At 37.9% G+C, this 207,314-nt stretch overlaps 1 protein-coding gene across 1 annotated transcript; it reads right to left on the bottom strand.

Moving 5' to 3' along the window:
• Window positions 1–17,851: 17,851 nt before the first annotated feature.
• On the bottom strand, window positions 17,852–206,595 carry VWA8 (von Willebrand factor A domain containing 8). Its single transcript, XM_082784877.1, has 45 exons — window positions 206,398–206,595; window positions 197,016–197,093; window positions 186,535–186,665; window positions 184,794–184,904; window positions 172,176–172,343; window positions 170,067–170,231; window positions 169,625–169,674; window positions 169,181–169,289; window positions 166,222–166,326; window positions 159,862–159,993; window positions 157,783–157,917; window positions 157,615–157,692; window positions 151,418–151,578; window positions 150,103–150,216; window positions 141,956–142,124; window positions 141,531–141,608; window positions 138,076–138,191; window positions 137,176–137,282; window positions 134,966–135,072; window positions 131,881–131,952; window positions 120,648–120,724; window positions 108,781–108,856; window positions 107,966–108,101; window positions 106,472–106,591; window positions 104,498–104,703; window positions 97,054–97,205; window positions 88,431–88,539; window positions 87,456–87,594; window positions 85,350–85,552; window positions 78,133–78,249; window positions 77,585–77,649; window positions 77,359–77,484; window positions 76,639–76,748; window positions 74,505–74,659; window positions 72,535–72,733; window positions 64,753–64,834; window positions 62,775–62,979; window positions 42,038–42,146; window positions 41,694–41,850; window positions 38,326–38,434; window positions 32,281–32,406; window positions 30,148–30,306; window positions 21,724–21,822; window positions 20,353–20,591; window positions 17,852–18,239 (listed from the first exon to the last, which is right to left on the bottom strand). Exons 1-45 carry the CDS (start codon window positions 206,525–206,527, stop codon window positions 18,131–18,133), a joined length of 5,700 nt encoding a protein of 1,899 aa, XP_082641003.1. The 5' UTR covers window positions 206,528–206,595; the 3' UTR covers window positions 17,852–18,130.
• Window positions 206,596–207,314: the final 719 nt, after the last annotated feature.

Raw genomic sequence — 207,314 nt, 5'->3', positions numbered from 1 at the left:
TTCTGCCAGTGACAGCTGGGCCATCTGCCTTTCTTCCTTAGTCCTCATGGCTGGGTGGCTAAATAAGAAGGAGCTGTTCAGCTAACCTCAGCATCTGCCAATTGTGCTTTTTTTTTTTTTTTCTTTTGGTCTTTCCAAAAATGGCATTCTTTTTGCCTAAAAATAAAATTTACGCTTCCAAGCCAAAGAGGCAGACCTCCCCAGGCGTTCTGAATAACATCTTTGTTTTGAAATGTCTCTTGAATTCCGTGTAGTGAAAGCCTGACATTAAAAAAGGTGTTTTAGTTTGGTACTCATATTGGCTGATTCTCCAAATACAATAAGACAGCAGAGCCCCTGTGCTACCCTGTGACGTGCTGTCATTAACACCCCATGAAATGAGTCTGGGGAGGGCAGTAATAAAAAACACTCAAACATATCTTGAAAATTTCCTTTAGCTATTTTTTATGCGGGGATTTTCACTTTCAGTGTGCCTCTGTGTCTGACCATTTCATTGTAACTACACATCCAGCTTTTGATGAAAAAAAAATCATATGATTAGTAAAGCTTAGGCTTCTTCTCTCTCTCCACCAAGGAGCGAGCAGTTGGTGTGGGGCTGGTGGCAACCAAAATGGGAAACAGACTCTGAATGGATCCAGTTCCCGAGGAAAGCCTTGCCTTGTGAGGTCTGGCGTGCGTGTATGTGCGTGTATGTATACATATAAAAGCTTGGCCTGAAGGGTTGGCACCATGACAATGACAGCCCTTAAAACCAGAGCTGGTAGCAGAGGTGAAGCTGCAGAAGCAGGGAAATGTTGGGTGGGATTTCAAGGCTGCCACGGTTTCCTTTCTCATCTCCTGCCATGCCGCAGAGTTTGGTGAAGACATCCCAGGGCTATCCGAGCTGGTGCGTCTTTGCATGCTGTGCCCTGCTTCAAGACTGGCAGCTGGGGAGCCAAAAGGACGTGGATGTGTGAGGGTCTGCATCTTAGCGGGGTGGTGAATGTGAATTGGGATGCTAGATCTGCTCCTCACTGGTGGCAGCATGGGGACATTTGTGCCTGCTCCATCATGTGGCTGGCACAGGCGTTTCCTCACCAGCTCTGCTCACCCCTGAGCACCACACAATTAATTCATGCTTTATATGTATAAGTATAAATACATTTGCAATACGTGTCTGCTGGATCACCGATATTATTTCAGATGGTTTCCTCTACAGTTTGTGGACCATTTCCCAAAATTAAGCTGGCCCCATTGTATCTTTTGCTTCTTGTAACAAATACTTCCAAGATAAATATTAATTTCTCTTGGCTTTTGTGAGCACCGAGTGGCAAGGGAACAGACCTGTCAGTCTTGCAAACGTAGATTTTTTAACAAGAAGGAACCCTACTAGGTGGTAGCAGTAAGAGGTTGCAAGCTGACCGTGCTAAAGGGAGCAGGCAGGAAAACCGAGCTGTCCCAGCTTTGCTCAGACAAGGGCTATTTGTTGGAGTTTCTCCAACTGCTGTGTTGTCTAACTTTTATTTCCCCCATAATCAGGCTGATATCATAGGGATTTGCTTGGAAACTGATGCCCTCAGCTCATCTCAGTGCCAGAATTACAACAGTCTCTTGTTCCTAATGGAAAAAAGCTGTAAAACCTCCAGACATCCCCAGTTCTCATGGTGTGGGATCAGTTAGCTGACACGCAGAGCCCGGTTTGATGCCTTTATCTAATTTCATGTAAGCAGAGAAGTGGAAAAAAAGTGCATATTTTTACAGTATGTGCATGTATACGTGTTCATCGGGTCAGTGTTTGCTGCTTCTGAGTGCAGTCCCCATGGGACCTGGTTTCTGTCACCTGGGTGATCCCATCCCCTTTGCGGCTCTGGGAAGTACAGCCCCCGGGATGCTCGGTTATTCCTAAAGGGAGCAAAGATGTCTTTGTTTTGGGAACCTGCAGCTATTTTCTGCCCTGTCAAACCCCCTGTGGGTTCAAGCAAGCATCTTTGTGTTTTCATCAAGCTGCCAGATAAATTCACCAGCCCTCCTGGCAGTCAGCTTCTTGGGGTAGGGGAAGTTTAACCCCAAAATAAACTCTACCAGCTGAAGTAAACCATTCCTACTCCTTCAGCAGTAGGAAAAGGGAGGTTCAGGAATGAATGAACCCCCCTTAAAATTCTCATGCCCTTTGGTATGGGCACCCCCATGTGGCACCCTCAGGGGTGGGCTGGCCAATATGGATCCTGGATTAGATGTGCTGTTTGTATGCATCACTGCAGAGAAAAGGTGCAAACAAACGGTGTTAATAACGCTGTCACAAATCCAGAGGAAAAACTGAGGGCTACACATTCATCTTCTTGGACCTTCCGGCACATTTAGCTCCTGGCCAAATTTTGGGGAAAAACACACCGCCTCTAACAGAGGCTTTCCAAAACAACACCCGAAGGCTGGCAGGAAGCTGTTGCTGCATGGCAAGTGTGAATCTGCCTGGCGTGTCCTCTTGCCTCTTTGGCAAACGAGCACCAGCCCAGGCTGTGAGCAGCTCACAATGTGATGGTGCTGCCTGATGGATGCACTTTGGGGCAGCCGAGGCACTGCGCACGCTGCTACAGGCACGTGCACCGGCCAGCTGGAGCAATAAATGTCAAGACCTACTCTAGCTGTGCAGTATGTGTAAGCCATAGCCGTTTCAGCTTTTAAAGGCTTGGATGCAGACCATGTTTTCCCCTTTAGCTCACTGCCTGCTTTAATCAGAGCTGAGCAAGCTGCTGACTGTGCTGTGAAACCTCAGCGAGCCCAGCAAGGAGCTGGAGTGATGCAGGAAGCCAGAGCAAGGAGGCTGTTCCCCAGCCAACGTTGCACTTATCTGTCATACGGTGATGTTCAGAAGAGCATGAGCTCCTATGCGTGACCCCATATCTCTTCTACTGACCCCGATCTGCAAGTGAAATCAACCTGTCCCTGGTAGATTTGGTGAAATGGTGGCAGTTTGAAACACCAGGCTGCAAATGGGGCCTTTTCTTGTGCAAGTGAGCTTGAGCGGATGGTTTCTTCCCCTACATACATGCAGGTCCGTTTTTGTGATAAAATATAAGAAGCAGTCACGGAATCACAGATGGTTGAGGTTGGAAGGCACCTCTGGAGGTCACCTCATCCAACCCCTCTGTTCGTGCAGGGTTAGACAGAGCAGGGTGCCCAGGACCATGTCCAGAGGGCTTTTGAACATCTCCAAGGAGGAAGGCTCCACAGCTTCTCTGGGCAACCTGGCCAGTGCTATTTCTCACATTTCTTTTTTTCTTTCTTTCTTTCCTTTCTTCCTTCCTCCTTTCTTTCCTTCCTTCCTTCCTTCCTTCCTTCCTTCCTTCCTTCCTTCCTTCCTTCCTTCCTTCCTTCCTTCCTTCCTTCCTTCCTTCCTTCCTTCCTTCCTTCCTTCCTTCCTTCCTTCCTTCCTTCCTTCCTTCCAAGCTTGCACTCTGGAGAGCTAGGAGATGCTCCAGGGAGAGGAGAACAGAGATTCTCAAGGTGTGTGAGGGGAGCAATCCTGCCCTTTCCTTGCTGATGTTAAAATTGCCCAGTATCAGGAGATTTTCAGCTTTTTCAGGGGAAGGTTTGTCTCTGCATGTGGCTGGGGAAGGGGTGTTACATGGATGTGGCTACTGCAGCTCTCTCCCTGCCTCTGTCCAGGGAGCATCAGCCACCTGGGTACTCCCCTGAAGGCACTGAGAGCCCCCTGCACCCATCAGTCAGGCACAGCAAGGATCTCTTTTCACATGTTAACCAATTAGGGATAGAAAAGTAGGATTTATTTATGTAGCACACGTAGGTGTTTTTCTGCCTGTCTCAGGACACAGCCTCTCCTGTTCTTTCTCTCCCCCTCCACCCATCTTCTCTTCTCCTCCTCCCTGTCCTCCCCTGTCACTCCCCGTGACAAATTACTCTCCTTAGCAGGAATCAGCTCTGGCAGGCTCTTCCCTGGCCAGCAGGACTGTCCTCGGAAGCTACGAGCCAGCCGGGGTGGTGCCACTTGGGTGTCCTCCAGTGCCCCGACTCGCTGCGAGGTGACCGCATCCCTCCCGGGGCCATCTCTGGGATGACAGCAGAGCTCAGCTGCTCCATCGTGCTTCATCCAACACCGACGTGAGCTCCAGACCCATTTCTGCTTCCTTCCCCTTTGCTTTTGGCTTTCAGGGTTTGGAGATGGGCGCGGGCTCTCCAAAAGGGATATTAGATGGATGCTGTCACACCCGGCACAGCACTTGCCACCCGCCCTGCTTGGAAAAGGCTGCAGGAATGTTTTCCTCCACCCATCTGGTGTTGCTTCTGCATGACTCAGGAGTGACTGACCTTGCCTGAAATACGGATGCCTTGCTGGCAAGTGTTCCCCTTCCAGAAGTCAGCAGCCACCGCAGGAGATGTGCTGCCTCCCAGTTTGACGCAGGCTCTGTCATCCCCCCTCGGGCTCCTGGAGGAGCATCAGGCACTGGGAGCAGGTTCTGAGAGGCACACGCTGTTGTTCCTCCCCTGTCACTTCAAAACACTCCTTTTAAAAGCAGATTTAGGCCTCTTGGGCCAAAGGTTGTTATCATGGGTTATATGTGGGCCAAGTCTCTCCTTGATCCCTTGCAGGCTGCATTTAAATTCTTCATTTTGGATTAAGTCTATGGTCAGAAGAAGGTTAAAAGGCACTGGTGTGAGAATTCACCCTGATTTTCTGCACATAATGCACACCCGAGGTTTTCCTTCTCTATTTCTGCTCACAGCCCTTGCTGGAGGTCAGCATTAAACCCATCCTTGTTTCTGAGCACATCCCTGCTCCCCAGTGAAGTTTCTTTCCCTCCACTGCCCTTTGAGGCTCCTGTCTCTTCCATTGGGAGCCCTGTGGAGGTCCTAGGCCGGTCTTACAAGGGGAAAAGCAAACCTATGGGGCTGCTCCTCACCTCTTCCTTGCTTGCCAGTGACCCACAAGCACATCCCATCAGTGCCAGGTGAATGTAGGCTCATGCTAGCAGTATTTTTCTCTCCCTTTTAAAAATTTTATTTTCAAATAGCCCCATCTGAAACTATGATGAAGTAAGAGCTAACCGCACTGTGAACCATTTAAATTACAAATATTTAAACATCTGAAGCTGTTTCTAAGTGAAGTGAAACCACAGGAGCAACAGAAATCGTAGGCTGTGACTTTACAACCCAAAACACAAAACGAGATCAGGCAGAGTAGAGTTTTCACAGGGAAGAGAAAATTTCCCCTCCACCAGCACCGCGCGCTCACATGAAGCTTTATCCTTGACCAGGACACAAATGCAGACACTGAAGAAGATGAAGAACTCTCTTCTTCAGTCTGTGGAGGGAGAGGATGGAGCATGAGGCTGAGCTCTACCACTGCTGAAGCCGTGAGGAGCCAAACAAGTGGTACCAGGTCGATCCAGTTCATTGCTCCCTTATTTACATACGTGGCTTAGGCTTAAATACACAAACATTTTGATACTATCAGTCAGGTGGAAAAAAAAAGAAAAAAAAAAGAAAAAAAAAAGTTACTGCAGCTACATGAATTTCTTTTAGCTATTACTTTTAAAAAACACAGTCTGAAGCGTGTATGCCTTAGACTTTGAAGCATCATGAAGAGGGAAAAAAAGCTTTCCAGACCTTTCCAGGAGCCTAGTTTTAAATGCCCCAGCTGGAAGCAGTTCCTGATTTTACAGGATTTTTGCAAAACTTAGAAACCAGTGGTCCAACACTTGCCCTTCAGTTGTAATGACACTCAATTGAGTAGGATTTCCAAGGTCTTCAAAGACATGCTGAACTAGGCAGGAGCAAACACTCATGGTGATGAACACTCAGTATGAACTCTGGACTGAAGTTTAAAAGACTGATACTGCAATATTTTAAAATTATGAAGTTGCTCAAAAAGTGTCTGGGGAATACTTCCTGTTCCTACCAGTGAAGTGCTTTTGGGTAAGAAAGGTCAAAAGGCAAAGCACTGAGGAGACATATACTTAACCAAACATCATGCCAGCTTTCAGGACAGTGACTTTGATTCACCCAAGTCAAACAGTCACCTGTATTTTTCCCTGCCTTCTCTAGATGTGAAATTTTTAAGACAGCTACAGCTATAACAAGTATTCAAAATACATCAATAAGACACCAAACTGTCTCAAAACTGATTTCAGAGAAGACATCACACACAATTATTCTCTTCTTTGCCTTATGGCATTTTAATCTTTTGCTTGACTTGTGTCATCTTTTGAAAACTTACCCTGCAACCAGATGGGTCACAAACTTCCCTTAAAAAAAAGGGAAATTTCACCTAATGTGGTCTCCAAATGGTCTTTCAGGATCTTTTCAGAATGAAAGCTGGCATTAGGTTGCTGGCCACACAGTGAAAGGAAGCAAATCAACCCCGTGACAGCTCCAAACCCACTAACCTGGAGCTCAGGAGGGATGAAATGGAAAGGCAGTCCTTCTGCTGTGATCAGGACTGTGATCAGCACAGTGATTATGGCCACAAAGCAGAGCACTGGCGAGCTGGGACAACCCAAGAGTACAACAAGCTGTGGTGGGCTCAGCTTGAAAACCCCAACCCCAGCTGTTGACAAGGCTTCAGAGCTCTTCACAGGACTGGAAATGCAAAATGAACTTCCACGAGACCTGCCCCATGCATTTCTTCCTAACATGACCATGACATAACCCATCAGCCTCAAGGAATTGCTTTACCAGAGGCGAGGGACTCATCCACCTGCAAATGTAGAGCCTCAAAAATAAATCTCCTTAATGGGAGAGGTCTGTGCTGGGGATTGGAGAAAAATGGTCTGCTGATGGAAGACTCAGTGGTAAAATTATTGTTTTTTACTGATTTTTTTTTTTTTTTTACAGGCTGTCCTACAGAGCAGCTGACAAATCTGTCCCGTCTGTGCTTTTTGTGTGGCGCTACAAAATTAGCAAGTTGTTATTCAATGAACATGAAATTACTGAAGAACAGAAACTAAAGTGCCGTGAATAGCCCTGTGCTTTCTGACACCACAAAGAGGAGGCTGTTCTGCTGGGAGGTGCCAGGCCGGGGAACACGGCTTTTCTTTGTTCGTGTACGGTTATGCTGCAGCTGGAGTACTTTGAGCACGACTCCCTGATTTGCTTGTGCTGCTAATTTGGGATAAAATGGAAATAGTGATATAGGATGTGAGCGGGGGCTGAGAGAGGGATGAGTCCTTCAAGCTGCTGGGCTCAATGGGGCGATGCTCTTCTGGGGAGAGATGTGGTATGGTAAGACCAGGCTTGCAAGTGAAAGTTGAAAGGTGGATATTATGAGCTCCTTGAAGAGTTATATTGTTATATTGTCTCAGGAGGGATAAAGAAATCCCATTTCTTTCTCTCAAGAGGCACAGCTCAGTCTCCCTTTGTGCTTATCACCAGGGTTTTGCTTCAGGGACAGTGGCAGCTGATGTCCCCAGGCAGCCACATGTTCATCATCTGCTCTTGAGAACAGTGTTTCAGTGCCCTGTGGCAGTGTTTTAGTGCCCTGTTTGGGACATCTGGCTCAAAACGCAGGTAAGGAAGCTGGTGGGTTAGTGCTGAGCCTGGCTGAGACCCCTCCATGGTTGCACCTCCAACATCAGAAAGGGCAAATCACGGACAACGTTGCTGGATGTAACTTCCCAAAGGCCATCATTTATTATTCCACCTAATAAATGATGGTGGCCAAACAACCCAAACACACAGGGGCCACCACTCAGCTCTCCTCTGCATCTCCTCCCTCCTCCATGCCCTGTCTGTCCATCTCCCCTCTTCCCAGCCACCCGTGTCCCCATTTAAGCATGGAGGCCAAGCTTGGTGGGCCCTGATCACACAGCACAAACCATCCCCACACTTTGTATGAGGTGGTTGGGAGCTGACCTTCAAAAGAGCCTCAAATTAAACCCCCAAAATGCTTTTAATAAGGGATAAAGCGCTGGGTCAGCAGGCTTTTGTTTCTCGTACTGCAGTGCTGGATAACTGCATGAGAGGTGCCTGTAAATGTGAACCTGAAGGACTCATAAGAGCAGGGCTGCCCCTTTCAGAGTTATCATGGGAGAGCTGCTACATTAAAAATTATTTTTTAAACCAGGCCACAGAAATCATGCTGAAATGAACTCTGTGCAGTGCATTTTTAATTGCTCGCTGACAGCATTTAGTCTATGAACAAAGAAAGAAGCAGCCACACTTGCAGAGCCGAGCTTGAGGACAGATGCCCACAACACAAGAGGCTGGGGTGCTGTTCCTTCAAGGAATGATCTGAAACAAAGAAAAAAGAAAAGCCCAAATCATCAGCTGAAGTCAGTAACTCAAGAAGGAGATGGGCCAGTTTCCAAAGGTGAGGTAAAGCCATTAACAGGATTTTTGGTTTTAAGATAATGAGAGATTGGGATTTCCTGGACTCATGGGGCTTAGGGAATGCAAGGAACATGGACATGGTGGGCTCTCCTGCACGTCCTGGAGGAAGACCCAGACTCCATGTCCTTTGCCCAGTGCCCACCTGATTTTACGGATACAAAATTCCTGCTGGAGAAGGTGGCAGGTGGGGTGCACCCCCAGAAAAGGGAAGGAAGGACATGGTCCTGGACATGGTGGCCCTGCTTGAGCAGGGGCATTGGACCATATGGGGTTGGACCTTTTCAACCTCAGCTGTGCTGCGATTCTGTGAAGGAGGAGTCATAGGGTGACGTCTGGCAGTCTGCACCCAGATCCAGGGGTTGTTTCCAAGGCTAGGGGGCTTTGGGGTATTTTTGTTATATTCTAGTGTTCTTCCAGTTATCTGAACAAAGGAGGGAGGGAAGGGGCTGGTCCTTTTCATGGAAAACCAAACAAAACAAGCACACACACGAACCAGACAGTGACTGTGGCAGCACAATGGGGTGTCTGCTCACAAACTGCAACTTATGGCTTTTTAATGCCCAGTTCTGTCTTTGTGTTTGGAGAGGCTGGAGAGAAATTTTTGATTTTGAGTATTTTTCCCCAAAAGTCATGCTATAAAAAGGTGAGGGAATGCATAAAAATGAGTCAGCCACTGACTGTGATGGTCAAAGTCCTGGAGTGTGCTGGCACCGTGCTGTACAGCCAGCAGGACCTTGGATGAGAGAATATTCACCTTATTAAGTTTCTTATTTGTCTGTGTCCTTAGGTTTCTCTTGCTTTCCTGCACATTGGGGGCTGGTGTGAACCCTCCCAGATCTGAGTGCTACCATCCAAGTGCCAGGAGCCAACACCTTCACTTTGCCTTCCAGGACAGGGAAAACTGCCCATCATAACCCTCCGACTGCTATCTTGTTTGCTACTTTGTTTTGAATAAACATGCACACATTACACATAGAATAAATTAACGCAACCCAACAGCCTAAATGCAGGGAGTCGTCTTCAGGTGGGCGTGCAGGATGGAGCTCCATCTTTCCTAGACGCTTGGTGCAGTTGGGTTGTGCTGGCTTGTAGGCAGCATTACTTATGGCCACAGAAAGTCTCATGGGATGGTGATGGTCATGGTTTTAGCTTGAAGTTCTCTCCACAAGTAAATGCTCATTGGAAATCTCTTGGCGAGCTTAATGGTAATCACCAAGGGATTGAATAAAAAATTAATACTGGCAATAAAATTGCTAGAGTCCCAAAAAACATAAGGTTAAAATGCACTACCGGCTGTGTCTTCACAACCAGCACAACATCTCACCAACATTTCACTCCCTGGAATAAACGATTTTCAGAACTCCCCAATCACAGTTTGTGATCCCTTGGTTTTACATAAGAGGTCCCCAACAGGGAAAAGAGAATGACTAGGGGCAGATTGCTTGTGAGGAGGACCCTGAATTTGGCCGCTGGTTAGAGATACGAGTGATTCAGCATGTTAGATGGGCAGAAAGCAATGAGCTTTGCTGCATAGAGGGAAGTGGAGATCCAGCCCTGGAAATTGGGCCCTTCTCACGTGGGTCCAGGTCCACCCAGATCTCCAGCAGTCAACAAAAATTTATGGGCCAAGCGAATGACACTCATCTAGTTTTCAGTGGAAATGTTAGCATTTCAAAAAGGACTGATTTTTTTTTCCTTCTTTTTTTTTTTTTTTTCCTTCTTTTTTCCTTTTTTTTTTTTTTTTTTTTTTTTTTTCAAGCCATCAGATCTTGGGTTCCAGTTTTGAGGAAAAGTGACTAAACTTTGACATTCACTGTTTTGCCAGAGTGAATTTCTCACATTCACACACATGCTTTTGGTAGAATAAATTGTCCAGAGAAACAATGTGCCCTTTGTTCAGAGAAGCCGGTTAAGCTCAATAATGCTGCTTTCAGACTCCTCCACGGGGATGGAAAAAACTTGGTGACCTTTTGTTTTGCTGTCTGCTGCCTGGCTTTGTCTCCTTTTAGGTTGGGGTGGCAGATGGGATGCCCCTGGGCACTCTGTAGAGGTGTGTTTGGCTTTTGGAGGACGCGCTGAGCAGGCTTATCCTAAAACACAGAGATGTTGCCTCGCAAAAGCCTGGTCTGAAAGGGTGAGAGGCTGGGGAAGATGCTGGGTGGGATGCGAGGAGGCCAACAGCTTGTCCGGCCAGACACTGCCCAGAGCCACCCTCCACAGCACTCAAGAGGACTGCCCCGAGCAAGCACGGAGCTCCTTTAGCCTCTCTTTTAACCTGCACTTGGTATGTGTACTCTTGACCCCTTGCTTTTGGTGGCCTTGTTCTCATCTGCCCTATTCCCTATCTCTTTCTAGCCAACCCTCTCTCATCTATTTTGGCTCTCATTTATTCTAATCAAAACAAGTTCACCTCTCTTGTTTTCCCTCTTTCCTCTGCATTTTTTTTTTTTCCCCCAGAGAACCATAGGATCACAGAATGGTTTGGGTTGGAAGGGACCTTAGAGATCATCTAATTCCACCCCCCTGCCATGGGCAGGGACACCTCCCACCAGCCCAGGTTGCCCAAAGCCCCATCCAGCCTGGCCTTGAGCACCTCCAGGAATGGGGCATCCACAGCTTCTCCGGGCAGCCTGTGCCAGGGCCTCACCACCCTCTGAGTGAAGAATTTCCTCCTAACATCTAATCGAATCCTTTCCTCTTTTAGCTTAAAGCCGTAACCCCTTGTCCTATCACTACACTTCTTACAAAGAGTCTTCCTTCTACTTGTCTGTAAGTTCCCTTTAAGTAATGAAAAGCTGCAACATGGCCTTAAATCAAGCCATAATAATTGCTGCTTCTCTTTTTTCAGCTAACAAATCCCGCTCCTGAGGCAAAGTATTTGACGTGAGTGTGACCACTGCTCAAGACGAAGGATGCTTCTAAAAATCACACACAAACAACAACTTGTGTAATGGATTTTATCATGAGTGATGTGCAGAGTATGCAAATGTCTTCTCAAAAGTCTCATTGTACAGGCTATACTTAGACATCAGTGTAATGACTTGCTTTTTTTTTTTTTTGTTATTATCTTGTGATTCTAAGTATTGGATTAACTACATAAAATGTCACTTTTAAATGGTATCTTGGCCATTGTCAGCACCTTGCTCTTCTCTAGCTGAATAATTTTGTCATTTGTACATGGATGAAAACTCACAGGTGATCTCAGTACAAACACGGAGGAGAGAGGTCGGCTGCTTCTGGAGTTGGTACTAAAGGAGAGGAGATCATGGAGTTCACAAACGCACCTTAACATTGAGGGAGATGGAGCCCTCCTTGAAGAGGAGTGTCAGAGAAATGGGGAGGATTGCAGCAGCTGCAGCTTTGGTGCCATTTGGCTCATCCTGGCACGTTACCCCCTTGTTGCTGAAGGGATGCAGCAAGGCCCTGGGGCCTGTCCCCTCACTGTGACACCAAGTTTCAGCCTTCCCCTTTCCCCCTCACAGCAGCAGGAGGAACAGGGCAGGGGCTGTGGGCATAGGGAGGGACGCACAGAGATATTTTGGATGATTTTGCCTCCAAATATTTGCTGGGGCAGGATGCTGCTCTGTACAGCACCACATGGCTCATGCAAAACCGACATCAATGCATCCCTGCCCCTGCCCAATCGTGTTTCTCCAAAAAACAAAAGCTTATTTGTAAACCCCAGTTTGGAAACCTTAGTAGGTGACCAAAGGATGTAAAACGAAGCCAAGCTGAAATGCAGACGGTGGTACAGGCTGCATGCAACATAACTGAGTCACGATAACAGGAAAAATAGCCACGACACCACTCCTTGGATCACACTCCCATATAATGTTTTCCTAACCAAGCAATGCTTTTTTTGGACTTTTCCCAAACCACCGTCTGCATGTAATGTTGTCATCTTGCTCAGATAGCCTGTTCAGAGAAGTTAACATAAAATACTCACTCATTTAATGATTTTGAATTGAAAAGGGTGTTGCCAAGAATGTGTTTTGTATTGAGACCTAGTATATAAAAAGGACTATTTCATTATTTTATTTTATTTTATTTTATTTTATTTTATTTTATTTTATTTTATTTTATTTTATTTTATTTTATTTTATTTTATTTTATTTTATTTTATTTTATTTTATATTTTATTTTATTTTATTTTATTTTTTATTTTATTTTTTATTTTATTTTATTTTGTATTTGTGCATCTTATTGCACTTATAAGTACTCAGTGAATGCTTCAGTAAGAGGATGCAGGGACTTCAAAATCTTGGCTTGCACCAGAAGACACTAACTAACTTGTAATCTTTCAAAAAGGGGGGGAAAATAATGGTAATCAGGGAACATGCTTCTTTTAGTCCAGTCCCCCTGCCACTGTTTGTCTGCTGATGTTAACAAGCCTCAATTCATCTTGAACACGTGCCTGGGGTAAGGGAGGAATTTATTTTCTGCCTTTTACTGATGAGGATGCTTTAGCCCTGCCTGGCTTTGCATTGCTCAGCCTGGCCTAAGCAAAACTTCATGTAGTGGCTGGGGAATTTGGCATCAAAATCAGAGATTTTTTTTACATTTCCAGTTATCACTGTACTTACTGTGATTACTTTTTTTCTTGCATTGGACCTTCCACAGGCGTAGTGTGGACAACGCAATTTTTCTGCGTGCAGCCTGTGTCAGTTGTTCAGAACAAAAATGATGCTCTGAATAAGGCTGTTTTGCTTTTTTTTTTTTTTTTCTTTAAATATATTTACATATGCTTATTTATCTTGCAGTAGGAAAACAGTCCTACTAGTAGGAGAAACAGTCCTGAGTAGGAGAACAGTCCCGAGTAGGAGAACAGTCCTGACAAATAAATCATTCAAATGTTATGCTCTCCTAGGCTTTGAAAAAACACTAACCCATCATCTTCATCTCGAAGAATGCTGAGTCTGTTCTTCAAACCTTCCCACACGGATTTCATCACAACAATCTCAAGAGCAAGAAGACTTTATCTGAGTTAGGCAATTCGTTATTTATTTTGATGACACTGTAGATCCTATTTTTTTTAATGTGTTTGAAGACTGAGCAGTACTGATAACCCTTTAGTGCTTGTAATACCAGAGTGTTACTCAGTTTCTCCTTTTTCTCAGACTTGCTGGTACAGGACAGATACTGCATACCACACCGCAGCACTGTGCATATTGAGAAATCAGCCACTGCTAAAATTGCATTTATGCAGTAGCTTTGCAACATGACCTTCTGAAACAGTCTGCTTCTGAACCAGTGCACGGCTGATGACAAAGGGAGACCTGTTCTGTTTTAAAGGTTAAAACGCCTGGTGTAACGCCCAGGTCCTCCAAGTTGAAATCCTTCTCCCACTGAAGGATTTGCTTTCAAAAAGCCTGTTTTTTAGGGGAATCTGTTTACTACAAGCTGCACATCACATGGATACATGGAGAGGTGTTTTGAGCAACATTTCTGTGATAGCACAGTTCCCTAAGTTATTGGACGTATTTTAGTTCAATCAATACGGCAGCGTCTTGTCTTCACCAATATCTATTCCAAAATGCTCAAATACTTTTACATGGCCACCTATCCTACACTGACTGTAAGGTCCAGAGCATCAGCCCAGGGTTGAAGACTGGAAATTCCCTCGCGTGATGCTCAGGGACTGTTGGACACCCATTGCATTGGAGATGTCTTTGACACACGTGAGGTGCTTCTGCACGTTGACTGCCATCACCATATTTCACCCAAGGAATGAATGGGAGATGTATTTTCTAAAAGGTTCATTACAAGGCTGGGAGAGCTCGTCTGCTCTCTCCAGATGTTGGCAGAAAGGACTGTAAATGATAAAATGCACATTTGTTTTTTTCATTTTTTTTTTTTAAATGCTTTAAAAGGCTGAGGTCAACACAGACATGTTTGCTCCAAAAGCAGAATTAGTGAAGAACTCAACAACAACTTCCATCATACGTACAGCAGACAAACTGAAGACATTAACTATTTACACTGAAATGGTTTTAAATGCAGTAATTACACCCCCAGCTTTTTCTAAGGCAGGGCTTCTGTACAACAATCACATTTTCAAATCAGCTTTCCAGATTCAATACATATTTAGGAATTTCATTTTTATTTTTCAATAAATATCTTGTACATTCTCATTTTCTATAGGAATGTTATTTATTAATAAACAAGATAATGTGCAATAGCCAACACAGCACAAATGCATGTTTTGTTGGTTGTTTTTTTTTTGGCTGTTATCCAAACAATTTTAATAATTGTTTTGTAATAATTAAAAAAAAAATTAACATTTTAGGTGAAGAAGAATTGGCAGTCTTGTATCTCTTATCTCTACTCCCAATTAAGCATTTTTTTTTAATTTAATTTTACATTATTATTATTTCTATTTATTTTTTAAATGCAGTATCTGTTGTATGTTTGTTTGCTTGAATATTGCATCTCTCTGACCAGCAATTAGAACCTTTATTCTTAACTCCATCAGGTTCATGGCTAAGCTCTAACGTGACATTCAGAATTGTGTTTGACGCCTGATGTCTGTAAGGAAAACTGGTGGGAAAAACACAAAAACAAAACAAAACAAAAAACCAACACTGTACTGCTAGAGTCCAGTGTTCCCAGTCCCTCCCCACACTTCTGCTAACACCATTTTCCCATGAAGGACCATCAGGCTGCGTGTTCTTAAGTGGTGAATATGTTTTGCTCTACATTAAAGAAACCTGCCTGGGCTTTATATTATATATAAATACATGTATATTTTTCTTGCACCTTATTTAAATAGTAATCCTAAATGGCTCTGTCCTGTTATCAAATGGATATTTAGTGAGAACAAACATGTTGTGTACATAAACAGGTCTAGACCAAAACTCACATTATAAGAGGTAGTTAAAATTGTTAATATGGCTAGAGCTGCTCACGAAGGCATTAGTGATGGGTCAGGACCCACTCAGGCTGATGGCTCTGGTTGTTTGCTCTGCCTTTTCATAGAATTAGATGAGTGCAGAGATGCTGTAACAAATAGCGAGAGAGATGGAAAAAACATCTTCATACACTTGCAAAGGAAACAAGAGTGGTGCACAACACGGGTGCCTGAACCGGTCCATTCATCAAAAGTACCAGGAACAGCTCTCACACTGCCCCGTCCACACTCCCTGCAGTGCCTGCCCTGCGGCTGTACCCTGTGGGCCCGTGAAACGTGAACTGAAACACAGCAGATGTGTCCTGAAGCAGAAAATAAAGCCAAACGGTGCAGAGGGGTGGCTTGAAATAGCGTGATGCTCAACGTGATTTACAGGGATGCCCAAACAAAGGGCTTAAAAATCAATTTAACTTACCGTAGAGCCTCTCTTAACTAACACCGTTCTTTTATGATAATGATAGCATTATCATAGGATATGTAAATCTGGAGTGAGAGATTTTATCCACTCGAGTAATCTAGAAGGTGTCCTGTACATTTGCTAATGAACTGTCATCAAACGCTTCCCTTCTGAAGAACTGCTGGCAGGAAAAGCAGAGGTGCTGAAGAAACTTCCATTATAAATACATTTATCAACAGAAGCCCTAATATGCTAATTCTTTATTGCATGTAGTATCTTATGGCGTGTTTACAGGACCAGGATATTTCTCTTTCGAAGCATGCTTCACCAAGCAGCCATACCTGCGTGTACGTGGGTCTGTTTATGCGCACGAGCATGCATTTGTCCCAGCCAGGGACAACGCAGCGCTCCCCTCCCCATCTCCTCCAAACAGGAATTGCATCTTTAACCTCTTTGTTTTCATGTACGCAGTCATCATAACAATCCCAGCAAACCTTTGAAAAACGCCTTCCGTCCCCGTGTACCACGGAGAGGTTTGACGCCGGGCGGGCCATCAAAGCCAGGCGGTTATCTCGGCGGCCCTCTGGGGACAGCTGCTCCATGGGACTTCGGCAGGACGTGCCATTACACCAGCTCAAAGCCTGCAGCTGTTTCAAAAAAAGCCATTGTGCCAACATCTGTGCCCCAGAAGCCCAAACAAATCCTAAAAGCAGGAGATTCGGGGGGAACTTAAGGTGAAGGTTTTTGATGTCGCGATCCTGAACAACCCGTCCTTGGTTTAAGAGAGGCAGAGCCTCTGGAAATGAAGGTGCATCTAATGGGACTGGAAAATATACAGTGCCTGCTATGCTGAACTGCTCGTGGCATTCAGACTCGAGTGCAAATTAATCAGGGTACGTGGTTAGGCTGCTGCAGGACACGTGTGGTAGGGAATGGCCATTAGAAACCAGACCCTTCGAACACCAATGGTTGTATTTAACAAAATCAAAGTAATTTGCCTCTTCTCTTCCAAAAATACCATCCACAGTGCAGTTTCAGCATCTGTAAGAGAAATATTAGAAATATTGCAGCTCCTCCTTCATATTTTTGAGTACTCTCCCTGCCTTTATTCTAATCAGCTACCCTCAACTTAATATGAGCAGAGTACCAGAGATGATGCACCCTCCCCCAGCTCAGTTAAATCATAAATTCAAGTATTCCTGTGTTCCCAGTGCACTGCAAGATATCTGTTCTTTCGTTTATAGGGCGGGATTATTGCCTCATGGGACAAGCCAAACAGCAGCCAACTGAATTTTGTCTTTATAAATATTTTAGATATTAAAGAACTATATTCCAACATGTATGTCTTGATAAAATGAAAACAGGTTTCTTTTTCCTTTATAAAAAGTAACATATTTTCTCATGTCTAGACCTCTCCTTTACTTTCGCCTTCAACAAACCCAAACAACACAGATCATGAAGGAGCTCTAGAAAAGTGCTAGTAACTATTTTGTCTCTCAATCAAAAAGGCACCTCCAGGTACTGAGGCCATCCCAGGGACTCTGGACAGAAGCAAAGCAGGACTCCATTATTCATCATGGAAAGGAGTTGGTGTAGTCATCCCGTCCTCGGAAATCATAGAATCACAGAATGGTTGGGTTGGAAGGGACCTTAAAGACCCCCCAGTCCCAACCCCCTGCCATGGGCAGGGACACCTCCCACCAGCCCAGGTTGCCCAAAGCCCCATCCAGCCTGGCCTTGAGCACCTCCAGGGATGGGGCATCCACAGCTCCTCTGGGCAATGTTGGCCGGTGGTTTTTTAAGACTGTTTTGACCCTTTTCACAGGCAGAACTGAAATAACCACTTCCCCCCCCCCCCTCTTAACAGCCACTTTCTCCAGATCTGACAATGCTGAGCCCCGTGCCTGATCAGATAATGAATGTTTACGTGTGACCGTCAGTGTTTGCAAACCGCTCCATTGTTCCCAGCCTCCAGTGGCGAAGCCCCGATGTCCACCAGGACAAGAAAGCAACAGCAGAGGAAGGAAGGGTTTCCTGCCTGACAAAAGCAGACCTGCTTAAATTAGAGACAGAGTTAACTACCCATTCAAACATATGCACACAAAACACTGAAACAGATTGTCTGGCTCTGCTTTGTATAATATTATCAAATCCCAGAGAACCGTGTCAGTAAAACCATGTGAGATGATGCGGCGGTGCTGGCAACCCATCAGCCAGAGTAATGATCACAAAGTGTCCTTTATTTATTTGTCCCTCTGGAAGAACATTCACTCGGTAACCTTCCTGAGATTTGCCTCAGCCCCACTGCAATTCTTTGAACACGTGAAGTTGGTTGAGGGAATTTCGGTGAAATTTTCCAGCACAGCTGCAGTGCAGATTTGGGTTGGTTTGCTGATGAGAGAACAGTTTGCATTTCATTAGTAGCTGTTTTTCCTCGGCTTCGTATCTTCGGCAGGAGTGGGTTTCTGCTTTGAATTCCCACACCGTGACGTCGGTGATGGCTAGGCACTTGACAGCATGGTCGATGTAAAGATCTGCTGCAAAATCTGGGGGATCTCTTTGGTATCCATGGCAATAAAAGACCGTCCTGCTGGCAGTGTCCTTTGCAGCCTGCGGAGCAGAAGGAGGGACAAGGCAGAATTACCATTTCCAATTACGTTTCCTACAGCAAGCTGGAGCTCCTTAAGAAAGGATGTTTTTACTTCTGAATACCTTGCAGTACATGCCATTCGTGTTGCTGTCACTATGCAATTAAGGGCTTGGGAAAGCAGCAGTAGGAGGAAACACTGAAAGCAGTTAGGTCGCAGAGGTCCCTTCAGCAAGACAATCAAGGCTATTTCTAGAGATTTTTTTATTCACATCCTCTTTCTGACGTGCAAAAAATCCATTTTGATCAAGGTACCCATGTCCCAGCAAGGTATTAACGCATCTGTTTTTCTGATGGCAGCTAGACATTTTCTCTGGAAAGGCAGATATTTACTTGCTCTAAATGTATCACCGTGTTTTGACTGAACTCACAGCTCTTTCATTTCAACACGTCGAGCAATTCTAAATGTGCTCTTTGTATTTCCTCTTCTAGACCACAGCAGATTAGATGGACAGATATTTTTTCTACAAATATTAGCCTGACACATTTTTATCCACAGCTTAACCTCCCTTTAAAAATAGCCAAACAAGACGTATTTCACTAAATCCACCTCCCTCATGTCCAGCCAGCAGGCTTGGAAGTTATTTTCTCACTGCTTTTTAAGCAAGTTTTATGTTATGCTCCACAGCATCTCTCCAGCGTTCAGCTGCACTGTTAAAGTGGGTTTTTAAAAAGCTGCTGCGAAGAATTCCCTTCTCCTTCCCCCCCAGCAGCTACAGGAAGGCTTTGTCTAATTCTGCACTTACATATACATAGAAAAGCAGCTCAGTGACAGCATTGTGTGCATGTCCCATACCCGCTGAACTAGGCAATTATAAGATCTCTTCTTACACAGCAGGATATGGTCAATGCTTTGCCTTTTTATTTGTTTTTTCCTCCTTTTTTATACTCCTAGCAGACGTAAGAGGACATTCTGTAATTACAGTCTTTCAGAGTGGATTTTTTTTTAATGCAGACAGCAGCTCTGTGATGCACAGACCTGCAGACAGGACTGATGCTGCCTGTGCAGCTCCATCTTTCAAACCTTCTTGTATCAAAACTGTGTACTGAGGGCCAACACCTTCTGGGCCTTGCCTCATTCTGCTCTAATCAGAGACGTGAACAGAAGCAGAAAAGGCACTGTTAATATCTGTGGCTGTAACAGCTTTCTGTTGTGTGTGCTGGTCCTCAGCAGATGCAGAACATCACCTGAGACAGAATTTCCTTATTTTCCCCTGTGCCCTAACAGTTTAAAGTACAACTATGTAGTAGCACTAAAAGCAGGCACATTGGCTCAGACCCTCCAAAGAATTTAGGTCTCTAACGCAAGGGGAATATCTGTGTCAAATTCTTGGCAGTTTTAAAGACCATAAATCTCCAGCTTCTTTGCTTTTATGCCTTAAGCCCACACATTTTCAAACCGTATTCTGGGCACTACCAAAGGAATCACATCTCTGTCATGATTACATGGTGGTATTACAGATATGGGCAGCACGTGTCCTCCAGTGGGAGGACAAACTCAGTTGCTCCTTTAAGATGTTCACAATGTTTTGAATTAGCTGGCTGCAAGGCAGGTTTGCAAAGACCTGTGAACCAATCTCCTCCCCGACACAAATTAAAGCTTACTGCTTCTCTTTAGTAGATCAAAACCTTAGTGGAGAACACCAGCACGGGCAACTATACCTAACTTCACTGCATTAAAAGCATCACAGCATGGCTGAGGCTGGCAGGGAGCTCTGGAGGCCATCAGGGCCAACCCCCTGCTCAAGCAGGGACCCCCAAAGCAGGGTGCCCAGCACCACATCCAGGTGGCTTTTGAAGATCTCCAAGGCAGGAGACTCCACAACCTCCATGGGCAACCCAAGCCAGACCTTCACACAGTAAAGAAGTGCTTCCTGCATAGTGTATTTATTTTATTTTATTTTATTTTATTTTATTTTATTTTATTTTATTTTATTTTATTTTATTTTATTTTATTTTATTTTATTTTATTTTATTTTATTTTATTTTATTTTATTTTATTTTATTTTTCCCAGCATAGTTTTGCTTTATGATGAATGGAAACAAAGTTATTTTAGGGATATAACATATACTTACCTATCGGCTTGGTCTCCTAAGGATCCTATAAATATGGCAAAAGCATTGACTTGAGAATTGGTGGTCAGGACCTCGGCAAACCTTGATGGTTTAATACCGTATCGCTCGAGATTTGCGTCACTCAGGACGATAACAAAATATTCATCGGCCTCTTCCTTGGCGATTTCTCGAATGGCATGCTCTGTCCCTTCCAAGGTGTGATCGCCGCTCATGCAGAACTGAGCGTGGGCATGCATGACCTGTGTGCACAACGGAACCAAATGTAAATATGTAAGAAGACTTTATGAATAAACATTTATTTTGGCTGGCACCGGAGGGAGCAAATATTCATTTATGCTGTATTAGGGGGGTGCATCTTCAGAAATGCGGACAGTGCTCCAGATACCACAGAAGATGCATTTTTTTTATATGTGATATGTTTTATCATAAGCCAGGCATCAGTTGTTAAAACACACTGGGTCAAACAAACAAAATGACATACGGACAGAATTACAGAATTAGATGGGTCCCTAAGGAAGCTAAAATACTTTGATCAGCTGCAGTTTGAGTAGTAGCTACATTGCTATATATTTAAGAAAGAGGGCTTAGTTTCCTAACACTGCGACCAGTTCCCACCTGTTTATAATTTGCACTAGACTTCCAAGTCCTAACAGTGTCACGGTTGGTATCAAATATCTGATTCAGATAGTGGCAGCAAGTTTTAAAAATGTTGAAACATTTGCTTTGAGCTTTTATAAAATAAGTACACTGCCTGCATTGATGAGACTCTTTCCTATGTAGAAGGTGTGGAAATTCAGATGTTAGAAAATCCAGTCCCTCTAAACCAAATCTTTTAAAAATACTTTTTGAAGGAAGCTCAAATACACAGTTTTAATGTATCAAACTGCCAAACAGGTAAATCCTGCAATATACCTGATTTTTTTTGCATCCTATTGCAGTAAAATTTTGATGAATACAGTCATCTTGCAATTGTGATTTAACATGTTTCCCATCTAGCATTGATGCACTTTCCCATTGCTACTAATTCTCAAAGGTACAAGGCTAATTAATGATCTAGGATCCCTCTACAGTTTATATCAGCCACTTACATGCTAATATTATGACCATGTTATTTAGGTAGAACTGCATATATCACTATATAACGTCTGGAATTTCCTATACCCTTTGACACACAGACAAAATGACACAACACAGCTGTCTGAAAAAAGGCATATCTAGCCTCAATTATTTTGACAGTCTCTGAAAGGCTCTCTTTCAGCTTTATGCAATCACACCTCTTTTGCTTCCTTATCTCTCTTCTATTTCACTCTTCTAACACTTTGCAGTCATAAAATCCTTAATTATCTAGCATCACTTATCAGTAGGATTTACCTTAAGAATCTCTAATCTTTGCTTATTGTTCTTGGGAACTTTGTCACTCCCAACCAAGGCGATGTTGAAGCCATCTCCTGAATGTCCAACAATATCGTACTGCAAGAAAGAAACCTCATCAGTCATCTGTTAGTCATACGCAGTCCTCGGGTCACAGTGACAGGAGAAAGATCAAAGGCAATTTGCTTTCAACAAGAAAACCCAAATGCTGTTCGCTGCATACGTTTATGAGCTGCTTAAGGGAACCACTTGAAATTTCTCACTGACATGAAAACATTGGAGAGAATCACTAACTAATGAAATTAAAGAACAGTTACTTATTTCTATGGCCTGTTTTTCACCTCACCCCACATACTGCAGAGCAGTGATGCATAAGATCAAGACCTTGCCCTCTCACATTGTCCACTTATTTTTTTAAAGTAGTAATTTTCTTTCTCTTGAGTCTGACAAACAAAAAGTGCATTGTTTGAGAGTAGCTTCAATGCCTGATGAATTGTTTTTGTGACCTCATTCTGCTCTGAAAAAAAGTACTACAAGCCTTTTTTTTTTTTTTTTTTTTTTTTTTGTAAATCAACATTCCTTATATATGTGCATTAATAGATATCAGAGTGTGTGGAGAAGTGAATTCCAAGAGCCTCTGTACATTTTTGAAGGAGCATTCCCTTGTAGAAGATGCAGCACAAATGACATGTAGAGATGTATTAGTTCAAGTATCTTGTTGAACAAATAAGGTAGTAGTTGGAAGGCTTTTGTTTTATGTGAGAGTTGCATGAAAACCAAGACAAGCCGAGTTACAGCAAGGTCCTGACCTGACCTTTGTGTTGTGGATATGGCAATCACCCCAGGGAGAATTCACCAGCAGCACAAGAGAGTATTTAAGAGCTGTCTACGCCAAGTGATAGAGCACTGCCTGGATCCTGAGCCACCAAACCCCCAGTGTACTGCAGCTCGTATGACCTGCCCCTGGAGTGCTGCATGAACATGCCTTTATTTCCCCTGACTAGCTGGCACACAGCTGTCTCTAGCAGACAGGGAGCCCTTCTGCAATATTTTGCCTTTCTGTTACCTTTTATTCATGTGGTGCCTGGAGGTCCCTAATTCCAACATAATCATATGGCAAAAGTTGGGTCTCGTTCTCAAAGTCTTTCTCTCTTTTCTATCGAATGCCACTTTATTTGGTACAAGTTGGGTTGTGGAGATTGAAGAAATGGCATTCTTCATCAACAAAGCTCTTTTTATTCGTTTCCATGATGACAACTTACTTATCAAGGTTAAAAGAAAGCTATAGCAACTGGAACAACATTCCTAAATGTGACACCTCTGCAAAAGAGCAAATGTGCCACGTATAGGTTATTTCACCCAGGTTCACGCTTTTAGGACTGCCTCACATAACCCAGACTTTCTTCCTCTGGGAAATCTTAATATAATCTAGTCTCCATGCACTCCCATATCATTTTGCTGTTGGCTTTTCCAACTCCTGTTCTCTCAGCTCTTCCATGTCTTGTATTTGCTACCCAGTCTCAAGTAAACCTTTCTGTCTTTCTCTTCAAATCCTGCTTCTGCTCATATAACCTTTCCTCACTGTTAAGTCTTCACTCTCTCTTTCCTGACTAATATTTACCCGGTGTTTCTATTGTCCCAAAACAGTTATCTTTGCCAGAGAAAAGACATAGCAAATGAAAACACACACATTTTGAGAATAATGTTGAGGTTGCACTCAGCACACTTTGGGATTACTACAGGATGAGATCAAGAACTTGAACACACTTAAAAACGAGACGTTATTCAAATCAGAGGAACTAAATAAAGCAGTGACTCAACGGAGCAGAAAGCATACAGCACTAACGTGGTTCTTACATAACGACAACAGCATCCACAGATCTTCAGGATAGGCTCTTAATTTCAAAACCCTGCAAGACCTTTGCTGAGCAGTTTTGTATTCCCTTTAAAATCAACAACCTAATTATGGAAAGCAAAATGCATTCTCCTGTGTAAAATGAAGCCTGAATGCTCTGTAAGAGCTCCTTCCCAGCATTTCGTGGACCTCTCACCCAGGGTGTCCTGGTATCAGCCCTGTCAGACAGACTTCATGGGAACAGGACATGTTTTGTTATTTGGGAATACCACTTTGGTTCTTGGTACACCGTACTAACGGGCAAACCTTTTATCTCAAAAAGGCTGGATTTAAACTCAGCTTGACAGTCTGTGTGGATGGCTGTAACTCCTAGTTCAATCACCATGGATTTATCCCCCTTGTGTTACTGTATGAGCAGGGGCAGGAACACAGGAACACTGGCTTGGATTGATTTAAGTCAGCATAGGACTGGCAGTTTTTGTTTTGTTTTGTTTTATAAAATAGCGTGCAAGCATAGGCTCTCAGGACAAATCCAGCAGCAAAATACTTGTTTGTTACAGTGCAGCCTTAATTGAATTAATATATTACTGTGGTACAGGGAAGCTTGTTTTCCAGCCTCAGGTACACTGAGACAAGAACTGCTCTAATCAGAGCTTTGAGTACACATGTAAACACATTGTCTCTCCAAATAGCATCATTTTGCTGTTTTTCTTTCCTTACAGGCTAAACCAATCCCTATTCCACTGTTACATTTTGCACAAAATGGACCACTGTTGCTGCTTCAAATGGGTAAAATGGAAGACTCTGTTTTCTGCAGCTGCTGTACTAAAAGGTTTAATTTCTGAAGGCGTTTAAAAAAAGCTGAAAGAAGATGCATGCTGAATGTAAAAGGCAGTGTGAATTAGGCAGGCCTCTACTGGAGGGCTAGATATTTATAAATTCATCTCTTCTTCGGACAACACTGAGCATCTTTTATAATTCATTTCAAGCCTTTTGTTTATTATTTAAAAGAAACTGTTCTGCCAAGCATGAGAAAAAAAATTTCTTTTCCAGAATTAACAGTAATAAGGTAATTAAAAGTAATAAGGTATTCAGTAATAATAGTAATAAGTAATTAACTCCATAAGTAAATTATCCAAATGGAGAATGCTGAAATTGGCATTTAAAATGTGCATTGCCCCTTTAATATTGCTATAAATAAAATTTCCGACTCTTCCTACTAGTTACATAATATGCCATTTATTGAACCACTTACAATTTTTTAAAGGCTTCATAAAATTGCCGTTGTACAATTTACTGGATATGCCTCTTAAATCTGCCATCATGTGCACAAATGACAGTAATTAGGGATGATATAAAACCATATGGTTTATGCGACAGACATAATACTACCTCTGCTAAAACAAAGAATAAACTGCCCTTCTGCACATTTTGAAATAATTGACATGTGCAATAAGGTGTACAAAAGATGCAAGAACTTCAACCCTGAAAAAAAAAAAAAACTTGCTTGTTATAACTTACATATATAGAGGTTATGCAGCCACACATTTGAAGGGGTCAGGCACATGTGTAGGGTCACATTTAACCTCCATCATTAGGACGAGACTGAGAACGTGGCTTCTATTATCTCAATCACTCCCACCTCCCACTCTTTTCTTTACTAAACTGCTTCAAAAGAAGCATGGATGAGATGACACTGGAGGTGGGTTTTGAAACAGGGCTGTTAATGTAAATGGGTTTTCTGACTGTGGAATGAGCCTCCCATTTCCCCCCTTGACAAGGAAAGATGCACTGCCTGCACTTACGGGAAACAGAAGCAGGCACGTTGTTCTGCACAGGCATAAAAAGCTAATGAATACCTGCTGGCACTATTTTAACCTTCTATGAAGGACAACATCATTATCTGCTTGGTACAGCAACGTACCCAACATTTAGCTCTTCTGTAAAAGAGGAAAGGAGAAGGTACTCTCTACCTTCTTTCAGTACTAAGAAGACCAATCATCATCAGTGGTACTCAAGGGATACCACATATGGGGAGAGTTCAGATGGCAGGATAGATCACCCATGAAAAAACCCACCTGATTCTTTCACAACCTTATTTAGCAGAGAAGTAAACCAGGTACGAGCAAAAAGGTGATCCTGAGCAAAGGCCAAGTACTGGTTTCCAAAGCTTGCAATGTGCTTTGATAGTAAAAGGGAACATTACCTTGCAAGTCCCCCTTGAATGTTTTACTCAACAAGCCTGAAGGTCCCCCAGATTCAACACTTGTTATGCAAGAAAACCCCTCAAGAAACCCCTCAAATTTGTGGCATGTATTGCTGTGACTCTTACAAATGGGGCTGGGGGTGTTGGTTGATGAGCCTGCAATGTGTGTTTACAGCCAAGGAACCAACTGTATCTTTGGCTGCATCAAAACAAGTGTGGCCAGAAGGTAGAAGGAGGTGATTCTCCCCCCTCTGCTCTGCTCTTGGGAAACCCCACTTGGGAGTGCTGCATCCAGCTCTGGGGCTCCAGCACAGGAAGGACATGGACTTGCTGGAGTGAGTCCAGAGGAGGGCACGAGGATGATCAAAGGGCTGGAGCACCTCTCCTACAAAGACAGGCTGAGGGAGTTGGGGTTGTTTAGCCTGGAGAAGAGAAGGCTTCAGTGAGACCTTATAGCGTCCTTCCAGTGCTTAATGGGGGCCTACAGGAAAGCTGGGGACGGACTCTTTGTCAGGGAGTGTAGGGATAGGACGAGGGGGAATGGCTTCAAAATAAAATAAGGTCAATTTAGATTAGATATGAGGAAGAAATTCTTTACTGTGAGGGCACAGGCTGCCCAGAGAAGCTGTGGATGCCCCATCCCTGGAGGTGTTCAAGGACAGGTTGGATGGGGCTTTGAGCAACCTGGTCTAGTGGAAGGTGTTTCTGCCCATGGCGGGGGAGGCTGGAATTAAATGGTCTTTAAGGTCTCTTCCAAACCATTCTATGATTCTATGAAGTCTTGTATTTTAGAGCTGGATATTTTAGAAATGCTCTTATTTTTATCAAAGAAATGACTCAAGGAGTCTGTTGGCACATGCCTATGAGACTTCTGATATGAGAGGATTGTGTCACATAGGTTAAAAAGAGATACTTAGCCTAATCATTGGATCATGTTAAGACTATAGTTCAAACCCAATAAATGGTTCTATTGGTTCTCATTTTCAGTGTTCAGTGAAATATAAGGCCACATCTTGTTTGCTGTTCTAGTTATTTCTAGGGAGACATAATACTTATGTAGATACCATGATTGGAGTGAATCAAATCCCAATGAGGCATCAAAGAGAGAGATGGAAGAGGAAAAATACATTTTTCCCCTTGTGCAAACGCAGCTCTGTAGTTGAGAGAGCGCATGCTGGATCTGACCTGCCTTGAATCAAAGTGCTATTACTGGCTCACGAAAGTCCTCTCTCTAGGGGAAGAAGCCTTAAATGAAGGAAAGTTGTCCCAGAACCAACTTAAATTGATCAGATGTAGAAGATGACAACAACTTTTTCTCCCTATCACTAAAATTTCCAGCATCTTCCTCAGCCACTGTTACTTTAAGTATAAAATTAGCCTTATAATTCTCTTGACTCATAGAGATTGTGAGGACAATATAACTCCTGTCTTACTGTTATCAGAGTGGCAATTTTCACAACTAATAACTGCACATAGTTTCAGTGTCAGTGTTTTTATAAATTTTAAGTGTTAGAGAGCACATTTACTGTTGCACCTAACTGTGTATTGAGATATTTATGTGGCAAAATACAGGGTTTCACCTACGTGCGGTGCAAAACACCAGCCAACAGCAAGTACTGCCAAACAAAATACAATAATCTGTAACAGACACAGAGGGATTTGAAAGGTAATGATACTTAGATTTAAAAATCCCAGAACTGAACATGTTTTTTAATTACCTTACTGATTCTGTACATGAAACTGCTTGGCTGTCTAGTTCTACATGTTATTCCTTTACCATGCACCTGAGGGTCATATCTGCGTTCTCAGCTATAAAGCTGCACTGGAAATAAGGACAAAAGGTTATCTAGTACTACACTACATCTTTTTCAGTGTCAGTACCTTCTAAAAAACTGTTCTCTATTGCATAAATGTAGAATGACTCATTGTTCACAACTGAAGAATGGGTGTGCTAAAACAGTGAAAAAACATTCCATTTAGCTTTTCCATTTAACTCAAGATTTTATCAGTTCCTTGATTTTTTTATCTCCTCTAAACTAAGCTGTTCTTGCCCATCTAGCCAGTTCTTGTATTGGGACACTTCCAAACCCATTATAATCCCTGCCACCTCATCTACATCTTTCAGCTCTACAAGAACTTCTGTGAGATGGGGGACCAAAGCTGCATATTTTACTCCTCAAGTGGATGCTCTGTGCATGTTTACAGGGGCATTCTGATGCCTTCTGCTTTGTTCTCTGTTCTTTTTCTAACATTCAATTAACCTTTTGACAGCTGGTGGGCTCTGAGTGTTCAAAGAACCATACACCATAATTACAATATTTCTTTGCTGAGCACTAATAAATAGTTGAGAGTGAACACCAGTAGACAGCTGAGAGTTTCTCACTGTGTATTTAAAATTAGGATTATTTTTTCCATCTGCAGTACTATACATTTGATAGCACCAAACACCATCTGCCATTTTATTTCCTAGTGACTATTTATTGCCAAGTCTTTTTCTCCAACTTTTTGCAGTTTGATTTCTCTTCTTGTTTTCCCAAATAACTTCATACAGATAGCAACTTTTATCACCTCACTGTCCTCTTGTCCAAATCACTTACAAATATTCACTCAAGAATTACTGTGAACAACATGGGACTGGCACAAATCCTAATGCAGTTTCACCAGTGACCTTCCTTTACTTCCTCACTCTGAAAAACAGCCACTTAGAGCTGTCTGTTTTCTGTATTTTAAGCAGTAGTTCATTTATTTGAAGGCCTTCCCTTTTATCTCTAAAGTAGTTCCGTTTCTTTATGAGATGATGGTGAGGGACTTTTTGTCAAATGCTTTTGGTTAAGGAGACTCCATCAGCCAGACTTGCTTGTCACATATGTATCGACTCTTCAAAATACATTGCTTCCCTTTACAAAGGCCATGTTGACTATTCCCCAATATATCACAGTTATCCATGTGTCCGCTACTTCTATTTCTTATTCCTTTGTGGATGATCTTGCATTTGGTAATACTAACATGCATGGTTCTCAAATATTTTCGATTTACCAAGCCACACAAATTTTGTTATATAATTATGCTACCCCGTTAATATTTGTTATTAACATATCTCTTGTCAGTGAGCAAGAGCTATGTGAGCAACTACTTCACTAAAACCCTTTCCCATTTATTTCCTAATTACAGTTGAGTTCCCACACGACTTCTCTAGGCTAAGGTCTAATCTTATGGTTACAGAATGTTTCTCCAACACAAACACAAACAGAGGCTCACTACCTACCCGTCCCATTTTTATGACATTTGCAGAAGTGTAGTATCTTTGGGAACTCAACCACTGTTTCAAATTTGCTTGAAATTAAGTAAAATGTTCTGAAGTTCAAGGGGAAAAAAAATGACTGACAGAGTAGGACAGCACAAGATTTGCCTAGGAAAGTAGGCTAAAAACACAACGCCTGTCTCATTTTATAGAATTTTTTTCTGACAAGTGGAAGTATAAATGATTGTGTTTTTTTTTTAGAAGACATTCTTGAAGCACATGTCTCCATATGACCTGTTTTTGTACAAGAAATACTATGGAAGAACAGAAAACGAGGGGATTATGCTATCAGAGGAACAATGTGAAGCAAACCTGATTGGATTGATTGGGACTAAGTTTTCTACTGATTTTGTTTAGAAGATTTTACATTTTGTTCAGATGCATTTTATGTCTCGTGATTGAGATGATTTTCAGTTGGACATACTTATTCTTTCATTAAACATTGAGTTTGCCAAGAAATGGCCATTTTTGTCATTTTGGAGGTTCAAGAAATATAACCCTAGACCTTGTTTCTGTTTACAGAGATAAAAAATAACATAAAATTAACTTACATTTCTTCTGCAGGTTACTATTAAATAACATTCTGGACCCAATATGTTCCAGTACAAGAAAGTATTTTCTTCCTTTCAGGTAACAGAGAACATAACTAATGGACAAAGAAGTTTGGTTTCTTTCCATCAGAAATTAATACTGTCTGTACTCTGGGGTGAGATTGAAAGGCTGGGCATTTTTGCATGTCCCAAAGCTCATACTTACCTATATTTTGCAGTCTTAGGTTTTTCTGTATGAAGAAACAAATAAACAAAAGCACAGAAAAAGGCAGCATATTTCATGAAATTAAAGTCTTAAAGTCTTAAATTGAACTCTCCCCTGCTGAAGTGTGTAATGTTTCTTATCCATTCACTAGCATGATTTTTCAGATTGCTAGAAACAGATCAATGCCTTTATTTCCTTGCAGGAATGAATAATGTTCTTTGGCTAGACTGACTGCTGAAACACTTTTTCCACTGCTCCACACAGTCTGAGCCATAACCACAGACCTCTTAGCCCAGCTGTAATTACCTTGAATTTGTGCTCATAATTCTCAAAAGCTTCCATGACCATGCAGACAGCCTCCATGGAGCGTTCCAGTCGTCCATCCACCCCATTAAAGCGGTACATGCTCCCAGAGACATCCACCACCAAGCGCAAGCGTTTAGGTTTCTGCTGGGGACTTCCAGGCTGACAAGGAAACACAGCACAAAAAAAGAGTTTTCTACGGTATAAATGAGAAAACTAAACACCACACAAAGGAAATACATTTTAGAAAGAGAACCCACTGGACTGTGCAGAGCACAAAACCTTTATCCAGCAAACACTGATTATATATATTAAAAAAAAAAAGAACAAAACCATTTTAACCTTTTTTGTTTCTAACTGTTTCAAAACAATTACTGAACAGATACCTCAATTTATTCTTTCCTCTCACCTTCAATGACTGGAAAGAAAAAAACTTGAAGAATTCCATACATGCTTGTCAGGAAAATACTTTTTCTGCCTCAGTTTTCATTCTTTATGTTTTATTTCAGTAAGAAGACTCTCAAGTTTGCTCTGTCTGCCAACGCTCATAAGGGAAATGTTTTTCCTTGGCTTACAGTACTAACAGGGACCCTTATAAGACTGTAAAATCTTGTCTGCTGAGGTTAATAACATTCTAAAAATGTTTGAAATCTTGTTCTGATTAACTACTAGTTTTTTTCTTCATTCTGATCCTGAAACCATTATTTTTTCCTGAAAACAGTCCCCATCTGTTTTAACAATTACTGGCACAGTACATTCAAAGGCGCTGCTTTATACAGTGTGCAGTAAGATGAGTCTGCACTCAAGTAGAAGGCTCTTAAATATGATCTAGCAAAAAAACAAAACCAAAACAAAAACAACAACAAAAAACAAGCAGTCGCATTAAAAACAAATACCTAAAATGTTTCTATTACCTGTAAAGAGTTGCCAGCATTTGTGTGCTTAACACTTTTAATTATTCCCTCAATTAACTGTGGAACAAGTTCTACCAAAAGCAGGAGGAACAAGAAGACCCATTAAATCCTACGTTAAATCCTACTTTTTTTAATGCAAAATTTAAACTTGTCCTTTTTTTTTCCTGTGGTAACTGAACTATTTTAACAAAGTTTTAAAACAGATATATTGTGTAAATGCATTTTGAAAAAGACTACAAATGAAGATCTAATCACTTTTCCCTTATTGATCTTTCACACAGACAAGGCCAACTTCTATGAACTGGTCCAAGTAACAGACATGAGGACCACATAGCAGAAATAAAAATAACAGAGATTCATCAAATGTGGGTAGCTGATGTGCAAAAAGGTGTTGTACTCACCTATTTAAAAAAAAAAACAAAAACAAAAAAACAACAAAAACCAAAACAATCTTAATGTCCAAATTGCAAAAAAAGATTGAAAAAAAAGTCATCTATCATTACTTACTACTGTTAAATATTATTGATTTGCCACACCAGTTCTGGCCTGTTTTTTTTGGTCTGATTCAACTGGTTTCACTGCTGCAGCCTCATGTAAAGCCTAATCATATCTTTTAAGAAAAAGCTGAAATGGGCCACAATACAGACCATTTTAACATACCTTAATGGTTTTGCCTCACACTTTTTTCTCATTACTGTTATTATTCTTGCAAATCCAAATACCTGAAAAACCCAAATAGTTTGAGTATTATGGAGTAATAACAGATTTGTAAAGTGTTTGGCTTTTTAAAACTTCCTACAGTATCAGGGTCTACATTAACAAAAAAAAAAAAATAATAATAATAATTACATCAGTGAGAAGATCTTTTCCTTTTCTTTTTTTTTAGATAAACAAACAGTTTTCTCATAATTGCCTTCAGCTCATTAAAATATAAAGTAAGAGCATAAAAAGAGTTGCATTGGAAACAAAAGACTGTCTCGATTAGCATACTCTCTCTAACAGTGGCAAATGTGTGGAAAACTGTAAGAAAAGGTGAAGCAAATCTTCCATCTTGCGGTCACCATTGTCTCAGTGAATTCCTGTGCCAGAGATGGTTGTTCTAAGGTATCTCATCTCTATACCTCACTCAAATTCCAAACACATACATTGTACAGCTCCTAAGAAACCATCAAACCTGTTCAGATCTTTCCCTACATTCCCCTGCTACTTGTTGGATACTTACCTGTGGCTCGTGCTCTCCCCGTCGTTTATAAATGGCTTTTTCTCCTGTCAGCCCATCAATGATTTTGGCATCATCTAACTCTCCAACAGCTTGGTGTCTCAGCCACTGTCTTTCCTTACCCTTGGCCTACAACAGAAAAAAAACCCACACCTTAATTCACTTAGTGATGCGGATGTATTTTAGGCAATTTGATTCCTACTGAATATGACATACAAATGAACTTCCTTTGTATTTATGTAATATTTTTGGCGAAAGTCAATGAACACATTTTCATAGCTTTCATACTTTCTTACTTTAAAAGAAAAATTAATACTAACAAAGGACACATTTCCTCTGTAATTTTGCCATCTGTAAGTATTTTGGTATATGGCAGTTTAACTGTGGACTGTAAAAATGTTAACATTTTTTTTCCTTGCAAATGTGCTGGTAATCTGTGTAAAAAATCTGTTCAGAAATACAACCAGAAGGACACACATAACTGACCACATATTATGGATTCTCCACCCAAGTAGCACAAGAAGAAAAAAAAAAAAGCGTGACACAAATGTGAAACTAAGCAGTATTAACCTCAGGTAATGGTAAGTGTCTTCTTTTAAAACAACATTCATAATATGCTATTTTCTATTTTAAAATAAAAACTTTGAAAACTGTGATACTCAAGAGACATTTCACTAAATGCTTCTTTCAATTTTTTGAAAAGAGCAATGGTTATCTACAGCCTGGCCTGATGAACATGCACTACAATCCAGCAACTAAAACATTCACGGAACTCCTGTATATAAAAGCAAGCACTGAAGATTCAAGTGCTTAAGATTACAAAAAACATTTAAAGAATGCTTTAAAATGGGTAGCTTTATCATGTTCATATGTTATAAGATCCATCAAAAAATGGCAAAGTATGCATATACATGTATGTATTTTATGCTTTATTTCATTTTCAGTTGCTCATCCCAGCAGTAAACCCACCTACGTAAGATTATTTTAATTTATTTTTATGTATAATGCATTTGCACTATCAGGAAAATTGCTGGTCAGCAGCTGGAGGTAAATCATACATTCAGCAGGACAGAAACTGCCGTAGACATTGGACCTCAGGAATGAAAATCGCTCTTTGACAAGCAGGAAGTGTTATATTACAAATCCCAAGTAGGCCTGGGATTTGCGAGGATGAATCTTTGTAATTTTGTACAGTCTGAGTGGTCAGATGATGGCTTCCAAAGGCTCAGAGAATCTTTGAAATCACTTTGGTCAAAATTTATGAGGTTTTTCTTTTTAGAGCATATGGAAAAAGGCATTCTGGACTACTGCCTACTGCATATTCAAGACTAATGGACTAGTTATCTACGAAAATAAGTGTGCAGAAAGAATACAAAGCCGCAGGGAAAATGTTTTGGTTAGTTCATTTTACAGTACAGAATCAACACAGCTGAGTCAAGCACAGTTTTTTAGTTAGGTTGTGTCAGAAGCTTTACAGATGCTTCCTGATGGGAAGAAATAACAATGCCAGTATATGGAAACCTCAGCATCTTAGTAAATCACAGGAGGGGAAAGTGGAAAGGATTTCTTAGGGGTTCTGAATTCAGTCAGTTGTGCTCTGTGATATATTTTAGTGGTGTTATGGCTGGCCTAGCTTTAACCCATTTTTGGGACAGGACATCCAGGAATTTATACCCCAAACTGGTAGCTTCGGCTATCATTAAATGCTCTTTGTATGAAGTTTGAAAGTCTCATTGACTCCTTTGCTGCCCTCAGACTTGTGTAACATTGCAAGAAGACACCTGCAAATTCCAGGTGACCTCTAACTGCTCCACCAAAGTGTCAAACTGTAAATGTTTTCCCACTGTGAAAAACACAGTAGGATAACCCATGGCAAATTGCAATGCTCCAACTAACCATTACAAAGTGCTCCTGGAGACAACATGTTGTTCAGTGAACAGAGCCTGTCTAAAGTGAATCATGGCACTTCCAGCATGATGAAGATGAGATTGTTCCTAGTCATCTTAGCCACCAGCATACTGGGACACAGATAGAGCCTTAACACTTCCTGAGGGCTGCTATTTTGTCAAACGTTTGTCATTTGCTTACTTTCATTAAACATGAGGGAAAAACAACAGAAGAGTATATAAAATTTCAGCTTCATTGAGCAAATTCTCAACTAGTTTCTCTTCTGCTTGCACTGACAAAGTTTTAGCTTTGGCACTATTTGATGTCCAACGAACAGCAGTGTGAGAAGAAAATTGTTTTTAATTATGAACGTAATTAAAAACCCATCCGACCATTTACCAGCTTATGAAACTTATGCTATGTTCTGCCTATGCAACAAAAAACCACAGTACTGGAGTTGAAATTTTATTAGAGTAACACAGAGTTTACATTCCTCTCTTAAAATAGGAAATAATACTGACAAAATCTGACTTAACGTCTTTGCAAAATAATACTAACATTTTAGACTATTCAACATCTGCCTACTCAGTGCAGAATTTCCAAGAATTTATTTCTTTTTATAAAAGTTAAAGAAATCTCACCTTAAGCACTTGTGTTATACAGTGCATATATATATATAAAGTAATTTTCGGAACCATTTCAATATATAAATTTCGTAAGTCTAAAAGTGATATGGATATTTATGTTTTTAGGAGAAAAAACAGAACTATTATATATATACATCACTTTGGTATTTTCCTAGAAGGGTCATACAGTCCACTACTACTGCAATATACTAACACCAAACTGATGAAAAAATGGTATATATATTTCTTGTGTTGCCTTTAAAATTAGAAAAATTGTGCTAGATACCCTGTCTTATCAGCATGACAATACTAATGATAATACACCACTGCAGTAATTCTTCTCACTGAAAGACTCCAAAGGCATACTTACGTAGAAATATTACAAAATATAACCATGATGTCTGTAAAGAGCTCAAAAAATGCATATGAAACGACTGTATTTAAACATTTAATGGTATAGGTTTGTATGAAACATTCCCAGTTGTAGTCTTCATTTGTTTCTGGAAAAACTTTATGCATATGTTCCCAGAAAAATGTAGTTTTTGAAACCAGAAACCTACTACTGACATAGCACAGGGTTTTTCCCGTCTCAGCTCTCTGAGCTTTGTTTATTACCGCACTGCCACTATTTCACTCTTGCTGCTCTGACATGACAATTCCCACACAGCCTAAATCAGACAGAGCCCCACTAGGCTCAGTGACTCAGGCCCAGGTTCATCCAGTTTAAATGTAGGTGCCTAAAGGATGCTCAGAAGCTACAGGGGCAGTTGCCCCAGACTCCCTCTGTAATCAAAAAGAGTATTTCCAGAAGGCAAGTCATCTAAGGGCTACAAAGCTGGTGAGGGGCCTGGAGCACAAGTTCTATGAGGAGCGGCTGAGGGAACTGGGGTTGTTTAGTCTGGGGAAGAGGAGGCTCAGGGGAGACCTCGTTGCTTTCTGCAACTACCTGAAAGGAAGGTGTAGGGAGCTGGGGGTCGGCCTCTTCTCACAAATAACTAGTGATAGGACTACAGGGAATAGCCTCAAGTTGCACCAAGGGAGGTTTAAGTTGGAAATGAGGAAACATTTCTTCCCAGAAAGCGCAGTCAGGCACTGGGACGGGTTGCCCAGGGAGGCGGTGGAGTCACCGTCCCTGGGGGTGTTCAGGGAAAGGTTGGACGTGGTGCTTAGGGACGTGGTTTGGTGGATGATAGTGGTAGTAGGGGGATGGTTGGACCAGATGATCGTGGAGGTCTTTTCCAACCTTTATGATAGTATGATTCTATAAAATCTAAGAAGGCCTTTCTGAGTCACTGAGTAACCGGAAGTTTTTGAATCTAGTTCACACGTACAAGCTTCATTGGGGATGGTCAGCATTAGGAGAGAGAATAAAGCTCATCACTGACTCAGTTTCCTGGAGTTCTGGTTCGCTATTTCTACACAAGATCAACGACAATTTGTAATGTTTTGTTAATTTTGTTCAAATAGTTGACAGAGATCAATGAGTTATGTAAAGTAAAACTAACAATGAAATTATGTTCTCAGACTGTATTTATGCATTGCTTTCAAGGATCAGCCTATTCCATATATCTCTTGCTGCTGTTACTAATTCTAGCAACTGGACTAGAATCCCAGCCTCTTGATTCTTGGGATGTAAAAGTTAATCATCGAAACATAATTTTTAAAACAAAACCACAAAACCTAGCAATAAAAAGACATATGTTGAAAAGAAAATCCAGGTGAAATGGATTTTAAACATGGACAATGTATTTTCATTATGTGAACACAGTACGTTTTAAACAAGGCAAACACATTTTAAAAAAGCCAAAAGTGTTCTCTACTGAAAAGGTAATGTGGGATTTTCAGAAATTTAAATCTATACTGACATCAGAGGTATCAAGTAGCTCAGTACTGTACCATTGAGTTTTATTTGAGAAATGAGGAATGTCTGACTGATAAAAGAGAAAGAAAACAGTTTTAACTGAAAACCCATAGTGTATGTAAGATTACCATGAAAAAATGGGAGACAGTGGCATATCTCTCAATGGCTTTGATTTACCACATTGTAGAATCTGAATAAAAAATATTTATTTCTCAGTAACATAAAATAAAACATGCTTGGATTCAGCTTCCCAATTAACAGCAAGCATTTTTCAACTAACTCCTGTTATTGTTTACCTTCATTATCTACCTAGCGCATCTTCTAAATAAAATACCAAAACATGTATGGAAATTCATAAAGTTACAAATTTCCGTTCAATATTGCTTTTATTCTAAGAGCTGGCTTCTCCAAATTCATTGAGTTTGCTTTTTTCATCATGCTGTTCATTTATTATCTCTGTGGTTAGCTGTTATGGATTTTCCCAGGAAGTTGGTGAAGTCTCATAAAATTCTGAGGCTTATAAGTCTTTGCTTTGGTATTAAGATGACCTTTTTAACAAAGGAAGAGGATATATCTACTTACATTAAAATACATTATATTTTGACTATGATTAATGTGATCCTTGAATATAACAATTTTGGCTCCAAGGAATAGATATGGGTGATTAAAAAAAAAATATTTAAACTTAAGATTCACTTATTCTCTTCTTGTCCTACAGTGTGCTTCCAACTGCATATCTGCTAGAAACATGTTAAAAACAACCATCTGGATAAAAATAATGTAGGGAAAACCAAGATTTATACTTAAAACTTTTCAGATGAATCCTCTCTTTACAAAAAAAAGCCTAAGTCCTGAACTGAAACACATACTAAGTGCATGTATGAATCAAAGTGTGTTATTATAAGACGATCCTAAATGATCATTGAATGAGGAGATCTCTGAGCCCTCAACATAAAAATAATATAAATAAAAATAATTATTTTTAATCAGAGAGATGTCTTATAAGGAGTAAATTTATTTTCTTTTCATTTTCACTGAAGACTAGTAGTTCCTTGCAACAACGCACTTTTTGTTTTACTTACACTGTAGGTGAACACTAGCATTAATAAAACCTGGAGCAGCCACAGGACCAGTTACTAGAAGAAAAGCAAACTAGTGATTTTGGTTAGCTTCCACTTTTGGAGACTGAGCCTATACCTATTTTTAGAGATTTAAAGATTTAAAAGATTTAAATTTTTAAAGATTTAAAAATAAACCCAAGAAAAATTTGTTTAAGCTGCATATGCAGCTGAGCCATGATGCGGAGTAAATGTTTTGTTCTTTTAGCACCTATAGTATTTGCATTTTTAAGTCTTTTGGACAGTAAGTAAAGACAAAGACTGTGCTCTACACCCTGTCACATACCCTTTTAATAATGTATCGTATTTTCTTTCACAAAATTATAATACTGAATCTCTGTGAGCTCTGTAACTTGTAAAGATGGGCACTGAGATCCACTTAAAAGCTGCCTTTGAAACAGTAGTATGAGATTGTGTTTTTCCCAATGATTATAACATGAATCTGCATTTAACCCTCAAAGGTACCACCAGATAGTAACTGAATATTAGCAGCACAGTATTTTGGGCATAATGTAATGAGCTGACCATGTTCCTTTACCAGTGAATCTCAGATTACCTGCAGATTGTCTAAGATGATGCGGAGTGACTGAACTTGACGTCGTACTGCTCCAGAGAACCTTTCATAAGTAGATGCATCATACTCACTCATCTGAATCTCTTTCAATCTAAAGCAAAGAACAGGGAGCTTAGAACAGTCTAGGAAATAAGAACATCATCCTTTTACGCATATAAGTCACTACATGTATAAACTATAACAGGCTTGCTTACTTGGTAACAGGGAAATTCAGACTGTAATGAACAGACATGACACAAATAAAAAAAATGGCAGATGATCTGAATTTTTGAAAAGTCAGGTGATTGCCAATGTCTACAGGGATGGCCTCACATTAAAACATTAAAGTTATTGATCCTCTGGGTCTCTCCTCATCTTCTTTCATGTTTGGAATGTAAATCAGATGTTCTGAAAACTGTGATCAAATTCTAAAGGTTTTAGTGTCTCAGGTGTTGCTGTATGTACATACAAGGATCATGAGTGCCTATTCATTACTTCACTGTTGGAGTATTTTAAACATATCAAAATCCACATTTTAACGCAAAGGTTAAGTAAAGACACACTCTCAAATCTGTTGTTTAAGATTTATGACTAGTCACTGTGTCTCAAATACCTATGTTTGTACTTCATAAAATGACGAAATCTTGAAACAAAGAAGCTTTAAATGAACGTGAATAAAAATGTGCTCCCCCACAAAAAATGAGTCATGTCACTGAACTCTGTTCTGTCCAGACATCTAACAGAGAAAGCAACATCTGCACTATAAAAACACATGCATGCTTCTTCTGTAAATGAAGACGTTTCCACTTAAAAGTTCTTTTGTTCTTCTCAACATTGTGTCTGAGCAGATACCTTTAAACTGGTGAAACTCAAAATTAGAACGAAATTAGAGATTTAACAGTGAAGTATGAGCTAGGGGACAGATTGATATGCTGGATGTGTGCAACATTTGAGACTTTTGGTGATCCAGCATCATGTAGTGTGGCAGCAATCTTGTATCTGCCCATGCTACCCAACCATGTGTCTGCATTCAATCCTGAGCTAAAACATATTGGTCTATCCATGCACAGCTTATTTCAAACACAAGCACTTCATAACAGCATAATCTTACTCACACTGCTTTGAGAATACTGATTTTTAAATGAACTGCAAATGATTATTAAAGTATGTATAGGCTAGTCATATTTCAAACGCCAATTTTTTTTAATACCATGACAAGTTACTTGCCTGAAATATATACTCTACAGTAGAGAATGAAAACACCATAGATCTAGATCCAAATTGCTGTCTAGACTAGACCTTTAATAACATTAAAATCAAACATCAAATTCTTGTTGTGTTTAGTATGACTCTGTATTTTTCTATTTCGAATTATGTACTGATGTAGTCATTATAGCCAACTATTATTATTCATTAGAGGCCAGAAAACATAATGTTCAGTGCTGTACACTTTAATTTACTTCACAGCTGCTATCAACAAGGAAAATGTTTCTTTATGTATCAAACAAACAAAAAATCTCACATGCAGTTTTACTTTGGTAGAATCCACAATGATCCACAATGAAAGCCAGTTTAGAAAAATACCATGAAAAATACCGCATTTATTCAAGAGTAGTTGCTAACTCCATTCTACCAAAATAGGGCAATTTTGAATGTTTTCTGCTAGCCAGTGAAGCAATCAAAAGCCTTCGTAATAAAATTATCCCTACCAGATAATCATATATAAGCAAAACAGTGAAATTTGCAGCATCCTTTTTTTTTCTTCTCCTTAGCCTGAGGACTCCAACCTCCCTTTTCCTAACTTTTATCTGTTAGTTTCCAGAATTACTCAAAAGCTACAGAATAATAGTCCAAGTCCAATGTGTCTTCAGAATAGGCTACATTTACTGCTGGTACATGCTAGTTTACTGATTTTAGCAGGACACATACTGTTATCTCATATGCTGATACTCAGATTTTACAGAACACAGCTGCACTGCTGCCATAACATGCGTCGGTATCTACAAATTTCCCCTGTCATGGGCTTTCCAAAGCATCATACAGGCAGCTAGAAACCCACTAAAGCATGACATGTGTGCATATGTGTAAACAGATGTACAGTATCCAAGACCTTACGTATCAACTGGTTTTATTATGGAAAAACTGATAGGCAATTTTGTAGAAAGAGGATTAAATGTAGTCCTCCATACCGCCCCTGTAAAACACCAGGAAAAAAAGACAGCCCTGCCTCCACCCTGAAAGCAAAGCCTGAAGTAACTACTTTTAATTTAAATTTCTGGATGCCGCTTGTGTAAATTATGTAGCTATTAAAAGGTATTTTCCTTTTCAGAACTTCATCCTGTGAAACTCTAGTATAATATGTACATTTTCCCTGTCTTTATTAATCACTAATGTTCTAATGAATATGTTAAATGCTCCAGGCAATTTAGTAATAAAAACAAGATTAAAAAAGGAAACTTGACCTGAATGCAATAGAAAAATTGCTGGGTTTAAATACACTGATTCATGTACAGCGTGTGCTCTATGCTTGAAAGCCTTTTTATTTATGCCATTTGCTTCAACTGATGTAATCTCACCTACTCCTTATAGTATCCAAATTTGTCCTCCTATTGGGCATCACTTTGTTAACAGGAGCAAAATGTGAGCTGATAAAGCTGATTCTAAATTTATTTGCTCTGATCTTTTAATCTGTCTAGTACTCTCTTCTTTCACACTGCAGTTATGTCCTGGGCTGAAACATAAAACTCATTTGGTATGACTGTCAATACCCTTAGTTTTTTTATGCCAAGTACCAGAGCTGACCTGAAATTTCAGACAGTGGAAGAAATCTGAATCTCTGTGCATGGTATGAGAAATCCTTAGTTAGTAACCCTGTGTCACACTAATGCAGGGAAGATCTACAGGTCTCATAGAAATGTCTGTTGAGATCTAAGAGTTCAAATCATCTAAGCAATAGGCTACAATTATTTCAAACAGAAGCAATTTGCTCATAATAGACCATTTCAAAAGATAATTGTTAGGTGACCAACTTCTAACAACATGCAACCTGTATTTACCACAATTCACACAATTTTCATGTGGTAGATCCCTTTTTAAAAAAGATAAAATAATCACATCACTCTCCTTATCCACCTAGTTATGTTTTACTCTACCAAACTCCACTGTCCACAATTAAGCCACAACAATGTGGCTTAATTTAATAAAGCATTCTGTATGTCCTGTCCAGAACAATTAAACACATGCTGGTAAGCTCTGTTAAATTATAATGATCAGGATAAGGTAGTTGCTAAATGTAGTTAATAAAGAAAATTCCTTTCAGTCATCTTTACCTAGTTCTTCTGGGAAATGAAAGGGAAAATAAAGACTTTCACCTCTGTTTAAAGGCCTTTTCACCCATCTCTCGAGCAGCTCTCTTAACCTCTTCAGGAACAGCATCCTTTTCAGCTTGCGATATTTGGTAAACCTTATGGCCAGCATCCAATCGATATGGGCCACCCTTGCCACCTAACCCAGCAGTGTCTCTTCCACCTAGGATAGTAGAGATAAAAAATAAATAAATTAAGAATAGGCATTAAATAATAAGAAAATATTTTCTTTTCTGCATTAAGTAAACTATCTCTAAGCAGAGAGTAGGCTCGTATACATCCATTTCTGACTAGTACAGCCTCTCTCTTAGACATCCTTCCATGATGCATAAAAAATAATGAATGAAAACCTGTTCCACCAGCCCAAGTATTTCCACCAACATGAGGCATGTTTTTTGGATCCACTTTTCCATGTTTGGGGGAACTGACATCCAAACCACTGTCCCTCTGAATGGTTATCTGTAAAACAGAAAATAGAGACATAAATCTCTTTTTTATCAAGCAAAACCACTCTAACAACCTAACAACAACTGACTAGGTCTTTTACTCTGCTCCTGAGAGGCATGTTAGACCCATATCAGATCTCAGAATACAAATCTAAACCACTCAGCACATTCAGATTTTGTCCAAGCTAGAAAAGTGCTTATTGATAATGACTAACATAATTTGAAATTCCACTGTAAACAGGATCATCCGCTGTCTGAACACTTCTTGTAGTATAGGCAACACCTGTCTGTATAGCCAATTAACAAATTTCATGCGCACCCAGCTACAGCTCCACATTCTTTATTGATGGGCAGATTGATCATCTTTCCGTGAACAGTGACTAAATAAATGGCATGTTCTTCTCATATTACACGCTCGTGTAATCCTTAACTTCCCCACCATGACCACAAATCTATAGCAGTGGGTTTTCTCCTGCAAATGCCTGTCCAGTGACAGCACTTTCCCCATCAATTTACCGTACCGCCAAAGGCCCAACAGCTGTCAGATGGTCAAGACTGAGTCACTTTAGGCTGGGGTTGGATTTAAGTGGGTGAGTGAAGGTAAAAATAGTTTATCCTGTTATAAACTCTGAGTCATGCAGTGAATCAATGATTCATGTGTAAACTGCCCTACAATTACTACACTTCCATAATTTAATGCCAGTTTACTATTATATGAAATTCAATGACAGATATAAAAGCGATGTCTTTATATCTAACCTCTATAGATTAACTTTCTTCTCATTTACCATAATACATTTATATCTCTGATGAATTTCCATGCCCCATTAATGACAATTTATTGCCTTCTCAAAAGTTCACTGGCTTTATGAGGGTTTTCACTGGAACCGTATAGCAGTTTAATTCCTGAGTTCACTGTCTTGTAGACCCAACTTAATACTGACATGAATTCCATACATGTTTTTGAACTGAAAACATGTGTTCTAACAACAGTCTCTTGGCAACTATTCAAAATATAATTTACTTCCACTTTACAGAATTGATATTAATTCAAAGAGGTACAATACATCCTCTGTGAACCATGTCATTAGTGTAAAATCAAGATCTAATCTGCTAAATTACATTAATTTAACATTTGTATAGGAAGAAAGACACGTAACCACAACAGCATGTTACCCTTAGGGGTCTATACTTTTTTGCTTTAAGAGATTTCTTCCAAAATAAACAGTTCTTTTTCTGTAAAACTGGTAGATTTCAAAACTATCAGAAACAATAGGGTAAACGTAACCCACTAAACTTAGTTTAATGTAAAATCATAAAATCAAAGCTGTAGTGTCAGCTTCAAGAATCAAAACAAAATAATCTATAAACAATAAAACGATGGCAAATCCTTTACATTTGCATCCTTCTAGGTTCTTTGTAGAAAAATACACAAAATTCTGCAAAGGAAAGCTCTATGAGGCAAACATAGTTTGTGAAACAGATACCAAATTCTCTTTTTGTCAAGTTTTCCTACTGATAAATTTTACTATTTTGAAATACAATTGCCGTTTAAATTTTAGCAGTGAAAAGTTCAGTAGACAAAAAAGCTGTTCACATAATTTTCTCGAATATAATAAATTGTTCACGTATTTCTAGTAGATATTATTAGGTTTCAAAGATATATATACATTCTACAACAGTTTTGATCTGATTAAAGTAGGTATTCTTAACTTTGAAACAGAATATGGTTAACAGAAGATCTTTTATTTTAAAATGACATATAACTTGTTTAAAGGACAACAGAACATCCTACATTCTATTTCTATTAAAACCTTGAAAAAAAACCTGCATGGGAGAGAGAGAAAAAGAGACAAGTGGTACAGTCAATCACAGCGCAAGAATGTGTCCTCCTTACTAATTTGTTTCTATATAGTTAGTAGTCTAGTCGGTAAAATATTTGAAAATTTAAGGAAACTAGAATGGAATAACACCAGCAGAGGTATAAATATGAAGGCAGTGAATTCCAGCAGTTTTCCAAATCTCCTTGTTTTTTTAAATAACATCTGTGCACACAGAAGGAATATTTTAAAAATCTTTTTTTTGTTGTTGCTGGATTGCTTGTGTAATTATTATTTTTTTTTTAAATTACCACACACTTAGAAACTATGTTAAATTAGCAAACTGTAGAGACTCTGGAAAAAACAAACAAACAACAAAGAAACAACAACAACAACAACTTCTGGATATACCCTCTCATATTTTCTTTGAGCTGTTAGGTAATGGCATTAGTGACTTATCTGTTCTTTCTCCTCATCATCTCTCTCTCCACAGTAGAGTTTCAATGTAATTTTACAACTAACAACATCTCTCTGCTGTAAAGTTTTTTTAAATTATTTTTTATTTATTTATTTTTTTCTTCTAGAAAGTAAAAATTAGATTAGCAGACAAAAAGAATTGAAGATATATTTTAGAAATAATAAAACAGTAAATCACTGAGTCTGGACATGAAAGCAAAGGAAGGATGAGGAAAAAAAAAAAACAACGAAAAAAAAACTTTTGGACAACTTTGTACATTCTTCAGCATGACGTATAAAGAGATGGAAAAGCCATAGATAAGTCACCCCTCTGAGGTTTGAAGGAATTCTTGATGTTAGAATTGTTGGAAAGGTAGATTTAAGGGTGAGGATCCAACACTATTCAGAAGCTGGCAAGCTGAAAGACAGAGAGGAAAATCTACTTTGCCTGGAGTGAGAAGGAAGACAAGAAAAACAAGTATTGGAAACACAGGAAAAGCTCAAATATATTGAAGAAACCTACACTAACTTTTCCAAGCTTGTCTGATTGGAATTTCTAAAACTACTAAGATTTCTCTTAGTGTTCTGTTGGGTATCTTCCAAATACATATATAAACTGCTTGCTCAAAAGTTGACCCAAATCCCCTCCTGCATACTCAACTTCTAAATCTGTTATAAGATTTCTATCAGTTTTGCTTCTTTCAGTGAAGAGTTTTGACTAGGCTTCTCCTTTTAAGAGAAACTTGTGCTTTCTTTATATGCTTTATATGCACTGAAAGGCTTTATTCAGTATCGTGAAGTATCTTTTAATGCAGCCTGTTGTGGATATTACAGCTCTGTAAAACAACAGATGAATTCAGTTTAGAAACATTGAGTTTCAGCTATGAGGTAAGGGTCAGAGTAGAATAGCTGGAAAAACAGTGATAGTGCTTTCCTTCTAAGTGCTTTCCTTCTAAGGCTTCCATTTGATTTCCAAAATAACCACCACTTCCAAAACTCTGCATGCATGTTTTAATTGTGCATTTAATTGTGCACTACTGATAGGACTAGGGGGAATGGCCTCAAGTTGTGCCAGTGAAGGTTTAGGTTGGAAATGAGGAGACATTTCTTCTCAGAAAGAGCAGTCAGGCACTGGGACGGGTTGCCCAAGGCAGTGGTGGAGTCACTGTCCCTGAGGGTGTTCAAGGAAAGGCTGGACGTGGTGCGTAGGGACATGGTTTAGTGCGTGACATTGATAGCAGGGTGATGGTTGGACCAGATAATCTTGAAGGTCTTTTCCAACCCTGGTGATTCTATAATTCTATGATACAAATGTCACTCTTATCTTACTTTCTAAACACAAGGCTTTCAATAATCATCAATGACCTTAGTGCCTGGTTTTCAATCTTTTTATTTTTTTTTAACTTTATTATTTTCTCAGGCATGTACACTAATGGGTAACGGGTGCATTTGAGAGGGCTTTGTGGATGAAGACTCTGTAGGTGTTCCAAAGTCAATGAAACAAACAAACAAAACCTGAGAAGAAGAGAAAGATGCTAAAGGAATGGCTTTTACTGAAAGGACAAAAGATCTCAAAAGAAAAGGAAATGAAGAGAGAAGAGCAAACACCAAGAATTGTTAATGCTTTGACTTAATTTTTTGGTCCTGCCCCTTGCTTCATTCACTCCCTACAGCAAAGGCAGTGAGGCATGAATAGATCTTAACACTCATTTTACATTGGATGAGAGACACACATTATCTGAACTACGTGCTCAATATCAGTTCCTTCTAAGATACATGAACGCACGCCAAACAGCTTTACACGGTTACACTTCATTTGTTTTTTGGATATCACTGGGATTCTAGGAGCCAAATGAATAAGGGTAGCTGATAGAAACAAATTTACTTTGGAAACTAAGTAGTCTTATCATCCTTCATATAGTAATGTAAAAAACACAATTAGGCCCAGAGAAGCCAGCTACAGGATTTAATGCACTCAGCAACACAATGAAACCAGGTGTTTCACATCTGTGTTGCATTTATGCTGAACAGCTATTAAATGCATACTGACCTGTGACAGGGGTCACTATGAAGAGGAGGCAAAGGTTGGTTGTTTTTTCTAGAATTTAGCTAGTCAAGCAGACCACGGGAATTAAAGGGAATTTATATTTGTACTAACCAAATCTTAATCTATGTTTTGAAGTGGATCTAGAACTACTTTCATGCCACATAAGCAAATGGGAGATTGCATTCTATTGGATTTTGATGTGAAATAATCCAATTTAATAAATAAACTCTTGGAGAGCAAGGAATCACTGGCATACATCATTGAATGCAAGGCCCAATTTTAATACTTTATTCATCCCTCTATAAAAGACTGAATTTGCTGAGAATTGCACAGCTGACCCAAATACAACTTGCCTTGCCTCTACAAGATACTGTCACAACTATGGGAAGAAAGGAGCTTGCAATAACCCATTAACAAAAATGTGTGAATTATGAAGAGGCCTGCTGTAGTCTATTATTAAAATGATTATGTCCCACGCTTACATCAGCATTTCATTCCAACATATGCAGTGCTTTCATAATTACATACTTTCTTTTTGAGCTCACAATTCATTTTACTCTCCTACCTTAAAACAAATCTCTCAAGCAGTATGAGTAAAATTGTTCTAAACATTATCAAATTTAGTTTCAGCTGGTTTTGTACAAGAAAGCTTAACAATATTTTAGCACTCAGTGAACTTATTCATGCATTGCAATGAAACTGAGAAAAAATGTCTCTAAAATGAAGCTTCCATACCTCAAGGGCAGTCCCAAGTAGCCCGACTACATATTTCTGTATCTCAGCAAGCGTTGGTTGCCCTCAATTTGCTTGTGCCAATAAAACAAACATAATAAAAGAGACAACAGCCAGTCTTCAGCATGTCTGATGACAACAAAATTATTCTATTGGTTGACTTTTTATGAGGTGCTTTCAATAAGCTATTCAAAGTACATCTAGACTGAATATATTTTAATGTTCAAACTTCCCTATTATTAGAATGCTTGTAATAGTGTCTGTCGAATTTAGTCAGCAAAATACAGAATTCAGTATGCCAGTTTTTCAGTCCTTCAAACTGCAGTGTTCATGATCTTCAAGTCTACCACCTTTTCATCAATGCTCTTTATGTCCATACATTCTTATTGTTCAGGTCTGTTAAAATAAACTGAAATCTAAAACACCAGAAATCATCTCTGGGGAAGAGACAGGGAAAGAGATAGTGAATCTCATCTCCTCCTGGATTTTCACACTTGAAACTCTCTCTATTCCTGGGATTTTCATGCAGGAGATATAACCAACTACTTTCAATATTTTACATGCCCATAGCTCCATTACAGTCTTGTAAGACGTATACTCCCTAAAACAAGGGGCAGAGCACGTACTTAGATTTAACAGCTCTCAGAAAAAGAACTCTTGGTTATAGGTTAGGAAATTTCATTGAGACTTTGTAAGCAGAGGTCAGCTGAGGTTGAAATTATTTCTAGCTATGAATAGGAAAGTAATAAGTGCTTTCAGTAAAATGTGAACTACTTTTTCCTTGATGCAGTCTGGGATGCATCTCTGGTGAAGACTGATTTTTCTGTTGGAGCCATTCCTGTCGCCCTACCCTGCATGTGACATGCTGCTTCTGTTCAACACAGTAAATCAGCTAGAGAGTAAATGGCCTTTTAATACAGCAGCTTACTTCAGCATTCTGATTTGGTTAACTTCATTAAAATTCCTGAAAGGCAAAAGACATGTCAGTGCCTCCCATTCAGGAGTGCTTGCCAGAAAAGCTCCTTTGCAATGTTCTCAGCAACAAAAGCCTGTTTCTGCTTGAGGACTGGTGAAGAAACACTGGTTTCTAACGGAGGAGAGCTCCCTCATGCACAGGGCAACAGAAATTTCCTCTGTTAGTGTGAATGCTCCTGGCACTGCCAGTACTAACTCGTATCTAGTCCACTTACCCAAGGTACAATGCTTATTTTAATACTCTGGATACAACTTAAAAAAAGGAAGAAAAACAGGAAAAGTAATTTCAGACTTCCAGACTAACATCCCACAGATGTAAAGGGATGCAATTTGTACTTTAAAAAAAAATGGACTACAGTTGTATCCTCAAACCTCCCCAAATTAATTTTTTCTTATCCTATCGGGTAAAACAGACCTGGCCATTCCTTACAGGATTCTGCATCTTCATAACCGAGATAGATGGACTCACAGCTTAATATAGACTAAACACACACACACAAAAAGGCAGAACATTGTTTACAAAACACAAGCAAGCAAAATCTGCAGTATTTACAGCTATAGAGAATATTTACATAAGAAGATTTAAAAAAGAAGCTAAGGTGACCAAAAAATTATTTTCACAAGCACTTATTAGTAATAATAGAGCATCACTGGATGTTTCTTACTTTTTTTGAAAGAAAATATGAAAAAGAATGTGTGCATTAAGGTTTGAGGTGCAATACAGTTCACATGACTAAAGTGCTTAATTTAATGTAAGTTAAGGACATGTGCAATAGATTAATTAGTTACATGATTAGAACATCCAAGGAAAGCAGACAGGTATAGGCAGATTCTAGACTACCTAGATTCCATTCTTCTTTTACTCTTTTCATCATAAAGGGAAAAACCCTGCTGAGATACAAATTTGAAGATAATCACTCTTCTCCTAACATACCTGGTACACAGAGGAAAAGAATGAATGTGCTATTTTGCCTTGTCATTAATATACAGTATTTTAAAACATGTAGTTATAGTCAACGAAGAATATGTACCATTTGCCATACACATAAGCAATTGCTGAAAAAAAGAAAAAAGAACTCCAGCTCCTTACATAAATTTTAAAAAACATTACAAATAGTATAAAGCAATTAAACTATTGACATTTTCTTACATAGCATTCTTCCTTCATCAGTACTGTGGACAAAGATTTGTCATATGTCAGGAGATCATGCAGGGAAAGAACCGAATATATCTTAGACTTTTGTCCTACAGGTGATTTAAGAGAGACTGATTTGCTCACCAAAATCTGGAAAATCCTTCATCACAGCCATACGTTGTTATGAAGGAAGATTGACTTTGCCTGTAACGGAACATGACTATTCTCCAGGTGAAAAAGGCATTAAATAATCCAACCCACAGTGGCACAAAGGATTAGGAAATGTTTTCCACAGAATGCAGAATGTATTTTAGCAGATGTGCAAACGAGTGATTTTCCCTGAAACTAAACCTTTGTTTTGTTTTAGCTTCCTCCCTAAGCCCCATCAACAACCTTAAAACCTCAGCGTTACCCTATGCTTTATTTAACAAGTCACTTCCTTTCCTCCAGTACATTTTTTTTAATATCAGGAGTAAATAAATGTACTATTTTCTCAAAGAGTATGTGAAAGCTCCAAATCAAGGAAATCAATGGTTAATCTGCCTGTTTCATGCTGTTTTTGCATTCCATTGTAAAACCGATTCAACCAGACAGAAAAAAAAACAAAACAGATTTATAATTTGTTTACATAAAACAAGCGAGAGAAACACAAAAACAGGCAAAAAAAAAATAAATCTAATTGCTTCCACTACTTTTACTTGTACTGTATCATATACAGTTTTTTTCAATGTTCTAAAAGCTAATAGCACAATTTCTATTCATATCAACAATGCAAAATTGAGCCCACAAGCCGTCTTTCCACATAAAAGAATATTCAGTATTAGGCAAGAAGACAATAATCATGTATGCAATTCCCTCTGTCTTCAGTTTTATCCTGAAGTGAAAAAACATTAGTGGCACTGCAGTATAAAATACATTTAATAGGCTTTAGTCACTCATTTTGCTTCACTTTTATTTTCTATCTTGTCTGCAAAACTTTGCAAGAATTCAGAATGAACTAATGAAGCTTCATGCATTATCTGACTGCCAGTAACATTTCTTTTGAAAAGTAGCTTTTAAAATTCATACAGGCATCAAACTTTTGTCTCAAATAGCAAGCCCACTCAAAGCATCGTAACTTTAGTGCAATTTTAGATTTGTAAAATAAAAACAAAATTGACATAAAAAGAACATTATATAGCATGCAGCCACTGCTGATGTAGGTAGGTCTTCACTTGACCTAAATGCTGTCACTCTAAAAATCAGCTCAGAAACTCTGCAGCAGTGGATGCATTACAATCTACTGTCCATGACTGCATACTTTGTGGTTTAAAGGCTGGATAAACTACATGAAGTAATGATAGGCTTTTATATATTTTCTTCTCTATCTAAAAGATCCTCCATTATGTTAACACCTGTGGAAATTCCAGTTTCATCTGTTATTACTGAAAATTGCCATGTCAATTATTTTCAACTATGAGATCATTTTTAAAGTAAACTACTAAATGTGATCAGAGCAGACAGTGTCTGGCACGGTTATTTACTCCACACCTCCTAACATCAATAAACTTGAAGAACACTGAATTTGATTTCTGGAGTATATAAACACAACTAGAAAGAAGGGAGAAATGGATTATGGTGACAGTAAGGAATATTCTGGACAGAAAATAGCAGGGATATTGCACGGTCAAAACCAAGTTGGAAAAAAAAATACACGTGAAAGCAAAAAAGCTTTATTTTCTACAGATCTAGGACTTGTCAAAAAAAAAAAAAAAAACAACTTAAGAAGCAGAAATATAACTTATTAAAGATAACTATGTTGTTTTGGGTTCTAAAGGAATATTTAGCATCACCGTAACAGACCAGATGATTTCAATTGTCACAGCATTTGTCCTCACATTAATTAGAGAACAAGTTTCCTAAGAGCAGAATCATTAGCCTGGCTCTGACAGCAGGATTTCAGTGGTGTTAGGAGCTCTAGCATGTAAGTCAGCAATGTGCACTGCTGCAGACTTGGAGATTCAAAGGCTGCTGTGCTGAGGTATTATATTCTCTCCCAAGAGGACTGTGGTCTTTCAGAGGAAGTTCAGAGGAAGAAAGAGGAACTTTGTCCTGGATCAGCCTGCTCTAACAGGAAGCTAAGGTTATTTCCATTCCTCCTCTTTGTCTGTCCACTCTAATTAGGCTGGAAGAGCTTCAGGAAAAGGAATGTATTTTATAAGCGTTTGCATAGTGCTTCTGACAAGTGCCTCACTCCAGCTGAGGACATTTATATGAGAAAAAGTAGCTGACAGAGAACTGATGACCTTTATCTGAGTTTCTTTTTCCAGCAGAGAATTTTAGGGAGGTGAACTTTTCAAGCTCCATGGGTCCCTGGCTGTTTAGGCTCATGTTTCCCCATACTCAGTGCCTTGTTCCCACTTTGTTAGAATGAATCATGCAGCCCAGGAAAAGGTCACAGAGCTAAACCCACAGTGTGCCCTATGCCTGGCAAAGAAGCCCCAAACCCACCCCACTGAGAACTGCTAAAGGGCAATGAATAGCTGGAGCTGGAGTATCTGGGCTCATGGACCTCAGCACTGCAAACACTTCCAAATTATTTTATAATCCAGTTATTGATTTATAATCCCGTATTTTATAATCCTTTTATTGACTAGGTAACACTGTTACCTGCAGTATTTCAAGTTTTTCAGGACCCTGCGCAAGACAGCAGAATGCTGGCATATGGTTATTCTGTATTTATGAAAACACTCCTCTGCAGATGTTTTTCATAATTTACGAAATTTGGACCTATATATTTAAGGTGACCAAAATCACTGTTATTGGCTCACTGATGCCCTCATGTGGCCAGAATAGCCACTTGGTCCACAGTAGAAAAATAAGAACTTGAAGTATTGAGTGGGGTGAGGACCACGCTTACTGAAGGCTATGCTTTTATCTCAGATCAGGAACTGCAGTTTTGCCCAGATCAGTCTTAACATCAGCAAAAGGCTGGAGTTTTGTCAAAATGTGCTGAAGTACAATGACATTTTTGAAAAAACAAACAAACAAACAAACAAAAGCATTAAATTAAATTAAAGTGGGTGCTGAGCAGTAAATACAAACAAGTTCAGAACACTGAAATTCCTGAATCAATTATACTTAAGATAAACATCCAACCTTAAAAATAAACTTGATCAGGAGAACTTGCATTATCCTACTTTTTCAAGTACAAACTGAAGCCTCAGAAAATCAAAAGAAAAGAGAATGATTTGGATAAAAGCAAACTATTAATTCCCTTGAAAGGTAAGTCATTGTATGGTTGCGCATGAATAGTTGAGTTGAGTACAAATACAATAAATGAGACTGTTCAGGAAAGGGAGTAAGATGTTTGTTGCTCAAGATGGCAGAGAATCAGACAACTGGATTTTTTTGGCCTCAGCTCAAAGAAGAGAAAAAGGCATAAGGGAAGGGAAATCTCCTTCCATTTCTAAGTATCCATTTCCCTAAATCTGTAAGTATTGCTTTGCATACTGAAGATGGGATTTGGACCCAGACTGCAGACACCTAAAGGTAGGGATGTGCCAGGTAAGCCAGGTGTCTGTGCATACCATTACAGTACGTGGTGTTTGAGGAGCCACATAGCTACACAAATGCAGGTGTCTCCTTCAAGGTGAGCTATTCTGGCTCTCTTGGTAATAATGGGAGCGAGCTCAGATGCTTATGGGATGCTTAGCTCAGAAATAGATGCTGAAATGCCTACAGGTCTGGAGCTGGATGCTACTCATCCTTTCTGTTACTCTTCAGCATTTCCAAGCACACCCAAAGCAATCTACACAAGCTGCTATTGTATAAGCAGCAATATATTTATATAATGGTGTAAAATGTATAATGGTGTATAAGCGATAATGTTTAATTTCCACAACAGCTATACAGGTGATTTCCAAAAACAGCTAAGGGAAGTACCCATACCATATTATGAAAACTCAAAGATAACTACACAAGTTTGCTTTTGTTCCCTAATATCAGTAGGAAATGAAAGAAACAAATCTAACAGTTCTTCAAAAAATCGAGTGAAGCTAGTTCAGGACTAAAAGCACTACTACTTTTTTATCACTTCACTTGGCCCTTGTTCTGGCCATGCAATAAAAAAGTCTAATTGCAAGAATTGTAAATACGCATTACACATTTTTTTTTTAATTAATTCCTCTGTAGATTTTACTAGACAATGTATTTGTATCACCCTTCCTTCCAGATGGTCTCCAGTATTTCATTATGATTGACCTGAACTGCTCCCTGCTACAATTGGAGGCCAGTCCAGCTGTGTAGCATAGGGATTCCTAGGTCTTCTTCCTAAACTGCTCTGAAAACTCTTCCCCTAAATACACTTCCAGTTCTTGTTCATTATGAAATACGTCCTGAAGGACTGTGAAGTTATGGTAATCCCTTGAAATAATTCTAATTTAAGAGAGTCAAAGTGCAGGTATGACATCTGGGCATATGTAAATATATATATTTGCGTGTGAACACACATCTAACACCATGATTGTGTTTCTTCCAACTTCATCCAAAAATCTGACATTTTTTGAATTATGATGATCACTGTAAGAATGCACTCAGCTTCAGATCCAGTACAACACAGGCTTTAATTGTAGTCTAGGTAGGATAGGAACACATTTAAAATACATTTCTAATGATATCCCATAAAAGCTACTACTCAGCATTTGCCTTTGCTCTCATCATGTTTAAAGACAAACTGATGGATTGCAAAAGAAACTGCTACTGAGGGCTGTTGAACTCATTAAAATGCTGTTTTTAGCAAAAAGCCCTCGCATCAAGGATGATATGAGCAGTTAGACACATGAAAAAACCACACATTATTTTTTTTTTTTAGTTATTGTTGATAAATATACATTGCACTTTTAAATTACTGACATGAACAATATGTTTGTCTTCTAGCTGTTCACGGGACATCGAATAACTTATGTGTTCTGTTATCATTTTTGACTGCAGCTATAAGACTGAAAAGACAGCCACCTCAATCTGAGAAAAAAATATATTGCATTTCTTGAGCTTTGCTGAATATGTCTATACATGTCTCAGCTAAGCATGTTTCAACCTTGAGCTATATGGAGTTGACATCTGTTTTCTTAGGTAGCTGCACTGCATTTATATGCACTGCATTTATATGCAACTTCTTGTCCAACCTAAGGTATTTCTGTAGTGAATGCAGCATTCAAGGACATTTTAAATACTCAGCTTATCAACACGGTTATAAAGAATGTTTATATATTTGTATATTTTATATATTTGTATATTTTATATATTTGTATGGGTCTTCTGCAATTATCCGGCAGAATTTTGGGTTCTTTGATCACGGGAAGGTCTATGCTACACCGGGCCTGATGGCACCGGATGGGATGCGCCTCTCTCGGAGAGGGGTAAGGATCTTTGGTCAGGAGTTGGCAGGGCTGATAGATAGGGCTTTAAACTAGAGTCGAAGGGGGAAGGGGCTAAAACCAGGCGCGCCGGTGAAGACCTAAGGGATGGTACGCTAGAATCAGAGGGGCTGTGTGCCAGTGAGGTCCTTCGGTCAGATCCACAAGGTGCTGAGTGTAAGGAGACGCACCTGAAGTGCTTCTACACGAACGCACGCAGTATGAGGAATAAAATGGATGAGCTAGAAGTCCTGGCCCAGTCCCGCAACTACGACATCATTGGCATAAGCGAAACCTGGTGGGATGAGTCCTGTGACTGGGGTGTTGCGATAGATGGTTACTGGCTCTTCAGGAGGGACAGGCAGGGTAGGCGAGGTGGTGGGGTGGTGATGTATGTGAAGCAGGGGCTGGACTGTGTGGAACTTCAGGTCGGCAATGGCAAAGTTGAGAGCCTCTGGGTAAGGATCAAGGGACGAACGAATAAAGGGGATGTCGTTGTGGGAGTCTATTACAGACCGCCTGGCCAGGACGATAGTGCCGATAAATTATTCTCTACAGAACTAAGAGAGGCCTCGAGATTAACTCCCCTTGTCCTTATGGGGGACTTCAACTTGCCGGACGTTAACTGGGAGTGCCACACGGCTGACACGAGCAAGTCCAGGAGGTTCATGAAGCACCTAGATGATAACTTCTTGGTGCAGGTGCTAACGGAGCCAACTAGGAAAGGTGCCCTCCTAGACCTGTTGCTAGAAAACAGAGAGGGTCTGGTGGCAGATGTGGTGATTGGTAGCCGCCTTGGTCATAGCGACCATGAAGTGGTTGAGTTCAAAATTTACGGTGACAGAAGGAAAAGTGCCACCAAAACCTCATCCCTAGATATGGGGAAAGCGGACTTCAGGCTGCTCAGGGAACTAGTCAGCAAAGTCCCCTGGGAAACTGCTCTTGAAGGCCTTGATGTCCACCAGTGCTGGTCATTCTTTAAGCGATGCCTCCTAGAAGCACAAGATCAGGCAATTCCTAAATATCGCAAGTCAGGCAGGCGGGGCAGGAGGCCGGCGTGGCTGACCAGAAACGTTCTAATGGAGATTAGGCGGAAACAGAGAGTGTTTCGCTACTGGAAGGAGGGCCAGGTGTCATGGAAAGAATACAGGGATGCTGTTCGTGTTTGTAGGGAGAAAGTTCAAGTGGCCAAAGCACACCTAGAGTTGAAGCTGGCTGTGTCTGTGAGAGAAAATAAAAAGGGTTTTTTTAGATATGTGAATGGAAAAAGGAGAACTAAAGAATACCTAGGGCCGCTCCTTGATAGGGAAGGTCTCCTCACAGACAATGACATAGGCAGAGCAGAGACGCTTAGCGCCTTCTTTGCCTCTGTCTTCAATGCCGATGATGGGCTTCGGGACCCAGGGTGCCCTGAGCTGGAGGACCGGGACGGTGGGGATGACAAACTCCCAACCGACCCTGAACGTGTGTGGGATTTGCTACTCCACCTGGATCCCTACAAGTCCATGGGTCCGGATGGGATTCATCCCCGGGTGCTGAAAGAGCTGGCGGATGTCATCGCGGAACCTCTCTCAATTATTTTTCAACGATCCTGGGAATTTGGAGAGGTCCCGGTAGACTGGAAGCTGGCAAATGTTGTGCCGATTTTCAAGAAGGGTCAGAAAGAAGACCCTAGCAATTACAGGCCTGTCAGTCTCACGTCAGTGCCTGGTAAAATCATGGAGAAGATGGTTCTCGAACTTATTGAGGCGCACCTGGGGGACAAAGCAGTCATTGGTCCCAGCCAGCATGGGTTTGTGAAGGGTAGGTCCTGCCTAACTAACCTGATTTCCTTTTATGATAAGATCACCCGTATGGTGGACCAAAGGAAACCAGCTGATGTGATTTTTTTGGACTTCAGCAAGGCTTTTGACACGGTTTCCCATAGGATTCTCCTTGACAAAATGTCCACCATACAGCTAAATAAAACCATCATACGATGGGTGAGCAATTGGCTAACGGGCAGGGCCCAAAGGGTTATGGTAAATGGGGCTGCGTCAGGCTGGCGGGCGGTCACCAGTGGGGTCCCTCAAGGCTCCATTTTAGGGCCGGTACTTTTCAATATTTTTTTAAACGATCTGGATGTAGGAATAGAAGGTATTTTGAGCAAATTTGCTGATGACACCAAACTTGGAGGAGTTGTGGACTCGAATGAGGGTGGAAAGGCCTTGCAGAGGGATCTGGATAGGTTGGAGAGCTGGGCGATCACCAACCGCATGAAGTTCAATAAGAGCAAGTGCCAGGTCCTGCACCTGGGATGGGGAAACCCTGGCTGCACGTACAGACTGGGCGACGAGACGCTGGAGAGCAGCCTAGAAGAGAGGGATCTGGGGGTTGTGGTAGACAGCAAGTTGAATATGAGCCAGCAGTGTGCCCTGGCAGCCAGGAGGGCCAACCGTGTCCTGGGGTGCATCAAGCACGGCATCGCTAGTAGGTCAAGGGAGGTGATTGTCCCGCTCTACTCTGCGCTGGTGCAGCCTCACCTCGAATACTGTGTGCAGTTCTGGGCACCACAGTATAAAAAGGACATGAAACTGTTGGAAAGTGTCCAGAGGAGGGCTACGAAGATGGTGAAAGGCCTTGAGGGGAAGACGTACGAAGAACGGCTGAGGTCACTGGGCCTGTTCAGCCTGGAGAAGAGGAGGCTGAGGGGAGACTTCATCACAGTCTACAACTTCCTCGTAAGGGGGTGTCGAGAGGCAGGAGACCTTTTCTCCATTAACGCCAGTGACAGGACCCGCGGGAACGGGGTTAAGCTGAGGCAGGGGAAATTTAGGCTTGACGTCAGGAGGGGGTTCTTCACAGAGAGGGTGGTTGCACACTGGAACAGGCTCCCCAGGGAAGTGGTCACTGCACCGAGCCTGTCTGAATTTAAGAAGAGATTGGACTGTGCACTTAGTCACATGGTCTGAACTTTTGGGTAGACCTGTGCGGTGTCAAGAGTTGGACTTGATGATCCTTAAGGGTCCCTTCCAACTCAGGATATTCTATGATTCTATGATTCTATGATCCCACCTCTGGCAGTGCACCACAGATGTGCAGTGTGAACCTGAACAGGTCATCTGCCTTTGTTATGTTTCAGGTCCCTCCTCTGTAAAGCAATGATAACAATTATGGGCTCCAGATGTTGCAAGAATTAGATATTTAAATGTTTAGGGGTGGCTAATGGTAAAGTGTAAGGGATTGTGAAATAATTTTCTTCACCTTTCCCTTTAGCTAGTCAGGAGGATTCATGTCTTGTGAAAACACTATGTCAGCAAAATATTAACCACTCGCAGCAGGAACCAAAAGAATACACATCTAGCTAACGCAAAAAGGAATCTCAATTTAAAATAAATGCACTCATTTCTGACAGAAAACTGCTCTCTCAGTCAGTTCCCCAGGGCAGATAATCTTGAATGAAATCTCCTCGAACCTCTATCTACAGACTTCCTTATTCTTAAATACATTTCATTCATGTAATCTTTCAGTGCCAAAGCCTGAAACATATCCAAAATACATCCAAGTCATGTTGAGCCGTCCACCACTAGGACCTGTTTGAACAAAATAATTCTGGGCCAGTACTCCTTGAATTTATACACAGTACTGCAGAACTGTCACAAGTGCATTTGTGATTCAAACCACTGTTGAGAAGCAAAGATTTTTTCTCATTTATGGATTTTTCTTAATTAATTCATGAAAAGGCATCTTTCAGAAAAACATCTAAGGCTTATGATGCTGTGAACTACAGTGTGACTTAACTGCTCAGTTGCTTTTGCTGGAGAATTGACAGATCAGGTCAAGTCACAAAAGCAATGAGTTAAAAAAGGTGGGGACATTTCCAGGTGTCTTGTTCAAATCAGGTCTTGGAATCAAGGAGTTGTGCAACCACTGAAGTTAGGCCTTCATATATAGCCACAAATGGCAGAGCACTGCAATTTCAAAAACTCATCTCATATATGTCACAGGTTCTGCATCTGTTGCAGGTTCCATGCATATACCAGGCCAGGCTGGATGGGGCTCTGAGCAACCTGGTCTAGTGAGAGGTGTCCCTGCTCATGGCAGGGGAGTTGGAATTAATATCAACCCAAACTATTCTGTATCAAATAACAGAAATATATATATATATATATAAAAGCAAACCAAAACTCTAAGAAATCCCAGATCACAACTTTTTTTTTTTTTTTTTTTTTTTGATCAATCAGATCACTTCTTTGTACAGGGTTGGACTGAAATAACAAGTGATTAATCCAACTTTGGGATGTAATTTTGCATGGTGATATTGTCTAGAACAAAATCTTGAGGTCTCTTCCAACCTAGAAATTCTGTGATTCTGTGAAAATTACAGAAAGGATTGCCAATAAAGTTGTGATTCCATTCTGAGGTTCAGATAAACATCATCATTCATTACAGTCCAACTCTTCTATTCTTGACCAAGTACATTTTTATGCATTCAACAGGTTTGGGTTTGTCCTGAGACTTTTGAAAACAATGGCATTCTGAATTTGATCTCTACATAGCATAAAGAGAGAATTAAGTGGAATGAATACAGAAATAAATGGTTTTGCTGGTAATCACGTGTAAATGAAAAAACATTTAATTGCAGAGATTTCAGGTGCCTAAAAGGCACAATTCTTTACTATCTATTGCAATCTCTCAAAATGATCCACTTTTTCATTATTTTTATATAACCATTGTACTCTACCTAGATTAGACACAACAGTAAATAACGCTTACTGGAAAACAACGGCCAAACTATATCAGAATTTAATCATTGTTTTCCATAATTTCTACCAATACGCCTTTGATGTATAACACGAGCTTATTGAAGTCTGCCTATTACCATGAAGCTTTGAGAGGAAGATTTTAAAACTTATTTGTCTTTCAAATTCTTTTCAGATATTTGATAATGATATGACCTTGTTTTCCAAGAACACCAAACAGTGAAAAAGCTCAACAATTTACGGATTTCAAGTAGAGTTCATAACTTCAGAGAATCCAGTGTTTTATTTATATATTGTATTTTAGGCACTGCAATGCAATCACTTCAGAACACTGTACTCATTCTCTGAGTTTAAAACTTCAATAAATGAAGATGATTTCTGACCAGTCTGTACAAGTAAAAATTAATATAAACCTAAACCATATTTCCAAAAACTATTTTTGTAGCCTGAAGACTTCAACAGTTTGAACTCTTCTGAGTGTATCAACAACACAAAACAAATGTTGACTAGTTTGAAGACTGCCGTGACATTATAGCACGGGAGCCTAATTACTGAGTGTAAGTGGAACAGCTGTTCGTTTTCCTCTGTTTCATTGCTTATGTACATACAGCCTGTTTCTGAGATCTAATGCATTTGTGAAAGACAAAATGCAACCCTAGAAGATAGTACTAATAGTTCAAACTGAAAACTGGTTGAAAATTTGTTTCCAGTTCTTTGCATCTACATTTTTATTGAAAGCCCTGTAATCCACTTTTCTTTCAAACGTTGGGAAGCTTTGGAAAGATTTTGTGTATTTTTCCAGAACAGTGGTTCCCAACCATCTCTACAGGTCTCACAAGTTAGTGTAAGAACATCACTGTGAAAGTGTGGATGTTGGGTTAATAAGCTTTGCTAAGCCTGTATTACCTTTGTGGGATGCATCAACAGTAGCTGCTAGGGAACAGCAATTCGTCAGGGGCAATGCATTTTAGCAAGAAGAGAAACACTGACAATTCTCTGGAGTCAGCTTATGCTACAAGATTGGGAATGATAGGTTTAGTTCAGGAATTAGAGATGCCTCAATAGACCCCAAGATACTTAACATGAATCTGAGCATGAAACACTATACAGAAGAACGTGATTTTCATACTCTTGAATGAATGGAGCTGCAGCTGTATGCAGATGCAAAACACCTTGATTCTGTAAACATGAGTATCAGGAAATATTTAGTTGCAGCTTTCTTAGTAAAGTAATTGTCACTAGAACAGGAGACACTTGAGTTCTTGCTAAGCTTACCTTACAGAGGGAATCTACATGAATATATTTTCAAGCTAACAGTATCCTTTCATTTCTAGAAATGAATGCTTCAATAAAGTACTGCTTCTATGTCAAGTACTGCTTCTATTTCATTCCACTGAAAAATGGACTTAAGAGGGAAAGCCTTCATCTCCCAATAGCAAAGTGTTGTTTCCACAACTACATACCTATTATCTTATCAGAGAAGTGCATAAAATAAAAGGTAAGAATTTATTGCTTATTGCTCTGAAACACCTTGGTAAAAAGTCTCTTAGCTCTCATTATCTTTCCACTTAAAGCAAAGTGTCTACAGTAAAGAAACAGAAGTTAGTGATAATTGTGTAAGTTCAAAGAGCATATAGAAGGCTTTGTTTCAGCCCTTTAGTTCAAATCAAATAATATGCCTTTTTGAATTCTGACAAACCACCCACTTGAGCATTATATATCCCGTATTTACAGAGGGAAGAAGACAGATATGCTAAGAAGACTTTACCCTGTAGCTACCAAATATAGACTGTCAGGAGAGAGAAATCCTACTACAAATCTGGATTGCTTTATGACTGCAGGAAAACCTCTGAAGCTTTTTGTAAAGTGGTTATTTGACATTACTAGCTAAATAACTTAAAATTTTCTTATGACACGTAACTTTCCAAGCCTATATTCTCTAGTATTTAGTTGGCCATGATTGACAGTACAATAATACTGTTGGATAAGATTACAACTGTTACTCAAAAAGATAAGAAAAAAAAAAAGAGAGAGAGAGAAAAAAATATCAAAACAAGTAAAGCTCTTAACTTTTCCTCCTTTTCTTTTCTACTAGCCGACTTTGTCAGGTCAAATTGGGCTGGTGTAAACTGATTATATCTGACCATAAGATGGTGCTAACGCTACTACATAGGCAATAAAAAAACACACTTATAAAGCAACAAGCAACCACACAAATGTGCTTCTGGATAACAATTTCCTTTTCTCGTGACTTTTACAAGAGACATTTGCTGATGTCCAATAACAAGAACACGCCAGCTCTTGCACAAGCTTCTATAACTGCAGAACATCCTGCAGAAAGGGAGCTCAGTGTGGGAAAAGAAAGTGAAAGAAGAGCTGTTTTCTGACTAACAAATCTCATTTGCACTTGGGATAGCTTGATACCTTGTAAACAATGGTATAGAGAGATTAATTTAGAGATGATTAATTCAATTTTATTCCATTTCATTAATTCCATTAACATTCCATGTTAATGTACAGTGAAAGGTACTATAGAAATTTATGAAACAGAAATAATTCCAGTTGTAGATAAAGGACCTCCTTAGCCAAAAGTAGGAAAGCCCTCCCTAAAGCACACTCTAGTTCTCAAAGTAAGAATGATACCTTTCCCAGTCACTAACAGAAATTAAAGATGTAATTGAAAAATCCTGATTTTTCTCTTTGTGTAGCCATGGTGATCCTACACATTAGGCAGTATATTAATGCGCATGTATACATGCACACACAGCATACATGTACATGCAGTGTATTTTCAATATCTACCTAAATATCCATATTGAAATCCTTGTAACTCTTCTACCCCTTCTACCAATTTTCAAAATCTGCCAACGGCAATACTCTGAACTCAAGGCATCTTTCCATCTATGTTTCAAGGTTCTTCTTTGAAGTATTTCTTTAAAGAATGCAATGTTGTTTTTTTTTTTCCAACTATTTGAACTCTAGAAAAGTACATGCTTCCCTTAAACATTAATTTCACTATTCTGAAAGTTGCAGTTAAAAATCAGCATGAGATAAAGAATTAATTTACATGTAAATGTACTGGAATTTGGCAAAAATACAAACACTGCAAGACAAAGAGAATTTCAGTAACCATAATTACAGGGGTCACAAATAAGCTTTCTAATTAGCTATTGTGTGGGTTGCTTTTTTTTCAGTGAAGACATCTATTCAGTTTTTCTTACAGGCATATTTCTACTTAATGTTTTTCTACACTGCACTCCCTTGACCCCTCTCCCGACTGAAAACTTGTTTACATCATTTTATTAGATGTTTTTCACTTCAGCTTTGTGAACACCTACCTGCACAGGTCGACCATCCTCTTGTCCGATCATGTTCCTCCAGTCCTGCAGTGAGCGCTGGAGGCTGTCGAGTCCTGTCTCCCAGAGCCTCACACCACCTCCCATGTCCACACTAACCAAGCCTACTTTGCCCAGAGGTGCCAACAGGGCATCAGCATCTGAGATCTTAGACAGCCAAGATGTATATGGAGAAAGAGATCCTGAGCTGAAAAACAAGAGAGAGTGTGATCAATCTTGAAGTTGCAATTAAAAATAGGGTGAACATTTCTTTAGTTAAGCTGCAATTACACGAAAGAGTACCCTCACTCCATGACAGACCCTAACTAAGCCCTGCAGATCTTTTATATGAAAGATTCCACCTACTGAAACTGGGTATGACTGGAATAGATACCTATTCACAAAAGCAGTGTAAAAGACCAGGCCAAAAGGGAACACATTGCCTAGTCCACTGTTGTATTTCATCTATCTGAAGAAAGTTACTCTTTACAAAAAACTACAAAGAACATGAGAAAATTAAAAATGTGTTATAGAATAATACAAAACTAAAAAAGATACAGGAAAGAACATGACCTAGGCACTAACGAAAATATCTCTGCACCAACTAATACCTCTCTTTAACAAGAGCTTTAACAAGTGCTTTAATGAAAGAAGAAAATTTAAACATTTATTTAAAGATGGCACAGCTTTATGTGCAGAGAATCTTAGCACTGTTATAAACAGTCAACTGACAGACGAAAACTTACTGCTGAAATGGGGGTCTAACAACTACATAACAGGAAAGGAAATTGGTTAAAGTAGGAAAGATTATTTGCACTTTCTCAGTACTAGTAGTCACACACATAATAACTTGCAACTTCCATTAATTAATACTACAATTCATAATTTAGACGAGAAATAAAACAGTTACTTATACACCTCGAAGACTGAAATTATCATGAACTAATTCAACTGAAGAAGAGTTTCCTTAGCATTTGACCAGGATAACTATGCCAGAAGGAAAGGTTTTTAGGTTTTAGCTTAGAATTATTCATCTATATGAAGTCACTTTACTTATCTGTTCCTAATGGAGTACATTTTTTTAATCTGAAATTCTGCTCAGATTTATTTTGTAATAAGGAGCTTAAATCCTCATACAAGGTTAAGGGTCATGATGTTGAGGTTTAGTTTTGTACTTTCCAATAATGTCTCAGTGTGGAAAAAAGGTGTGATATTCTACTATTTCTCTGACGTGGTTTTCATGTTTTCTTTAAACATGGACATTTAAGAATGCCATTTAAAACAAAAAACTTCACTATAGTTGAAAATGACAACTTGTAACCAAAATATAGATATAAATAGCAAAATACTTGCAAATATACTCTATAATGGTGAGAGATAGATACTAAAACTATACAGAAACCATATCTTTTGCCTACCTGTATGTATTGTACAAGACACTTGTTTACAATGCAAGATAGTTGTGCGTGAAAGAATGTGTATGTTCAAAAAGAAGATCTAAAACATATACAAGTTCAAGTTATTTTCCACGTCAACTTTATATTGGACCTTGATTCCTGGTTTACTGACACCTAGTACTGGATCATTCTGCCTGTTAGACCTGAAAGATTTAAAAAAAAAAAAAAAAAAAAAGGGAAAGGAAAAAAAAGATAGAAAATAGCAAAACAAAATGAAAAAGGGTAGGGGATAAAGTGGGTGAAGACAGGTAATAAGCAAAGGGTATGGAATTGAAATCTGAAGATAAAGCTGCTTTTCATATTTACTAATGAACTGTCACATTTTCATTGGTATCACATAGAAAACAGAAAACTTTTGACAAAAATATGCTGCAATAGTTGCATTATTTTACAAGGTACGTGTGAATTTCTTTCACCTTCCACATCACAAGAAATAATTGCTTGTTCTGAAGTAATATGGCAGACTAAATTCTGTTTAATCTTCCTGTAAGGCACAGGCTTCTCTAATCAATAAAATAACTTACCTCGGAATAGCAATGTATTTGATTTTCTTTGAGTTAAGATCTGTTACTTCTAAGTATCCAGCAGCTTGTGGAGGAGTGACATCTGAAAACAAACAAATGTTATTTTCCTGCTGCATGATTAACTGGTTATTGCATTTGCATTTAGTAGATTAAGTTTAGGCATTTCATTATACAGTACCTGCCAGAAAATGATAAACTTTTACATTCAACATAGGATTATGACTTGCAAACACCGAGCCATGTTACTATTATAATAGTGAGCATCTAGACAGGCAAATTATGAAAGAACAATGTATTTGTATAGCAAATGTAAAAATTACACATAAATATAGTCCTACTCACAAAAGCACTAATCAGGCATTACTGCAATCCTTAATTCACAGCTTTTATCTGTCACTGAAGATAATGTCAGCTGTACATCTGTCTCAAAAAGCATATTGAGGAACATTTCAAAACATTGTACTTTTAATTCTCACTTGAAAATTTCTCAATAATATTAAACTTAATGTTGCTGCCTGAAATTGAATTAGGTAGATTCTCAATTATGCAAAGGTTTTATAAGTTCAGTTAATAACTCTAGACTATCAGGCATTTACTATTCCATTTGTGACAGAGTTTATTGAGTATAGATAACACTATGGTTTCTCTCTCTGAAAAAAATGTGTGCGTTTGCTTGCCTATGTTGACTCTTGCAAACACTCTTCCTGGGCTCAGAAGTGGCTTCCAGTTAAAGCTGGCTTTCATCTACCTGGAGTAAATTAAGGAACTAAAGTTTTTCAGAACAGAAACCACAAGACTGAATTAGACTGCATGGCATGGGTACAAAATATTATTGTCACTAGATGAAAGCAAGTCTAGATTTCCTTCTGAAACAACATACTTTTCAGCTCCTTGAAATGAAGGAGAGCTGATGTTACCTGCAGAAGTGTTGGTGCTTGCATACAGCACACAGAAAAACCAGCAAGATCAGAGATATAAGGGGACCTAACATTCAAATGAGTATAAAGAACAACCCACAGGAGCACATCATACATATCTACAATACCTATGTATCTACAGTATGCACATTTACAGTAGTTTATCTGCTGAATTTACTCACGTTTTGTAAAAATGTAAATATAAAACACATTGAAAGTAGAGAAAAAAATCTGATAAGATATATATTTGTAGGCCACAGAGCATTCTGTCTAGAGCATTTTGTCTAGATTTTGTCATTTTTAAAAAATGTGCTCTCTTTTTGGGTGGTAATGGAGAATAAGATACAATTTAAAAATCCCAGTGAAGATCTAGAACATGTAGATATGCTAACTGGAAAAGGTAGAACTATAGGACAAGAATTAAAGAGAATTAAATTAGAGAGAGAACATAAATCAACCAAATTAAATTACAAGATAAAGGACTGAAGAGTATGAAGCTGAAGAAAAGGTAATTAAATGTTTAAATTCAACCCAGACCCCTAAACTGCAGTCAAAGATCTATGATGAACAACGTGCATAGTACATAGATGTTATGATGCTATGAGAACAAAACACAGGCTTTATATTAATATGAACATTAGATCTAAATAAATGCAGTGTTCTTCCCTCCTGATGAACACGGAGGGAGTAAAATAGTTATGCCCAGCTCATCAAACAAATTAAAATGTAGACACACAAGATCCAGGGATGACAAAGAGGTTAGCACAGATGGGCTGTAAGGACAAATTTAAGGAATTATTTTTATTTTTGGTTCCCAAAGAGAAGATTACAAGAAATAAAACACATGTACCATAATATCTTAAATATTCTTATAAAGGGAGAAGTATTATGCTGATTGAGTGGAGGTGCCATGAAGTATTCAGATTCATTTACAGCAAAACAGGCTGGATACTAGGTAAAGCCTTTATTATCCAAGGAGGGTGAAGCATTGCAATAGACCAGTCAGGGAAACTTTAGAATCTCTTTCAAATTAAGTTTTTAAGATAAATGCTAGAAAAACATTAGTCAAGAAGAGTCTAAACATGTAATATCCTGTTCCTCTACAAATAGGTAGGCCAGATGACGTGCTGAGGTTATTCCTGTAATTGTGTGTTGTATTATTTCATTCCAGTTACTGTCACACTAGTAGAGATACACGCTCAGTAACAGATTGTTATTTTATATTCATATATGGGAAGAGCTGAGAATCCAAGTAAATATTTGCTCTCAAGAAGCCCTCATTTCTATAGCCTTGTTTTCAGAATAAACATTAATTCTTAGTTGTTGGATTCTGCCATGAACTCTTGTCTAAGTTTATATTTTGTGGCCATACATCTATTTGGCAGTCTTTGGGGAAATTATTACTTGTTATGGTTTCTTTTCAAACATAACAATTACCCTAGTTTACTGTTCCGATAAAACATAAAGGAAATGATTTCTTTGCTTGTTATTCCTAGAACAGTTTTGGTAATATAGATTAGAGTGCACCAGAGTTTGGCTGAGTACTTTGAATTATTAATAGAAATGGAAGGCCGTGTGCCAGAACTGACCAGTTGTCCAAGAAGATGAGAAAGAAAGCCTGACAGAGAAGCAAGCTGAAGCCAGAATACAGAACAACTCAGAGGCAACATTAATGCAAGAATTTCAAGGGACTGCCACATGCTCAATTTTGTGTGATAGGACGCCTTTGTTTCACTGTGTCATCTCCTATGAAAGGATACAGAGGTTTATGAGCAAAGCCTTACACAACTCCTGTAGGTAAATAGCCACAGGTTTCCAAAGCAGAAACACCAGCACAGGAGAATCATCGGACCTCTGAAGTTCTCCCCATGAATTGTGTGGCACAATTCAGGATTAAGAACCTCCAAGGGTCCCAGACTGTATGTTAAGCAGCTCCTGGTAGCAGTTAAATGTATGCTCAACTAAATATTCTGTCAACCGGTGAGAGGCAAACTCCAGAAGAAACAGAAGCCCAGCAGAGGGGGCTGCAAATATTGGATATCAAATGGTCATGGTAAGGACAAGTACCTAAGAATCTCACCTTCCAAGAGAGCACATGAATGCACATCTCCTTTCTGTTACCCCTTTCTTCTTGGAAAGAATTTGGATTCATGCCAGAACAACGGCAATCCTAGGTCCCTCCAATCTAGTGTCCTGACTCCAGCGTAGCTAGATGCTTGAAAAGAGTAAGAACCATCGGCAAGCACACACAGGTTATTTTCCTCAAGTCACCAACCTGTTCCAATTCAGGTGCTTCTTGAGCTGGATGTGCTGTCTCTATTTTTATGTCTTCTTAGTAACATACCATGAGTTTTCCCATGAATCCATGTTTCAGCATTCACAACATCCTTTGGCAAATGGTTTCACAGGTTGATTCACTACTCTGTGAAGAACCACCTCTTTTCATTTGCTTTGATGAAGTTTCTACTATCAGTGTCTGCCTGCTAACTCTGGTACCAAGTGTAAAAATTATTCATTCTTCCACATCTCCATGCCATACATGTTCTTGTAGAACTCCACCATATCCCTCTCTATTGTCCTGTCTCAAAATTCAGGAGACTTGTCTGATGCAATTTTGGTCTTTTCTGCCCTCTTCTGAACTTTTTCCATTTTAGGTATCACCCATCTTGAGATGGAGGACCACAACCGTACACAATTAAGGATGTATAGATTTACACAACAGCGCAATTTATTTTATTTTATTTTATTTATTTTTTTTTGCCTCTGTTCCTCCCCTAATAATTCTCAGTATTTGATTTGCTTTTTTGACTGCTACTGAGATTTGGACTATTTTAATAAAAGTATCATGACTCCAAAATCCTGCTCCTGAGATGCAATGATCTGCTCATTTCACATGTAATGATCAGCCCATCATTTTAGACGTAGAATTTAGACTTCTTTTCTTCCTTCACGTACATTATACTTATCTACACTGAATTTCATCTGTCATTTTTATTGCATGGTCAGCATCGCATGTCCTGTAATCCTCCATAATTCTTTATTCTGTGAATAATAACCAGTACCATCAGCAAACATTATCACCTCATTGTTCATTCATTTTTCTTTTCTTTTTTTTTTTTTTTTTCATGACTACACTGAGCAGCACAGATCTCTGCAGGACTCCATGTATAGCTTCCTTTCCACTAGAAAAAATGACCATTAACAGATAAATGGAAAATGTCTGAAATCTTGAAAAAAAGGTGATTGAATAGAATACCTAGAGTCTTGCTTGGGTCTAATTTAATTGTATCAGTAAGGTCATATTAAACATGATTCAGTTAAGATCAATTTTGGCAATTCATAAATTCAAACATGATTTAGGAAAGAAAAATCGATGATAATGATCTTCAAGATGGCCTTGAATCTTTCAACTCAAATTGCCATAAAGCACTTCACTACCTATAATGCATTAAAATGTCTATAAATCTAAAGGCATCAATCACTATTCATAAGCATATATCACACCACAGTTGAGGAAAAAAAGTTAACATCTTGTTCAGCTGATATACATGAAATTGTTCAGCCACACAGAAGCCAGTTCTCAGACAGAGAACCTGTTCAGTTCATTCATATCCAGTCTTCAAAAAGGACATCCTCTGTTTTTTAATTATATTTATCCAGTGTTATAAAGTGCTAATTTACAACAGCAACTTAAAAGACTTAAAAATGACGGTGTCAATTATAGCTTCTCATTTGGAAACACTGAATCTCTCCCTCACCCTCAAATTAATAAACTAATTGAATAAAAGCTCAGAAAATTTAACTTCTGAACTTTTCTACCATCCACATCAGGTTTTATTGTTGTTGTTTTTACATGTGAAGGCCTTAAAAAAAGACTCAGTCTGATCCTTCAGTACTTTATAAAGTGTGACGAGATTAGTTCCAAGACTGTCATGCTAACTATTACTAACATTTTAAGTAAATTCTAAAGTTTTTAAAAGCTAACCTTTTCTTCGCAAATGTAGGCAACTTTAATTTTCTGTCCTGTTTATATCTTTGCCTTTGCTTCTTTAGCCAAAGACTAAAAGACTTGGACTGCTTCTCTAGAACTTTTAGAGCTTAGACAGATAAAGAAAGACTATTGGAAGCAACGTTGGGTGAGATGGGTGGACTACAGAGATGCTGTTTGCCATTGGAGAGTGAAAATTTGTGCAGACAAAGCTCAATTAGAGTTGAAGCTGGCCATTATTGTGGGGGAAAATAAAAAAGGCTTTTAAAAATATGTTAACAGCAAAAGGAGGACAAGAGATAACATTGGTCCATTATATAATGAGGATGCTCACCGCACAAGTAGGGACACAGACAAAGCAGAAGCATTTAATGCTTTCTTTGCCTCTGTCTTCAGCATTGATGCTGGGTCCAGGGACCCCCAGAACCCTGAGCTGAAGGACCATGACTGTGGAAACAATAAACTCCCAGTTAACTCTGAACTTGTGCAGGATTTGCTGCTCCATCTGGATGCAAACGTCTATGGGGCCCAATGGGATTCATCCCAGGGTACTCGAAGAGCTGGCTGATGTCATCACAAGACCTCTCTTGATTCATTTTCAACAGTTTTGGGAATCTAGAGAGATCCCTGTCAACTGGAAACTGGCAAATATTGTCCCAAATTTCAAAGGCTCCATTTTGGGGCCAGTTCTTTTCAATGTTTTCATAAATGACCTGAAGGCAGGACTTGGAGATACACTAAGGAAGTTTATACTAAGTAAGGATTTGCAGAGAAATCTTGACACATCAGAGGGATGGAAAATCTCCAACTGCATGAAATTTAAGAACAAGTGCCAGATTCTGCACCTGGAAGGGGCAACCCAGGACAACACAGACTGGGGGATGAGATGCTGGAGAGCAGCCCCATGGAAAGGAACAACGGGGTTCTGATTGATGGAAAGTTGAACATGAGCCAACAGGGTGCCTTGGCAGCCAGGAGGGTCAACCATATTCTGGGGTGCACCAAGCACAGCATTGCTAACTGGTTGAGGGAAGGGATTGTTCTGCTCTGCTCTGCGCTGGTGCAGCCTTCACCTTGAGTATTGTGTGTGGTTTTGGGTGCCACAATGTAGGAAGGACATAAAACTATTAAAGAGTGTCCAAAGGAGGGCAACAAAGACGATGAAGGATCTGGAGGGCAAGATGTGTGAGGAGCAGCTGAAATCACTGGGATTGTTCCACCTAAGAAGAAGAGGCTGAGGAGAGGCCTTATGGCGGCCTGCAGCTTCCTCATGAGGGGAGTGGAGGTGCTGAGCTCTGCTCTCTGGTGACCAGTGTGAGGACCCAAGGGAACAGCATGAAGATGCATCAGGAGAGGTTCAGATTAGGAAAAGGTTCTTTACTGAAAGAGCAGTCAAGCACTGGAATGGGTTCACCAGGGAAGTGGTCACGGCATCAAGCCTGCTGGAAGTTCAAGATGCCTTTGGACAATTATCTCAGAAATATGGTTTGATTTTTGGGTGGTCCTGTGTGGCGCCAGGAGTTGGAGTTGATGATCCTTGTGTCTCCCTTCCAACTTGGGATATTCTATGATTCTATGATTAAAATAAAAGTTTGCAGACAATTACTTTTCTACTCTTTTAAAATCATAAATAAAAGGGTTTCTCTACACAGGGAAGTTAATCTTTGTTAAGTGAGAGCAGATATATTAGATCATTTATTTTGGAAAAGCAAGTTAATTTGGAATAAAGCATTTATTCTGGGAGAGAGAGTTCACATAGTACAAAGCAGGATTAGATTCTTCCACTGATGTATTCAAAAAATCCACCCTTCTACCATGTAGAAATGGTTTTGAGGTTTCTCTTTTGATAGTGATTTTCCCTTGGAGACCTTTGCAAAACTCATGAATACTGTTACTTAGCACTAATCAGCACATATTTAGTTATTGGCTGAATAAGCTAAAGATACAATGGTAACAGAAAACTTGTGGCAGCACAAAAAAGTCTGAAGGTCTGTACTCTATACCTGTCTTATAAGTGATGGCTTTGCTATACCTGAATGTTGCTCATTGACTTGTACATGAGAAGTAAAAAAAAAAAAGGGTCTCTTCAGATTGGAGAGAAGGTAGATGCGACTGCAGTTTACAGTCATGTAGGTGATGTTCAAGATGAATGCAGACTTGTTATTCACCCAACCCTGCCGTGCTAGAATGTGAAGCACTTGATAAACCTTGTTAGGAGACTGGATCATGACAGAGAGTAGTGAACTTGCGAACTTACTGTGGAGACACACAAGTTCAAAAAGGGACCAGACAAATTTGTGCACAATGGGTCCATAAAAGAAGATTTAGAGGGTAAGGCAGGGATGTACTCTGCTGCATCCCTAATAAAACAACAATGAATGGTGAGATCTCAAGTATGAAAGGAAAGAAACAAAAGTGCCTGGCTCACATGCATTCTCTAAATAACCTTTCCTGCTGGCCCTGCTAGAAACAGAGACAGGGTCTGTCTTCAAGCTAAGTGAGATGGATGATTGGTTTGACAAATATGGCATGTCTTACAATTGTGCATCCGAGCAAAGGTTGCAAAGCTGATTGCTGAACTGGAACAATCACATTCCTGTAGTTGGTTCCCAGTGTGGGCAAAATGAGAACCCATCTGCTGGCATATTCACATTGTAGGTAGCCTGTTTAATACCTCAGAGGTACAGTTCGGCATGTTAATAAGATACAAATTCACTTTGAAATTGGCAAAATAAGTGCAAATACTCTTATTTCTCCTCAAATACTTGCTCTGTAATTATTTGAAAACATTTTGTAAAAATTCACAAGTGATTGCAGTTTTACAAAACAAAAACAAGTATGTACAGTTATTGCAGCACAAGTATATGAACCTCTTACCTTTTGGGTAAATGTCTTTCAAAGGCACATCTCCAGGTGGTAAAATTCTGACTATTTGATTAGAAGCCAATAAAGTTACACAATTGGTTTGTTTTGCAGCTCCTCTTTTCCTCCGGGCTCCATAATAAAATGAATCAGAAGGAGAAGCATTGCGACTCAGAGAGGAGTTTCTTTTCCAGCTGTACACTTCACTGGGAGACTGCAAGAGACAAGAAAAAAAAATTCTACTGAAAAAAATAGTTACTATAATTGAGCCTAAGAAAAAATATTCCTTAGTAAGGTCCACTTTCTGTCTAATTTCAGATCAAATGCAGCTACAGTGGTTACCTGATATGACAAGAAAAAGACCTGGATTATTTTGTCATTAAAAACTCTTGTAAGGAGTGAAAAAACAGTAGATCTATACAAGCTTTAAGAAGTCAGACTCTTTGAAGATCTAAAGTTGTAAAGTTGAATCAACTTTTTTTTTTTTTTAACATTGAACTAGGAGCATTAAAAAAAACACTAGTCTGGAAGCAAACATGGACTAAATGAACTATTGAACTAAAATGAACTATTACCATAACCTAGGTTTTCACTAGTGTAGATAAATGTAAACATATTTCAGTTAATAAATTTAAAGGTAGACATTAAGGCTATGATTTGGTCCAGGTTTAAAGACAAAAATGTAGGTATGCACATATCCAAACCGTGCTTCATCTTTCTCTGCAGTCAGTAGAGCCTAGAGAGCGAATCATCTGATCTTGAAGAAGGCTTCTACATTTGGTCAGCTGAAAACTACTTCTATGAATAAGAGCTTAGATATCTTGCTCATATGTGATAAACACCTATACCACTAACACCTGAACTTAGAGGTCTGAATCAGAAGTGTTGTTCCATCCCCCTTGTATTCACATTTACATATTCATGTAAGGAAAGACAGGCCCCTAGTCTAAATCAAGGAGAACAAAGCGTTTTTCATCAGTATTAGCACAGAGGGGTGTAGCACCTCTAGCACTCCCTCCTCCAGACTATCTTGCTTGTCCTGCATCTGTTGTCCCTTGCATCTATTTATAATGGTTATATGAATATACTATATATAATGAATATACTTTTCATATTATGAAAAGCTAGTGTATTCATTCTCATAATAATATAAATCCAAATCAGGTAAAACTCAAAAGCAAACTGCAAAGTCACAGGGAATGTGTTATTATCAAAGACGTATTTTTGAATCCTCCTGGGTTTCAAAGTATTTTCTTCTATTATTTGGCTTCTCCCAAAATTCATGCCCATTAAGAGCTAAATTTTCTAATTTGGCCCAATCTATTAAACACATCACCTCTTATATATATATCCACAGACAGTAAATGTAAGTATTAAACATACCACTGTTATCTTCCCTGTGTTTACCTCCAATCCTTGCAACAGCATTAATTATTGCACCGTTAAGTTTCACTTTCTTTTCTTGTCCTTTTCTATTTGTGTCACAAAACTTTTGGATACAGAGTGGGCAGGATTACATGTGGTATTTATACTTAGCCATTTCATTAAATAGTGATTGTGGGCAGTTTTATTACCATTTTCTGCATCTTTTTCTTTTCCTTAAATCTACAGGCTTGCTAGCTGCTGGACACTGAACAAAAAGTTCATATTGAACAGTTCAAAATGATGCTGATATCATTTTTCTCAGTGGTTATATTTAAAAACAAACAAACAAACACAATTTATAAGATAGTCTTCTAGAAGCACCACCTGCAGCTTACCTACAGTGAATTTTGTCTGTGGTACACAATATCTTGCCCAGTTTCTTATTATTTCAAACTCCAATGAAACCCTTTTAGAATAGACTGTCCTACCAAATGATTTACCATGAACGTACCCTTAACTGTCATTCCCTTCTTCTGTATCATTTGGTAAACAGGTATTTAGCTGGTTACAGAATAAATGAGATCATATTACTTCATTGTGTAATAATGCTGAGTATTTACCAAGAGGTCTGGGAAACCAATAACAATAGTAGCGTAATTATGTTCATCTGAGAAAATCCTGTTGGGGGAGCTGATCTTTTGTCCAACAGCTGCACTGAGGTTTTCTGAAGATAGCTGGTCACTTGAAACTGCATGCGGCACACTCAGTTCTGATGCTAAACAGGGAAATTAAACAAAATGAAAGTCATTTAATCCAGACGTGTAATAGAAAACAATATTAACTACATGAGTGCTGAGCACTAATCATTGCTACTACTTTGAGGATAAACTTACTAACAAGCAGAAAATTTGATTATACCATACTATAAAAAAGAAAAAAAAAAGTCAGGAAATAATGTTATTTTTGTGAAGTTAAACACTTAAAATCAGGAAATAATTAGTTTTGTATTTGCTTATACCACTTAATTTTGCCCTCTATTGCACAAACGAGACACAAAGTCTATGGCATATAACAGCATGTGATCTCATTAAAGGTTGTTTTAATGCATGTGCACAAAAAGGCAAAATGTAGGTTTGTACAGGTATTTGTCAATGTGACATTTCTTGGTGGCTGTCTTTTTGTCTTTTCACTTTAAATAATGCTATTAGTAACACTTTTCTGGTAAATAATGGTCTAGTTTTCTTTTTCTTGAAGCTAAGGAAAACTAAATTTTATTCTGTGCAACTATAACAGCCCTTTACCTTGCCTGATATTACAAACAGTCAGAACCCCTGATCTTTAGTTCTGCAGCATCTCCTTTACCCAGTAGCAGGAGAAAATCTTTCCTCCCTCACAGGATGAATGAATGTGGGTCAGTGGAAAACCCACACCGGTCTACCTTTTCTTAGCTCTCCTGCCACAGGTTCTGTCTCAAACAATGACAACAGGCTGAAGATAATACATTCTGGGTTTGCTGGATGAGTAGGAAAAAAAGTGGAGAGGGGATATGATAGCCTTTCATATTAGAAAGACAACATAACAAAGGATAAATAAGGCACAAAAAGCATGCAGCAATACACTGTCCACAAATACTTTGAGACTGGAAATTGTAGTAAGGCTTCTACCCATCTAAGGAATGATACTCTATAATGGTTTCTAAATAAGGCAGTAAGAGGAAGGAAACTACTGTGCTCTGATGGAGCTTGATAATTTGATAGAGTAAACTACACAAAAGATAAAAAGGATCCTAGATATTTAAGCTGTGATAAGACTACTTGGTATCCAATTTGTTGCTGTTTATGTAAAAAATAAGCCTTATTTGTTGCTTGCCAATAATATTTGCTTGTATCATGTTTATACCATGCTAATCTCATTCTTCAGACTTAAGCTAGCCTCAAGGATCAGGAAGAAATTTCTCCCTCTTTAACACAAAAATACAGCTATTTCTTTATTATTTTTTTCCTCTGTCTCTCTCAGACACACTGGAGACAGGTCATAGCCTATAAACTGTCAGGTGGGATGCACACATACTTCTAGTGTTATTTAACCAGGCAGACTAAAGATTTTGTGCACCTTGATCAGGTGCTTAGGGTTGAAAGTATCACCAGATCTACAGACTAGCAGAATGATGACCACTGGGGATTTTTGCCTTCTTCTGTACCATAAGACATGCTTCATTTCCTAGCAGCATCTGGGAATTCTACGGAGCAAATTCCCCCTATCTTTTAACATAGGTGTGATGGTGCACACTTTCTGCAGATCTTTATGATCAATGACTTCTGTTAGGTTTTAACAGGAGGTCTTTGTATTTTCAAAAAGTGCTAGACAATGTTTTCTAGCTCATCTGAGCATGTGTAATAGATTTACAACAGTATACAGATTGGGCTCACCAATATATTTGGTCCCTTCTATGTGCTAATAACTGCCTAGTCATCTTTTTTCATTTTCCATTCTGTATGCTTGTACATTTCCTAAAAGTCCATGACTGAAGGTCTTAAATGCTTTACTCAAACAACCTGAAGTTTAAGCATAGAATTTACCATGCTTTTTGGAAAGTTATTATTAACCAAACACGATAAGGGGAGGACAAAAAGAGAATCTGAGAGAAGGTTACCCAGACCTTTAAAGCAAAGAGCCTTGTTTGTGCAGCTGCAAACACAGAAATGATTAAAAAAAAAAAAAAAAAAAAGAACAAGCCAAGCTTGCATTCAATACCCGTTGTTAAGCCAAATCCCATGTCAGCTGGCTCTTCATTCAATGCATACAGCTGGCAAACCTCACTGTCTTCAGCCTCCATATGAGCACGCTTGGTTAAAAGAAATTTCCTGTAAAGGATACACATTTATAGTAATTCCGGATTAAACTTGTAACTCTAAACAAGGACTTTTATTTTCTGAAACAGCAGAAAGATTCTACATTCATGTAAACAAGGTTATCAACACCTTTTTCTAAAACTATAATTTACCAAACACATGTGAGACAGGAGAGGGTAAGCCAACCAGAGGCAGATTTGTCTTCTGGTAAGTATTTACATACTTCTATCTGCTGTGCGTTTATATAAAATTAAGAAAGAGGAGTAATATTTCTTTCATGTGACTAGGAAGTAAGGCAAGTAGGCACTAACTCTGGACTATGTGGCTGTATTTCCAAAGCCAAATCCACCAACAATCTAATTGCTAAAGATCGACACCACCTCAGTAAAACATGCATACAGTTAAATCTAGCCTAGATTTTCAGAGGTGTGCATGCAGGCATGTCCTGTAGGTTTCCTGCTCTACAAGTCTATCTGCACTTTTACCAAGTAAAACACCAACTGTTTAAGTCTAGTTATTCTTACAAATTGAAGAAACAACTCTGAGACCAGGAGCAAAACTCCTGAACATAAACAAGACATGAACAAGACATAATGCATCAAGAAAATTGGGTTTAACTAACTTATTTGTTCCATTTTCCACCAAGAGCCACCGGTCTTCAGCCACAAGGAAGACAGATTTCAGATTGATTGGAAGTGAGATGGTGTGAGTTTGGCCCTCTAATACGTCCAGTACGATAAGACGGTTCCTGTAAAATTAGAAGCCAAGAAAAGAATAATTAGATAGGTATGTATATGAGGTAATCCATTATACATCAGTATAATACAAGCATATAATTTAAATCTCACCCTTCTTCTTTGTAGAACACCAGCCAGTTTTTGTGTGAAAACTCTCGGCACATCTTGTAGCTGCTCTGTACAAAACACGTCATACAGCAATTAGGGTTTGTTAGATTAGTCCCAGTGAGTTTCCCTGACTCCTCTCAAAGTGTACTCCATTTTTCTGTCACTTGGAATAACTCACTCCATTAATTACCTTTCAAAATGCTATCTAGCCTGTCTTGTCCCAAGTCCTATAATTGCATCATAATTTAGTTCATTATTTTGGACATAATCCCTTGTAACAAAATGTTCTGTTATTCCCAGCTCTAGTTCCAAAGAGGGAGATTTTAAAGATACATATCCACAGACAATATGACTTATTTATATCTTTGATGTCACTACTGCATAACAATGCTATTTTCCATTGAAGGCATTTAAACATACAGAAGTGTAAACAATTAAGTGCTTGTGCCCCCACAAACAGTAAAAGCAAAACAATCCTGGAGCAGTTTTTCCAATACTGAGTTTTGATTTCCAACAAAAACAGTATAGTAGAAGCAGGTGTTACTCCTCACCGTCTCCTCCTTGCTGCTCCACCAAGACGTTCTCTTCGGAGACTCCTGATCATCTGGCGAGAGCAAAAGTCGGCGAAGGGCACCATTGTTTGTATCCAGCAACAACACAACATTGCTCTGTAAACGAGAAGCAGATCTGCGTACATCTCAAGCCCATTTAAGGGACTACAATAAATCTGTCTGAAGCACTCTAGTGACCTAGGTCGTTTCAAAAAGATGACCCTGACTTTGTTGGTAAACATAGGCTGGATCTTGGTTCAATTTCAAAGTTCATGGAGAAATATAATCGTTCAGGTTATGTAATATAAAAAAGATGGAATAATATTTCAGTTTTTCCATAGTGTTTTATCTATACAGCTTCTGCATAAACTCTGGAAGTTAGACCAGTATGGCTTATGTGTTTAAGCTGTAGTCAGCTACATATAAGATACACCAGTTCTGCTTTGTCAAGCCACTAAAATATTTAGTTTAAGTTTTTATGTTTCCTTAGCATTACTCTAAAGTATCCATTGCTTGAATTACACTGAAGGTGAAAAACTGGTGGGAAGAGAACTGATTCAGTATTTCTTGCCAAGGTTCATACTTCAGATACCTTGGAGCCTATTAAAAATCCCAGTGTGCAAAAATCCTTCTGTGAGCTGCATGCTCAAGGAGCTTACAGTATCAGAGGGAGGATGCTGCTGCAGGACAGCAGGATGACTCTAGAGGATCCATATCAAGGACAGGACACTGAACAGAGTGGGGCAAGTGTCCTCCACATAAAACATGAAAAGATGGCATGCTAAATATTAAACCTCTTCAGATTTCTCAGATTGTTACTCAGTGCCCCAGGGTTAACACATCATGTTAGATGATGGGGAGAAGGAACAATATTTCCCCTTGTCAGCCCCAGGTCATGCACGGGGAAGGGACCACAGTATGTCAGTGATGTTTTTCCTGGCTGCTGCAGCTTGTCTCCAGTTCTGTGACCCACATGTCACATGGAGCTGATCCACTATGTGTGAGGTGCTGCAGCCAAGTCTGGAGTGGATGCCATGGATGAATGCACCTGACACTGAAAATACACAACTTGGTGAACATGCTTTTCTTGCAGGGTCATTTTAAAGGTGTCTTTTTACGTAGTACTATAGCTGCTCCTAATGGGTTTAAGAATTCAAGAGAACAACCATTCAGGGGCAACCTTAACTGCATCAAATGAACTTTAAAAGGTACATAAGAAGAAGTTAATTAAGTCTTCTGTTGAGCTTTTTGCCATTCAAGGAAACACTAGGTTCTGCTAGGGCTTACTAAAAGTAAACTGTCTACGTACAACATCTGTAATAACGCACGAAAGACGTTAAGGGAGCAAAACATAAATTCCCACAAAATTGTCCTAAATAAAACAAATACAAACAATCTGAGTCACAGTGTTTTTGTTCTTTTGGGGTAGGCTTCATATTTTCACTAGGATTATTTGAGAGAATTAACTTTATTCAATAATGACAGTCATTTGAAGCTAAATATGGTAAAGCATTTGAAATATTACCATGTTATTTGGAGCATTTGGGAATTTCAGCTGGAGTTCAATACTCCTAAAAAAAGAAGTTTGCTTATGCATTACAAACCAAAATCATAGAAATGCGGTTCGAGGGAAAAAAAAAAAAAGGGCATTTGCTTTGGATGTTGGTTTTCTGCCAAAACATTGGTTTTATTTATATAATTCTGCAATAGCACTGCTGAACTGAAGAGATGTATTAGCCTTCTCCATGAGATAAAGGACACGTATGAATCAAGTACATTCTTCCACTTAGCGCTGAATTTATGAGAGTAGTTGGTAATATAAAAAGCCTCTCCACTCCACCCCTTTTGATGTTAATCGTTTCCTTCTGTGCTAAGTGACTGATGTATATTCTGTCTGTGTGTAAGAATAGAATTTTGCGTCACTTGCGAACACGTCCAAAAGCAACTCTGGCAACTCTTCAAGTGGGCTGGGAAAAGACGGTGCTGTGCAATTCCGCTGTGTTTGTTCTTGACTGGGAGAAAAGTAACCTTTGGGCGACCTCCCGACCCCGATGTCTGGAATTCCAAACTTTGGACAGATGCAATAACCAATCTCATGAAGTGCCGTGCCTTTATTTTTAGTTACTGCAAAGTTTCCCTTTCCTTACTGCTGGCTTTATTTTAGCGAGCATTTTCCTCTTAAAAGTCCTTAAACCAAGCAGGGCTGTGATTTCACTTTGCCGGTATGGGAAGTTGGTCCTTACGGTCTTACAGACAGCGTGGAGTTAGGGAAAATGGTAAATTTCAATTTCAGGGTAGGACAGCATAAACAACTCAGTTTTACCCTTTGGTGTTCTCCTCATGATAACTCTCTGAGTTTCATTCTCTTCTACCCTTGATGCTCATGTCTTGAACAAGCAAGCTTGCTAACGCTCTCCTTTGCTGTCAGCTTCAGCTGAGGCTGATTTTTAGCTCTGGACAGTGTGCACTCACCTTGCCTTGGGTCCCACAAACATCTTTTTTTTTAACAGTGCCACTCTATAACCTCTTGAGTAGCACACCCATAACAATCCTGACACTGTATATATTAGGCATGAACACAAGGCAGTGTAGGCACAGACGTAGACCTATCCCATTGTTCATTAGGTCTAAGTGATAAAACTCTGTGTAAGAACTTATGGCAGGGTGCTCAAACCATCAAGCCTTCAGAGGCAGAGAAATGCATGCAGGTAGATTGTTGACCTTCTAATTAATGTGAATGGTGTCTTTCAGATAATTTAGGAGACTTGATTGCCCTAGAGATTTCGGAATATGGAGGACAGCAAATAGAGATATGAGCTTTGTGCTTACAAAAAAAACAAAGTCTTCGTCTTTTTTAAGATAAAAAAAAGGTGAGAATTACTGTCCGCTAGTTTTGAAGGAATACATCCTTTTTCCTGAGTGCATGTATCAGACTACCATGGGGATAAGAGGTTTCAGACGTTACTGCTAGTGGGTTTTAAGTCCTTCCATACGCAGGTTCCCACTTGTATTTCAGTCTAGATCACAAGCAGTTAAAAACAGTCTTCTTTTAAAGGATGTTTACATGCAATGAGCGAGGTGGATCCCTGTCAGCTCCTATGTCACATACTCCTTCTCTCACCACATGCTATCTGAGAGTTTCGACAAAGAGCTCCAGCAGCACGTGGGACAGGGAAAAGCACTTCCCTCCCTTCCTTTCCCACTTCCCGACAGAGAAAGATAAAAGCAGAGTTAAAGGATGCTGGCAGGACACTGCCTGGGCAAAGTTCATTGTGCTCACTGAGGCAGACTGTGGGCTACTGTCGGTCTAGCTGTAGCCTTGCAACAGTGCAAAGTACTTGTAAGAAAAAACGGAAGTGTGCAGTTAATTTATAGACAAATCAATTCTCAATATGAATTTTCTTCTTATACTTCTTATACGTGTCCCATTTCAAATCACATCTAAAGCTTATCAAAATTCTTTCCATGCTGTACTAGCTATCTTTCCGAGTGGTAAAAGCAAAAGGTGTAGAAAGAAAAAGGGGAAAAAAAAAGGAAAAAAAAAAAAGAAAAGGAATAAAAAGGGAAAAAGGGTGAAAAAAGGGGAAAAAGGAAACAAAAATAAAAAGAGAGAAAAAAAGGAAAAGGGCAGGCATTTCCTTTATAGGAAATAGAAGTATTTCTACTGGAATACTTATGGGAAGAACTGGAGTACTTATGGGAAGAACAGAGCAAAGGCGTCACTACTTTAATAAGATCAATATTTCTCCTTTACATTGCAATTTCCACCTTATAAAGAAATGACCTCTGAGATTTCAGAAGAGTCTTTTTAAAAACTATCAGCTCAGTTTAAACAAACAAAAAATGGAGTCAAAATAGGCTGTTCTCACTGAGATGAATGGCCACTGGGTGGAACAGTATAATCTAGCCTTTCTTCCTAGAAGATGAAGAGATGGCTTAAAAGCAAATAAATCTCTGATTTGTGCAATTAAATTAAATCCCCAAGAAGTTAAGTTTTAGTAAAATTTTATTTAAAAGGACAGGAAGGAATGGTGATTTTCATTTTATTTTACTGGAGGGCCCTACTGCATCCAGATGGATGTAATATCTGAGAAATAAATCACAAGCTTATTTGAAGAGCTGCAATATCATCATCTCGTCCTTTCCAGCAGTTATCATCCATTTCAAATTATTCTTTTCTATTACATAGTCATAAACATTTATCTCCAAAGAGCTTTATTAAAGCAAAGAAATTGGAAAAACTTCATAGCTTTTGATATTGCTTAATTAGTGGATTTATGAAATATCATCTGTCCAGTGGACTTCTTTTAATTTTTATAAATGCAACTTCTGATTTCTACAAATATACTTAATACTTCTTGGTCTTTTTGCAAGTACATACAGACAAATCTCTAAAGCATCACACACCATTTAGGTTTCTTGTTTTTCTTGCAGACCTGTTTGATGCACCCTTAGCACAAGTAGCTAATCCTTGGAGCCTTGTCCAAAATATAGATGTACCACTGATGTACTTGTATTAATATGTGAATGTTGTGAATTCTGAGGTTAAGGCTGCCAGTGATCTTAGAACACCCAAAGGCAGGCATGTCGACTATTCTAGCTGTCCAGGCTCCTTCTGTAGCCAATGGAAAGAGAAAGGCACCTCCAGAAGGACTTAACTGTGCTGCAGCTTAGCCAGGATGAATTTTCTTTTGCATCAACTTTATCCACTCAACAGACACAGAAGGTACTTGGAGGATTAGCTTAGACTATATGTTTTACTTAGACTGTACACATTCTCATAATATCATAAACAAAATCTCATTTAATTTCATGTACAGCAATATCCCTCATTTCACAGGTGCACCATGAAAGCACACAACTTCTCCATGGTTCCATTGCAAGAACTGGGTATAAAACCCAGGCTCCAAGTGGGAGAATTAAACTACTTGAGAATCAATCTTTCAATTAAGTAGGAATTAGAAACACAGAGATTGCAACACAAGCCCTAACATTAGGAAGGACTGCAGTGGCTGTGAAGAGTATAACAGGTGTATTTGGCTGATCTATACTTCGGTGCCTCATTTAAAAAGCAATTGCAAATATATTACTAATGGTGTCCGTAGATATGAATATGAAATACACAAGAGAAGCATTTTGCATTTTTTTTCTGTAGAAGACAGAAAAAAAAAATATTTTATCAATGTTACTTGATATATCTAAAATAACTTTTGAATGGTGTCCTAAGTATACAATGCAATACAATTTGCAATCAAGTGTGTAGTTTAATGAAGCACACTTTCACACTCAGTAAACTCTATGTTAATACTAACACAGTGTAAAGAGTCCTAAGATTAAGGTAAAGCATTCAGAATATTGTAATTCTGTATTGCTTTCCAGCAGTATAAATATACTTATTTTCAGACAGGATTTGTTCAAATTAGCACTTGCTAAGAAACTGACAATATTCAAACTTTCGTGAAAAAAACAGGAGGTTACAGCTCAATGTAAGTCAACTGGAAAGGGGCACTGAGCTGGCATAAAACAATCTTTATTTCAGAGTAAGTCATACTGTCATTGAAAAATATACGCCATGAGAGCAGGCAAAACCAGTCACAGAGTTAATTAACTGTCTAAAGCTTCATGGACAAACCTCTAATAAAACCCTCAGCGCTGAAACTGAATCCTCCTGTGATTTGGTTAAAAATGAACTAGCAGGACAATTATTTTCATGGTAGGAATTTCTAAGACTTAGAAAGCAAAGAATATTGCTTGCTGGGCTTTGTATTAAAAAGCGTGAGACATTCTAAACATTCTTAGACACAAGATAGACTGCCATCTGTTTTACAGTTTCCTGCATTGACTTTGCCAAAAAAGGCCAAGGATTGTTTAGAACTGAACAAATTTGTCATGTGCATCTCAAAATAACCCAAATCATACTTCTATAGCAGCTCAAGACAACCACGCAGACAATTGCGATAAGCAGGTATCTTCAGAATCATATTTTTCCAGTTGGCACTGGAAAGCGTCCAAGACAAAACTAAAGAAGGCATACGCAGCTCTACCAAAGGCAGAATTGTGTTTCTTATAAGGTATTGAGCTTAACTGTCATGTTTGGGGCCAGAAAGTGCCATCAACACTTGACAAATATTTCTGGAACAACAGTACCACAGAGACACTAGTTATGGAATGACTGAAAACTACTTAAATCCCAACTGAGTGCAGGAAAAGCTCTGCTAAATTGGCTTCTCCTACCTACCGAAAAATGAGCAGAAGAAATTCAGAACAAAATGAAAAGGAAGAACCAACCAACAATAATGACCACATTAAATGCTTATGTCAAACCACTGTGACTGGTAGGTAACACAGAGAATGATAAATATTAATTAAAAATTAATAATAATAACCAGCAGCATTTTATTAACTGTTGTCTCTTCTCACTCTTTGGCAAAGAAATTTTAAATTGGAAATGTTCCAATCAGTCACTGATAGTAATGGAAAGGCAAAAGTATGTGGAAAGTATGCATTACTTGACTCTGAAAAAAGGATTCAAGTCAAACCAACCCTAAAGTCGTCAGTGGTTCTAAATTTGCATTGCTGATACACTAAATGTCAAAGCTTACATAGCCTTCTTTCTAGTCTCAGTACTTCAGATGTTACAGAATAAGAAATACCAGGATTCAGAAAACAAACCAAAAATAGTGGCGTGAAGCAAATATAAGCAATATTTTACATTGTGACTCAGAAAACGTCTCTTTCATATACTGCTCAAAAAGCAAAAAGGGGACAAGACCGGAGCAGAACTTAAATTCACAGAATAAACCAGCTTTCTTTGTACTTTTCAAATGCATGTTGCTTGACTGATACTCCTGAACTTAACTCAATCTTCCTTCTCTCATAAAGGCCACGAGAATTAAGATAAGCAGATAGAACTCAACATAATGCAAAACACAAAATGGGTTCTTTTAAATCAGCAAAAAAGTGCAAGAGAAAAATCTATACATAAAAATTAAAGCTGAGGCAACTCTCAGGCTTCGAGTATAATGAAAAAAAGTACATTCAGAAGGGGGTAGGCTTATCCATGCTATTTGCATTTACAGAGGTAGACTACCTTAGTGATTCTGACTTTATGACACTATTTAACTCATCAGCAAACCTTTAGCTGTAGTTTGCTGGTTGTGTGGGTTTTGTTTTGTTGTTTTTGTTGGTAGTGGTGTTGTTGTTTTTTTTTTTTTTACCTGCTCTTCATGTACAAGCACTTGACCTTTGAGTGGATTTCCCAGTGGTGCCACAGTCACAAAAGGTTGCCAGACATTTCCAACTGTTCTTGGGAAGAGGTCATAGAAATCCACAAAGGATCCATTCTTACTAGAAACATTCATGAAGTACAAGGCAACAGGATTGCAAGTAGTAACATAAAGAACATTTTCAGCTTCATCTTCTGAAAGAGGAAAACAAAGGAAAGGCTTGTGATATCGCATATTGTTATTTTGGAAACATATATTATAAACTAAGCAGACGATATAGCAAAATGTACAGCAAAATTACCACCATGACAATTACCATCACACAGGGAGATCAAGAGAGATAAATAGTCTCTTGATACTAACTAAATGTTAACAGGCAGATTCTTGCCACAACATTACGAACTCTTTAAACAAGTAGTTCAAGGCACATTTGTGTAGATATAACTACAGTGTCTGCCAGTATACACATCTGTCTAAAAGATTTTGTTTGTTTATAATTTTGGTTCTCCCTCCTCTATCCCATTCTCTCCTTCAATTAATATATTTAATAATTATTTACACATGGCACAAAGGCAAACTTTGTGGAAAGTCTGGCACTTCCAGCTGGACTTCAGAGAATTCTTAAAATCAAACCAAAGCAATGTAATTTCTCTTTCACTGTCATAAAAGTTTCCAAATGTACTTGAAACTCATGATACAGGCAGAAAAAGCAGCATTCTAGTATCGATCATCAACAATCTGTTTATAATACACAGTGAAGTTTAGACACGTTTAATGATGAATCATAGAAGAGAATCATAGAAACACAAGGTTGGAAAGGACCTACAAGATCATCTAGCCCTCCTATCACCAATATTATCCACTAAGCTACTAAATCCTATCTCATAGCACCTTGTCCAGATGCTTCTTGAACACCCCAAGGGATGGTGACTCTACCACCTCCCTGGTCAGGCTGTTCCAGTGCCCGACCACTCTTTGAGAGAAAAAGTTTTTCCTGATATCTAATCTACATCTACCCAAGTGCAATTTGTGGCAATTTCCTTGAGTCTTATCCTCATTGAGGGCCTCAATGTCCTTCTTGTAGTGAGGGGCACAAAGCTGAACACAGTACTTGAGGTGTGGCCTCACCAGAGCAGAGTACAGGGGGACGATCACCTCCCTGCTCCTGCTGGCTACACTATTCCTGATACAGGCCAGGATGCCATTGGCCTTCATGGCCACCAAGCATACTGCTGGCTTATGTTCAGCCAAGCATCGATCAACACTCCCAGGTCCCTTTCTTCACAGTCTTCTAGCCACTCTGCCCCAAGCCTATTGCGTTGCATGGGGTTATTGTGGCCAAAGTGCAGGACCCAGCACTTGGCCTTATTAAACCTCATCCCATTTGCCTCAGCCCAGCAGTCCAGCCTATCCAGATCCCTCTGAAGGGCCACCCTTCGACACTACCTCCCAACTTGGTATCATCTGCAAATTTATTGAGGGTACAATCAATCTCCCCTCATCCAAATGAACCCTAAAAATATTTATGAATATTCCTAGTAATGCAATTTCACTTTGGGACATAAGAAATACGAGTAACCAAGACAGGTTTGATTCAGTGAGAAAGAATTTTGATCAGTTTAAGCATAGCACTATGCAAGTTTTAAGGTTTATATTAAAACTAAAATGACCAAGAGAAAAAGGAAAAAGTCAAATAATAATTTTCTGAAGCTTTATACATATCCTTTTCTCAGTTTGAGGATGCATATCCTAACGAAGACCACAATGTCTGAAATTATGCTCCCATATCAGTGGCTGATTATTTTTGTATTTCATCCACTGTTAAAATAATAGCAAAAACAAGTGGAAAAAAATAAATTATTTAATTTATCCCCTGCAAAGATACCCAGAAATAAAGACTATTGAAAAAACACCAAAGTGTTACTTTGCACATAGCCTTAGAACATTACACATGCATATTATCCTTTCATATTCTGTCACTGGCTATCAACAGGCACTTATGATGTCAATAGCCCAATTCTTCTTAATCTCCAGGGTATTTCATGTATTTATGATACTGGGAATCATTACAAAAGTTCCTAGCTTTTCTCACCATACCTTTTGTTACAGTGACGTCGCAAACAAAGTTAACTTCACCCAAAGGCAGTCTCCAAAAGGCAAGTTCTTCTGTGAAATTGAGGGACCGGGATTCATGTCGTTCCAGTGGAAATCCTTGAATATTTAGGTATATAGGGCCCTAAAACAAATGATAACAATGAGGGCGTGCTAAAATACTTTGCTTGTCGTTATTTGAATCTAGAAGTCTTCTTCAAGACTGTTAATACTATTAACAACAGAAACAATTAATAAATGATAGAGTAGATGAAATACTTCTCTGCAAGCTCTCTGAATGTTCATAGAGCCATTTTCTTCACAATAGAGAGACCATCATGCCTTCATCTTAGTTATTTATTGGTTTGGAACCATTATTGCTCAATGGCATGAAGGAAGTATCATGTTCTGATAAAACACCACCCACGCAAGGGAAAGAATCAGAATCTTTTTTTGTTTCAAAGAAGTTCAATGGCAATTTTTTGTTATATGAATCCCACATCACATTAGCAGTTCAGGTTTTTTCCCTGACGCACTGGAGTAATAATTACTGAAGTTAGGCCAAGAGCTCAAAGCTGAAAAGGACTTTAAAGCTTTGACTGCGGATCAAATTGTACCAAAATTTCAGATTCAAACATGGCAGTGCCAAAGACCCATAAGAATTCATCTGCATGTAAAATAAAAACAGGAAAACAGCTTTCTTTTCAGTTACTCTCTGATCTTATCCAAAAATTGAAATCTGGGGGCTGAAGTTGACCACTTCCAAGCATCCAAAACAGCCACAGATTTCCTTCAAACATGGTACTTTCAGTGTCTTTATAAAAAGCTCTTTTCAAGAACTTCTGACCAAATGTATTGATTTTTAAAGCACATCCCACATTCTGAGGGCTAGGTACACAAGAAAGGTCATTTTAGGTTCTTCACATCCCAATACATAGAAAGACTATTTTGTGTATTAAAAAAAAAATAAAAAAGACAAACCTTTACATCTATTTTCTGAGTTTCTGTGGGACACAGCAGTTTTTGTTGTGCATTCCCAGGCTGATCGATTTTCCAGTAGCCTATAAATTTATGATCTGGTAATGGCAGTCTGTCAAACAATGCAGGAACAAACGAATTTTTATATTCATTAACTTGCAACTGATATGGAATAAATCATTTAAACAACAGCATTTTTCCAACTAACCATATTTAAAGATTCTCTTGCAGAAAATGCTTCCTTACTAAAATATTTCATTTATTTTATGTTTTAAATCACAAAATTTTTAGCCTTCTGGAATACTAATACAATCACAACCTAAACGGCATAATAAAAGAAGGAACCCTTCATATAATATGGCCTCAAAAGAAAACTTTTCCAGTCTGAATTATTTGAGGTATGTAATAAAATATATCTGAGACGTCTCTCGCTTTGTTTTATTCAGATCAGACAGGATGTGATAGTACCACTTACAGGAACAGCTGTAATTGACACACTTCTAAAAAGCCAGCAGAATAAGCACAGTAAACAATGTGGAAATTTAGTATGCAATAACTTCAGTGTTTTTTTTTCCATATATTTTGCCTCTGTTCACATGAACATAGACAATGTAATACAGATGTGAGAGTCTGCCACTGTGTTCTGGCCAGTACAGCCTACAGCATGGGCAGAGGCTTCTTTGAGAGCCTCTGTTGGTTTCGTTGGTCTGACTTCTTCATTTCTGGACTTTTTTCTTAGTGAAGGAATAAGCACGCCAAAGCAAAACTCATTTTAAAACTCATATAGGAAAAGAAATATGATGGCATATAACAGAGTAGCGTGACAGCAAATAAGGGACAACTTTTTTCCCCCTCTGTTCTCTCTCCAGTGATTTGCAACCACTAAAAGCAGTTTGACTGTGTTGATTGGCACAAATACATTCGAGCTAATGAACTCATCCTTTTGGTTTCTTTTATTTAGGATCCATTGCTCCTAAAGAGACCTCCTATCAAAACTGCATTCTGTGTTACAAGCAGTTGCACGTTATTGTACAGCTTCAGGACTTGGCAGGAGAACAGAAGACATTCCCTCTCCCAGTTTCTATAAATATCTCCAAAGTCTATTTTAAGGAAGTTCTCTTAAGATTGTTTGTTAAAAGCCTGTGCTCAGCCCCTTCTGTCCCATTTCATGATGTTTTCCTACTGTTCCATTTTTTCCCCTCTCCCCACAAACCAACCTGGCCCCTCTGGATCCCAGAGGTTTGTTTCTATTCTTCTCGATGCTCTTTTCGGAATAAGAAGTTATCTCCAGTCAAAAATCCCCAGTTGGACTACATATGAATCTTGGCAACATTTAGTATTTTTTTTTTCATTGAGAACTTAAGAGAAAATGTCAGGGAATGAACACTAATATCCTCTAATCCTTCCAACTCACGCAGGAAAGATGCATTAACATTTCTTACTGGAATATTGACACCAAACCTCAAGCAACCTGGAGAAGCCAGTACTCACAGGGAGTCAGTCTCCATCCCCATTCTGCATTTGGACCATCTGCCAAGGCAGTCAGATAGCCAAAGACACATTTTGTTATTTGGAAACAGAAAGTGGTTTGGATGCTACAGATCTTAGATAAACATCCAGCTGCCAGCAATACACCACTGGGGCACATAATGAGGGAAGTGTATGAAATACATTCCACCAAGATGGTCAAAGGGCTGGAGCACCTCTCCTATGAAAAAAGGCTGAGAGGTAGACCACATTGTGGCCTTTCAGTACTTAAAGAGGGCTTATAAAACAGATGGAGACTGACTTTTTACTTGGGCAGACATGATAGGACAAGGGGGGATGGTTTTAAACTACAGGAGGGGAGATTTAGATTAGATATTAGGAAGACATTCTTCACTCAGAGGGTGGTGAGGTGCTGGGACAGATTGCCCAGAGAAGCTGTGGCTGCCCCATCCCTGGAGGTGCTCAAGACCAGGCTGGATGGGGCTTTGGCCAACCCGGGCTGGCGGGAGGTGTCCCTGCCCATGGCAGGGGGCTGGAACTGGGTGAGCTTTAAGGTCCCTTCCAAGCCAAGTCATTCTCTTAAGTCATTATTTTCCTCTCTCAGTCAAAGAACCAGTGGAGTATTTATTGCCTGTTTGTGGCCTATTTATGAATATCAACAGATACCGATGTTTAAAGTGTGATTTATTTTGCTTTCTTCCTCACTCCAGTTTGCACTTTTATACCTTGCCTGATTCTTCCCAAATTAGAAAAAAAAAAAAAAAAAAAAAAAGCCAGATGCGAAAGAAATGCAAATACAATATATTTTACTTTGCAATATTTAAGATCATTAGGAAAAAATGTTCAGGATGTACTGTTTCCACATATAGACAATTCTTAGATAAGTGCATTCATGCAGTCTGAAAAAGGGCAAAACAGTCCAGTTTCAGGATAAGTCATTTTATCCATAAACTGGAATTTTACTTCAAGCATCTGTCCGGGTTTCAAACTTATGTGTTGGCAAAACTTTGGTTATGTCTTGAGCCAAAACTGTCTTGTGTGCAAAAAGATACTAGGGATATATATATATATATTTGGTAATGATTACTATGAGTAGGATAATCTCTGATATGCCTATAATCAGCAAGAATTGTTTCCTATTAGCTCAATGGCACATCAGCTTCCACAAGGATTTGGATTTAGTTTTTAATTCCTTACACATTACTCCCATGGACAACATCCTAGAAATAAATGGGTTCACTAATAATCATGAGTACTTACTAGATTTTAAAACAAAACATATGTTAATAACCAGCACTAACTGAATACCCCGCTTTATATAGCAACAGAATTACAGATCGCATTCCCAAAGAAACAAAACATTTCCACTCTGTTTCAGCTTTCTGGAGATTTGCTTTGTTAACAGTTCCTCTCTTCCCTTTGGAAAACTGATTTCTCCTTTCTCCCAGATCCTTGAGGTTTTGTTCTCTTCCCTGCTCCTGAATAATTTAGTTTCTCTAGGGCAGCAGACTCAGACATCATGAACAGCAAAGAGGAGGGAAAGGTAGATCAGAATTTAGGAATAAAACAAAGAACAGAATTCATAATGCGAAGTTCCTTTGTTAAGAGAAGTAGGACCTGACAGTTATTTTTTAGTCCATTTCACTGCACAGAAACCTGATATAAGAAAGGCAGAGTATAGAAGAAGCTGGTGGTATTAAAGGTCTTACAAGCAGTCTACCTCCTGAATGATTTTCAGAAGAGGCTGTGGGTACAGAAGGACTGGAACAAAGTGACCACTCTGGTCAGAGGTGACACGTACACCTCTTAAAGTTTTCCTCTACTGAATATATATGATACACAGTGAAGTACAGACTTTTCTTTTCCCAGGACTTAGAGGTAACAATAACCAAGTTTTGAAAATAACTTGAAGTGACAGTGCTGGTAAAAAGCTTCACAAGGCACTCCTGACACTCCACAGTATTTCAACTGAATTAAGCGAACCAAACACTGCTTCCATAAAGGGCAGACAGAATACTATGGAAATGCCACCAGTGGCAAAACTCTGAGAAACAAAGAGATACAATGGGTGTAGGAAAGTGCAGTGGGCGGGTAAGAACTGTACTGAAACTCCATGGCTATCTCCAGCATTAATGCACCCCAAGTCATGCTTTCCTCAAAAGCTGAAAAGGGCTCAGAGAAAAGAAAAACCACACAACAGGCTGCATGAATCTTGTAAGGAAGCCAAGACTTAAAAGCAAGTTCTAATGAATTATTCCTAATCACTTCCTTCCTTATGGATGTAGCAGTGTCTGCAGGTTAAGAAAAAATTTGGAATAATCAAATTTACTTGCTCCTAGTTTTACACCATTTTCCTTAAGATCACTGCTGCCGATGAAATGGTTACGTAAGAACATTTGTTCAGAACTAATGATAGGCACAGGACTTACACCTGATGTGGTAATTCTACCTCTAACTATTATTTAGCCTGATTTTCTTCACACACAGCAGTCTAAGGGAAGACAATCTGTTAAAAGATTATTCTCTAGCAACTTCTGATGCTGGAAAACTACTCAAAGTGACACCTACAGTATACATTTTTTTCACTTTTAAAATTTAGAAAATACATTCATTTTAGGCTAATTAAAAAATAATCAAGAAAAGTCAACAGATCTTGCTTTACGAACGTATCCATTTAAGTTTCTGAGAGCATACTGGAAACCAGCTCAGAACATTGTAAGAACAAAGTTTCACTGAATTCTCTGCAGCCAGCTGCCCTACTCATACAGCGTCAGTTGTGAACTTTGACAGGTAACAGAACTGTTTACCACTTGATCTTGTAAACTAGCTTAATACTGGAACAGAATGTAGTATTCAAGGACTTAAACAAAAGTCTGTGTTCAGTTTAGCCGAACAGACATTTATCCCCCCTCCCTTTTTTTTTTAGTTCAACTTAAATAAGTTACAGTTTGAATGCAAGAACTTACTTTACCATCCAGATCTCTGTAATGAAAATACTTTTTGATTAGAATATAAGCAGTAGATATTCAGAAAATATTCGTGTTAGGCTACCTGTTCCTTTACAGTCAAGTGCAAACACACACACACACACAAGTGCACAGGATGGAAAAGAGACACATATAATATGAGCCAGATCCAGCATTTAACTACATGCTACCTGAAAGGACGAGACTCAAGAGAACAGCAAAGCCATTAAAATTTACACATTTTCATTACATATAAATGATACAGTTCATATAAAATGAATGTTCAAGTTCTAGCAAGCACGTAGAAGTGAGTAGCGAAATGAGGGGAGAAAAATGGAATGGGTACTTAGCCACTATGTGCTGGCAAAGCATGGCAGACAAGCCATCTGCTTTATTCACCATAGTGATCAAAAAAAGCAACCTCTCAATAGGTAACACCAGGAGATACGGACAATATCACAACATACTAAGCTGACAATATTGCACATGTCAGTGTCTTGAAGAATGGCCATCTTATTTGGAAAATACAACCTCAAGGAAACAAAAAGGCCCAAAGGATTAGGTAGGAAAAAAAGTAAAGCATTACTGTGCTTGAAAAACAGTAGGAAAAACATTCTGATAAAAAACAGGCTTTTAAAGCTTAACTCTGTAGTCTGTTTTGCCATCTCATTAAGTCTCAGGAATTAAGCAGAATCCTATCTGTCTAATATTAGAATAGGAGAAACTTCCACACAACAAATATGCTACAGAAGAATGAGCTGAATACAGAACCAGGATCTGAAATAAAAGATACCAGGAGGCTAACATTTTATTTCTGTATCTCTGAACAGATGTAGAATTTTTCTAAAGGGATATCAATTAGTTCAGTTTGACAATTGCTTCACAAATCTCCTGAGAGCACATGAAGTCAAAGAGAAGAGGTCTAATATAAAACACCAATTTAGGAAATAAATGAATTAACATTTACAAATTAATTTCTCTCTTGAAAAAACAACTACTGCAAGAACTCTTTTCTAAATGGTAATTAGATACCACCTCAAATTCCTCCCAAGATTAAGTACGTTAATTCCAGAGCCTAAGCTAAAAATCCCATAAGGGTCACTGTTACTCTCTGTTAAATTTCCCCTGAAATTTCAGTCAAATACAACCATCAGAGTTCCTTCTCATGAGACTCTGCACTGCAGTGTGTTGCTCATGTGTCTCATGGTTTTGTTCCTACACTTAACGCAATTATGTTTCAGCAGCAATTTAAATAATTGTAATTTCTCTAATTTTTTTTTTTCTCATTAATAGATGACAGACAGACTTCTCAAAAATGTATTAAAACAGAAGAAGGACTCACAAATTGTTGGATCCAATAGAAACGTTAATGCATGCCAGAGTACCTGCATAATAGTCAGTACTTCAGTATAGTCATACAATCATCTAGGTTGGAAAACGCCTTCAAGATCACGATGTTCAACCATCAACTTGACCTACATCACTAAAACATGTCCTTTAGTGCTACACTCATACATCTCTTAAATATCTCCAGGGATGAGGACTCCACCACTTCCCTGGGCAGCCCATTCCAATGCTTGGCCAACCACTCCATGAAGAAATTCTTCCTTGTATACAATCTAAACCTCCTCTGGATTAACTGTGACTTTGCAATAATGATTTTTCATGTCCTAGATCTCTGGAAATGCTTTTGTATTGCAAAACTTGTTACTTAATTTTACATTAAATACAATATATTAAGAAAGTCTAAGTATGAAGGAGATCAATCGCAAAACAGGTAAGGGGTGAGTGCAGGGTTCTGCAGAAAGGACCCAAAGGTTAGCGTTGAAAAAACAGACATAAGTTAAAAGTTGCAAGAAATGCAAACATTGGAATTTTTAAAATGAACTGCTGCATGAAACACATCCCTATATTCTATATTCTCTTACTACTCCACTCAGCTCCAGCAGAAAGTAACCTGCTCGTTTTCACACACCATGTTTAAAGACAGACATGAACCAAGTGCACGTGGGAATAAAGCAAACATAAAAGAAAAACCACCAGAGGTTAAAAATGGGAAGACTGAGAGAAGTGGATGTGTCTAGCTTTGAGATGGCTTTCTAATAGCAAGGATATTTAGGAAGAAGGCTGACTTGCTTAGGGAGCTTACAGAACTCCATCTCTGAAAGTTTTGACATGGATCAAGGGAAAAATCAGATAAGAAGGTTTTAGATTAACTTGCACCTTTTATGAAGTGAGCTGGACTAGATTAGCACCATTATCCTACTTCCCAAATCCTGCAAAACAATATAAAGGACACCTGTACTCTAGTTCTAAACATGTAGCAGCTTGGGAAAGTCCCTTTTCTGACATGGTCCAAATATTGTATTGAAGTACCTCAATGTGTCCATCACAGGATCGTGCAATTTGGGCTCGAAGAGATTTGGAGACATTACCACAATGTTCTTTTACCCCAAGGCAGAATTAGCCATACCTAAACCATTCCCGAAAGATGTGTCTGTAATTCAGGGTGATCCACCTGTGGCTCAAAAGCTCCACAGGTTTTTAACTCACAACCAACAGCAACGTTATTATGGCAGAGAGAAGCAGGATAATCTGAACTTCCAGATGTCAGGGATGTAGGTGAGCTTTTGAGACCAAGATCTCAGGATCACAAGAGTCAGGTGTCAGCCTAGGCTCTGTCTTGCACTGTGAGATCTAGAAAAAGACTTGTTTTTATCAATTGCTTGTGAACTGTTCCTGTAGTTTCTCCCTAATTTGGGCTTTCAGTGTACACAGTATGTTCCCATGGCTGTCACTGAAAGAGTTTTTGATGAGCATGTTATGGGGTTCTCATAGGTCTTGGTGTAACCTGTCACATAAAACCTCAGTGACAGATCCAAAATGATCAGGTGATTATCCCTAAATCAAGATGATCCAATTCTTCTACCTTTGCACTTCTAGACTGAATAGTCCCCAATAACAGCAGTCTCTCGTTTCCTAAGTCTCTTATTTCTTCATTGCTAGAGAATTCTCTCTGTACCGCCCATGTAAACCCACACCTAGTACTTTTAAAATTATATAAAAATGATATAAAGTGCAAATTTCTCAAGAACTATGACAAACATAATTTGTTGAAACAGAAATTACCAAGTGACTTTTAGCAAAGAAACTATGGAAAGTTTCAAGTGTGTACTGTCAGTTTGATAGACACCGTAGTTGTTCAACCATCAGTTCCCTAGGCATGTAATTCTTCTGTCATCTGAACGAAAAGGTACACCACAGTCATTACACTGCCAGTTTAATTTAATAGTTATATGTAGGATGTTAGACAGGATAACAGCGGTGCACCAGTAGAAGAAACCTACACAGACACCTAATATCAAGACATCATGTCCTAAGAATCAGTGCCTCCTTAGCAAATATAAAAGTAGTATGTCCCATGGCAAACTCAATTTACCATAAATCCATAAAGCTTTCTTCATGAAAGGGAAATATTTGTTTCTCCATGAACAAATCACATTAGAGTTCAAGCCACAGTAAGTTCTCTAACTGCTTTTCAATACGACCTACTTAAACATGTCTATGAACTATAAGAATGAGTTAAATCTGTTTTCATTTCACAATTTATTCTTAAAAATAGCTATTTTGATTCTAACCTCTGAAAACCATATGGTGTAACATGTCAATTATCAATGTAATTAAAGAATAATAGTGATACACAGACACATGAATGATTCTTGGTTTATATGCTTAATTACATACACTGCTCTATTCTACAGAAGTATTTTTGTAGAGCCTTTTGTGAGTATCAAAGATAAAATCCCACTAATGCTGATGACGATTTATTTCTTTTGATATTGATTTAAGTGGTAAGTAACAGGACAGAAACGTGTTGCAATTCAATTAAAAACACAGAGGAAGAAACAAGTATTTCCCTTTATTAATATATATCTTTATCATACAAACTATCAATATGTGCATGGACATTAAGTAAAGATTAAATATTAGTAATAAGCAAATACTCTATTATAAAGTAATCTAAATTGTTGTAGGAATATAAGTTGAACCAGAGGAGTATTGACTTCAAGTATTCCAGGTTGATTTAAAATCAGTTAGCAGCAAGATAATGCACTATAAAAAGTGATCATGAGAGACACGTCTTCTTAAAATAGATCTTATTTTACTCTTACTCCTTGGCCAGCAGTACATTGGTCGGTTTTGCTCCAATAGGTATTCCATATTTGTGCAAAGTGCTGATTAAAATTTCACGCATTTCATTGTTGTAGGAGTCGAAGTCAAAAACATTTCGAACAACATTCGCCAGTCCTTCATTTGGGAATTTCTGTTAAGAAACAAAAGTCCCCAGATTTATTTTACTGAATATCTCTGTTAAGCTACAGGAAATAAATGAATTTTAAAGTTAATAGTTCTAACAGAAACTTTGCTCGACTTAGACAAATGCTCAAGTAAATTGAAAAAAAATCTGGAATAAAGAAGGTAGATTAATTCAAGTCAGAATGAAGTCATTGACACTAAAACTGAGTAAAACAAACAAATAGGAGACAATTAGTTAAATAATCACATTCATTCATGTTTTGTAGAATCAGTTCTGTTATACACGTAACAAGGTGGCGTTATCGCTGAGCTATATGATAAAATACGTAATGTATTTTTAAAATTTGGAACTACTTTCTGCTAAGTAGGAAGATCTGACACAAATACATATATTCATGTACTCAGCTATACAATTCAGTTAAGAATTCTGATTCTTAATGTTGAATATAGAAAAACAGAAGATATATTGCTTTCTTACTAAATATGGGTTTAGGTCGTGATGGGCTTTAATGGAAACAGAAATCCACTTATGAGATACTTCTTTTTTTTTTTTTAACTGGTAAAAAATACTACCTATCATGAGCCATATACATAAAGAAAAAAGGTTTATCAAACTTTAATTAGTATTTCCAAAAAAGAAAGTGCTAACTGGTGCTATTGTTTGCTCCTCCAGATTTCAGAATTGTGCCGCAGACCTTTTCATTATCGCTGTTCTGCAGGAGGAAAGTGCCTTCCTGACACTCATTTCCCACCAAGACCTGGATGCCAGTAAGAAAGTCAACTAAACTCATGTAGTAGGAATAAGTTGAAAAGAAGAAAGGAAAAAAAGAAAAGAAAGGAAGAAGCTCCCCTTGTCTTTTGATTTGCCCTGGAACTCTTAAAGCACACACATACTCCCTTTAAATAGTCTTGTAAAATGTAAATGAAGTCAATCAAATAAAAAGAATTAAAAACCAACCAAACAAACAAACAAAAAACCACTCAAACTGCTATAGATCCTAAAACTTTACCACCTAGCTGCTTTATTTTTTGGTGTTGGGCAGAAGTCACTTTTTCTTCATATGCCTTTCATTCAAATACTGTATGTTTAAGATAAGGACCTGGATCCCCCCTTCTCAGTATACCACAGTTACTGTGTGGAACATAAATATGTGAAGAAGCATTTTATGGACCTGAAGTCTTCACTGTTTTTTTCCTATCAGTGAGTAATGGCTGGTAAAAAAAAAAAAAAGCCTTGAAGAAAATGATTCAACTTGTGTCAGAGAAATGTATCTTTTCTTTATGTAACTTAAAAAGGTTTTTACAATGCTTAGTACTGAAAGTACTATATTCTGTAATGTAAGCTTAATATTCAAGTCCAGGTAGACATCATTGCACAAAAAAAGCCTATCGGCTTATAAAAATGTACATCAGAGAGTTAAATTTAAAACCATGTAAAGCTACTTAATACGCAGTGTGCAGAACCCCGTCTCATTTGTTTTAAAGTATCTTCTTTTTGGTAAGAAGAAAATGTCCACAACTGTGCATATTCTGTATAACCAAAACCTTTCCTTATGGAATTATTTTAGGACATTTATTATGATGAATACCACAGTTTCTGTGTTCTTCCTTTCTCACTGCATAGTACAACCACGAAACTTGCACCAAGCTAGCTTGTTTACTCACAACATCCTCTTTTACCTGCCCTGCACTAGATACTGATGAAACCTTGGGGAAGTGCCTCAAATACTACCTGGTTTTCACTAGTAGTCTCCAACTATTTCTGTGTTTCTCTGAATCACTGGGTAACTTCTGACTTCAATACCTCCTCAATGAATTAAACCAACACTTTTGTGCCTATTGTAACAGTAGGACATCACATAAATTTTATTTCCTCAGGTACGACTGATTGCTGCTGCCAAAGAAACCTGTTCTGAACACAAGCACTTGTCAAAAGGCCCTCTACTTCAGTTATTAAAAAATTGCAACTCTCCTGTTTCAATCAGAACAAACTCAACCCCTTTTTAATAACTGCCTGGATAACTGATTACCAAAGAAAGGCAGTAACAGTTCACTTAGAAAAAAAAAGTTTGAACATTTGAGTTGAACATTTAAAGAAAACATTTGGTTTCTATTGATTTTTAAAACCAGATTACTGGAGAAAATATTGACATCTCATCAGTCTGTCTGGTTCTTATTCATTGATTCTTTCCCTTACACGTAAAACCTCTGTGTGTACCTTACAGTATTTTCACAGTTTAGATTTTTGTCTCTTTCTCAAAATAGTAAGTAAAATAGTTTTTATGTCTAACTTTTAAAAAATTATTTTTAATGTTATGCTTTTGATACAAAATTATGACAGAACTTGACTAGTTGAAAAATCCAATTTTTACAGCTCTAACTTGCCATGACTTTGCTATAGTCTGCTTAAATGGTGTCAAGAAAAAAGTTGTTTGCTGCTACAAACAGGGAATCTTACATTATTCTGTACATGTTAAGGTCTACAGTACTTCTACCATTATGCTTTGAAAGAGTGGTTAGGGATTGTAATGGGATGCCCAGGGAAGTGGTGGCGTCACTGCCCCTGGGGGTGTTCAAGGAAAGGTTGGACGTGGTGCTTAGGGACACGGGTGACATTGGTAGTAGAGGGATGGTTGGACTAATTGATCTTGGAGGTCTTTTCCAACCTTAATGATTCTACAAAAAGAAAGCAACAATCCGCCTGGTATGTTATAGTCCAGATAGCAGATCCAGATTATAGTCTTATAATGAGTCCAAATTATTATTTTTTTAGATGTCTACCTCGTGTTTCCACTACCATTCACCTCTGCATGTATTCCAGTGACTTCAGATACCCGTGCTGCCATCAACACCCTAAAGGCCCATCCTGCTCCCATGCCACCAACAGATCTCCCCCTACTAATTCCTCCATGCCCTTGGCTTCTTCCTGCATCCCAGTGCCTTTTCACTGAATGCTGCCAGCTCTGCCTGTGTCTCCTCATTTGTCCTGTCAGCGGGACACGAAGCAACACATTTATGGCTCATCCTGAGCAACATCCATGCTAATTGATTAACCAGTGCTCATGTGTTTGTTGGGCATCATCTACTGCCAAGCAACTGTTCCCTGCCTTTTCATTCACAGGGAAGGGACACTAATTTCAGTCTGTTCCTCATTGTCATATAGCTACTGATTCTGATTAAATCAGCAGAAACCTCATTATCTTTGAAAACTGGTAACTGAGATTCTCTGTGGTTGGCCAAAAGGATAAAAGGTTATTGGTGTGTGTGTGTAGGGCATCAAGGAAAGAAAAGGATAAAAAATGATTTGATAAGCCTAGTTTCCATTTGAGATTAGATGAATAAAAAAAGATACTAAGCACCTACTATCTTAGTACAAAAGCTTACTGGAGAGGTCTAAAAACCAGATGATTAGTAGGCTTCAGGGCCAGAAGGTACCTTGGACATCTACTGCTCCAAAACTGTTATTCTAGTGCCTCCTAATAGAAAGCAACCTCAGATACAAACAAGAAAGAAGGCAGATCAGAAGAAGTCCAAAAAATATATTAAATTGAGAAAAATCTTAGTAGAAAACCCATTTCCATTTTATTTGGACTAAATGGATGGATTGGGATGTTGCCTGACCAATGTCTACCAGGGACACTGGGTGATGCTGGACTCTGTAAAACAACATAAAACAGATTTAGTGAAAGCTTAGATAGCCCAGAAACAGCCACAGCATACAACACCAGTGCTTATGGGCAGCATATGGAGTAAACTCAGAGCTTCTGGGTTTGCCCATAAGCCACTGGTAGCATAAGTACTTCTGACATTTGACACAAGCTGACAATTACAGGTGAATGAGGCAAAATATATTAAGGCTGGTTGCTATCTAGAGCTGCAAGACCCAAATTCTCTACACAATCAGCAGGAAGAAATAGATACAATGGCAAGTCAGGCAGCTGCAGACAACCAACTTCTTCATGTCTGCAATTACATGTCTTCAAATTAGTTTGGTATCTAAAAAAACCCACCCCTATTCTTAAGAAAAAGTTAATACAGAGGCAACTTAACTCTGAATGCAATGCCTAAGCTACTACTAATTTGCTATAAGTTCCCTGTTTGCGTAATCATTATGGGAAGGTGCCCTTGCAACTACGCTGTAGACAAAATGCTGTATGTTGAAGACCACAATTAATCAGAATGGAGAGATTAGCATAATAATTACGTGTTGGTGTTAATCAGAATATTCTCTTAATTGACTAGCCCTAATGCTAAGATGCTCTCTCAGATAACAATAATCACCAGCAATTTTTTCTCTGAAACATCCAGCTCTGTTTTGCAGATGCAGAAAACACTAACATTATGTGAAAGGAACCAACACAACAGTAAAAAGAGAGTGGGGCTGTGGAACTGCTTGAAGGGAAACTGTTTAACATCATGACTAACTTCCCTCCTTCCTTCCTAAGGACCAGCGATTTCATTGACTCATTTCCCTCCTTCCTCTCTCTTCTCTACCTGAAGACCTAACAGCTTCTTACTTTGGAATAACCATTATGTTTATATTCATTGTTTACATTTGGCTACTCCCAGCCTTTTTATTATTCAGACTGAAAAACAAGTGACAGTAAACAAAATGTTGCATCCTTTCAAAGAGACTGGGATCTTGAAAACAAATGCTACAGAAGGAACCAAAGCTGCATGTTGGGGATTTATTTGGATATTTAAACTTGACCTTGAAAGAGGTAAAAACCAGCAGACAGGAAACTTCCCCAGTGATCCGTGCCCAATGCCCAGTTTGAAGTGACCACATTAATCTATGTAAGTGAAGGAGATGGAAGCAGAGAGTAATTGGCCTTAAGACAACCAGCAGTGCAGCTCTGGTCTTCAACTGTATGCTGTTCACACCCAAAGAAAAAAAAAAGAATTAAGTCTTCATGTTTCAGCATCAGTTGGTAACAGAATACAGTGCAACCTTAGATTATCTGGAGACAGAAGATGAAAGAAGGAAGGAGGAAGGAGGGAAGGAAGGAAGGAAGGAACTGCCAAAGCATGCAACAGAGGAGAGCTCATTTATCAAAAAACCTAAAACGTCAGCTTTTCAGCAGCACGGGAATTGTTTCTCAAGACTAGGTTTTCCACTTCCATTTCAAATGTAACTCTGCATTTAAAGACATAAGCAGTATTTCTAACATGGTACATGTTCCTGTCGGTTTAGTAAGCAAATACCTATCAATTGCTATTGGATCCTAATAAAGTATTTTGCTTACACAGTTATTTGGATGGATTATTCAACTTTTTGGTTTGAATTTTGTTAATCCTTTGTACAAATTTATAAAGATAGCTACTATGGTATTAGTAATACACAGTGAATCAGTTTACTTTGTCTCAAGACCTCACTGAACCCTAGACATGAGACAAGACAAAAATCTCTTCTCCCCAGAAATTGAAATGGACTGAAGATTTTTAAAAGTACCATTTCTAAGCTCCAGGATCTAAATGTCTGTATATATGGGGAAATGTGTATGAATACCATAGAATCATGGAAGGATTTAGGTTCAAAGGGACCTTAAGGATCATCTAGTTCCACCCCCCTGCCATGGGCAGGGGCATTTTCGACTAGATAACGTTACCTAAAACCCTAGCCAATGTGGCCTTAAACACCTCCTGGGATGGGGCATTCACACCTTCTCTGGGCTACCTGTTCCAGTGTCTCACCACCTTCTGAGTAATGATTTTCTTTCCTGAAGACTTATCACTGATCTCCACCTTGACACTGAGCTGTTGACTGCAACTCTTTGAGTAGAACCATCCATCTAATTCCTTATCCAACAAGTGGTCCATCCATCAAATCTATGCCTGTTCATCTTAGTGACAAGAATGCTGTGTGAGACAGTATCAAATGCTTTGCACAAGTCCAGGCAGACATCAGTTGCTCATCCACCAATAATGTAACCCCACTGTAGAAGGCTACCAGACTTGTCAAGTACACTTTGCCCTTAGTGAAGCCATGATTTCTTTCACCAGTCATCTCCATTTTCCACGTCTTAGCAGTTTCCAAGAGGACCTGCTCCATGATCTTGCCAGGCACAGAGGTGAGACTGACTGACCTGTAGTTTCCAGGGTCTTCCTTTTTTGCCTTTTTAATAGTAGGGGTTATGCTTCCCGTTTTCTAGCCACTGGAAAATGGACTGCCACAAATTTTCGCTATGACAAGTACTGGCTTAGCAGCTTCATCTGCCAGTTCCCTCAGGACCCTTGGATGAACCTCATTAGATCCCACAGACTTGTCCACCTTCAGGCTCCTTAGATGGCCTCAAACCTGATCTTTTCCTACAGTGGGTTCTTCATTCTGCCAGTTTCTGCCTTTGAATTTTGAGAGTTTGGTAGAGTGGCTAGAGTAAAGACTGAGGCAAAAAAAGTTGTCAAGTACCTCAGTCTTCTCTGTACGTTGTTAACAAATATACAAAATCATCATTCAACACTATTTTACCAATGTTAAACACAGAAACAGGAGGTTGAAGAATTTAGGAGAAATTATTTTCTAATTGTACTAAATACATTAATTTTTCCACTAAGCTTTTTTAAATCTGCTATTTAGTAATTCAAGAAATACTCCATAAATTGATAATTTATCTACTTTATGATTATAAACAGAAAATAAAAGCATTACTATTTAAAAGATCATTAAGATATTTTACATTTCAAATACTTCAGATAAAAACTGTCCTTCAATTTATAAAGATACAAGTCAGAATCTACCATAAACTTAAAAAAAACCATCATTATATAAGAAGTTATGATTTTGCACTTAAAAGTGTGTGTAAGAAGCAATCATGGTTCCTATGTACCTGTTTGCTAAGTCATTATCCAGGCAACATTTTCTTTAGACAAATTCCATTTGTGTTATATTCCTGTTGTGCAACAGGGTATTGTTTTGCCCTGGGAAATTATTAAAACCAAAAATTCCATAGCAGCATAGCAAGTCAACAGCTGCATTTTTCTTGAAGTATACTATGCTGAATAGGTAATTTTATAATGTAGGCTATTATGAAGTTGCATACTGTATTCACTTGAACATTTTCCTCACATCAAACATTGTTGAATAACAGAAACACAGATTTTTTGTATATCTACAAATAATCACACAGAAAAAATATTTGCTTGTATACATTTACCCTGAACACCTGAATGCGATTATTACTTCAAAATGCAAAACTTTTCTTAAAAATTAAATAGAAATTAATGAACAGTAATGGCATATTTTTCTAAAGCCTACAAGTATTAAAATCCTAAAAGTCAGTAAGATCTGATGTACTGTACCTGTAAATGCTTTACAATATTCACAACTTCTCTAGTTGAATAGGGATAATTAATAATTCCTTGGTCAGCTAAACTCCTCAGTTCTCCAAAAGCAGCTACCAGTTTCTGAAGAATTGGCTCAGGAACATCAGGACCATATTGTCTGAGCATAGCAAGTTCAGACTGTGGCTTGGGATTATCAACAGCATGGCAACTAAAAATATCCCCTAAAAGAAAAAAAGCATACGTTTAAATAGTTTATAAAGGACAGAATCAAAACAGCTCCTATAAAATTCATAAAGAACCATAAATGGAAAGGCAACATATCAAGAGGATGCTGAATACCTGCTTGTTAAAACAGAATAAAATAAGACAAAAAACATTTGGAAAAAAGTGAAGGATGAACTTGCTATAAAGAACACTGAGATTCCAAGAAATATAGAGATCTCTCCTACTATTTAATGAAGGTGATCACAAGGGAGAAATTAACTTTTAGAAGAAACACAAATTGAAAGCAGAACAGAATAAAAAAAAAAAAAAGGAAAGAAACGTCTAAAGAAAGAGTAATACAGGTTGAATGGGACCAGTTTGTGAACACCCTCAAAACACCACAGCATGCAGGGAAATCTTTACATTCAGGAATACTATAATGTTGTGAGGTCTAGAGGAAATACTGGATTTGTCTTTTCCTCTCTGCCTACCTTGAAGTACTGTAAGAAATATGGCAAGCTGTCTTCCACATACATTTGCATTACATTGGTCCCAATCATATAATCTATAAAATTGAGGGTATTTGTAAAGAGTCATTTAACAATCACACAAAACAGGGTTTAAAGAGTCAATATACGGTGGGAGATTAGGTCATGGAAAAGAAATAGGCTCTAATAAAAGCATCTTGGGTCAATATAATTTGGTGAAATTGAGAGCCAATGGATTTCTGCTATGGAATGCCCATTCACTGGGAACTGCATCTGAAAAACAAACAGCTATCACACAGAACTAAGCTTGCTCCTGTCTTTTTTTTTTTTTTTTTTTTTTTTTGAGTACATTATTATTTCTTGCAGCCAAAGCTAACAGATAAAGACACGCAGATTAAAGTGCCTGCACATAATTTTGACAATGATTCTAGGCCGTGGAGTCTGCAGGGCAATTCACACTGCCAAAGCTTTGCCAGAGGCCTACTTAGACTAACACTGGACTATACCTTACTAAAAAACAGTGAATTTTTCATTGTTCACCCTTAGGAAACATGAATTCTTCCTTTCTTTTGCTGTGAGATGAAGCTGTGGGGAATCTTTGCTGATACACAGGATTTTCAGTAACTACCTGGAGGTTTTTTTTATTTGTTTATTTTTTATAAAGTAAGACTGCTGCTGGTATGAAAAACTTTGACATGAAATTTGGACAGGATTACCTAAAACTCTGGAAATTTCAGCATCTTGTCAAATATTTATTAAGGCCTATCATACAAAGCCATGAGTATGGAGAAGCCAATGAAGATTAAGAAGCAGGTAGCAATAGTACTAACACTATAAAAGACAATAGCCTCCATCTTTAGAGGGAGAGAAAAGTACTATCCATCAGGCTCCCCTGTCTTGTACCGAAGAGGACAGAACTTGGCCAGTGGCTTTTTTGATATGGGAAAGAAAACACTGAGCAATCATGTTAACCACCAATATCAGCTATCAACTGCTTACAGATCATATTGTTGCTATATTTGTACACGATATATGCTAATTAACTTTTTTTTTTTTTTCATCTGTCTTTTTTCTGTGTTTGTCCTGATCCCATATAACAATTTTAGTTGTACACAGATGACCACGTATAGTTGTTCACTTCAGGGCAAGTTCTGTAATCTCACCCTAAGCATCTTATGTAAAACAAAACATTAACATGCATAAGGAACCTCTGACCCCATGAAATCTAATGAAATAAAGATAGTCATTCAATTAATCAATTCTAATTAACAATCAGCATTTAATATGAATCACTTACCTAATGTGCCAAAGAAGTCATTACCCAAGAAAGGAAATCCAGGTCTATTTGCTAGAACTATCATTCTAAAATCAGGATGAATTACTATTACGTTTTCTCTCCCCTCTACATGAGCACGATCTAGAAAAGAGATAAAATGCATTAGTTGTACATTTAATCTTAGTGATTATCAGTGAATTAGAAGAAGTTAGTTAGAAGAATTATTCTTTGAATTACAAGAATAGTTACTAAAAATGCTCAACAGCTTCTTAGCAAGTCATTAAACTATGAGTGTTCTGAGTTTCATTCTAAAATTTCATAATTTGTTTCATGAAAATTTAACTAAATTATTTCACTTACGAAAAAAAAGCATCAGCTATTATTGACTAGTTTTGGGGTGGGAGACACCTATGCTGTTTATATCTCATTTGACCAAAATGCCGAGAAAAAGGGTTAATAAAATATGTTTTATGTATGTATAACATTATCCCATCTGGGAACACAGGACCAAAAGTCCTCCTGAATATTATATAAATCTGTGAGAAGCCAAAGGCACATGATGTCATGTGCCTGAAGGCTCTGTTTCACCAGAATGAGTCAGACTGTCTTCTCTTCTTCCCTGCCAACATGTCTCCATTGGTACATGAGCTTTGGGAATCCTTTTATCTCCTCTGCAAAACTACAATAATAACTGAAACTGACTAGCCAGTTATTTAAAAAATAGGCCCACCTACAGCTTACAATCACAAGCAAAACCGATGTCGTGCCACATGAGTGCTGAATGGATTGCTCCACTCATATTTAAACTATACATATTACCAAAACTACAGTGTCTACTAAGTTCAAGATGACATTTTAAACAGGGCCCTTCTCTGAAAAAAATGTAAAAAGAAATTTAGTTCTTGCAGTTCTTGTGAATTAAACCCCACCAAATTATGAAGTATCCCTGACTTGCAGGATGTCTTTAAATAGTAAAAGCACATAGAGTATTTTACTAGATGAAACCTTTAAACATTCAACCTTAGGCATAGTCTCATTTTGTCATAAAGTCTCATTTTTGGTCATAACTTGACCAGATCTGGTCAAGTTATACCCCTACTATCCAGATGGGTATAATCAAGATCATAATTTTGTCAAACAGATCTGTATTTCTTACGGTGAATAGGAAGTGGGAAGTGGAGAGGTCAGTTTATAACTGTTGGGACTTTTTTTTTGTTTTAATTCCTGAGAATTCCATTCATGAAAATGCTAATTTAATAAAACCTTTGTGGTTACTGCAAAAGCAGTTTTAGTTAGGAAAAGAAAAAAAAGAAAAGAAAAGACACCTCTTATTTTAAATAGTTCTTTAGAGAAAAAAAGAAAGTCACCATAATTTCTTTAATTGCTAACCTTTTTATCATCAAGCACTTTTTCCATTTGGACTCCTCTGAGGCCTTACTTAGCAATGTAATTGCTGAAAAACAGCAACACGTTACCTTTTACTGTAAGTGATGAAATTGTTTTCTATCTACTTACTGGCAACAATTCGCCTTCCATCTGACAAAACCATTTCTCCACTTTCTACTAAGGTTTTTAAGATACAGGTAACATTCGTTGGTGCCTTGTCTGCCTCATCAATTACCAAAATATGTCCAAACTTCACTGCTTTTACCTGGAAGATAAAGAATCAAATCAGCACAACCCTCCAAAAATAGCTGTGAGAAAGTGCATTACTGGTATCTCTGACAGTAGTTGCAAGATGCCAGTGGCAGTGAGAGAAGGGGAGGCAGAACAGGGCTAAGATATGACCGAACGGCAGCAGAGACAGAAGAGGAAGCAGGTGAGACAAGAAAGGTAGGTGTTTCTTCAGGATATGGACGGAAAGGATCGCACTAGGGAGGCTACCAAGGAGCCTGACTGAGAGTAGAAGTGCTGAACAAGAAGTCTGTAGCAGTTTGCATCTAGGCTGGCAACATAAAGCTGAAAGAACTGAAGAAGAACTGCAAGAGCTGTTTGGAGTCCAACTTTGCAGGCTGGCGTGAGGCATTTTTACATGCTCCAAAAGAAGAAGGGAAATGCCACTGTACCAGTTAGAATGTGTCGGGTTGACACTAACTAAATTACTTTCCACATTCATTTTGTGTATGTGCAGACCTCAGAGACCCTTGTCCTGTTTGGCAATTGTCACATGGCAAACATAACCAAAGCAAAAGTTAATAAAACGTTACCACATTTACTGGCTATTCCATACAAATAATCAAATCACCAAGAATTTTCTTATTTGAAAAGCCAGCATATTTAAATACTTGTTTATACAATTCCAAATATGCAATTCAAATGTTACTACTGACCAGTGGTGAATCTTCATATATAATAAGACCATCTTTAACTGAAGGCTGCAGGGTAAGGCTTTGTACGGTTGTATCCCTGAAATGTGGAAAAACAGAGAGTATTAATTTAAATACACAGGCATTTGAGTTATAGTAAAGTGCAAAATGACTAAATGAGAAACTGAAAATAAATACACTGAAAAGTGAATTTGTATCTTTTGCACGTAGGTAAATTACTACTGCTACTACTATTTCCAGTTAAACATAGTTCAACTCTCATATTCACGACAAACAGGGAAATCTACCCTGAACTAAACAGGAATTTGCAGTATCATAGTCAAACCATTAATGTTTTAGTTGCTCTTCTCCACGTGACAAACCACCACGAAAAGAATAAGACTAAAAATACTTCTGTGGAATTCTAAAAATCAACTATTTTTAGTTCAATCTAAACCACACCAGATGGAATTGTTTTTACTAGCACTTGCTACACTTTGCATCATGAACACTGTAAGGTCTTAGATGGACAGAGGCTATAGTATAATAGGTTAGTATTTCTTTTTGAAGTTTTATTTTTCTTTGAGTTGCTCAAATGGTTTTTACCTTCAATCTTCAAATAGATTAATTAAAATCTGTAAGTAAAATATTCCTTTTTTTTCATTATCATCATCTATTTCAACCACCACTGAATGTACAAATAAATGAAAAACTGTTGCAATTCAGAATGATCCAGTAGCAGGTATCGCCACACTGGATTTGCCTGTATACCTTGTAATACCTTGTTAAAAAATAAATAAATAAATAAATAAATAAATAAATAAATATATTCTGATAAGCTCCACAGGTATGGGAAATCAAACACAGTAGTGTTTGCAGTAAACTATTAAATGGTCAGCTTCCAATTTCAGTCTGAAACTGACAGCATAACACGCAAATTTCCTCTACTTGAAACTGTCATCAGGATTTCTACCCCTACCAACTGGTATTTCCTTGTTTAGCTTTAAACTCATGACTGATTTTTCTCAATGTCTCCTATGCATGGCAATAAAACATAGGACAGGAACAGAGATTTTTTAATATTTGCCTCTTCATCTGAACTTTAATCCAGGAGAGAAAAGGTTAAAAGTTAAAACTACCTCTGCTTTAAGTAATAAAATCATATACCTCAACTCCATCAACTGTGGCCTCTCACAAGCAACAAAACTCCCTCAAAATACACTCATATACATACTGTACTCATATGCAGTAAATGCAGCTTTGCAAGTATTTTTAAAACCACTAAAATAAGCTGTAGTACGAATCTATTATCCTAGAAATCCCATTATGGAAGTAAAAACAAAGCTTCCACTATCATCCTTTGTGTCTGCTCATTTCTACATTGGGTAGAGAAATCATTAAGAAAAGAAACAGCAACAGAACAACCTTTGTTTCTTGAACACAGATTACTTAGGGACTAATTTCTCAGGTTGCATCCATCAGTCTGCCTCTGTTAACAGTTGCAACTTCTGCCTATGCAGAAGCAACTCTGTGAGTTCAAGCCTATACAGTTACAGATGCGTAAGACTTTAACAATGTGTAAACCAAACATAAATTGTTAGGATGATCTCATTCTTTAGGAAAGACAGAACTGACCATACCTTTGGGTGAAATAAACACTAGAAAGTTTACCATTTCCTTAAGGCCTAGTATAAAAGCTACATAAATCAGTAAAAACTGTGGAAGGAATCAAGATGAAAGAACAACTGAAATCCCAAATCCAATTTCTAACTTTTTTTCTGTGGTTACTTATCCATGGCTACCTCTTTTCCTCTGCCTTGGTCTTGTTCAGCACTAGTATTTTAACAAAATATTTCAGGAAATTTACAATGTATTGTAAAAGCTAAATACCTAGCCCAAGACGAATTCCTTTAGTTTGATGATATAAGTGAATGCAAAACTCCAGTATGTACTTTGGATGTTACATTCAGCCAATGTATATAAGAATGATTTTACTTGGGTTAATACAGGTAAATATTCCTTTCAGAATCGTAAGCTATGCAATTCGTTTCCATTATTTCTGTTCTTCAGAAACCTAACTAAACAGGGTAAAAATGGCTAAAAATAACTGCATTGCCTCCTTGAACTTTGTTTCTTAAATTTCCACTTTGTGATGAATTAAGTAAATGTAAAGACACTGAAAGACAATAATAAAAATATGCTACATCTGAAGTATTTTTGAACTATATGGCATGCAGATTTTCCGAAGTGTAAAATACGTCTGGCACTCAAAACATCAGACTGTAGAATTTCACTCCCACAGGAAACGTCTGAAAACTCTATTTCACATTTACTTATTAATATTACCATCTTAGTATTAACTAGGCTCTAACAAAGACGCGAATACAAAACCCTCATAATGTCATCACATTTGGCACCCACGACGAAAATAGTTCTGACACACAGAAGCACAACTGTGGGAATGCAGAAGTGGGTGAGAAAAACTGTCTGACATATCGTCATCCTGCTCAACTGAACTGATTTATTTTCTCCTGATTGTAAAAGAAAAATATGAAAAACTCACTAATGTCTTTCCTAAGAACATATTTTTATCTTGCAAACCCTGCCCACAAATTCTCTGTAAGAAAAAAGGAAGGAAAGATCTAGTACCCAAACCCAGCAACTCGTGACACTACCATTCAATTCACAGCAGCATTTCTGAGACTTCTTTTGACTTTTGTTGTTGTTGTTTATTGGCTCACATCACTGCCTTTTACTTTTTGTTACTGGTGCATTATATAGCCCAAAGGCAGATTTTTCAGAGGTCTACAGATTTACTCAATACATACTGGTTTTTGACAGTTATTATTTCTTTGACAGCAATACCTTCTTTCCAGGGAAGAACTACAAGACATGCCAGGAGAAATTTCCATCGACCACAGAAAACAAGGGAACAACAGATGTGAGGGAAGTGACAATCCTCCTAGACTTTAACCCAGCCTTACAAAACAATGCAAGCTAGAGAGGGACATTCTTACTGTAGTATACTCATTTTTTGTTATTGGTGAGATCATGCCTCAAGGAATTATGAACTTCCATTCATAATTTGAATAGAGGCCAAACAGATGGCAGTGACTATGGATGAGAGTGTATATATACATATACTTTAAAAAAAAAAAATTACAAATGAAAAAAATGTATTTTTTAATCTTCCCAAGACTGAACCAAAACTACTGTCCACCTAGGTTACACTCATACAATTTCTTAATGCTAACCTGGCCTGTAGTTCAAACAATTAGAGTATAGGAGACTCTTTCCCTCTTTCCCTGAGATCTGTTCAAGTTTATCTTTAGGACTACCTCGCTGAAAGATCATTCTTTAGAGAAATGAGATCAATGCATTAAGTTCTTCACTAAGAAGGCTAGTGACGTCCAGCTTAAGAAAATGAAAATGTATTGCACTTCTTTATTTTAAAATGTAAGCTCCCAAGAAGGCTTCTGCCCACATATGGGTCATGTTATTAGAACCTCAGCTAACATTACCAACATCTGTATTCACTGGAATTACTCCGTTTTGACAAGTGCTGAAGAAGCCTGCCCTAGCTTTTTTATGCACTTACTGAGGCAGAAAGACTAAGAGAGGATCTCTGAAAGGTAACCTTGTGTTTTTAGGGCGGGTGGTCATTGTAACAAATTTAGGTAAATAAGATTGAGGACTGACCTACCTCTTATTCTCCAAGAGAAACTTTACAGTGTTCAGTTGGAACTAAGAATCAGAGAATCAGAATACATGTTCTAATAATTGATGCTCTTTGTGTCTGAGATGTATATATCCACCTAATTAACTACCTACGTACATGCAGATACAGCTATCTATCTTCTCAAGTACGTTTTAAACAGACCTGAATACATCCAGCTGACGTGACCTAATGTTATGAGTATTCAAAAAATAATTCGGCCAAGAGCCATCTGAAGTTAACTGCTTAGCTAATCTACTCATGGATTACTATGATGAAGAGCAAGCAATCTCCATGACTTTGACATGTACGAATTCTATTTCTTTAGCCAACAGAGAATATCATTGCATGACATGACAACTAAGTTCAGGCAATTCTGAAACCCCTGAAAAGCCAACCAGCTTTCTCATTTCTTTGTTAAAATGATCCTTTAAAGACTTTTTACCTTTCTCTGTGTGTATGGATAATTACATCCCTAATTTTTTTCTGCTAGACTATTATAACCACTCAGCAGGACATATATTTGTTTAAAATCAAAAGAATTATTTGGAGTATAAAAGTACTTATTACTCAGTATAACTGTGGGAGGCAGAACAAAGGCCAAAGGGAATTATATGTTTAATTCAGGTTATATACTTAAATCAAGTTACAAAATCCATCTTTTAAAACAAGATGCAACATTTGCAACATAATGTGGTATAACAACAAAGTCATTCAGCCTAATTGCAAAATCCACAAAAGAAGAAACACGACACCCTACAGCTCCCCTTATTGTGTATAAGAATACGTTTCACAGAGTATACTAGCTAGAAAAGCTAGAGAATGTTACTTCAGCTATAGAAGAAAATGAAACAACCTGGTTTTGTAACCTAAGTTACTTCTCCATAGCAGTCACACAGCAGGATATTCAAGCTGAATTCAATTCCTACAAAAAGATAAATGAGTAATTCTCTAACACCTGGAATCTGACAATAGCAGAACTAGTCAGAAAACTTATAAAAAGCTGACATTTGGAAAAAAAGACCAATGGCTTGCATGAACTTTTTTGTAAGCTTAGCATTGCAACACTGAAGGTGTAAAAAACAAAACACCCCCCCCCCAAAAAAAAAAAAAAAAACACAACCAAACCAACCAAACAAAAAAACAAAGACACCTATTAAATGCTAGCCAGCACATTCAATGCTTTACAGCATAAATCTTTGCAACAACAACTTGCCTTGTTATTGTGTGTTTCCAAACCTGAGCTGAATAAAAAATAAAGGATGCACTGGTTACTTTGTCCAACATGAAAAGAAAATACTCTACACATACAGATTCAGGTCTCAAATCATGAGGAATGATCACCCAGCCTTTTTTCTGTGTCTGTCAACATATAAAATACACACACGTGCATGTCTTCACTGTGTTCAATGGATTCTTGTAACAAACAACTGCAGCTTAAGAGCACTTGCTTCAACAAAAGTTTTCTACAGAGATAGCTTCTCTGTGGTTGTTCACTTTTTTTAAAAGACCTGCACAGCTATATCAGCATTTAAATTTCTTACATAGTCCTATAGTCTTTCAAGAGAAGAGGACCAAAAGTAATTCTGGGAACAAGTGCACTATCTAAGTGCTCTACGGTATTAGGCGCTCATCTGTGTCTTGGGTGAACTAAGTTACTACTTCTCGAAACAACTTTTTTTTTGTTTTTAATTTGAATTTAAAAAAAACGAAGTCAATAAAGCTGAAAGGGTAGTTTTAAATGATCTCAATAGGGGAAACAGGTAATTAGATTTTATACTGATTACATGTGCCGAAAAAGAGAGAAAGAAAATTAACATCAAAAGATTAATGCACAGTTTGTAGTAAGTATTGCTTGTAGGGATACTATAAGCTCATTTTCCTATCCCAAACCTCTCCATTAATTTGATTGTTAAAGATCACAGTGAAATTACATTTATTTTGAAAAGGATAACGTATGTAAACTCAGTTAATTTTTGGAAGAAAAGATCATCAGATTACTGTAATTTATTAGAGAACTAAAAAAGGCACAGCACAAAGTGTAGTAGATGTTTAAAATGAACCACATACCACACTTTCAAATCATCAGTCACTAAAGCAAACAGTAACTTTGATGGGTAAGTTCTTTGAAATGAAATATAACATTAGGAAAACCAGAATAAGGTAGTGCGGTGTCTTCTAAAATAATAGCAAGATTATCAGATAACGAATTCTTATAGCAGTCAGCATCCTACTGACAGTAGTAAGACATCAAATTTAAAACAAAGGCAAACTGCTTTAGCCTAGATATACATTAATGCATAGAAAAGTGGAAAACAAGTTACCTGAATTTGTAAGAAAGGATATCACACAGAGAACTAAGACTTAATAGGGCTAATTTAAGGGCACAAACCTCGAAGCAAGCACGACATTTTCAAACAGATTTATTTCAAAGCTAAAGAAGAAGAAAACTTCATATATCCCCTAGTTTCATTAAAAGGTATCAAACCATACTTATAAGCAACTTTGACTTTTTTGACATTACAAAGAACAGCTCCCGTGCACTAAAAATCATTCCTTCTTTTAGTCCCATGAGTTTGTAAAGATTCCTATTTTCTTTTTGGGCAATAAACTGCTTCATATTTCACAAGCAAAAAAATAGAAATATATATTGATATGCAGAAAGAGAAAGCTTGAACAAGAACTACTTGTTTTGTGCCTTCTGCATGGAGGCTCTGCGTAGCAGGAAATCCATTCATAACCCATCAATAAATTATTGATGTAGATTACACTGCAGCCTGCTCATGAAAAGCTTCTATTTCTGTAAGTGACCACAATGTTCTTTCCCAACTAAATGACTGCTCATCTACATACTGAAGACACCAGAGTTGAGGTTGACTGGTTTTACTTACTATGACTTCAGTGGCCGCCTCTGTGGTAGCTCAGAGGGGGCATCTAGTTCTCCCCCTTGTTGACAGTAACTAAGTTTCCATAGCAGTAGAAAGGACTGATAAGTTTTAATTTTCTTAAAGTTTTAATTTCCATATGGGAATGCCTGTGGCAGACACTCTGCAGAGATGGAGATGGTGAGCTGCAGTTTTTGTATTTCCATGGCTGATCAATGGCCGAGATAGCATGAAGCCAGCAAACATCTCAGAAAAATTTCTGCTAGTTATTTACGCTTATATCAAAACATTAAATAAATCTTCTAGAAGTTATCAAACTTAATCCCATTACAAAAAATGTTCTTATTTTTCTTGTTCTAAAAACAATGAAATCTGAAGCTGCTTCTTAATTACTTCAGTTCTAATTACTTTTTGATACTGCACATTTGGGTGTCAGCTAAGGACAACGCAAATGGACTCACCACATGGAATAACCACTGCTGGCTTAACTAATTTTATGAAGACGTGATAAACTAAGTTTTAACTTCTTTCTTTTTTTCCTATTGAAGAATTTTGATTTAGCAGGAGAGGCTACTGCTACATAACTAGAATAAGAGATCAGTGGGGTCATCCAGCTACTACTTTGCAGAAATTGTTGGTAAATAACAGAGTCACAGAGTGGTTGAGGTTGGAAAGTCATCTTGTCCAACCCCTGTGGCTCAAGCAGGGCTCGTTGCCAAGGACATGTTCATACAGCTTTTGAGAATCTCAAAAATCAATGAATGTAATTTATACCAAACTTTACAAAGAAGGTACTAACACAGAAAAATGAAAATTGTGTCTTCTTGAACCAAGCAAATGTGCTGCTTGAAACACAGACCTTCTTTACACGTGATTTTTCTCAAAAATACTATTGGGAGAGAGGCCTTTGTTTGCTTGCTATTAGAGTAATTAGAAGCACAACTCATGTCAGATCATTTCAGAAGGTTCCTATTGCCAGTTGCTCTTTTGGCTACATGACTTAAATCCAATTCAACACCAGCAGAACAGAGGTGGTAGCTTTCACAGCTGTACATCAGATCTTCGGTTGACACTACATGATCTCCACAGAATTTCCCCAGTGCTACATAGCTGCCAAAAATAAAATTTCAGATGAGAACAAGTTATATGCCATTATTTCTTTTTCCCCTTTTCTTAATTTCATATATTAAAGACTAGGAGAATATTTAATGAACACTAAGATTAGACAACATATGACTTATGAAACATTGGAACGGGCTGCCCAGAGTAGCAGTTGAGTCACCATCCTTAGAGTTCTTCAAAAAACAGGCCCATGTAGTGTTTAGGGACATGGGTTAATGGTGGAGTTGGCAGTGCTAAGTTAAAAGTTGGGATAGATGATCTCAGAGGTCTTTTCCAACCTGAATGATTCTGTGACACCAAAAGCTTGATGTACATATTAATTCAAACATCTTGAGTACATAAAATCTAGCACCCCATCTATTATTCCAGCAGAAACAACTATAAAATGTATGTCACTGATTTTTCTTCACATTCCTTGTAAGAATCTAAGCTTTTGGGAAGCTTTATTTTAAAAGCCTCTTCATAATCCCAAACCAACCAAACAAAACATCTTGAGCCACAGATCAATCCTGCACTGGAAACAGAAGAGTGAATACTGTAGTTATATAATACCACACTAATCAGAAATAGTAACTGCAAGGAAAAGAAATCATTGTCACTGAAATTTTAAAAAGCAGCTTGACAGTAGGACTGAACTCCAAGCAGATGCATAACTTTAAATGACAGATAAAGGATATTGTACTCCAGCAAAACCATTCTTTATGTACTATTCGTTAGTAATTTGATCGTAAGAGAAGTAAAACTCATCTTTTTTTTTTTTTTTTCTTTGATCACATCAAAGGAGCCAACAGTCTCAAGTCCACAGTACTTTCTTCTGATGCTTTTACACAGGAGAGCTAGGAGCTTACATTTTAATATTTTCAGGGCTAAGAAGGTTTTTATAGTCTTGACAGGGCACATGTTCTTGCCTGAGTCTACTCTAAAGATTTTATTTCCTTTTCCTTCTGTTGAATATTCTTGTTTCAAGAAACTTTGTAATTTACAGCAAGATATTATCAACTTTCATGAAAAGCTTTTTCTTGATTCAGTGAAATTTGTTTTACAGATCTGTAATATTTACCAAGTTTGGCTTCAGATTTTTGTGAAAAACCACCAGTGATTTTTTTTTTCCACATTGCTCACATGAGACATGGCAAATGTAGTAATAGCACAGTTCATAAAATTACAAGGTTTTCCAGAGTTCACACATTTAGGAGTAAAACAAGTACTTCGTTCTCTGTTACACTTTATTAGAAACTTTGATGTCCTCCAAATAAGTCATCCATCCAGTATGTGTCTGATTTCTACACAGATGTTGTCTTGGCCTGCGACTGCACAGGCCTCATAGATTTTCACCTTCTAGCAGCATCATGAATGTGCAGTCAAGGTGAAAGTGGTAAAACCCCAAAGTTTAATATTAGGGAAGATAACTCTGTGATATGTTTTATGACATGCAGCCAGTTCCCTGGGTACAACCAGCCCTGAGGGGTGAACAAAACTTGAGAATTACTCTGCCAGAATTTATTCTTTTAGGAAATGGAATAACTGGGAAATCCCAACATGTAAAAACTATTTGTTCAGCATGGAAAGGAAGCAGGATGCTTCCTAAGTGCAACCCTAAACAGAAGCCATGCAGAGCCTAACCCATATTGCCAATTTCAGGAACAGTCCTATAAACCCAGCTGCATGTGGTAAGAGAGATCTGGTATATATATATGTGGTATATAGCACATTTTTCCAGTATTTATTCTTTTCTATGTCATGATCAACTCCTAATATTAAGAAGTATGTAAGCGAAGGCAGCCAACTCTTTGAATAATTTATAAGGAAACATTTTTCTTAATTTTTTTCCTTATTAAATTTAATCACAGCTTCCTTTCAGTAAAGGTTTTCGGTCCCAAAATGGTTTATAAAACTTAACAAAGTTAAGCAAAGTCTTGTGCCTTTTTTTCCCCCCAAATTGGTTGGAAACAGAAGTGCCGAGTGCCAACTCCTGTTCTTAGCGCTGCTATCAGAGTGGTTCCAAAGAATGTTTATCAATATGGAAATAGGAGCTACATATATAAATTGCACCCAAGAAAATAAAACCTCTCAATGAGGCAAGCAAGGTTAAGAAGAAGGATTTGTAACCTCCATAAGCAATCTAATTCTTTAGGTCAAGCTGACCCTTCTGTGTGAATCAGTGATAGAACAAGTAAATACAGATGTCAGAAAAGATGTTTAAAGAAATCACTCTCTTTTCTGTCTTTCTCCTCTCATCATCTGTAAATACAAGACATAAATTTTGAGATCTTAAAATTATTCCTTGTATTGGCTCATTGCTTCTAAGAAAAGTATTCCCTGACTTAATCTTGTTGAATATGCATAGTGTTTAGATCACCAGAACTTCTTACAGTATTTCATCAAAGTAACCACCCCATGGAAGATGAAATGCACACACTAGATAGTTTTCTAATAAGATGTGTCTCTGCTACAAGTTACTGACTCTATTTCCCTCCCCCTCCAAAAAAAAAAAAACCAACATCTAAAAGCTTAGTGTTCATTTTTTGAGGGGTAAACTTTTTCTAATTTTGCTTTATAATCCAAAAGTGTGCACTGACAATATTTAGGATTATCAGGATTACCTGTTTAAAGGTCCTATAAAGTCCACCCAGGTACTATACAGACTGTGTTCTTCAGAAGGTATTTCAAAATGCCACCCAGGAAATAGAAACTTGTGATTTTTCCATATTCAGGAATTATTTTTGTAGAACCGCATAGGACTGCTCATCATTTGCCACCTATCCCTATAACACTGTGACCAGAAACAGAACTTGACAGAGTCTACAGAAATTTGTCTCAACTAGACAAAAAAAAAAGGCACCTTTTTTTTTCCTGGTGCTTTTTCAAGTAGCGTATTGTAACTAACATATTCTATGACTCCATCATCACCCCAAACTGCATATTTATACAACACTCCCAGCCCTGAGCTGTCTGAATTTGCATTTACATATACTGTTCTGCTTAACCACGCCCCACAGCAGAACAATTTTTCAACAGGCACATACACTGAGTGAAGAGGAATATTGTAGCGTTTTGTGAAATAAAAGGGATTTACACAAAATTATAATGTTTTATCCTGAAGGAGCAGGTGGCTGCTTCAAGCAGAGAAGATCACAGGAAAGTTAATGCAAAGCTGAAAAGTAACAGGTCAGAAAAGCGCTACGTAGGAAAGAAGTGATGGAAGTTTAGGAGAGGAAGTATCTAAGAAAACAGCAGAAGAGAAATGATGAGATAGAGCTATCCAAGTATTAGGAACAAGAGGACAAGACATTTGAAGACAAAAAGCTGGGGAGAAAGTGAGAGAGAAAGTGTTAAAAGGACTGTGCCGTTAAAGGGCAAAATACCAAAGATGTACATTTTTATTAGCACTATTTAAAAAAACAGTGATTATAGAAAGAGACAGGGTGATGAAGCTAGAAGTTCAATGGGGGGAGGTAAAGATTAGGAATGAAGCTGAGAAAGGATGCAGTTCAACTGAAAACGATTCTTCTACATCAATTCAGTCTTTGTTTCAATTTACTGATCCACACACAGTTCGTGTCATAAATAGCAGACAGATAAATCAGTATTAAAAGCTCTGCACACCATTACCTGTTGTTTATTTCAGCTTTTGAATTGTTTTCAATTGGTTTCTTGTATTGAAGTCCTTTTGTTAGCTTGCATATGAAAAAAAATGTAATTTTCTAATCTCAACGTGTTTATGGATATTAGAGAAACAAATATGCTAAGCAGCAATGCCAAATAATGGAAACAATGAACTTTTATTATTTAGAGTATTTCTTATCTAATGAATGATATATTCAAGCAAGTGCCTTTGAAAATTTTCCCCTCACACCTGCTTTGGGAAATCTCCCCAGAAATGACAGCATACTCTCTTCTTGAGCATGGTTTGACATCAGTAAGCTCTGTTTTGCTTCCTATTTTGTTAAGTAAAGTGATTCCACTAGACTTCTGTAACCTCCTTAACCTGTCAGCTTAACGCCTCTGCCTATGAAAAGGATCCATTTCTGTGGTCTGTTTGTGTGCTGCCTAACATAACAGGGAATTTGTTCAAACAATAAGACCAAATTAAACTTCAGAAACATGAGTTTTAAAACATGAGAAATCGGACTACAAACACAAAGTATGGAAATGTAACTCAGTCTTACCTATGCAGCTGTAAATACTCTCTGGGCCTGTTTAAAAGGTGAAGGAATCTGTCAACAATCTTGTTTTTCCCAACACCCTGTAGCAAATAAATATAATATGAAGACATAATTACACATTTAAGAGTGATAGAAGTTGATTTACGAGTTATTAAAGTCATAAAGAGTTATTAAGTTATAAAGATATATTCAACAGCTACAAAAAGAGAAAAAAGTAACTTTCCAAAATTGTTCAAAGATTCTCCAGACTTCTTTACAGGCAAATACAATTTCAGTTTGCATCAAAGAACTCTGAACGCAATTTAATTTTATTTTACATATGTATGTATTTACAAAACCTTTATGTGTCTTACTAGGAGAAATCAGAAATAGGACTGTGTCTCTGGAATTACCACTCATGCATATGCATCCCTTTAACTACCTCTGCTTGTTTACAACCCTTTCATTTCACAAAGGTATTGCAAGGCTCTGAATGCTAGGAAGTTGACTTTCAAGTGGAAAAGATACTTTTGATGGTCATAGGAAACATCCTGTAGCTGTCACAAGGAGTTAAGACATCACCTTGGTAATATCTGTTAATCCCACACCACTGGAAGTTAGCAAAAAATGCTCTCAGATTCAGAACTGGGTTGGAGATGACACTCCTACTGCAGTATGTCTGCATTAGCAAGCTGTGCAGAACAATGATGGTGAGTTTCTGGAGTGAACTAGTTGCTGGATGTTGCTAGTATGCCACCGTGTCTTGTACAACTGTTTCAGAAGCTGGTACTTCAGCCCATGCCTAGCCTGGTTACACGGAAGGAATTAACAGATGGAAGGCATTAGGTGTGGCGCTGCAGAACATGTTCTAGCTCAGTCTCATCCTAGAGGAATCCAAGTCATATGTCCCCTGACGTGTACTAAACTGCAGTAAGGAGCTTCACTTCAAAAATTCTTATCGCAACCTGCAAGAAAGTGCAGATTGCTAAAGGGAATAAAGGAAAAAGATAAATGAGTAGAAAGAAAAGTTTGATTGTAACCCAGCCAAAAGCAGATTGAGAAGATACCATCCCTCTGCTTAGATTCATACTCTGACTGCATGAATGCATCATTAGTCCATACCAGTGTAAAGCAAAGCAGATAAATATAACCCACAGACAGATTAAAGAGATTAGATTAAACCAACTTGAGACCAGCTAATCTGTTTCACTTGGCACTGAAACAGGATAGGAGCATTCATAACTGCAAGTTATGACATTTATGACTAAGTTCTAGCTGAAAGATGGTAATTGACAGCTGCAGAATTGCAAACTGTCCAAGCTTCTCCGAAGGGGACCACAGTCTCTCGTATGACTACATTCATGAGAATGGAGAATCACACACATATGTGTGGAAACTGAAACCACAGAAGGAAAGTTCTCACCACAAGAGCAGGGGAAAAAAAAATTACAGCAGAGATGACAAAAATAGAACTACCTAGATCCTACTGTAGACTCAACTTGAACATGGGGAGCTAACTCAAGTTAGCGTTCTGCCACATGCCTTCTCACGAGCCTTCCTCCATCTGGTCCTTCAGAAGAACCTACAGCTTTATACCCAGTTGTAATAGGAAGCTACAACACACTTAATATCTATCACCTGACACTTCTGAAAACTATCATTGGAGACACAATTCTCCACTGCTTTGAAATGGGATGATATTGTGGCTTTTCTAGAAACTCAGAACATACCTTTTTGAGGGAAAGCATGCAACTTCAGGAACTAGATCAGAAGCATTAAAAGAAACCAGAAACAGGACAAAAATCCTCTAGTGGCGCATATGCACAAATTTATTCCCATTTGTTTGCTACTACTTGCAGTCAGATACTTAAAATCATAAATGGGTGAAAAAATGGGAATACTTCGAACATCAAGCACAAATATCCATACTGAAAGCAGCTTCCTTTTCTTTTCCTAGGAGAGCTAAAAAAAACCTGGGCAGATGCCCACATGGAGTTTTCTGTACCAATCCCTAGTGGTCTGCATGTTCTTTTCCCTGCAGAGGGAAATTCTAGCCAGCTCTGGCAAGTACAAAGCTGAAGAAATATCTCAATCAACGTAAAACAGAGTTAATATCAAACAAATGGTTACTGTATGTATATGGTAGATTCTTAAAATAATGTTTGTAAAGAGTATTTTCCCAGCTACAAAATAACACATATTTCCCCCCCCCCCCCTCTCCTTTTCCAAGGAATAAAGGACTGCGTGGCTGGTTTTGTGTATTTCTGTCCAGGCTGTTATCACCAAGAGTAGTGGCAAGAACAGGCCTTATCTTTGAAAGGATGCTCAGAAGACACCAGCATGGTGGAGGACCACCACAGAGGAAGGCAGAGAGCACTATTACCCAAGTAACACAGTGAAGTTGATGGGCGTTGTGCCATCACCACACCTCACCCTTTTCTCATTTGTGCATCTCACCAGATTGCCTGCACACCTGCTTTTATTTCATTGTAAGGCTAACTTGATTTCAGAATGTGGTACATTTTTAAAACATGCATGCAGTATCCAAAGGCCAAAAGGCATTCCCACCAGATTTTAGCTATTATAAACACATTAACATTGCCCAACTTCTAGACTGAACTGCTTCACAGAGTACATTATGTGCCTTCACAGAGGCTGTGGTGTACCACAGAAAGTTCTTGGTTGGCAACAGTAGCTGGAGCAAAGTTCAAGTCAAAGCCCTTTGATTCTGTTCCTCCACATTCTTACTTCATGACAAGTTCCCACTTCTCTTTGTCTCTGTTACTGCATTGAGAAGGCATGATATATTAGTAAGGACGAGAGACCAAAGCCATTTAGGCCACTTTTATACCACTTCTTTTATACCACTAAAAACTGCAAAAAAGAGCTCAGATGAGTTCCTTCCTTAAGTAATACTTACTAGTGTAAGGCCAAGAAAAATTTATTCTGAACTCACTGCATCCTTGTGGCATAAAGAATATGCCTGGTAGCCTTCTTCAGATGAACACGAAACATGGGAAATGCTAACATATTTTAGAAAAAAAAAAAAAAAGACTTCTGAAATAAATTAGAGGCATCCCAGAAATAAGAAACCACCACAATGGCAACAAAATCGCCCTCCTCTCTTTTCATTCTATACCCAGTGCCAAGGATGGAGCTCTATCTTCCAGCCACCCACATAGCTTGTAGTCAGCTATTTAAACTGAAAGAATAGGAACTACACACGTCCCGTGAGCACACTGAAACGCTCAGCTGAACTCAGCCTGGATTCAGAATGTCATCTCACATCATCTGCGATTCCTGCAGCCGAAAAGAAACCAGTTTGCCATTAACACTTTGTGCGTTATTTATAGATGTACCATTGCGGTTGCTTCATTTATCAGAAATACAAGCATATGCTAATTAGAGGAAAAATAACATCTGTGTTGGTGTTTCAGCTGAAGTGAGTAAAAATATTTCAGAAAGCAAGTATCAGACAATTTTTACTCTGTCAGACATATGAGACAACTGAAAGAGGAAAATGGGAAGTAAATAACTGCACTAATGAATAACAAGAAGGACACTATGTAATTAGAAGGCAAAATAATCCCTTAGTTAAAATTTCTCTTAACTGACATTGTAAACACTTGTTACCAAGGATAAAATGACTTAATCTTCCAGCAGTAACTGCCATTTCAAGTATAAACAAGGTTTTTACAGGTCCCTGGAGGTGTTTTGCAATTCAGGATGCAGCTATTACAGTAGTGGGACAAATTTCTCCCCCGCACAATCCAACTTAACTCTGTAAAATTATGGTCCAAGAGAACTGGGCCCAAGCTTTTGGAATTAACAGCTTGCCTCTTAGAAAAAAAAAAAAAAAGCCTAAAAAAATGCTGCCTTGTTTTTTTTTAAATGATTTTCAGGTCATAGTGAAGCAGTTAAAGAGGTTAGCATGTTGTGTTCCTCAGTGCTGTTCTTCAGCTGGGACATGGCAATCGAACCTTTTCCATTTCAGCACAAAGTCATCCCGTGTAGCTTGAGTCACCTTCAGCAGAGCACCTGTTTCGTTACTGAAGAATGAAATGAGTTTTTAAAACTGGTGAGAAAATCAGTTTGTCACTTTTTCATTTTGGCCTTTAAGGAATGTTTGTAATTAATTTTAAAATTTTATTAATAGGGGAAAAAGGACAATCTTGACTTCTTATTAAATTTTAATACACAGAATCCTCATGTCAAAGTTCTTAGTTTCTGACTTCATAAAAGAGTTATACTGATAGCATCATTAAAACAGAAACTTACATTTCCTAAATGAAGACAATGAGGACATTTTTGCTAATGAATGGTTTCTAACATTGAGTCTGGCACTGAACCATCTTCCATGCTGTAACTTGCCTGTATGTGCCAACGAAACATTTGCAAGAGTGCACGCGTTTTGATAGTGGCTGCTATTTTTACACCCAAGGATGTAAAATCAGAACTACAGTCCTGATTTAAAAATAAAAAATGGTATCACCAGAACAACAAGTAGCACCCTCTACAACTCTCTGAAACACGCCTGGTATTATTAAGCTTGTCAACTCCTGCTTGGAACAAATACTTTTAAATCAGTAGTGATCTAAGTATTGCCCTAGCTATGATCTATATATTGGTCACAACAGTGCATTGCACAAGTGTTCTGTTGTTTAAGGCTCTCATTATTTTATTATTAATTTATCATCTGAGGCAAGCAAAAAAATAAGATTAAAAAACAATTTTACAAGTATAGCAAATAAACTTAATTTTCAATATAAATTGATTGTTTTGGATACATCCCTGACTACAAGTCTAGACAAGCTTGTAGATATCCTGTGTTTTTTTTCTGAATTTAAGCACAATATTTGGCACGGTGCACTGCTAGGCAAAATGTCATCTTTACATTTCCAGCAAGGCAGCACAGCTTGAAGTTCAGTGCAGAGAAAGATACGAAAAAAAAATAAAATAAAAAGAATCTGTGGGAAGACAACTCCCAAAGAAAACCAATTAATTGCTTATTTTTCTGTTCTGATTCTTCAATATAACTCGTAAAGGCAGAAAGCAATAATATAAGCAGACGTTTAATGAGCATGCATATTCTCAGATGTGCAAATGTGATTACGACTGTAGCAAATGAGACAAATACTTTCCAATTTTTCCACAACTGCCACACAGAATTCCTCAGGCAAAAAATACCATAATAGTTTGCCTAATTTAGTTCATGTAGAGCTCAATTTCTTTATGCTCATGATGATAATAATAATAAAAAAAGTTGGTTTAGGTTAGTACATTCTTGTCTTGCAGAGGAAGCTGTCCATTTTTACAAGTTGAAGCACGAAAACAAAGTCCTTTACACTATTTCTGAAGGAGTTGAGATGCTAAGCATTTGGTATTTCTAGCTTTGCTGGTGACAGATATTCGTACACTCTCACTATCTATCTAATTCAATTTCACAAAGATATAAGAAGAATATTACCCTAGAAAAAGACATATTCAAGCACATTGTTTTAAATATCTTTCAGAAAGATTCTATTGTTTGTCTTACTAAATTTTTCAAGAATAAAATACATTCCTAGTGGTAGTCCATGAGTTCCGTGAAACTGATCTCTCATTTGAAGAAAGGCTGAAGAAAGGATGCAATTACATCAATTACATGTTGATTTATCTCCCTGATAGAAGAGTAAGTGCCAACAGGCCATTACATTTCTAAATTCTTTTAACATATTTGTGACAGTCTGCTTGCTGTAGACTCTCTTTAACATTTTTACTAAGCACTGCCAGAGATTTTGTCATGGTCTTCTTTCTAATTATATACAGCAATATTTAGCACCTTCATAGAATCCTTCATTCTTATTCTACTTTGTATCCTTTTCTCACTTCCCCTTACATATACATTGTCTAATTAGACTTGTTAAGTACTTTCCTTAAAGGAGAGAAAAGAAGGAAGCAATTTTGAACAACACTAAAAACACAAAGTCAAAATCCAAATTCCCACACCACCAAATGAAGAAGCACAAGATTTAGATTATCTCTGTATTCAGCAGTAATTTAATCAGTAACTTACAGCATATCTGATTATTCTTATTACCAACTTGGTGTTTCCTGTTGAAAAGTGGACATAACTAATATGAAAGCTAGAATAATAGAAGTTGGAGTGCTATGTCTTATGTCTTAATAACAATTATTCAGGAGAGGAAAAAAAAGTGAGGGGGAAAAAAGCTCTCATTATTATTAAAGGAGAGACTAGCCAGTAACAAATACTTAAAAATAGTAAAGGTTGCCCATGAAGAAAACTACAAACCAAAGAGCAAGTGGCAACTGTGGGAAGAGAAGAGCAAGCAGAAGATGACATATAGGGAATGGTCCTGATGAACACCGAGGCTGTCCCAATGCATATTTCATTTCCTCTGTCCATTCTTCAGGAAGACTGACAGAGAAAGTTCTTCAGTTTTGGTAATGTCTATGCGATATGTACAGTAATGCTTACTTTTCCTTGCTATGCTTTACACTTTGAAAATGGTGCAAGGTCTACAACACATGATATAAGTGCACAAGACAAAGCACTCTGTACCAAAGCTGGCAGGGTACAGTCAAAAAGAGGGGCAGGAAGTGCTTAAGACACACCTAAGAATATCGCCTGCACATGGGGTGTGAGGCCTTGGCACAGGCTGCCCAGGGAAGTGGTTGAGCCACCATCCCTGGAGGTATGCAGAAGACTTGTAGGTGTGGTGCTCATGGACACACACGGCCTAGTGGTAGACTTGGCAGTGTCAGGTTAACGGTTAGACTTGATGATCTTGGAGGTCTGTTTCAAACTAAATTATTCTATTAAACAATCAAAAAAACAAGCATACTATTTAAAAGACCCATTATGGAATGGATAAGGGTTAATGAAGCATTAATGAAGATGTGGGGATTACATGTAGTTCTCAAGGTACGGCAGCACACCTGGGCCTTTGTTTACATAATTCAGTCATTTAAAAATATTTATACTTATACCATATGTATAGTGTGAATAAAACAGAGTAACTCTAAAGGACAAAATGAACACAATTTTTTTATGAGATGCTTCCTGCATGCTAACCGTGAAAGCAGATATATTCAGTATTCATTGCTATGGCAGAACCTGCTCAATTTATGAGATCAGCTATCTGAACAGCTCATACTATAAATTACAGCAAAAGACTGAGGTCAAATAAAATAATTCCATTTTGTTTAACATGGGGTTAAGTGTTTCAGTACTTCACGGTTACAAAATACTTCAGAAGTGACAAGGCCACGGAGCGTTCTCTCCCCAGAAAGCCAGAAATCCCTTAGAACTATGAATATTTTGTTTGGTGTCTTCAAAGACAGCTGATGTTTGCCAAGACTTCACCTATGACCAATAAAGGCCATCCAACACCTCTCTTGAGGCAACTTCCAAATGCAAGAATTTTGTAACTCTTCTCTGGGAACTGTTATATGTAAAATGTAATTGTATGACCAAAAAAATGGTTTTGCCACTGGTATTTTACAAGTTTTCCCACATAAACAAATTCTGTTTATTAGCATAATTTATCTCCTATTTGCCAAGGGCAGGAAATTTAAGGAGACTATAAAAGTAGCCAATCCACAATCTGTACAATGTTCATCAAAAAAAAAAAATCCCAACAAAATAGCCTGAAAGTTTTCCTTGGTAAAAATAATTCAGTCCCATGAAGCTCAGGGAATGATGTAAGAACTATATGGTAATGATGACATAAACAGTCATTGTGAAGTTGGAAATAAGTAACCTTTACTAACCAGGATTCTTGTGGTCGTCTGCCTATTGCTTTGAGAGCAATAAATAGCTGCTGCTTGCTCGCAGCCAAGAAAGAAGCTGTTTATGGTTGCTTTGAGAAACTATGGATGGCCTCATTCACACTCAGACTTCAGGCACTTTCTGGATGTAATATCAAAAACCGTATTTAAAATGCTGGCATTGCCTTTTATTAAAAACTAATCAACAGTTGAAAATTCTTATCTATCCACTGCCTTTCCCGAGGACTCGAAGAAATCTGTTTGCTTATATATCAAATTGAAGCACATTCCAGTTTGCGACCCAAATAAATCAACAAGCATTGCAAGCAAACATTTAGACAAAGCCATATTTTCACATAATACATGTATGCAGCAAAATCCCGGGCCGCAGAGGCATCAAGGACTACATATGAATAAAGTCATTTATTTGTGAGGTTGAACTCCTAATGATTTGTTAGCACCCAACACTTGCCTTCAACATCTCCTTGGCTTCATTAAGAAAGGCAGATGAGAACATCCACCAAGATCATTTAGTTTTGACTTACTGAATTTCAACTACTAATCTTCAAAGTTCAAATCCTGAAAACAAGCCTGTTAAAAGGACTCTCTCCAGTCAGCTCACAACTAAAAAAATGGCAGAAGACACTGCAATTATAAACTTGGAAATCAAGAAAATGGGCTAAAGCTAACAGAAACTGTGTGCCCGTACGTGTTATCAAAATCAAGGAGGTAAAAGAGGAAAACCAAATCCAGTCTGTAAAGAAAGACTATAGATCAAGCCTTGCACAATTATTAGCAATTGAAAGGAGATAGTCACTTACGTAGTCATAATTTTGATGGACCAAATTATGTTCTACGGTACATGCCAACTCATTTAAATATCTAGGAAATGACACAGGCATTCAAAGGGATATTAGTCATGTATTTTGAAGGACCTAGATTCAGAGTATTTGAATTGTCAGTTACTTACACTGATTTTCCATGATTTACTCATTCACCAACAAGAAGTATTAACAGAAAAGAACTCAAACCAGCATTTTGCATCTCCACACAAAAACAGCATTTCTTTCTTCCAAATGCAAAACACAGGTACACACTGAATTATGTATCAAGCACATGGTAATTAAATTCTACCTTCTAATTACAGATGAAATTGTTAGAGTAACTGAACAGCAAAAGATTTTTTTTTAAATTGTATGATTTACAAAAAGAGGATAAAAACTGTATTATCTTCAATGGGAAGATACTTGTGCACTTCACATGAAAACATATAGTTGCTTTTGCAGTACTTGTACAGGATCCATCACATGCTGCAAAAATTTTCAGTAATATACTTAAGGAATTACTCTATCAATTTCTAAATGGTTAGTAAACATCTGAAAAATCAAGGGTGATTGGTGCGGTCCCAAAAGACTGTGAAATGGCAAATAGATTGCTCGAACTTAAAAACAGTATTAAAAAAAAAAAAAGGTCAGTTGGCCTAACTCAGTCACACACAGAAACAGTGGAACAAATTAGCAAAGAATAAACCTGGATGTACTCAGAAAGTATGTTAGCAATTAAAAAGTAAAACCCGTAAGTATTACAGATTTGCCAAGGACAAATCACAGCAAACCAATCAATTTTAATGGCAGAACTGAGCGGATGTCTAAAATCAAAGCAGCATGTTCCAAACCTTCCACCTGGTTAAATCTTTTAACACTGTCTCCAGTACAAGTTTTGTAAGCTTTAAGAAAATACGGCACAGAGTAAATTATTAAAGATGAATATCCTTCTGCTGGAAAAATACCTTAAAAACAAAAATCACACTAATGTAGTCTTCAATATTTTTTGTCAAGCTGGTACAACATATGAAATGTGTCAGGGGTTTGAGTGCACCACCAGGCTCTGCAAGCTCTTCCATGTTTCACCTAGGGTTTTAGCTGTCTGTGTTGGAGGTCAGCTTTGATAGCTGCTGAGTGAGCCCTCACTGAGATCCCCTTTCTCCCCATTGTTTAGAGTTGCATTTACACTCGAGCTTTTCCTCATTTCCTCCCTGATTTACACTGCGATGCTGCCGTGCCTGGCCCTGAACCTTGCTGTCCCCAGCCCAGACCTGCTGACCTGACCTCAGACCTGGCTTGTCACTGTGGACCTGTCTGGCATCCTCGGGCACCTGGCTGCTGTCCCCAAGACTTCTCACTTGGACACTGTGGGACTGTGAACCTTGTCAGTGAGGACAGCAGATCCTGCAGGCAACCTGTACTATACAACGTTTTCAGTAACAACTTGGTAGGTGGCACTATTAATGGAATAGGAAAAATCGATCATATTTCACTTATGAAAGTGTGTTGTTTTTCAATTTATGAAATGTATATTTCATTTACCAATATATGACACCTTTTGGGAGAACCTGGCATCATCCAGCAAAAGTCTACACAGGTTTAAAGTATGAAATCTCAAATACAAGCTCTTAAAAAGGACTCTAAATAAATAAGACTGCACATAAACATATGCCGTAATTTTAATAGATGCACTTTAACAACAATTACCATTTTGCATTCCTTGCTGTGTAGGTTAGATCATTAGTGCTTTGGGTTAGACTTTTTCCAAAGGCTATTGCAAAACATAAAGAGAAACATCTGCTACAAAATTACTGTAACCATGCTATGGGAAAGCTAAACCAAAGGGAGAAGATTACTTTATGAGGGGAAGAAAAATCAACCTGGTAGCTTGGGAAATCACTTTCCTGAACACTTTAAACATACAGAAATAATAACAAAAACCCTTGTTTAGAGCTAACTGGCCAAGCAAATAATTCTGTTTAAGTCATCTGACAGTTCCACTGATAGTTTAAGATGGTTTTGAAGAACAAAGACTTTTAAACATACCCAGTAAGAGAACATCTGCCCATACATAACTTTGGAGAGACTATGAACTCTTAGAAGGTGTCACGAAACAGCAGTGACTGACTAAAAGAATGTCAGGCCCTACAGTCTCAACAATACAGTCTCCAACAACAAAGAAGATTTTTTTTTTTTACCAAAAAGAAGATTTTTTGTACCAAAGAAGAAAGTGAATCTGTATCACCTTAGAGAAAACCAGTATTCTGAATCAATAAAGATAAAATACATTTGAATAATACTTAATTCTACACCTCTTATCCTCACTAGAAATTTTAAAGAAGAGGTTTTGCTACTTATCTATGAAGAATAACCAAAGCAATTGACCAAGTATTTTGTTGGTAATGATGTTATACATAGCCATTAATATTTTGTCTTCCTGCTCTGACAGCAATGTAAAAACATACAACAAAACACAAAAAATAACACTTAAGGCATTTACATTTTCCACCAATATGTGCTCATAAAACCAGTGAATGTTAATAGATAAAGAGTCAAAAATATGTAAATTACCTCAGTAGTACCAATGGATGTAATTTCAATGAAGCAAAACAGAGATTTTATTTCATTATTAAATAATGAGTTGTAAGAAATGTTTAACTCACCTGATTACCAACTAAAAGAAGATGTTCTCCCAGCAGAAAGTCTTTTAGCATATCTTCCATTACCAGCATGTGCTAAAGAAATAAAAACATGATTTTTACTCGTTTTTATACTCTCAAAAGTTTATATATTCCCTAATAATAATAGTAAACAAGAACTTTCAAGACTTGGGGCCTTTTTTTTTTTTTTTCTTTTCTTTTTTTTAAGTTATACTAACCACTACTTACTACACAGCCAGTGTCTCTCAGCCAATAATAGCAGAAGCAATCTATCCAGTGACTAAAACAATGAAACAAAAACACAAACTCCACTTCTGCATTTCCTTTACTCTGATCGATTCTGGGTGTTTGATTTTCCAAACTGTGTCATTCTCTGTAATCATTCCTAATAATTTTCTTTTTAGCCTAGGTGAACGTTTGTCATCCAGAGCATAAGAACTTTCAGTTAAACACATATGACAATTTTCCAGTAACTCTACAGGCAGGAAGCAAAATATCCTGGTAGAACTGTAAAGAAACCAAACAGGGAATTAAAAGGGAGATGACATGAATATGTACATTATATATATATGTTTTTTTTTGTAAGTTAAACACCAAGTCTAGCTTAATAACAAACACACTTTCCTATTATAATTAAGCTTTAGTTTCAAGAAAAATAAGGACAGAAAAACACAAGCTCAAGTCTAAAGGTGTTTATTATGTCTCTTATAAATTCTAAATTAGACTGCCTAACTGAAGTCAAAATACAACATCTATTTTACACATATCCAGCATTATAAAATGTAACACACATTATACAAAATTCAACCTTACCATGCTCCTCACAAATAATTTGTTAAAAAGGATCAAAAGGATTTAAGGATAATGTGGCAATGCAGACTACTTTACTAGCAATAGTCTTGTATATTTCTCTACTGTACCTAGTGAAAATAGGTCATCTGTAAGTAGGTCAGACAAGCTACTTAGAGAAATAAATGCTTGCCTTTAGATAAACATATAGATAAACATAGTTTTTCCACATTATCATTCCATCTCTAGCACTTAATTTTGAAAAAAAGAAACCCACAAAAAAAACAGTATGTCACATGCAATCTCTGAGCATATAGAAATACTCAGTTTGCAACTGTGTGAAAGATATTACAGGTTTCCAAATCTCTCCAGAACAGAGGGCGGGGGTGGGGGGAAGAAACTCGTGTAAACATAGCTTAATACCACAAAATCCTACCCAGGCATGTCAAAAGACTACTGAACACTCAACATACAATTAATTCAAGAAGACCTCAAGGCAAACTACTGTATTTTCTGAAAGCACACACACTAGCAATTTATCACTGATGAGAGTAACTTTGACCAGATAGAGCACAAATTCCAGCGAGTCAGTTTTACCACACTTACTGATTACATTTTTTGATTCTACTGCTAAAGCATGAGAATTTCCTTCAGATGACTTCTGTTTTATGCTAAATTGGACTAATATGTGCACATTATGGTTTCCTTGCAGAACAACTTTACTACAAGGTACTGCAGCAATGCTAAATTCCAGTGGAACATGTAATGCTTCAAGACCAAAACTATGCATTTCATTACATTGTACAGCACTGCAAAGGGCTGGGGATATAAATAAACCAACACAGAAGAAAATCAATGCAATTTTTAGATACACGAGAGGAAAAGTTGCATTGGACTTGTGAAACAAATTTGCTCTCCAGCAGGTTTTGGTAAACGATCACTGCCACACTTGAATGGCTGAACTACAGTGGGAACACGCAATACAGAATGTAAGAGTGAAATTCAATCTGAAAAGGGAGCAGCTCTTCTGACAGGTATTTGGTGGTTGTTCCCTCTAGGATTCGGAATTCATTGCTACCAGGGGCAGATACAGAGCAGTTTGTTCTATGCAGTGTTTTTAACAAATGTTGCCTAAACAAAACTGATGCATAATATCAGCCACAGTTTTCTTCAGTGTGTTCAGTTATAATTACTGAAGCAATAAGCAAGAAGACTGAAGAAGCAATGCAGATATGAATCCTAGTAAGACTTAGGATTTCATTTCCAACACACTCAGATGAAGTACTTTACCGAAATGGCAACACAGAACAAAATCTCACATGAAATGTTACTGGGGAAGATGAAGAAGACTGTCATCTGTTCTCCTTGCGTGGCCTGTCACCTTCAGTAGGTGATAGCCATGTTGCAGAAAGGATAGCCTTTCTGGGAAGAAATTACAAGCAAGAAAAGAAGAAAAAAATAGAGCAGAAGAGAAAAGGAAATTCACAAAGTAGGGAGATTCACACTAGTCTGCTAAAAAGAAAAATACTTCACAAGCTATCAGTGAAATATCATAGTCACTCAAAGGGTAATTCTCTGGCTAAGGATAACCTTGTCTGACAATTGTGAGGTCCACAAGTTAGATGGAGAAGACAGCTGCAGTACACCTACCTCTATAAAAGGAACATGGGAGAGGGTGGAACTAAAACAAACAAAAAAAAGTCACCAAGCCCTTTCCTTTTATTGTGTTCACTAATTGCTCTTACTCTTTGCTACTGTGAACAAATTAACATTAATAACTCTAGCAACTAATTAATAACTCAAGTTATATAAAATAATTATTATCTAATAACTGACTAGTAACCCTAATTACTCTTCATCTTGCTTTTCAAGCATACAGCGTTAATTCTAATACAAGGCAGGTACTGCCGACCTGCAAAACTTCCTATTACAAGCTTGTAAAACACTCCATCAGGACAGAATCAATAACCCAGCCACAAGAGTCGATCAGGTCAGCAGCAGCAATAAAATCACTCAATAAAGCATCTTATCAAATCATTCTAAATAAAATTCAAGTTCACTCCAAGTTCTTTCGGATTTTATGAATGTTCAATGGGATTGCTATGACATCTTCAAAGGGACACAGTGAAGATGGATCTGCAATGAGCATCAAATCCCCTGGGAAAAATTTTTATCCTAAAGAAGCTGTTTCAGAATTATAACCTTCAAAATTAGTATATCATTTAATAAACGTGAATATGTGCATTAGTACATATTTAATGAACTTTCTGTACTTGAGAAGCCAGCAAATTCTACTTACTTGAGCATTTTCGTAAAACAACACATCAGGCACTTTCATTTTCTCACTTGGGTTATAAACTGGCATAGTCACAGATCCTATCTTCAGAATCCCATCGTTTATTTCACCTAGACATTTTTCAGGAAACAAACGAGCACATGCATTACTTATACCATCCTCTGAGCAGACATGCAATCAATCGCCAATGCTTACAAGTGAAAGTTTGCAAATTTTAACAAGGCTGTGGGTTGCTGTAAATGACTTCTATCTAAAGTGAATGCTTAATAGATTATCTGTTAACAAGACGTTGGATTATAACGAATTTGAATTCTCTTTATAATTGCAAAGAAGTCTACTACAATAAATGATAAACAGGTGATCTTAAATAAAAAATATCATAAAGTACACTAGGAGCTGTGACAGCTACCATGGTTTAACTTCATACTCTTGTTATTGGAATACCACTAACTTTGTCAGGCCACATTTCCTCAACCCACAAATTTTTCACTCTCTTCTATTCTCTTTCTATTTTCTCTGGTTGTCCCAGTAGACACAGGGTGTGGATGGGACTGAGGAGAGCTGGGGCCAACCCATCACAGCAGTACTAGAATGTTGATTTTTACATCCAGAATTACTTTTTTGACCAAATAGGTTAATTCTAGAAAGTGGACACATTTAACACCTGCTGAAAACTGAATAAATTTGCACTTGAAGGTATGACCTTCAACTCTTAGAGAAAAAGTAAAAAAAAAAACCCTAACAAATTCTTACACCAAGAAAACCATAAATTCCTTCCTTAGGAAAGCAGCAGCTAAGTTTATATAATAATAAAAAAGGATTATAACGTGTTCTCTTCTAAAACATGGGACAGAGAAACATGAAGAAATTTCAAGGGAGGGATCAGGATGGAAAAAAAATGTTAAGCAGATAGCATAATGCAATTGGCAATATTTGTAATTATTTCATAAATAATTTTTACGTATATATATAAACACATATAATGCAAATATATATAATGCATTATATACACTATAATGCAATATTACATATTATATATTCATCTATAAGTGTGTGTACATACACAGCCATTCATGCATTATCAATAACACATGTATTCTATATATCATAGTATTATATATACCTATGCAGAGATATATATGCATATAGACATGCATACATACACCTATGCAGCCATTCATGCATTATTATGCCTGTTGTTTTTTTTTGTTTTTGTTTTTTTTTTGTTTGTTTTTTTATATATTTTTCACCTACATAAAAAAAAAATATAAAAATAGAGAGTCTATGTTAATTTGGACAAAAGACTTGTTTGCTACTGTAGAGATCTACCTGAAAACATAGAAGTCAAATGTATCACAAAACTGAGAATGTCCATACAGAGAAATGACAGCAAATATAATACTGATAGAGTACAGATCAAAGCTGTTGAAAGGAAAAGTTTAGTGAACAGAAAACGGCAGATCACTCAATGTGTGCTACCTGATGGAAGTTATCAAAACTTACATAATTAGCATGAAGACCAAAGGACAGGCAGGAATGAGAAAGAAGTAAGAAAAATGGCAGAAGCAGAAATACATGTGAAGTACTGAAGGCTCTTTCAAAAGAATACAGGTTGCAGGAGGTAAAGAAACAAAGCCATGCTGGATAAAGATGATATGTGACAGCAACTTAAAGAAAAAATAAAAAAAGAAGAAAAACTAATAAAGAATTATGTACCAGAATGAAAACAAAATACAACCCAAGACTCCTACAAGAGTCTTGATGAGGAAGAGGTTGATTTTACCAGTGAAGATAAAAAAAAGCAATGGTAAAGAACATAACATAGAAAGATTAAGATCAAAACAAAGCTGTAACTATGAACCATGCAAAACAGTAGTACAAGTGATAATAATAATAAAACAGATAAATAAATAAAAAACCATCAAATCAACGACTGAAGTCCAAGAGCTGGTCAAGTGCCTGAAGTCATCAATCTGTTAGACTGGGGAACCCTTAAACATGTCAAGGGCACTAAATTTCATGGGCAGGGAATGCAGCAGACAGTACATAAGTATCAGCATACTAAGGAGTTATTACTTCCCTATAGAACAAAGCCAAATGGGTGTAACTGAAGCAAACTACGTTTTATTTTGAGCTCATTTAGTACACATTTATATGCTGAACTATCTGAGTAACATTCATGAAGAACAGGACAAAAGATGGCACAAACTTACAAGTGTAATCCTTCTCCTCTAGTTTCTTTGTGCTATCTGGACTTGACTCAATACCGGAATCCAGTAGATTTTTGTGTAAAGCTGATCTGGCAAGGTTTGGTAAAAACCTAAATGAAGAAATAAAAGAGGTAAATCATTTTTTAAGGAAGATTTCTTACAAGTTTTCAGTATTTTCTGTAATGTAAAACCAGTATGAAGCTTTACTTAGATCTCCAAACCCTTAATGTCTATGTCTATGCCCTCGTATAAGTTGCATGCTCATTATAAAAAGCTTCAGTATTATGGAATATTGCAAGAAAAGCTGCAACATAGGATGAATTAGGACTGGAATTATGTAATATCCTCATTCCACTACCAGTAAGAGCTACTATAGAAACGATGTTGATTTGGAAACAACTCTACTCTTGACTTATTTCCCATGAACCCAGAGCTATAAAGTGAAATAAAGAGCTCTGTGGCATACAGTCTGAGGCTCAATCAGTTTTCCAAACCTTTTGTTAATTAAAATTTGCCTTCCTTAATAGAAAAGAACGGAAAACAAAACCAAAAAGCCCACTATATTCATAATTTCATATACAGTTTATAGAACTGAAACCAAACCTCCATCAAGCATCCAGCCATACTAGACATAAAATAACTCAAAGCAGAGTGTTTTGAGACGGCGAAATAATGTTGATAATGGTGACCTAACTTGTATGATTTCACTAAACATCATCATAAAGATGAGAAAACAGTACAAAACCATTTCAACTTAGCTTTTAAGTTTGAGAATACCACAGAAATAGTTTTGAAGAAATGACAAAATTTAAGAAGCTAAAGAGCAATTGCATTAAAAGGTATCTTGTATGCTAGCAATAGACCAAGGAACTCTGGAACTTCCACCCATACTGGCACTTCTACCTGGAAAGGCAGGCTTTATTAACAGCATAGTAAAGGCTTTCATCTGGATGTTGTGACAGTCGCCGACAAATTCGCAACAGTTGTCGAGTGGATAAAGATGAAGCCAGGGACTGTGCCTGTCAAAAAATACAAGGTGATTTAATTACTTCATTTCTGGGAATTGATCTCAGGGATTTAAACTGAATGAGTCAGGAAAAAATGTAATCCAAAAGTAATTATTTCAAGTTTTCTCCTAATTCATAAGTGCTTTCTGCCTCCTATAGTAGTGTGTGCTTTTTAATCCACACGTTTGTAATTCTGTATTTGTTGCAGCACTTCAGTGTCACGGAAATCATGATGTTATCTACAGATTTGCTTTATGATTTCACTTGATAAGCAACAGGGAAAAAATGTGCTGATAACTTAATTTTCTGTGCTATATAATACCTAACAGTAAACAGTATTGATAATAAAAAGGAGATGAGCCATGGTAGAAGGACCAATGTCTTAAAATCTATAATCTGCTCTTCACAAGCTGAATATGAGCTCTGCAAGTAATGCTCTGGCAAAACGGTCTGGCAGGATTCGTGGATGTATAAACAAGACAACACTGGACAGAAGTAAGGAGATTGTATCACCTCTGCACACGCCTTTTGGGTGGGCCACTACTGGAACACTGTGTCCTTTTCTGTTGTCCATGTGTTAAAGTAAATGCTAGAAATTGGACATGATTCAGTAAGGAGTTACAGAAGTGATTCAGGGCCTGGGAAGGCAGACCTAAAGCAACTACAGCAGAATGTAAAAACAAACAAACAAAGCCCCCCAAACAAGTGGCCATTTATTTAGAGATATAACGACCGAGAAAGAAATCCTTCTATTCACTGCATATACCGGATGAAGGTATCTAATACAAACAGGTTCCTTATTTTAGCAGGAAGCACACAACAATGAGTGTGATCTGATAAGTCACGCCATGCTTTGCCTGGGTTAACCGAAATATTTTAATTAGGTAATTTCTGAATGTTTTGCTTTGGGGCATATAAATGATTTCTAACTGCATTACGATTTCTTAATATATTGTTTTAATTGGAAAAAAATCCTCAAATTTGCAATCAAGGAAAAAAATAGAAAAGGCAACACTTTATTAATTTCAGAGTCTTTTTCTCCCTTAATCATTTTTAAGTATGAGAAATGTGTTATCACCAACTCTTTCCTCTGGAAAACTGCAGTTTTGACAAACAGACGTTAATTTTTTTGGAAAGGATAAAAGCAATCAGTTCCACGAGACTGTGCAAAACTCAAAAGCTAAGAAGGCAAAGGATAGTATGTTTTAGCTCAGCTCTGAGCAATAAGCTAGGATGGTTTAGATTGGGATAACTGCTTCAATTACTACTCTTGCTTTTCCTATTTTCATTGATCGAAGATTGTGAAGTATTTTCTGAAGCATCATCATTTACTACCAAGCATTAGTCATTGTGTTGTAAATGATGGCTTTTCAAGTGTTATCTCTGTCTCAAGACCTGCACAGCCATGGATGAAGCATGGGCAAGTGAGAGGGGTGAGTGCTGCATCCCTGTCGTCCCTGCTCACCAGTCAGGACTCTCACTGTTTTGGGAGATTATATTTTTTGTAAAGAATCTTAAACACTTGAAATATTCTCAGGCTAATTATGTTTTTGTAAGGTAAGCAATCCTCCCAAGACTCAACCTACAGGATTGCATTGGTGGAAATTGACAGCTGAGCAGAGTAACTGAGGTAGCATGCTTCATCCATTGCACCAAGTGGGAGGAATAAGGAAGACACTCTTGCCTCTTGTCTCACACCATGCCACTCCAATCTCTAAGGAACACGGGCATTTTAAAGTCAAAATTACATATAGCACCAGATCCTCCACTGGAATAAACAGAGGACAAGCCCACAGAGGAGGAACTATGTCACATCATCTGAATATTGCAACTGGGAGTTAAAGTTTTGGAATAAAATGTCCTCTTTCTTCCTTACCTGCTCTTGATTTTTATATGGAATAGCTGTAAACTCAAAATTAGGTTATAGTCCTTGTGACAGTCTTTGTAATATATATCTATCAGGCATCTAATTCAACAGGATCTTGATTGTGGTCTCTAGGTTCTATTGTATATCAAACAAACAATTACAATGACGCAAAATACACCCACAGGCTGAATATGTTACAGGTATTCTTCTATTGTTAACAAAATCACTTGAAACAATGGCTAATATTTCAGGATAATCTCTGGCAGAGGATTACTTACTTAGGCAACTCTAAAAATAGCCTGACATACCTTAGGCACATATTTCAGCTCTCCACACAAGCATGCTATTCTTGACATGTCTCATGTCACTGCTCATCTACAAGAATCCTTCCTCGGTCCGTACCATGACTCACTTCTTATCCAACATCATATACTTCATTTAGATACTTTACAATGCTATAGACATCCACATGTTTGGAAAGCACTTTTATAATGCTCTATTCAAGCATGTTACGTCTCCAAATATACCAAAAACTACATTTTTTCAGTCTACATTTGTCAAATATCAGGTGTAGAAAGTTAAATAGATGTTAATAACAACATTGTCCCATAGGTGTATTTAAAAGTCAGCCCTTTTATTTATTTTTTTTAAGCTCAGAAGAGCACAACAGCCTTTCAATATCCCTCAACTACCTGAATAGTAATACTATGAAAACTATTACCATGTTAAATCATGAAACCTAAGCAGAACAGATTACAATTTGCATATCAGTTAAACCGCTGGATTCCACTAAAAATGTTTTACATTTTAGTTACATTGAAAGCATCCAGTTGCCATAGCAATGATTTCTTCTACTTTTCACCAAGATTTGACTATCTTTTTAGAGAATTTTGTGGTTACTGTGTCAGCAGAATTTATTTTTCTTGATAAGACTGCTTTAACAGAATAACCTGTAGCAGTAACACAGATAGGAATTCTGGAGATTTCCCTTTTATATTCCTAATCTTTGCTGTTGCCCACTGGCATTTTATAATGTCTAGATAGTTTCCATTGCCGAAAAAGCCACAATAATTTCAGCTACCAAAGTTCCAATGACTGAAGTGAAGTAATCAAAACATATTTGGACAAACATGATTATCTCCATACTTATTCAGAAGGTAGCTCAGCATCTCTCATTGTAAACCACGTATCTAAACACACTGATAGTGTGTGTGCTTTTTCTTACTTCTCTAGGATTTGGGTGATTTCCTAAAAGCTTTATTTATGCAGATTCTAAAAGTGTACATAAAAATCAAAGAAGTTACAGTATATGGTTCAGTAACTGTCAGCAGTAACTTTCTGGGGCTGGTTTTCAATAAGGCAGCCTCTAAAATAACACTATAGCTATAAAGCTTTACCCAGTCTTTCTTCAAAACAAAGCAAACAGTTCCAGTAGGAGAAATCAAATCTGTGGGGAAAAGAAGAGGGGGTAGGGGAGTACTCACTGTGGCATCATTTGTCTCCCGAAGCTTGTGTGTTAATGACAACAACTGCTCCACAGCAGCACTGGGTACATTTGGAATCTGCTTGAAACAAAAACAGTATTAATCTTACTGCATGATGGGTTAAGTTCCATACACAGCTACCCATATATGCAATGAGTATACACATTCTGCAGTTGGCTTATGTCACCAAAAAAAAGGAATACAATTTTGACAATGTTTTTCTATTACAGCATCATTTAATATCATTGTAAGAATGCTAATTTATTCCAATACCATTAAAAGATAAGCAGGCTTTGAAAATGAAGACTCATTTGTGCTACGCTGAAATAGTGAGTGAAATAGCATAGCAAAATACTTTTATATAGCAAATAACCATGTTCAGTAAACAATAATCAGCATGTGCCTAAAATACTGAACGTACTTACCATTTCTTTAATAACTTGAATTTCTTCATTCTTGCTTAAAGATCGAACATTATGAAAAAGAAACAGTGTCAGAAACTCTGGACCCAGCCATTGTTTGGTACTACTTCCGATGACAGGAGGTTCTGCTAGGACAACTATTCTGAAGGAGGGGTGTATTGGAAAGATAGACCTGCAAAACAAGTTTTATAAAATGCATTACTTGACCTAAGTATTGAATATCAAATTTAATATTTTTATTTTTACAATAGATGAAAAAGGAATTATATTAGTGTGCTGAGCCATATCACAATGTCTTTTCTCATAATTTGCAAATGCAACTTTATTAAAAATAAAAAAAAGACAAAGACTGCATAACATGACTTGCAATTGCATAAATTGCTCATACTTCTCTACACTGAGAAGGGTACCCAAAGTCTCCACTTCTCATCTGCAAAATGACCTGCATGTCTCAAGATGGGCAAGCTGATGACCTGCATGTCTCGTGATGGGCAAGATACCAGCAACTAGGGTACGGTTTACTGGTTTCTATATCCCAGATGGACACATCTCATTAATTTGGTAAGATTTTTAGAAGTGCTTTACCTAAAGCAGTATGTCTAACAGGCAAATCAGGGAGAGAACATCATCTACTGAAGCTGCAGTAATGACAATTTCTTTTACTCGATTAGACTGACAGAAAGGATAAAACTGTGAAGATTGGCCTTGATATCACAAAGAGATGGATTTAGTAACACTTTAGGAACTTACTGACATTCTCTGCAGCCCCTGGAAAATCACCTAGTCGCTTGGGGTGTGATTAATGCACCCAACTTCATAATATCTCAGAAATTTATACTTCAAAGGCCAGGCCAGTCACCTCACCTTTGACTCATTTTCAAGTTAGCACAGGGAAACAGGTCCCTCAAAGACCTGCTTAAGATCTAAAGAATTTAAGAAACAACTTACTGGGTCCTTCAATCTATCCATCTAGCTAAATGTTCTGTCTCTGATGGTGGCAGCTGGAGATGCTCCTTGGGGAAGCCTTTTTCAAGGCTTATGTGATAAACTACTATCAGCATTTAATTCCCCTCGCACTTTCCCAGCACCCACAATCATGCATTCAAGGATATTAGGGATTGATCTTTATTTGTTTTAATGCCCTTTTATCCTTAGATTTGTCTAATCCCTTTCTGAACTTCATCATCCTCTCTGTCTCCACAGCTTCCTGTAGCAATGCATCCACTCTTCACTGTGTAAATTTCACACTGTAGGATTTGGTGAGTAACCGTCTCTTAAATGCCTGCCTATTTCATTCCACAGAAGATAACGGGAGCTCACTGCAACCAACTCAAGCTTAAATATACCACTGCTGGATGCATGTGTTAGGGCAGTAGAAGACTGCTGCACCTGTTTTGGGTGTTCTTCACATCTTTTGCCTGTCTTATCTATGTAATATTATCATATCTTTGGATTGGGAATTCATTTCTACTCATTCGTCAGCACAACTTCATGATCTGTAGAAGTAAGAGTAGACAGTAACAAGTCAGATATGAAAGACAGTCAAATTATGCAAGAAGGGCCTTGTTTACAACAATTAATTTTTCAGTACACTTATTAAAATAGCAGGTGCTAATTTGGAAAAAGAAAAGCAAGTGAAATTGAATTAGCTTATATTGTTAGATATGCCTGTTATCATGAGCCATTTCCCATATAAATTACAACATTTGAAATCAGAACTATTGGAGGCAAGTATTCCTCCTGGTTAAACTGAGGGGGAAAATGAGGGTGTATGAGCAATAAAATCCTAAGACACAATATGACCATTAAATATAAATTATCAAGTCTACTGTGTAGTAGGCTCATCTGTTAGTCACAACAATGAAATACAACAGAGTCATTACAGCAAACAGACTCTTGTATCAAAGCAAACACAGGGGGGTGGCATGAGTTATTCTCAGCTGAAAGTCATAAGCCTAGAAGCTATTCCCTGACTGATAAAAACAGAAATAGATGTCTGAAAACATCACATGAAAGAGGAACCAATAGGAATGTCACCGTCACTAAGCATAAAAGAAGGTCAGGGAACATTGGCCAACTTCATTATAGAAGAAAATGATCCCTAGATAGGATAAATACATACATTTCCAGGCTCACCTTTCCCCCCATTACCAAGAAGAAAAACAACCCTCCTATAATTACCTAAATTCCCAGGACCAATTCTGGTCCTTCTGCAATACCATAAGAGCAAAAAAGCCATCAGCTTTCCATCGTAAAGGAAACACATCTCTCTTGTATCACATCCACATTAACACCTAATTCAGAGAGTATGGTGGGGACAGTCAGGGAGAGAATGCAGAGAAGCTGGAGGAAAGGAGATAAAGTAAAGGCAAGCTAATTTGGTGGTATCAGTTAAAGCTACTGAAGTATACTCTAGGTTTTGACAGATCACAACACCCCCGCTATTGTTTTCCTGTTTGTAAACATGGATAAAACTACCTGGATACTTCAAAAGCTATTGTTTGGACTGATGTTTGAAATGTTGAAAAATGTCAAGGTAAGTGTATTATTAAAAAAAAAAAAGTCATAAATGACCTGATCCTGCAATGCTATGAATGCTCCATCTGTCCATGATAGCAACTGAGGAGCTTCAAAGTTGCTCCACAGTATTACAGATCAAGTCCCTAAAGGAATAGAATATGAAGCTACTATATGGAGCTCTATTTCATAAAACAAAGATCTTTGACATCTTGTATTCTTTGCAGATGAAGGCCAAATAAACGCATCTTATTAAAAACTTTTTTTAAAAAACAAAAACAAAACCACCTTTTTCTAAAACACTTAAAATTATTGAAACTCTAACACAGTAGGAAAACCTGGTTTTAGTGGATTAGTGCAGAGAGCCTCCATTCGTTTCTCTTTCTATTACATGTTTATTGATAACAGAGATAGCAGAGTGCTCTCTTGTACTAATATCCGTGTCCTTTTGACATCAGTGTTTAATTCCAACCAAGGATTACCACCACTGCTCGAGAGGAAGATCAGAACGCAGACTGCTCAGAATGGTTTTAGGGAAAGATTTTCTTGTTACTGACACATGGTTCAAAGCAAGTGAAGTTCCCAAAAGAACCAAAACGATGCAGAATGGCATTCCTAATGCCACCTTGCAAAACCAAACTGGGTTTAGTTGTCTATTGCTGTAGCATGGTTTTATAAATCTCACACTCTTTCAAAATAAAAGCAATATTATGAGTTAGGAGTTGTAGTAATGCTAGGATCACAAATGACCTATCATTTTTTCCTTGCTATTTTTCTTCAATTTCACAATATTCTAAATTTAACAGATTACTTTATCTGGAAAGCCACTAAGCTGAAAAAAAAAAAAAAGAAAAGAAAAGAAAAGAAAAAAAGCATAGCAAAAGAACAAAGTAAAAGCTAGAAAATGTAGGCAGTTAAAAACATTCATTGTTTTCAAAATTCACTTTCTGCCACATTTTATATTTGTCTCATCTACTATATATGTTGCCTTTCAACCTAATCACATGGAAAATAATCTACTGCCTGCAGAGTATTAAAACTAGACATACGTTATGAGCTTCTGAACAATTCTTATTATATACATATTTCTAGATTTTCTTGTGATAGATGGCTTTCTGCCCACCACACCAAAGCCTTATCATCTGTATGCACGCTGGGAGTGTGGGTGGATTATCCACCCAAACAGGTTAAAAGACTGCCTCATAAGACAAACCAGCACCTCACTGCCTGTCTTGTAAAAGCCATGTAAAAGCCACTCTACAGCATCTGTCTCAATTAAGTAATTATTCATTTCATAAGAAGATCTATGCAGAAATCTTGGATATGCACAGTGGATGAATGGATTTTTTCTTACACAATAATTCAACTAACAAGTAATCAACAGCTATAATTTTCTTCTATCATAGAATCATCTAGGTCGGAAAAGACCTCTAAGATAATCTAGACCATTTGTCATTTTCTTAGGGGCAGCTTTTTTTTCTTCCTCTTCTCCCTAAATTATAAACAAAAATACTCAAGTTCCCTTTGTCATTCCTGCTAGAGCTATTGACCCACCAGTCTGAAGCCCTTCTCAGGAAAATGCTAGTGGATGTGACAGACACAGAAATGTAATGAAATGATCTGTGAACATGTAACTCAAAGTCAGTAATTAAAATAATTAAAAATAAGAATATATTTTATTAGCTCTTAGAGAGGTAGTCATACTTTTAAATGAAGTTGTCAGAAATTTGATTTATGAAAAATGGTATTAAAACCAGCAAAATGTGGAAACAAATGTGAACAGCAAGCAATATTTCCCCTTTGTCTGACATTGCTAATAACACTGCTATAGTCTAAGCACTTTCACATTACTTAGTATAATACTGTTCACATTCTATATAATGTGAGGCCTGTAATTTCCTTTGGCCATATTGCGATCTGAAATACCATCCCTTTATTTAAAAAATAAAAGAACCTCTTATCATTAAGTGATACAGGTAGTAGCAGAAATAAAAAAGAATGCTGCAAAATCTGTGAGTATCATTACTCTTGAAACACTAAAAATTAAAGGAAATAAAACTGTGAAAAATAATTGTATTATTTTCTCTATCATTTTCATATAGGGACATGAAAGCTTTGTAAAAAATATATCTTGCTGCACTGAAAAGGGGATCCCCTAGAACTTCTCCATAAACATCTCAAATTTTTACCAGAAAAATCTTCAGGTGTTTCAAATCCTCTTATAAACACACACAAAAAAATGTTTACAGAAGTTTTATCTCCTTGTTTAAGAACAGTACTCCTTTTACCTATCAGGAAATAGCATTTTATGAATGGAACTTGAAAACTGACTTTCTATTAAAATCTGAGCCCCAGTAGTCTACTAAAAATCATCGTCAGCTGTTCTTTTCCATTATGAAAGATATATTTGTATGTATGGAACTTACAATCTGGCCACCTCATTTGTCAGTTTTTAATTGAGGCAACACAGAGGAACAGTTAGGTTTTTTGTATTTCATGTATTTCATGAATAACTGCAAGTAGTGCAGAAGAGAGAAACCCCACACCATTCTGTCTCATGCACACATGCACAGTAATGATGATCTTAATCAAAAAAAAAAAAAAAAAAAAGGAGCATATACCTCATGTACTCAGTTTCTCTTAGAGATAGCAGGAAGGTACCAGTTCGCTATCACAGCCACCTTCCAGTCCCTAATCAGTGCTTTTCCCCAAATCCTGCCCTCCCCTAATCTAATGATCTCCTAATGAGGCATTTGCCTTCTTTTCTTCAAATCCTGGTCCTTCAGAAATACTCCTTTTTATCTTATTCTTTCATCTCCTCCATTTATGACTATTTTTAGCTAACTCATTTAGGCCCTGCTTGACTGTTCAGAGACTTAAAAACTCTGTCAATGCACTTCCACTAAATCACTGCTGTACCTCTCAGTATGTGTTTTCCTCTTCCACTGTTTCTCCTAAGAACTACCTTAACATGTGAGATCAGGTAGCTATTAAAACGTTAATAACAAAAGAAAAAAAATACTTTTGTTAACTCTAAAATATGTATTCTGTGTGCCAAACTTAAAGCATATATTGATTTCCAATATATAAATGAGAACTGAAGTCTGAGCAAGATTTAGGAGAGGAAAAAAAAAAAAAGACTTTTGGTTCAAATAAAAGTTGAAACCACTTTCCACAGGGAAATCCTTATTGGAAGAGTAACAGAAGTTTTCATGTGCCACTCAGCAAACAACCCAAATTAAGTCTCAGCAGAAAGAGGAATGACAATGTATATTCTGCAGGCCTTGGAAAGAGCAATTGTACTGAATTTACTTCAGTCCAATTCAGAAAATCTGGATAAATAAAACTCTTTCTGTGTAACTTTAGTATCAGAAACACAGTCGAAGCCATTATTACACAGCAAAACACACCGTATTTCTCATCAGTGTGGAAAGCAACTCCCAGTCATGTCTTGGAAGCAAGAAACTGCCCAGGATATTTGCTCATAAATTCAAGGTACAATGTATTCTATACACTATTTCCACAAGGCAATTTTTTGCAGGCGAATGATGGATGGTTTGTGCCTTCCTGTTTTCTTGCACTGATTAAATCAGCTGTCAGAACCCAGATAACATTTGATCAGAAGGTGTCTGGGAAGAACACCTCACTTTGCACAGCCATTCTGCGACACTGGAAGGTACCGAAGCTTACAGTGACAGGTAACTGCTGCTGAAAAGGAGGAATAGCAGGGAGGATTGCAGTGCTGGAATCAAAGAACAACTCCTGCCATCACAGCCTGGAGCAAGTGAAAGGTAGTGATGTTTTCAGAATACATTATCAGACCAAAAACATTAGGTACAGGATCAGGTCCTGAAAAACCTTCAATTCCTCAAGATCTGACCAGTACAGCACCCTCTGTACAGATGAGTGGTCCACTGATACTGAAGACCACAGCCAAAACAAAGAAGCTGAAAGATTTTTGCACTACTTTAACTTGTCTTCAGTAGAGTGAAGACAAGTCACCCCTCTTTTAGAATGAAAGCTCATGGTCAGGCAAATAGGTCATTTAGTTCTTACCAATCTACAATAACCTCTCTGTTGCAAAACATTAAAGTTGCGTAAAAGGCTAACTTTTTAAAGTTAGGTAAAGGCTAGCTAAAGGCTAGGTAAAAGCCTTTGTGATCTGAAGGCAAGAGGGACACTCTACTGAGGAAGACCAAGAAGGACTCTTGGGGCCTCCAAAGTAGCAAAAAGCTGTGCACAGTATTTCAGTAGATCTACACTGAAGTACAAAGTTGAACACAAAGTCGGGATGAAATGCCAAGATGGATCCTTAGAGATTTTTTTTGCTTCTCTTTTCAAAGTTTGGGCTTAAAATCCTTATGAACACTTCACTGATATATAGTTCTTTACTCATAAAACAAATGCTGGAAATGCCCATCTAGCTAGCCGTATGGCTGCAGCAGCCTGTATACAAGTAGCAACAAACAGGCTTAGATTACATCATATCTTCCAAAAAGTAAGCAAATAAATAAATGTGAAAGAAGACTTTAAATTTAAAATGAAGTTCTTAAAAAACAAAAAACAAACAAAAAAAAACAACACACACCCCCTCTCACAAAACTCAGTGGTGCAGTATTTTAGATCAAAGGGGAACCAGAAATAGCAAAACAACTATGCAATAAAAGAAAAACTACTTTTTTAAAGTCGTAGTTCTAAAGGGTAGACTATGAAGAAGATCAAAGCAAAAAAATTGTACTGAGCATGACAATTAAGAGAAAAAGGGGGTTGTACATATGAAGAGTTTGCGCATCACGAGTGCATCCCTACCAGAACTGAGAACGTCTCTGGAAAGCTTGGGAGCACACACATCTTGCAGTGTAAATGTGAGCACAGTCATCTGACACTTCAAATGTTTTTTTTCGGAGATTTGAGCCATTTAAAAAACACAGCACGTTTAGCTTCTTAGATACTGCTTATTTTGTATATGCCTGAATATTAGATTGCATTTGTCTTAGAGTACACTCTACAGTATCCTTCCCAGTAACTGCAGTTTGTCATCAGTGTTTGACTATATATCAGGAGTGGCAATCGGAGAGACCTTTTCTATCTGTGGAATGTTTTTAGCAGACAAGTGGAAGTGAAGAAACAAAAAGCATAAGCATAATGGGTCCCAACCCATCCTTAGGATTTCCTGCTCCATATTAGTTGTAAATTAAATACCAGCTTTCTAGTTAATGAAGAAAAAGGAAGTAACAAGCTATATTTAATTTCAGTTTAGCTTTATTTTCAGGTGCTGTTAATAAAATGTTCCAAAATTAAGACTTATATTCTTTTACATCTTTATTTTTATGTACTTACTATTTCTCTTCAATTTCTAGCCCCTCCTTGTTGAAGGATATTTACTGATTTTCTCTTAGTTTGAGCACTCTAAACAGGATATAATTTTCTCATGCCAAAAAAAACCAACAAACAACCAAACAACAAACCATCACGAGGAAACTGGCGTTTAAAGTATGCCCTCTTAGTGATTAAAAGGTATCATTTTAAGAGGGAAGCATTTTGCAAGATGTTTTTGTAATAAAATAAAGGAGATTAAGTGCTCTACAGGATGAAAAGCTGTTTGCATTCTATAGTCATAGCCAACACTTTACCTTTCCTGTAGTTTCTCATCAGTGATCTGTAATTCTTCTTTTACGTTCTGATACCTGTCTTCTCTTAATAATCTGGTGCCATCATAGAGGGTCAGTTCTCTGTCATGTATTAGTCTGTTTGAAAATAAAAGATAAGCTTTATCTAGCCTTTAATTTCCTTCTATAATGCTTATTTCAACCAATACTTTTTTAATAAAAAAAAAAGCTACCTCAGTTAACACAGGTCATTATAAAAAAGAAGTTATAGCAGTTTAAGATGCATCCAGGTGTGAAGATAAAGTAATTTGCATTAGTAAATAGTTTCAATGCAAAGTCAGTTAGTAAACCTTGATTAAATAGAAAATAATGAGAAAATGAAAGAAAAAAAATCTTTCAAATTAAGTGATATTAAACAGCCATTTAGTCATACTGGTACCAAGTAATATACTTCTGGTTTGTTTCCTGAAGCAACATATTTCAATCGGTTTTAATGAGTAATATACATAGAGACACAGCTTTTTTTTTTTTTTTTTTTGTAATGCAGACATTGATTATATGTATGTAGATACAGCACATGCATGTCTTAGGAGAAAAATCAGAAGGTAAAGATAAACTGATTTAAAAAGAGAAAGAACAGGCTAGCATTCTTTCTTCTGCCTACTCTCCTCTGTATATATACAATAATCAAATTCATAAAATGTTTTTGCTACAACCTGCTTTTAAAGCTACTTATGTCCTGTAAGTTTATGAATGGCATTACACAACTCAGGTCAACAAAGTACAAGACATATTTGACCTGATGTTACAGATTATTATTAATATAGTATCTGATATTACTACTTTTGCTTCTGGGAAGTTTAATTTATTTTTTTACTGAATTGTGAAATAATATTCCAAAGGAGTTCTTTTCAATCAAAATAAAGAATGCTTTTACATGTTACTAATGATTGCATTTTATTTAGCAGCAGAATGCATTCACAGTATTTTAAATATTTTCTGACATCTTGCATTTTCAAATCATTGTGCAAATACTACTAATTTTTAGATTTGATAAGTGTGGAGTAAAACCATTCTTCAATTCAGACTTACACACTGTATTTACAGAGAGCTGAAATTTTCTGTACTTTTAGACTTCTAAAGAACATAAAAGAATTGCTTCTGCTTTCATGTATGTAAAGACTGAATGTTATATGTTCTATCAAACTTGCTCATCTTGATTTTTACAGTATTCTGAAGTTATGAACTCATATTCACCAGAAGAAACTTAATTTCTCAATAGGCATGTGCTCAGTAAGCAGATGATGTGCATGCAACTTATCCATGCTTGTATCCTGACCTTTGAAGTACAGCTAGAGTGCCAGGGTTAATTCGATGAATGCCATCAAGAATAACAAGCTTTCCTTCCAGGGCAGCAGTAACAAGCGGCGATGGTCTCCAAGCAGTGTCCCCATTAGGAAGAGTATACCTCTGCTGTAGCAAATCTCTGGCTGTCATGTCCTGCCAATTCATCAGAAGAATATATTTATACTGTATTGCATTCTTCTACAGGTACCTGCTTTCTCTTTATAAAACTACATTCTGCTTTTCCTGACAATATACCCAAAGAAGATTAGCAGGAAATCTCCAATTACTTTTTGAAAGAGTATTAGAAACATGCACACACGCACACGAACATTCACACACGTGTTATGTTAAATAGTCTTTGAAAGTTCTAGGCTTGCCAGTATCACCTCATGGACCCCTCTGAAACTAGAAAAAAAGCCTTTTTTATTTTTATTTTATTTTTTTTTTTCCCTTTGCCTTAAATGTAATGGGAGCTCATGAGAACTTGTACAGTTTCGTGTACAGAAGGGGGCAGCAAGTTACACCTGGCGCAAACAGAAGTCATTCATTTTATATAGAAGAAATCACCTGAAGGAGCAAAGACTTCATCATTAATCCTAAAGTAACATCATAACACAAAAGAGCGTGACATTGTACTTCTTAGAAGAAAAGTACAGCGGAAGCTCGTCAGAGAAGAAAGGACAGGATAAGAAAGGAGCCAGTAACAAACACAATACCAAAAGTATGTAGAGCATCACAAAGTAAGACTTGGGGAATAAATTGCAACCAAAGACAAAATCTCGTATAGCCTCCAGTATAAATATTTTGAATGTTCCATTACAACAGGTATGCACTACAGCAACAAGGATGTAATAGCAATTTTGTGGCCTGAAAGATGAAATTCCTTCCTCAGTCTGTGCTGTGAACAGAACTTAACCTAAAATCAGATGAGAAAAATATTTGCTATTGTAGCTGTAGCTTTTGCATATGTCCTTTTCACAACTATAAACCCTCTGAAGAATAAAAATAGAATACATTACATCATATGGCCTGAATCATTTCCTCTTTCTGCATTTCCTTAAAAGCCTTAAAATAACGGGACAAAGTCTGATTCTTTCAGTATAATTTTTATAATTTAGAGCCTCACATTCAGATGCACAAAAACAGTGTTTTTATTATTATACTTCTGTTTTTTAATGCACTGTTTGTGCATTCTACTGTTCTATTAGTGACTTCGTAGACTAAGTAAGCCACTTTTAATGAAAGCCAGAGAAAAAATTAAGTATTTTTAGGACTTGTATCAGAAGTGTGTACTCTGTAGTTAGCAAATGCTGTATAAGTGAATATTCAACTAACACAACTTCTGACAATTCACCTCTACACGCATGAAACAGCATCCAATGTGAATTATCAGAAGCCTAATATGCTATGCACAATGTTGTCTATCTGTAATTCCAGCAGCTTGAGAACCATACGTTAGTTTTCTCAAGATAAACTCATAAGTGCATTTTGCTGCAAAAATATTTTTTGAAATAAAATGAATGTTTATATCTTTATTTAAATGGATCCATTAGGTTCAGTTTAGCGATGAACTGAAATGAAGCATCATTAACTTAACGCTTGCCCAAGCTCTGTAAGGGGTTTGTTTTCATACAATCATTAAGGTTGGAAAAGACCTCCAAGATCAAATACGTTTTTAATGGCAACGATTTACTGCTTCTATTTATTTACTCTAAATTTATTTTTAATACATAATATTATAAATATAATGTTATGAGATATAAAAAGATAATATTCTGCCACTAGAAATTCTTCCCTTTAGAGGGGAGATGACAGAAAGGTATGAATCACTTCCTCACCCAACCCTACTCCTCCACCACCACTTAAGCAAAGCAATTGCAAAATTATACTGCCTTATGAAACAAAATTTTTATTTTCATTTCTAACCGTCATTGTAACTCAGCATATGCTTTATTGCATTGGTTACTTTCTAAAATACCTCATATACCAGGAAAAAAGGAAGTTCAGGAGAGAATACAAGCAGGGTAACTGCTTTCCTCCCTTTTGCAGCTATAGCAATCCAAGCCTCCCATTTAGCCATTTTCTACGGTTCTCTGTGCTAATCATGTTCTTGGCAATTACGAGGTGAAAAAGCTCTGTTTCCTGCTTTTCATGCCAGTTTGGACTCACATTTTGTTAATATTTCTCAAATAAAAAATTGGAAGGAATTTGTAAAGAACAATTATGAAGTCATACCAAAAAAAAAGAAATCCTAGAAACAAAAACATCACAGTACACAAACACAAGTGATGTGCTTAAAAGATTGCTTTTGCTGTAGAAGAGAGAAAGGAAGAGCAAGTTGACGGAAAATTGTTGTAACATCACTTTGAATACTGCTTTTTTAGCCTTAAAAATTTAGGAGGAGAGATAAAAATAAAAGCAAAATGTTTTATTTTAAACAATTTAAAACAAAAGTTCTCTAGCTACAGTACACAAAACTAGCTGGCTGCTGCTTTTCATTTGCTGTTCCTTAACTGCAGTAGGAGAACTTAAAAACAAATCCTTCCTAATCAGGATGAGTTTCTTTGGCAAGAATTTGCCTATGTGGGATTGTATATAATCAGAAATCTGTATAAGGATGTCAAAGATCACGAATTAGACAGGAATTGTTCAGTGGGACAACTGTTAGGGATGATCTATGTGCTCAAAACATTTCGGAACCCTTGGTTTAGATACATTCAATTCTAACCTCACGACATAAAAGCTTTCGAGATTTTTCTGTGAAATCAATAGAAAGACCTAAGGCTCTTCACACTATTCAAATCAACTTTGGATGTAAAGGATGAATCAAACATTAGCACAATATGGTCTGTCTCAAAAGAGCCAGAAAGATATTTTTTGAAGTAAAATAGAGAAATCTGTTCCATTAAACTTCTCATAGCCTTCATTGTCAATTACTGTATCAATTAATATTTAACATTGCCCCTGTCATTAACCTATGCTACTACTTTGCTGTGCGAAGCCACTGATGTGTACAACAACACATCAAAACAACAACAAAAGCATCCTTAGAATATAACAGAAGATGCATGGCTTAGCTGCAATCATTTTTTACACATGGCTTCCTGTAAAAACTTCTGAGATTTTCTAAGATACTGCACATAGGAAATAGATAGACGCATAGAGGCACATTTGGACATTATGTAGTCATGTCTATGTCTACACAATTTATAATTTATACCAAAAATATAAAAATATTTTATAAAAATATAAATTCTAATTTATACCAAATGCTGAGCTCACAAATATTCATTTTCTTTCGCCTTAGCAATGATGTTTCGTATCACCAAAAAGCCTCTATGAAAACCCTCTGCCCTTTTAACTCGATTAAATCCTGGTGAAACCAAAGGAAAGGTTCACTTCAGTAGAAAGTGCTTCAAATCCCTGACCTAGATTTTATTTCAGTACAAATTACAGACCCTTTGAAGGAAAGACATTTAGTGAGTAACTAATTTCTTCAGCAACTCTTCCTCCTATCATGCATCTCCAAAAAGGAAGTCTTCTGCTCCTATTCAGTGAAGCCATACTAATTAAAGGTAGGATGTTGAAAGATAGTGGCCATATTTTTAAGCTTGTAGGACCAAATAATTGCCTAATTTTGCTGGTGAGTACCCAATACCACACCGTGTACAAAAAACAAGGGTTAGGGTGTGTTTGTCCTTAAATGGATTTGTCAAGATGCAAAAGTTCTTTTCCTGAGGAGATTTAAAAATATGTTTACGTGGATAAGTGCAGGGAGAAGTACAACACAGTTCTCACCCAGAAGTTATGCACCTGTCTTAACATACAACTGTACACGAGGTAACAGGTGCTGCTGGGAAGCCAAATGTATTACCACGAACACAACCTAGCACTGATGGGTTGTGTAGCTTTGGATCCCAAATGTGCTCACAGCTGGGCAGGTTAAGGCATAAGAAAAGAGCTCCATTTATACAGACCATTTCAGTGTCTGCATCTTTATAAGCTAAAGGCATTCTTGGGGAAGGAAAAGCATTGGGATCCTGTCTGGAGAGGTTCTCACCATTTCAAGAAAACATAAAATGGACTTTTTCTTCTTTCATCACCATTAATATCTCTCTTTTCTGTTCTTTTTTGTCTGTTTCAACCCTTCAGTGTCACCGCCCCTTTTAGTCAGCGTCTCTTCTCTCCCTACACACCATTGCAAATCCAGATCAGCTGCTGTTTCCTCCTTTGAAGGTCTCCATGCTGCCCAGGAAAAAATTAAATAAGCAAAGGACAGGGAAGAAAGAGACCAATATATTGCGTTACATCTCAGACTAGCATTCCCCTACATTATTGCCTATTATCACTTATGACTGCAAGCCCTTTTGCAGTCATATTTGGTGCATTTTGGCTCCCAAGGTCATGGAATACCCCTGACTTCATATTTTATTTGAGAGTAGTTTCATTACTCAAGGTTATAAAGAAAACCTTACATGTATGATCCCTACTGTAAAAATCAAATTCAGTCACTCCACTTTTCAATCTCTTTTTTTTTTTTTTCTATTTATGTCATGAGGTTGTAGTTCACCAAGATCTAAGACTGAACAACACTCTCCAAACAAGTACCAAGTGACCGCTGCCTACAGGAGATCACTGTTAAGCAGGACAGACCTCAGGGTTTTCAAAAAACTCTGGTGCTGTGAGACAGTCTGAAGTGTTGTCTGGATGAAACCAAGGGGAAAAAACCCTAAATGTAGAGCATGCCCACCACTCCGAGACAACTGACAGCTCCAAAAAACTTAATTCCCTTAATCTGTACGCCCAATCTGTCTAGAACCGTTCCTGCTTTTTCTATCTTTGTAAATACTAAACTTTAAATTTTACTCAGTAAAAACATTTACTCTGCCATTACCTTTTCAGCTACTGTAAATTTCTTCCTCCAACTCAGCTACAGTAAGATAATCTTGTCACCACCTTCAAAGCTCACGGAGGAGGCCCTTTCCTCATCATTTTATCCCATAACTGCCATTCTAAGGCAACTAAGCCAGTGTGTCTCATGAAAAATATAAACACGTCTCTCCAAAATTCATTTTTAAAGCTACATCTATACTAAGGCCCCTTCCACAACATAAATAAATTAGGAACAGATAGGCTAAGAGCTTGAAGATTACTGTTTGTTTGCTATAGCACTGACAAATAATGAGCACCATTAATATTAATTCAATGTAATATGTGTATATCACATGTAAACACCATCTTCTCTACTGCAGTGCAGTCCCACCACAACTGTAATCATCAGGCTAAGCAAAAATGCAGAAAAAAAAAAGGAAAGGCACAGAAATTACAATATTGTTTTAAATTCCACGTGATATGCATCAGAAAAAACAAACTTGTAAGAGGACACAGACAGGAGAAGAAACTAAAAAAAAAAAAAGAAGATTAAACCTACAGAATGTGAAAAATAAAAAATTCCTGAGAAGGATTTAAAAGAAGCTGTCTTCTGTAACAATAAAAATAGTTTTAATCATGGTGATACATTATAAAATTAAATAGTATAAGGGAAAAAAAAAAAAAAAGTATAGGTATTCTAGAGAATTCCAATATACATGAATTACAAGGGGTCACCACTCTGGTCTAAAGGCAGGAAACATACTTCAAAAGGAGAAAAAAAGATCTGAAAAGGAGAAGATACAGAGGACAAAGTTTTCTTTATGACACTCAGTCATGCCAAATCACAAAACGAAATGTCAGTTCTCTGTGGCTAACAGAAAGATCACTGTGATAAATAAACAAAACATAAGTAGAATCATTTAAGTTATGTATCTTTCTTTTGTATTCCCAATGAAGTCAAAAAAATTAAAGTAAAACAGTATCGGGGCTAATTTATACGTAATAATGTTGAATTAATATTTTTATATATATTAATATATGTAAGCATCAATAGTACCCCCCCTCTGTTTAGGTCTACAATAAAATGGGATTATTTTAGATGAGCATTCTAACCAATTAAAAAATGCTCTAAAATGATCATAAAACTTTGCTATCTTTGAAGTCTTTTCTATCCTCTTTTATTTTTAAATGTGTATTGGTGATTATCAGTGATTTTAAAAGCTGCAGCTGTATATGAAGATGACATTACACAGAGAATCTGTGCGTTGTATTTTGGATCATATTTACAGCATGATCATCAACCAATAGTTTACTTACCTGATACAGCATGATTGGTTCTACGCTGTATCCTAGTATATCAGCAAATTCGTTAGCGATAACTGTTTTGCCACAGCCCTAAAGAGTTAATAAATAAATAGATAAATAAATAAGATTTCATTGTAAGGAACATGTGGAAAGGAGGGAAAAATAAATTTAAATTCTTACTTTTCCTCCAATTAAACACATATCTTTAACCATGTGGGATTGCATCATTTCTGCCAACAGCTGATCATGGCTGGAAGTCCTTACGAAAGCTTCTGATTGAGAATGCTGTTTTAACATCCCGGTCCCAGCTGGAACCTATAAGGAAAACAAAACAAAACAAAACGCTAAATAAGCTATATTGTGATAGCTCTAGGATTGAGTGAGGACTGAGTTACACTTTTCCAAAAATACTGTAATATTTTGCAGATGATGGTCATTATCAAGCCTAAAGCTTTTGTTGAAAAAAAAAAAAAAAAAAGTTGTATAATTTGTAATAAACAACTTCCTCTACATCTCCTACTCCCACTCTTAATGGAAAACAAAACAACAAATCAAAACAAGAAAACAAAAACATGAACCGATTCAATTATGGTACTGGGGTGTGCAAAGAACTTGAGGCTGCTTATCCTGGAGACAAAATATTAGAATCACTGGTATTTATTGCTTGTCAGAGAAAAACAAATGGGAAGGAAAAATTTGAAAAAAAAATCTGAAGGGGCTACAGAACTTTGGAGAGCAAAAATATTCAATTATCTTCCACATTAAGACACTCGCTCTGCCTCTCGTTCTACTGGGAATTGTTTCATCTTCAAACTCCTACTGTCCTCCTGTTCCCAAAGAGACACTGTGCAGACATATTTTCAGAAGGCATCATTTACATGTCAGATGAAAGCAAAAACCTTCCCCTCAGAAAAAGTCCAATCAGATCCTTACAGATTTAAATTTTTCTGACAAATTCCTCTTTGCTGCTCTTCCCCTTTTTATTGTCATGGTACAAACTCTCTGAAGATATTCCTCACCAATGTTAAAACAATCTCTTTGTAACTCCCACTAATTCACCTTCTTTTAGAGACTCTCCAGCCTCCAGATTCAACATTAAATTCAAGTTCTTAGATCAGTGTCTGTTTCCTGAATAGAACCTCATTTCACCACCTAGCGGGTCATAAACTTCTTCGGAAGAAACTCAAACTAATCATATTTGATGTGATTACTTTTGTTCCATTTTCCCAACATCCTGTGTCAGAACATTACCAAGCACTCATTAGATTTTATTTGAAGTATAGACAGACTATTGCTATATTAAAGAAAAAAGGGAAAGCAGCACCAAGAGCATCACAAGTACTCTATTATTCTAAATTACTTGCTTTTTTATTGCATTAGAGATTTTCCTTTCATCCATTTTTCAGCACTTGCTTTATCATGATATACTTAAACTTGTACTTTCCTACATGTGACTCATTTATATAAAAATAAAATATTTCTTATCCATAATCTTATTGCTTATCAACATGCTCTAATAAATCATAAAATCAGAGAACAGTTGAAGTTGGAAGGGACCTCTTGAGATCATCTAGTCAAACCCACCTGCTCAAGTATGCACAGCATCATGTCCAGGCAAGTTTTGAGTATCTCAAGAAAAGGAAATTCTACAACCTCTCCGGGCAACCTGTTCCAGTGTGCCACCACCCTCAGAGTAAATATGTTTTTCCTCATATTCAAATCGAACTTCCTGTGTTTGAGCGTGTGCACATTGCTTCTTGTCCTTACACAGGGCACTAGTCAGACCCCATCGCCTTGACACCATCTCTTCAGACATCTATATACACCGATAAAATCCCTTCTCAGTCTTCTCTTCTCCAGGCTAACCAGGCCCAGCTCTCTCAGCCTTTCCTCATAAGAGAGATGCTCCAGTTCCCTAATCATCTCCATAGCCCTCAGCTGGGCTCTCCTGTGGCTCCATGTCCCTCTTGGACTGGGGAGCCCAGAACTGGACACAGTACTCCAGGTGTGGCCTCACCAGGGCTGAGCAGAAGCAGGAGCATAACTTCTCTTGTCTGGCTGCCCATACTCTTTCTAAGGCATCTCAAGGATACCACTGGCCTTCTTGGACACAAGGGCACGTATAAAATGAAATAAAATGTTACACTACCAAAAATTAAATATTCAGTGCAAATGAGTTTCAGTACCAAGTGTAACTGTTAAATTCCTGAGTAAGTTTATGATAACAAAATAGAGTTTTATGAATATATGAATTCTTACCTGGAATGTCACTTCCTTTTCACCGATCTGGACCGTTACATCAGCCTTGAAGGGTTTGTTTCCTGGCACACTTTCTACTTTTGTAATCCTTCTTGGGCGCAAATGGCTTTTTGAGTCTTGAAGCTCAAAACGCTGTAAAAATAGAGGTTTGGAGGAATTAATTAGTAAATACAATTTTCTTGTTTAAATCTGGTACTTCCAATAACAGGGTCAGAAACATACTCAATATTAATTTCCTGTGAAGTCCTAAATCCATTTACTTAAACTTCACTTTACTTCACGTACCTGTGTTCACTTTCTTGACAGCCTATATATTTTACATATTCATTAAAACCGAACCAAAAAGACCTACCATTTACTTATTCTGACTGTAATGACAGATGTAAATTTAAAATGACATACAGAGACTTTGCAGTCTTATTCAGACTGAAATTATAAGAGAAATGGATGATAGACTTTAGCAAATGCAATAATAGAACACCTACCTTTGCAGGCCATTATAACCAACTGCAGATTTCAATTTCTGGCTGCCAATAAAAATAACCATCAAACATTACATTTATGTAGACCCGCAGCCTTATCACATGGCAAAAACTGAGGATAACCTGTACAAATTAAGCCTTCACAGCATGTTCTTGGTATAACAAAGATAAAGAAATAGACTTTTGTCTTCCCAATCTCCTTTTGAGCATTGTACTGTATTTTATGCTGTATAGAGAAAGCATGAAAACCATTTAAAAAATCCTATAAAAAGTCTATTTTGTTGCGAAGGGGAAGTCATTATCAGGGGGGCTCAAGCACCAAAATACCCCACTAAAACTACTGAAGTCATGGTGCCAACAGAGTGAAAGCTGAATCAACAGGAGAAAAAGAAGTATCAGTCCAACTCCTTAGAAGAAAAGTTAAACAGAAGTCACTAAAGTGAAATAATTCTTAAAAAGTATGTGGTTTTATTACTACTAGTATTCACAGCACTGCCTATTAAAGTTTAGAAAGAAAACTGAAATGCATTCATATAGACACTTTGGCTCTTCATCAGTTTGTAAATTTCCACTCTGGAGCAAAAGCCGATATAAATTTCCAGTTTAAACTTGAGTTTAAGGTACATTTACTTTAGCGAAAGACTGCCCCAAACTGTATTTTTAGTATAATAGCTTCAGATGCCATTAAATATTTATACAGCAGCAGCAAAAACGAATGCCTGAATCACAGTAGTACCTCATCCTGTGATTCGAAGAAATGCGCAAACTATGGTTCTGTGAAACGAACTGCAGATGTTCTCACTCTCACGTTCATTAGGAAATTTTAATATTCTTGGTAATTTAATGGCATTTTGGATGGGGTCAAATCTGCTTGTACACAAAACCACAAACTGTACACTAAAATCCCCTACTCAGATACCAACAGAAGAAATAACTGAGCAAGCTGTAAGGTTATCTGTATCAGCAGCCTCTGTGTCAATCAGTGATGATGTGAAGACAGCTGTAGCAGGTCTTGGGAGTCTAAAATTCTGAAGGTGATTTTATGTATTTATTAATGTTGTTGAGGGTCCTACAGTTCATCTTTAAGATCCCAAAGCAGGGTCAAAAATTGAAAGATAGCTGTCATTCTCTGCAGATCTTTACTGAATTTGTGTGACACATTTGAATCATCACTTTTTAGCACAGAGATGCCGCTGAACTGGATAATTTAGTAATTAAAGAAATTACCACATTTACACCTGGACAGGAGAAGCAAACAAACAAGACAACTCTTTGTGGCTTTCAGGATGCAACAGACCTCTGCTGTAGTTCTTTTAGAATTACAATAGCTAGATATGGAATCAGAAAGTGGCATGAAATGGATGAACAGCACATCGAGTTTGTCTGAGCCGGAAATGACTTCCTCTATATAGAATCCAAGTTGATAGTTGCAAAGGAAAAAATGTTTGTGGCTTGGAAGACAACTATTGAGTACATTCAGTATCAGTAAGTTTGGGATACACTTACTTGGAGAACCAGAAATGGGCAGCCGCATTGCCTCAGACTCAAGAGGAAAGAAAAAAAAAAAAGAACAAACTAGCCACCTAAAACAAGAGAAGAGGTTTGGCAGTCCGCAACCATCAGGCCACATTCTGCATGCCTAGAAACATATGAGAATAGGCATGCTACGAAAATCAAAACAAGGAATAAGAGGAGTTCTGAACTCTTGGAAGCATCTAGTGATCAGTACTATCTCAGAAGGGAAACTGCAAAGAATACTCTGGTGCTCCACCTGGTCAAAGGAACAGAGAGGTTAAATGAGACATATTTGCAGATAGCCACTCTGTTGAACCCACAGGACAGCAAAGCTGTTCAAAAAGAGATGTGCAGGCATCCAGAAGCAACTGATCTTTGCTGAAGATTCTCTTCACCGGAGGGAAAAAGTTTTTTTCAAGCAAGAAGGAGACTGAACTGTTTTACAAGCAAACTCTGAACTGCAAGCATAAGATAGGATAGATGGGGAAAGTCTGAAGGAGAGGTTCCACTGCAATGGTATGTATTGGCACCAAGAGCATTCATTAATGCAAAAACCCAAAGATTATAAATGACTGGGGGAGGAGAGGGGCTTGTCACGTAGAGGGATAGAACAGAAACAATTCCTTCCTTAGACCACAATTTGCAACAGAAAGATCTTAGACTGAGCAGAACAAGAAAAACAATTCCAAGTTTCTGAAGGATTGGTCCACTCTCCGTGAGAGAGTACCTCTTTAGTTTGAAGGGGTTCCCTACTGTGAAGCAGGGAAACAGATTTCGAGGAAGAGGTCAGGCAACGTTAAAGAGGATGTGCAAAGAAAAAAATGAAAACAAAAAAGAAAAAACGAGTCAAAGGGAATAAACAAGCTCATACCTGATATAAGATTAAGACCCTAAATGCAAAATTAATCAGTACATGAAACCATTAAGAAAAATTCTAGATGGTTCTTAGAGCAAAGTTAAACACTTGGACAGTAAACTAAAAGGGATCTGCTGCTCATTTAGTAAAACAAATCCCATCTATGTGTTGTTTCTGAAATCTAATAGGAGGATTCTCTTCATTGGAAGTTTTTTAAAAAATAAAATAAAACAGTGGATGTTTCCTATACAGTAAAAAAGCAACCCTGCAAAAGGCATGTGAGAATTAAAAAGTCAAAACACGAATCCCAGATGAACCTGAAGTAAAATACTGAAAACTTATTGAACAATGAAGAAATGAATACAGAACAGCTGCAGCCTCTTGTGAGCCACCCAACTCAACTGCCATACAGATGACCAATTCTATAAATGCCTATCAATAATAGCACCTAGGGAAGAAAACTTCATGACTGTGAGAGACCATCATATGTACTTAAGCTCACTGTTCAGGAATGTTTCACTGAAGGCTGTTTTCCTTGAAGCTGGTGATTTATCAACATCTAAATCTTCTAAAGGAAAAGCTTAGGTTATATAACTTCTTGACTTATTTCTCAGAATTGCATTTCAAATGTTCATCTGTCAGTCAAAATAATTTGTCATGCCAGTATTTCATGTATAGAATAATTTTTAAAGGCCAGAATTCAAATCAAGTCATGCTTTCCTTTGTAAGAGCTCCTACATTTAAAATCTTCTTTCAGAATAGAAATTGATGCAGTTTCCCAAATGCAGTGACTTCATATATGGGTACCCAAAGGCACATCATTCTCAAATCTGTTTTGGTATATTTGTCCTGTTTATCACAAATTAATAATCTAATGAATAACGAATGTTGCCAACTACAGTCCTTGTACAAACGACCTTTATAAGCAGCTCTCATGATCACTGCTGATGCTGGATTAGTGTGCAATCAAGGAACACTTTATTCAACACAAACTAGTTTGACACAAGGAGCCACATTTACATTATACGAAAAAGTTGGCAGACAGATAGCCTGAATTAAACCTAAGACAAGTTTAACTCCATCTAGATCCACTCAACAAGAGATTTGCATTTCAAAGGATCCAGGACTAATTCTGTAACAAATTAATTTTAATCGCAGGGAAGGTGTAAGTCAATAGTTCATATTAATTGACAATCAAGAGTTAGAATTATGAGAAATACCCAGGACGTGGTGGAGTCCCAGTGAACAAGAAGGCATATATGGAAAAGATTTACCTAAGATGAAGATTATGGTTGGGAAGACAGTGCGTGGTGGATAGAAAATCTTCCAGAAACATACGCAGGTTCTAACAGCTGCCAGAAGTTGCTGTTCAGCCTAACTGCCATCTACCTCACTTCTCATCTTTGGCTGCTGACTGAAACAGGCAATATCCTGAAAATAAGATTCATTAGCAGGGAGATCACTACTTCCCCATGTCTGTCTCCAACTCAGATGTCTAAACTTTACATTTTACTATATGAAATTTGATTTTGTTTTCTTTAAACATTAGGTAATGTTAAACAGTGATTCAGTCCTCACAAATCAACTTATCAACTGCAAATACATTTCAAGTATACCATTTTTCAACTCTCAATCCTTCGTAGCTAAAATTAATATTCCCTAACTGTATCCTGTTACACAGAAAAAACAGTTTTCAGTGGCAAACATTAGCTGGATGCTTTTTGGAAATCTGTAGGAGGGTAGAATAATAAATCACCTTGCTTCTGCCAGACTCCTCTCCCTTACATTTCTTGTGGGATGGAAAAAAATCATTTCTTATTCATGTTTAATACAGTTCTGGCACTGCTACTGCTAAAATATCATTATAAACAGGAGTTCCTCAGTACAACCAGCTATTTTCTGCATTTTTTAAGATTCTCTGCTTAGCGCTATATGTTGTGTGCGAACAGAATAATATTCTATTATATGGACGTGGTGATATAAAGGGACAAGCTTGTAAAACTAATGCTGAGGAAGAATATCCAAAAAATTGAAAATTAACACAGAGATGTTCAAGTGATAAGGAGGTGTTTAACAGTAGACAGTCACTGAAGAAGATTTTACTATTCAAATCCACCTGTCTTACAATGGAAGCAAAAGCACATGCAACACAAAATTCATTAAAAGTAATGGAAAACGAAAGAGGCTGATGGTACAGAATATTAAGACATACACTATGTATAATTGATAGAGGAAACATAACACAACAAACGTCAAATAAAGGCATATTGAGAACAGGAGTGACTGTTACTGCTTTGTTAACAGACAGAAATCTGCATTTCCATCCAGATCCTGGTTCTTGCAGGCAATTTCATTCACCCTGAAATGTGCTGGATGGGCAACACCACATGACACACTCAATCAAGATTTCTGAAGGTTTCCTGGAATAGCTTCTTAACACAGGTGCTGCAGTGGCCATGCACAGTGATGCACAGATGGCTCTGCTAATCACAAACAAGGAGCAGATCCTGCAGTTCAGGAAACAAGACCGGCTTGTTCAGGGAAGTGGCAGGTATGATCCCACAGGGAAGGGCTCTGAAGGCCTGTGAAAACTAGCAGGATCTCCTTCAAACGCAAGGACTGTCCATCCCGAAACTCATGAAAATGAGCAAATCAGCCTGGCTACACAGGGAACACAGAACTAAGCTCCCATGCCAAAAGGCAGTATTCAGGAAATGGCAGCAGGGAGAGACTACAATCATTTCCCTGACACATGGGCATGGTTTCAGGAAAAACAGCTACTAAGCTACTAAGACCACTAAGTCAAGCATTTCTAAATATGCAGGTACAAATAACTTCTATTTTTCATGACTGAAAAAACTGGGTAAGATGCTCTAGGCTGCAAATGTTAATTTGCAGTAACTCCTTACAATGCATTCAAAAATTTGCTAAATTTTTGAAAGAAGGAATAGAAAAACCCAGCCTAATTACATTTGATAAGCTATTATTATCAAGCATGGCCAAAACAACACCACATCTGATCAAAAACAAACAGTAAAAGGCTAATACAGACTAAAACCAGACAATATAACCTTTAACCATGCTATACGAAATGCGTTTTTCGTCACATCATCTCTTTTTTTTATTTTATTATCTCCTCATAAAGGTCACAGGCAAAAGGCATTTTTTAAGCATTTGACTACCTTAACCATGTAAATAGCTACTTTCAAATTAAACAAGCACTTCTGTATTTTATGTAGTCTTTAACTGAGGTCTAAATATTCTATACAACATTGAGAGTTCACCTATCACTATAATGGAATCTATGAGCTTATGTTTTTTTGTTTGCCTTGTTGTGTTTTTTGTTTTTTTTTTTTTAAATTAGCATCAGCAATAATGTAACCATTTAGATTACTTGTTTTTGTTTGTTTCTTTTGTTTTTTCAAACTGAGCTAATGAAGAAGCATTAGTCAGGATAATGACTGTCATAATCCATCTTTTCCTGGAATTACAATATGCAATACTTACTTTTAGTGCATCTTTGACTGCAGTCCTGCCTTCCTTTCCAAGGAAAACATTATAGGGGTAAAGCCGTTCAACAATATGCTGGACTGACATCATAGGAAAGGAATCCTAATTCAAATTAAAAATACAAACAAAAAGAAAAAAGATTGGCTATTTCTTTATCAGCTATTAACCTCAAAATCCAATATAGTGCTAAGCTTAAAATAAAAATCTAAGGGCAATAAACAAATGACTACCACATTCTCTAGTTGCTCAGATGTCAACGTAGGCATTTTGCGTGTTCAATTCATTATAACGTAAATGTCTAAAATAGGTTAGGTAAACTATGACCCAAAAATTACTTTCTCTCCTGTTCATAAATGGAAGCTGTAGTGACTAGCTCAGACATGTAAAGTCATTTCAGATTAGGAGAAACAAATCCCACCACATGTAACTGAGTTTCATAGTATCACTAGAAAAGATTCTGTATGACAAGAAATCTGTATTACAGTAATCTTCTACTCATTCACAGCAATTTCTAGTATTGAATTCTAATTCAATTATACTATACAGATTCTGCTTAACAAATCAATTCCTAGAAGATTCTGAACCATTGATCAAAATATGGCTTGCTTTGAAGTGAGTTACAAAGTATGCTTGCATAAAAAAATGAAAACAATGTTTCACACCTCCTTGCTCATTATAAGTAGCAATTCTTCCGTCTGTTAACTGAACTAGACAAATATTCCAGTTATTTTGCCACAGTAATAGTGAAAGAAATGAAAGTACTTTTATGAATAGTCAAGAAACATACACACAAATCCTTTCATGGTGGAACAAGGTGCTTCAAAATTGCTGAAGTAATGCCTGACCGTTTGTTTTCCAGAAGACTTGAAAATTGGTAAGGACTAAATGTGGGCAACACCAGTGGAAAAACAGTTAGTCAGTGGACTGAAATAAGTATTGTAACTCAAATAAAATCAACCAATTTTGAATTACAAACTCGGATTATACAAACATTCAACCAAAGAGGAGAAGAGTTGCTCAGAAATGAAATAAGGAGATGCATATTTTATGAAATGAATAATTCAATTCATACTTACAATCAGTAATACTATTTATAATGTTCCATATTAAAAAAGCATTAGTAAAAATAAATGATTTAAGGGCGTTGTAGTAAATGTGTTGCCTGAAGGATCAGAGAGCCCGCTATTACATTTTAAAAGTGCTTTATATAGATATAAAACATAACACATAATTTGTCCACATTACCTCAAATTAATGATTACAGTGGCACATCCAAAATTAGCCTCTTCAGAACAGCACCCTATAAAAAACTCTCCCTTTCAGTAGGCAGGAGTTTTCAACTTAGGAAACACGTTTTTGGACAACATGAATCCATAACAGAAGGAGACAATCTTTACAATGTATTCATTCCACACTGCTATATGGTTAAGTCAACCTAGTTAAAAGTGGAGGATGATAGTGACCCGGTGTGATGGAAAAACACTCTAGCTAGAATCAGTGAGAACAGTTGGCTTAGAAAACGGAGTGATTAAAACTAATTCTAAAAGAAACAGCTCTGGTCTATCCAAAAAAGACACTGTCATACAATGATAACATTTCACATTCTCTAATGTAAAATAAAATGCTTCCTTCATTCCATAGTTTAGATAATAGCTTACGGCTCATTTTCTTTCCATTACTCTGAAAGCCATCTGGCATTCATTTAAAAATAATTTTTCACTACAGGGCTCAAAGAATAAAAAGTTGCAATTTATTTTAAAATACATCATGTATTTCTTTCCAAAAGCCCTTCAAATACTGTTTTGCTTCTCTAAACTTGAATCTTAATCACCTCATACTATTTGATGCAATATCACTAATTCAGACAAAAATTAGGTCTGTAAGTACCAGGCACAATGTCCTTCTAGATCACAGCTGAGGGTACTAAGCACAGCAGTAATACAAGCGACATCTTTTAATGTGTATAATCCAATAAAAGATGTAGGAGTAAACTGCCACTGAGCAGTACCACAGGTAAGATGATTGCACAGGAGATACAACAGACACTTGCACCTTGGAGAGAAGGTTTGAGAAGCTGTCCTGGTATTTCACCCTCCTGGGCTGACCACATCTTCCTGCAAACAAAAGTGTACCTGCCCTTCTCTTTCTTTATCAGATCTCATCTCCCTGACTTCCCTCAGGAGTCACCTTTTTTCACCGTAACTTTTTACCAAGCAATTATAAAGACCAAGGGACAACAGGCTGTTAGGGAAAGCAGACAGACTGCCATAGCTTTAGGCCTGACCCAATGCATCTGCCACCATGAAGCTAGGAAGTGTATGGTCATTATATTTCCCTGCGGAGTGTAGCTGTCAGGAAGTAGTGTTTCTTCAAGTATGCACAGCATGCATCTTCAGATAACCTCCACGTCTACGTTTAGTCTAAATCCACCAGCTAACCTGAAGACCTAACATGGGATTTATCTCTTACTACTTAACTGTCTCAGACAGAGGTGTACCCACATTGGAACTAGTTGGTCCTTTTAGGTGTTACAGGAGGGTAGTCGGTGTACTTGTAATGAATGGAGTCATTATGATTTACACCATACTAGTAAATCAGAGAAAGCACAGCCTAAAAGTGCTTATTCCTCTCCACTGACTAAAAGGGGGGCTTAGATGGCAACCTCACTGTCATCAGATACACTGCAAATGCTCCTGAAGTCACATTAGTTGATCAAGCAGAATAAAAACATTATTTTGAACGCTCAGATGTACTCCATCATTTCAAAAATCTTGTGTAATGCCATACTTTGTCCTACAATATTATGCTACATACTTGCTTAAAGTATTATCCCACAAACCATTTTTTTTGTTTTAAATGTTCTCGTTAATCTTCTTCCAACAGCATGAATAATCCAGCTCTAATTCTAAGAAATCTTAAGCTCATTCATTTTCACAGCACATGTGTATGCACATACCAAAATCTGAACTGCAGCCGATAAGCTGTCTAAAGGAAAATCTGGAAGTCCCAATGTAGAAGATTCTTGAGAGCAGAGAGTTGTAGCAAAAGACAGGAGCTGAGAAATTCTGCAAAGGAAAAAATAATTACAGAGTTTTATACATGCCATCTATATTTAAAATACTAAAGCCTAAAAAGTTAAATACAGTATAAGATCAGTATAAGAAGCTGAAACTATCTCTGAGCACAAATAAGTAATGTGTGATTGAAGTTCTAAAGCATTAAGAATTCATTATATGTAGGCTGCATATAAAAAGCTGTTTGAACATACACCCACACATATTAAAAACTTGTTCAGTTCTGGTCTCTAAGTAGTGACAGAGGTTACAAAAATAGCAAGGAATCCTGAAAGGACACCACATTTCTTCATTATTATTTTTTTCTTTTAATTATGAAAAATTACCTCTCTGCAGAAATGTTTGATCCAATTGAATATAATAGTTGGAGATGGTCCTGAAAATAGAACATAAGATCATACGGTAAATTCATTTTGGGGTCATACTGCAGGTCATAGCTCATGATGTATGAGACATATTCTATTTTTTCTCTAATTTAGATATCAACAGTCTACTCATTCCTGGGCAGAGAATTAATTTTACAAATGAAAAGAAATATTATTAAATCTTTCTTTCTTATTGTTTTATGGAAGTTATTTTTCTGCTGCAGCATTCCTTGGCAACTTGAAGCCTGCTTTTCAGGAATTTATTAGGTAGCAGTATGAAAAATGCCATTTAAGATAAATTTATTATTTAGGGATTCTTTTCAGAGGTGAGCTAAGTAAAATAACATCAAAATATTAGCTCTACTCAGTACAGATAATCCAACTTTTCTGTTAGGACACTTACCTTGAAGGGCAGATGATAAACATCTCTAGCTTGAAATCTAGAACGAAGGGGAGGATCCAAAGGGTTACCAGAATATTTAGGTACTGGCAGACCCAACGCTATTACTCGAAAATCTTCACTAACCCGAACAATCTTCCATGCATCTAACTCTGATTTTGTATGTTCCTAAATTAAAATAAAGCAACATGAAGAAAAAAAATACATCATTAAATACTCCTCAAGATTAAGCTGCAAATGAACTAACAATCCTGGTCCTTCAAGCTGAATGTGGTATTGTTCTCCTCTTTCATTCAGAAGGTCTCAAAAGCACTAAACCATTCTGATTTGTGGATCGTAAAAGCAAGGTTCTCCAAGACAAATGTAGGCAGAATGTTTGATTAGGTGCAGCTTTCAGGCTGATAGCACTTTGATCATGGACTGTACAGATAGTCAAAGTTCAGAAGCAATTTTACAACCTTGCTTTCACAAAAAACAGAAAACCAACAGATGAAAACAGTTATTTTATTCTGATACACTAGAAGTGCATTACCATATCCCCCTTGAGAAAACAAACAAACAAACAAACAAAAAAACTATAATTTGCATAAAAAGGTTGCATTTTAAAAATATGCTTTATTGTAAGCAATAACAAAACCAGAACTATCACTAGGCTCCTTCACAAGAATTTGATGTTGTTTATTTCAGCTGTTGTCTTATAAAAGATTTAATGCATACAAAAAATGCACCCTTTAGCCTTTCTGCATCACAGTCAAGTCTTCCTTGAAACTTCCTGCAGATCCAGTTATTTAGTAATTATTCACATAGGAGAAGAGAAAATGAATATTAGCTTATATAATATCATACTCCCCAAACAACAAACCAATAATATTAGATTTAGTATTATAGCAAGAGATTTATTTAATTCATCTATTAGCAGTATGCCTGAGGCACTCATTTTGAAACATTTTATCATTAGGAAAGTGTTAAAAAGGAAAAAAGAAAAGAGGAAGATGCTTTGCATAACTGCAAACAAGTCCTGTCTGAATCTGAATTCTCATTTTCAGTCTTGATCACATTTTAAAAGCTCATTTTCAAATTCAATAATAATGCTTCCAACAATTTTATCTACTGAATAAATACTGCAAATTGTTTTCAGAAAAGGCACAGATCAGACTTGTAACCAGAGATGAGATGTATAAGAAATATCACTATATTTTCAGAAATCTGCTACAATACTAACAGCATCGTAGGCTAGTTCATGTAATCAGGATCAACGAGAAGGCTTATTGCAAATTTCCCTTTTATTTCACCTGGGTCTGAATCATATACTCAACCACAGTTATGTATGATAGACAGAAACATGAGTGAGAAGAGTTCAGACTGTTACAGCAGACCAACAGGCACGTGACTGGAAACTACAGCAAACAGAAAGTAGGATACAGAGTACTAGTGGAAACTTTCTGATGACATGCACTGAGGCCCCCCAAAAGACTGAAATGTATCCACTCAAATTTAAGCAGTGGGACTGAAAGCCTGAAGAAAATGAAAATGGCTAAAGTAGCAACAGCAGCAGACACTAAAATCCTATCAAAAGAAAATTCGCTAACCATTCCCTGTAATTTGGATTGGCTGTTCATGCATACTGTACTAAATTAAAGGTGAGACAGCACTGAGGATTATAGTGTTGCCCACATTCACTGACCTATCTTTTTGTTATTCTAACATTTTAAAAGCTTAGCAACAAGATTATTGCGATGTTGAAGCATTTTCTGAACTTTGTGGGGACGCTTTCTTTTCGCTTTCTGCGATCTCTTTTTACAACTGTATTTTGTTTACTCTCAGTTGCTTTTGCATTTAAGAAACATGCAGTCTTCACACAATGTTAACACTGATGACTGCTTTTCATGTGGACAGAGGGGATACAGATTAGAACAATCTTTTAATTGCAACTTGTAAAGGAATATTTGACTTCTCACATAGCTTTCACCCTGCCAATCTCATCCCATAGAACATTCCACATACGTACCGGGTCTGATTTCATGCGTTTCACTTGTAACTACTATCCCCTTCCTAACAGTGCAGGAAAGAATAGGAAGACAAAAATGGAAAATCCAAATGACATTTCCCTACCTGCAGAAGTTTGTCATAACGTTCTGCAGACATGAGAAAGCGACCGTCTTCAAGCTGCATTTCCCTATTCTCCAGCAAATTGTTTAGCACCGGCAAGACGTTCCGCTCAGCCTTCTCCAGACCTTCCAGCACAAGGATTCTGCCTTCTGTGGCTGCACGAACTGCACACTTTTCGAAAACAAAAAACAATGTTGGAGAGAAATAAATATTACGTTTCTCGTGAAATCCTGCTGAAAAAGAATCTGCAGATACTTTGCAAACTTCCCAAATTTTCTCAAGAATCAATAAGATACACAGAAGTTGTGATCATGAAGAATGACAGCCGATTGTCTTAACAGTGCTTTATATTCATGAGCTGGACTTTTATCTTGTAACTGTTACACAGACTGGAGAGACAGAAAAAAATCAGTTCTGGTGTCTTGTATCAACAGGAAAAAAAAATCAAAATATTGCAGACATTGATATATACTAGGAATACATTAAAATGTAGCATCTTTTATTTTTGATGTCGTATACTATTTTTTCAGGTATTTTAACATCATCCAACAATTCGCAGATAGCTATTTATACAGAATACAGAGCACTGAGGTGGTTGCACACATTTACAATCATATTAAAACGATAAGAAACAAAAAGTTATATATTTATTTGGATTGTTCTGGTTATATACCAGTGTAATTCCATCATCAGTACATTATTTTAGTCTGACATGAACATAAGTCTGTTGAAACCAGGTGTGGGACATAAAATAAAATAATGCTATAAATATTCAGATGTTTTAAAGTATTATAAAATTAAGAAGCTTTAGAATTATATTCCCCGACTGATCATGGTCTTTTCTAAAAACAGAATAAAAACTTAAGACTTTCACTTGTGAATTATTTGGTGCCTTTGGGATGGAAATTTTCTATAGTTCATTTCATGAGTTGTTCATATACGTATGTTTAATTAAACGCTTAATGTACAGCCAACTTGTAAAACTGAACTCTGGTGCTGGTGATTCCACACGACTTCCTTGCAGTAAATGACATTCACTCAAGTAAATTAACTATACTTCATAACTAGCATTCACATTTACTGTACAGTAAAAGATTCTGAAATTTAATGTTTTCTTTTCTATTTTAAATTGGCAGAAATTTAGCCAAATAATAATCGGGCACGTGTAGCTATCAGGCAACGTCAAGAGCAACCGAAGAGTTTTCCTTTGCATTCCTGTTACATTTTAACATAATTTTCAACACATGCACAGTGGCAAATGGGGTTGGAATGAAATTTCTTTCCAGTGTATCTTCTATGAACTCCTACAGATGAACCTTTCATGTGATGCTTTGTATGTATTAAGAAACTTTCATCTAAGACGTAAATTTCTGATGAGTATAATAGATTCAAAGACTGGGACAGAGAGACAGAAGGAAGAAACAAGGAAGAATAATGAAAAGATGCCAAAACACACACACACACAAAAAGAACAAAAATAATTTTGTAAAAATATATGTGTAAAGGACAAAAGGATAAATGTAAGACAGAAACAAAGAACAGTTCAGTGTAACAGAATTGATGCATGGTACAAGGCACATGGCAGAATCAGAGACCTCTTTGAGAAGAGAAAGATAACACAAAATTATAAGACTCACTAATTTAGTTGCCTCTCATGCATAGTATGGATGCATAAACAACTACTGGCAAAATTAGCCATACAGTAAGCTTTTAAATCACAACATCATTATTAAGACGGTATTAACTCCTGCACCTAATCTGGATTAAAGCACACACTACAGAAAAAATGCACTGACATTGTGTACTGTACTTGTACAGTACACATCTCCAGATCAAGTTCCCTTCCCTGACATTTTTTAGTATCAAGCTTCATAATCAGTATCTGAGGAACCTGGAATAACCCCATTAAACAAGCAGTAGTCCTGAGATTGTTTCCCTTCCACTGAATCACTAATTCCTTCCAAAAGCAATCAGCATGTGAATTGATTTTATTGGTTAATTCAGAACATCATACTTTATCGGGCAATACAAAATTCCCCTCTCTTCATCCCATTAATGTTGTATGAAGGACAAATTTTGTACTAACATTCTTCTCTGTAAAGGTCAGTCAAAAATCTGCTCCAACCTGCTTGAATAGAAAACCTGAGTCTCCAGCAACCAGTCCAATATCATGAACAAAGCGCTATTTTGTCTAAACGCACTTTAGGGATACAGCCAGAATATGCTTTAACAAACATCTTATTTGCCAAGTTGGTTGGATTCTGCATATTATACGTCTGTGAAGACTTTATGACCGAGTTTTACTAGCCAGAGGAAAATACACATTCTGTTCATATGGTTTCAAAATATTTTCAGTATCCATAGAATCTTGTTGACTTGCGTTGAGACGTGTATGCTATGGATGAAGGCTTGCTGAATTAACAGGCTTCCACTACCACAGGATCACAGCATGGCTGATGCTGTAAGGGAGCTCTGAAGGACGTCTGCTCCAACCCCCCTGGCTCCAGCAGGTACCCAGCGCAGGGTGCCCAGGGCCCCGTGCAGGCGCCTTGTGCCGCTCTCCCAGGAGGAGCCCCCACAGCGTCCCTGGGCAGCCTGGGCCAGTGCTCAGCCGCCCGCCCAGCACAGAAGTGCTGCCTGGTGCTCAGAGGGAGCCTCCTGCCTGCCCCTTGGTGCCCACTGCCCCTGGCCACCACCAAGCCACTCTCCTGGACTTGTATAATCTGGTATAGGTGTAGACCACAAATATCAGGAAGTATACAACAGGATCTGTGGGTGCTGATCAGTGCTTGCCTAAACATGAGCCAGCAGTGTGCCCAGGTGGCCAAGAAGGCCAACGGCATCCTGGCTTGTATCAGCAATAGTGTAGGCAACAGGACCAGGGAGGTGACTGACCCCCTGTACTCAGCTCTGGTGAGGCCGCACCGTGAGTGCTGTGTTCGGCTTTGGGCCCCTCACTGCAAGAAGGACATCGAGGGCCTGAAGTGTGTCCAGAGCAGGGCTACAAAGCTGGTGAGGGGCCTGGAGCACGAGTCCTGTGAGGAGCAGCTGGGGGAGCTGGGGGTGTTTGGTCTGGGAAGAGGAGGCTCAGGGGAGACCTCATTGCTCTCTACAACTACCTGAAAGGAAGGGGTGGGGAGCTGGGGGTCGGCCTCTTCTCACAGGTAACCAGTGACAGGACCAGAGGGAATGGCCTCAAGTTGTGCCAGGGGAGGTTCAGGTTGGAAATGAGGAGACATTTCTGCTCAGAAAGAGCAGTCAGGCACTGGGACGGGTTGCCCAGGGAGGTGGTGGAGTCACTGGCCCTGCAGGTGTTCAAGGAAAGGCTGGACGTGGTGCTTAGGGACATGGTTTAGTGGGTGATAGTGGTAGTAGGGCAATGATTGGACCAGATGATCTTGGAGGTTTTTTCCAACCTTAATGATTCTATGATTAACTTCAAGAAAGAAGGTGTTCTCCTCTAGCTCTCACAGTCTTGAAAAGCAGCCTAGTACACTGTCTTTCCTGCTGCTCATCAGTTGAAAGGTTTAACATTTTAAAAAAGTAAACAGATTCCTGAGCTTGGAAACTATTCAAAGTTTTTATTTAAAATTATGTTGGTCAGTACAATACTTCAAAAGGGATGCTACGGCTTGTAAAAGGTACATACAGGTAGCCAAAAACGATCAGCTTCAGGAATGGCTGAGTGCACAACCATGCTTCTTCACTTCTTAATCAAAGAATCCCCATGACAACAATAGCATCAACATCATCGTCATCTGGGTGCTAATTTACTGTGATGGTTTTTGTTGTTGTGTTGTTTTGCTTTAAACAAACTGGGCTTCTGATGTATTTTTAAAGCATATCCGAAATACTGGAAACTGTTCACCAAAGTATAATGAAATAAATACACAACTTATCTACCTCTAAGGACCTTCTGAAAGGCACTATTAACATTAGAAAGCATAAGGTCTGCTCTTAAGACCAAAATGGCTGCAGATCTCTGGCTAAGCTACGATATTTATGCATTCTATTTGGTAATGACTAATAAATTTCTGCAATAAGCTAGGCATACTACAAGGCATCTTCTGAATCAGTATTTCAGTTTTATCTGGGTATTGATGGATTGGTTTGGAAACTAAAATGCATAACAAATAAGAAGAAGGAAAATAAGTTTGCAATCTGTCACGGAAAATCATTTTTTGAAAGATGCTTCCAAGAAACTCATCTTCGTAATTCTATAATGAAAACCCAGAAATAGCTGTGCTGTCTCACTCTCTCACTAGCCTCATTTTTTCAAAACGTTTAATATAAAATATAATTTGACAGAGGGGGGTTATATTATGCAGCCGCGATGGTAAACCTGAGATAAAAAGTATTAATTCTTGCTAAAAGGCTGAGAGGGATTTGTTAAATGCTTATCTTCAGATTTACTGTAACTGCAGCCAGGGACTATTTTGCTCATCAGATGAAGAAACAAGCTCACTGCCGCCCACCAGTGCCCCTATAGATCTGAAAGGATGGTTACCTGGATACCTGCACCAGGGAATACGTGCACTTGTAACAGAGTGAGTTTCTTCTCCGAGAGCAGAAACCTATAATATAGTGTTGCTCTCATAGCAATGGCCTTGTGCAACAAATATGTAATGGAGATTGCTCACCCTGGTTTCATTCTGCACCCACAAAAATATATTTTTATCCTTAAAGGCGGAAATGCCTTAGAAACTAAACAACACTAAACAGGGTTTCACAGTCTTTTGCACAACTGAGCTCTTCCGCTTGAGCGGTGACAACTGCAGGAACCCCTCTCATGACATAAATCACAGTGTATAAGCACATGAACAAGCTTCAACAACATCAGAAAGGGAGGAAGGACAGAAAATAGCTCAACATAATGCACATGCTGAACTGCACAAACACCAGAGAAATATGGACAGTTTTGCAAAACTAACCAAAATAGTTTGCAAGAGCATAAGAATTTTAACGGTGTTGTTTGAAATACCACCACTGAAATCTGTTAAGTTTTTCCTCAAGAAAATGCATACAATAAAATCAGAAAATTCTGGTCACTCCAAAATCAGTGAGGAAGATTTTGAGTGGAGCTATAAGTGGTTTTACTTTTTCAGACTTGTGCATCTTTTTGAATAAAATGTACAAGCTATGTTTCAGAACTGTATTCCAAAAATGCTACTAAAAATTGATGAGCAGTAATTAGTAATTAAAGTGTCTCTTTTTCCAGGAGCTACCTGGAGATACTTTTTTAATATTTGTTTTTTAGAAGATGAGTGCCCTTCCTCTGAAAACTGGATCCCTGTAATGACATCTCAAGCCCAACAACAAATATTACAGCATGGAAAAAATATCAGAGTAAGTACCTCAGTGAACAAGAGAATTGAAGAGGTAAGGTTTCCCTACATCTGCAGCCTGCTTTTCAGATGTCCCTTCCAGTGTAGTATCTTGTTCCCTCCACCCGCACAACATCCCACACAAACTCATCTACCAAGATCTTTCCATTCACTCCTGTATCTCACACACATTCCGACAATGCTATGTCCAGATGTCTCTTATGGTTAAAAAAAAAATAAAAATCTTTAGCTGCCATCTGGTAAAGACAACACTAAAATCTGTCTGGTTTTGAGCTAACATGATGCTGCCTGGCTGCAGCAGGCTAACACAACTTAAACTACTAAATTCATGGTGCAGCAATGGGGGGCGGGCATTGATTTGAGTCCCTGTAACCTACCAAACTAACAAATGCCACCAAACTGAGACAAAATTAGTATCTTCTAAATTTTGTTCCATGGGTTAAATATAAAAAAAATCAAAACTTTCCGATGTAAATCATTAAAACTAACCAACAGCTAAAGGATATCGAGAAAAGAAACGGCAAGGATACAGAATGGATTACACGATAAGCTTTTCTTCCTTGTTTTACTGGGCAAGGAAGAGGGTATTGCCCAAGACTCGTAATTCTCTGAAAATGACTCAGGTTACTCATTTAAGGAGACATGGAACTAATGGAACTAATCAGATCATCAAGTTCTCTGTAATACTTGTATGGAAATAGCAAGAAATTATCTACAAATTTAGATAGAGTCTAAAGATAGATGTACAGACAGATGTCAAGATCAGTGAAGCATATAAAGTTGTCACCTATTGGGGAATCTACTTTACTAGATTTTAAAAATATCTGGAGGTTAAACAGCATGTCTAATGGTATGCCTCTAACAAAGAATATCATTTAATAGATTTGTTCACTTTTTAGAACGCTTAAGTCCTTCGTTACTATTTTCCCTCAGGAGTTCAGCAAACAGGAAAGCAGTTGAGCAACACTGAGATGGATGAGTACTTAATGAAGTAACAAAATAATTCCTCCAAAATAAAAATATTGACAAAAATCTAGCAGTGAAAAGAAGGGCTAATAAAGACCACATTCAAACGATTTCAAGGCAATAATGCCAAACTTATTAGAAAAACTTAGTTACCTTTTTCTTTAAATATTTGGAAAATCTGGTGTTAGTTCTTTAAAGTAACATTTAATTAAAAAAAAAACAACATACCAAATGCATAATGACATTCAAAGATGAGATTCAAAACAGACCTACTATTCATCTGAGAATGTCTATTCTATTTTTTGTTACAATTTTTCCCACTTTGCAGACTATGATAAACTATTGTTTTGCGCATAACAATTTAGACCACAAATATACTGAGTTATATATGTTCAAAACATGATGTTTGTGTTTTATTTAAAAACAATAAAGTAGTAATTAATGTGGTTATTCAAACAAAAAAAAGTACCTGAGGAACCAAATCATTCAAATATTTTCTTCATCTGTAGTGGGGGGCTATATCATCATTCTTCAGTCTACCTCCCCCGCTGTGACAATTGAGTGTTTTCTTTTTCTCCTCTGAGGCTAGGAAAATTACTGGGTAGACTGCACTTGTTTTTAATAATACTGCTATTTACTCGTTAAAAAAAGAAAAAAAAGACAATTCACAGTATACCATAGCACTATCAGCCAGGCTGGTTTGTATTGAAAAAGGGACTTGAGATGTCCAAGGTAGAAATGTTTTAGTGAGGAAGAATGGCCTGAACTAGTCAACACCTCATTCACAGTTCAATCCCGTTAGACAGAAGGAAAAGCAACTAAAAAGGAACAATCTGCATTCAATGGAAGTTCAGACCACAAAACTAAGCTACAGTTTACTCTAGGAAATGAAGCAACATATGATAAAATCGTAAATAATGTTAACGTGACAAGAATTGGAGCAATCTTTTATTTCTTAGTCATTGATTTTTAGCTTCCTCCACTTTTTTTTTTTTTTTTTTTTTTTTGAACTACCACAGATCAAGTGATCTGCTTTATTTCCATCACTTCTTCCGCTAACACTACAGCAGGCGTTTTTGAAGCTGTGACTGCAAACCATATTTCTAAGAGAATAGGTCACTACTTAGACAGGATCTGGTCCTTTTAGCCAATTTACACCAGGTTCATTAGGATAACAGTAAGTCTACATCAGGAACATCGAAGAGCTTGCATGTTGGGCAGAGAGAATGCCCAAGAGCAAACAATCTGAGTTTCTGAAAGGATTTGCCAGTGCAATTATCTACAAACAAAGAAACCTAGTGGTTTTTTTTTTTATCTTCATTCTATATGACACTTGTCTTCTGGATAGTAATAAGTGAGATGAGTTGTTTAATTTTTTCTGTCTGACAAGTAGCTGAATAAAAAGGAAAACTAAGTACTTCACAGATATCTAAGAAGTGATAAAGGTACTGTCACTGGAAAATCACTTTGATTCACAGCACTACTCATCAAATCCACGTTGCCTGTGAATGCTATGACCCCACATATTACAAAGTGTATGTATGTTCGTGCATCGTAGAAACACTAGTTGAAAAGGAAATGGAATATGCACGTAACAGACACAAACACAAGAAAAAAGAAATCTCACACCTTAGATTTTAACCTATAAGGAATTATAAATATACAATCCTAATATTTCTTACACTACATCACAGCCATTTATCTCATATGGCTTCTACATCAAATACCGGATTCTTAACTGCTAACCCAACAGGTCCAGTTAAATGATGGCTTCAACCAAATACTGTTGGTTCCTACCAAGTATTTCTCTGTTTTCTCTGCAGTGCTGGTCAGAAGAAGAAAATTACTAGTAACATTCATACATCTGGAGCATTGCATTCCAAGGTAGTAAGTTAACAAATCACAAAATTAGAGTTTGCATTCACTGCATTTTTTTTAAAAAACAGATGAATCATTCTTGCCGATCTCTTTGCTAGAGTATAAAAAGAGTTTTTGTGATATGTTTATACCTATATATACATATAAATGTATCTACACGCACACATAGGCACAAATGTGACTATAGTTTCAAAAAATTAATCTCACATCTTACTTTTGTTTATTTATTTATATTATCTTTCTGATCTCTTTTGATTAAAAGAAACCAAACTCAATTCTGCGTAGTGCTACTCCAGGGGGTTTTATGTCATGTTCATTTTTCAGACAGGATAATTTAAGCTGTCATTTCTGTTACTCTGGATGTTTAATTGATTACTACATCAAGTCTCTCAAGTCATAGCAGAAGATCACTTTTCTGGTATCTTGACAATCAATTTTGCATTTTATCATTGTATAATCTAAGACGCTGGTACAGTGGGGGATGCAAAGCTATTCTGTCATAATGAGTATGCTCATTTAGTTCAAAGATACATCAATACTGAGCCTAACTCTTTGTATACACAGAAAAGGCCACAATATACATACTTATCCATTCAGTGTGTGCAGCTTAATTAGCAAATATTCAAAATGACATTATATTTTAATTTTTCAGCATATGACCATATAATGCTTTTCCACTTATTTGATCCTCAGCTAGTTTAACTATGCTAAATGGAAAAGATTGTGCATATAACCAAGTGTTCTGTGTTTGGGAAGCGTGTTTCATTTAATACAAAAGCTGGAAGATGCAGGGTAAACAAACCAGGCATTCCAGGCAATACAGTCTGTGGCACAGTCCTGGAGTGACACACCTCTCAAGCACAAAGTGGCTTAGGTTCTCTCCCAATTGCACCCACTGCATTCTTCTAGTGTAGGATTTCCTTAGTTGCAGCAATTAAAAATATAGGAGGCTGTAGTAATAAGATTTTAAACCAGAGGTGTGGCTTCTACAGCAGTACACACATGATAAAAAGCAAAACTGAATCAAAAATGGCAAAAAAAAGGTCAAATATCAAATTAATTCCGTGAATTTTGAAAACAGGATAGACTGAAATAAGAATCTCCACACTGGTTCAATCAAGTGGGTGGCTCACGTACAAAGAGCTAAAGAAACAGAAAGCTACAGTGCAAGACCAGCTGTTTTATCAATAACTAAATGTGAAACTGCCATTTAAATATTTAAGCAATAAAAAGTAATCCAACTAACTATATGAACATAGCTAACCCATGCAATAAGTTACAGAACAAAGTCAAGAGGTTACATACTGTTTCAGTAAAAGCAATAATGTAATTTCTGTGTCTTTTAACAGCCAATTAACAGACAAAAAACAAAATTAGTGGTCTATGGTAAAGACAAGAAAACAGAACTTTCTGTCAGTATTTGAATGAAAACAAATAATTCACCATTACCCTATTTTAAATCCTTTATTTTACACAATTGCAATTGGGAATGAATTTCATAATTCAAAGTTTTCCTTTATTTTAATGGTGCCTAGTCATTCATTTGGTTTTCCTTATTTTTGATTTTGAAATGTGTATATATACAAATACATATTTTTCTTATCAGATCTCTCTTCTAACTTTATAACTCCAGAAATTCTCCCATTTGATTCACTCCAGCACTAACAAATGCTGATTTGTGGAGATTTGTGATGCGCTAGCCCTTCAATATATACACGTCAATGCAGAACTTCAGTCGCTGCCCTTGAGTCACCATCTTCCAAATCTATCTGAAATAACTACTGCCATCACATTCAGTAACTTCTTGTTAAAATAAATCAGATGTTTTGAAACGTCTGAGATACGCGTTTACGCTATTTAATCTATCCCTATTAAATGCAGAGCTATAAACAACCATAATCCCTTAACAATCACTCACGGACAACTCTGCAAACCTTTGTGGGCCTGCAAACCTGATGATTCACTGCATTAAATTTATTTCTGGTAACAAGATGCCAGCTTTCATTACGATATATTATCATTCAAGGTGTAAGATAACTACATTATTACACTGTGACTTGCAGGCAAAGAGGCTCATCTATCTCAGACAACTAACAGCTACGTTTTATTTGAGCCACAGAATTCACACAGAGGACATTCTGGAAAAGAAGACTTTTAAGCTTTGCTGTCTTCTCTTTGGTGTCATGAACAGCTAGAATGCAATTCCACAGGAAAGGAAATGGTGTATTACTCTGAAAAGCATAGCTTGTATCTTCAGTCTCTTGTGTAAGTTCACCTTTTCTTTAGCTCTTCTATGGCAATGGAAACAATCCAAGCTCGTTCAGGAGTAACTTTTTAAAGCTACCAACTGTTACCTTCTTTGTCTTGAAACCATTTGTGGTCTGTGGTTTAAAGAAAAGTAGTGTCTAGTTTCTGTAATGCTTTGAATTGGTAATTGCCACCTGAAAACCTTCAAATTATTAAATGAACTAAAATTCAACCTCTGTGTAACCTGTAAAACTTTATTCCCTGATATTACTAAGATATAACTAGATCTGTGATGGTTCTAAATAAAGCTACGTACCATACTTTATGTATCTTTAATTAAAATGGAGGGCTAGAAAACTTCAGCTAGAACATCACTATCAGGTACGTGTTTCATGTTTCTAGTATTTAAAATGTATTCATCTAAATATCAATGATTTACTTTCCCCTCAGAACTTAAAGATTATTATGTGTGGTGAGTGTCTTACGAGCTGAAGATTCCTACTGAAGATTCTTACATGATTCCTACTGGTTTACTTGGTATCTTGCTAAAAGAAAATCCTAGTCTGAAATGCTATGCTGGATTCTGGTAAAAGCCTTTTAACTACAAATGTCCAACAGATAGAAGGAGATCGGTAATCTTAGGCCTTTACCTTAGAAAGATAATCTTTACAGAGTGTTCTTACTGAAGTGAGGTAATTCAAAACAGCTTGTACAAAGCGAAGCAAACAACTTCATATTTACATTGGGATACAAATCTTCACACAAATACACAGTTAACAGATTATCTCACATCTTGCTGAGGTTTGTACGGTCCGTAAAACAGTGGCTTGTATAAATTTGAAATTAACTAATACTTTTACCCTGAGGAAAAATTTACTTGAACTATCCTGTAGTAAACACGAGAGTAAGACTGTCCATAACAGCAGTTAGTCATGGAGCTCATATTAGTTACTGAGTTAACCCCCCAGTTTGCACGAATGAACTCATCCTCTGGTAAATGAGAAGTCATTTATAGCCCTAATTCACAGTGCAGTACTTTAAATTATCTCATATTGCGCAACCCTCGTATTTCCAGATAACCATGAAATAATTTGAAGTCCCAGAAGTAACTAAAAAAAGTTGTTATCCTTCAATCTGAGGATCGTCCGTCATTCATAGTCATTTTATTGTGGTTTCATTAAAATCTACTTAAACGTTGGTGGTGCTGAGAAAGATCTATGTGATTTCTATTTTTATGTCTTTTTAGAAAGGGGAAAATATTTCTTTAACAGAGAATAGATCTTCTATGCTTGCTTTCCTCTTCTGCTCCCATCTTACTTTCCACCCACAAATCACTCATATGATGGTGATATCATTAGCCTCTATAGTACTAACAACAGAAAACTTCTTTAGATAACACATTTAAATTCACACTACATAAGAGAAATTGACTCGCTCTAATGATTTAGGCACCTAACTTGTATACAAATATTAGGTATCTAGGAAGATGGACATTCTAAACAAAGTATATATTTTACCTGCATAATCAAAAGGGAGACGTGACATTGATAAGAGACAGAAATAAAGACATTTCTCTTTGACAAACAGAAATCTTCCCTAACCTAAGTCACTCTGTGGTTGTACTAAATGAGCTGATGAGTTGGGGAAATACTGATAGCAGGAGTACTTAAATTATCATTTCAGTCTAGATCAGAAGTGAGCTTCTGAATCAAGTCTCTATTTACTGTGCTTGGGTTTCACAATACAAAGCAGTCTTAACATACATGAACTAGACTCTTTCAATTAAACTAGATCAAAAGATTTATTTTAGAAATACATCTGACGTGCTACAGCTGTTAGGCAAGAGATATACCAAGAGAAGTGCTTGTGAAACAACAGCCTAGCTTGCACAGAATAGATTTCAGTGCTTGTTATTGAAGCACATGAAAAAAACAGGCTCCCTAATTCAACCTAAATAAAAGAAGACAGCCCTGTGTTACTCCTACAAGAGAGAGTAATCTTGGACTTTGGTAAAGGTAACATTTTCACTAACAACAAGATCAAGAGCGTTATATGAGACTTTCTAACTACATCAGAAACACATCAGTCATTTTGTAAAACATATAATAAGGTCTCATCATTTAAATCGTTATTTCCTTCAAACTAGTTGCAAACAAAAATTCAGTGGTGCACGACTGCAACTTGCCTGGTCGAGATAAAAAGCACTGCCATCTCGGATCTCTCGTCGCTGTTTGAGGTCTGTTTCTGTGGTGTCTCTTGACAGCGCAATATATTCAACCTCCCGCTTTGTTAGTTCCTATGGACAACATTCAGAGGTTATTACAAAAATAAAACTGTAAGCGCAGTAAGTGAGCTATAACAATAGGCCTAATGGTGTAATTGTACAAAAGAGCTCTAGGCAGCAGCACGGTGATCTGAAATAACTCTGAACAAAATCTAATATCTCTTATTTTTAAAATGTTTACAGTGTGTTCTGCCTCAAACAAAATGGCCTGAATTTCTGCTCAATAAAATTTATTTTCCCCAAACCTGTTCTAAAAATATAATAATCAGCTATATAGCTGTTCAACTGAACATCTATAAAGTCCTCTAAGCTAATTTTCTGGATGCTGAAAAACAATCAGCATCTGCAAGTCATGAATAGAAATCAGAAGATTTCCATAAATCTCAAAAGCTTCAATTCTATTACTGCTCAGTAATACTTGTACTGTTACATGGGTGTGATTATTACCTGCACATACTTTGTCAATACACTGATGTGTGATATTGTTCTCATCCCATCTGCCCTTAGTATCACACCACGAAGTTTACTTCTGTAAAATCATAGTCTGTTTCAAAATGGTGAATCTTCAATCTTCAGATTATTTTTTTTTTTTTTTAATTTTGACTCAGTAGGAGCTATACTTAGATTTTTCTACCTTAAAGCAAAAACAAACAAACAGAACACAACACACATTTATACCCAATGTTCCTGCTACTTCTATATCTGGGATACCATATATTCTGCTAGGAAACAGATTCATGCTGAAATACCCTTAGCCCTTACCACTCAGCTAAAGGTATAAGAAACAGATCTCTCTTTAGAGACAGCTTTTAATTATAGTTGTTAAAAAAAAAAAAGGCAAAAATATGAAAAAAACAGAACTACTTCATTTTCATTTTTTCTGTACCTGCTAGGTTACAAAGCCACCGATCCCTCTATAATGCAGGTAGGTACAATCTTTTTTTGTTGTTATGAGTAATATGAAAACAAAAAAAAAAGGGGGGGGGGCACCTCCGTTTGTGATCCTTCTGCCCAACCAGAGTCTGGACAGAGCTTATGGCAGAAAAAACCCGACCCACATCATCTTTTGGGACAGACAGCCGCTCCCCTTCCCGATCATTTAAGGGCACCAGTGACTTAAATGTGAAATCTTGCACATGGTGCTGCCATGGTTCATGCAGATGGATGTAGGCAAGCGCTTCCCACATTCCATGAGCGGATCATACACGCGTCTCCTCTTCCTAATCACTCATGATAACTGTTCCCAAATGTTACTCAGAACACTCCTCTCCTAAATCCTTTCCTTCATTTCTTTTTTTATACAATGAAGCAAAAACGATTTGTTGTCTGTAACAGCAGGCAGATAACTTAATCTAACATACATAATGCCTAGAACAAACTGTTTCTCCATTTGTGATAGCATATGGTAACACAGTTTTCCAACTATTTTTTTTCCCCTGGAGTTTAGACAGAAAAATATGTATTAAAATGTCTGTACTTTCTATTCATCTAAAACAAACTAAACTCCAGAAAGCATGTTTATGGAAAAAGTTATTTACCTTCTAGAACTGCTTGCTGTTAAGACTTTCTAACCAGAGTTTGGCTAGAGCATCTAACTGACATGAATGACTATTTCTCCATGAATTTAAACCAACATACATACCAGATACTGCATGGCAATAGATCGCCGGAGGGGCCCAGGAGGACCAATAAGGAAGACATCTTGGCCGAGAAGATCTTTCTGCATTATCCATCTTAAATGCTGTATCACAGACTGGGCCAAAGAATCCGTCACTTGGAAAGAAAAATAAAGATAAGAACATATTTAATTCCAAACGTGTTAGATACCTGGCCATTTATACATCTTTTTGTTCTTATCTCCAAAACAAAAACAAAGACATAAATATGTGTCACCCTAAAGCTAGATAACTGAAGAGCCAGGGATTCCACTCACAGTTTGTATTGTTTACGTCAGTTTTATCAGTTTTATTAGTTTACATTTACTACTTAGTTTACATCACAGTTGATATACCTATCTTACCCACTGCCTTTCTCTCTGCACAACTTCCCCCTTTAAAAAAGTAAAAACAAAACAAAAAAGTTGTTGATCCTCATTTCACACTGAGCTCATCAATGCAAAGACTTGTCAGCATCACTTTTGTATAATAAAGACAAGCTATTAATGATTTGTAAAAGGCTCATCCAACCTATAACCCAATGCTTCTGTGAATCATGAACTTCAAAAAAGCAAATACTCTGCTTGCATCACATTAAATAGATCAAATATATCCTGAAAATTAACTTGCTACTTCCTTAAAAGACAACTGCACTCCTGCTTACATTACATGTCTCAGGAATGAGCAAAAAGCACTAACTAGCACGGGAGGAGAGCAAGAACACAAGCAAGCCAGGAGGGAGGTTTATTTATGCCTGTGTATATATGGTTGCTTTCAGAACAATCTGACAAGAGCAATGATGGGGTTTGAAGCTAGGGCTTCGAGGGTGGCGCCTGGGATGCTGTAGATGCATCTGAAGTGCAATGAGAAAGAAGCAGAAGATGAAATCTTCAAATTAATCATTGTTTGTTTACCTTTTTTTCAATGTTGCTGCTGGTTGCAATTAGAAGCCAAATTTTTAAGAAGCAAGCTTTGGTTTTACATTAGCTTTCCTGAGGCAGGGGAAAGGGCAAAGTTAAAAGACGGCAAGCAATAGTGACCTTCGACTCATGAGGTTTCAAATTCACTTCTATGTTTTTGTGAATCAGAACCAAAATTCATTTTTGTATAACCATGGAAAAAGTACAAAGATTTTATGAGGTTTAAGTAGGATTCTTCAAGCATAAGGGTGACAAAGGAAAACTTTATCAAACATTTTAAGTGAAGACATTGATCTGTCACTCAGGAAAACCACTAGAAATCTTTTCCCACTCCCAGTGAAATCTACCATATCCTTACCACCAATATGAACAGAAATAACACAAACATAAACAAGCAATCCATGTGTTAAGATTATCACCTTAATTCTAAATAAACATTTCAGGTTGTTTTGTTTTTAAACAGCTGTCACTAACCTGCACAGGATTATTGAACATCCTGTTCTCTCTTATGTCGGTGTGGTAAAATTTTATGAATGTAAGAATACTTTCTTCTTCTCTCTGCAATACTGTTTTTCCCCAAAACTATGCACATCACGTGCACCATAGGCCAAATGCAAATAGGTGCCTCACAGAGAACATCATATTCCTTTGTTAAATTCTCCGAAAATTAAGGAAGTTCTTATTATCTATATTTCTCACGAAATAAAGGCTAATGGAGCACATTAGAACTGCTCTGTCCAAATTTTGCTGCTTTAGAAGTATGGTAATTTGAAAAGCACCACACAAATAAGTGTTTTATTAAAGGTACCATTAAAATTGCAATCAGATCTCACTGAGAAGGCACGTTCATTATTACTTCTACCTGTTGTATGAATACACCGTGCATGCCTCTAGGGCATTTTTGTAGCAGCTGTTATAAAAAAAAAGGTTACATTACCTAAATTGGACAAATAAGCTTGCAAATCTTACTGAAACACTGAATTCTTTCATGTCAAGAGTCATGCATTGGAAGCATTGACAGAGCATGACAACAAACGCCTCTGGTGTATTTCCCATTAATACGTGTAGCTATCTTTTTTATTTTTAGGATGGCCTCAGGAAAAAACTCGGGTCAAGCTTAAAAGCAGCACCATAAATAGAAACAGGATTTAAGAATGTTCAGCAGCATCTGCAAGACAAACTGGCGTGTAAAAGAGAGCATAAGCACACAGCATTCAAAATCTAAGTCTCAGGAACATGACCACCCCCCTGCAAACATTAATGCATTTCGGTGCACTTATATTCTCTTGGTTAAACAGCACAAATGTGCTCTGAAATATAAATATGCAAAATGCCACTTTAAAAATAAAAAATCAATTGTGCTTTCCTAACCTTGCTTTTGGGTAAAAAGTCACAAAAGACAGAATGCCTCATTGATACAGTTAATAGGAAGTAGTTTCATTGCTTCTTCATTCAAATCATTCTTCACATATACAGGTTACAGCTGAATCAATCATAATACGTTTTTAATACGTTTCACACCACCAGCACACTGCCCATTTGCAAACTCACTCAAAGGAAATCTGCTAGGAATAATGCCGGGAATTCAAAGAAAGCATTTCCTAAAGTGATCTTCCATGACAGCAGCTTCCACTTTTCATTTCCTTCTACTCTGACGTACAGTATCTGTACGTCTCCAATATATTAACCCTATTTCAATTTTCCAGTTATTTCCTTCTAAAATCAGGAAAATATAAAATTTCCTTTGCGCACACAGTCTATACTGCATAAACTATTTCCAAAGTACAGAGCACGTTTCTGAAGAAACATCAGATGTACACATGCAGTACCTTGTATTATTTCTATATATTTAGACCACTTTTACAGTGGTATCTGCATTGCAAAGCTTTTCAGTCTAATACAACTTGAAAAAAACCCTCTCTGTTCAAGTGCTCGATGTTAACTTTACTGCAAGAGGCACATAATCATTCTCTATGACATTTCGAAGACAAGGCAAATTAGCTGAAAAAAGCATCAGCATGTATATTACAGCAGTTTTTATTAATTATCCCATGAGTCAGATAACATCTAATGCAAACGGGGTTTGCACAAGCTGTTTAGTGGCACTCTGCTGATTTGCACTAGCTGAGTAGCTGGCCCCATACTCTTAATCTGCAGGGTGGTGCGTAGGAAGCCTCTACAGCGTATTCTCAAAGACGCCATCTGGCACATGCAGAAGAGTAGTCAGTGCTACAGTTTGCTATTCCTATGCATTGAGGATGGCCGGGGAAAGAAATGGCATTATACCACTGCTTCACGTGTGGTAAGAAGAACAACACCTAGCAGAATCTGCACAAAGATTTTGTAAAGTGAGCAGCTAAAGTGGAATTGAGAAGCCCCCAAAATAAAGGAAATGTTTTAGACAGATTTTGCAGGAAATGCAGCAGCTGCTGTTGTTGTTTGATCCACAAATCAGCTTTTGATAAAACCAAGACTGAAATGGCTATGCTAGCCTCGGAAATTTTCCAGTTCACTCATACTTGAATTCTTGGCATATGCTACACTCGCTGAAGCCGTAAGATTCACTGGAGATAGCAGACAGTATCTGCTGGCAAGTTGTTGTGTCCCACCTACAGAAGAAATCCCATAAATGACGGAAACACCTACCTCTTCCCACTGCTCAGATAGAGACATAAATAAACCAATTTCCAAGAATATCTATTCCAGATGTGATGCATAATATGTTAGAGCTCATGTCCCTGGATGACTCTGGTTTGGTGAATCACAAAATAGCCAACAGGCACTTAGAAGACACCAGTGTGCACCATTTGAACAGAATAAAAAAAGACCACTGCATACCCAAACCTTTGCTATAGCACATGTTGAGAGTTCAAGAACGGTTCTTCTTTTTCAGGAGATGCACAAGTTCATGAGAGGAAAAAGATCTCCTTCTCTTCAGGTTCCTGCAGTTTACACAGCCATCTGCAGCACATCCAGTGTAGGGGGGTGGTTACTCTAAAATATGGTGGAAGAAGCAGGGGACAAGAAGGAAGGTCTTTGTCTAAAACATAAACATATTTTTTAAAAGGAAAATAGTCAAAGATGCATTTCACAACTTTGTCATTTAGAAGGAGCATAAAGGAAGAGTATGCGGTACCCAGCACACTGAAGAAGGCAGGGTGGCTGAGCCGAAGAGAAAGGCACTCATGTGTGGCCTGCTTTCAGCTGCTTTCATTTAGCACTTTACAAGGAAAACACTGCTGCTCTTCCAATTTTACGCTGCTGCAATAAACCCAAGGAGTTTTCAAAGCCTCACAATGCAGTTGCATCACAGTCAGTTTTCATTGGAATACTATTTTTCCTCGTAAACTTTTCATGGAAACGGCCTTCATTCCAACAATTTTTGTTCTTGCGGTGGAAGAGAAACAAGTTGGGAGTCTTTGCAGGGGCTTGGAAAGGGGGAAGTTACCTCCCTGGATAAGACTGTAAACCTATTTATCATTAATTCCTCTGAACTGACTGCTTCACGGGAATGTGTAAGATCTACATAGGCAGATCATTGTCTCCATTTGAGTATAAATGAAAAGGGAATATAAAGGAATCATGTAAAATCAAACATCTTTATCGAAAGAACACTGAATGGGATTCAAAAGATTAAGTTTCTCTTAGTGACATACAAACATGCACTACCTGAAAGGAAGGGGTGGGGAGCTGGGGGTCGGCCTCTTCGCACAGGTAACCAGTGACAGGACCAGAGGGAATGGCCTCAAGTTGCAGCAGGGGAGGTTCAGGTTGGAAATGAGGAGACATTTCTGCTCAGAAAGAGCTGTCAGGCACTGGGACAGGTTGCCCAGGGAGGTGGTGGAGTCACCGTCCCTGGGGCCGTTCACAGAAAGGTTGGACATGGTGCTTAGGGACATGGTTTAATGGGTGGCACTGGTAGTAGGGGGATGGTTGGACCTTGGAAGGGTTTTCCAAACTTAATGGTTCTGTGGTTCTATAAATGAAACTTTTCTTAGCTGGATGTACAATTTGTCAGAAAATACACAGCCAGAGCAGTTATCTGTAGCTCAGTGTCCAGCTTGAGGACCATATCATGTCTGCTTTTGAGTGCAAGAGCTCAATCCAGCATGGATACATTCAAGTAATTCTAGAAAAGACCTAGAAGTACGTCTAGAAATTTTAGAAGACAAGGGGAAGGTAAAGCTACTGGAATTCAGCCTAGAAAAGAAATGAATGAAAATCTTAACAATTGTTTTCCAATATGCAAGATGCAGCAAAGAGAAAAAGTAATCTGAACATCATGGTTATGGTAGACAGAGGGAACCCCAATGAATTAGAAGTGTGTCCAAAAAGGTCTAAATGTAGTATCAAAACATATTTTTTTTCCCCACACAAAAGAATAATTGATTTTGGAGCAATTCATGCAATTCTTTGGTTGACTGGTTCTGGAATCTACACTGATAGCACACTGTAAGAATACAGAGGGCAAATAACTACCAGGAATGGTTCGGATGCAGCTCACCCTGCTCTGAGGCACAAGGGACAGTCTGCACAAGGTTCTGAGTTGCACCCAGACCTTTGCTGAAGGTTTCTATGCCCATTTGTCTCCCTCTGCATCACTTTTGGTATAGACAAAATGTGGATAATGGTGCAAAACATTCAGAGCTTTATTGACAAAAAAGCCCTAAAGATTCTTGGTTAGGTGCTAAGAGGCAAGTAGCATATCAGTTGCAAGCCTACAGGAAAACTAAGTGCTGAAATAATCACCATCTCTGACAAGAGACATCTTTCCTTCTGCTAGGAAAGAAGAAAAGTAATGACAAAGATCTTTGTTAACATGAAATTACAGTCACCCTGCAATCCAACCTGTCTCGGTAATGTGTTGCATTCAGCAACTTGCAGATTTAAAGTAAACAGAGAGGAGAAAGGCACATTCCAGCACAAAGCTGAGGCTCCGTCAAGCAAGAACTGAACACACACACTTGTTCTCTGCTTCTGCGAGCGGTGCATACCGTTCTGGGACAAGGACACGGAGGCATCTTAATGTTCAGGCAATTCTGAGCTTTCAGACGAAGCAGAAAAAAAAAGAAGCTGCTGACACCACTGATCCTACTACACAGAAATAGCCCTGATTTCCTCAACATTAAAACAATCCCCTTCAACCACATAATTCCATTTAGTGCTATTTTCTTCTTGTATTTCTTTACTATATGCAAAAACCTTCTGTTTAAATTCCTCACGTTACCAAGCCTCCCATATATCTCAACTGACCAAACTACTAAGATTTATCACTCAAGTAAGAAGTGCTGAACCCTTTAAGGTATACACGCATTTCACTTCTGAGGGGAAGAGGCTCAGACTCCTAACATATGGCATAAAACCACTATTTCTTTGAAACTAACCTTTCACAATTCAACAAAGTTATCAGCAATAGGTATTCAACCAAATTCCCAAATGCATTTGCACCCTCAGAGAGCGGAGCCCACGTGGCATTGCAGCCGAACACACTGCCACATTTCCTGCCCTAACGAGGATCCACTGTCATCGAACAAAGTGTACTGGAAGAGCTATGCTAGGAATTTTTTTGTCAAGATTAATAAACACGAAATATCAGGTACATCATCATTTTCATAAAATTTCCAGAAACCATTAACGAAAGCAGTGCACTGAGATGAACTCAACCTTAAAAAAAATAAATAATAATTTGCATTCTCATAATTCGATTTTAGATCTAAACCGTCATGGAAAGCCATACAAAAGTTTCTCCAAAGTATAATGAAAGAAATTATCATGCTTTTCAGGCACAGTGAGATTTAAAAAATGTAGGTTTTATTTTAACTGATAAAAGAACAAGCAGAGAAAAATAAGTGCCCGCTTTCCAGACTGTCAGACATAGTTACGACAGAAGCCCCATTAACAAAATTCCCTTGTGTATGACTCATTTTTACTTGTCACTTATAAAAAGAAATAAGAACAATTTAGATTTTATGTACCTTTAATTATTATCTTCCAAGAAAAAGCCATTGGCTGACAATAGCAAAACAAATTAATGTTTTATATTAACGTACATAATGGAGCACTCCGTAGTGAGGCTGTACATACCTATCATAAGCCTAAAAACCAAGGACATGAAAACAGAAGGTAACCAGCAGCACACATCCTATGCGTTTCTATAAAATGTAACAAGGTTCAAAAAAGGACTTTAAAAAATCAGTTTAATTTGGTAACACAAAGAATACAGTATTTTGGTATCAATTATGTGACAAAATGACAAAGCCAGGGTTTTGTAGGTACTTAATACATTAATGTTCCTTATTGTGTTAGCATTTTATTTTATTTTTACAGATTCCTAAGGCTGTTTTTAAGCCTAGAATAATACTGCTGAGTATAGAATAAGTTATAACATCCCTAAAATTCACTGTAAATTATAGATATGCACTTCCAACATTACTGAATTTTACCATAGTTATTATCTGGCAGAATAGCAAGAGCAGAAGCTTACCCTACACATATGATGAGCTAGATAGGAGTTATTTGCAGTACCAGTAAATGAACTCTAACTGCCTCAGTTCCCTCCTCTTAGTTCTTTCTCCTTTGCAAACATTACAAGGGCTAAGTGACTCCAGACATCTTCAGGGGAATTTCCCACTTACCTGGGTGGTCAAACTATTCCTAGTATTAGTTTAAAGGAATTGAGGTAAGTATCTTGATCATTTTAAATTCAGTATTAGCTACTATTAAAGCATTTTAAAAGATAGGACATATTAGTTTACAGATGAACACAAATATGCAAGTTTGTTTTACACCAAGACATCCTGTATCTACAGCACAATCTTTCACACAGTAAACCAAAAACTCACTTAAAAAACGTGCTCTGAAAGTAATGTTTATATTCTCTAAGTGCCTCAAAAGGAAGATAAAATTTACATGGCATCAATATAATCAACTGAATTTCACTAAGGGAGTAAACTTTGTTCTCCATACTAAATAAATATAAAACTTAACAATTGAAGTATAAAAATTTCCTAAATAGAAACTGAACAAATAAAAAAAAAAGTACTGAAGTATTAGAAATTGATTTTACTTGATTTCATTTAGCTACTTTAATACTTAGATTTATAAGCAAAACCATATACCTCAAATAATCATACTATTAAGTACGTGAATACGGATGAACAACAATATTTCAAGCATGACAGGCTTCTTGCAATTATGATTACCTTACAAGAGAAGCAACTAATAATACATGCAATATTTGCTAATAAATTTCACTTTTAGTTGTAGAAACAGATTTTAGCTAAAATCCCATAAATTTGTACAGTTTCACGAAACTGAAACTAGTTTTCAACCACTTTTTCCTTCTTATAATCACTAACTAAAAAAATCTTCTGATTTGATTCTACCATGTTTTCACACTCTTACTTTTCCAGTCCAAAGAACTGAAAGAGATGCTGTTGTTGTCACACAGAGCTAACATTTATGTTGCAGGAAAGCACAGATTTACCAAAGCATGTAATAAGGACTGCCAAGGTATGGAAAAGTGGAAGGCAGAGAGGCATTGTTAAAATTAACACATTTGGTACAGCACAGAAAATCAGAAAGCAAAATAACACAAAAGAAATGTAAATAAGAAAAATGGTTGTCCAGGTCAATGAGTACTCTGATCCAATGTACTTCGTTTGTGATCAGGATGATAAAATAAGCATAGGAAACAGTGATGAAAAAAAACCCGTATAGTTTATAGTTTGAGAGGCTATAAAAAGTAGTATCACAGAGCAGCATTTCTCAACTGTTTGGCCATGTTCCTAGGGAGCTCACAAGGTATGGGAAGTATTAGTACAGTCTAAAACAGCAACTCTTTCTCCGTGGGCTACCCTGTAAAAACAAGGAGTGACACACGCCATAGGACATCTTTGGTACCTTACATCACCTGGCAGGAAAGTGTCATGGCCTCGTGCCTCTGGGAATTAGAGGGAAGAAGTCCCCAGCCCCAGTGCAGAGCTGTCTGGCAGGCCTCAAACTAATCACTGACTGAACACAAATTAAATCTCCTTTTTGCTGTTCCTGCTACACTTCTCGAAAGACAAACAGGTCAATACACATTTATTATTTATGCACCTGAAGTTTATCCTAAGTGCAAGGAAGTTGCAGAAAGATTCGCTTCAGGACGAAGGACTGCATTTCTCAAAGAGGATAGTTAAGGAATTAGTTGAAACACGGCAATAGTAACACAAGTCTACTAACCCACAGTTATTACAAAACAAGGAATGTCTGATGAACTTTGGCACTATTACCTAAGAATGCAACAATATAAACCTCCACGCGGCAGCTCCTGCCTTTTCTGACCCAGTGCCAGGAGCACTCGCTGCACACCTGTACCCCAAAACACAAGAACTACCCACCTTCCCATCCAAAATACAAAACAGACACACACACCCCAAATCACCCTGCAGTTTTCTTGGTGTCCTCCTCAAACGTCATGGAATTAATCTAGACATGTTGGAAAGCAAATTCACTTGAAGTGAACGACTACACTCAAGCTGTAGGAACTTGCAGGCCCAGTAAGAACAGGGCCTGGGATTTCTCAGCGTGTGGCCATCTCTAAACATAGTGTACGACCTATGTACCCCTTTAGAATAGCACGTGTGCTTGGGTTTGATTTGAAAATTGATCTGGGTGGAATAATCAGTTGCTTTTGTTTGTTTGTTTGTTGTTTTATTTTGTTTTAGACATCCATATGTGAAATAGTAAGTGACCGTTTTGGATCCACAGGAAAGAGTTGGCCCGTACTGCGCTAGGAGATGCCACAACCATCTCCTAGCCTGACTCATTCACTGATCCACGGTACAAAAAGAAAAAGCTCAGATGTGTGTAGTCTCAACAAACAAAGAGGAGGAAATACAGGTGGCTATGAACAGTTGGTATTTTTTAATAAGGTACCAAAACATAATGTGAATCGATTGTAAGTATACATAGGCACATTGCTATTTTGCATAGTGAGCAATGACTTTGGCTAAGTATTTGATTGTACTTTTTTAGTGTGTGATTGTACTTTTTACTGACTTCTCATCAACTTGATGGATTTTGAAGATCATTTGCTTACAACAATAACATGAAAATCTGGAAATACTAAATATCACAGTAGAAAAATCTCATACATCTCTCATATAGCAGAAAACTCCTAAGAAATATAATCATGTTGCAACTGAATAATAATCTTAATCTCAATAATCTTAAACTGCCACAGTTTTATGATCAGTTTGAGATTACTGTAGTATTTTTAGAAGAAATTGGTGGATGAGAAAATATGTAAGCATACATGAGTCCTTCTACCATCCCACTGACTAACGCGACAACTTACAGTAAAAATTAAGGGATTCAAAATAAGGGTTATAGCAGGTTATATAGGTTATATGTACTCAGTAAAGATAGCCTTCCCCAATGTGCATGCTTTTTCAAAACACATTTCTTAGATAATTTCAGTAAAGTCAGTGGGGTGCTTAGAAGATGTAAAAGTTGTTAGAACAAAGCCTCGATACCAATTCACATGGAAAACAGATTCTTACTGTAGTTCTGTGGAACAAGTTCTGGGTTCTTCGGTGTTTTGAGTTTAAAGGACACATCTCCAATAGTGACAGCATCACCTAAAAAATAAAACAGAGAGAGAAAAAAGCCTTTTATTTCCTAGAAACTTGCAAAGGGTAAAATATGTTTATATTAAGTTTACAACATAAACCTGCTATTGTAAGGCTGATTATGTATTCACAGAGCAGCCTCCAAAGTGTTTGAGAACTAATTAGGCTCTGCTGTCTCTTGATAGATCAGGTACACGTAGAATTTACATTCAATTAATGTTCCTCAGCTTTTCCCTTTAATTGTTATAACCATAACTTACTTTGTTGGGAGCTATGGAAGTCAAACTCGCCAAAGAACCCTCTTCCAGATACCATTGCTGACTTCTTTAAATGAAATCCTTGTCTGGCTCCAGAAATAGCACTGAGGAAAACTTCTAGGGATGATAATTTTCTTGGGTATTCAGGCAGCCTGAAACGGTGTCTCTTGGAGGTACAAAACAATATATTCATACCAATGGGCCCTTCCTGCACTCCCTGACTACGCAGCTGTAGAATTTGGCACCTTTTCAGGGTCTGAGAGGTCTTGAGCATGTCTTGCTCTGGATTTCACTAGCACTAAAGTACCCGCCATTTTGTTTACTGGCCACTTACTAGGACCTGCCTGTCTTATCTGTCTTTCTGCACTGGCAGGCTCCAATTCAATCGCAAGGCATGCCCTGTGTACTTTCTCATGGAAATCAGAACTGAAATCTAGTTTGCAGCCAGGAAATGGGCGAGCACCAAGAAGGCAGTGGTCACACAGAAAAACATCACTACAGCCAAAACCCACGAGGCCAAGAAAATGAGCTGCAGAGTGGTAACAAACTCAAAGTTTTCATTTTTTTTTTTTTTCAAGACCATCTGGGCCATGCAAACAAGTTCTGAAGCATTAAGACCACAAAGCTAAGATGACTCCAGAAAAAATGATGTTTTTGCCATTCCTGTTATTGGAGATAACGCCACCTTCACTGCCTAACAGGCACTGTAGTGAGGATGGAGGGGATTACAGTGACTGTGCTCTGGGTGCAGTTTTGCCACAGCACTCTGATTACACCACCTTTCCATGAACTGAGGCCAAGTTTTAGAACTGTTTATGCTTGTGTTTTTCTGAGAAACGGGACATAGGAAAGACGTAGCCCGTGAACAAGATCCAACTCCACAAATCCTTTTGTTATTCTGTCCGGCAGCATCCAAGAGGAGGCAGCTTCCAGTTGCCTGGGTCCAGCACTACCTAAGGAGTCGATGAGTTCAGAAGGCTAATGCTGGAAACAGAGAGGGTGATGCTGAAGAGGAAGCTTGTCCAAACCAACAGAGGCAACCAAAACTGCTGCCATGCATACGGTGGCTCTCCTTTCAATCACCAGTGACTATACTTGTGCACTCCAATGCAGTTTGTTACTGGTATACCCAGGTGTAACCACAGATCTCACAGGACTGAGAATTCATGCTCTGATGCTATCCACACCACCCATAGGAAACACTACACATGTAGGACTAGGTTCATACAGCCAGCGAGGCATCACCTACAGCAACAAACAGGAAGCCATGAAGAAAGCAATGCAGGTGACTTACTCCCAAATTTAAGTGCTCAACCATGCCCCTGAGACTGGGATTCGCAGCCAGACATATATGCCTGCAATTGGGTTTTTATGTAGCCCCCCCAAGCCCAAATACTTAGCCCACCATTTTTTTTTTTCTATAAAATATTGACAGCAGATGGCCTGTTGGTGGTTGTTCCCACATTTTATGCAATGATCCAGTGCTCAAATGGCTTTCCAGAAAGTGGGACACAACAGCAATGCTGCCATGTAAATGGCAGCCAAGGGTCCATCCCTGGTCCTAAGGCCAAGTGGCACCAAGCAGTCCCCCCCTCTCCCTGCCCGGAGCAGGTTCTGTGAACTCTTACATATTTTAAATTAAATTAAATTTAACCCAGAGAGCTGCCAGAGAAAAAACACATCCACCACAGGTATTAAGAGACACTGTAGGCTTTGACACTCCCAGGGTTTCGTCCACTTCTCTTAAGTTTTAAACCAAGAAATACTATTTTACAGCACAGGCATCGCCTCCCATTCCCTTTCTTCTGCTGCAGCTCCATCCATTCCTTCGCACTGGGAAACGGCTGAAGGGTTTACCAAAATGCCTCCGAGTTGAGGAAAGCATCCTAGAGGCCCACTGCTTCCTGCAAAAAATTGACACCTCTCTCATTAGCTCAGCTCGGAAGAATTTTAACATTCTAAAAAGAGCAGGTTGCCTGAGATATCCTCAGGAAATTAGTGCCAGTTTATTTTCTCACCATTCCCCAGCCAACATGCAAGGAGACAAGAGTGTATGACTAATGAGCTTCTAGCTTGAATCACCTCAGCTCCAACTGTAAATACTCTTTCATGCATACGCAGCCTTCCAAAACACAGGCGGGACAAGATGCCAGATGCCAAAACAACAAGGTGTCAGACTGCTCTAATACACTGCAACGATGATATCGTCTACACAAGAGAGTTTTAATCACCTATTTTATTGGCACAGCCCTGAAAAGCCTTAGCTGCTTTCCTCTACTTAAAAAAAAATAATAAAAATTAATTAGGTCGAGGTGAAAAATGGAGAATTCATCTCTTCTGGTGGTATTTATGTCAGGCTATAAGATGCTAATCCCTGGCCAACACATCTTAGCGTTTCCAGAAATTCAGCAAGTATTCCAGCCATCAGTGGACCCTAGGTATTTTAGTGAAAATTGGGGTGGGAGGGAGCTACAGGAAAGAGGTGGAGAGAGCTAAGCACACCAAATCCCTAACACAAAGTGCATTTGGCTTCAGACAGCTTTGTTGCTGGCTGGAGACAAACGTTGCCTCAAACTTGCATCTGTCCACAAAGCAAAAATACTAACAGTGTTTAAGAGAACTTGAAGCAATAACGAACCAAGACAGCAGAGTCTCTCTTCTTAGCTAAATGAGCACAGGGGGGATTAGCCCACTAATCTTATCACACGCTTCCACCTGGGCTAGATTTTCTTGTCTCATTTGTTTCTTCTGTACTTATTCTGAAGTCTCATGTTTGGTTATTCCATTTCCACTGCGTTTCTGAACTCTTTGAGCAGAGATATCACCCCAGATAGGCTCTTCCCAATGTTTCACCAGCTGGCAAGGAACAGACAACAGCCTGCCTGGTAGAGCTGTGGTGTTAAAATCAGCAAAATTCACAATTTGGGAACGTGTATCCCAAGCGATTCGTCTCTGCTGCAAACTATGGCACACCCTATAAATACTCCAGCCCAGCTCAAAAGCTCCTGCTGCACTGTTGTGGACAAAAGCTGTAGAGGTGAGGAGGTGACGATGTGCCCTGGTTTCTCATCTCCCACGCAGAAAATAGTAATCTTGGTCACCACGGTCTTTGGGGAAGACAGTGGAATACAAGCAGTGCCTGATGTACAAAGAGCCACGCCTGCTAAAACAAAGCAAAAATAAGCCAGAATCTAAAGGTAAGTGCGACATCCCATACAGCAGGTTGTCAACATAAAGACACAGCAGGTAGTTTAAGAGCAATATGGGTCAGCAATTGGGGGCACATAACTACAATGACCCAGTAATGGGACCTTGAGGAGACTCTCTGAATCAAGGAGATAGGAAAACAGTCTCAATACATGCAGTGACCTCTTTCTACTACATGATAGGAGAGGTCTGCATTGCATCCCTCATGAAATGGGGACTAATGTGTATATGCAGCTAGCCAGAAACCGCAACACACTGAATTTGCTGTTCTCTCTTCTTCACAGCTGCATTTCAGGTAGGTAACAATATGAATACACACGTTTGCTTTTTCCCCATTAAAAAAAGAAGTGTTCTTCAGGTGAATTCAGGCCTATTTCTTCCCCTCGGTCCACTGAAAGGGAAAGGCACCAGCCCTTGCTCCAAGCCCCCATGGCACAGAGGCAGCAGATGGAGGCTGGCCAAGCCCTTTGGCAGAGCATTGCTGCACAGACACCCTGAGCTCCTTCTCCAGCATCTCCCACCAACAGCTCTGATACACAACAGGAGGACTCGATGGACCTCTCTTCTCACCCCCCATGGATGCTTTCATGTGACCATCCACCTGCGTGGAGCCTGCAAAAGCATATTAAAACCGGAAAGGTGCTAAGGCTCGCTAACATTAATTTCTACAGGACTAGATCACACTTACTAGAGAGAAATTCAATCTCTAAATTACATACAACTGTGTATTTTCAGGTCTTCATTTCACTATAATATGAAGAAAAAGAAGAAAAAACATAGCTTTCAGCTGGTACTTATCCAGCACATGTGCATAAGAGCACAGAAAAGGTTGTCTGCCCTCATCTTTGAGAAGCCAACTTTTTTTTAAGAAACAGAAACACTTTCAAATCATATTTGTACTCAACCTTTCTGAATACTTTCTTCAGGAAGAAAAGCAGCCATGTCTACTCAACTGATTTCTCTCATTTCACGCTGGCTCTTGCTGGGCATCTTCATGGCTGCAAACGTCGTACCCAGTCACTGGGTAACATCAAAACTAATCCTGCATCTTGTGTGGGTACTGGCAGCCTCTGAAACACATTGGTGTCACAGACAGAAACACACTCCCTGCACTCACCAGGTTTGCTCCCGCACTCTTGTCACATACAGATGAGGTAGAGCTTACCTGCTGCCGCTGTGACACCGCAGGCTGACAGCACTGAAATAGCTGGGAGTCTACACAGCAAAGCCCATCTCCAACTTAAGCAAAAAAAAAAAACTCATTTAAGTCGCTTTTTTTTTTTTCTGAACAAAATAATTGGTTTCTCCTTTATTTCTAAGAAAGCAAAATAATGACTTCAAACATAACATTTGAACATTACTCACTTTTTACCCAACATTTTTGTTAGACTTCCTAATTTTCTAATTTTTTGATTTTTCAATTACCTACTTTAGCCTAGTGGTCCTCTTTACTGAAGTAAGTTCAAAGTGTCACTAAAACAAAATCTTTGTGCTTACTCTAGGAAGCGATCCTTTTCCTCCATTTCTGTGTATTTTTTGAGGATCAACAATGTGAATGTGGAAACTTCTGTGACATCTAGCCCTGACAGAAGCTTACAATCATTTCTTAGCCTAGAGCTATTTCTCATTTGGGCCACCAGCAGAACCTAAAGGCAGGGACACTGACAGTGCTCAGTTGCACAAGTTTTAAGATGTGAAATGAAAGTTTTAAATATGTTTAATGCAATGAGGATCTCACGAATGCTTGATATGCACATTTCAGAGTATGTCCTAGCAGTATGCTTGCCATGTCAAAGAAATGCTAAACTGTTCATTTCATCAGTTATCAAAAAAATCTTATAAATGCTGGTTGGCAGGGACTCTGAAGGTCAGCTTCTCCAGCTTCCTGCTCAACATCAGCTTACAACCAGACTGGGTCAGACCCACTTTGGCTCTGTCTGATGGAGTCTCAGAACCCTTCACGGATGGTGAGTCCACAACCCTTCCAGCTAACCTCCTGCCCTGCTGCACCACTCTCCTAGTGAAAAAGGTTTGTCCTCTTGCCCAGCCTGAACCTCCCAAGCCTCAATTTGCAAGCACTGCCTCTTGCTATATTATCCATCCCTATTAAATAGTTAGGTTTCATCTTTGTAATTATAACTGGAAGTTGCAAATAGTTTTCTCCTCCCTTAGGCTTCTCCATGTAAGACTAACAAACCCAGTCCGCTCAGCTTCTCCTCACCAGCAGGTGCTCTGAGCCCCTGACAACTTTGGTAATCCTCCAGCAGATTTCATCAGCTTCTCAGAATTTGCCTAGAATTAGGGAACCCACAACTGGACACAGGATTCCAGGTGTGCCTTCAAGCTATGGACTCTCCCTCGCGTTGCCCATTCTCCTCCTAACAAAGCCCTACCTGTAGTTTGCTTTATTCTCTATAAGAGTGAAGCATCAGGTCATATTCAACCACACGCCCACTGCAACCCCACGTCCTTTTCTGCAAAGCTGCTACTTAAGACCAGTGGCAGGACTTCACACTTCTTCTTAAACTTTTTCAGGTTTCTCTTGATCCAGTCCTCAAGTTTATCTCGGTCTTTCTGGACTCAAGATCCACAGCTTGTCATACAGGAAGGATTTTGTCCATGCATATTAAATGGTACTTCTTTAAAGTCCTCTTCTGTTGCCTCTCCTTATTCCTTGTGCCATTTTTGTATGATCCTTCATTGTGCTTTAGTTCATTGAGAGGTTCCCTGCTTGGCCAAGCATTTGCTGCTGAAAGACCAGATCCTCCTGCACTGCAGGATCATTTGCTCCTGAGCTGTCATTAAGGCTTCTTTAAAAAAGGCTCACCTCTCCCAGGCACCTGGTTGTTATCCGAGGGATTCTGCCTCCCAAATCTCCCAAATAAGCAAAAGTCCACACTCCTCGAGTCCAGAATCCTAGTTCTGCTGCTTTAAGCTGTTTTGAGAAGTTCCTATTTACTGTAAAGGTAACAAATTAGACAACAGAGCCTTCAAAATTCACCATGGCATCTCCTACGCAACTATTTGGGAAGCCCCTGAGTTTGCCAAGCAGGTTCAGCTTCAGCCTTCTGGATTAAAGCAGGCAGGACTTGCAAAACACACTGACACGTACCTTGATTGTAACAGCTGCTAAACAGGAAAACTTGAATTTTGAACAACTGCCAAATATTAAAACTCAGAAGCTATTTACTGACATTTACTCATGAGAACTGTGAAAGCCTACCAAAGACCATGTATACCCTGAAGGTTATCTGCTTGACAGCTCATCCCTTTCTTCCAGCTATATCAGTGACTCTAATAAAAGACACATTTTTTTGCCACCAACCTTTCCTCTCTTAAATGTTAGAATAATTTTAAATAACTCAGGCATGAGTCCACGGACAACTGGCTTTAAAAGCCCCTGTTTCCATTCGCTGCCTTCTCAGTTGTGATGGCACTGCAACCATTCATAAGGCCTTGCTGTAGTTTTGTGAATGAACAAGGTATTGCCAGAACCACACTCCCAGCTGTCAACATTTTGAACTCCAACAAGATAATGACCCAGGTAAAGTCAGAAAAGGGAAATGTGCGTGAACTTCCATCATCAACCACATCGTTTGGTTTTGGAAAGTGATAGACCTGGACAAAGCAAAATAATAATAAAAAACCTCCCATTCACAGTCTTCTTTCAGATGACAAATATTTACCACAATCACTTAGATTTGTATACTGACAATTAACATTACAGGACTTTGAAGTCTGATACAGTATTCACAATTGTCTGGGTTACATCCAGCAGACAAAACCTCCTGTATGTATTATTGACACCTTTTAGGCTTAAAACACAACTATGTGTGGTGGTGTTTTTTTTAATCTGTTAATTTCTCACCAAATTCAGCCTTTGTTTCCTCCAACGCCTTAAAACATCTCCGATATCGCCTACTTCATCAGATTTTTTTTGAAAGTTTTCTATTACATACAGATAGACAGATGAAAGTAATTAAATGCCAGTTAACTGAGGTCCAGAGAACTGCACTTTGCTCAGCTAAAAAATGTGTTTAAAATAATAATTAATCACAAACAACACTGTAGTCTGTAAGATCTTGATTTTTCTCCAGTCTTTTGGAAGGAAACATGAAACCTGCATTAAAAAAATGAATATTAGAGCAACAGCCTTCTGTGATATTTACTCCTATAAATCAGGTTTTCCTCATTAACTAAGTTGTGCAAGCCCAAACCCTTCCTAGCTACTCCAGTTACCCTTTGATCACCGTGTGCCTCAATGTTGCACTCTGAGATTTCTCTTTACCACTAAATAGCTCCAGCACTTCCCCAGGCACCAGCAAGCCAAATTTGCGTTGTCAAGACAGAGCTGAAAAGCTGAGCATGACTCCTTCACATACAACAGGACAAAACCAGATAACAGTTTCTCCCTTAAACTTAAAAAGTACCTTCACAGAGAGCAAATCAGACCTGGCAGGGATGTCAGATCCAAATTACTGTGCACGCAACAATTTGCTGTTTACCTGACTGTTAACAGCTTCCAGCCCTTTGAAAATATTTTATTTTTCAGGAGGGAAGAGACACGCAACCTTGACACTTGTTACAGCAGGACTCACAATTAGTGCAGCCCCACAGAAATAGCAGAAACATATATTGCATACAACACTTGACACCATCTTTTCAGATCCTCAGTAGTCTCAGAGGGCCAGTAGGGCTTACAAGAGGACATGCGAGCATCTTTAAAATAAAATGGGGAGAGAAAAAAAAGCACAAAAAGAAAATGAAGAATAGCAATCCTAACATCAAGGCCTCAAACCACTATGATGACTGAGGTGTCTCAGCACCTGAGACAGCAAATAGCTCTAATGTCACATCTTTCCCTGTCTCTAACTACAACACTGTCTAGAGCTTTGAGGCACGAGATTTAAATCCTCCTACCAAAACTCATTAATTGTAACTGGGAATACTTTTACTATTCATACACATATCCAGCATATTCATGAATATTGCTAAGTTACAGTCAGTTATGTCCCAAAACACTGAATTTTACCGTACTGTATGAAGTACCTATAGTAATACTGCATTTGCTACTGCTTTATTTCACTGAATTTCTCCTTGTTCACAACGTTAGTCATCCCAGTAATGGGGTGCAAGAAGCAAACACGTGTAAGAAATGAACTCAGGAAACTAATACACAAACTCAGGAAACAAAAGTGGAGGCAAATGGTGTGTAAGGGGTGTAACTAAGAGCTTTAGCGAGTGCCCGGCCACCAGAGCTGCCTCTCGGTGACTCTGTTTTGTCAACACACGGCCGCTCATCATCCCTCTATGTTTAGCAGTTTTGATGCTTTTGGCTTTCATCCCAAAAAGCTCCAGCCACCCGTGGCATATGTCCCTGCTTCCGACCCCCAGCCCAGCTCCTCACAGGGCCGTCACCTGTCTCGGAGGGCACCAGAGGATACCCAGGGCAGCCCAGGGCAGCCTTCACGTCATGGAGCGAGCTCAAGGTCAACCCCAGCGCTGTGACCAGCGTTTTTGGGAATCCTCTTCCAGAAACTCATACATGCGTCTGCCTTGGGAGCAACGACAGCAGCTTTGCCTTCGTGGCGTGCCAAAGCCCGAAGACACAGGCATGGGATGCACTGAACCTCTGCAGTACACAACTCACAGCAGGGGCTCCTCCTGCTCTCCTCCTGCTTCTCCAGGGGTGAGAGATACTAAAGGAGAAGCTACGGAGAGCCTCAGCCCGGCACCCAGCACCACAAGCCCCCAGCCCAACCCTCGGGGCTCCCCCGAGGGCTGGGGGGCACACACACACACACACCCCCGGCTAAACCCGGGGCAGGGGGCTGCGGGGGCAGCGTTACCTGAGCCGTGCAGCGCCCGCAGCTCCGGGCGGCCGGGCCGCGGCGCCAGCAGCTGCCGCAGGAGCAGGCGGACCCTGCGCGCTGCGGGGGCCCCGGCCCCGCCGCCCAGGCACAGCAGCTGCCGCTGCATGGCCGAGGGCAGGCAGCCGGGCCCGGGCAGGGAAAGAGGGGAAGGAGGGGAAGGGAAGAAGGGGAAGGGAAGGGGAGGGAAGCGCCGCAGCACAGCGCCCCGCCGGAAACTACAGCCGGGCTCAGCGGCGGCCGGGGAGGGCGTTGGGGCGAGCCTGCAGCGGGGCAAGAGGGGAGGTGGGGGGCTGCGAGCGGCTTGTCCCGTCCCTTCAAGTCCTCCCAGGTCTTGGGGGGGTCCCCCTGAGCCTCTTCTTCTCCAGGCTGAGCAGCCCCAGCTCTCCTGGCCGCTGCTTGAATGCGAAATGCAATCGCTTCTCCGCGTCCCTTAGGAAAGGGAGGGCTGCTCCCCTCAAAGCAGAGTCCCAAACCCTGCTGGGTGGGCTACACAGCTGCACCGAAATGCAGACATACACCCTAGCAAACACTGCACGGGGCTACTCGTAGAGAGAACTTAATCTGCTATGTCTCCTTTAAGCAGTTAACCATGCCCCACAGCTTCACAAAGAAACAGTTCAAAGTTTGAAGCTTTTAAGTAGGAAAGGCAGGAATTTATCAATGTGAAGCAAGGCATTAAAAAAAAAAAAAAAAAAAAGAGGTATTGATGTATCAGATGGCAGGTTAAGTTTTTTTTCAGAAAGGATGCTTGGAGTGGTAGCTATGAGAAAGACATGATTTTTATATGAAGTGTCTGAAGTCTGTAAAACACTTAATAAAGGTTTAAAACACCCTGGAAAACAACATATGGGGAGCAGCTCCTACCATAAATTTACATGTAAAAGGTATTTTCT

This window comes from Aythya marila, assembly GCF_965140915.1.
Source record: "Aythya marila genome assembly, chromosome: 1".
Lineage (NCBI taxonomy): Eukaryota > Metazoa > Chordata > Aves > Anseriformes > Anatidae > Aythya > Aythya marila.
Note: the sequence above shows the minus strand (reverse complement) of the source record. Positions and strands in the feature narration are given on the sequence as shown.

What these genes read in the sequence shown, in the direction of transcription:
- VWA8 (XM_082784877.1), bottom strand. Translation starts at nt 206,527, where the DNA reads ATGCAGCGGCAGCTGCTGTGCCTGGGCGGCGGGGCCGGGGCCCCCGCA. An exon ending in TTCAAGTTATTAAAGAAATG is followed by an intron (nt 141,609 to 141,955) that starts GTAAGTACGTTC and finishes TGTTTCAAGCAG; the next exon opens with ATTCCAAATGTACCCAGTGC. An exon ending in GTGGAAAATGGAACAAATAA is followed by an intron (nt 76,749 to 77,358) that starts GTTAGTTAAACC and finishes TATCCTTTACAG; the next exon opens with GAAATTTCTTTTAACCAAGC.